General features: G+C 43.1%; 18 protein-coding genes and 2 pseudogenes across 24 annotated transcripts in view; 6 read left to right on the forward strand and 14 right to left on the reverse strand.

The window, feature by feature from the left end:
* chd5 (chromodomain helicase DNA binding protein 5) overlaps positions 1 to 41,989 on the reverse strand; it is a gene marked incomplete at its 5' end in the record, with an annotated part of 47,936 nt that extends 5,947 nt beyond the window's left edge. Inside the window, 38 exons of the mRNA XM_079265506.1 lie at positions 70 to 265; positions 430 to 562; positions 752 to 860; positions 1,440 to 1,583; positions 1,706 to 1,795; positions 1,877 to 2,072; positions 2,275 to 2,354; positions 2,475 to 2,634; positions 8,527 to 8,671; positions 10,312 to 10,445; positions 10,837 to 10,925; positions 11,111 to 11,197; positions 12,696 to 12,870; positions 13,500 to 13,672; positions 14,662 to 14,944; positions 15,591 to 15,715; positions 15,852 to 15,969; positions 16,219 to 16,350; positions 16,542 to 16,683; positions 17,158 to 17,331; positions 17,477 to 17,598; positions 17,827 to 17,964; positions 18,444 to 18,644; positions 18,828 to 19,019; positions 19,158 to 19,266; positions 19,471 to 19,602; positions 20,525 to 20,736; positions 21,202 to 21,408; positions 22,390 to 22,608; positions 23,757 to 23,923; positions 24,717 to 24,843; positions 25,034 to 25,146; positions 25,239 to 25,480; positions 26,045 to 26,163; positions 27,144 to 27,344; positions 33,112 to 33,263; positions 41,595 to 41,679; positions 41,942 to 41,989. Of these exons, the coding sequence (XP_079121632.1) occupies positions 70 to 265; positions 430 to 562; positions 752 to 860; positions 1,440 to 1,583; positions 1,706 to 1,795; positions 1,877 to 2,072; positions 2,275 to 2,354; positions 2,475 to 2,634; positions 8,527 to 8,671; positions 10,312 to 10,445; positions 10,837 to 10,925; positions 11,111 to 11,197; positions 12,696 to 12,870; positions 13,500 to 13,672; positions 14,662 to 14,944; positions 15,591 to 15,715; positions 15,852 to 15,969; positions 16,219 to 16,350; positions 16,542 to 16,683; positions 17,158 to 17,331; positions 17,477 to 17,598; positions 17,827 to 17,964; positions 18,444 to 18,644; positions 18,828 to 19,019; positions 19,158 to 19,266; positions 19,471 to 19,602; positions 20,525 to 20,736; positions 21,202 to 21,408; positions 22,390 to 22,608; positions 23,757 to 23,923; positions 24,717 to 24,843; positions 25,034 to 25,146; positions 25,239 to 25,480; positions 26,045 to 26,163; positions 27,144 to 27,344; positions 33,112 to 33,263; positions 41,595 to 41,679; positions 41,942 to 41,989 (5,671 nt within the window). The remainder of the gene's footprint in view (positions 1 to 69; positions 266 to 429; positions 563 to 751; positions 861 to 1,439; positions 1,584 to 1,705; positions 1,796 to 1,876; positions 2,073 to 2,274; positions 2,355 to 2,474; positions 2,635 to 8,526; positions 8,672 to 10,311; positions 10,446 to 10,836; positions 10,926 to 11,110; positions 11,198 to 12,695; positions 12,871 to 13,499; positions 13,673 to 14,661; positions 14,945 to 15,590; positions 15,716 to 15,851; positions 15,970 to 16,218; positions 16,351 to 16,541; positions 16,684 to 17,157; positions 17,332 to 17,476; positions 17,599 to 17,826; positions 17,965 to 18,443; positions 18,645 to 18,827; positions 19,020 to 19,157; positions 19,267 to 19,470; positions 19,603 to 20,524; positions 20,737 to 21,201; positions 21,409 to 22,389; positions 22,609 to 23,756; positions 23,924 to 24,716; positions 24,844 to 25,033; positions 25,147 to 25,238; positions 25,481 to 26,044; positions 26,164 to 27,143; positions 27,345 to 33,111; positions 33,264 to 41,594; positions 41,680 to 41,941) is intronic.
* Positions 41,990 to 42,934: 945 nt separating this feature from the next.
* rpl22 (ribosomal protein L22) lies at positions 42,935 to 45,538 on the reverse strand. 2 transcript variants are annotated; one of them, XM_079266491.1, is made up of 4 exons: positions 45,491 to 45,538; positions 44,979 to 45,089; positions 44,564 to 44,688; positions 42,935 to 43,107 (listed from the first exon to the last, which is right to left on the reverse strand). In XM_079266491.1, the coding sequence occupies exons 1-4, from the start codon at positions 45,500 to 45,502 to the stop codon at positions 42,963 to 42,965; spliced, it is 393 nt and encodes a 130-aa protein (XP_079122617.1). In that variant the 5' UTR covers positions 45,503 to 45,538; the 3' UTR covers positions 42,935 to 42,962. The 2 variants fall into 2 exon arrangements, with proteins under 2 accessions (XP_079122617.1, XP_079122618.1); XM_079266492.1 differs by having other exon boundaries at positions 44,979 to 45,086; positions 45,491 to 45,510.
* A 596-nt stretch (positions 45,539 to 46,134) lies between these two features.
* On the forward strand, positions 46,135 to 71,806 carry rnf207a (ring finger protein 207a; the record flags this gene model as incomplete). The annotated part of the gene is made up of 19 exons (XM_079296655.1): positions 46,135 to 46,143; positions 47,201 to 47,391; positions 52,283 to 52,415; positions 53,927 to 54,071; positions 54,349 to 54,430; positions 55,473 to 55,548; positions 56,047 to 56,172; positions 57,146 to 57,192; positions 60,024 to 60,096; positions 60,765 to 60,833; positions 61,189 to 61,257; positions 62,906 to 63,012; positions 66,387 to 66,600; positions 67,926 to 68,111; positions 68,353 to 68,404; positions 68,497 to 68,614; positions 69,465 to 69,557; positions 71,460 to 71,556; positions 71,654 to 71,806. The coding sequence occupies exons 2-19, from the start codon at positions 47,201 to 47,203 to the stop codon at positions 71,804 to 71,806; spliced, it is 2,031 nt and encodes a 676-aa protein (XP_079152781.1). The 5' UTR covers positions 46,135 to 46,143.
* Positions 49,826 to 51,566, reverse strand: zpr1 (ZPR1 zinc finger). Its single transcript, XM_079297003.1, has one exon. It carries the CDS (start codon positions 51,411 to 51,413, stop codon positions 50,079 to 50,081), a length of 1,335 nt encoding a protein of 444 aa, XP_079153129.1. The 5' UTR covers positions 51,414 to 51,566; the 3' UTR covers positions 49,826 to 50,078.
* Positions 71,807 to 77,441: 5,635 nt separating the features above from the next.
* On the reverse strand, positions 77,442 to 88,145 carry agtrap (angiotensin II receptor-associated protein). Its single transcript, XM_079265481.1, has 5 exons — positions 88,064 to 88,145; positions 86,948 to 86,982; positions 86,620 to 86,731; positions 84,603 to 84,804; positions 77,442 to 79,274 (listed from the first exon to the last, which is right to left on the reverse strand). The coding sequence occupies exons 1-5, from the start codon at positions 88,088 to 88,090 to the stop codon at positions 79,150 to 79,152; spliced, it is 501 nt and encodes a 166-aa protein (XP_079121607.1). The 5' UTR covers positions 88,091 to 88,145; the 3' UTR covers positions 77,442 to 79,149.
* Positions 88,146 to 93,481: 5,336 nt separating this feature from the next.
* On the reverse strand, positions 93,482 to 112,406 carry draxina (dorsal inhibitory axon guidance protein a; the record flags this gene model as incomplete). The annotated part of the gene is made up of 7 exons (XM_079266361.1): positions 112,288 to 112,406; positions 102,263 to 102,780; positions 100,484 to 100,701; positions 98,145 to 98,265; positions 97,049 to 97,141; positions 96,238 to 96,327; positions 93,482 to 93,594 (listed from the first exon to the last, which is right to left on the reverse strand). The coding sequence occupies exons 2-7, from the start codon at positions 102,756 to 102,758 to the stop codon at positions 93,482 to 93,484; spliced, it is 1,131 nt and encodes a 376-aa protein (XP_079122487.1). The 5' UTR covers positions 102,759 to 102,780; positions 112,288 to 112,406.
* A 4,196-nt stretch (positions 112,407 to 116,602) lies between these two features.
* Positions 116,603 to 126,532, reverse strand: pank4 (pantothenate kinase 4 (inactive)). Of its 2 annotated transcripts, XR_013771884.1 has the most exons (20): positions 126,412 to 126,532; positions 125,863 to 125,945; positions 125,453 to 125,661; positions 124,896 to 125,079; positions 124,618 to 124,710; positions 124,340 to 124,493; positions 123,374 to 123,555; positions 123,140 to 123,221; positions 122,802 to 122,902; positions 121,686 to 121,841; positions 121,187 to 121,299; positions 120,885 to 120,972; positions 120,554 to 120,705; positions 119,262 to 119,317; positions 119,129 to 119,178; positions 118,840 to 118,944; positions 118,485 to 118,585; positions 118,260 to 118,328; positions 117,813 to 118,117; positions 116,603 to 117,686 (listed from the first exon to the last, which is right to left on the reverse strand). XR_013771884.1 is itself a non-coding variant. In XM_079266179.1 (19 exons), the coding sequence occupies exons 1-19, from the start codon at positions 126,488 to 126,490 to the stop codon at positions 117,874 to 117,876; spliced, it is 2,301 nt and encodes a 766-aa protein (XP_079122305.1). In that variant the 5' UTR covers positions 126,491 to 126,532; the 3' UTR covers positions 116,603 to 117,873. The 2 variants fall into 2 exon arrangements, 1 of the variants encoding a protein (XP_079122305.1); XM_079266179.1 differs by having other exon boundaries at positions 116,603 to 118,117.
* Positions 126,533 to 127,931: 1,399 nt separating this feature from the next.
* Positions 127,932 to 128,538, reverse strand: LOC306797843 (transcription factor HES-5-like; the record flags this gene model as incomplete). Its single annotated transcript, XM_079297286.1, has 2 exons — positions 127,932 to 128,363; positions 128,476 to 128,538. The coding sequence occupies 2 exons, from the start codon at positions 128,536 to 128,538 to the stop codon at positions 127,932 to 127,934; spliced, it is 495 nt and encodes a 164-aa protein (XP_079153412.1).
* A 4,032-nt stretch (positions 128,539 to 132,570) lies between these two features.
* On the forward strand, positions 132,571 to 133,177 carry LOC306775717 (transcription factor HES-5-like; the record flags this gene model as incomplete). Its single annotated transcript, XM_079266203.1, has 2 exons — positions 132,571 to 132,633; positions 132,746 to 133,177. 2 exons carry the CDS (start codon positions 132,571 to 132,573, stop codon positions 133,175 to 133,177), a joined length of 495 nt encoding a protein of 164 aa, XP_079122329.1.
* Positions 133,178 to 138,971: 5,794 nt separating this feature from the next.
* On the reverse strand, positions 138,972 to 139,590 carry LOC306775770 (transcription factor HES-5-like; the record flags this gene model as incomplete). Its single annotated transcript, XM_079266275.1, has 2 exons — positions 139,516 to 139,590; positions 138,972 to 139,403 (listed from the first exon to the last, which is right to left on the reverse strand). Exons 1-2 carry the CDS (start codon positions 139,576 to 139,578, stop codon positions 138,972 to 138,974), a joined length of 495 nt encoding a protein of 164 aa, XP_079122401.1. The 5' UTR covers positions 139,579 to 139,590.
* A 3,771-nt stretch (positions 139,591 to 143,361) lies between these two features.
* LOC306797342 (DDB1- and CUL4-associated factor 17-like) lies at positions 143,362 to 144,783 on the forward strand (annotated as a pseudogene). The gene is made up of 2 exons: positions 143,362 to 143,375; positions 143,515 to 144,783. The product of its transcript is annotated as a DDB1- and CUL4-associated factor 17-like (transcript).
* A 3,647-nt stretch (positions 144,784 to 148,430) lies between these two features.
* Positions 148,431 to 149,852, forward strand: LOC306797350 (DDB1- and CUL4-associated factor 17-like; annotated as a pseudogene). Its single transcript has 2 exons — positions 148,431 to 148,444; positions 148,584 to 149,852. The product of its transcript is annotated as a DDB1- and CUL4-associated factor 17-like (transcript).
* An 839-nt stretch (positions 149,853 to 150,691) lies between these two features.
* On the forward strand, positions 150,692 to 152,832 carry ghrh (growth hormone releasing hormone; the record flags this gene model as incomplete). Its single annotated transcript, XM_079296694.1, has 4 exons — positions 150,692 to 150,777; positions 151,499 to 151,603; positions 152,490 to 152,594; positions 152,703 to 152,832. The coding sequence occupies exons 1-4, from the start codon at positions 150,701 to 150,703 to the stop codon at positions 152,830 to 152,832; spliced, it is 417 nt and encodes a 138-aa protein (XP_079152820.1). The 5' UTR covers positions 150,692 to 150,700.
* A 2,834-nt stretch (positions 152,833 to 155,666) lies between these two features.
* Positions 155,667 to 163,956, reverse strand: rpn2 (ribophorin II). Of its 2 annotated transcripts, XM_079296906.1 has the most exons (18): positions 163,899 to 163,956; positions 163,362 to 163,552; positions 163,146 to 163,241; positions 162,657 to 162,832; positions 162,471 to 162,546; positions 162,197 to 162,331; positions 161,937 to 162,113; positions 161,728 to 161,846; positions 161,425 to 161,530; positions 160,787 to 160,878; positions 160,579 to 160,693; positions 160,234 to 160,428; positions 160,037 to 160,123; positions 159,834 to 159,929; positions 158,740 to 158,815; positions 157,511 to 157,640; positions 156,786 to 156,885; positions 155,667 to 156,339 (listed from the first exon to the last, which is right to left on the reverse strand). In XM_079296906.1, the coding sequence occupies exons 1-17, from the start codon at positions 163,909 to 163,911 to the stop codon at positions 156,834 to 156,836; spliced, it is 1,932 nt and encodes a 643-aa protein (XP_079153032.1). In that variant the 5' UTR covers positions 163,912 to 163,956; the 3' UTR covers positions 155,667 to 156,339; positions 156,786 to 156,833. The 2 variants fall into 2 exon arrangements, with proteins under 2 accessions (XP_079153032.1, XP_079153033.1); XM_079296907.1 differs by lacking the exon at positions 156,786 to 156,885.
* Positions 163,957 to 164,351: 395 nt separating this feature from the next.
* Positions 164,352 to 170,213, reverse strand: mybl2b (v-myb avian myeloblastosis viral oncogene homolog-like 2b). Its single transcript, XM_079265468.1, has 15 exons — positions 170,045 to 170,213; positions 169,492 to 169,588; positions 169,310 to 169,381; positions 169,105 to 169,197; positions 168,794 to 169,014; positions 168,570 to 168,702; positions 168,422 to 168,481; positions 168,041 to 168,247; positions 167,508 to 167,774; positions 167,271 to 167,413; positions 166,813 to 166,912; positions 166,605 to 166,715; positions 165,604 to 165,720; positions 165,380 to 165,511; positions 164,352 to 165,278 (listed from the first exon to the last, which is right to left on the reverse strand). The coding sequence occupies exons 1-15, from the start codon at positions 170,062 to 170,064 to the stop codon at positions 165,150 to 165,152; spliced, it is 1,902 nt and encodes a 633-aa protein (XP_079121594.1). The 5' UTR covers positions 170,065 to 170,213; the 3' UTR covers positions 164,352 to 165,149.
* An 834-nt stretch (positions 170,214 to 171,047) lies between these two features.
* ift52 (intraflagellar transport 52 homolog (Chlamydomonas)) lies at positions 171,048 to 176,091 on the reverse strand. The gene is made up of 13 exons (XM_079297217.1): positions 175,544 to 176,091; positions 175,314 to 175,401; positions 175,032 to 175,161; positions 174,840 to 174,915; positions 174,588 to 174,659; positions 174,378 to 174,504; positions 174,217 to 174,300; positions 174,039 to 174,107; positions 173,795 to 173,949; positions 173,605 to 173,692; positions 173,054 to 173,162; positions 172,319 to 172,464; positions 171,048 to 172,238 (listed from the first exon to the last, which is right to left on the reverse strand). Exons 1-13 carry the CDS (start codon positions 175,660 to 175,662, stop codon positions 172,197 to 172,199), a joined length of 1,305 nt encoding a protein of 434 aa, XP_079153343.1. The 5' UTR covers positions 175,663 to 176,091; the 3' UTR covers positions 171,048 to 172,196.
* Positions 176,092 to 177,746: 1,655 nt separating this feature from the next.
* acot8 (acyl-CoA thioesterase 8) lies at positions 177,747 to 183,739 on the reverse strand. Of its 2 annotated transcripts, XM_079266436.1 has the most exons (6): positions 183,583 to 183,739; positions 182,599 to 182,735; positions 182,181 to 182,406; positions 180,050 to 180,210; positions 179,100 to 179,291; positions 177,747 to 178,085 (listed from the first exon to the last, which is right to left on the reverse strand). In XM_079266436.1, exons 1-6 carry the CDS (start codon positions 183,735 to 183,737, stop codon positions 177,967 to 177,969), a joined length of 990 nt encoding a protein of 329 aa, XP_079122562.1. In that variant the 5' UTR covers positions 183,738 to 183,739; the 3' UTR covers positions 177,747 to 177,966. The 2 variants fall into 2 exon arrangements, with proteins under 2 accessions (XP_079122562.1, XP_079122561.1); XM_079266435.1 differs by lacking the exon at positions 177,747 to 178,085 and having other exon boundaries at positions 178,104 to 179,291.
* Positions 183,740 to 189,896: 6,157 nt separating this feature from the next.
* LOC306797363 (scavenger receptor cysteine-rich domain-containing protein DMBT1-like) lies at positions 189,897 to 193,792 on the forward strand (the record flags this gene model as incomplete). Its single annotated transcript, XM_079296701.1, has 6 exons — positions 189,897 to 189,900; positions 190,041 to 190,313; positions 191,349 to 191,597; positions 192,289 to 192,456; positions 193,244 to 193,432; positions 193,782 to 193,792. The coding sequence occupies 6 exons, from the start codon at positions 189,897 to 189,899 to the stop codon at positions 193,790 to 193,792; spliced, it is 894 nt and encodes a 297-aa protein (XP_079152827.1).
* A 16,546-nt stretch (positions 193,793 to 210,338) lies between these two features.
* On the reverse strand, positions 210,339 to 214,196 carry LOC306797373 (scavenger receptor cysteine-rich domain-containing group B protein-like; the record flags this gene model as incomplete). The annotated part of the gene is made up of 3 exons (XM_079296711.1): positions 210,339 to 210,349; positions 210,724 to 210,891; positions 214,031 to 214,196. 3 exons carry the CDS (start codon positions 214,194 to 214,196, stop codon positions 210,339 to 210,341), a joined length of 345 nt encoding a protein of 114 aa, XP_079152837.1.
* Positions 214,197 to 233,445: 19,249 nt separating this feature from the next.
* LOC306797383 (scavenger receptor cysteine-rich domain-containing protein DMBT1-like) lies at positions 233,446 to 259,602 on the reverse strand (the record flags this gene model as incomplete). The annotated part of the gene is made up of 5 exons (XM_079296723.1): positions 233,446 to 233,456; positions 235,157 to 235,324; positions 245,495 to 245,662; positions 257,461 to 257,628; positions 259,437 to 259,602. 5 exons carry the CDS (start codon positions 259,600 to 259,602, stop codon positions 233,446 to 233,448), a joined length of 681 nt encoding a protein of 226 aa, XP_079152849.1.
* Positions 259,603 to 260,651: the final 1,049 nt, after the last annotated feature.

Raw genomic sequence — 260,651 nt, forward strand, 5'->3', positions numbered from 1 at the left:
GCCTTTGGCAGGTGAGGCATAAATTGTGATAATTATGACTGTTGCTATTTTTGAAAGCGAACCACAGACCTTTGTGCAGCACGGCATTGGCGGGCTTGTTCCCAGCCATGGACTCTTTGGACAGGTGCTGGTGGGACTCTGCCAGACATTCCACCTCAGCGAAGCGAGTGTTGAGGGCCATGGCCGGGTGACTGGGGTCCTGGGTCATATTCAGGTACGCTGCCCGCCTCAACTGCTCCTCAATCACCAGAGCCTGCTCCAACAGCTACAGAGAGAGGGAGGGCAGAGCGTGAGGCAGAGGACTCAGGCAGAAGGTGATACAATTTGAGAGACAGTGTTTCAATTTGCATTTAGATACAACAAATCCTTTAATCCTTGAATTATTTCAGCCTTCAGTAGTTATTTTTAATTATGAAGACTCAGGATTGCCTTGAAGCGCCGAGCCAGGAACTTGTTCTTCATCTCTAGGTAGTTGCCCTTATGTATCTCCGTCTTGAAGGGCTCATTCAGAATAGCATAACGCAGGTCATTCTGAATGTCTTGCCAACGAGCATAGCCGTGCCTGAGATGGATTCAAGGTCAAGGGAAACGAATGGCAGCACAGAGCCTCGTAAAATTCCTCAAATAAAAAAGAGATTTTCGTGTCGCTCCTCGCGGTTAGTAAATATGAGTGTTTTGCCTGCAGGTCATAAGTAATTACATTACTTTGCCAGATGCTGAGCTTCTCGCTCCCACATCTGGGAAAGGATACGTTACGATGCCAGCTAAAAGCCAGTAGTCGTGGCGACGGTGCCAGATGTCGTGCATCTTTCCAGAAGACAGCGCCGCTCGCTCTTCAGTTTGCCAGAGGGTGTGCAGCTCTGGCGGCGGAAAAAAAAGGATGAAGACAAAGAGTGGTTAACAACAACAACAACAACAAAGTAACATTCAAGACGTTTCCAGCACATAAAGAGAAGCAAGAGCACATTAACAACACAAACAAGATTCATGACAAAACACAGCTGTTTCATTGTGGCACCTGAGATAAAGAACCTGTAGAGAGACGCTGGAGCACAAAGTGAAGCAGGGAGGTAAATACACAAACACAACATGCAGACGTGAGGGAGTTCCACAGTGTCACAAGCAAAGACAGCTTGCTGTAAACTAATGTTTCGGGAGAGACTTTGACATTCAAGACAGTTTGATTTAAATGGAGGGTTTTAGACCCATTTATTTCCCAGTAAAATCAGCATGAGTGCCGTCATGTTTCTCCTGGCAGTTGATGCATTATTCACCGTGTGTTTATTTTGTCTCTCGAAATAACACCACAACAGTTTTGTCTCTGCTGTTACTTCAGACAATAGTCTCAACAGCTCCGTTTCATTCGTCCCCTTCTGTTGCTGCAGGTCACGCTGTTTTGGTCAATGACAAAAAAACAACAAAGTCAGACTCAGTCTTACCTGTAAAACCTCCATCGGCGATATTAAACATGAACCTGGCTTTGTATCCATTTTTGTCCTCCTTCCTGCTCTCATCCATCTCGTCCAAAGTGTCTTTGTCTCCATTCAATCGACCCTCTAACGCGTCTTCACTCTTCAAATCATCTGCAACAGCTCCGTAAAATGACAGAGCGATCTCTTGAAAGAAAATCTACATACTGGGTTTTTTAGCTTTACAAAAAAACGAAACAGTCATTGCACATGTTTCAATCAAGGAGCATATATACCTGGCTTATTTTCCTTGTCTTCAGTTTTTGCCAGAGAAGATTCGGAATCTCCTTTTTCTGAGGACTTCTCTGTTTCTTTGAGGGGCTCCGCTGTGGACAACAACAAAAAAGGACACAATGAAAGAAAGTGAAATACAATAATATTGCAGCACATCATTATGCACCACTGACTTGTAGGTGAGGTTCGACTGGATGATAGTTCTGTCTGCTTCAAAGCGGACTCTTTTGAGTTGGCCGATGGCTCGGCCTTTGCAGAGGGTGACTCGGTTCTGTCCCTCTCATCTGCTGTCTTCTCCTCTGAGCTGGCCTTGCTCTCTTCACTGTCAGCTGCCTTCTCAGGTACGGATGCTGGCTCTGCACTGGAAGACTGCCGAGGTAAAAACAGACCGGGCAACATGAGGAGAAAGAGCAGAGAGACAAGTTAAAAGGTGTCTAAGTTTGACAGAAGCGTCTTCTGAGGATGATAAGATGAGTGTTGTTAAAGTGTGATGAACCATGAGAGGGTGGATAAGACAATACAGGGCAACAGAATGACATTGATGGATAGTGTAAGAAGAAAAAGGACTCACTTCTTGCTCTGACAGTTTCTTGCTATCTTGCTCTGAGGTCTCCTTGTCATCAGTGGTACCCAAGAGAGACTCAGTCTTCTCTGCAGTCCAGAAAACAACAACTCAAACTTTTTTTCCAGCCAAAACTTGTTCTAAACATGACATTCACCTTACAGTCCGACAAAAAGAAAACATGAACAGCACCGACACTTTGTTCTGACCTGGTGGGACGGGTGTGCCTGGCTGTGTGGCGACAGGGCTGGCTGGCACAGGGGTGTTGGGGTCAGAAGATAAACTCTCAGTCAGTTTCTTCAGCTCCATGCCGATGGGAATCAGATCTGGGGAACTGAGCTTGCCATTGACATGCTCAAACTCTTGCACCTACAAAAAAAAAAAGTATTCGGTTCAACTGTGATAAAATAAAAAAATCCTACTCTTACATGAGATGGCTTACTTTCCTCAAATAAGGGATGAGGAAGAACTGAACCAGCAGTTTTGTTTGAATTTGTCTGTATCCGGTTGCACCAACTCTTCTTAAGTTCAAACTTAGCCCAGTTGTAACATAAATGTTGTTTTTATTCTTTAAGCTAATTTGTCACAGACCATGGGCAATAAATGTCAATTAAAAACATGAATCTCATATTAATAGAAGAAGAGATGTATTGTACCAGATTTAGCCAACTGCTAACTAATTTCATCTAGTCGCTGAGCAGGTAGCGTAACGATGGCCTGCCTCGGTCGGCGCTAGCTGCTATTGGCCTGTCTCGAACGATTCCGTCGTGACGCCCTTTCCGGTCATTACGCTGTCATTTTCTTCGGCGATCGCCAACCAAACGTAAATAATATTAATTCATACATATCAAATAATCTGTGTGTCAAATTTCATGACTATATATGGACGTTTATATGTCTAAATACTATAGGAAAGTGACTTTGATGAGAGGAAGCAGAAAGAACGCTCGGGCGACGCTCTTTACTCTGAGAAGTGTCTCTGTATTTTCTCCGTATTGCTAATATGAGTTAGCATGCGAGTGTAGTTTGTAGCTAGCTTTACACTACTTTGTCTAGCCAATGAAACTATAGCATTGATGTGTGACATAATCTGTCGTCGAGGGGAGGGAGGCAGAAATGTTGTGTCTGAAAAAAAACAGTTGTGGCCGCGGGAAAAACGATCAAAGAATCATAGCGCGAGTTAAAGGTAGGCTGCTGCTTGTTTGGTCTTAGCTCTGAAACATAACAGCAGACATGTAAAATAAAATGCTTTTCTTGTTTATCATAAGCCAGGCTACATCAAGGATAATAATGCACAATGATCTGATCAATTATGCAAATAATGTTGGTGTGTGTGTGTGTGAGTGTGTGTGTGTGTGTGTGTGTGTGTGTGTGTGTGTGTGTGTGTGTGTGTGTGTGTGTGTGTGTGTTTGAGAGTGAGAGAGACTGTACATTTATTGAAAGCCAGCAGTGGCTCTTATGATTAGAACTATTTATGTAGCTAAGCCTCCAATATAACACAGTGCTGTTATACAGTATATAAGGTTGACCAAAATGTAATGTTTTTGACTTAAATGTCTCTCTTGTGGTTTATGTTCCTGCCTGAAAAGAACAGACAGAGAACAGCGACAGAGAGAAGGAAGAGAAGACAGGCAAAGGGAGACCGCAATAAGCAGAAAAACAGTAGAAAGCAGACCAAAAGAAGCAGAAAACAGTGGAAAGCAGACTCAAAGAAGCAGAAAAGACCAGAAAGCAGACAGCAATAAGCAGAAAAAGAGTAGAAAAGACAGGAAGAACCTTTAAAGTAAGAAAGGTAGGTAATGTGTGTCTGTGTGAGTTTTTTTCCTTTACAGGAGGATCAAGAAAATAAGAGATGGATATAGAAATTGTAAATCTACAATGGTTTAAGGTAAATATATTTATGTCTATGCATGTGTTAAATATGCATGCGTCTATACATGGTAATCTGGCAATTTATAGAACTATTCAATTTATTGAGACATGTACTGTGGCTTTAAAACAAATTTTGTATTTAATTTCTTACTGTAAATGTGTATTTGCAGATGCCAAACATGCGGCAAGTCAGGAAGAGGGAGAGGAAGACGAGGAAGTGGACCCAGGAGGCCATGACACAGGCCCTACTGGAGGTGAAAGCAGGCAGGCTTTCTCTACGGCAGGCAGCCCAGCAGTTTGGGGTCCCTAAGTCCAGCCTGAGTGACCGAGTCAGTGGAAGGGTGTCCTCTGACTGTGTCTATGGTCAGAGGACACTCCTCACCCCTGAAGATGAGGATTCCCTGGTGGAGTACTGTTTGTATTCTGCCAGTCACGGGTTTCCACTGACGAAGCCTCAGGTCCTGGCCCACGCTCTGGCCATCTATAACCTCCGCCACCGGGACGCACAAAGAACCGTGCTTGGCCAGACGTGGTGGATAAACTTCCGGGAGCGGCAACACCATCGCCTTACTGCCCGGACCCCAGACATCATTGACCGTGGGAGGGCATCCTGCGCCAAGAGGGGGCCAATTGAGGAGTATTTCGGGCTCCTCACCACCACCCTGGAGGAGCACGGGTTGAGGGAGAAACCTCGTCAGATATACAACTGCGACGAGACAGGGTTTCAGCTGGACTCTACAAGAAGGAAGGTCATCGTGCCCCGGGGGACTAAACATGCTTACAGGCAGGCCCAGGGAACCAGAGACCACATCACCGTCCTGGCCTGCCTCAACGCGGCTGGAGAGGATGTCCCCCCATTCATCATCTACAAGGGGGGATATCCTGGGGGCCCCTATAACAAGGAAGGGGTTCCCGATGCCCTCTACGGGAAGTCGCCAGCAGGGTACATTGACAGTGAGCTGTTTAGGAAGTGGTTTGTTGGGCATTTCCTGAAGTTCGCCGTGCAGGAGCGCCCGCTGCTGCTCATCATGGACAGACATCAATCCCACCTGGATCCAGAGCTGGTCCGGGCGGCACAGAGGGAGGGGGTCATTCTCTTGTGCCTGCCACCACATACGTCTCACATCCTTTAACCTCTGGATATGAGTTTCTTCGGACCCTTGAAGGCAGATTTCTCTGGTGTTACAGGAGATCTGTCGGCAGTGAGCCACTCCTTCTTGGTTTCTAAGAAGGAGTTTTCAAGGGTCCTAAGAGACTCCTACCAGAGGGTGAAGGATGGTGGTGGCTGGGTTCAGGAGGTGTGGCCTCTACCCTCTGGACCCAATGGCTATCGACTGGTCACGGGTCATGCCGTCCGGGCCGCGGCGTGGGGCCTCCTCACCACCTCCACCAACCTCATCGGCATCTTCCTGGGCTGCGCCTGATGTTGCCCTCCCCTCCCAGCATCCCCTTTCTCCAGCCCCTATCCCCAATCCCCAGAACCAACCCCCACCTGCCCCTCCTCCCAATCCCTACATGACCCATCCCCTGGTAACATCAGGCCGGATAACAGTAGACCTGGCCCACCTCCTGGCCGAAATAAACTACAACCGCAACACCGGCAAGGTCAGGAGGAACATCACCAAGGCCAGGTTACTGACAGCTCAGGAGATGTCTGACGTCATCGTGGAGGCAGAGGGCCGTGCTGCAAGATGGGAGGCCCAAGCTCTGGCCAGAAGAGACAGAGAGCAGCAGCGGGCCGGAGACACCGGCCTGGCAGCCACTTCCTCTACCCTGTCTGGCGGCTCTCGCCCCAGCCGCAGAAGACCAGTGTCCCTTGGGGCTACTACAGCCACCAGCTCCGGACTTTCCATCGCCGGTCCCTCATCCCGCTCTGCCCCCTCTTGTGCCTCCCACGGTCCCCGGCTGCCTGCCAGCAGCACATCACCACCACTGAGCCTGCCTGCTGAGGAACACCGCCACCTTCCCCCGTCTCCTGGTCAGCGCATCCCTATTTTGCATTTGAATTCACGTATAAATCAGAATTTATTAACTATTGTTACGCATAAACATTATTATAAGTATGTATTTTAGAGTTGTAATCATAAAATATGATTATTATTTCAGAGCCTTCAACATCGGCTGCGGGACGTGGCCTCTATGGGTCCCAAACTCCTTCCTCTCCCTCCCACTATAAATCCTTTAAATAATCTGAAAAAAACCCACAATATTATAACACGATGGTGACATTAGCCATGATGAAGAGTAAACAAAGCATGGTTATGCTTTTTCTGTTATTTATACAGCCTCCCAACCTGCAGAGACCCGACCTTCATCCAGCTCCTCGTCTGCTGGACCTACGACATCCACCGGTACTTCATGTTAACTTGCATTGTATGCCAACCCATGAAAATCGGATCATTGTCTTTAATTCAAAGTCATTTTTTATTTATTTTAATAGGTCACACTCCTGAAGAGATGGAGCAGACAGTTTGGGAGTGTGGCCGGTGCCAGGAACCTGACCCTCCAGAGAGCTCGGAGGGATTGGTGTCGTGGGTCCAGTGTGACAGCTGCCACACATGGTATCACACCATGTGTGTGGGCTGGGACGAGGAGCTGGATGATGAAGATGATTATTTCAAATGCCATGTGTGTCCTGATTTTTTATTTAATTTTTGATTGGTTTGTTTTTAAATAAATGTTTGCACAGAACTTTCAATCATTTGCACAAGTTATTTGTCTTTCACTTTAACAATGTAGCTTTTTAATCATGAATACTCATGTTTTTAGTTGTAATATAACTCTTACTCTGCACTGTGTGTTATGATAATAATTGTTATATACAATATGTGTACATAATTGTTAAATTCCATACATCAGCTGGTGTTTTGCCAGTGATTGACATGAGAAGAGTTTAACAAAACATCCAGCAGGTGGTGGTATACGCTCAAACGGAAATTAAGGAGCTTTTATTGCATCATTTGGAGTTGTTGAAGCGTGATATCTTATTGTGAAGGACAGAACTACGGTCCCGGATGTGTTGACAGCATTGATGGTCATTTTTGCGACCCTGGAACAAGCGAATATCCCCGAAAAACCAGCAGCAGCCAGTGTTTACAACGAGGATAGAATTCCGGACGGATTAGGCCAAGAGCAGTGCACGGCTAATTCACCCGTGTTAGCATCGTTTTAACGACTCTGGGAAAGGCAAAGCTAACTGTAATAATTACAACAATATTTCGTTTGAAAGGTACGAAGTTTAACTTCAGTTTAACACTATTAAATCAATTGAAAACATGACACGATCATTTTTATCAACATTGTAAGTGAATTGTATTGAAACATTAGCTAAAAACTGTCCGGTTTGGGGTACAACTCCATTAGACACAAAGACTAATGTCACTATAATGTAATCATGTAATCATGCAAATGAAAGTTCAAAATACAATAAACTATACATTTCAAAATAGAATGCACCACAAAAAAGTTAGTCCTTATTAAAAGTTAAGTTGTTACCAGTAACTGTAGCTAACTTAAGAAGTTTGCAAAGCTAACGTTAGCATGCTAACTTGAGGTATGACCCATTTAGAGAAAAACTACAGTCCATGGTCAACATATCCGACCTGACATTTGATCACGAATGATGGAAACCGGGAAGATAATAAATAATATCTATCAAAAATACAAAATACACAAAAACTTTATGCCAGTAATATGAGACTTGACGACTAGCTAAATCATGTTAAGCTAGTAATGTTAGCAATTGATCCTAGCTATTAGTAGTGGTTAGTTTATGTTAGCTTTAGCTAACTCTGAAATGTGTTTGAGTTAGAAAAACATTTTTCTGTGTTTTACATATATTAATAAAATAAGTTATGTCTGGCAGGTAGGTTTAATATCACTTAGCCCCCTAAAACTGTAGCATTAGCTACCTTTTGGAAACTATGCTACAGTTTGTGATGCTACAGTGACTTCCTGTTTACATAGCTGACTGCTTTTGATTGGACAGCGCTTCAAACGCTTCCTAGCAATGAATTTACCCAAAAGATGTACAAAAGCCAAGACATTTATGAAGTTTTAATGGTGCAACCAGATTGAGTGAATCATTAGTTTGAAACTATAAATTACTAAAATCATTACTATGACTTTACACACAAACTCTTAAAGCTGAAGCTCGAACTCCAGAAACCATTTGTCTTTTCTTAACCCAGATGTAGAAGCTACATAGCTCAAAATCTGGGTTTGAACGATGAGTCACATCGAAAAGTACCCCCCAAAACATATGTTTTCCTCTTAACTGCATTTGCCTCTGCCTGAACAGTTTGACCTACTTTCTCTAATCTCACAGTGCTCCAGCAGACGACTTGGTATTCTGTGTTGAAGATGTCTTCGGATGAATAACCAGTTTACCTTTTTCCTGACAAGGGACATGACGCCGATCCTGGTGAGAACATGCTGACGAGACAGTCCCTCACGTGGGACTCCATCGGCAAAGGTCTCTGCTCCGTCTGCCCCCGGCTCACATAGATGTCTCATGAACAGAGACACATAGGCCCTGATGGGAAAAAAAACACTTTGCACTACATGTGACAAGAGTGATTCCTCTGTGGTTACAAGCACTAACACCATATTCTAAAAGGCACTAATAGGAGAAGCACTTTTAGAAGCTACTATTAGCAGCAGATTTTTAAAGGACATAAAAGGATAATGTATTCTAGTGGTTCTTTTCCATTTTGCATACCGGTATATGTGTTGCAGGTTTTTTAATTAAATGTTTGATATACAATGATGGCACACTAACACACAAGTAGCAGAGGCAGTAGTAGTTTTAGAATGAGGATTATCAGTAATTGAACTATAGTATTTAGCTGTAATATTAGCAGAAGTAATTGCAGTAGTTGTGCCATGACAAGTCGTAAGTAACATGGAAAAATTACAATATTAGACGTAGTTCTATAGTAGTCACAATAATAGCAGGAACACAGTGTTAAGAGTAATGGTCGTAGTAATGGCGGGCCACAAATGTGTGCTTCAACCACAAATCCGGGATTCAAGTCTTAACAGAATTTGATGTTACTTTGCAAACAAATCTAGAACTGCCTGAGACCATGTGAACACACAAAGGATGAAGGCCCGACTGTCCAAGAAATTGAAAACGATTGAATCTTTTGACCAGCATAATAATACCGCATTCATTAAAAAAAGCCTTTCACAAACAACCATATTTAAAATCGTTAATTTACCAATGTGTTGGCCAAATGTCTTAAATAACATCAAATAGTGTCATAATGAAAGTATTCTATGATAACAGAGTATCCAAGTCCTACCTTACAATGGCGTATATAAGAATGTCCATATTGAAATGTTGTTTTAATTGACTTGGCCTATAATGATCATGCTACTCCCACCACAATCTAGTGCCATGTGTAGCCATTGTTGAGTTCAAATAATTAGCTTTTCTACAGAAATGGGGACGTGGTAGTATGCTGACCGCAAATAGCTGGCAAATCGTGTCTATTTAGAATGATTTCGCTTTCATAACATCTGCACAGTGATGAGAATAAAATAGGCCCGTGTGCACGTGTCATGAATCCAAAGGTAATTTTGCGTGCACACTTATTTTGTGCGCAAAGTAAGAACATTTCAACGCACGTATTAGTAAATAAGGCCCAAGCACTTGTGATAGCAGTTGAACAATAATAGCAAAAAATCGACAGCAGTAGTACTATTAACCCCTCGTTAACACAGCTATGTATACATCGAGCTTCATTAGTGAAGGCACCAGTAGTAGTACCGGTGATTGTATTTGCAATATGGTAATCACAGGATCAACAGCAGTAGTATAGTGATAGTAGTATTTAAGTACAGTTGCTTTAATGCACCAAACACAACTCAGGGCTACTTGTTTTGACTTGAATATCTATTGATATAATGTTTGTCTCTGGTGCTTTCTAAAATGAAGTCACCCTGAAACTGGAAAGTCCAACCGTAGCAAACTTAATATGAGCGTTGTTGGAGCTTTGCCTTGAGCTAACCAATTAAATGTGAGGAGCGAATTAAATAGCCCAGAGCCACCTCTCCGCTGGATGGCGGGCAGCCCTTGACTTCAAAAAGGTGCTGTGTGAAAAGATCATTTGAAGTTGAACAAATAGCACTACTTGGAGTTCCACAGTTTCAGTATATTCGAGGCCTCACCTGAACTCCCGCTCGCTCTTCCCTCTCAGGTCTCGAACCAGCCAGTGGGAGTTGAAAGCATCCTGAGGAGGCATTCCCCAGCGCATGATGGCATTGAGGAAGGCTTTCCTCTGGCGGGCGTTGAACCCCAGGACCTTGTGATGAGAAGAAACCGCTTTAGACAGACAATGATGTTAACATATCTGAAGGAGGAAGTATCATTGAACTGCATGCTGCAATACAGTGCAATTAATGTTGCTGCTTGCTGTCAGTTTCATATTATAAAATTGATAACTCTGTCCTTGGCTGCCCCGTTACACAGAGTGATGGATCGGCTGCAGGGTAGTCATGCTTTACACGCTTAAAGAGACACTCTCTGAGTTTGCGACGGAGCAAAAATAGTGGCCACTTATCCGCAGATTTTCTCTCATTAAGCACAATTTAAAGAATGAAGAAGTATCCCCCTTGCCTCGCATGTCACGCTGCCAAAAACAGGGGTTCATATCGCCACTTTAAGATGCACAGGATATCCTGTTGAATTCATACCTCAATACTGCCCCCAACTCGTGCCAGTAAGGGTGGCAGAGGTTTGTCTTTCTCATTCTTCATCTGCCGACGAGACTGTCTGCGTCCACCTGCAAAAGATATTAAAAAAATTAAAATAAAACGCATTGTTATAAGGACCTCTCTGCAGTGTCTTACCACGGGCACAGTTTGATTAAAATGAACTTGTGTGAAGAGGAATCGGTACTGGGATGTGTTGTGTGTGGTGTCACATCTTAAGAGCATTTTTTTTTAATTTATCTATTTTGCTGCCTACCTTCGGGCCTCTCTTCGAAATCTTCGTCCTCGTCCTCGGACCCCACGGAGTACTCCGACTGATTGTCTGAAAGATCATCCTGCCACTCTGAGCAACACATCAGAGAGAAACACCACATTGCGATCGCTTCTGTCGGTGGCCACCTGGGGGCGCCATGGCACTGCAGATTACTGCAGACCACTACAGCTTGGCATGCGCACACCACACCACTTGTGTCCTCTGGAAGTGAGGTGAGAGTTGACTCCTCTGCCAGGCAGTCACTTTAAACGTAGAGGGTACTCTGAGCTGTGACGGGCTTTGAAATCTTTACACTCTCAACAGTCAACTGCTGTTGAACTGTGGCAATCAGGACTCTTAAAAGTACAACTACAGGATGAAAAAGAAGCGTTTCACTAAAAACTATATGCTTGAGATACATGGGAGCTTCGGGCCAGTATAACACACTCTGTGGCAGATTCAATGGAGGTCAACAGCTCTTGTTGAGACATACAACCCCAGAGGATTTAATAAACAGAGATTCATTTCTGTGCCGTTCTCGCCTGAACTGATACACCCAAATTATTACATTTGCTCACCAATGAAGCCAGGCACGTCAGGTGTGAGTGGCACTGTTCTGTTGAATGAGCCGATTGGGTTGTTCAGTTTGATATCAGAGTCGATCGTATGCCACAACGAGAGCTGTTGACCTGCACTGAAGCCAGCAGAGCCTGTGCAATATGATCATAACCCAAATACAGACACACGTTTACTATACCAGTAGTTTTCTCACAATGTGAGTCAGATGATCACACCGACAAACTGTGCCATTATTTACTTATTTGGCTGGAGTGTTATTTGAATCAAGCGAACGTGCCTTCATTAGGCTACCTTGTGATTGACAGGTCGCTACCATGCCGTTGTCCGGTCTGGGAGTTGTCTGTGTTTTAGTCTTCGAACTTTAACCCTTTCACAATGTGTTGGTTGATGGAGGTTAACTGTGACATTTTGGTCGTCTAAAAAAGTTTGATTCAGCGTTTGATCTTACTCCACCCCCTGATGTGGTATCTATTTGCATAAAAACAAGATGGCGGCTGCCAAAATTCCAAACTCGAGATTTTAAAACAGTCCACAAACCAATGGGTAACGTCACTGTGACTACATCCACTCTTTATATACAGTCTATGGCACCAAGATGTAACATTTTAAGGGGCAAGAATTGAAAAGGGCTGTTGCTTCCGAAACGCAACCACGAACTAATTTGGTATGACAACATTAAAGGGCCAGTGTGTAGGATTTGGTGACATCTAGCGGTGAGGTTGCAGATTACAACCAACGGGAACTTCGCCCGCATGCTCAAGTGTGCAGGACAACTACGTTGGCTGACGCGTAAACAATAAAAACACAAAAACGTTGCATGTCCTTATCGAGGACGTTTTCTGCTCTGGGCTACTGTAGAAACATCGTGGCCAACAGGTCCCTCTAAACGCTCCACACTGTCCCTTTAAAGGACAACACCTTTAAAATGAGTCTCGGTGAAGGCGTGAGGCAAAGCAACAAGCTGTGAGTCCTGATGGACCAGCGCCACGCGTCTGTTGGAAGAGCCTACCTTGGTCCTCCTGGGTCGTGTCGTTGTAGTTGACCTGCTTTCGGATGCGTTTGCCTTTGCCCAGGTTGCGGGCCAGATCCTCCTGCTGCTGCTCGTAGTGGTGGCGAAGGAGCTTCTCCCAGTAGTCCGGGTCCACGTTCTCCTCCTGCTTGATGATCTCCCGCTCCACCTCCTCCTGCACAGAGACACACAAAGACGCATGTTGATATTTGATATGTGTCAGAGAGAAGATACTGAAGATATCACTGTATGTCTGTGACAAATTAAATAAAAAAAACAATCTTCCAACAATGATACCGTCAGCTTTTTAAAATCCTAAACTTAACCGATAAACTGTTTCTCTGCTTTCAGTATTTTTCGAAAGGCTTTTGTGTTACATATTGCACCTTATGTGTCAACATGTCATTGTGTAATTATGTTTTAATGTGCCGACACGGCACCACGTTAAAAGGCTTGGCTTCCTGGTGGACCCCTTGTGAAATAAAAAGCAGCCTGTGAGTTATTTCATGATAGACAAACACAGTTCTTTGGTTACATTCAGCTTTACACGTCCTCCAGGCCTTAAAAACCTTTCCTACATCGTTAAACATTTAACAAAATGTTTTTATTCGTCCAACGATACCTTTTACAATGTCCCGGCCCTCTAAAGTCAGCCAACATATGCACCACATCACCCCTCTGTAAAATCAAGTTATCTTGTTCTATATAGAGGCAAATAACCATCCCTCGAGTCTGCTGTAGGAACAAGCGTGACCCTACTTGCCCTGACTCATCAGGCTTACAGGAAACTGCTCATATCCTCACCTCTCCGTCCTCTTCTTTCACCACATACTGAGCCACCTTGAAGGAGCTCAGGTACTCGTTCATGTTCTGGATCTCCGTGTCCTCGGTGGCGTCCCGGCTGCGGTCCAGCAGATTGGAGATGGCGTCGTCGTCATAGTGAATCACGTTGCCCTCCTCGCCCTCTTTGTTGTCACCTGTTGACGAGAAGCTCTTAGCGGATGACGAACAAACAAAAAAACGTGTGCGTCTGTGTCTAAAGCTTTGAAACTGCAAATTTCATTTCATATTCAAAGTTAATGGAAAGCATATCGGTGGCAGGGATAATGTTGTGGCTGGCGCGTTGTCACGCTCGTAATTGTGTTGCTTTGTTTGTGATTGTGTTTGATTGTGTGAAAAAACTAAATCACTGACTTAGGGTGTTAATTGTGCTCTTCCTTCCTGGTCTGCTGATTACTGTGTGGTCCCGCCTCCCAGACAAAGCAGTTTTCTGACAACCTTAGTTTCTTTTGTTCCTGCCTTGTTTACTTCTTTTATTTTGAAGATGGAAGTCTGGTATTCCAGGTTTTGTGGCTGCATTTGTTCGTTTAGTTGAAACACAATGTGTTATAGTTTAGAGAGGGGGGCTCTGCGAACCCACCGACTCTCGTCTGCAGATGATTAAACTGGCTTCTTGCAATGTGGCCGTACTCCAACTCCAGTCTCGCATCTCAAGTTGCTAATCGGACCGTTAACAATGAGCAGAGCACGGAAAAGGAAGTCTTGACCAGACCGACAGACGATGGGTTCTGAGAGCGATCATTTATAAGAAGTTTTGCTTTGTAAACTAACTTCCGGGTATGGCCTCCTCTGTATATGTTGGATTTGACCGAAATGAGAACTTTTGAATGACTGCATAACCAACAATTATATGGACTCCCTGGCATTTTGTAATTCTGTCACTTGTTTTTCAGGCCCCCTTTTACTGATGTGTGCAGCCTCTACCCGTCTCCAGCTATACTGGCTTTTGTTGAAATGTGGATCTGCAGCAGCACAGATTTTAGCACAAACAGAGCGAGTGGACACCCATTTTCTGCATTTGAAAGTGACGGGATGAATGGAAACTTACTTTTGAGAAACACAAGAAATGACTAAACTTCCGATTGTCATTACACAGTGATGTGTAACGATGGAAGTGCAGACGTACCCATGGCTCGCGTACCCATGGCTCGCATACCCATGGCTCGCATACCCATGGCTTCCATCTCATCTTTAAAAAGCTCCTCAGTGCCAAACTTGAGGATATCGTCCAGTTCTTGTTTGGACATGGAGCCAGTTTTGGAGCCGAGGCCGGGCCGCACCACCAGGTGGGTCAGCATCATCTTCCTCTTTGCCACCTGAGTGATTCGCTCCTCCACTGAGCCCCGCGTCACAAAGCGGTAGATCATCACTTTCCTGTTTTGGCCGATACGATGGGCTCTGCTAAAAGCCTGGGAGAATGGAAAGAGGGGCCAACAGGAAAGGGACAGCGACAGTTACAGGAGAGGACGGGGGAGGGAATAGCTGAAGTTAACAAGAGCATTCACATTATGCTGCGATCAGGACGCCTCGGAACTCGGAATTTTCTGACCTCCTATTATAAAAAGTACAAAGGAACGTTTCTACTAGTAAACTCCATCAACGCAACACAAATCCATCAACCCCGACATCAAGAAGACGCAGTTGTCTGACGTTGTCTGACACAGCAACGGAAGCGCATGTTGTCATCGTACATCGTCAACTAAAAGGCAACTTTAAGTATATTTGACTGTATTTAATTAAAATAATACATACTTCCATACAGTAAACCTGTTCTGCATGAAAATTGATTTCAAAATATTTTTCCAGTTTTATATTTAGCTGGTTACAGTAAACAGTCCAACATTAAAAATGGCAAAATATTGTGTATACACACAGAAACGTCAAGTCAGACATGTGTTTTTGTTCACGTTTGGCGTCGTGCACTTGGAACGCTTGGAGGGAAAATGACTCCATCCGAGGCGCCTTGAACGCAGCATCAGTCGTACGACCAGCAGGTTAAAAGCTACCAAACAGAATGCAAGTGTCATTTTGAAAGTCTCGGGAGAAAATCCGTACTTGGATGTCATTGTGAGGGTTCCAGTCAGAGTCGTAGATGACGACAGTGTCGGCGCTCGCCAGGTTGATGCCAAGACCTCCGGCTCGTGTTGAAAGCAAGAAGCAGAACTGCTGAGCGCCCGGCGCTGTGGCAAAAAAAAAAAGCGGGGGGGGGGGGGGGGGGGGGGTCGGTTTGTGTGTGAGAGTGAGTGGAAGCCGTGTAGAAGAAGAACAGGCATCCACACTAACTCACACAGGTGGATCCGGAACTCACAAACTCACCATTGAAGCGGTCGATGGCCTCCTGCCTGAGGGCTCCAGTAACCGATCCATCAATACGTTCATATTTATAACCCTCGAACTCCAGAAAATCTTCAAGCAGATCCAACATCTTTGTCATCTGTAAAAAAGAAAAAGAAAAAAAAAAGTTAAATGCTATTACAGGTTTATGTAGCTCGGATTCAAATAAAATGTTGAAATTAAGAGCAATCTGCCCTTTTATGCAAAACGATCTTTGATTGGATGTCTGGAATATCAGCTGATTCACCACCTAACAACTGATGCTGGCATTGGAATTGATAAAACACGGATGGCTGGATTTTCAAAGCTGTGGCTTCCAGCCCAGACACAACATTCATTCGACTGCTACCTGAGAGAAAATGAGAACTCTGTGTCCTTCATCTTTCAGCTTCTTCAGCATTTTCTGAAGCAGTGTCAGTTTTCCTGAGGACTTCACCAGTTGGTTTCCATCATACGAGCCGTTGGGTAACACAGGAGCTTCCTGCAAAGATTTAAAAAAAAATCTAGGCATCAATTGGAGAAATATTGAATACTTTTATAAATAAATAAATGTAAATATCAGCCAAGAGACAAAGGCTTACATTTCTGGCATACAGGTTGTTGTCTTTCGACTTCATGAGGCAAGATTTATTGAGATTAAATATTAAACTGTGCTTAACATCGCTGCCTTACCATAGCAGCCACTGGGAACAGGTAGGGATGGTTGCAGCACTTCTTCAGGTCCATCATAATGTTGAGCAGGGACACTTGGTTCCCTCCACCTTTGGAGTTCAGTGCCTCAAAATTCCGCGTCAAAATGAACTTGTAATATTTCCTGCAGGTCAGAAATCAGATTGAATCAGAAAAATGTAAAGAACTGGCTCTTTGAAACGTGATGTGATTAAAAGTCTGGCAGTGCGTGTCATATTCTGACAGTGAAGTACGGATTGCAAGCTAGTGGTTAATTGCATTCAAGCTTTCACAACATGCAAAGTTAAATGATGTTATTTTCTAACATGGCAGCATTTTCCTGGAAAATCTAACTGTTATAAACTGGACCAAGTCAGGAATAAATATATTCAATATATTGCTTTAACTATTGCACGGGGAACACATTACTGCTGACAGCTAAAGCCTCAATAGCAACAGCATTTCTAATGGTCTTCTTTTTTTCCATATTTAAAAAGCATTAAATAAGTTAAATTCATAGAAAGTACTGTATACAGGAGAAAATGGACATTTGAAGTTTTACCACATGAAACGCAAAGCAGCGATACATTTCTTCGTGTCTTTATTTCCCTGAGCTTACTTCTGCATGGGGCTGAGCTCCACTCTAACAATCAGCTCTGTCTTTGAAGGCATGTTCTTAAAGACGTCCACTTTGAGCCTTCTGAGCATATGAGGGCCGAGCAGGTCGTGGAGCTTCTTGATCTGGTCCTCCTTCGAGATGTCAGCAAACTCCTCCAGGAAGCCTTCGAGGTTACTGCACGAAGAGGAATTAAAAGCAGAGAAGACTGGTTTTTTAATACTCAAGTTTTGTCAACTACATTGTAATTTACATTTATATTCAAAGCATAAATTCAAGGAGGATTGGGGGGAGTGATAGAGCTAAGAGAGGGAGGACTTGCTTGAAGCGCACTGGGGTGAGGAAGTTAAGCAGGTGGAACAGCTCCTCCAAGTTGTTCTGAAGAGGAGTCCCAGTGAGCAGCAGCTTGTAGTAGATCTTGTACCCGTTGAGGATTCTGAAAAACTGGACAGGACACATTGTACTGAGATATGACACACACGCCTCAAATAAGAATACAATGACGCTTGTGAAACTTCCTGCATGTGAAACTCCAATGTTACCTCCAAAATCAGTCCTGGATAAGTTTATGCACAAACATTTCCTCCCCATATCTGTCTGTGTTCCTGCTCCTTTCCTGTTTGTGTCCCTGATAGTATCCATGCTGTTTCAGTGCCAGAAACAGCGTTTTACCTTTGACTGGTTGTTCTTCAGTCTGTGGGCCTCGTCTACCACCAGGCAGGCCCATGTGATGGAGCCCAGGATGGCTTGATCTATCGTGATCAGCTCGTAGGACGTCAGCAGCACGTGGAACTTGATGGGCGTGTCTTTCTGCAAAGGAAGAACGGCAACAAAATGCATCTGATCGCCACCAATTTAGACGTGGGATTATCTGGCGGAAAGAAATGATTTAGTCCTGCAATGTTTGCTGTGGTAGTCCTTGAAAATGAATTGATTGCTGATGATACTTTATGCTCATGTTAAGCTGCATGAGGCAGTAAAAATGTATGTTTTTTCTGTAACCAGGAATTCATGTGATTTGTCCATTTGAACAGGTTAACAAGGGGCAGTGTTGTATTACTCGAGATCAGTCTCAAGAACACTTTTTGAAGGTCTGGCTCTCGGAGTCAACCACATTAGAAAAGAAAGGACAATCTCGGTGTGACTTGCCCCCCCCCCCCCTCCTCCTCCTCAAATCGCTGACTGAGCGTCTGGTAGGATGTTAACTACTCAACCCTTCTAGGCTCAAACTAACTACAGCAAGGTATTTGAAACCAGTATTCAAACAGGGTCTGGTGTGCATGAGGTACCTTCATGCGAAACACCTTGCGTCCCGATTTCACCGCGCCGTCGTCAAAGGTGAACTCGTTCTCCCTGATGACTGCCCGGCTGTCTTTGTCTCCGGTGTAAGTCAACACGTAGAAATCCGGAGCCCACAACTCAAACTCCCTCTCCCAGTTTATGATAGTGGAGAGGGGTGCGCTCACCAGGAAGGGCCCCTTAGAGTGACCCTAGGGCAGAAGGGGGAGGGGAAAACATGACACATCACAAGATAAACTTCATGTTTTATCATTTACTTCTCTAAACTAGTTTTATTCTAGGTCTACATGACCATATGGACCGTAGGAATCATGTAAAATGTGATACATGCTATTGTAACATCAAAAGAATATGAGGTTCTTGTCCTCCCTCACCTCCTTGTAGAGTGAGTAGAGAAACACGATGGTCTGCACCGTCTTCCCGAGGCCCATCTCATCGGCCAGGATGGTGTCTGTGCCCTGAGCCCAGGAGAACCTCAACCAGTTCAGACCTTCCAGCTGGTACGGGTGCAGCGTTCCCCCCGTGGCGTTAATGTACCACGGCTGGTGCTCAAACTTGATGGTTGGCTGGTGAATACAGGAGTAACATTTAGCCCAATGTAAATAGGAATTATACACGCAGCATGAGAATAAAGACACAGCACCTTCATTGCGCTAAATCACTAGAGTTAGTGGCTTTAAGTGCATCTGAACATCCCAACTTACATCTATGATGGGAGCATCAGGAGGGACCTCTCTCTTTGGGTAGTCCTCTTTCAGTTTCTTTCCTTTCCTCACCACCAGGGGGCGGTGGTCCTCCCCTAGTATTTGCTCCCTAGCAAATAATTGCAGCAACATGATGAGCCAAGCAGATAAAGAAGGGGGGGGGGGGGCATCAGAGATAGAGGGCAGGGCAGAGGGGAGACACAGCATATGCCTTCTTTATTTGACCCGAGGACTCATTCTGCTGGTGCTCACCCTCATACCCAGCGGTAAGAGCAGCTATGGTTCAAATGACTTGTCCATGCGGTTAACCAACCTGTGGTCCCAGTAAGAAGCTTTGTGGCGGTCATACTCCGGGACGTCAAAGTCATCCACCTCCCAGGTGCACTGGTCGTAGGGCAGGTCTCTCCACTGAATCAGGTAATGCACATCGCCATCCTGATCAAAACTGCAGGGAAGAGGAAACATGAACAAAAAACAAAACGAGCGCTTTTAGGCGTTTGAATGGAAGTAAAAAATGAACATTCACCACCTTTTTATGTGGATGTCCAATCAGTTTTGATGGTGGATGTAGACAACTGAAGCAATAAATACCTCAGTGGGTCCTCTATTGAGTGAGAAAGCGATGAGATATATCATTGGGTGTGACATTGGGACATTGGGTGCCAGTTTCTGACACCGGAGGCTCCCCGCCGGCCATCTCCTCTTGCACTCCCGCCACTGCATTTCTTGGCTCTTACACTTTGGCTCGGAGAACTACTACTAAATATCCTCGTCAGCCAAAACACTGTAAAATGTGTCCCCAACATCCTCCGCACGCACATTTTTGAGATGCCATTTTTGCAGTTTGCAGTAAAAGCGAAGAAGAACAAGGACCTTCTGTGTTTGAGCGGAATCTGGAACATGCGGATGTCCTCGTAAAAAATGGCTAATTCTTATTGGGACTTGACACACATTACCCACAAAACAAGTAACGTATTGTCCTTCCTGCAGTTGAAGCTGCAAAGGGATTCAATTTAGAAAGGAACTAATTACAAAAAAAAGTAACGAATTGATTCAATTCTAGCGTACCGGTATATGTCACATAGTTGTGATCGTACTATCAACGGAATACGTCTGGAATACGTACATATGAGTGACATAAATATCTGGAAAACATACCGGAAATACTTTTGTCCCTCACTGCTCTGTTTCTGACATTTGAAACCCCCAGCATCTCCCATATTCTGAAATATGCTGTGCCGACAGGAATAATCTCCATCAAAGCAAGAACACACCAAGCACGAACCAAACGGAGATCCAGCAAACCATCAAGGCTGTAAACCTGCGTGATAAGACATAAGACTGTGTGTGTAACTGTGAGCAGCCACCTGTGGTTGATTATCCGGTGCATGACCATCCACTCTGGTTTGATGCCGTAGCGGTAGAAGCGCTCCTCCATCACGGCATACTGGGGGTCTTTGCTCTTCCTCTTCTCGTTGTTGAGCTCCTCCTCACCGGAGCCGTAGTCGAACGGCGGAGGTTGGTCCATGTCGTTCTTGCGCTGGTAGTTCCGATACATGACCGTGTGGTACAGCTCCAGCTGCGCGGCCACAGAGAGAACGAAACAATCAATTCGGCTCAGCAGCACCTCTGGAAGAAGCTTTTTGTGTTGTTTTCTGCATTATATCACATACCCACGGCATTGAGACTGATTTGATGAACTACTTCAAGTTCCAGAATGGATTTGATGAAGGCGAAACAAATTAGGAAAGGAAGGCCGACTTCTCCAGGGCCAAAACTAAACACGAGCAATTGTTCAGACATCACTAAATGAAACGTCAGCTCGGTTTGAGTGCTCGGAATGGCTTAGTAATTGTGGTTGCCGTTTGAACGGGTTTGAGGTGTGAAACAATGTGCACTTAAAGACTGACAGATAAACGGCTGAAAGAACATGCATTGTGATGTTAAACTGCAAAAAGATGGACCAGCTCTGCATTTAAGAGCTCCCAGGGCCAGAGAGAGCAGAAATGTTCATTTGAGATGAGACCAACGTCTGGTATCTCACCTGCAGCTCGCTGACCCAGGAGCAGTGCCAGTACGAAAGGCCAGCCCACTTCACGAAGAACTCCCTCTCTGGGCGGCCCTTGAGCGGAGGATTGGTCAGCGGGTCGGCCGGCTTGCCGTCGGGGCCGTCGGGTGGTTCAGCTGGCAACGGGGGTTCTCCCCACGTCCAGTGCAGAATCTTTTGGACCTTACCTTTGAGGGGAGGGCACTGAGAAACAAACGAGAGGTGCTGTGATACATGGAGCTTACAGACACATCGTGTCAAAGCAACAATGCTGCAAAAAGAATCTCGGTGAAAATAAGGGAGGTTTCAGATCAGAGCAGGTAAAGTGCATCATAGGGGTCAACACGAGCGATCCCTCAGACGGGTCTAGAAGGCTCACCAGTGGAGTCAGCCTTCATCTCCCTCACCGGCTTAGTTCACGTTGCAGGGGGACACCCCGGGTGAATGGGGTAAAGAAAGATGCTGCTATTAGATATCACAACTTCCCCAGTTGATTGGTGACATTAAGACTGTTCGTTTTTCTGAAAATGTATGTTTAAATATGCAAATGAGGCATTCTCTTATCAACTATGTGCTCATTTGCTTATATTTCCACTCCAGAAATCGGAGCATTGGATAAAGTCAGGTTTTGTTTCATTTTGTCGACATATTTGAGTCGCAGGTTTTTCCAGAGGGAATTTTGGATATCTCTTTTTATCACTCCATGAATCACAAAATACTGACAAGAGCCGGGAAAACAAAATACATTTTAGTTGCGTGTTAAGGAATAAAATGTCCTGTAAATTAGACAAGCCTTCTTTTCCAGACGCCTGAGACAAAGTCGTCACTTAAACTTGTCAAAATGAAACATCCGTTCCCAGAATATTTTCGGCTTTTGTCGAGACATTTCACGGGAAATGAACTCTGTTAAATCATCATGATGTGTACAGTTCAAATATATACGCACTTTGCAAAAAACATTTACTGTAAATGTTGGAAGAGTTTCACTTGGGAGAAAACAAAAGTGAGTTTCGAAAATGAAGCTCAACTATTTCATCCATTTTTCACAGACTTTAAAATCACAGAATGTGGGTACAGGGCTGCACACACACACACACGTTTAAAGTGACGCACAGCGATGATGGCGAACATTTCTCGTTCACACAAATAACATGAAACAGCATCGGGACTGGATTGTGAGCTCACCATGCAGCGTGGACACAGCCACTCCCCGTTGGGGATCTCGGGGAGAGGTGGGTTGAGGCAGTGGATGTGGTAGGAAGATGGGCAGGTGTCACAACAAAGCAGCTCCCCCCCATCTTTACACAGTCTGCAGAACTCCATGTGGTCATCCTCTTCCTCGCCTGCCGGCTCCTCTTCTTCCTCCTCTTCATCTTTGGCCTCCCACTGGATCCCCTCTTTCTCCTGAGGGACGAGATGGCTTCATAATATAGATATATTTTTTAAATGTGGGCAATATTAAATTCCAGTGTGAACTGGTCAAGGTTATTAACTGACCCACTTGCGCAATAACAAAGATGTCACACACGGCCCACTGTCATACAGAAGTAAACACGGATGCCGTTGAAGCGCACCTTCACTGTTCCTCCACTGATTACCTCCATCGCAGCTGTCTTCCATGTTTGTGTTCACAGAGAGACTCCGCCTAGAGCAGGGGTCAGCAACCTTAACCAATGAAAAGCTAGCACTGAGTGTGCAAGAGAGTTTTTGGGAAATGCTGAAGTGCCCTCTCATCCGCATGCCAAATCGCCTCTTTCACAGCTGTTGGCAGCCGCTCGGCCTTCGCGGGATGGGAAGCGTGCATCATTTGTAACCACAGGGGGTGAAGAAGCACAACTATCTGTGAGATTTACTTCTGAGGAACTGGTCGATTTGGTGGTTTCAACTCAAATGTGAATGTTTTCATCACGATGGCCGCCTTAGATGGGTCTCTGGTGAATAATTACAATGTCCTGATTATCAGAGGAAATTGGGGTTTTTTTTAAATGTTGCTACGGCCGTATGGTTGGAATAGAATTGATGATCTGTTGAAAATTGAAATGTGGATGTGTTGTGAATTAAAATGAATGTAAACCTCGATGTTGATATGACAGACTGATTAACAACAACATGTTAAGAAGTGAATGAATGAATCCTGATAGGACTGTTCAGACTGAGGTCGCACTGCAACAAAATCTCACCTGTATCTGATTTAGGACCAAATATGAAAATCATAATTAAAACAGTCAGATTCCATGTGATTTCTGAAATCTGAGTCACATGTGTGCATTAAAAGAATTCTGATTTGGGCCACTTTTGCTTGCAGTGTGAACGTCGTCCAGAGCCAGGCTTGTCAAAACTGAGATAAGACCGTCACGTGTGATGTCACTGGTTGTATGAAATATGATGTTGAAATATCTCAAATACTAAAGTTATAAACCAGTGACAGTTATTTACAAGCCCAATTAGACAACACACGTTGAATTAACATGAAGCACAACTTTAGCAGGTTGTTAACATGCAGAAAGAAATACTTTACAACGATATTTTGATGTCAAAGATTATGCACTCACACAGTGTGGACAGCTCCATTTGCCCTCGGGGGCCTTCTCCAGCTCAGGGTCCAGGCAGACCAGGTGGTACGCTCTGGGACAGGTGTCACACAGGATGATCTCTCCACCCTGCTGGCAAACCTCGCAGTAGTCCTGGTGGTCCGTCTCATAACCGTCGCCGTCTTCCTCTGGAGCGGGTAGAGGAAGAGGCAAATGTGGACAATTCCCACACGCAGAAATGCACTTGAATGCAGCAGTTATCGACAGCAAATTATCTTTTAACCTCTCTCCACTGTCAAATGTTGGCACTCACTTATAGAGCCATGGCCAAACTCCACAGTACATCGTGGACCTTCTGCACACCAAAACCAGAGCCGAGCTCTTACGTCTGCTACCCAGGGCTTACCTCGCACACGGTGTAAGACTTGTGCCTTCCAGTCGTTGGCGCTTAAGCTTTGGAATTGTCTCACAATAAGCTTGACGTCTTGGAACTCTTTTAAAAAAGCAGGCAAAAACCCAGCTGTTCAGACAGGCATGCAGTATTTTGTTTTTTAACTTGTGTCTTATGTTTGTTCCCCCATTTGTGAAATGATGTTGTTCTTTTATTTATTACATTTATTTCTTTTATTATTCTGTTCAACCCATTTGAATTCATTTGATGTGATTTATTTTTTATTTTTTTTACAGCAAAGCACTTTGTGCTCTCTGAATAAACGTTGCTTGATTTGCCACGAGTGTGTGGGCAACAGCTGGTGAGAAAGAGCATCTGCCTTCAGAAAACATTCCCAAAACAAATAAAGCTTAAAAAAAAATACATTTTAATTTCCTCGTTACCCATAATCAAACACTCTGGTTCTGAGGGATTTAAATGGGATTTTTGGAGGGATGGGGGGGGGGGAAACACACACACACACACACACACACACACACACACACACACACACACACAGAGAGCATGGCGTGTGTAGACAGCAAACATACTTTTCCTCTTTTTACGCCCACGTCGGGCCTTTTTCTTGGTGGCGGCCCCCGAGGTATCAGAAAGCACAGAGGCACTGTGGATGCTGATGTCATCAAAGTCTGACTCCTCCGGGAAGTCCTCCTCACTCTGGAAAAGCACAAACACACACACACACACTAAGGAGCTCAGAACTACACAAATAATGAAAATAAACTTTAAAAGTAAGCGCAGTAAACAGTCTGGTCACTTTGATGCCAGTGAAAATAGAGCGCGGTGGAGGAGCTGAGAGGATGAATTCGCAGAGGAAGATGGTGGTGGAAAAAAGAACTCGACATACCGAGGAAGCTTTCTTCTTCTTCCCGCTCTGGCCCGACTTTGATTTGGTCTTCTTCGGCTTGGCTTTCTTCTTCCCGTCCCTCGCTGTCTTGCTTCTCTTTCTGACGCCCGGTCCTGAGACACACAGGCGCGTTATAACCGGGCCGAATTCTCGCTATTATTCCTGAAAAACAATGCGTTTCAGTCGCGGTTCAGCGGCCACTTACCCTTTCCCTCTTTGGTTTTGGCCTTTTTGATCGGCCCCGGCTGAGAGCACGGCTGGCTGCTGCTCACCGGCGTCGGCTGCGCCACGGTAACCATTTCCACAGCGGCGGCCACAGCGGCAGCCACGGCGGTGGCAGATGCGCCTTTGAACGGGTTGTTGGCGCTGAACTCCCGCCACTTGGCCCCTAACACCGTCATCATCTTTGACATGGGGATCTTGGGGTTCTTCTTGGCAATGAGAGGCCTGAGGGGGGAGCGGAGACAACAACGGCAGCTTTAGTATGTCACACTTCATTCCTGTTGATTTCATTTCTGCTTCCCGCAGCACTGGAGGGAACTGGGTCTTGATTTCCCGACATCCCCACTGCCCCTTAAGATTAGTTCGCCCTGCTTTGCTGTGCGTACGTCGTGTTTGTGATTTGTCAGGCAACAGCGTGAGGTTTGGCGCGCTGGCCTGTGAAAGATAGTGGGTCAGAGCGCCGAGTCCCAGAGCCTCCCGGCTGTCACCGGCATCCAGTAAGCAGCTGACTACTCACAGGGGGCACCGCAGGAGCTCATGCTCCACTTTGTCGGAGCAGAGGCTTAGCCGAGGCCAGACAGCCCCAGGTGAGACCGACTCTTTATACCAACAGCCGAGCTTTCGAGCGCAAACACACAGAAAGAAGAGAGAGAGCAGCGTTTGCTCGTCACACCGCTCTCTGGTCTCACCGAGAGGCTTGTTGTTTGGAAGTGTCAGCGAGGGTCTCTGACAGAAGCAGAGCAGTTCACATAAAAGGAGGAAAATCCAGACCCAAAATGAGATGCTTGCCTGAGGAACTGGCTGAAAGCCTTGTAGTTGGTGATGGTTTTGTAGTCGTCCTCGGTGAAGCCGTACTGAACGTCTTCCAGGCCCCACTCGAGCATCAACTGGCCGGATGATTTGGGTTCCTAGGGAAAAACACATGGGAGGCATCAAATGATTCTGTTAAATAATGTTTCATTCAACGTTTATAGGTTACCCTATGATTGTTGCAATGAATTTAGACACAGTTCACAAAGACTTCACAACACCACACATACATACATTCAGCATTGCAACCAACACTGACCTAGAGATACATTTATTATCTTGTTATAAAAATGTAATTACTTTAAAGGAGTAGTGTGTAGGATTTAGTGCCATCTAGTGGTGAGGTTGCATATTGCATCCTACTGAATACCCTTCCCTTTCCAAGCTTATCAGAGAACTACGGTGGCCTTCAGGTAAGGCAAAAACATGAAAGGCTCTCTGTGGAACCAGCGTTTGGTTTGTCCGTTCTGGGCTACTGTAGAAACATGACAACTCCGTGAAGAGGAACCGCTCCGCACGTAGATCTAAACGTCTCATTCCAAGATAACAAAACACAAACCATTCTTAGTTTCAGGTGATTATACACAAATGAAAACATAGTTATGAATATTGTATTCAATTTCTGCCAATTAATCCCACTAAATCCGATACACTGTTCCTTTAAATCCTCTTTCTTTGCTCGCTGAGCCTGGGCTGTGACAAAACTTCCCCTGACGTTGGAACTTGAAGCCTCCAGTGCACATACGCTGAGAGTGTATTTTTAAGTGGAGCAGGAGACATCTTCTGTCCAGCAGATACACTTTTGAACCGAACAACATTTTGCAGATTCTGGATTTTTCAATGAGGAGAGAAAGAGCAGCTTCACTTTTCTTTTGCCTTGAGGGATCTTCAATGTTTCACTTGTACATTCTGCCATGTACTGTACTCTAACAGTAAAGACAGTCATAAATTCAATATGACTCTAAATTCAAGGTATTTTTGTCATGGTGAATAAAGGCCCTATGTCTGAAATACAGTATCCAGTAGAAGACAAGGAGTGACTTGTTTCCGCCTCATGGACCGATAGACTCAGACTCACTTTCATGTTCCCATCATCATCGTCCTCGTCGTCATCTTCCTCATCTCTCTTCTTCTTCCTGGGCTTCTTCTCCTTCGGTTTCTTCTTCTTCTTTTTGGTGGGGCCGTACGTGCTGCTCTCGCTCTCGGAGCCTACCTCTGGACGCTCCCGATCCTCCGAGGTCTCCTCCAGGTCGCTGTCGACTCGCGGCTGGATTCCTCCCTGAGGGTGTTTCACATGGACACGTGAGCATTATGTGTACAAACATGTAAATGCAGGCAATGGGCCTCATGCAGGAAAGACATTTATTTTGTCAGTGCCCATTGATTTCACCAAAGTAAACACAAGTTTTACATTTGAGGAACGTAAAACGTTTGGATTTCCATATATTTTACAATAATTATAATGTTTGGATTATTAAAGAAATACTATTGGTCCATTGATCCCAATTAAGACGACAGAGACCCTTCTGAGTGGCTTTCTTACTGCTTTTAGATGCTTCTTGATTTCCAGTGCTGAAGCTCTGGAGAACGAGATGTTTACTCGCTCAGGTTTATTTAACAGTACCTCAATTTCACTTCTACTGAAGCTCTTCTTCTTACAGCTTTAGTTATTGGCGGCATCGCCCCGATTCCTCAGGCATGTGCCACATTTGCACACACAACACCTGCCCTGATGTAGTGTTTAGGGGCCGTTACCTCTGCCAATAATAAACAATCTGCCACACGCCTCCAAGTTCCGATCAAGTGGGTTCCATCATACAGCACATCTGAGTGTGGATGGTAAAGAACCTTTGGTGCATCTCAATTTTCTCAATTAAGAGAATATATAGGAGACATTGAAGAGAATGTCACTGCATGAGGCCCAGTGCTGGTTGTTTGTCAGCAGCAGGATGTGAGCAGCTTTCACTGATCTCTCTCATTCTCCGGCAGATAGAAATGTGTGCAGCTGCAAAACTAGATTTGCGCTGAATGAAATTCCACCCGGACAATCTTCACGTCTTTGATATCGTCAAGAGCTCCTGCCAAAACAGCTATTTTTGTAGAATAACAGGGAGAATCTGACTTTGAATCTTGCGTTAGCTCTGTATCTGAAGACGTGACTGTGACTGAGTGAAGCGAGCATCAAAGCCAGATTCCTGGGTCTAAACTGAATTCAGTATCTGTATTCTACCACCACAGAAGCAACTCCAGTTAATAGGTATCCTCCGAGACAGAATTTCATCTCGTGATAAAAATGTGGATCATTAAAACATGAAAGTCATTGATGAGGGCACATGAGCATGGCATTAAATCTGCCAGGGTTAGGGATTAAAGCTCCCACAGAGGCCACCCACGCTAAAAACATACGCTGTCAGACTACTATAAAGCACTTTGGATGAAAGCTTCTTCTTGACGCCATTTGCATAAATGAAATGACATCGCTGCAAAGTGTCACTGCTTTCCTGATATTATAATTCATCTGCCTGCGATGAAATTGTTACATTACGAGTCTACGGCGAGTCGATGAGGAGTCGAGGCAGCAGCAGGTTCGCTTTTTACACGCGATCGAGCAACAGAAGTAAACCAACAGACAGAACACCTCCAGTGCAGCCAATCACCGCTCAGAGCCCATTTGTGGACTGAGCTGCCGTTTTAATGTGAGACATCTGGAAGGCTGTATGGATTTAACAGTGAGCAGGTGTTGTTTGTGTGATGGAGAGTGTTGCATGTGAGCAAATTCACTGGTGCGTGCTCATGATTGAGTGAGGAGGGGAGGGAAAAGTAGATGGTGTTTCTCTCAGTGTGCACTTCTCAATTACTCATTTATGTTTGTGCATATACACACATCTTCCTTTGATCTCAAGAATCATTGATGTGGGGTCAGTATTTTTTGTGTTTTAGTCATTTCTTTGTGCGTCTTTCTTTCCCTTCCGTGTAAAAACGTGTTTTTGTGTATTCCTTTCATATACAGTATATATATATATATATATATATATATATATGTGTGTGTACATGTACAATATGTATGTGTCTGTGTGTGAACATGTGTGTGTGTGTGCAGAGTGAATTAGTGCACAGCAGCTTCGTGCTCTGCTCGCTGCCTGTTGCTCAGCAGGCCCGTGTGGATCCATGGAGAGACTTACAGGCGTTTTGCTCTGCAGCGCAGTGGAAAGGCTCACGTTGCCGCAGCGCCCGCCAACCCCACCAGCAGCCTGGCTGTGTTGCCATGGTGACCAAATTTGAGCAGTGTCTGGCTCGCTCTCTCTCTCTCTCTAAACCCCCCCCCCCCCCCCCGCAGGCCTTCCTTCTCGCTCACTTTCTCTCTTTCACATCTCGCATCATGCCCCCCACCCCCCCTCCATTATTTTCTCTCTCACTCTCTCTCTCTCTTTACAGCTCCCCCTTTCTTTCTTTCTCTTTCTCACTCTTTCATTCTATCCTGCCCCCCCCCCCCCCCCAATCTATCACAGTGCCAGCCAATGGAACGGCGCCATCCAATCAGATACGTTTGCATAACGAGCTTGTTATGCAGAGGCCTGTGGTTGCAGCGCTGGTGCTCCCGCACCCGTCTAGACAAATCTCATTTATGCATAAGAAGAGAGAGAGAGAGAGAGAGAGAGAGAGAGAGAGAGAGAGAGAGAGAGAGAGAAAGTAAATTGAAGATAGTGGATGGGGGATGGGAGTGGGGGTGGAGATGGAGATGGAGGAGGGAAAAGCAAAGAAGCAGAACCGCCGTTGAGAGCGACTGCAAAGACGAGTTGAAGCTGTGCAACGGCCTCGCCGTGGCCCAGAGTTCAATGTTGCGCACACATCACAGGACCGGAGAGAGACACTGGGAGCAACAAAGAGGGTGATTCTACTTTGAGAGGGCAGAAAATCAGATGAGTGCTGATAGCGTAATCAAATTAGATGCTCCCCCCCATAATGGCTCTGCCTCGGGGGGAGAAAATGAGCGAAGACGTGGATATTCAATAAAAGCTTGTTCAGCGAGAATAAAAACAGAGCTGTAAAAACACTTTACGGCTCCAAGACAACAGCCTCTCCTTCACAGCAACGGCCCTCTGTTGACCCACAATCCTTGAGAGGATACTGAACTTATGAAAACAAGAGAGAGGCTCATCTTAAAACCGGTTGTGTTTCAGCAAAAAATATTAAAGCTGCAAGCGGCTCCTTCACAGCTTCATGGATGTTTTATTGCGGCCAAACGGCAGCCTCTTCTTTTGTCAATAAAATGAACTGTCTTCTATGAACTTCCATTCCCGTGATTTCGTCATCTTTTTTTTCTGTTGTTAAAAGGGAGACAACATCCCTTCATTTCCGTTCCTTTGTTTCACTGCAGATGAGAGAATGAGGGGGAAAGCACGTCTCTCCCTGGCTACCATTGCTCCCACCAGCGGCTCTGACCTGAGACTGGGAGGTGCCACTGACAGTCTCTGACCCCAATTGACTTTTGGCCGCTGTCTGACACCGTCCTTTGGGGAGTGATTGGAAGTGAATTACAGCAGCAGCGGTTCCCTCAGTGGGAAAGCAAGAGAGGAAGAAAGAATAACAGGGAGGGGGAAAAAAAGAAAGAAAGAGATTCGCAGTTCCTGTGACGCAAAGGCAGCAAGAAAAGCAGCGGCATCACGATCAAGGCGAAGTGAGGTGATGCATGTGAGAGGAGAGGGAAGAAAGAGGAGAATACAGAGCAGATTCTGAGGGTGAGAGAGAGAGAGAGAGAGAGAGGGAGGGAGGAGAGTGTCAGAGGGAGTCCCCCCCCTCATTAGCTCAGTGAGACCCAGAGCTCAGTGTTTATCACAAGCAGCCAAAGGGCCGGGTGGCAGCATGGCCAGCCAAAGCTCCTCACAGCACTGCTGGCATCTCCAGCCAGCAGAGGGGAACATCCTGGCTATGTCACCGACACTGTTCAAGCCGCCGCCAACACAGGCGCCAAAATGCAGTGGGAATACAGTGAATTCCCTTAATCATTAAATAAAGAAAACTCTTATAGCCCTGCGGCTATAAGAGTTTTCTTATAGAGTTTGCAAGTGAATGCAAACGAGACTTTTTCCTGCTACGTCACAGCTGGCGTCATGCTGCCTTTGTTCAAACATCACGTCCGAGTGTTGCCCATGATGATAAACGCACTCACCCAAAAAAAAAACTGGTGTTACAACTAATTCTGAAACTCCTCAAAATCTATGACCTGATTCTGAGGTTAGGATTCAAGTTAGTTAGGAGTTGACTGTTTTGGGGGTATAGGCCACATGGGGTTCACGTTAACACAAGGGGAATCACAAATCAATGGGAAATAGAGTTCAACACAAGAAGTCGGCCACAGAATATGTTGTGGCACCGGCCGAAAATCCATCATTGACCTCATTTTCAGCTGTAGCAGGGAGCTGGAGGTTGTTTTTTTTCTGTAAAAAAAGCTAAAATAAACACACTGCATGCTTCTTGCCCAACACCAAATGGCACACAGACAAAGTTCGCAACAAACCAGAAGTTTCCCTCAGCTGAACTCTTAAGTGCAACTTCTACAAGTCGGGGGAGACCAAAACCGAGCTAAAAGGACAATATGTGAACTCAATAATGAACTTTGGTTTGTTGAGTGGCCTGAAACACGGCTGCCAATGAATTACTGATGCTGTCTGTCCTCTACGTGTTTGCTAACATATTCACAATAGTACATGTCAGATTAATGCAACATTAAAGCAACACTTGATGGTACGTACTGTAAGCAATGCAACCCTTGCTCAATTCAATCCTTTTCACTTCAATTCAATTGAGACCTTTTCACAATGGGGGGGCCTTTCTTGCTTGCGATTAATCTGCACATCAAAGCAGAAAAGCATCATTTTTTCCGGAACAAGGTCGATTTTCATGAGCTCTCGCACCGTGAATAAAGGCATCAACCAACAAACGTTGTGCCGAACATGAATACTAAAAATGTACACTATAGTGTACAACAGCAGAGAGGCTTTGTAGTGCCAACCAAGACGGCAAACATTATTACTCCTTTCAACCTTGGCAAAGGCAGCGCCGACTAGATCCACTCCTTCTGTTCTTACCTTTCATAATAAAAGCACCAGACAATGTATATCAGAGGGAACTCAAATTCATTCAGATCATTAAGCTAAAAGGAAGCTCCATCAAGTAGCTTACAGCAGCTTCGGCTGTGCAACAGACGGACTGCCAGACTCTGCTCCGGGTCAATAGAAATGGGAATGTGCACAAATCTATTTCATCATTTTACAGAAAAAGCGCCACAACCGTCGCAAATTCAAAAATGCTGCCGGTATGAATAGATTTGATGTATTTTGCATTTTCGTGTTTTTTATTCGCTTTGTCAAAGGCCTCTCAGGTCTTTGTGGCCTGATCAGATGTCAGCCCATGTTGGCAAATTTCAATAAAGTTAAAGGACATTAGCGACTCAATTCACTACTGTTACACTTCATCTTAGCACTTACTGTACACTGTATTATTAGCAATTTCACCCAAATGGCCATTATTGAAGAAAAGTAACATATATGGGTAGCTTTAAAAGCTTTGTGATTGGCTTATCTTAGTGATGGCGGGTCTCACCATGATAAATCCGGTTCAATTAGGTCCCTCTGGCCTCGTTGTCTAAATGTTGGAGACTAAAAGATGGAATAAACTTGACTGTCAAACCGCTCTGTCATCGCTCTCTCTCCCACTGCTGGCTTGGCCCGATCGCTGTAGTTCTGACCTACAGTCCCTGCCATCAACACCAGCCCCACAGGCACAAATCTGCACTCTAAACTGGCCCCTCGGCGCCCACAGCTTACACTGGCAGTGACGGAGACACTGCTGCCAGCCTCCTCTTAGCCCGAGACAGTCACTGCCTCTCATTTAGATCACAGAGGCGGCCCAGCAGCAAAAACACATGCACCTTTGATTCCAATTGCAGAGACATCAAACGAGTTTGAGAAAGATACGGCTCGAGCCGCAAAGCTAATGTGTCCCGAGTTCATGACAGATGGCGATGACAGCGAATTACACCTTACCTCCTTTTTCCTCTTCTTAACTTTGGGCATTTTCCCCTCTTTCATCTTTTTGGGCTTCTTCTTCTTTTGTTGTTTGAGGGAATCGTTGTCAGAGAAGAAGCTGTCGAGGGGTGTGAGGGGAACAGTGTTGCTCTCACCTTCGTCATCCTCATCTGGACAGAAACAAAGACATTATCCGATTAGGAACAAAATGTAGGTTTACTGTACATGAGGTGATAACATTTTGGACGATAACAACGAGTCTGTCGGTTCTGCAGTCAATTCAGCTTGTAATGAGCCTGAATCTTCATATTGACAAATGCAGTTTGGCTTGTACACTGTGGTTCTGAACTGTTTAAAGATCCGGTGTGCGGAATTTCGGGGGATGTATCAGCAGAAATGGAATATAATATTCATCACTATGTTTTCATTCGTGTACAATCACATGAAACAAAGCATAATTATGTTTTCTTTATCTTAGAATGAGCCCTTCATGTCTACAAATGGAGCGGGTCCTCTTCAAGGAGTCCGCCATGTTTTCTACAATAGCCGTGAACAGACAGACCAGTTTGACTGCAAAGCCATTATTGACTCGGCTGAGACCGACAGTCACGTGACAAAAAGTCTTTGTACTGCAGGCTGCTGAGCACAGTGCATTGAGGAGGACAGGAGAGGTTGTAAAAATGTAAATAGTGCAATGTATATTGAGCATGTAGAGTAGAGCCTCCTTTTTCTCCAAAATTGGGAACATTGGGCAAAGAAATTAAACTTGAAAAACAAAATAAATGTGACAGGAGGAAAAAAAACACCCTAAAACTGCTTGGGCTTCAGAGGGTGATGTCATTTATCAAATAATAATGTCATACATTTACAGGTTCCCGCATCTAAAATGTCTGGATTGACATGTTTTCTTAGTTTTATGTCATTGTAAATTGTATATATTTGGGTTTTTGGGCAGTTGGTTAGAGAAAACAAGCGATGTGAAGACATCACATTGGCCTCTGGGAAATTGAGATGGGAATTCTTCCCCATTTTCTGACATTTAATAGACAAAAGCAGTCGTCAAAGACAAAGAAAGGAAGATAAATCCATAATGAAACCATAACCATTAGCTGCAGGGCTAGTATATACTGTGAAAACAAAGCAAAGTGAAAAGTCCATTGTCCCATTTTTTTGGAACATAAAAATGACGAATCGTTGCCTGACCAACAGGAGCGCTTGGCAAAATAAACCTCATGATCACACACACCATTGAGTGTGGATCAACTTCACCCGTCAGAGCACAAATAGATGGAGTGCCTGCATGCCCTGCCGCTAAATGGGAACTCCCTGGAGGACCACTGAGGTATACTGAGCATATCTTCTGCCTTTAATGCTTGCTGGGACTAAAGCGACCTGCTGCTGGTTGTCAGCTGTACTGTCTCAAAGCCGCTGTGTACAAACACGCTGACTGCTGAGCGCAGCAGACTCCAGTGATCCCACAGCCGGTCACAGAGGAGTAAGTAAGGAAGAGAGACAGTCCCAAAACAATACATCACGATAAAGAGGCACGGAGAGAAATACACGCAGGATGCGACCGCCCCGTAAAGGTCGATCTGATCTCGTCCTCTTCCTCCGACTGTCTCGCTGTTTCTTTCAGTCTATCCATCTGCACGTCTCCCTCGCTCCCTGCGTCTCTCATGCAGACGGACTGGAGGGCCTGAAATATGCAGCACATGTATCAGAGTCAATCAGCCAACACCAGCACTGCAGTCTACCACTGCCCTGGGTAGCTGGAGTGAGAAGTTGGAGAGAAGGGATTCCTGTGTAGTAGGAACACAAACCTCCCCTACCACTTATCCTCTATTGAGCAAAGCAGGAGGCACCCCACGAAACACACACACAGACACACACACACACACACACATATACAGTACACCGGAGGTTCTCAGTCTTTTTTCAGCCAAAGGGACCGGGTGCCCCCTCACGTACGTCCCCTGGAATGATTTGACCTGTTCTATTTATAGACTTCTTTACTGGGAAAGAGTTGTATAAGAAAGATGTCAGACGTGCATTAGACATATTTTCAGATTCCAAGAGTTATAGATTTGTTCGATTACCTCGTAATCTGTGACCTTTCACACCAAACCACTCGCCAGAACAAATGTTGCCATTGTTTGTTTCTGCAAACCGCAGCATATGTTGAATGTCGACGTTTGTGAACCGAAAATACGTCTGATGAATATGTTTCATGTCAGACTCGTATCACGCTTGCAGGACACGCACAATGCCACGAGGTTAACGTTGTGAAATGATTGGTTAGGTCCAGGCAACAAAACGACTTCGGTTCGAAAAAGAAAAGATTGTGTTCAAATCACAACGCACTAACTTAACATAACAACGGAACTATCTTAAAACAACAACCACCCTTCGTGGACTTTTTTACGTAACGTTACATAACACGTTACGTAAAATCACGTTTCGTAAAATAAGGTAATGTGAAACAACATGATTTAAAAAGCGTAAAGTCAACATTTACTTTTGGCTTCCCGCGGGACACAAACAGCGGCCTCCTGGGTGAAAGTCCTGTGTTTGTTGGATTCATCAACAACCCCACCGTCCCAGCCACTGGCTCTCCCTTTGTAGACTTTCTTGATTCTTGTACTTGTTATTATACCGCGTAAGTTTCGTCACTCAATATACTACCTTACTTGCTCTGGCTGCATGCAAAACTGTTGCAGAAACGTACAATGCCCACATTATTATATGTTGAACTATGAACCCTTTTTTAAGGACCTCCAGCCAGAGTGACACCACTTTGGGAATCACTGCAGTAGAGTACATACACACGAATGATTTCAAAGCTTTAATCAGTGGCAATATGAGGCTTGACCACCGGATGAAGTGTGGCATCCGCTATTTAGTGCTAATTGGGGGTAACTTGTGCATTTGCTGCAATAAAACTCCACACGTCTCTACAAATTACATTGTTTGAAGGCAAGTAGGTGATTGAGGCAGGATAATCTCTCTATCCATCCATTCTGCCTCACACACAGATCCACATGCTTCTCTCTCCTTTAGTTCCCTCTTTCTAAATAAAGCCTTGAGTTGAAGTATTCACTGTCTTAAACAGGGAGCTCCTTTATGTCTCAGATGGACGTAATGATTCTATCTTTACTTTGATGCACAGATGATGACATGGTGCAGTTGGAGATGTCTCTGGATTTACAGAAAGCACACAGTCCGTCACTCTGCAGCTCTTTCTTTCAATGAGTAAACTATGACTGACAGGTTGACCACACATCACTGATGAGATACACCCGCTGATGCCGGACTGTGGGTCCCCTTTGCTCTGTCTGCTGCAATAAATCACAATAAATCACTCTAACGTGACAGTGGCGATGCAGTGTAAGTTTTAAAAGTTCAATCATATGCAGCAGACCAGGCTAAGTCCTTTTTTCGACGCTAAGGATGTCAATGTTGGTCTTTTGTCCAGAAATGTGTCAAAAACTACTGGATTGCTTGGACAAAATAATGTGTTGAGACATTCACGGCCCCCAGAGGATGAATTTAGCTGTTTAACAGGCTTTAGCTATTCCCCACACTCTTCCTGTAGCACTACCAGCTGGTTAAAGTTTTCACATATCCTGTGAAATATGTCAACATCTACTGGACAGATTGGCACAACATTTTGGACAAACATTTGTAGTTCCCAGGAGATAACTCCTAATGATCCTCTAGCTTTTCCGAAGAGAAATATCTCAACAACAGTTGGATGGATTGCCATGAAATTTGGTACACACATTCATGTCCTCAGTGTGTGTCCAATACCCCCCCCCCACACACACATACACATACATCAGGGCTTCTATCATTATCAATATGGCCGCCTACACAACCACACAACTACGACGTGCAACAGAATACGGACGTCACACTCGCCTCTCTCTCGCTAACCCTACACATGCACACCCTCAACCCCGAAACAAAGAACTTAACTCGGCTTCTTCTAGTTGCCGTCCTTGTGTCCTAGAAGAGGAAAGACCGTGTCTTCAAATTTCTCCAAAAGAAGGTGTATTGAGGTCCACAATCAGATGTGAAGACATAATTAGAAAACTGAAAACTGTTGGGCATTTGCAAGCTTTATAAGAATTTTTTGTGACAAATAATTGTCTGGAGACGCCAAAAATTTAGCTATTGAGGGTTTCAGGGGGTCTCAAGTCACCATCAAGGGGTTTCAGACCCCCCGAGACACGTACTTCACACACTGCATGTCCCCTATCAGATGAACTGTCGACTGAGATTATCTGACTTTTCCTTCAGTGACATAATTAAGTTGTTTTTGGTCATAATTTGCTCCGAACTTTGGTTTTTAACCAAATACCTGTTCAGTGCTTATTAGCATGTTAGCATGCTAACATCAGTATGTTAGCATTGTCATTGTGAGCATGTTAGCATTCAGCCACAAAGCTGTGATAGACTTGCACAAAATCAAACAAAAATATTAAATGTATGAATGGTCTCTCAGTAATGCACCTCATTTATAGGGCATTGGGTGTGACAGCATTGATTGAAAAGAAATTGATAAAAAGATGTCTGTGTTTAACACCTGAGTTGCCTTGTAATCTGAAACCGGCCGACAGTAAATGGCCTGTGCAGTCCCCACTAGAAAAGCCATCAGGGGAATGATAATCTTTCTGCTTGGTGAGTGGACCAGGCTGTGCCAGGTGTTGGAAGAGGAGAGGGGGGGGGGGGGGGGGGGGGGGGAGGTCGCTCAGTCATGTGGCACAGGGAGGTCTGGCACCAGATCCTGATAGAAAGAGGACCAAAGCTCCACTTGGCAAAAGAGACGTCTGTAAAGGGAGGACGGATGGCACAGACACAGCTCTGACCTTCCTGCAAGGGCTTGGCCACCGGACTGACCCATTAGAGGGGAGGTTCATGAGCGACTCCCTAGTGAGGACGCTAGAGTTTATTGGAGAGCACATTAGCCCTTTCTCTGTTGGCCCTTGTGTGGAAATATCCATGTAATGTTGCCAAGCATTGCTTGCTAAGGAGGAGCGGGGGGAAAAAAATATCCATAGCTCGTCCTCTCTTCATTGATCAAGTGCTTATAGCTTAGGCCTCAAACGCCTTCAGACAAAGACATCCATAGAATATTATTAGAAAGTGTAATCATCAAAGTGATGGGAGGATGAAGACTGAATAGCACCATTAAAAACGTACCTATCGTAGACAATACGTGCACAAGATCCTACTGCGTGCGATATAAAGCTGGGATGCTGCGCCCCGCTCATCTGCAAATACACATTTGAAAAAAAAGGGGAAAAAAGCATCTTTCGTGCACAGGCTTTGTGCACGCGCAGCAGGAAAAAATGGTGTCAACTTTCACAGTGAGGGATCCAAAAATAGACCCCTTTTCCAATTGGGGATAACATTTGTAGGCACAAAAAAGCCCATGATAATCTTTCAATTTGAGGGAAGAACAAAACAATTAAAACAGAAAACACAAAGGAACAATCTGTGACAGCGTGAGCAGCCGGAGTGAAACAAAGGGAATTAGGACACTATGTGTGCCACAACAAATACAGGCTGTGATAGGATAGCTTTGAGGGGTCTGACGTCCCCGTCCCCGTCCCCGGGACGTGCCTCTACATTGTTGCGTTTTAATTGCGTGGAATCATGTTGACGCAGGAATGACGCAGGAATAAACCTGACCTGGATCACCTGACCTTGTCTGTCACTTTGATGCCTGTTGATGGAGGTCTGCACTGTATCAGCGGCGTGGCAACTGGTTTGCAACACTTTATATCACGGTCAGCGAGATGAGAAAAACAGGGAGACGCCAAAGACATTTGCAACTGATACCAAAAAAGAAAAACAATCGTACTATCAGAAATAGCGTAATTATCTTAATTTGTCAACAACAACAAAATGACGGTGCACAGTGTTATTATCAGGGATCACAGTGTTAAAGAGCCCCTTTGATATCTTTATAGCCAACAACGTAACATACTAAACGATATCAGGGCAGAACATGAATCAGTTTCGACTGACACGTGAACACGTTTTGTCTTTTCAAACTGGATTACAGCTCACATATCTTTACTCACCTGCCGTAATCAATTGCACCTTAGCTCTCTTATACATATTCAAGCAGCTCCAGGGTTATTGGGGACACGCATCGTCAGTGCTTGTATTCTCCCTCCGGCTACAAATGGCAGTCATAGATGATGCTTCAACTGCTCAACACTCCTCTCTGTCTCTCTGTCTCTCTCTCTCTGTCTCTCTGTCTCTCTCTCTGTCTCTCTGTCTCTCTCTCTCTCTCTCTCTCTCTCTCTCTGTCTCTGTCTCTCTCTCTCTCTGTCTCTCTCTGTCTCTCTGTCTCTCTCTCTCTCTCTGACTCTCTCTGTCTCTGTCTCTCTGTCTCTCTCTCTCTCTCTCTCTCTGGCTCTCTCTCTCTCTCTCTCTCTCTCTCTGGCTCTCTCTCTCTCTCTCTGACTCTCTCTCTCTCTGGCTCTCTCTCTCTCTCTCTGTCTCTCTCTCTCTCTCTCTCTCTCTCTCTGGCTCTCTCTCTCTCTCTGTCTCTGTCTCTCTCTCTCTGGCACTCTCTCTCTGGCTCTCTCTCTCACTCTCTCTGGCTCTCTCTCTCTCTCTCTCTCTCTCGGTGCTCTATTGTAATTAACGTATCTCCTTTTGTTGTGACAGTGGTACAAAACACACCAGCATTGGAGGCTCAAGACCTTTATAAAAAATAAAAAAGCATGAATAATGAGCAAGAAATGCACCATGGCAACCACGTTAGTGAAAATGATTGATTCATTTTCATAATTTTATCTCCAACATGTTCGTCGTGCCGCTTGCAGTAGATGCTGCTCTGTCTCAAAGCAGAACGCATGTTCATTAAGACCATAAACTCTGCCGGCGTGTGTGAATTATTATCACTAAGCAGCAACAAGAGGCAGGTCCATGGCTGGAGACAACACCGCATTGGCTTCTTGCACGATCCACTTCCCTTTCATCCTCTATTGTTCTAACTTCTCCACATTTGTGGTGGCGGAGGGAAAGAGGCGGGCAAAGCCTTGGCATCACACCATCAAATAATTTCCATGCTCAGAGCGAGCTGCAAGAACAGTAAGGAAACATGAATACGTTGCAGGCCAAACTGACAGCGTGGCACGGAGACGCCTCTGCCCCTGTAGAATGCACCTCATCACCTGGACGTTAGGACCTGGTTTGACTGAGATGTATATTTTGATGAGGCCGGCTCCTCGCTGCACATTGAAGACAGTGTGAGTGTATGTCAAAGTTACGGATTTACTCTTGAGCTACTCCCCACCATTGGTTGTGACGCACTGGTAAAGAAAATCAAATAACTATGAAGAAAACCTTTTCGTCAATTTACGTAACACTCTGACTGTCCCTAACCGGCTCTATACACAGAGGGCTTTGTGGCTGCATGGACACCTGCCACAAAGACAAACATAACAGCCAAGAGACAACTAAATGACCACAATTTGACAAGTGTTTCCTTGTGGACGGGTCATTATAGGGAATCTTAACATCCCCAGTGCCTTAATTCGTGTTTTAACTTCTTTTTTTCATGTGTGAAAATGTCACGTAGGCTACAATTGGTTCGTTGCCAGAGCGGCTGACAGATCAATTTTACAGCCCCAAGAAATATTGCACAAATATGTCTGGCAGGATGAGAAACCTCCATGAGAGCTGAGAGAGAGAGAGAGCCAGTGTGTCAAGGATGTGGGTTACAGTTCACCTCAGTTAGTGCACGACCCAGAGCTGAAGGGATGTCGATGACCTAACCGTGGTCATCCACAGTGCACACTTTAAGGACACACACTCGATGCTAAAGCACTGTTTACTGTAGCCCGACACGTGGCTTTCACACCTCTGCGGCCGTGTGCAGTGCGGGGGGGGGGATAAAAAAAACATTTAAAGTTGGAGCAACAAAAGTGAGCAAGAGTGCAAACAGCGGCGCGTCATCTGTAACTAAACGAGCACGGTTGTTGTCACTGAGAATTTTCTGCTAAAAAAAAAAGAAGAAAAAAAAAGCCTACGCGCACATTCATCGACACAGAGCCGGATACATTGTCACGGGTTTTAACACAGCTCGCTGAACCAAACTTGTGTGTTTGGACTCGAGGTAAAGAAATCAATAAAAAAAAAGAAAGCCATTCGCTTGTACACGCATGCATGCAGCCTGTGAGAGCCCCAAAAAGCCTACAGGAATCACGCAGTGAGCTTTTCATCATGCCCTCCAAAATGATGCGAGGACAGCCGGAGGCAAATCCCCCCCCCCCAAAAAAAACCCCGTCCCACCTTTAAGACAATAATAACAAACAATAATAATAGCATGACTCTGCTTATCGCACCCCACCCCTCCTCCTCCTCCTCCTCCTCTCTGGTCTCGGGAACGCAGGACAAGCCCTTTTCCCCGCATTCAAGGCGTAGCGGCGCAAAAATAATGTGAAGGACACCCCGCCTCCACCCCCCCTGCTTCCCCTCACCTGGCATATCGTCTTCCAAATCCATGTTGTCTTGTCCCTCGTCTTCATTGCTCAGCGACCCCGGCATCTTTATCTCATAGCCCCCAAACCCCTTTTAGGCTGAGAATACTGAAAGTTAACCCTCCAGACGCCGCAGCCCAGTCTCTTTCTTCACCCAAAAAGAAATGTATCGTCGCTCAGTTACAACAAATATATATGAATTTTTTTTTTTTGCAGTGAATCTGGGGCTTTCTCTCCACGTACAAAAAAAAAAATTATATATATTAAAAAAAACATTTATTATTTTCCACTGATCTCTATCCAGGTCTTCCAGTCTGAAAAATAAGAAAGACAAAAATGGAACACACATGCCCAGATTGTGACGTCTGGTCTGTTGCCATGACGATGCATCCCATAATTTCACCCACAACTAGTTAGTCATGCTCTCTTAGTTACCACTTTAACTAGTAGTGTGCAAAAAAAAACGCACACACAAAAAAACAGCGTGCGGTAACGCCATGCACCGCGAACAGGCTGACACAGTCCCGCGATGTCACAACAGGTCCGCAGCTTTGAGACAGAAAACTTCTGCTGAACACGAGACCAGGCTGTACAACAAATACAGTTATATCTTCTTAAGGGGGACGCGTTGATCGCAGTTAAAATAGTTCCGTCTAATTGACACTTTTAATCATCGCCTGGAACCTAATGTAGAACATATTCTCACTCAGTCAGTTTATTCGTTTTACAAACTTCCACGAGACCTCAAAAAACCCCAAACCACAAGTGCAGCCTGACGACCGCCTGCTGTGAGAGGAGTCCTGACGGCCAGTGGTCTAACTGTTGTCACGGTTACCACAGCTGGAACACAGGACGACCCACAGAGAGCGCGCGCGAGCTTCAACTTCACTTAATGTGTCCAAAACAGACAAACGAAGAGCTGGAAGGGTCCCGACTGAACATGATGCAGTGAAGTCCTTTTTTATTTAATTATAGACTATTAATGAATTATAACCAGTTCAATTATTTTACCATCTGTCTTTCTCTATTAACATAATGCACTATGGTACTTTACATTTTTATGTATTTACCTTTGCTGGCTCAGACTTAAGTATTTATGGCAATAAAGCAGAGGAAAAATGTTTGTCATTAAATGGTAGTTAAAAAAATAAAAATAATTAAAAGGTGCCACACAAGGAAAAAGATCAAAAAGTATTGTAAATGTGGCTCATTCATTTGGATTGTTTGGATATCTAAATAATACACACAGAATCCTGCAGTGTTGTTCATACGCTATGCTGTGTGTGATGCCCAGAGAAAACGAATACAAACTAATACAAAATAAAAAGCCAAGACAGATGGAATTTATGATGAAATTGTATTCAAAGTTTAATCTTCATCCTCCTCCTCCTCCTCGTCCTGGTTGATCTGGAAGTAGCGCAGCTCGTAGCTCTCCTTAGTGTTGGCCACGACCCGCAGCCAGTCCCTGAGGTTGTTCTTTTTCAGATACTTCTTGGTGAGGTACTTCAAGTACCTGCAAGACATGAGGAGGAAGTAGAAATCATCATACAGTCAAAAGTAGATCATATTCATAACTCTGCCCCACGTAGTTTATTCGTCATAGTCGTTTACAGTCAGTAAATGTGTTTGACTAACTAACGGGTGTGGAGTAAACTATGTCAAACAACTTGAGGCCGCTAAGACAAGTCTGATAATAGCCAGTAACAGTATGCATTTAGCTATAATGCAATAAAAACGAAATGTAATTATAGGGTACAGCCAGTGAATTATATTATTAAGTGGCCGGAGATGAGATTCAAGTGTACAGAGATTAAAGCAGTGCTGTGCGTCACTTGCAGGGATGCACTGTAAACATATTGAAATGAATGTGAGGATAAGATGGCAGAGATATCACACGCAGAGCAGAGGCTGCACACAAGTATACCAGATATATGAATAGCAACATCTCCCCGTTCCTGTTAGTCCTAACATCATGTGCTCCTTTTAGGAACGCCAGTGACAGAGTCACCCTCTGGTGGTAGTGTTCCCAGCTCAGACGGGAAGTCTGAAGACTTAATGCAGCATTTGTGTATCCTTCAATCTACCCCACAGCACAGCCTTTTTTTTAAAGGCAATGTGTGGATCAAACAAAGACAGAAGCTTATTTTAGTCTTGTTTTCCCACTTCAGCTTAGTGGCATCTTACCCCCAAATACTTCTTCTACCCATGCAGAGTCAAACACATGTTGTTCATGGTGGTTCATCAGCAACATCTCTTTCCTAAATAAACAATGTCAAAATAACTTTGATAATCCACAGACCTTACAGACAATAGATTATTCTTTCCCAAAAAAGACATTGTGTACTTTTTACACTTAAAATATAATTAATTTAGCTGCTTTAGTTTTGGGTCTTGGTATTGTGCGTGCTGGTTTACTGGGACACTTGAACACAACAGGGCCATCAACACTGATATTATTATTTGTGCTTGTACTGCTGAAAGTCAACTGCTCTGTAAAAGACCTGAATACTTTATTCTACTCCTGTTCTGTGACTATAGAGTCGCTCCTGATGAAAACATGCATCAGCACTTAGACAAACTACATTTCTGTACAGCAGAGATCTGAACATACACACAGATACTAAACAACTTTGTTCAGAATACTTTCTTCTTGTGTTTACGGAAGAACATTTCAAACAGTTTGAGGCAACTTTAAGTCAAGTTCTACCATCTGTATCATGGTTATGGTAAAGCAAACACTGAAGTATATTCAGTTGTCAATGTGTTTGTTTTGTGTGTTTTTAAAAACGGAACATTTGAGTTCCAGGTCTTAACTCCTAAAACACAGTTTGGTGCATGTGGGTCGAGTAAACAGCTGACCACAGCGTCCATTAAATGGTAAATCAGAATGGCAGAAATGGCAAAGAAAACACATTTCAGTCACTGGATATTGAGGCTGATAAGATAAGAGCTGCATTGTGTATTTTTACCTCTTTGAGAAGGGAACTTCAGAGTTCACTGTAATTTTACTCTTGCTCCTTTCAATGGACACAACGCCACCGCCAAGGCTTCCAGCTTTGCCGTTCACCTTGATGCGCTCCTGCAGGAACTGCTCCTGTTGAGTGCAGAGGACACAGGTAATGAGTCTCAAACAAGTACTGACAAGGGGCCGCTGTGATTGACGTCTTGTTAGATTCCGTTAAAGCCGCACAGGATAACCGTGTCCTTTTCTTTAATCAAAACGGACTGTAACCATCATATGCAATGACTTGAGATTGATCCCACTGACATGGCAGCAGTGTGTGGGACCCTCAGGGGGGGGGGGGGGGGGGGGGGGGGGGTCGTGTGTTACAACTGCTGCTTAACGGACCGACATGTCTCTCGTGTCTGAACTGGTCTACTCACAAAGTTGGCAGCATCCATGATGCCATCCTCCACAGGGTGAGTGCAGTCCAGGGTGAACTTCAGGATCTGCTTCTTCCTCTTTCCACCCTGCTTCCTGACCACCTGCTTCTTCTAGCACAGAAAGCGAGAGGGTTAACTATCACAAATAAAAAGCCATTAAAAATAACCTTTATTTTTTATTATTCATTGTGACAAAATGTCATACGTGCTAAGCCATCATACGTCAAACTCTACACGCGACACAGTTTAAAGTAAATACATTCAAATGTTGTAGGAGTCATACAACATTTACACGTGATTATTTCCTGCTAGCTCTCGTTAGCATTAGCATCAGGTTATGTAGCCCAACGTGGCTTTAGCCTTCACAGTCAACAACGCTTTAAAAGAGATCCTCAAACACCCGCGACTCCGGTATCGTTGTACACTAATGAAATACACGTACACGAGTGCAGAAGAGAGGTAAAATTCATCGTCTGTATACTGTTTATTCGGTCGTTTTACTAGCTACTCACAATCGGGGCCATGACTGACACACACGGCAAAAAGGAAGGAGCAAAGCGCTGCGCAGGAACTATAACACCCGCCGGAACATCGATCGCATCGATGTATCTGGGATTGATTAAGTACATGTGGAGTCTAGTTAGCTACTGCCAGTTAGTGCACCAGCTTAATCCATGCTAATATGTGCTACTAGATGTATTTTTTAAATAATAAACATTGTCAGTACCTATGACAGGAGTATAAACTGTTGAAAGAGGTCAGACTTCATTCATTTAATCACAATTATCAAGGAGTAAAGTTAAATTAAATTCCCCCCCCCAAGATTAAGCTATTTTATCTTCTCTTTCAGAAACGTTTTGATGTATAGTTGCTTTATTAAGTAGGGATATTAAAGAACAGCAAAACATTGTTTCAAACAAACCTATATAACAAACAATTTAGCCAACAGAGTGAACTCCAGCCACTGATGAAGACCGTGAGATGTGGTTGAAAGCTCTGGAAGTATGTGGACCTTGAGTCGAGATTATTTGGTCCCTTTTAATTTGATGTCTCTGATTTACTGATAATCTTCAAAACGTTTGCTGTGAAGGAGTATGTAACCGAAAGCAGAGAAGGTGCTCAACACTTCCAAGTCAATCTTAGTTTGACCCACAGGAAGAAAAAGGTGAAACTTGTCTACGTGTAAGCATAAAATTCAATTTATATGGAGAATAACGTTTCCCATTAAAAAGTGAATACTGAATTTGAGTTGTAACTGAGCAGTTCTTTCAAAATCAAATCGATTTTCCGCATAACTAACACACAATTACATAGACGTTAAAAAAGGAAATTAGTTGAAATTGGACTTGGAAAACAAGGGTTATGTTATTTTATCAAATGTATTAAACCGTCTCTCACATGTTGCTCTTGAATTAGAACTGGGTAACACCTATTAATGATGTATTTACTTGCATGCAGCATAACAATCCAAAGCTTCATTTACGCAGCACTTTTCTAAAACAGAGTTTACAAAGTGCTTAAAAACGATGCTCCTGGTTCAATGTTAAATACTTGCAATGCAGTCACTTCCACCCCTTTCCCTCCGGGCACCCTGCCTTGGAGTCCAAGACGTAACAACACGAGTGTGACTTTAGAAACAGGACAACTGTATTTTTAATCTCTACGCCGCAGCAATATTACATGTCCCTGTAGCACTTTGGCAGCCCTTGGGGGCTGGCCTGAGGTGCGTGCTGCCAGCTGCCTGGCGGAGGGACCCCATCGGCCTACTATTGAAGAGTTTCTGCATTGCTGTCATTCCTGCTGGGGGCAGCTGATAGCAGCACTGAAAGGTAAGACAGTGGCTCTCTGTGCTTCCTGTGGACTAGCCTGCCGCCTTTACAGTAGCATCTGTTGGCTGGATGTAGTGTCGGTGCCGACAGTGCCTTTGTGTTTGACGCTTTTGGATTGTGTGCCGTGTCACTGAAGCCCCGGGCACTTCGCTACACATATGACAAGGTAAGAGACAAACTGAGAAAAGGCTTGTTTACTCCAATGCATGTCTGACTCTCTTGATCAAAGTGTTGCATAACACATTCGCCTTAGCCTCTCTTATAATAACTGGAATATTTGAACCATCACACATGCGAAAGCTTTTTGTTGTTGTTGATGTGATGTAATGGCTTTCTAAAACTAGTGACTCAAGTGACACTCTCACCGTGTCATCATTCCCTCTTTTTTTGCAGATGGCAGGAGGAATCTTTAACAACTTGGATAACCTGTTTAATGTGGATTGCACCACTGTCCACCCGCTGGTGTGTCACCTGTGCCACGAGCAGTACCAGTCCCCGTGTCTGTTGGACTGCTACCACATCTTCTGTGCCCGCTGCCTGCGAGGCCGGACCAATGACAGCCGTCTCAGCTGCCCCCTCTGTGGGTAAGAGATAGCACTGTGAGGTTGATTAAGATCACGGCTGTGCATGTAGAATCGCTCTTGAAAGCAATGGGAAACCTCAAGATGTGTTTGAAGATATGGTACTTTTGGCCACACTTGGCCACAATATGTTCACAATAAGGGTGAAGAAATCTCTCAAAAATCTGCAGGTTTGAATCAAGTTAAATATAGTTTATCTCAACGTTTATCAGTGTGTTTTGGTGTCTGTGTCTACGCTTGGATATCACAACTATGGTACTAAGCCATGAACCCCAAAACATTCCTTCCAGTCCAGTGGACCGGTTTGGTTGGTGCAGGAGATTTAAGGAGAATCCCGTTGGTTTCAGAGAGCGTCGAGTCTCTCCGTTTCGGTCTGAGGGTGCTGCTCGGTGACCCACTGCTGGCCTGGTCTGGGTAGAGCAGGCCTGCATGGCCGGAGCAGCTGCGGGGTCATCCCGGTCTCTTATGTAGTCTTTGGACCCGACGCCCCCCGGAGAGCAAGTTCCTCTATGACCAGTCACACAGCAAACAAAGCATACTGGTATTTGGCGCCGGTGCCAGCAGCTTAGGGCAATCAAAAGCAGTCACATGATATCAATCCATTTCATCCCCTATTAAGGAATGACTCGTGGTTACCAGTCACCTTCAGGTCAGCAGTGTTAACTTGCCCTTCATCAAAGCACACATGGATGTTTAGAAAAAGGCCCTCTGCTGCAACGTGATTTATTTGATCTTTGTCTTTTCTCCTGCGTCAGACACAACTTGACCCAGATTCTTGGTTTCCCTCTTGTGTGCGGATGCAGAGAATCAAACGGTGACAGGTTTCTATATCACTGCATTATTCTCAACCGCTCGCGGCCCTTAGATCCAGTTCCACTGGTTGATGATTCATGTTTTTGCCCCATTTGTTTGCAGTGTGGGCACAATATTTGACGTGCACAATGAGAAAACATATAATCAACGAGCAATCAGACACCCACAGTAATCAGTGCACACACGGCACCGCCGTGCACTGCTTCCAAAGCACAAAAACTCAATATGAAAAACTAATGTTTGTCACACTGAGAAGTGCTTTGAAAATCAAAATCATTCCTGACGAGCCACCTCCGATTCTGCTCAGTCACAAGATCTTACAACTCCTCTTAAAACAGTGCGTCTGTTGAGGCTTCATGTTTGAAACTCTTTATCGCCCACACGTCGGCGCCATACTATGAGCTAACGGTCGTGAATCAAACAGAATTATTAAAATCACCTCGACAAACTGTGGCTGAACCGGAGGCGGCTGCCACATTTAACTGCCTTCAAGCTATTTGATATGAACCTGTGTTGAGGTAGATAATGTGAACCAGTCGGCTGTACAAGTCAGAGTAAAACCAACATCCTTTATTCATAGCGTGAGGAACCGAGACAAAAAAACCAGAGGCAATCATTGGCTCTCTATGGAAATAACCCTGTGGGCACAGAGCCGGCGTGCTCTGCTGGCTGGGCTCAGGCTACAGGGGCCCGCTGCCCGCCAGCTACTATTTCCATCAGCTGCTCACTCAAGAAGCATGTAATCTAGGAATTCTCTACTCGGCTATTAGTAGGACACAATAGATCCCTGTTGCTATGAAAACGAGATAAAACACAGAGGAACATTAGCGTTACAGCAGCTGAATCAGAACGAGGCAAGCGGCATTATGGGTAAATCAAACGCTGTAGATGTCATCACTGCAACAGAAACCGACCACTGCATCTGCCAGTGTACTCATCTTCTGGTTGACATTAAACGTGCATGATTTTTATTTTTACGGTTTGGGTTAACAAGAATAAACGCAACTTAAATCAGGACGAGTTAAGATTTAGTTCAGTCAATAATTAGCTGATTAATCAATCAAGATAGAATGAGTCGGCTATTTGTCAGAGTAAGGCTGTTTTCCAAACAAAAAACCCTAAAAGGTTTTCTGCATTTCTACATGTTGGTTAACAGAATCTCTGGGATTTGAATTGATGAATAAAAGGATTTTAAAGAGAACACCTGGGCTCTGCTAAATTATAACGGAAGCTTTTCTCACAATGAAATGATCAATTGATTAACCAATTAAGTAAATAATCATGGTTGCAAGCAGCACTCATAAGATTCTACGAAGATGATCCTTATGTTAAATGTGTGAAAAGCTTCCAGACCTTAATCTAAATCCTTTGTAATGTAAATGATGGATATTCTGCAGATTAATGAAGCAGATAAATTAGAAGCGTTCCACCTTTCAACATCTGCCAATTCAAAGAGCAGAGATAATCAATTTAGACAACACTTTATTTAGATGTCATGCTCACAGGTGTATAAAAATAGGAATTTGTCACACAATGTGTTCGGAGAAAAAAAAAACACCTTTTAAATGAGATAACAGGGCGCCATCTTCTGGAATGTCACAAGAAATGCACCAAACAATGAGATAAAGGACACATCTTTAATAACAGCAACATCTATGCCTTTTACAAATGACTCGTGTTCATTTTCACTGTACATTGAGACAACTTAGAATTCTTTTTACTGATTAATTTACTGATGGAAACCACCAGTCGCCCAGCGTTCAACTTAAAATGTATGTAAATGGGAGAAAATATGGAGCGATGTGACTACACTGGGTGTTTGACTCGACATTAACGAATCATTAGCTCATTTAGTCCTTTCAGGCGGCGCCGTCAGCTCATTTATCCTCCTGATATCCCTCAGTCTTCATGTCGTTCAGGCCCAGGTCTTCGTTCTGCTCAAACGTGCGGGTGTACTTCTCAGTAGTGATCTCGGGATCTGGATCCGGGGCGTACACGTTCTGCATGTAGCTGTTCCCCGTCGGGTCATCCAGGACGATGTGGACATCCATCTCTCCGGCCATGACCTTGTCGAGCTTATCCCCGAACGCGTTCAGCTTCTCCACCCGATCCGTCATGCCACTGTCGCCGCAGATGAAGGGGTTTTTGGACACGACCAGGTCCTTGATGTCCATCAGCAGCCCCTCCAGGGTGGTGAACTTCCCGCTCACGGCCCCCATCCCCAGCTCAAACTCCAGCTCCGGGATGGCGATGTTGCACGTCTCCGACTTGAGCACGTCCCGGGTCATGTCGGAGATGTCGGTGATGTGCAGGGTGATCTTGGTGCCCATCTGCTCCGTGGCCCCGCCGGACTTCACCTCGTTGGTCCGGTGGCCACAGCTGTCGCAGTTGGTGGCCATGATGATGACCTCCTTGAAGTGGGGGATCTGGATGAGCTTCATGTTGGTGGAGGCCGGCGCGTTGCACTCGGGGCAGTTGGTGTTGAAGGCCAGGACCTCGTCTCTCATAGCATCGATGTCGTTGCCAGCCGGCTCCTCGTCCTCAAAGTCATCATCCGCCCGTAGCCCCAGCTGCATGTCGTGCTGGGCCGTCCTCTTGAAGTGGGACACAGTAAGAGCCTCATCTTTTTGAGGGGCCATGGGATTTTCCACAAAACTGTTGCCAGACGGATCCTCGATCACCAGCGTGAATTCGTCTTCGACCTCTTTTAACTCCCGGAGCTTCCGGATGAACCTGTCGATCTTCTCAGCCACCTCTGGGTCAGTCTCCCTCCGGATAGGCTGCTCCTGCTCCAGCCCCGCAGCGGCTCTGTCCAAGAGGCCCTCGATGGTAGAAAGGGCGCCTTTCTGGGTGAAGGGAGGGATCTCAAAATCCAGCTCGGGGATCCTGGTGGTCGCACTGTCTGCTTTCACAACCTCCCGGTTCAGGTCCTGTTTCGTTCTGACTTTGAGCGTGTAACAAACGCCCTGATCTTGTATCCGGCCCGCAGACTGGATCTCGGTGTTCGACCAGCTGCAGTTGTCGCAGCTGAAGGAGCTGACGATGATTTCTTTGAAGAATGGGATTTTGGTCAAAAGTAAACGTGTCGTACCGTTCAGGTGGCAGTTCATACACATACTCTCCATCTCAGTGGGCAGCCAGTCTTCGTCGTCGGCGCTGATATCCTTGAAGAGGTTCTCCCCTCGCACGTTTTCCTCCGAAATAACAGACATTTTCCAACGTCGACTATGTCTCCCTCGGCGGACGAACTGTGATTCCGGCGCTTCCTCGTCTCCTTCAGTGTGTCTCTTCTGGAGTGTTTCTCTGGAACTTTCTAGATGACAGAGCGTCGAGCCTCAAAACACGCGATGATTGCGGTGCGCACCGTGTTCAACTTCCGCATCCTCTTCTTCTATGGTGGAGGCGTCCTTAAGTTAACTGATGCCCCCTCCGGCGCTACGCAGTACTGCAGAAGACTATTCAGGAGTTTCCTCTGCACATAGGGCGATCAAACAGGTGTTAAAACTATATTTAGGACGATGTGTTCATATCTTGCACTGCACTGAGGCAGAACTGTAACTTAACTTTCGTTTTGTGCTTCATTCAGTTATTTTTGTAATTATTTTATGTACAGATTTGAATTGTGAATTAAATTTTTTCCTTGACTTTTTAAAAAAACAGCATATATTTTTTCATATCTGGAACAATTTCAGCTGTGAGGTCTGATAGATTTGTGAAAGTGATGCTGTATTTTGTTATACATGTAATGGCATGTGGGTTTTATTTAAATTCATTTGAAAATCTACTGGAATGGATGTTTTAGTTGTTGTACAGGTGCTGCACTCTGTTTTGATTTTGACTCTCTTGACACGGAGGATGAAATATAATCTGTCGATAAATAAAACAGTGAAAATTTAAAGCTCCCACATAGCCTATAAGTATCATAATGTAAGGCGAGCACAGAGAGACTTTCTCTGTTTCACTTGTGTTGATTATTCCTGGCATACACTAGAATAACACTCGTACTTGCCAGTATAACTTGACCGGTGATAAATGTCATGCTTTTCTCAGGCTGTGTAAATGTCTGTCTTTGCTGCCACAGCTACCCATCCATATTAAAAGGGAACAGCTCCCTCCCTCCAGAAGACCGTCTGCTCAAGTTCCTGGTTGACAACAATGCGGACACTGAGGAGACGGTGCAGTGTGCCAACTGTGACCAGGAAAGTAGCAAAAAGGTAAGAATTGAACAACAGACCCACATCAATATTCACAGTTATTACGGTGTCACCTGCACCCATGTGACATAACACAGACAGATACTAAACACACAGGCAGTAGAAATACATTCTTTGCTGTTCAAAAGTTTTGAATCGCCTGTCACAGAAGTTTGATTTGTTCCAGTCAGATGTCATGCTCTTAGGTTGTAGAAAGTCCTCTTTACAAATAGATTGTATTTTATACATGGACAACAAAACGCTGTGCAACGGTTCAACCAGACTGAATTAAAAGGGCAGAAAGCGACAAAGATCCCTCTGATCAACAGTCAAATAAGAATATAAGAAATCACGTCATTGGTAAAAAACAATAACTGGAAGCTTAGCATCAAAATGTGTGCACATTTAAACAAGAACAACTTCCTGTTTCAGTGTCAAGTGCACAATAATGCAGCCGATAACAAGCTGGAATTAACAGGCAACGTGCTGCTTTAGCAGAGCTCTTCTTCAAACGTCACAATAGAGTCTGTGGTCTCAGGTGAGCACTATCAGAACTCAGCTGAACATAATATGGACTGACTAATCACAGTGTAAACCTCTTCTTACTTACTTACTGAATGTAAGTTTGAATCGTTTTATTCTTCTTCCTTTGGGGCCAAAACTATTTCAAATGTAAATAATACATTTGGTGTCTGAATTATTCAGTTACAATCTGTGTTAAAATAGCCATTATTGAAGGAAAGAAGTAAAACATAAATAAACAGCTGACTCTAAACTTTTGAACGGCAGTGTATGTTATATAAAACAAGTATTTTCCAGGAGGTGTTGGTGAGTCACAGTCGTAAGACATCAGTAGCACACACATAGCAGATTCATGTCTGAGGATAGAAAAGAGAAACAAAAAAGTAAACCGGGATGAATACAGCGTTTCATGGACAGAACGTTCCCATATTACTGCAGTTTGTATTTGATTCTTACTCTTTTTTTAACTTAAAGGGGACCTACGCTCATTAAAAAAATTCATACAAAAAATAAATGTTATTTGAGAGGGTTTGAAAAGTATGAGTAAACATGAACAACGCTCCCAAATCCAACAACTAGAGGGCTAAAAATGAATTTGTTCATACCATCAAGTATTAAGTCTGAAACTGATCCGTAGACATTTGAGATGCAATTGTTGATTGAACTTGGAACGTGGAAATAACATATTGGAATTTTTCATTTAGGGGGTGGCTTTTGTACGTATAGACATCAAAGGACACTCACTTTCGCAATTCGACTTTGTATTTGAATGTGTTTTTGTTGAAATGAGACAACCCTGATCAACATTGGTGCCGTTTTTTCATTCATCTCAATGTTCAAATCCTGATTCAATATTTTGATTCAACATCTGTGTTGTACACATAGTAGCTTTAAGACAGGCGTGTTTTTCAGCAACATTTCCTTGTGTAGCTTTAAACAAGATAAAATGACGGTAGCATCTCTCCATGTTCAATTTCATTTTTCTTCTTCTTCTTGTTTTCTCCATTCAGGATGCAGGGGGGATGTACTACTGTAATACTTGCAGCCAGCCACTTTGCAGCGCCTGCAGGGAGCTGACTCACAAGGCCAGAATGTTTTCCCACCATGAGATTGTGTCCCTGGCCAAACGCTCCAGAGCCAAACACAGGAAGTGCTGTGAGTGCCGCCTGTAATTTACTCCAGAGGAATAACGGGCCAAAAAGGCTTCATACACTAACATCGGAGCGCGTCGCCTCTTCTGTGCCCTGTTTAAATTACTAACGTTGTGTAAAAGGCGAGGTGTTAGCGCTTATAGTGGCAGACCTTTTGCCAACTTGTGTTTGTATTCTGAAAGCTCTTTTATTTTTATTTCCCAAACCTGCTCATTGGAAAAACAGAATAGTTTAACTCTTGCACTCTGGGCGGAGGTTCAAAGGCGTGTTTGTCTCCACAGCGCTCCACGAGGAGCCCTACATCCTGTTCTCAACAGAGAAGACGTCTATGCTTTGCATCAAGTGCTTCAGAGACATGCAAGTGTGAGTCAAATCTATGAAGTTCTTCTCTTCTTTTATCCTCTCTTTTCTGTATTCATTTATTGAATCAGGAATGGGGGCTGAGCTCACATTTTCAAAGCTTAACAACCACATATCCCTGTTTTAGACATTCTATTGTGAAGGGTTTGAACATATCACTGGAAGAATCACCCTCATTAGTTTATTCCAAATCCACCCAGCCCTCACCTATCTTCACCAGAACTGGAACACCAGCCAGAGCTGGATCCAAACTCCCGACAGAGGAGCAACAGTGAAACAAAGCAAGAAAAAGATGAGAGGGGAAAAGTAAAGAGAGGAAGATAGAGGCTTAGTCTGGTCGATAAGAGACCCTCATGAAGTAACACAATTCAAATAGTCATTTACATGTTCTGGGAGCTTTTCTGTTCCATAAAAAGGTTGATTTTTGTTTTTTTGGGGTATCAGGATCAGGTATCATTGGTATGAACGCTGGCCTGCAGAGATTTATCCAAGATAAAATGTATCACTCAAAGAGGTACCTCCCACTCCACTCCATCAAACGTCCAAAGAAACGACCAGTTCTGCAGTTTCTAAAGGATGTTTGGAATCGAGCATATGAACAGTGTGGCCCATGAAACCAGTTTGCTCCTCTCATATTAAACTTGGGAGGAAATTGTCAAGACACCCAGCTAGAAGTTTTGCCAAAATCTTGGCATCGACGTTCGACAAAGACACGGGTCTGTAGGAGGATATGGGGTCCTGAACACTGTTATGTTTGCGTTGGGCCAACCGCTATCCAGAGATTTGTTGAACACACTGAAAGAAGCAATTGGGTCATTTTATTTCAAATTATTTGGGGGAAATTCTACCAAAAATCCATCTGGCCCTGGAGCTTTGGTATTTTGCATAGCTTTGATTGATGGTATTACTTCCTCCAAGCTTAGTGGGGAGTCCAGAGCCTCGGTTTGAAGTGGGGGCCTCAAGATTTTGAAGAAATGAGGTCACCGCGGTGATGTCTTTCTCTTCTCTTCTCCACATTGAATTATGTGTTGTTTGTTTACCACAGGGAGAGTCGGACTCACTGCATTGACATTGAAACGGCTTACATGCAGGGGTGTGAGATGCTGGACCAAGCTGTGCTGGTGAGAGAATCGTGTCTGTTCGTCTACACTTCTGGCATCATGAATAATTCAAGCACACGGCGGCGGTGATGGTATTGTGAGATGTGGTGCAGGTGCACTTGAGGAGCTCATTACAATGCAATTTGAATATATAAACATATAACTGAGTCGTATTTTCTTGCAATATTTTGAGCATTCCTGAATTAACCTGGGTCGAATACAATTATATATTTGGTATACTGCTCATGTTAAATAAAAATAAAAAAGTAATTTATATGATGAATATAGTATAGAGTTCCACTTTGCGTGCTCTTTCTCAAAATTGGCAGTGTTAAAAAAAAAGAAAAGCGTCTCCATTGTAATGAGCTAAAATGAGTGTATTTGTACAGCAGAATCGCCTTGACAATGCTGCCATGTTTCAGCTTGAAGTTTGTAACACGGGCTCTGATCACAAATGTGTGGCAGTTCAGTAGCTCACAGGGCTTCTCATTGACAGCGAACCTCCTCCTCCTCCTGCAGGTGGTGAAGGAGCTGCAGACTTCGGCAAGGGAGGCCATCGTTCTGCTGAGAGCAATGATCGGAGAAGTGTGTCTGAATGTGGAGGAAGAAGAGAGTGCGATCTGTACTCTGTTCAACAGCTTGCAGGTAATATAATGATCCTGGTGTGATAGAGTTCATCGACTGTTGTTTATTCTCCCGAATCACTCACTGTAAAGAAGAACGCCTGCACGCTGACTTGAAACCCATTTGTGCCCAAAGACTGTATTTAATATGATGCATTTATTATGATGGTTTAAAGTCTTTGGTTACTGACATTAGATCACAAGAGAATCACACTTGACTCAATAGTCAAACTCATCAAATACATTAAATATTTGGAATTTGGATTTTTTCTTTTTTACATGTGTGCATATCTTCAATATGAATAATATATATTCAATATAATACAGACATTTTCTCATCTCACTATATTTGGTCTTTGGGCACATGGGACTACTCTGTTGTCTTCAGATGTAATGGAGTAGTTTGCAAAAACAGTAGTCCCTTGTGCCCAAAAAACTAGATGTATTATGATCAGAAAAACACGTTTTTTTGCTAATTTCTAAAAAAGAAAAAACTGAAAAATCACATTGACAAGTATTTAAACCCCGTTTAAATCTATCTCAGGTGTGAGCAAAAACCAAGCCATGAACTCAAAGCATCAAAACGTCAGCGGGCAGCGTTGCTCTCGTCATAGATGATGTACATGCACTTCACCACGCTCCTCGTCTTCATGTTTCCCCCTAAAACATCTTATCTTTCCGAAACACAGACTATAATTTAATTCAGAAGTTAAATCTAAAGGTAAGATTCAAACAGTGTTTGAGTTTCTCATCTGAGACTGTTAACGCGGCTCGGCCACTGGAGGTCTCTGTTAACCTATTTGTGAGAAAAGAGTTTTCTCTTTCTTTGCGTTCTGAGCGATCAAACAGAGCAGACGCCACACTGTGGATTTTACACCTATTCCCCTCCCCCCTTCCCCACACTTGACCATTCATTAGGTATTAGCGAGCTCAAGGCCATTTCCACAGCAGTGTAAGGAGTAAAAGCCTCTGTTTTCTCTGTTCTTGTCTGACAGGAAAAGCTAGCGGAGAGGAAGAAGGTTCTGCTGAAAGCAGCCCAGAGGTAATATTGAAATATAAGATTTACAGGTCTCATGTAAAAAAAAGAAGCTTTTGTTGCCTCGCAGCCTAGTGTCACAATATTTACCTCATTGAATGCTATTATCCGGCTGTCAGCGGGTCACTTGGTCGTTTCTCCGTTGTATCACGCTGCATTGTACAGCGATGAATATCGGCCCCCTGTTTGCTCTGGAATAATCTCACCAAACATATTTTCTTTTTATGACACCAAATAAAAAGCACCTCAGGGGGATTACAGATTTTAAAGCCAATGGTTGCATATTGTGCCTTGATCCACTCAATGAAAATATAGCCAACCAAAAAGAATTGGTGTACAAATACACAATATCTACATGACAGGCTTTCTCAAGTTATGAAGCACACCCACACAAACACACATCATTGTACCGTATTGTCACATGATCAAATCGAGACTTGACATTGGACGACATCCACATCATTATTCCATATCTGTATGTGACAAAAATACAAAATAAGAAATGCTTTTAATTTAAAAATATATTTGATTGTTTGTGTAGAATAAGCATTTTGTGATTGTGACAAAAGAACCTTGAAGGAGATGGGTTTGCCTTTGAGGACATTTATAGCAAATGGCATTGTTCCTTGAACATAGTTAGGGTTGGTAATCTTTACAAACTGGTGAATTAGAGCTACAGTTTTTCAAAATGTCCAACCCAAAAACCCAGCTCAGTGTTGCCAACTCTTATCCAACAAAAGTAGCTCGCAGCAGTAGCTCCAAAAGTTGCTGAATCTAGCGAGAAAGTTGCCAAGTCGACAACTCTGGCAGCTCCCTCCAAAAGCCACTCCCCTAAAATGATCATTGTGAAGGTAAAGAACGGACATGGCTTTGTTTACTCACCGCTATCATAGCACCTTGTGGAAGCCTGATGCTGCACCCTCACTACTCTGATCTCCGTCCAGACGGCGTTTCAGCATCGTTTTCCAGACGATCTCCGTCCAAACTAAAACGCCTGAAAACGAATATCACGTGACCATTCACGTACACTCGGCACGCGGGTGAGTGCCGATGTAAACAGGAAGTAGATTGGTTGCTTCGTTTAAAAAAAATCGTGAAAGGTCGTGTTTGATACTTAAGAGCTTCTGTAAAATCTTCCTCTATGAACACAAACAGACACATTTCGTGGAAAGTTTTCGAAGTTTTATTTGTCAGACTTAACGTTAGTTACAGCGCTGCGGGTCTTGTTCCATATCTCTCTCTCTCACATATCAAATTTACTTTAAAATCAACACTTACGCAGAAAGGTTTGCTAGATTATGGGTCCATAGATGTGGTCAACACACGCCTCTCACTCGTTTCCTCGGTTTCATTGTCTGTTCTCACTTGTAGCTCTGCTGGTGGCTGAACAATGTGTCCTACTCGAGAGCAATTACTGCTTTTGTTCCTTCACATTTTATCTGCAGACTTCACAATATTTGTGCAGAGCAAAATAAGCATCGATAAGAAAAGTAAAGTCCTCCGTTTTGTGTCCATCACCCTCCCTAAAGCCGCTAACCGTGACTTCAGACGGCCGCTCCGTAGGGCTGATGACGCCGCTCACTAATCGCTCCAATAACAGCTGCTTCCTCCGAAATAATGCAGACTTTAACTGAAGAACAGCTGCTCGTAAAGACAACAAGGTCAGCAACGCCTGTAATCAGTTGTCCATGTTGAATTAACCTGGTAGTCGATCGGTAATCAATGTTGTTGTTTGTGAGCTTCCGGGAAACGGTCACGTGATAGGGCCGTGACGAATCAGGGAAGGAAACGTCATAACTGCTAAGAACCAATCAAGTAGGGAACACGGGTGTCTACGCCATCGTTTCAACCGTCCACACGAATATGCAACTCCGGCATTTTCAAACTCATCCGTCCTCGGGAGCGTTTTCAGACTCCTCCGTTTTCGGTGCTCGAAAACGCCGGCGTAGTGATGACGCTCAGTGTAAACGTAGCAAAACATATGCGTTTTCAAATTGAAACGGACTATTGCTGTCAGGGTGCAATAAGAATTTCAACAAAAATATCAAAAATAGTTTTGAAAGAGATTTCTAACCCTGACTTTGATGTGAGGATGCATATTTTCAAGGTGGCAATCTGAATCACTCGCTGGGGCCTGTTCTCTGGAGTGACACTAGTGACAACACACACACACACACACACACACACACACACACACACTCAACTGTAAAGTGATATAAATTGAGAAATGACTTTGCAAAAACAGGACAATGACGCCCTCCCGTCATTAGGATAATGTATGTGTATACATGTATATTGACCTTAAGTATGTGGTCAATAAAGCAGAACCAGACATCAAATGTGTGTTTCAACTCTTTTTCTTCACTCTGCGAATCTGCAAACACCCATTTTCCAAATTCCAGATGAAAAAAAATCCTAAATGATTTCCGAGCACTTTTTCCTTTCCAGCGCGTGCTCCATCTGTACGTACGTGTGATTGAATGAGAACAATTGTGTCCATATGAGTGAGTGTCTCGAGTTGCAGTCTGTGGGGATCTCAAATGAGATTTTTTTTGTGTCCTCCATCTCTCTCTCTCCCTCTCTCTCCATTGCCTGGAAGCCGTCCAGCGTCTGGGCTCCCGGAAGAGTGTTCAAGGCTATTTATGTCAGGCGTGCTGTTGTGCGTCCGGCCTTGTGTCTGCGTGCATGTGTGTAGACAGAGAAGACAGATAGATTAGCTTCGGGAAGTATGTTGTTTGTGGTTGCCCCTCCTGAGCTGAATCCTCTTGAGTGTTACGGCAGGCACTAATGTGGAGGTGTAGCGTTACATGTGTGTGTGTGTGTGTGTGTGTTTGCAGTCAACACGAGGAGAAGGAGAAAGCACTGAAGGAGCAGCTCTCGCACCTTACTGCGCTCCTACCAACCCTCCAGGTAGATGTGTGTGATATAAAGTGTGAAATGGGAAAACCCAGTCAGTTTTCAGTGGACTAGATCAGAAAACATGTGACAACAAGCCGTTGTGCCGTTGTGCCGTAGAGCCGGCTACTCTTCCTACGTCACGTGCAGGCTCATTAGAATATACCGCGCCCCGTCTGGGTGTGTCCGCCCACGGATGGAGAACCATCTTTGCAAAGGTGCGCCATATTTTTCTGGCAAGCCAATCAGAGCCGACTGGGCTTATTTTCAGGAGGGAGGGCTGAAAGAGACAGAAGGTGAATACAGGTTCATTCAGACAGACAGTATGAGAAAAGAACGTGTTTTTTGAACATTAAAGCATGTAAACAACCCCAAAATCCAAGTATGAACATACAAATTAGCATTATACAGTTTAAAAAATATATTTTTATGAAAAATCTTTGTCTGAAAAGTAGCTCCGGCTGCCAGTAGTGGAGTAGAAGTATAATGTTGCATAAAATGGAGATACCTTCGGCGTAAACCTTCAGTTCCATACTTTTATGAACGGGCTGTGAAAATGATGATTCTGCTCAAATTGACTGTTAGTTTTGGGATCAGTTAAATCCCATTTCATCTCAGTTTCAGTCTGTTGGTGTCTCATATTTCATGTTTGAAGCCTAAAATTGAGTCTCTGATGTTTTCAGGTGCACCTCGTCACCTGTTCGGCCTTCCTCAGCTCAGCCAACAAGTTTGAGTTTTTGGACATGGGCTACGTGAGTGCTGCCACGTAAACGATGAGCTGTGTTTCATTGTCGTTGCTTTTCATGAGAATTGAATCAAACATATATAGAGAGAGTTGCAGTGCTGCGTTACAAGTCATATGTGGTTCAGAGAGAGTAGTGGGGAGGGGAACATGAATACGTAAACCTTTTCTTTCTGTGAATATAAACAATGAACAGATAAAGTAGAGATTATCACATGATCTGTGATTCTGAAAGCGTGTCTACATACACCACAAAGTTCATTCTCCCAGAGTTGTCTTGTCTGGACAGAATTGGTCTTTTAAAGGAGGCTGTCCATAATGCCTCCTCGGGATGAAACACATCACTCATGTTCTTGCTCACACAGCAACTCATGGAGCGGCTGAAGAGGATTGTAAAGCTCCCTCACCGGCTGAGACCAGCGCAGAGCAGCAAAGTGAGTATCGGAGACGCCTTCCTGCAGGGCTGGAAGAGGTTACACCCAGAATGCAATCCACTGCAGCGCTCCGATTAGTTGTTTCTCTTGTTCCCAATGCAGTCTCACCTCTTTCTCCTCCTGAGGCCCGGAACCAATTTTCCATTATAAGGAAGTTCATTGCCTTCCAATGGGAGCTCATTCATTCATGTATTTATGAGGGAAAAGACACATTAGTCGTGACGATGCAAATGTTTCAGATTTAGACAAAACGCTCATTTTAATCTGCAGACAAAACAACCACAAAGCACATATAGGAGGGTAGAGGAGCAAGCCGTGTCAAACCTATTGGAGAACATACACATACGAGCACATTTTACAGTAACAAACAAGACTTAATAACATCTACTCTGACTACACAACTGTAGTCGTTCAAGCAGCTTATCAAGTACAAATAGAAGGAAAGCAGAAATCCAGCCAACGCTCATAGAAAATGATAATAGTAAGGAGACCTTCAATAAAGATTCTTAAAAAAAAAGAAGAAATTCTGACACTAATGGTTGCCATTGACAACCATTTTGAGAAATTTGCAACCAATTCATGGCCCAACCTCTTTTTAACGTAATAAATATGTGCACTGCAAAAATACATCTATTCTCTTTTTGTATTTGTTTCAGTAGTTGTATTTAAATATTGTGGTTAAAGTCGGAACCAGCACCAGACTGCGCTTCACGTGCACTGGAGCGTTTACTGGCGTGCACACAGGCATCCGTGGTGACGAACCATTGCAATCATGTTTTCAGTTTTGGTGACCAGAAGCTGATGTCAGCTTGGCAGTGACTTTTAAAAGTGAGTGTGGAGCCCTGGTAGTGGACCTCGAGTAAGAAGTGTTGTTTTCTGTGGTTAAGCAATCACTGCTGCAGTGTTTCCTCCACACACATCCCTGTTTCTTTTCAGAAATGTCAAAGATGTCATGTACTGAGAAGCTAAGTCAGTATTTATCAGTATTATCAGTAAATAAAGCTGAAACGGACACATGGCTGACACATTTTAGCAACGATTCATTCTGGTGGTATGTATGACATCCATCTTATCATTTTCATACTCATCAAAACATTCAGTGAGCGTGCAGTCAGAATAATAACTTGATCTTACAATACTTGACCTACATTGGAAACAAGTGCAGTTGTTTTGGCAGAAGGGACATGGCTGGTGATGGTGGAGTGTTTTTAACACACCCATGTTTTAATACTTTAGTATTCCATATTTGTAGGTGTGGTTTTTAATGGAAACAGATTCCTGCTTAACAGTTTATTGTGTGTGGTCGTGTGGTTATTTACTTTTGTTTCATTTAAATTTAATTTTGCTTAAATGATGATGATGAGAAAAAGAATAATGATGGCTATTGTAATTATTGTATTTCATTTGTTGCTCTTGTTGTCAGGTTGCTATTTGTGTTTATATGTTGTAGGATTGACTATGCAGGAGTGGGCCTTAATCTGGCCAATCCTGCCATCATGTAATGTTGTTATTTATTTATTCTTCCTGATTTCTGATTTATTTCGGACCAGCTTTTGTTTTCTGATTTCATAGAAAGAATACATAATATTATGGCAGAAATCCGTGCATTTGTACAAGACTAAGTGACGTTTCCTCTGTCTTCCATTAGATCAACACAGACTACAGAAGTGAGTTTGCTCGCTGTCTGGAGCCCTTACTGCTGCTCGCTCAGCGCTGCCCTCCTTCTGTTGTCGGATCTATAAGCGTTGCAGCAAGGTGAGAACACTTACCTCATGCCAACTACAAGAAAATAATCCCTCCCTCTAAGGTTTCATTTTACACTTTTCGCTGCCTGAATAACACTGCGGCATCTTTTGGATTCTTCCAAGAAAGCAAAAAGTCTGGGCAGAAAATTTCACACTTGCGAAGCATCCAAACGCGAAATCCCCCAAATGGTTTTGGAAGTACAGATGGTAGACAGCGATGAGTGAAGTGAGAGGAAAGGAGGCGCCATGCTGAGGCCCAGTATGGAAGTTATTCCATCTATCTGTAAGCTCTGTGCACGGATATGTTTACGTAACTCACCTTTGTTGCATGGGGGCTGGGAAAGAGGCAGGCGATCCTGTTTTAGAAAGCTCTGGTTTTGTTTGCGGCCGGGACACAGACACAGCAGAAAACATGATGGATGCTGCTGCGTTGCCAGAGTTCCTTCAATGAAGATGTTTGATTTTCTTTCACTTAAATGTCAAGCGTTACATTGAACTTAGTGGCGGAAAACCCAAAACAATGCTTTGACAATGCCATGAAGTCTTTTAACTTAGATTTGTTTGAGAATCACATCAGATCACCAGAAAGCAACCTTTATTTAAACACCCATCACTGCTACTGAGAACAAAGACTTTTGTCATTTTCCCGCTGCTTCATGTCCCTTCGTAGGCCTGCACACACTCCACTGACCGTTTTTATTTTTTCCACATCAGTGTCCCCCAACTGTTCGCAGGTCCTTAAGCCAACCCACCAATGCCAACATACTGACAACTCTCCTTTCCAACTTGCTTAGCGCCCTGCCAGGGCAAGATGCAAAGTGGGCCGGGATTGGTGGCCCGCCGGCTGGCACTATTTTTATCATAATTTCACAGAACTCTCCGGGATTCATCTGGAAGTTGGCATGCAGGAGCTGCCGGGCCACTTTGTTCCAGGCCGCTGATGTCACAGCTTTAGAGAGTCTTTAATTGGCGTCAGTGATGGGAGGTCAGAGGCTCGATGTGCAGAGGATGACATGTGTAGCGAGAGAGAGAGAGAGAGAGAGAGAGAGAGAGAGAGAGAGAGAGGGATACGTGGTTTAGACCGGTCCTCTGTCGCATCAACACTGGGCAAGAAGGAAGGAGTAAGAGCCTGCCAGACCCCAGGTACTTTTCTATGCATTTTATTCATTTAAAGTCCTTGCAGTTTATTCTCTTGTATAGGGTGTCCTGAGTTTGTGATATGTGTGCCTTCATTTGTAGTGTGATCCCCAAATAGATGTAGCTTTTGTCGCTGAGTGTCGTGAATATTGATTGTGATAGACGGTTGTGCTTTACAGACAGCGTAGGTTTAGAGGAGTCTCTGGCTTTCTGCTCTCTTTGGTGAACGTCTGCTGACACCATTGACACTGTGAGATAACAGTCGTGACACAAGGTGCTCGACTCCACCGTTTTTCAAGTCCACTACACACTTCAGTTGACAGACGGGGGAGGAATCGAGCTTTTCCTCACCGTATGGTCGTTGAGAATGACACCCACATGGCGGAGCGTTTTCCTCTGAATGTGACTGAATGTGTTGTTGTGTCTGATGCTTCAGTCGCTGTCTGAAAGCTCCTTCCTCTACTTGTGAGCCGCTAATGCAGGATGCAAACCGGGCAGGGATTTGGCGGACGGCCAGCTGGCTGGCCCTATTTGTATCGTAATTTCCCAGAACAGAAGTGAAGTTGTTCTTTCATGTAACTGATGCTTCAGTACTGGCAATGTCTTTAATTGGTTGTGTTGGAACACAGTCTGGATGCTCAGAGGACAGCATTTGTGCAGCAACGTGAGAGGATGTATTCACACCGGGGCTACTGTAGAACGGCTGCAGGGCAGTTATGCTGTGCGAAGTATGGTCCTACTGGAACTCAGAGCAATATATGTTTATCTAGTTGTTTGGATATGTGCTGCACATACGTACTTTCACACTCCTGGTGATGGTGAAGATGTGACAACAAGTGTGCTGCCGTGCTTCAGACACATGATATACTGTATATAATCTGTATTCATTCAGGTAGTCTCATTTAGATATTAAGAATTTTGAACCTGTTAAAGAAACAATCTCCGGCAGGTGTGTCTGCAACATCCACTGCTGTTTGGTATGATGGAATGATTACGGCCCACTCTTGGCTAACCCCACGTCTAGACACCAAAGGGTCTTAAGGCGTCGTAAAACACATTTCATTCAAACTCAAAAAGAAGCGGCGATGACTGCAGGCAATTTGCTTAAAGTTGTTGTATAAGACACGTCATGCAATCTTGCCAAAAACAATATTAAACTCACCAAGCTGCCTGAGTTCCGGAGAGGTACAGCAGTGTGTGCACTGCTAGTTTTCATTAGCCGGGGGACGGTTAAGAATAGTGCACGAGGAGTCAGCAGGCAATCAGTGGCGGTACAAAACAGCCAATAAAAGGCACTTTGAGAACGTGTGAGTCCACGCAACCTCGAGAGGTCTTTCAGCATGCAGCCCTAACTGGCCGCCCAAAATAATATGCAGTTTGCTGCAGCAGAATGCGGGATTAGCCGTGGACAGACACTAAGTTGCACATTCACTCACTCACGGACAAACACACACACAAACACGACCGATCGCATGATCCTCCTGGCGGAGAAACAAACAAACATAACTAGACAAAACAAAAGGACAAATACGTAACTAAAAAACAGAGCATAGGGCCTGTTACCCTTTTCAGAATTGATCGATTTTCTCCTGCAAAAGCATCGTGTCGTAACTTTAAAACATGGATACATTAAATAAAAAATGAAGTCAGCACACTACCAGGAGTGAGTGGCTGACATTTTTTAACAAAGTTGTATTTATGAAAAAAAGAAACATGTCAAGCAACCCACCAATAAGTTTTATTGAAAAGAAAAGTTTGCGCAAACATTTGACCTCCTTTGTCACTCTTTAACGGAGAGATGGAAACAACATCAAGGTGTGCTTTATTGTCTTGAGACAATAAAGTGAGTATCACATGTGTATCGGACAGTGGCTGAGGAAGTTATGCGAAACACAACAAAGTAGATGGTAAAAAGTATACAAAGTTGTATATAAAGTGAAAGTAGAGAGTAGGTTGTAATGATGGGCATTCTGAAGCAGCTGGTGTTTTGCATACAATATGCACACCATTCCCAACTGACTGCAATGATAGAAAGCTCTTGGAGCCAGCAACCAGGAAAACAAATACTAAGAATATTGCAATAAGAGTGTTTTGAATAGTGCAAGCTGTACATGTGCTATATTTATGTCATATTTATAGTCAGAGCAGAGCTGGTCAATGATAGAGTTCAAATGATTTACTATGAGGCTTTATTCCCGCTGTGGTCAAAGAGGCCGGGGTGAGATAGATGCCATGCTTCACACACAGAAAGAAGACATTCATGATGATTGTTCTTCACCTCAGGCACCAGTCCCCTCTCTCCATGTCTTGCCGCTCCCCGTCTCTCAGTGAGATGCCCCTGGGCTCGGTGTGCGGTCGAAGGCCCACTTGTCGCCGCAACATCTGCACCAATGTCCTCCTGGCTGAGGGGCGGGAAACACCCTTCACCGAGCACTGCCGCAACTATGAGAACACCTACAGGGTGAGTGCTGTGACCAGCAATTCTGACAAGTACCTGATGCTGAGAAAAACATTTGAACAGCACTTAAAGGGTAACTTTGGTATTTTTCAACCGCATTTGCCAATGTTCTTGTGTCTCAGTGACTCATTTTTTTTAAATTGGTCCATTAGTGAGGGAGAAAGCTGCAGCCGGCAGCCACTTAACAACCAACTGTCCTCTCTCCATCTCTTCTGGCAATAAGTCACATGACACAATGGCAAACAGGAAGCTTTATTCCATCATGTTGTCAGACAGTTACAGTCACAATCTGAGCCTGTCAGTGGCAAAAACAAGCACTTTTAGTGGACGCAGATTGAGGGTGAGGAGTTGCCCCGAGCAGCGTTCTCCCTCAATACTGGATCAATAAACAAAATGTCCTCATTCGTCACTTTGACGCAAAAACATGGTTGAAAAATACAGAAGTGACCTTTTAAAGGAGATTGTATATGCTCGCAGTGCTTTGGGCTAAATGCTAACATGCTTAGCAGGTATAGGCTGTATTGTTTACCACGTTCACAGTCTTGTTTTAGCGTGTTTCTAAAATTAGCTTATTAGCTAAACACAAAAAAAGGTGAAGTGCAGACGATACTGATGGGAATATTGTTAGTTGGGCAAGAATCAAAGTATTGGACACATTTAAAATGTACCAATATAATAGCACTTCATGAAAAGATCATTAGAGATCATTATTACAACTCTGTGGGGATCACATAGCGAGTGTATAAAGTAGTGAAATACACTTGGAAACCAAAATTGCGAAGAACACGTTGTTGTTTTCCCCCCGTTGCTACGGGTTGATCATCGAAGAGCCAACTCTCTGATTCAGAGATATTTTTCATCAATAAAGATTCAATAACTGTGTTTCCATTCACATACGAGTCTGCGCGTTTTGGATGATCAAATGAGAAAAACTTTGACTTTGCCAAATAAATTCTTCCGGTTCGCAAACCTCTACTTTTTCTACTCTGTGTATCGGTGGATTATTTTAATGAATTGACAAGAAGTGCTTTACTAATTTTATGTCCATAGTTAGTTAAATAAAAGTGAGATAAATCTCCTTTATTTGGATCCACATCGGTTCAAACTGCTGCAGCAACTTCTCTTCCTGGACGAGGAGCCGTCTCTGATCCTCAGAGTAACACAAAGGAAAGGCTGCAGCATGAATTCCTCGGGGAACTCAACCTGTCTAGTGGACGACACGCTTTTCACGCTCAGATGCACCTCACCTGGCATCCGTACACTTTAAAGACATGAAGCACCATCTCGAGTGTCGCGTTCCAATGTACCGTATACTTGTGTGTTCATAGACTCTCCAGACGGAGATTCAGAATCTGAAGGACCAGGTCCAGGAGCTGCACCGAGATCTGACCAAGCACCACTCCATCATCAACACGGATAAAATGGGGGAGATCATGGACAGATCGCTGCACATCGACAGCCAGATAGGTTCCCAGCACTCCACCGTGGAGACTATGAGAGTCCTGTTTGAAGAGGTGCGTCAAGTGAAGCCTCGATGATGACCTTTAGTTTGTACTTTCCTCTGGCAGGCAAAAAAAAAAAGTTCCTACATTTGTCCTCAGTCAGTAGCTCCAGCTGCATTCTAACAAGCTAGTTCCGCCCGATGTTATCAATGCAGACTGCTAGTAGTGCAAACAGAGGGGAGAGAACAGAAGCAAATGTCAAGGTACCCCAAGAGTAGACTGTGAGAATCATCTTACCACATTCTCCTCACAGATCTGGGATGAGACTTTTCAGAGGGTCACCAATGAGCAGGAGATCTATGAAGGTCTGTCTTCTGAGTTTCAAATGTATCACTCGAACGTTTTATCTCTGTCTTGTCGTTTTTTAATTTCATTTTTCTTCGTTTACTGGTTCCAGCCCAGCTTCACGACCTGATGCAGCTGAAGCAGGAGAACTCTTACCTGACCACGATCACCAGACAGATCAGCCCCTACATCCTGTCCATCGCCAAAGTCAAAGAGAGACTTGAGCCCAGGTGTTGTATTCAGAGGATAGATTACCATATAGCCTATATATATATATAGTACACTATGTTGGTTACCTGCCGGCAGTCATTGGGAGGAAATAAAAGCCACCAGAGCAGCTTTGATTTGAAGTACACATCACACAAAACAACATCAAAAAATGTTGCACGTCTTGTAAACTAAATTGTATTTCGTAGCGTCACCAAACAAAGTCAATGTCTCTTTTAACGCTGTGCTGTTTTCCTCTTTCAAAAAAGACATTCAACTAAAAGTTTAAACATTAAAGGATGAGGTTTAGTGAATTAATTCATTGTCAACAAATCCCAAGAAAAGACCAAAACCAACAGTGGATTATTTATTCTGGCACATTATTCCTTTTGTGACATCATTGTGTCCAAGGTCTATTAAAAGCACATTAGTGAGGCCCATGGTTGCACCGGGTGACATGTTCCTTCATTACCAGGAACACACACACACACACACTGTAGCTTATCTTAACTTAAATCCACATGCACCGTTCTGCTGCAGTAAATACTCACTGGAGCTACAAATTTGTTTTAATCTGCGGCTGAGAATAGTCCACAACAACTGCAGGCGTTTACCTCTGGTTGCATCATGCTCGCTAAAAACTACAGCGACCAGCTGTTTTTGGGAAATTCTCGAGCCCTATTATCAAACAATACTATACATTTGTTGAGCTGTGTTTAAGGATTTCCATCTTCAAGAGGAGCAAATTGACTTGGGGCTTGAGTGCCACGGAGCGGGGAAGTTGGAACGTATAACTAGACAGACTTTCAGCCGTGTTCTTTAACAGCACCGGCAGCTAAAGGAAATGGTCATATTTCAAAATGTACTTTTCAGGTTTCGGGAACCTAAAGAGCACCATGACGACCGCACAGACACAATGCTGAAAATCTATGAAGACGGCACGGTGGCTAAAGACAGCCAAGACAGGTACTGTAGTCTGTCTGTTTGTAAAGCCTCATGATAAAAGTTCTCTCTACGACTCTCAGAGCTTTAATTCATCAGCAAACAGCTATTCTCTGTAAAGATGTAATGCAGAAGTGTCTACCTGAGCACAGAATGAGGTCGCTTTCCCTTTGAGTGTTATTATCCGAGCTCCTCCTTGCTTTGTAAGAAGGTAACACACCTATGTAAGTACTGCAATGTTTATATATTTACACCCAGTATTACAAACTGGATGCCTGTGGCACCATTGCACACAGTTTGGAATGCTTAAAGCTCGTGTATTAACACAAAGACTCCAGACTTCTAAACTCTAAAACAATTCAATGGATTTCACTCAAACCCACCAGGACTGGAATCTTAAGGACTGTCACTTTAAGGACCACTCTGGTACAATGTCTCCAGTCTCAACAGATTGCAGTCTTGAGTTGTGACGGATTTTATTTGCAGAACTGAGGGAGGGGAAACAAGTAAGAAGTTTGTGTCGTGATTGATGTTCTTTAGTGACAGGTCGTGTTTCACCACTCCATCATATACCTTACAAATCCACGCGGGCTCAATGATCTGACAAGAATGATGTGAAGATACTCCTCAGAATATGGGATAATGAATCCCCTAGGCCAGCGGTTCCCAAACGTTTTAGGCCGCGCACCCCCTTCTACATCCCGACTGGGTTCGCGCACCCCCCCCCCCCCCCCCCTTAATAAAAAAAAATAAAAAAGAAGCAACTGAGCCTTTTAAGCCTTCATAGCCGCATAAGAATCGGACCAATGAGAGAACAGTTTGCTCGCGCGTGGCATTTGTTTACAAGATTTAGTCCGCTGTTAAATGTTGCAGGCGAACAAAGGAGCAACTGCAACAAAGCAAACGAACTGAAGGTGTGAAAACGCCCTGAAACACTGCAACAAAGTTTCAATAACTTTCAGTGACACAAGGCGTCACTTTTAAAGAGCAATACGGATGCGAGCACACACGCACAGGCTCAGAGGCAGATTATCACATTTAATTTACAATTCATGACCGACTAATGAAGCCAGGATGTCTTCGGACAAAGCATCGATGCGGCGCGACACAGTGTTGTTGGACACCGGGATCATGTCCAACTTTTTTGCTTCTTTCTCCCCAATCATACATTCCACCATCTCTCTGGCAGCTGGCAAGCTCACGTCTTCGGTGATTGTGTGCGGTAGCCCCTTTCTCGCTATTCTGTAACCAGATATGAAGCCCGTAGTGCGTCATTTATAGACCAACACATGAATGAGACTGCAGTTGTTTTTGGCTGTTTTGTAATTTCGATATAAACAATGTAAGGGGCTTTTGACTTGCACTGGCATGCTTGGTGTTCAGGTGGCGACGTAAATAAGAGCTTCAGACTGTTAGCCAGAACCTCACTGCACACCACGCACTGTGGCTTTGGGGAATCTGCGTTGCCAATCCAAGTGAAGCCCAGACACAGATACTTTTCATCATATTTCCTCTTTTTTCCCAGTCTGCGCCGTCTCATCTTCCTCTGACTCTGGCTCGATTTCTTCTCCCCCCAACGCACCTCTCCGTTCCCCTCGCCTCCGATTCCTCTCTCTCTCTCTGTCCCTCTCCTCTTTTACGACTGATAGCTTCAGATGTCCCACCTGACAGTTTTTAAATTAAAATTACATTTTTTTTTAATATTTAATATTATTACACCATCAGACCGCCATTACACTTTTCCTCTCGCGCACCCCCTAGAGGCAGCTCGCGCACCCCTGACCCACTTTGGGAATCCCTGCTCTAGGCCTTGGTTTAGTAGTATCAGCCAACCAACGTTTTCAAAATATAATTATAACGTTTATTAGCTGTGTGTTCATGTGTCGGATTCCGGAGTGAAGCACCTCGTTTATGTCTTCCTGACAGTGACAACCAGACCGGTGTGGCAGACCCAGACAGACACAAGAGCAACCGCCCGCTGATCCTGGAGTCGGGGGACGGCTCTGTCAAGACCGGTCGTCCGGTCAGGCCGAGGGTTCCCCCGGAGACGTCCAGCCACAATGAGACGTCTTCATAAACACCATGTCATCTGGTGTCTGTGCCCCCCCCCCCCCTCTCAGTGCAGCGCTGGGCCTTTATTCAACCAGAACAAGGCCAGGACGCCGTGTGACTTCCTCTGCTATGCGGAGGCTCTGCGTAACAATTCCTCAGCAGTTTCTCAGCTCCAAGGTGAAACCTTGGCCAGACACCAGCGTGGAGGTGAAAGACTGTAAGAGCCGGACGTGGACAAAGATAACAAATAATTACTTTGGTGTTATTTACTGTATAAGAGCCGTGGATTTGTAGCAGCTTCAATGAGAAAACAGAGTGAATATCCTGCCTTTTGTTGCTCTGTGCGTGCCGAGAGTGTGAATTATCGCTCTGTCCTTTTTTTCTTTCACTGTGTGTGGAATTGCTTTTTTGCAGAATCTATTCTTTGCATAAAACATTTTTTGGGAGGGGGGAGGGGGAGGAGGGGTCGAGGGGTTGAGGCTGATGATGGATGGCTGCCCAGGTCCGATTCCCCACAAGATTGTTGAACCGGTGTGACGGCACAGATGGAACACAGCAAATGCAATGACGTGTGTGTCATTCTGGGTGTCGGTGTCGGTCACATGTTGACGTGTGTGTCCTCCAAAGTGAGGCAGTCATTTCCAGGACGGTGTCTGCAGTGGGGTTTCTCTTTTTTCCCCCAGCAGTTTCAACATCTACATGCAAGAAGTGGAAAAGCTAGAATTACAGAGGTGTGTGAATGTAACTGGCCTGGCCTTAACCTCCATCTCCTGCTAGTTCTTTTTTTTTTACACTCGTCCTCGATATTCCAGCCGAGCAAAGCGCTGTCTAGAAATATATTCCTCTTGGTTTGCCTCTGGACTACCTCTGCATTTGCCTGCAATCAGCAGGTATCTTTCCTTTTCTCTTTTTTCCCTTCTCCTTTCCCTTCCATGTATTGTTTTTTGGAGTTATCATGTTGGTATTTTAATCATGTTACAACTCTAAAAGTAGTGGAACATAAAGGCATTCACCTTATCCCTGCAAAGGCAGGGGGATCTAGAGGACCAGAATAATTTGAATTTGAAGTGATTTCAGGAGAAAGTGTTGCTGACCCTAAAAGCTCTTTCTGTCTTTCTATTTTTTTTTCGGCAAGAAAAACAACATCTTTAAGCAACACAGAGCTTAGCACAGAGGAGCGAATCAAGGTGAAACCTCCCCACCTGCTAGCAGAGACGGCCCTTTATTCTCGGCACAGGTGAGGATGATAATGAGGCGCCAGACTGATTGCTCCGGCACTCGGAAGGAGAAGGTTATTTACATTTACACAGTAAAGTGGGTTTGTTCAGAGCCAGCGCTTCGGAGGAAATATTGGGGTCATGTTGGCCTTAAGGAACAGTCCCGCTCCGCAGAGGAGTCAGAGGTGCAGATTCATTAAAAATACATTTATGACAGCAGAGAAACAAATGGCTGTGCCTGTGCTCTGTTCCTGTACTCCCACCCCGTGGTCATTCATCATCCGCTCTCATGGAAACTACCAGGTCCATGCTCACTGTTCATTATTCTCTCAGTCTCTGCTGGGCTCCCTCGCCTATACTGCTGGAGCAGCAGGGGGAACCCCCCCCCCCCCCCCCAAGGTTATTTCACTCCAAGAAAAATAAGTTGATTTTTTTTAAGGTAAAGTTCATGGAGATATGGTTCTCATTTCTTTACCAATTAAGTTGGGTCCCACCTTTCTCCATTCGTTTTACAGCAGGTGCCAGTGTCGACGCTCACAGAAGATACGCTGAAGGGGAAGAATTCATTTATTTAAAGCCATGCGATGGAGAAAAAAACATAAAAGATAAGATAGAATGAAAGTTTAATGATCTCTTTGGAAAAAAAGTGGGTCGCTGAAGAAATATGAGAGTATGACATTAAAAGGAATACAATTCGAGCAAATAGAGCAGACTGAGGATGAAACCAACGGTTATATAATGAGGCTGAAGACACAGTTAAGAGTCTTAATTATTATGTTACCCGCAGAACTGCTATTGGCTCCAAAGATTTTACTGACTAATCACGGATATATTTTAACAGATTATTACATTTGGTTTGTGGATTTGTGGTTTTGAAACGATATGAGAGTATAGTGGGGGATGTTTTGCAGAAAGGATAATTAACTCATTAAGTGGATATGTGGAACCAAAATTCAAAGCAAAAACAATTTTTTTTATTAGGAAAAACAGAAATTCCAGAAATCACATCCACCTAAAGGTCTAAAGGTGTGTGGGCCTCTCTGTGCAGCAGCTGATGCCCTGAAACTGAACTCGTGTGTTGCAGGTTAACATGATCCTGACACACAACTGGTCCCAGGACAGTTTTAGAAGTTTGTTATTTAGCGTATTTTTTTTCTTGCCAATAGTCCGAAGGGAAGATTGACACCACTCTTGTGTCTGTGTGGTAACAATGAGCCTGCAGCTAGCAAGCGTAGCTTAGCATAAAGGGCTGGAAATGGGGGGAAACAGCTAGCCTGGCTCTGTCCCAAGCATGGACTCTAACAAGTATGTCACTGTGATGTTACCAATCGGTTTGTGGACTGCCGTTTTCAAGCCTCTAGTTTAGCATTTTTGCCGTCGCCATTTTGTTTTTTTGCAACCAGAAGTGAGTGTGGAGGGAAGTACAAACGCTCACTAAAGAATACATTTTTTAGGCGACCAAAACAGTTACAATTAACTCTCATGAGCTGAAAACACACTTAAAGGGTTAACGTTCTAAGATGAAACAACTCCACAAGGTAGCCAGAAATCCTCCCGTGAGATTTCCTATTTTACAGTGTTGACTTTGTTTTCTTTCGTTTTCAACATATAAAACCAACCGCTCACTTCCCTGATGGCGAGCGATTTTTTGACCCACTTCTCTGCTGTCTGCTGTGGACTGGAGGGGTAATTGGAATCAATTTTGATGCCGTTATCGGCGGTGACAGATGCACGAGGTCGCTGTGTGAAAAGGTCAAAGGTTGAGAGGACCCTCCCAGGGGACTCGGGATGCTTGACGCATAAAAATCTCATTCCTGACTCACTCTCACATGTGGACACGGGTTTAACCTCCGAGGGCGTTTATGACTCTTTCCTGGTCGTTTTCTTACTGTTGGTCACTGAGCAGCTGCAGGTGAAGGTTAATTAAGTAAGATGTCTAAGACTTTTACTCCATCACTTTGTTGACTGAGGCCTTCCCTTCCAGGCCAGGGATTATTCCTGCTCGGCACCGAAACTCAATTAGAGACATGTAAGTCAAAGCATGTCAATATTCTTTATCACTCACTGCCCCCATGCTGTATAATTAACCCCTGAATCAGTGCCAAGGACCTTCATTTGACCCCAGCGGCTCTGAGGGTCATCTTTTTATTCCCATCCACTTGGCCAACAAGAAGAAAACATGCTATTTGCATTTTTCTTTCCATTTATTTATTTAAAAACATTAAAGTATGATATTAAATAAATATGATGTGGTGACAAAGTAGGATCATTTGACATGGGTTCCAAGCCGCTGCATCACAAAACACACGAGCCGACCTTACCAAAGAAAGTAAGATAAAGTGTAGATATTCCTGAACAATGAGAATAATACTCTGTGCTCAACATAAATGGTAAATTAAGCCTGTATGACTTTGATTATGTTCTTGATTTTGATATTTTTGAAGTTTAAATTGACAAAGAGGCAAAATACGACAAGAATCCTGCAGCGAATATTGAAAGCCTCAATGTTATTTGAACCCTTATTCATCTCGGGCACCTCAGTGTCATGTCAGATGTGGATTTTCTACATTCCAGTTATAAAGCAGCCAAAGTCGTTATTTTCATGCCCATTCTCAAGAACAAACATCATAAATTCCTTCTTTAAAAAAAATCGATTGGCCAATTTGATTTGAGAAATATTGTTCAGATGGAGATGCTCTAAATGAGACGTTACTTATTGTGTTGGAAGTGTGCAGTCCTGAAGCACACATGTTCATTCTTTCAAAACGTCTCCGGGGATTGTCACTAATGCAACAACAGAGCTGACGGATTGAGTTCCTTTTATTGCATCGACCAACAATGGCAGCAAAAGAGCGAGCGAGTCCTTGACTCAGAGGAATCGCAGGTGAGAGCCCGAGGACGTGTCAAACCTGCATGCATGCAAGACTCAGGAGAGGCAGCCCAGCAGCTCCGTATTAATCAACAGCTTGTTGGGCTGCTGGCTGGCCATGCACCTCCCCTCCTCCATCTTCACCTCCTTTCTTCACCCTCTCCACCTTCAGATCCACCACCCTCCTCCTCTTTGTTTTCACAGCCATGGCCTCTTTCTCATCAGCACAGCCGGAAATGAGCAATTAACATGCAGGTTGCCCATTAATTAACGTCTCTCCCTCGTGCTCTCTGCTTGAGTGTGGATATCATGAAGAAAAGCATAATTGATTATTGTGAATATTTCCAAGGTATGATTATGTTACCTCGCTTTTGGGCCAATTTGGCCAAATGATTTTAAACATCTTGTGTGGGTTGGAATCATTTAATTAACTTCAATTTCGATTATGAGACAATGTGGTTGAAATTCCTGACAAATTGCAGCAACACAAACTTGTTTCCCCTTCCATGTTTTTTTTTTTTTGTGTGCAATCTGTGCAGTCTGTCCTTCAGTTTCATGGACAGCGATTGGCTGACGTCGCTATTGGCTGACTAGTGAGGCAAATAATAGAGTGTAGATGTGAATACATGAGTGCAAAATGACCGTGTAGCCGATGAATTGTTCCTCTCTTGGTTGGGAGTATGGTGGTTAACTGATGTGAAACGTAGTAAATCTTTGTTCTTTATTTCTTTTTTGTGTTGGTTTGAAAATTAAAAAATAATGTGGTGCATATTTACACATTGTCGGAATATTTCCGTAGGGGGTCATGTCGGCACGTTTTCATGCATATGAATGCGTACAAAGAGGCTCAGGAGGAAGAACTACACACACGAACAAATGGCATCTGAGGACAACAGACCATTCAAGCTAACCAGAGTCAATGCTGTGCAGTCATGAAAGCCATCAGGGACAGAAACCTTGACTGCAAGTTCACATTCTGTGTGTACTACTTCAATAGTTTTACGTAAAATAAATCAGGTGTTGTTACATTCCAGGTGCATGTAGCATTACCACTCTAAATACCGTACTCTAAATATATTTGCAATGCAAGAGGCAGCAGACTTTTATGAAGCCGTTTAACATCTCTGCTTCATTTTCAGTCAAGTGCTGTTGTAAAGTGTGTATTGTGCTGAAGTGGTTCAATGAGTATTGGCACTCACTGACAAAGCTGAAGCTGGTTTGGCTCTGGGAATATGCACGGTAAAAAAGTAAGAGTACGGGAAAAGATAAAGATAAAAGTCGTGTCTGGTTGGATAAATAAAAGCAGGGCAAAGAAAAGAAAGAAAAATCTACAAGTAGTCTCAAAATGCTTCATATAACTGCATGCCGATGTAAATGTCATGTGAATCCTGTAGTTTATCAGGAAAGCTTCATTCGACAAATTTAGTTTGGTTTTATTTGTTCGAGAGGGACAATGTACATTGATGAACACTTTAAATAAAAATGTAAATGCACCCAATTACAGCCGCAAGGCTGATTTCCATTGTCTGTCCCCTGCCAGAATGTACAGGCTGAGTGTCCTAAAGGAAAAGGTCATGCCAAAGTGCAATAGCAATAAACTAAAATCAATTACAGTCTATCGCTGACAATACACAATAGTTCGACAATAAAAAGTTAACAATGGATAAAAAAGGAATCGCATATATATATATATATATATATATATATATATATATATATAAATATAAAAGAAACTAGAAAAAATATCACAGTGTAAGTGTAAATGTTCTTCATTGTTCTTTATTTTCAAGACAAAAAAGAAAAAGCCTGCTTGCCAAATCAAATTACAAATCAGAAGCAAGCTAGGAATGAAAGACAAACACTCTCATGTTAGAGAACCAAAACAAAATGTAACGGCATAAATCATAAAAAAAGAATCACAACCAGAATTAAGGCAGTGCAGCCAACAAGACATGCAGCCCAAATGTTTCATCTTTTTCTCTTTGTTTGGTGAAAGCTAGATTTCAGCAGCAGTTTGTATCTTCTAAGGTGAACAGGTCTCGTGTCTTTCAAATGCGTTCAGAGCAACCATCATGTCATGTTTGATATTTCTACACTTTCCAAGAAAAATCATATTTAATAGAGGAATCCAGACTGTTGAGTTGATCCAGCTCTCTCTGGCTTTATTTGTATCCATAATAAAAGTTATTGAGGGAAATATCACATCATGAAAAGACAAATCTTTCTCATGAATTAAAAAAAATATAGCTTAAACTTTAAGCTATATTTTTTTCACAATAACTTGTGACATTTTAGACTCTCTTCCATGACGTAGTGAAACATTTATCACGTCTGAATGGCCCAACTATAGAAATCCTGATGCAAAAATGCTTTTTTATATATAATATATATATATATATATATATAACATTTTATTATGAACAGAATTGCTGCTGCCTTTCTGCAGGTCTCTCACATTCAACATGGACGACACCATGTGGTGTTACAGTGATCATTACAGAGCTCAGTTAATGTGGAACATGTTCTTAAAGACACAGGCCAGGTTCGCGTGTCTGAACTTGAGGCATGTCAGCAAATAAGGTGCCTCTCAGGATCTACAGTGATTCTCAAAGTGGGGATCGGGGACTCACAGGGGTCCATGAGGGGTCGATCGATATTTAACACAATGACTGCCTATTTTTATAACATGTAACATGTTCAAATGAGGGACCCTTGGACAAAATCACATCAAATGGAGGTCATTGGTCTAATTTGTCTCAGTGACGGGGTCCTTGACATGAGAACGTTTGGGAACAACTGGACTGAAGACCCCCTTGTGCTGCAGCCGGGATCATTTCACTCACTAGAACGTGACCAACATAGTTGCCACATGTCCGCTTTGTCATGTAATGTAGGTCATCGTGAAAACAGGAACTCAAAACTTTGAAAAGAGAACTGACTGTAAAAAATACGAAAACGAATCCAAATGATGCAATCAGTCTATAAAGTCAACCTTGTACCGTAAAGCAAAGCGTAATAGGAAATACAATAATTACATTTACTGCAGAGCACAACGAGAAACAGACAAGATGTCTGCAAGTGCCACATGTAAACTGACACAACTGCTCCATTCAACACCTCCCTACTAACAAATAGTAGGCGGTAACAACAGTAACAGCAGGGGAGAGGGAGAGCAGTGTTTCCTCTGTATTTATTCAGCAGTGATGTGCCAGCTCAGCAGAAAAGCATTACAACCGTTGAAGAAAAGATGTAAATGAGTTTAATTACGCCACATTTCATTCTAAAACGGAGAGCAGAGCTAATGATTTAGCAAAGTATAAAGTATTCATTTTCCCGTCAGTGCAATCTGCAGCAGACAGACTGTACGAAACACAGGGACGGATGTGGAATCGATTGAAAAAAGAAAGTGGCCACCGAGCACGGTGCTGCTGCATAAAGAGTCAGAGGAAACAACTGCATTGTTCACCGCCTGGTTCTCTCAGTATGTGCGGACGGCTGGCTTGCTGTCCTGGGCCTGGTTGAAGGGATTGGCCGGGGGGGAAGACTCCTCCTGTTGGTCAATGGACTGGTAGGCATCTCTGTCTCGAGACACCGAGGGGAAACCTGCGGAGACAGGCCAGAAGTCTTCAACACGCACACATCAACCCTTGTCATGCACACTATTATACGCAATCATATCTGCTTCGAATCACCGAAATATGCAGACTGAAACTGTTTGCACAAGAAAGGAATTCTTAGCTTAAACACAACTTCCTTATTCTCTTCACACACAGATTGGTGACACAGTTGGCCGGATTTGTTATCTTGACTTGAGCATCTGGCCCCCTCTGGATAAATATAGATTACACTGTTGGAAACTGTCTTTGCCGACATACAGTGAAGCACACACCGCCTTGTGATGGATGACGGATTGAGAAATCAGCAAACTACATTCAAGAAAACCTCTTTAAGTGGCGCGGACATTCTTCCCCTTCTATCACTCTGTTTTTACACCCACTACTATCTGATTAGCTGCTTCTTCTACAGCTAATTGAAGAGAAATTGACCAGAGGAATGTATAATGAATCCCAAAAAACCTCATGAGAGTAGAATTTTCAGACATGCGTTTGCACTGAAAACCTCTGCATGCAAGCTCCTGGCAGCCTTATACTTTGTGTACACGTGCTTTATAATGAATTCTGAGGGCTGTACACTAATCCATCGGAGAAGTCTTAAAAAGACTCAATATGATACTTTCAAACAAACTCGGACAGAATACCAATGATGTCTTTTTGGAAGTTCAAAGACCTGTGCACTCTTACGTCTGCATGGCCCAGAGTCCTCTAACTGTGACAGACATGCAGATATTAATGCTCAAACAAGCACAGAGGCTTTGGATGATTTCAGTAAATATATACATATATTCATTTGACTAAGACTGCATAACTCATGTTTATATTTTTATTTTTAAAGCTTTAAAAATACATTGATTAGTCTTTTTTTTTTTTTTAACGCATCATTGCTGCTAAACAAGCCTTCAATAACGTAAGTCTTACTCTGAGTGTGCATTTCAAACAAGGTCACATCCATTGTTTATTATAAGTCGTCATTACTTTAATTAGGCTGATTTGAGAATGTGCGCCATCATGCAGCTCTGCTTTAAATATATGCGGACAGAATACACAAACACAAATGAGGTGTCTGGAGAGTAAAGATATGAATAATACATCGATGCAAACTTCCAGAAACATATAAACTCACATAATACAATAGATAAGAATATAAACATACTGTACTGACAAACACACGGAAGAATGGGAGGGCAATGAGGACTGATGGAGGTGGGAATGACAGATTGAATTAATATAAATAACTAAAAAGAGAAAGATGGACAACAGAACATTAACAAGCTCATAATTGGCAAATGAATAAATAAAAAGTCAGTTTCTTTTTTTGTCCTGCCGCCTGATGTGTGATCTTACTTCCTGTGTGGGAGAGGATGGAAGGGGATGATTGGAGAGGAGAAAATGGTAAAAAGGAAGAAGCCGGGAATCAATAGCGGCGGCAAATAAAGGCACTGTCAGCACTATCCGTAGTACAGCGACTGTCCACAGAGGTCTCTAAGTCTGAGAGGTCAAAGGTCAGCAGAGAGGAGAAAAGACACAAGACAAATAGTCAAATCAGAACAGGAAACACATGAGACATGACAGACTGTGAGGTCAGTGAAGACAAAATGCAAGAAAAGAACAGGGAGCTGGAGGTTTTGACAAAGTCTCATACATTAATGAACTGCGTCACCACAAACCAGCTGCACATAAAGGGGAACGCACTGCAGGCAATTAACAGTCTGCTAAACCCCGCCCTCCCCGAGCTACTGTTGCTCTGTCTGTCAAGCTTTACGTTCTAGATCAGTTCATAGAAGAGTGAATCTATCACTGTTATATGAACTACAACTCAAAATTAGAAGGGTTTTTCACACAATGCGTCCATGATTTCAAACGGATGCAAACAAAAGACATAGGGCCTTGGTATTGCAGTACGGAAGCCCCAAATGGGCTCAAACGTTATTCTTAATATCGTTTCTAGAGATCATTATCTTAAGAAACAAGCTTTGTTTTCTCGAGACAAAAACTAAGGTTGTTTACTCTTATCACTTTCGATGTTTGGGTGAAATCCTCCGACAATAACCGCATTCAAACGGTCCGGACCTAAACCTTACACCCCTGATCCCACTGTGGAGGAATACTACAAAGTGGATGTGCTCGCTCCGTACTGAGCTTTTCCTAACACGACTGGTAACCCCACAAAATGATGTAGCTAGCTAATGAGGAGCTAACTAGCCTCAGAGGTGGCTAACATTACTAGCCCACTGTCGGTGGTAAGCTAGGTATGCTAACGTTTGCAGCTTACATTAGAGCAGCCGAACACACGGTTTAATCCAGTCCTTAAAATTCTGCTCTTTTGTTTTGAAAAACTATCTCATATGTCAGATAGGCTACCAACCATCGCTCTTCATACACACTCCTCACTGCTTCAGCTGTGCCTAATAACAGCAATACTTAAACAATGTTCAGGGGACATGTTGAGTAGCAGTCAATTTAACGCTAAATGTGTGATTGCTCAGTCTAATAGCCTCTATTGCATTGAGCAACATAAAAATAAAAACAAAAAACCGGAGGGACGTCAACCGGCATAAGAAGGCCGCCAATCAAATGAATCAACCAGGCTTCTGACTCACATGCACCTGATTGCCTGGTTCCCACAGTGCTCGTTGCAGCAGGGAACCATGCTAATGCCAGCGATGCAATCAGACGGCAATTAAAACACACGTTGTAGGAAACAAACATCAGCTGCACTCATCAGTCAATCACAGGCTAATGGATGTACCTGCTGCTTCTCTCTGGCGTCAAGAGTAAAACCACAGATTAATCAATATTCAATTATCCGTCAAACAAGACTGGTTGCAACACAGGAGGAATTTCATTACTTATCCCGGATCGTATAATGTAATAAATTCCTATTTTAGCCGATGATATGACAGTTAATAATAAATCAAACGTCCCACCTCCTGGTTTATTTTTATCACTTTTGTTTTTTTCGTGGCAAGAAAAGCTCACTAGCTCAAAACTAGTATTGAATTTGTTTCACTCCTCTGCCATGAAAATCATGAACTACAAATGATGAATACAGACATGTTTGATTAATCCATGTGAACGAAGCCATGGCTAAGGATTTTCAAGGATTGTCAAGGACATCACGGCTCAGTGGGATTCCTGATGGGAAAGATCCCAGCAGAGAGAGTCCAAGTCCCCAAAATCAATGGCCACACATGGCGAATAAAAGAGCTCATTTTGAGTATCTCCTGACCGGTCAATGGAAGAAGTTTACCAAGCTCAATGTCACAAAATCTCTATTTCTGTGCACATCCCTTCTGGGCTCCATCTCAGTTTATTTCACATCAATGCCGTGCTATTTTTTCCCATCACGGCAGATCAGTTATTGCACTTGTTTTCATCCTGCGTGGGTCTAATGCAGGGATTCCCAAAGTGGGGTGCGCGCACCCCTGGGGGTGCGCGAGCTGCCTCTAGGGGGTGCGCGAGAGGAAAAGTGTAATGGCGGTCTGATGGTGTAATAATATTAAATATTTAAAAAAAATGTAATTTTAATTTAAAAACTGTCAGGTGGGACATCTGAAGCTATCAGTCGTAAAAGAGGAGAGGGACAGAGAGAGAGAGAGAGGAATCGGAGGCGAGGGGAACGGAGAGGTGCAGCACAGACAAATCGGGAGCACATCGGCCCATCGCGGAGTCAAGGTGAAAAAAGAGGAAACGAGAGTGAGCATCAGACTGGGAAAAAAAAGAGGAAATATGATGAGAAGTATCTGTGTCTGGGCTTCACTTGGATTGGCAACGCAGATTCCCCAAAGCCACAGTGCGTGGTGTGCAGTGAGGTTCTGGCTAACAGTCTGAAGCTCTTATTTACGTCGCCACCTGAACACCAAGCATGCCAGTGCAAGTCAAAAGCCCCTTACATTGTTTATATCGAAATTGGAGGAGTTACAAAACAGCCAAAAACAACTGGAGTCTCATTCATGTGTTGGTCTATAAATGACGCACTACGGGCTTCATATCTGGTTACAGAATAGCGAGAAAGGGGCTACCGCACACAATCACCGAAGACGTGAGCTTGCCAGCTGCCAGAGAGATGGTGGAATGTATGATTGGGGAGAAAGAAGCAAAACAGTTGTGCATGATCCCGGTGTCCAACAACACTGTGTCGCCGCATCGATGCTTTGTCCGAAGACATCCTGGCTACATTAGTCGCTCATTAATTGTAAATGAAATGTGATAATCTGCCTCTGAGCCTGTGCGTGTGTGCTCGCATCCGTATTGCTCTTTAAAAGTGACGCCTTGTGTCACTGAAAGTTATTGAAACTTTGTTGCAGTGTTTCAGGGCGTTTTCACACCTTCAGTTCGTTTGTTCTGATTCAGGGATTAATATGATACAATGTTGCAGTTGCTCCTTTGTTCGGTTTGTGTTCACACTGCAACATTTAACAGCGGACTAAATCTTGTAAACAAATGCCACGCGCGAGCAAACTGTTCTCTCATTGGTCCGATTCTTATGCGGCTATGAAGGCTTAAAAGGCTCTGTTGCTTCTTTTTTTTTTTTTTTATTAAGGGGGGGGGGGGGGTGCGCGAACCCAGTCGGGATGTAGAAGGGGGTGCGCGGCCTAAAAAGTTTGGGAACCGCTGGTCTAATGTGTCCCTGCGCTGCATGCAGAATAAACTGGTGGTCAGAATGACACACAAACGTGACAAACAACTCGTGGAGAACTGATTTCCTTGCCCGGGCCGAGCTGCAGCTCAGATATTTTACTTAATTTAAAGTCTTGTGACTGGAACTAATTAGTTTGACCGTGGAATCATCCGGCGGTGGTAAAGCACAGAGCCCTCCCAGTGTGCGCTGCACTTGGCAGGCCTGTCATGGCAAACGGCATAAAACAACATCGGGAGGATCTCAAAGCGCCTCTGGACACATGCACCACACCGTACCTCCAGCTAGCTTTGCTCACACTCAGGGCGTGGGATTATTTTAGATTATTTGTGGGGAGGAGGAAACTGATGCAGGAAAATGATGCATGTACTCGCTAGATGAAACCTTAAGTTGTTATGTAATGAGTTATTTTGTGTGTCATCTGCTCCTCAAAGTAGAGTTAGATCCCACTTCCTACATGATTAAATAAAAAGACATTCCAGTATGCTGAAAGATAGAATCTGTGTCCACTGTAAGACTTTTATTTTTGAAAGCGTTTAATTCCAGTTGATGTCTTTATCAGAGCTGAACATCTGTTTCTTCCTCATAACCAGCCTTCTGGTGGCAAATAATCCCTTCCTCATAAGTCTGCATGCTCCTTGTGTTACTGTACTTGACCCATTTTGCAGCACTTACCAAAGTTAACGTTGTAATCTCCTCCACGCTCGCGGTACATCTGGTAGACGAAGAAGCAGGACGCAGGTTTGAGCAGCAGGCTGAGGATGGCCATTCCTGCGCTAAAGCGAAACCTGGTTTCCACTGCGAAGTCATTCACCGGGTAATAGATCCCAAAATGGACGATGTCGGTCAATATCGTCACGACCAACCCCATCAGAAACTACAGCGAGAGGACAAAAAGAGGCAGACGTCGTAATGCACACAGATGGTTTGTCAGATGCTTTTGGACTTACTGTATAGTCTGAAGGGCCAACACATGTAATCAACCACAGGAAACGATTCCTTGCAATATACGGCGTGTGGAAAACAAAGTCACTCCAATCAATTAAAAAAAGAGAGATTTCTGAGAGTGGTGAAGGAAGTCAGAAGGAAAAATGCAAAAAATAAGAAGGAAAACGGTGGCATTTAAAATGCATCTGTAAGCTTTATTATCTGGAACAATCAAATCCATATGACGGGATGAAAGATAATGCTCCAAAAAAACAGAAATGAGAGTTAAATAAATGATTAGTTGACAATCTATTTAGTTTTATTTCATCTCTTATTTCATTTAATTTCTCTTTTTACGTGCATTTATTGTATAGTTTGTTTTTATTGTTTCATCTATTGCATCAGTGTTACAAAATATTATAATATATTATTCATGAATATTATTGTCATCATTAATATTTAAGACACTTGAGAGAGTCTGGAGTTGATAATAACAGAAACATGCAGTAAGCTGCATAGCACATGAGAAAACGTCGTCCCGGTTGATTTAACTTTGAAGCCGCTTCCGGATCCACAAAGAATCCAGAGCATTCAGCCAGCTCAGCACACAAGGATCTCTCCTGATGGACCCCCGGACTTTAAAGTAGACAAGGTGAGAAATTCCCCGATGGTAACTTCCCATCGACAGTCCGAATCCATTAATGTCAAATGTGTCATTGAAAGAAACACTGGACAGGTTATTTTGTCTTCTTCTTTTTAACCCTGGAGCTGTGTGCTGTGTTTGTTTGGCGTATAACACACCTTCACAGCCAGCGAGGCAGTCTGGGGCCGCTCGGAGTTAAGTTACAGACAGATGTTTAACTTCTAGTTCTTTACTATCTTAGGTAGGACTAACTTGCCATGAGTTCTGGGTAAATTATAAGTATATAATTGTGTACTTCTTCATACTCCTTTATGGACATGAAATGTTTATTTACCTCGTTTGTTTGTATTCATATTGTTTATGTGTATTTATATTGTTTGTGAGAATTTTAATACATTTTTTTTTACATGTTAAAAATAAATAAATAACCGTTACTGTCCAAAGTAATTTTACTGGGAAAAGTGTCACAACCCTCAAATCCCTAAAATCTCAATGCAGTGCAAAGCGGCAGCAGAGCGGAGCACCACCAACTCATCAGCAGCGCTGCACAATATGAGGAAAATATTACTTGCTATCAAGTGTACTCAGTTCTACCTTTCTGCTGCTTTCAATATGCTGACAAAAAATGAAAATAAATGATTCTTTTTTTTTTGAACAAATGGGACACAAGACAGACTGACAGTTACATTTTAAAGTACAGTTTACACTGATGCTCTCTTTCTACTCACTGAAAAAATCCCTGAGTGCAATATCAAAACCTTTTGACATCGCATACTATATAAACAGCTAAATATTATGCAGCCCCACTCATCAGTCAGGCTCAGGAAAGTTTCTTAAAGAGGAACGGATGCCGACGTCCTCACTGGCCCACCACTACAGACTAAAACATCTGTGTGACCATGACCGCCACGTTTACTGCTGCTCTGTGCTGATTTAAGGGAAGTCTCTCTCTCTCTCTCTCTCTCTCTCTCTCTCTCTCTCTCTCTCTCTCTCTAAGGGATGCTCACAGATTGTCCCAGATTCCACAGACAAATAGGTTAGCACGGATACGCACTGCTGTGCCTATAGTTGGACTCCTGTGCCGGTCACATGATGTGAAGGAAGCGGAGGACGAGGACTCACCATGAGCACGGCGTCGATGGAGTCCCTCTGTGCGATGGCCCAGACGCCGACAGCCAAAACACTGAAGTTCCCCCAAGCAAAGGAGTTGGGAAGCCACGAAACCATGCAGGCCCTGCAGCAAGACACACACACACACACACACACACACACACACACATATACAGTCCCGTATCAAGAAAACACACGACTGGGACGTGGAGGTGAAAGAGTAGGGCTGAACCTAGGTTGTGAATCAGTCTGTGTGTGTGTGTGTGTATGCGTGTACGTGCGTCAGAAGAGGAGAGAAATTCCTCAGGTTTGTGGAAAAATAACCGGTGCTTACACTCACCATATTGTAAGAAGCCAGTGCACCAGGACTATGGCCTACAACAGAGGACGAGTGTTACAGGGAAAGAAGACATATTTTAATACTATACATACACGAATCAAGGACACTTCAGTGTTTAATTCTGACAATCGATCAATCCTTTATCAACTAAAAACTCCAACCGTTCAGCTGCTTCACTGTTTCATATCATTGTAAAATGAATCTTTTTGTTAGTTGGACAGAAAAAAGCCATCTGAAGGTGTCTCTTGGGGCTCTGGAACATATTTCATGATTCTCTTTACAGTCTATATATTAAACCATGAATTTACTGATTGAAAAAAAAAAAAATAATAGTTTCTACTGTAAGTAACTTTAGATGCAGCCTGAGTTCAGTCGATCAACTCACAAACATCCGAGCATGAAGCCACAGAACTGGAAACATGTGATCAACTTGCGTCTGCCATGTAGTGAGAAGCAGCATCAGGGGAAGGATTGCATGGCTCCACAAGTTGCTGCTTTTAAATATGCTTTTTATTCGCACCAATTATGAATCAGAAAATTCCCCTCCACAATGTCAGAGTGAGTGCTACTTCAGCTACATTTACACATCGTCTTGTCTTGCTTTTCACATCATATGTTTGAGTCCAAGTTTGTTTGATTAAGAGTCCTCCAAACTGCTTTTGATCCTTTTACAAAAATAGCACAAAGGCATGATTCTATTGAATTCCTGTTATGGAATCTTTTCTCCAACTCATTACTTTAGGCTTTTACACATAACAAGTGCAGAAATCAGAAATGACTGACAAGATATTGTTCTGTGGGTCATGTGATAAATAACTGAAACTATTGTGTTCCTATATCTGGTGTCACTGTTTAATCTCAAACATATCTTAATAACTCATGTAATCATCACTACGCTTGTGTTTCTAACATCCAATAGTGTTGTTTACTTTGGTCCATCACTGACAACATAACCATGCAGTCTATGATCTTTAAGGCACTTTAACGTAAATAAAAACACCTAGAGGAAGGTAGTTGCCCCACCGAGGAATTGAGCAACAAAGTTGACATCGTCGCATTGAGTCTTTGTTACAACAAGCTGCCAACATTACAATCAAGTAAAACCCGCAAACTGACCTTTAGATTTATGGCAGGGATTTCCATCACAGGCTGTTCGGTTCAAAGCAGCTCTTCCTTTATTCGCCTCACTGCGTCAGCTTGTTGCGGGGGGGGGGGGGGGGGGGGGGGGCTTCATGAAAAGCTGCCGCAGATTGTTTCTTCCTGCACAAACTTCTCTGTGAAACTCCTCCTCCCTTCAGGTCAGCCTGCAAACACAAACCATGTGACAGCAGGCTGACTGCCTCCCATGTGACTCTCACCCTCTCTCTACCGAGAGACCACGTGGGCCTCACCAGCGTGTCCCTCCGCTGCAACACTTTGGATGAAGAGGAATGTACCACGTGAACAACCAGAAAGAGTAAACACATAAAGCGGTCTGCTCAGTTTCTGCAACAGATGAGATGGAAAGTACAAGATTGGTGGATTCAAAAGTTGCAGAGAATTATCATTTTCTATTTGTCAGTGGAGCAAAATCACATGACAACACATCACATGTCAGCAGCGGTGGGATGATTTGACTGATGAAGGCTTTTGATACAAACATAGGCAATAATGTGTTTAAATGCATAGTTATAGTCAAGTCTTTTGGATCACATCCCCAGTCATGTGACGGACCAATTCAGGAATATATGCCCCCAAGAAAATACAAAAAATCTGAATCTAAATCAATTCCTTCGTATTTATATGTCAAAATCCAATCATCTTTTCTTTCTGTAAAACAAAATATGACGTTAGCTTATAGAGCTATATACCAATCAATATAGCAAGACATCCATCCATCAATCAGTCTGGAGGATGGAGGAAGTCAAATAACTCAACTATTGGTGCATTTTACAACTTTCAGGACCCAATGATTTCAATAATAGCTATTCATGTGTTTGTTAAAAAGAAAAGATAAAGTATTATCTGCTGAGTTACACATGTCTCTTTTCAAATGTAAGTCTTTTTGTAGCAAATCAATTGTAATTCCACTATATGGCCACTAAGTAAAATGAGCTTCAATGCCTGGAGTGCATTTGAGAAGTTAGCTGTAAGACAATCTCCTCACTTCGTCATTGTGGGCAAAAAACAACGTTTCTGGAGAAGTCAGCGGGCAATTATAAGCAAAAGTTTGGTTAGAATCAGTAAAGCGGGTGATGATGCATCCATATCGATCAAATTCAATGTTGAAGTTCACTATGTCAGCTTGTTTGTGACATTTGGAAAAGTTCATCCGATTGTTGCTCCAGATGCTGTATCTATTTTTACAACTACCGCTCAGCTTACCATGAAACTTAGTGTGGATTCATGATCCCCAGAGGATGCACTGCTTCTGTTGATTGTTAGTGACCTGCTCTCATTTTTTGTCTTGTGCCACAGTCTAGTCAAAGAAATACGTTCTTTTTTTTCCCTTTCGCATTCAGAGTCAAAGGGAGAGCTCATCTTTTACCATCCTGCTGTGCTCACTTATCTCGGCAGCTACAGACACACAAGCTGCACATGTACAAGAGGAAGAAGAGTTTGTGATGGCTGCTGATTAAATGATAAGTCCAATTCATCACCACGTGGGTCTTATTTTAGGATAACATTTCACTCAACAACAAAACTGCTGACGACTGAGAGCACGGCAACATCCCAATAATGACGTCCACAGGGGTAAACACAAAAGACATCTCTACTCTGATGAAAACAAGTCTGAATAATGTATTTGAGATGTGTCCTGGCGGTTTATGAGGAAACCTACACTTTTACATTTTTACATTTTATTTCTGATCACGCTTATCCACTCAAGTCCAACAAAACAGAGCTAGAAAATATTTTAGTTTATGATAAAAATACGAACTATTACATTTGAAAAACGATTTATTGCCTCAGAAACGCTTGTATTTTCCCTTCATCTTCCTCTCAGCTGTAAACCATTTTCTCTCATCTGTTCCCAGCTGATCGTCTCACCTGTTATCATGTCCCTGAAGTTTGGTCACATTATAGTAGCCGAGCACATCCATCCACCTTGGGATTTGTTTTAAAGCTCTGGAAAAGCTGGTAAGGAGACCTCGAGTTATCTCCAAGGTTGAGAATAACATTGCACGTTCATACTCCTTGTTCATTCATAAATAACCTACAGATACATTCATATCTGCTTTTCACTTTTGGCTAGATGCACAAAATCATGAAGTGTTTGTCACTTCTGGGTTCTGCAGCAGAGATTTCTCACTCACCTGCTCGCTGCTGTTTTTTTCTGAAGTGATCTAGATTCAAACACATTTGCATATTAATGCCACAACTTTAAAATGCAAATGTCAGACGGCATGCTTGCCTCTTTCGTGCTTCTTGGACCTTAAAGGACTTGATCCATTGTGCGAGCTGTGGCAGATGGCTCCTGCACTCCTGTTTTCCAGTGTGAACCCTGACCTCCTGATGACCTCTGACCCCCCCCCCCCAAACACACACACACTCAAGATGTGTCGCTCTGATTGAAGTGGTTATGCTTTCAAACACGTCCCAAACCGCTGTGCTGAGGGTGTTTGTGTGCATATGTGTGCCAAAATGAGATTGCAGAGTGACAAATGTGGGACATGTTATTTCATTTGCGTAATGTCTTTAACCGTCAGAGGAAAAGCAACTCTTAAATCCCATTGCATATAAATGCTCCCTTTTACATCCTAAGCGGCTGTGACAGACTTGAGTAAATGCATAAATGTAGCGCTAGAGCACATCATCTTCCTCCTTTCATTTCTAAACCTTTTTTATCGATTTTCAACACATTTTATCAAATGATTTATTGTCTCTGAAGCCGAGGAGAGAATTTCCTGCCGCTTTGTTTATCCTCGTGTAAATTGTTCTCACCACCCGCGTCCTTTAGAGAGTTTCCCTGCTCTAAAGAAGTTGGCTGAAGATAACAAAACAAAACTTTGGTCATTAATTACTTCAAGAAATCCTAAAGAAAGGGAGAAGTGGCTCTGTGGTGATGTGAAGCTACAGCTCTGCCAGGATGTGGCTCTGGGTAATCTATCACTCGGCTGGCTGCTGGCCAGGTTTCAGCAGGGCACTCTGTCAGAGGTAACTATTAAAAATACATCACTACTGCTTTTACTCTGGAGCCGTAAATCAGGATGGCACAATCACGGTCCGACCGAGCCGCTGGTTGTGGGAAAAGAAAAACGAGTGTTACTTTCTCCATCTAATGGAATATTGATAGATTCTCAGAGAGCGTGTGTGTTCGGATCAGAGACACGCTGGCTGTTATATTGCTTGCACTTGCTCTAATGTGTCGTAAGCTTTGAAGGGTTCTGACACAGTTCAGTTTGGAGATAATGAGCTTCAGAGATTGCAGCGTTCCCGTTGTCACGTGGAGATAAATGGCGCCTCATTACTGACTCCTCATGTTCGAGACTAGAAGGTGATGTGTTGTGGGACGAAAGCAGTGCTGGTTTTTATTCTTCTCAAGCATCTCAAATAATAAGTTCTCCTTTTCTCAAAAGAAACAAGACGTTAAACTCGCCACCATGCTCTGACCCAGAGAGTAACCCACTACATTTACTTTACTGCTGCACTCCTGTGAGTATTTCCATTTCATGCAACTTTATACCTTTACTCTGCCACACTGTGCATACACTACCAATACTATGTATGTTCTTACAACCAATATGTATGTAAATAAATATACATCTGCCCATACTATATATATATATATATATATATATATATATATATATATATATATATATATATGTTGAATACTTGCTGCATGTGCACACAGTATATATATCTTTTGCATTTCTACCCCTTGCTGTTTGTCATTATTTGATATTTATATTACCACTATATGTGCATTACTCTGCACTTTACTGCTTTTTGCACTTCTGATATGCTAAACTGCATTCCGTTGTCTTCGTACTTGTTCTGTGTGCAATAAAATGAAGTTGAATCTTTAACCTGATTGAAGCCCAAAGTTGTAAAAGTTTTCCAATATTTCAAAACCTGAATTGTTCAAACTAGTTTCCCCTCGAGCGTCTTCAGCAGTAAAATGCTGCTTTCCCATTGGTGAATCAGTGTCAACAATCTAATAATGTAATACAATCATATATCAGGGACTTTAACTCATATAAATGTATATTTTGAGTACATTTAGCAGATAATGCTGCTTTACTTGCAGTACTGCACTTTTGATGGAGTGTTTGGCCATCCTTTTATTTTACTTACAATAAGTAAAGGATCTCTGAATACTTCTTCCACCACTGCTGTGGCCATCGTGTACTCACAACAATGCACTATTATTAAGAGACTGCTATTATGACATATGTATTAGAATATGATAATCTGTATATATATGTAACCTATTCGTAGTATGAGTACTTATGAGTATTACGACACAAAAACATCTGCCAAAGGTACAGATTCAACGGCTGAAACTTTCCTTTATAGTAATAAATACTAATAACTGATATAGATGAGGATCAATGTTGTAAATATAGGCAGGTCTACACCACACAAAGGTTATCCTAGTAAGTGTTTAATCATGAAAAGCAAACAGAAAGAGACAAACACAATATCTGAACTGTGTTTAAGCACAGAATAAATAAAACATACATTAAGATCGTTCTACCGTGAAGTACATTTGAAGAGAAGTGAAGTCAATTCGACAAAAAGTTGTCGGCAATTCAAACACATTCTTATTTACAACACAGGACGACAGACTGGGTTCAAAAACAGGATGATTACAAATCATTTTCAGCATTTGTTTGGAAAGCGAGTGCACCGAGAGACGAACTGTAGCAGAGAGCTCACACTCTCCAAAGTCATTTCATCATGAATGAAGCTTACTTGACTCAATTTGAATGATCCTGAACTCATGAATGCCGCTCGTTTTGCACTCCAAACACTAATTCATCACAAAACAAAACAAACAGATTTGTAAACATTGCTTGACTCAGGTCAGCAGGACAGAGACAATCAGCTGTGAGAAAGTGTGAGAAAAACTGCTGACACCATAACAGACACCAGAACTGTGGTGAATATCAACACATAAACGATGAGATGACACGTGTTGGCAGCCAAGTGAATCTTTTATATCAATTTTAAAAATGGCAGAAAGCACTGGTCATTGTTGACTGAGTGAGTCTTTAAAAACACAGATATGCTTCTGCTGAAAACAGCTGAATAAAAAAAAAAGTGCTTAAAAGGCGGCGTTATGCTGAATTAGCGGTGTGGCTCATCCCACAATGCAACAGTCAAACAGCAATTCCAGCTACAATATTTTGCTTTTTAACTGACCAGGTGTTGACGTTTAGATGTTTTTGAAGAACCAGCACGCCGTCACCTTTCAGCACCTAGCGTCATGTTAGCGGTGTCATGTGATTTCATGGCTGCACTATCTGCTCTGTCAGAGACGTCCTGGAGACACTTTCCCCGCCCCCCTCCTCCATCTTGTCCTCCACCGTCACCTCCTCCTCTTCCTCAGATCGTGATGAAGCCTCCTTGGTCACTGCTGACTGACTCTGGCACCACGCAGCGACCCCTCCTCCTGGTCACGCGCCGCTTCCGGTGGAATTTAGCGTAGCAGCGAAACCCTGAGAGATGATGAACAATCACAAGGTGAATAAATCAGATGCAGCTGTAAGTCTTTAAATGTACAAGAGCAACTGGTTTACATTCGATTTAAGTCACATAAACAGCTAGATCTGCAGTGCAACAGAAGCTGTGATGAAAGTGTTGAGACCAGTTGGCGATTCCAAGGAGAATGGTGTCCAGCGAAATGTCCAAAATGCATGCTCCTTGTTAACCTGCCTCTCCAGCCTCGAGTAGCAGAGAGAGTGAAGGGGCAGAGGGGTCGTTCAGTTAAAAACGTTCGTCGAGTGCGACTCATTGATCCTTGTTCTGACTGAGGTTTGTGGAAGTTAGAGTCCATGGCTCTGAAATGTCATTCGTGTAAAGTCGATATGAACTGAAAAAGGCCTTTTAAACTCCTTCAGATCATCCATTTAACAATGCAACAACATTTTTATATGAATGTCCAACCAATTCCAACCAATGATGTCATGACATCCATCCATCAATCTGAGACTTTAAGAGACAAGGGAGGTGTGTGTGAAGCGCTACATTCTGAGCCCACACACTTCTTACGGTCCAATCAAACACGAAGGATTTGATTTAAATCCCTCTTGTACTGGACACCACGGAAATATTCCGGTTTACTGCAGAATATGTCCCAGTACAGAAGCTAAAGAGGCTATATCTTCTGTTTGACTGGGACTTTATGTGTGCTGTGTAAAGCGTGGTGCAGGAATGAGTATAAAACCCTGGAATGAGTCAGCATTTAAGCACTTCCAGTTCCTTCGACTAGTACCCAATGTGTTTTTGGTTAAATGTCTGAAATAAGGTCTGTGGTTCATACAAGCTTAAGAGATGTTAACGGTTTGTACTGCGATATAGAATGTGTCAATAAATACACCTCTCCTGATTTTTGAAGAATAAGTGGCTGAATGAGACTAAAATGTCATCACGCCGACTAGTTTGCCTTTACAGCCTCGTTGTGTTTATACTCAAGCTCATGTGACTGTGGTGTAGTTTGTTTTTAGCTTCACGTTCGCTTTTTACTGCTGCCGATTGCATTCACGCTTCAAAAATCATAAACGTGTTGTTCATTTGTGAAGATTATCATGCTGAGCAGAATGTGCAAGTATCTTAAACGTTTGTTTGCCGCAGGGCTCATCTTCTGCAGTAATCCATTGGCTTTATTGTCCAGGGAACAAGTGTGATGCTAACTTACAAACACACGTCATCCCCGCAGCACTCCATTGATAAATCCATGGTGCTGTCTGTGGTGCTGAAGTAGCAAACGGATTTGCAACTGTGACTTTTGTCAGTTTTGACTTGGCTCTGTAATACTCTCTCCAGACTATATAGCAGGGGGCGGTATTAAAAAATACCAAAGCAAAGTCGTTCATGAGGCGGTTCAGTCGTCGTTGGTAAACGAAACAAATCGCCAAAGGCTGAAACTGAAGAGAACTAAGAACTAACCCCAGATTGATAACAGCTCCAGTAGCACAGAAACAATCCATCAAATTTCCAAACTCAAAAACATTTGACACAAAACTCAACATTTCACAACACTGTGACATTTTATGTCAGTCTGCCACTAATTGTGTGCCACTCTAGGGACGCGTACCCGTCACCAGTCAATGACTTTTTAAAACGTAATGATAAACAGTGAGACTTGGAAAATAGATGCTCAAAGAGCCACAAAGTGGAGCATTGCTGTGAAGCAAAAGGTCGACATTTTACGTGATTGTTCACTCTCTGGCTGAGAGTTCGATGAAAAGAGAGAGTGCTTTCAGAGTGAATACTCCGATTTCCCCAAAATGTCAAACTATTCCTTTATAGTGACCTGTGTCTTGTGATAGTTTCCTGTTAAAATTGTGATACATCATACATCTTTTTCACAGCAGACATTTTGACTTGTAACAGCAGGAAAAGCATCACGTAAACGACGTCCCAGTAACTTATTCCAGTGAGCCAGCGCGCACAATGCCACTGAAGTTCAACTCATTCAACTAAATTCCGAGAGCAACTTTCATATCCATTTGCAGCCCAGTGTTTCACATCGAGATTAAAACAATAAACACAAAATAAAAGCAAAAATAGACGACAATAGATACAGTTTAGCAAGATATTGCAAAATCACAAAACAAAATGCTTAAAATAAATAAAAGTCAATACAAATAAATTAAAATTGAAACTTAAAAATGAACACTATAAAATGACCAGATCAAAACTATACGTCTTGCCATTCTAATATCCAGAGGCAACAGTTTCGGGGCATAAACACACTTGAGGAACTTTTTAAAAGGAAAGCGGTGGAGGAGCTCGGGGATCTGACTGGAACGTCAAATAAAAGAGAATCTCTGATGAGCGAGTTCATTTAAAAGTTCGTAAACAAGTCAATAATCTATAACATCAATTCTAAAAGATGAATGTTATTTAATACATCTGTGGTTGTTGTTTTTACTACTGTGACATGTCTGCTGTGAAACAGGTCCATAGTGCAGTTTGATACACCACACGGTGTTTAAGTCACCTGACCTCGTCCTCCTACCCGCACACCTGCTCTCCCTTCCCCTCATCAGCCCTGCACTTTATGTATCGGCCCAGTTCCTCTCACTGATGTTCAGCTGCTCTATTCTGTGCCATCGGACCACGTTCCCCTCACTCACCTTCTTCACACATGCAGTCGTCGTAGCATTTGTTGTTGAGGCCTCTGTTGTGAGGTTTACACTCATGTTGTCTCAAGTCACAACAAGAACCTGTAACGGAACGAGCACATTACACATTCACCAACCAAACACATGAGCAACATTGTAAAGGAAAGGTACTTTAACTTGCATCACAAATGATATGTTCCTTTTCATCTTCAAGGTTCTGAAAGTTCATTTATGAAACCGTTTGTTACTTTGAGACATGAGGTCCATCATACACAGTGTTGGTTGTTTCACTTTCAATAATTCTATTTTTGGGGATTTTCTCAATGGTTGGTTTGAAGTGGGCGGGGCTCAGTTGGAGAAAAGAGGACATCACATGCTTGAAACTAGAGAGTAGTAGTAGAGTCATTTTCTCATAGACTTCTATACAACCAGAGGAGTCGCCCCCTGATGGCCATTAGAGAGAATGCAGCTTTAAGACACTTCAGCATCGGCTTCCCTTTTCAGACCCCGAGGTTGCCGCCTGTGGAGAATTTCAGTATTAAACGCATTATAAGTACGATTAAATAACCCCCCTAGTGATGAGTAGAAGTGTCACAATAATAATATGTTCGTCACAATATGTTTACAATATCCTTGCTTATAGAAGATATTATGTGTTACAGTATACTAACTAATTGAATGTATTAAACCATAAAAGTATAGTCACTAAAGGTTTTTCTGATGCGCGTGTGCAGTAGGAAGCTTGAAGCCGAAATCTCCCTGCAGCCTGCCGAAGCCTCGCATCCTTCTGTTTAAAACCCTAACACGCCTGATCAAGACTGACCTGGGAGACAGTCCAGGTGGTGGTCACATGGCTCGATGGCGTCAGCGTCTTCAGTCACATTTCCACTGCTGAGGTTCTTACTCCGCCTCTTGTCTGCAGCAGGAGAGATCGATGTAAACAACAGTTTGATCCTGAAGGCGTCTGATTGATATACAGCCTCAACCAAACACATCGATTTCATTTGTCACTCAGTTGAGTTGTGCTTTTATGTCAGGTATTTGACGGTGAAGTCATTTCTGTTTGTACAAGAACACATTTTTCACTTGAATCATACACAACGATTTCAACACAGGTCCATTCAGTCTTTATAAAGTTGCTCAGTGGTGCATGAAGCAAAGAAAGTTAGATTCCGAGCTTAAATTCACCCGGATCTTACGCATCCACGGGCCAATAGAACAAGCGCACTCGCGTTTCCTTAAACCCCGCCTCCCAGCCTCGTTCTCCGGCTCATTCACATGAACGGAGGGAGGAAAAGAACTTTTTTAACTGTTATAAGTGCAACTTTTAGGACAGAATGACTTGAAAAGGGGCCTTTCATGTGTTTGTACTGGGAAGTTAATTTGCTGAAGAAAAAACAAAGAGCAGCTGATTTGCAGATGTCTCTTTCCCAATGTAAGTGTACGGAAAAAGGTCTTTGTAGGCTCCATGGCATCACGTGACGGAGCTTGAAATTGTATTTTCACGGTTTGAACACAATGTAACCTTTGCTTCAAAGGCCAGCGCTCTTCCTGGGAGCTTGGTGATACAACCATGAGGTTGACATTTTTGTTTTTCATTGAAATATCTAAACTACTGTTGGATGGATTGCCATGAAATATGCTACAGACATTCATGGACCAATGAGTAATTAAGGAAACATAAGTTTGATCCCTTGATCCTTCATCGAGCACCACCAAGAGGTACAACTTTGTCCAATATTTAGTTTTTTGACTAAATACCCACAAAACTAACAACATTCCCAGCAGCCTCAGCTGTTTGTTTTTATTATTATTTTTATAAATAAAGTCTGAGTTTGATACAGTTAATTTCCACCAAATTTGTTTTTAAATCCGGGTCTTTAACGACCACACATTCACAATTACTGCTAATAACTAACCTTTCTTCCTGGATGACGGCCAGGTGTCCACAGGCTTCATGTCCTCGTAGTCTGTCCAGTCAAAAAGCGCCATGTCCAGCGTTGGCATCACCTCTCCTTGTCCTTTTCCTCTTCCGGACCTCTGAAAAAACGAAACATAACTTGAAGTTCACTAACTCAACTTAACTTACGTTCTGTCTCTGAAATACAAACAGGACAGAGCAAAGATGCAGATGTGTAAACACTGAATTAAACATCTTCCATTAGTTTCAGCAAGCTGTGAAAGTTCATGAAACATCTTCTAAAGACAATTGTGATCAGAATATTAAGATGTGTGTTAAAGACTAATCCCAAATGTTGGTGTTATCCAGCATACGAGCCACTGGAGAGAACACGTTGAAGAGATCATTTCTGTCTCGTCAGGTTAATGGTCAGTTACTCCAGTAACTCCAGTAATTCCAGCGCAGGAGCAGTAGATGTCTATGGTTTGATTTGTTGACTGTGTTTTCTGTCAGTGCGGCAGGTAAACACGTCCAGGCTGTTCTTAATGAAACACATCAGACTTGTGTTGTGGTAATGCCTCATGGATTCATAAACCGCCCACACAGAGTCAACAGAGAAAGAAGCAGAGCTTTAAAACCCAATCGATTGGTGACAGAGAACATGACTGCCCACGGCCTGGATTACACATATATATATATATATATTCATATAACTCTGCAATAAAAGCCGTGACAAATGGCACAAAGAAGGAAGCAGAGTAGAAGTGTTACACAGTGTAATGAAGCGAGCAGGACTTTGAGACGTCTCTTGATGAATAATCGGTCCATGAAAGACATCCATCAAAAGAATAAGAATCAAAGTCTTCGTGGAAACAGAGCCATACTAGTTTCTTGCCCCCCCCCCCCCTCAGGAAATAAGCCGATATGGAAGTAACAATTACATTCATTGCAGGTGGCTGTCTGCTTGTGCTCGGCAGCTCATTAAACCATCAGCAGGAGATCGAACATTAATTAAGGAAGTCATCATCGCAATGCTCGCGCCACTGGAGCAATTGTTCCAGAAAGGCTTTTTTTTCTTCTGTGCTCCAATAATATTTGGCCGCTCTCATAGTAAAGACGCACACAGACTCGGGCCGCCAGATGACGGAGGGAGCCATCACACAGAGCCTCCCCGACTTCTTTCAAAACTTCAACCAGTTGCTGAAAATGTGGATACGATGTACATATCACTCTGGTAGATTTTTTTCCTGAATGCGGGGCGGTATAATCTAGCATGAAATGGAATATACTCATGCAAAGAACCTCAAAATTGTACATATACTTTACCTTACATTGCATCACTGGATCCAATGTTTGGGGGGCCTGATGAGAATTAGCCTTCTGTGCTAACTTTAGCTCATTTATTATGCTTTCTGTTAATTGTCCTTTTCCAATAAGCTATAAAATAAAAATGAACAGGTTTTATTGAAGTCAGGTGGTACAAGATCTGACATGTTTATTCCAGATCACTGGATTAAAGTCTTGTCTGTCGTATTGGGTTTAGTAGCTGGATCTGGATGAGACCACATTGTAATCAATGATAACAACTGAAGCATCTTTTCAGAAGAACGTCTTCAATCGAAACTCCAGTCCAGTGATTCGGTCCCCTTTCCATGAATTTCTTTTCCAGCAACATCTCGACTGTCTTCAGCCGCGCTCCTCCACAAAACTGCTGTCACTCATCATGTGACTGAGGCAGATATGTTTCCCATGGACGCCTTACAAGCTGCTGGGTGTTTGTAGCGGCAGCTGCGACGAATGTCGAAGCTTTCACTGACATCAGGTTCTCAACGAGTCTCGTCTGTAACCGTTCCAGGATTGAAGGAGGTTGGAGAAAACATGTTGGGTTGTTCCCCATATAAATGCTGTTTATGCTGTTGAAGCATCATGCTGGGTGAGTGTGACAGGTGGAGAGTGGTGCCCCACACCCACCAAAGAATAAAGACTCTCCGTGCTCCCATACATTTTGTCCTGCCATGCTTTTAATAAAAGAGCAGGAAGGTGGTTACAGGAAATGTGCTGCTGGACTCTGAACTGTGTGATTTTGATCCCAGCGGCGTCGTTTTATTATACAGAACACGGCCGTATCTATCTTACGCACTGACCGGGAGCCAGCGGCCTGCTGGAGGATATTTTTCACAGGCAGCACTTTCAGGTTCACACTGTTTGTCATTTCCGAGATGAGCTATGAGGTTTTGCGGCAGCATAACGGCAGTAATGGGGCCCATTTTCGCTCTATTTCCCCCGCACACTGGAATCACACTGGGGCACAACAGACGCAGCCCTTTAATAAGCACTTTGGGTTTCCGCCGGGGTTACCTGGGGTTTGGTGGAGGCCGGGGGCAGCGTTGGGGGATGCTCGTTCATCACCGTGGTAACCATGGAGGAGCCGGAGCCGAAGACGGCGGCGATGGGGGAGGGGGTGTCACCGGGCGGGGTCATGCTGAGGGAGGGGGAGGCGGCGGAGGAGGAGGGAGGATCCTCGAACAAATCTCTGTCCTTAAACGCAGAGCTGAGCTCTGGCTCTGGAAGAAAGCCTGGAGGGACAGGAGGAGAAAACATCATGGTGTCACAGATATGTAATGTCATGAAGAGATATATTTACTTTTCTCTTTCTGTTATTATATTTTATATCATTGTGAAACTGTACTGAATGACTTCCTTATTAGAGGACGTTAATAAAGAGAACGTGACACACTGCAGCTGCCCTTTTAAAGTACGTATAGTGCATTCAGTATGCATTCAACTGAGACGTACTACTTCCTTATAACAGTGCACCTTGAACTTATATCGGCTGTGCTGAGGATTGTGGGGCAGAAAGGCATGCTGGCTTGCATACTGCAAAATGTGACTGGATGCAGTAGGACATCCTGGTATTTTTGGATACTGCATTTGAGAAACTAAATCTTAACACAGTATCTAAATGAAATCTTTTTCTGCCATCCTTAATACTATGGTAGTATGGGTATATTGGAACGCACAGTGAGTTTGTGTGATGTTTGACTCTGATGAAGGCGTCAATACATTAGTCCTCTACCAAAGTTGGTTGGCCTTATCTCCGTGTGTTCCAGTATATTTTTCGGGAGAAAATATGATATCAATTCTGATGTGTTATGAGCACAAAATTCAGCATTAGAATATAGAAGCAAACTTCTATAAAGAGTTAATGAAGTGGGAAGACTATGTCCGAACAAAAGGAAAAAAAGCACATTTCCTCCCTAAAAACTCACAGCAAGGTCCATTTAGTAGCTGAACTGGAGCTTTTGAATGAAACAAATGATCTTCCTCCGCCGACTGAGTTCGGCTTCTTGTCATTGAGATGTTTAAATATCCAACCAGCGCTGTCGGGAATTGTGTCTTAAAAGATAAAAATCTAAAATTCATCTAAAATTGACGGTGTGATATGAACCGAAGCTAAGTGGCTCTGTGGTGGGATGGCTAGTCTTCCCCCCACCCAAAGCTCTTTAACACTACATGTTATTCACCCATTCACACACTGATAGCAGGGGCTCCCATGCAAGGTGCCATCTGCCCATCAGGACTATCTAATCATTCACACCCATTCGTACACCGCATGAACACCCTACGGGGACAATTTTGGATTAAGTGTCTTGCCCAAGGACACATCGACATGGACTAGTGGACCGCAGTTCCTCTGATTGAAGGATGACCTGCTCTACCACTGAGCCACCACTTCAGCACAGTGGAGATGTTCAAATTTCACGTGTGGTTCCTCCAGCATGCAGTGAAAAGTCACATTTTAAAAAATTCAACAGCTCTTTTTCCAGAAACAAGGTCTCGGTTCCTCTGAATGAATCCACAGAGCTCGCAGTGTGACGCCTGCGAATCATCTGAAGTCGCCGTGCAGAACATTGTTTATGCATGGAGTTGTATTAATGATGTGAGTATCGTCATATCTGTTCTATTGACAGCATGTACAGTCGAAGCATTCGTCTTATTATTTACACCTCTGCATTTCCTCCTGCCGCGTGTCACAAGGTCTTCCATGGAAAAAAGCCTGTAGCTCCTGGTTGCTTATGCAACACTGGACCGTACTGCAGTTGTGGATCAATGACCTGCAAGTCTGGATCGGCTCACCTTTTCCATGCCGCTCCTTGTCACGTCGACTCCCCTGTCTCCTTTGCTCAAAATGGTGACCGTGTCCATTCCCGTGTCCATGTCCCCGTCCTTTGCGTGTCCCCAGAAGCTGGTTTTCCCGGGTCTGGGACGGACTCTTCATGCTCATTCGAAGTCTGTCTCTGTCCCTGGCCGGGCCCGCCTCCAGTCTCACCGGGCTCAAACTCTCCAGGCCCGTCCCGTCATCCTCGGGCCTGGCGAGGGGGTGCAGCGGCCTGCGGGAGAGCAGCCCAGCTCCGCCTTTGGCAGCGCGGGCCCCCTGGCCCCCTTGCCCTCCGCGGTCCCTGCTGTAGCGGTGGCCCTGTAGACCCTGCAGAGGGTGCTGCAGGGCGTTGCTGCCACCCGCTGAGGTCGCCGCCTGTCTCCTCTTGCCGTGAGGAGCTCCGGGCTCAGCGCTGCGTGACAGCGTCAGGGTGGCAAACAAGAGCGCCAGGAGGAGACTCCAGGAGAGAGCCATTGTCTGTCCAGCACAACGCCACCTGCCGGAGAGAAGAAACACATCTCAATACTCCACACACTCTGAGATTCAAATCATCAACCTTCGGTAGATTTGATCAGACGAAACTATCTGACCGGCTTCTACTTGGTGAACTCATTTTGAAGGATTAAATCCCGAGCTGAATCGATTCGTTTATTAATTGAGAAGTGAACTGGCTGGAAGGACAATACTCAGCAGTTATTTTTTAAGCTACTTTTTCAAGAAAGAAATTCAAAATATGACTTTAATTTATGATGATTTCTTTGTCTTATATGTACGTTAGCTGAATATGCAACCATATCTTTATATAAGCGTATAAATAAGGCAGATTTTAGGCTTTCTGTAAAATGACACGCAAAAAAGCAAGCATGGCTTTCTTATGGCACGCTGAATGACAAAAAAAGACTGTTGTGTCAATTGTACGCCATTTGGTGAGAATGGTGTGGAGTTTTTTAGGGTTCCCAACTGTTGGACGGATAAAACAAGCAATGAGAAGAAACCACTTTGGTGTTCAGGAAACAGTGGTTGGATTTTTTTTGTCCTTGAAAGTGTATTTGCAAGAATTTGACAACAATTCTGGATATATATATATATATATATATATATATATATATATGAATCGCAAAGCAATAATTATGGCCTTCCCAAGCATGTTAGCATGCTGACGTTAGCATTTAGTGCAAAGCCACACAGTGCAGGTACAGCCTTTCAGAGCCGCCAGCATGGCTGCAGACTTTCAGTTTGAATGTAGTCTTTCACCAACAGAAGAATCAGAAGCTTTTACATTCATTCTGACAGGAAACCTCCAGCCTCACGTCCCTCAAAAGAGCGTCTTTACCTTCAGCTCTGAGGTGTTTAATGCAGAAGCTCCTATCAGACTCCACACACGTTGTGTGTCCAATCTTCCACTGTGTTCATTCTTCCATCACTGTCCTGCAAATTCAGTCGACATCCCTCTCAGCCTCTTGGGCGGCCCTTTAATCTGGACTCGCTGATAAAGAGGTGGACAGCCACTTTACTTCCTAGCCTTCATTGCTGTACATTCACGCCTCGCTCAGTATGAGACACTGCACTGCTCACGTCCTTCATCGCTGCCTATTCAGTGTTCTCGAGTCCTCCGACCGGGCCTTTCATTACAAGAGTCAACACATGTGAGGTGTGACTGAAATATCAGGTTCTGTGTGTCTGCATTAGAGGCCCGGCACCTTCAACAAACGTAAATATAATGATGGCGTTTTTATTCCTATCTGAAGGTTCAAAGCTACGTCACAGTCATACGTCAAAAGCTACGTCACATATCATCAAACAATACCATGGCGATCATACAGGTACAATACTATTGATATGTAATTATCCAAATCGAGACACGTGACACAACTCTTCTTCTTCTTCTTCTGTCTGGCTATCATCGGGGTGATGTTTGATGTTATTTCTGACAAAACACCATAGATACTGAACAAAACAATGTCATAATCATTTTCTGTAAAAATCTTCATTCACTGAGTAGATATTGACGGCTTATGATGAACGACTGGATTTGTTTAGCAGTGTTCTGAAAAGATGGTTGTAATATGTTTTGGAGTAATGGTCATTTGTATATTTTTATTTTCTTTATCAAATAAGAGTAAAACACAAGGTTTGTTTTTGAAGATGGTGATGACAATGTTTTGAATACTATGATGACTGTAAGACAATTTGAAGCAACCTAAGACGTGTAAAGCGTGTAGAGAGTTGTGCGACGTGTTTTCATCTTGACAGACATAATGAAAGAACGCCAGCTCTTCTCGTTTGTCGTGGCCTGTCAGAGTTGTTCCACTTTAACACGTGGAGACGATCTATCGGCAGAGACGCGCATGACGCCATTACGGCCTTTGTGTTGAAATACAAACGCCAGTGCAGGGCACACAGAAAATCAGTGTGGGAGAGGTATTGAGCTGCTGGTGATGGTGTGTGTGTGTGCGTGTGCGTGTGTGTGTGTGTGTGTGTGTCAGCGAGGTGGAGTTAAGGGGTTGATAAGGTCCCTGCTCTTTCATCACACTGACTGGGTTATTTAGTTGTTTCTAAAAACAGGGCCAAGGTTGTGTGTGTGTGTGTGTGTGGGGGGGGGTGCTGGTGATGTCGGGGGATATTTGCAGTGCAAGTGCAGGCAGCGCCCCGAGGGATTTGGAGGGCTGGCCTCTGGGAGTTCCACCAGCTGTGCAGTTTGCAAACAAGAGTGCGAGGCTGTCTGCTGAGGTGAGACCTTTATCTCCAAACAGGCCTACCGAGTGTTGGGGGGGGGGGGGGGGGGCAACCAGCCGTGTCACACACAAAAGTGTTTAGCCGGGATTACGATCGGTCTGTTTGACGCATGAGGTGCTGGTGCTGCTGGACCCTGTACGGCCAAAAGGGTCATTTCATTTCTGAAAACAAAGGAAGCGTCCAAACTTAACTGAGGGGAGGGGCAGAGGGTTGTCTAACGATCACATCTCTCTTGGGTATAAAGCCATTTTGGGAAACACACTCTTTTGCTTCATTTAAGAGAGTTCGATGAGAAGAAATGAAGCCTGAAGCCAATTAGCATAGCTTAGCATAAAATAAACGGGTGGGAAGCGCCTTAACCTGGGTCCTTCCAAAGGTGACAAAATCTACCAGTACCTGAAGAGCACAATTAACGTGCTACATCTGGTTGTTGTTTGCAATCTCTTCAGAATCCAAAGGTGTGAAACCGTCAATTTTGTATTCATACAGGAAGTTACCGACACACAGGTTCGGATGCACAGGAATAAGTTAAACATCTCTTTTGTGCTGCATGTTTCACTGAGCAGCAGCTGAAACAGACTGATGGTGAAAAGAACAACACCACAGGATGCCACCCTCAACTCTGTACAGTGAATATGAAGCTACAGCCAGCAGTTGCTTAGCTTAGCTTAGCATAACTAGTCTCTGCAGAAGTGTAAGAGGTGTGGTGTTACAGGGAATACTTAAGGCACCAGTGGACTCCATCAGAACTGCGTGTCGGATGGTTGAACAGCTTGGGAAACCCACCGAACAACATCTTACCGACGGCAGAATTTGTGTGTGAATTTGTGTAACTTTCAAGAGCCGACGGGAGAGACGTTATCCCCATATTTAAACGGTTACTGCGTGTCACCTCTCTCCATGGCACCTTTTGAGAACATCTGTTGTTGACAATTACTAACAAAGGCATGATTTTCTAGAACAACCTGGCACTTGCTGCTTTCCGTCAAGAAATAGTCCCGCACATAAAACCACAAGTGTCTTTATTGTACTCTTTTTGTACAAACTAAAGAAAAATGTCTGAATTAGTGAGCTTTAGAGGTTTGTTACTTTTGGACAGAGGCCGGGAAGCAGTTTCCCCCTGTTTTCAGTCTTTGTGCTAAGCTAAGCTAACCTCCAGCTTCGTATATGTGGTATCGTTCCTCTCATTTAACTGTCAGCAAAAAATCTAACAAGCATATCTCCCAAAATCTTGAAATATTCCTTTATCGAAATTCTCCACCTCAAGAAATCTTCCCTTTGAGAATCAAATACTGAGATAGATTATTGGTGTAATATTTCTTTAATACCAGCAAGATTCTGTCAATTTGTCTTCAGTCTAGTTGGATCAAAAGAAGAAACAGCAGATGCATCCATTTCTTGTCTGAGCTTGTTGACACTCAAAATGTTTTGCAGAAATACAATCAACTGAGGTGGAGATAACAGCCGAAGCTGAGCAACAGCCACGGCGACATGACCCGTGGACAGAAAAATGTATTTTCCCGACATAAAAGAAAGATGCGACGCCTCCATAGAGACAGGACGCACCACGCGTCAACCCCATCAAATCTAAGGCCTGAATAGGCCTGTCTCATGTGAAAGAGAAGGCAGGCGGTGATGGAGGTGTGTGTATGTGTGTGTGTGTCTGGGTGTGGGGGGGGATCAAGTGTCTCAGCGCAGCAGTGCCCTGCTTTCCTCTCTCCGACTTTCATGTGCCGCTAACAGGTGGTCCTTTGAGGAGACACAGGATGGGGACGATAATGGAGCTCTCTGGGTGGCATGCCGGGGTCTTACGCAGAGTCTCTTGTGTGTGATAAACAACCTCCGCTAACAACACGGCCTCCTGCCACAGTCACTGCTGTGCGTGGCTGTGTGTTGCAGAGGCAGAGCGTCTGCTCTACTGAGGCGATGGGTCCGATTGACGGGTCTCGTTCCCAAAAGAGATAACCCACCGTTTGAGCTGCCTTCTACTTATGGGTGTAAGAGAAAACCGATACACTTGAGTATACAATATTATGTTTTGTGATACTGTATTGATCTTTAATTAATAGTTAACAAGAACAACAGATTTGTGGCATATCTAGATTGCACAAAAAGTTGTGCTATGAGTATGATGTTGCATGTTACCCTGCAGAACTTGTTTTACTCAGATTTGATGCATATGGTGGTGTGTTCTTCATACTCTAGCAGTTTTCCTCAACTTATTATCGTGATACGTATCATATCACCAGATTCTCATCAATACACAGCCACTGTTCAGAAAGAATTGAAAAGAAATAATGAAAACAGGTTGAAAACATATTGAACTCACATTATTACAATGTTTTTCTGCTGAGAAAAGTTATGGTTGTTTACCTGCAGACGTTTCTGTTTTTCTCTAAACCCTTCTCACTGGTTTGAAGTGGGCGGGGCTCTGTTGGTAAAACCGTCTGATGTCAATCAAATGTGATAATTGTTCAAAAACGACGCTGAAGGACGTATTTTTACTTTGACTTTAGTCGTGAATATTTATTGTTGGAGAAAAAGATTTAGGATTTGAAATCCAAATATGGATAAGGACTTTACCAAAATATGTCAGATCATCTTTTAGTTTGATTTCATTTTTAAGTTGATTTGTTTTGAACACAGAGGCTGTTCAGATAGAACGTGTGGTCCTAGAGACCTTTTGTTAATGTGATAGCATCACAGCCGTGCATGATGGAACTCTAGAGACTTTACAGGTGTGTGGAGTTGAAATCAAAATGGAGAATCAGTTAGAAGATGGCTGTGGTACAAACAAGGGGGCCGGGTTCATTGTCCCCCCCCCCCCCCCCTCCCCCCTCCCACACACACACACACACACACTTCACATCCCTAGCTCTTTTTGGCATCAAGGCAAGTGTGATCACATCACAAGATGAATCTCTGTAATTGCAAAAACTGAGGACCGGACCATGTGGAGGACCGACGTTAGCTGAACGACCCCAAGAGTGCAAAATAACGGACACATCTGCATCTGCATGTATGAAAACGTTCTTCAGTGTGATTTCAGATTTTATTACTATTCGCAAATGATTTGCAGTGAAACAAATAAATCAGAAAATACACTTCAACTTTGAGAATCACAAGGTGTCCTGGTTTAGATAACTGGTTTAGATAACTGCCATTATAGCAGCACCAATGATAGAGTGATTTTATCGCCACTTAAATGCCCTCACAGCCAACAGAACAACAGCAAAATGAAACTGCTGGTAATAATGTAGTTTTACGAACACTATGCGATAAAAATGTGCATGTGTGTGTTGAGCACACACTCTGAAGTTCACAGCACACTATTAAGATGCGTCTATGATCCGCTATGAAGTGGAGAAGATGCTCCTGACGTCAGGGGGAATCCGCTGTGTGTGAATTATTAAAAGAATATGAAGCAACAAATAACTAAAGGTTCTTGAAAGTTCTTTATGTCTCTCTCTGACCTCAGTCTGGAGGTTGTAATGTGGAGTTCATGGGCGTCTGAGCTCAGCTATGCATGAAAGGAAAATATGAACGGCAATATCACATACAATGAAATCTTAAAATCAATTCTACATTATTTTTTTTTAGGAAGCCAGAGCCGGGGAGCTAAAATTAGTTTCCACTTTTAATGGAAACACAATATATTTATGTGTGTGTGTGTGTGTGTGCGTATGTGTGTTTGTGTGTGTGTGTGTGTGTGTGTGTGTGTGCGTGTGTGTGTGTGTGTGTGTGTGTGTATGTATGTGTGTGCCAGAAGTGTGGAAGTGTGAGACGGCCGCCAGGGAAACATGAACGAGAGCAGAGTGCGATAAGTATTAAATGATAGGTAATCTTGAAAGAAATTGCAAAGGGGGCACTGTACGGCTGCATGATTCAGATCTGATGAGATCTGAGTCTGTGATCAGTCTCTTCAGTGCTGTGACACACTAGTTATAAAAATATACTTAACTTAAGGTGAAAGCGGAAAATATTAAACTCTGTGTGTGTGTGTGTGTGTGTGTGTGTGTGTGTGTGTGTGTGTGTGTGTGTGTGTGTGTGTGTGTGTGTGTGTGTGTGTGTGTGCGCATCTTTTAGCTTCACCTGCTGTGACACCAAACCTCCAGGAGCCATCTGCTCCTGTTGTTTTATCTCTCGTAGCAACCAGCGGGGCCATAAGGATCCAGCAAACAAAGACTCCAGACACATGCTGTTGAGGCAGAGCCGTCATGTCAGCCAGAGGCCACCTTCAAGGTTTGCTTCTTCTCCTGGCCACATACTGAGAATAAAAGCCCCCAAAAAAAAAATATGTTCGTGCTCGCTAGATGAGAAGATATGAAGCCAGAAGCCAATTAGCGTAGCTTAGCTGAAGAAAACAGGTGGGAAACAGCTTCCATCCGAAGGTGACGAAATCGACCCTTTGAACATCATCTGTGGTTTGAAGTGTAAAACGGACAATTCCAGTTATTATTCCTCCAGAGAATACAGTCCCACGCAGGTAAATATCTAAATATCTCCTTTCCGCTGCACGCTTCACTGAGCAGCAGCTTAAAAGGACATGACAGATAATGAGAAGGGAAAAAAACGCAGGGTGCAATATAATAGTCACAAAGAAAAATAAAGTGTGATCTGTCGTGACACAAAAACAATCCAGCTTCGTTGAATGTTCAGCCATTCCTCTCTCCGTGTTTAAGTAATGACGCTGAATATTTGATGGTTAAACACTTACTGTCAAATCTCTCATCTCGGGTACAATAGGTCTCGTTTGCGCCACCAAATTATCATAAATATCAGCTCAATAACAAGCACCCAAATTACAGCTGCAGTTAATGCCTCTGCATAATGAACACCTCTGCCAAGCTGCAGTTAACACCATAAAGCTTCATTTCCACAAGGGCCGGTACTACTGACTCCAGCAATATGAAAGTGCTTGTTCTCCCACAATCCAAACTATATCGGTGGGATTCACACATCAACTGGGAGGGTTTTTGCACTCTTTGTAGGTGTGTTGGATGGCAAAGGCTCCTGGAAGCAACAGAGGGCAATTTAAATAAAAGAAAAAAAGAGACATAAGGAAGGTCCATCTGTCAGCAAGTGAGCCGGAGCAAGAGAAGAAGAAAACACTAATTGATTCAGTGGTAATTTGGTCGCAGGTACAACAGATGTGAGACCAGAACATTATCACTGATGCGCGGAAACATGAGCGACATCCTGCGACGTGGGCCCCAGTTTAAGCGCACTGAGGCCTGCACACACACACGCACACACACACACACACACACACACACACACACACACACACACACACACACACACACACACACACACACACACACACACACACACACACACACACACACACACACACTGAGACAATCAGTGCATGCACACAAGTACACACTCACAGCGGGGACACCTCCTCCAGACACCCACATGGAGGCATGCTCCAAAAATGCTGTGAGACACAAACAGCACCATGAAGCAGAGCAAGAGGCGTCCCACAGAGAAGAGAGAGAATGAGAGAGACAAAAGGGAGGGGGGGGGAGGAAGGGGAGAAACTGAGAGGAATGGAGAAAATAAGATGTAATGCAGAGAGAGAGAGAGGGGAGAGGGAGAGGAATGAAAGCGGGGGAGAGAGAGAGACAGAGGGAGGATTTATCCTGTCTTAATTGGAACAAAGTGTCGGTGGCGTCTTTCATTTCGTGGCAGATAAGGACACCAGTTGAAGCACAGCGAAACAAAAACAACCCAAACATATTTGGCTTCCGAGACCAGCAACAAAACTTGCTCTTTGCGAACCCGTTAAATGTGGACACCTGGGCCTGTGTCTGTGGACGCTCCACATGGGAACAGTTTGACCGGTCAGCGGGGGTGGTGGGACGAGGCGCTTCTGTTTAGAGGCGATCAAGTGAAGCATGTAAACGCATTATATGAACCAAAAGTCCCCCCCCCCCGCTCTGTCTCTCTTTTGGTAGGAAGCGAGCGGCATTGACTGCCTGCCAATGTTGGAAGTCTTGATCAAACAGATGCAGCCACGTTTCTGCGTTCAATCAGTTCCACCCCACCATGGGGGAAAGTGGGCGGATGTTTAGCGATGTAGCCTTTTGGCTAAAACAAAGACGTTTGACTGACAGATGGACTAATTCTTTAAAGGTCGATTCAATCCTTGTTTAACACGTTGAGACTGAACATTCTACATCTTGCTGATGGATGATGAACATTTGAATTATTTCATGCACTTTCTTTTTGGAAAATAACTCAATAAATTTCCACTTGAGAATCAAATGATGTCCTCAGGTTATCTTTAATCTTTCATGTGATTCACTGATTAGTGAAGGTGAGCTTTGTTTTGGTCCGAGGGTGGACTCACTGTGGGGGTCCCTCCTCACTCTAATGACCCTGCTGATTGGCCTGCTATTAATAAGCATCAATTCCTTCATGTGAGTCCACAAATAACGCTGAGCGGCCCTGTTCCACGTTTAATTCCAGGGTGTCACACTGAGACTCCCAACTTTAATCAACCCACTATCCCTCCTTTCCTTTATTATCACTCTCTCTCACTCACACACACACACATGCACACACACGCACGCACACACCGTTTCACCCTGTCTTTGGTGTGCAGGGAGCAACAATGAGCTGTCAAGAAGAGATAATGGCTGCAATCATTTCTGATTCTCATCACCATTCATCCAATGAATTCCTCGGCGACGTTGACGTGCTTTTGAAGCATGACAGGAATAAAACACCGACATCACCGACAAAAGTTCAACTGATCATCCGGTTTTCCGGCATCAGATCCAATTTGCTCTTCGCGAACAGTGCTCTCAATGGTAAAAACGCCTCTTTTTTATCAGTGAAACTGGGAACAAAACCATTTGCATTCATTTAGTTTTTTCTTTTTTTTTTTTACTTCTGTCACATGACGCGACATTGGTGCGTTTTTACGCGCAGATTGAAATCACGGCAATCTGAAGAAACAGTGCACACTGGATATTGTGCAGGTCACTTGTAATAAACCTGTAATGTTAATGACGAGTCAATAGCTGCAGGACTATGTGGACAATCCACTGCATGAGTAAGATACAATAAGCTATATAAAATGACGTAAATGACCATGAAGTCACTGTAAACTCATTCGAGCACCGCAGAAACAGCGCAAACCCCGTCAGGGGCAATAAAGCCAACGACAGGAGCGGGTTTATGTTCAGGAAAACGCTAACAACCGACCCCGGCACTTACACTGGAAACACCGTGTATGAAGATAATTCCTCCTTACCCGTGTGTTTGTTGGTTGGTTGTTGTCGTTTTCCCTTTGTTGTTGTTTACGCTTTGAACAGCAGCTCAGTCATATGGCTGCAGGCTGACAGCGGCGGCAGCTCCGTAGTCCGCTCTCCGTGCACCCCGGGATGTGCCGAGCATCCGGACCGTCTCCTGCCTCTTATGAGGAGGAGAGTCACCACCTGCTCCGCGTGTGCGCGCGCTGCCGACTGCACGTCCGCGTGAGGGAGGGAGGGAGGGAGGGCTGACGGGTCGGCGAAGGCTTGTCCCAGCAAGAGCGGAGGCAGCAATAAGTGGAGTTAGTGTTGTTAGTAGTACCTGTAGGCCTACTTTATGTTGATTTCCCGGAGGTAGAGACCAAGATGACGAAAGGCTGAGATGCATCAGAATTTTTCCACTGCCTGTCAAACCTGTCACATCACACATCCACTGAATGTGAATGTCCAGAAATGTCCTCAACCGGGTTCAATCGACCCAATTTCATCCTTCATCCTTTCATCCTTGTGTGTGTTTTGATCTGGGGTGTTTTTTCTTTTAGGCTGCACTATTAGAAGAGTTCTTCACTGATTTGGCATTTACACGTTTACAACATCAGACTGTTTTATAAAAAAGATCAAAGATCAAACCAAAGACTTAGAATTTTTATTTAATTCCTCGAATTCCTCTTCCTTGTCAAAACGCACACCTAAAGATGTCTGGAAGAAGGCAAACTTCTCCCATGTGCTGTCTAAACAAGGAGCCTGCATTACCCACAATGCAATTCGACCGCTGTTAGTGCAGTGATGTCCATAAAGAACTTCCTCTGGCAGAAACCATTCCAACCAGGACCTCCACCCTCCACCCACACCAGCAGGTCCCTGCAGCATGGGATTTATTTTACTTGTTCATTCACTTCATACTTCCTGTGGGTTTTGTTTCCCAACGTGAAGGTCAAAATCATGTTTCAGAGCTTCTCCTCACTACCTGGAACGTAATTCAAATCGCTAAAATTCATTTGTTCATGATGAGATGGGATGGATTTCATGCTGTATGTGATATCATTTGCTGTAGTTTTTGACTTTCCTTTGATATTCTTTTATGCTCTTTGTACAAAGAAAATGATTGTTGATCAAGGTTTCACTCACTCACTCATTCATTCATTCATCACACAAGCTGCAGAGCCAAATCAGGTCCCCTTCTCCACTTTCTACCCCCCCCCCCCCCCCTTCTTCCGGCACCCTCTCGGACCATACGGCCATCTTCAATCTCAACTACACGACTGTAAAGTTCGCTGCACGAGTCAAATCCTCTTCTGTGGTGGTGTCCGCTATACAGCCAGGACGATATCTGGCCATGATGTAATATTTACCTCTGTGTCCTCAGTTGGAGCCGCAGCCAAGAATCCAACATCTCGGGGATGAAGTGGGATGCCAGATCTGATCAACCAGTGTTGGACCTCCCCAATGCTCCTGCAGTCAGGCCCCAAAACCCCAGTGGGAAGTTGTGATAGCAGCAGATGGATGCCTACATGTGGGTGTCCACATACTTTTGTCCATGCAGTGTATGTCAGACCTTCAGCTGAAACATCAATCTTTAATTGTGTAAGAGGAAAATAAACAAGAACCGGTGTTTATTCCTCAATACGAATCAAATTAAAAAGAAATAAATAGTCGAAGTAACCCTCAATAACATTCGGCAGTGAGCTTGGTTTGGTGGACCTCCGCGGGGAAACGGCCTGTAGCTGCTGTTTTCACGGCCTGTTCTGTCTTGATCCTGCAGAGTCAGTTGAGTGCAGAGAGCCAGAGAGACTTATTCTAAATCTACACCGTGAGCCTGTTGTGTGCCGACAGACTTAACGCTGTTACATTTCGTAGAATGGGTATAAATCACTTGAGGGAATTGGTTGACATTTAGAACTTTTGTTTTCATTTTCTGTGTCCGCCCCTGAAAAAAAGAAGAAAGAAGCTTGTCGGCATTATTGAGCCCAATGAAACAGGCTTTATTGTACTCATTTGGTTTGACTATAAACAATGCTGACATGCTACTTAGTGAAGTGTGATTGCAACACACGGGGACCGGGTCTGCTGCCGCAAGATAACACATTTAAAATGCCTATAGAAATGTGTATTGGGTGCTCAAACGTCTGGTATTAATGAGTGAATTCATCTCAGTTCTGCACTGTGGGATTATTAGACTCTGTTACATACACATAGTACAACTTTCATGATGTATCTATGTGTTTATGTTATGGTTTGCGGGTAAAGAACTTCTAAAGAGGCTCGGTGAATATTCCTGATACTTAAAAAGGACATTAAAACACTTTCATTGGCTTTTCCATTTCAAGTCGAGATTTCCACGCATTGCTTCATGCTCGCAGTCAGAGTCTGGCAAATCTGAGCAAAGATGTCAGCAGCTCCTTTAAAGTAGAAGATGGCATTTGAGTGGGACCCCTGTAGTTCCTGTGAGATTCTGCAGGAGAGCCAGGTATTCTGTTCTCTGGGTGGATTATGGAGATCAGTGATTCCCACCTGCATGGGGTCACGTGGAAACGTGGAAAGTTTCGGTGGGAAATAGACTCACGAACAATATTACAAATTGGTGTTATAGGCTTCTTTTCTATACATCACCAGCTACAACGGGCTGACTGCACATCACAACCAACCGGAATCAGTTGAAACACACGAACGCCACCTGCTGAGATTGAGCATGAAAACTTTTGAAAGCCATCGGAGAAGCAGAAGCTGAAAACAAAAAATGAACTAGAATATGGCTTGTGCATCTTTCTAATGAATCACACTGTATGTACATCCTTGTTTAAACACTATAGACGTTGACCAAATTCAGTGAAATGATCTTTACCTCTCGGCACACAAACCAATGTTTTACCATCTCTGCTTTCTCGGTCTGTTACATCTTAATATTAGACACATTTATGTTTATGTGTGTGTGCATTTAATCTTTCAAGTGGGCGCTTAAGCCACGGTCATAAACCAATATTTGGCTATTTCTGTCTGTTTTAACTTGACTTCTGATTTAGACATAATATATCAAGAAGGACCTCAAGAGATGCACATTTGAATTCTATTTAAGAGCATCAGATACAGAAATACTTGTAATATGTGGGCACACCAATGAACTAGTGGCAAGGCAAACATTACACTGTTGAGTGGTTATTTTGATTGAAATTAATATGCAATGGCACAAGGGGTTTTCTGGTCTAGAAACAGTGTAACTAGTCACTATTGTTTTCTCATAACTGCTTTTATTTTTCTGTGTATGGCCCTCAATCAAACACTCCTTTACTACAAGAACCAGAGGAATGTGCCGCATTTGAAGAACATTTTAGTGTTTTATGACTGATACCACACTGCGACATTCAAACTAACATATTCAATAAAGAGTAACTCCCTCACATATATCTGTAATGAAGGTATACATTACCCATGAGACACAAGGAACTGTATGTACATGTATCCAAACAGCGGTGACACACACAAAGTGCCGTATTGTACGTGGCAGGTCACGTGACCAATCAAATTGATGTTATTGTTACTCAGGAGCCACAAAAGGTTCAGCTACCTGTGTTGAATTCGAAGCACGAGAAAAAAAACAGGTCTTTTGAAATCACTGTTTACTGTAACTACAGTAATTTGTGTTATGCAAACAGTTGCAGTCAATGCGGCACTGTTTTCTCAGGGCCCGCTGGCATCCGGGTGTTACGAGACTCGCCTGTGATTTGGAAAGTTATATACGGTGGAAAAAGAAGAAAAAAAAGAAGCCATGGCGAGAAATTGTTCGTCCCGCTGCAGCTGCAGGAACTCGTCTGTTGAGACTGTGACCCGTCACGTGCTGCTGCAGTGTGTGTGCGGAGCGTCAGTGTGGATGGGAGGTAAACACTGAGGTCTCTTTGTGCGTCCTTCGTCTCATAAAGCGTCCATGAGTGTACCGATGCGGAGAGAGAAAAAAAGCTAAAACCAGGACAGAGCTTACGTATGTTACACATAGATTTCACTAAACCCATGAGGGTGTCTTGCAGACCTGGTGTGTGTGTGCGTGTGTGTGTGTTTTGGCACTCAGAGTGATGAGGAAGAGGAGAAGCAGGAGGACCCCCTGCCAGGCCTCCTCATGCATTATCAGCCCACAGCTCCCCAGCAGGCATCAACCGCTGCGTACCGAGCTTCATACCGCCAGGGGCATGTTGGGCTTATTTTTTTTCTTCAAACATGGGACAACTTTCCTCTACACGGCTGCAACCTCCCCCGATACATGCAGAGAGAAATGAACACATAGAAAGGCAGGAATTGAAAGGGTTTTCACCATTTAATTAAAAGCGTTTGTCAGGAGAATAATACACACGATTGTGCTTAACTGAAGTGATGCAAATGATTTTTATATATGTATCTAGATACACACTTGTATATCACATACTGTATGTACATATCACATTGTAACATTGTATTTGTCATATCAAGCAACTGTAACTTTGTGAAAACTGTTCACGCCAAAACAAGGCATTTTTTCTTCACCTTTTTAAATCACATCCTTCCTCAAAATCAGATCTTGACGAGGAAGCCACCGAAACGTTCAGCCACTTTGTCTGAGTTTCGTTACAACTAGCTGCTGCACTGTTTTTGCCTTCAAACAACTGCATGTAGTTTGCGATTGAGGGATGGATTACAGCGTGTACTTGTACATGCCAGTTCACTACAGCGGTTACAACTATTCAACCTGAAAATGTGTGGCGTTCATTTTCACACCAAGCACCTCGGTAAAAAGGAAAGCGAAAAAGAACGATGTCGCAGTAGAATACTGCCACCTTGTGGACGAACACGACCAACTCGCTTTGTGACAAAGCGCCGCTTCTCCCACTGGTCCAGCATTTTCCCTGATTACCTGAACAGCTCCAGTGATTCATTTCTTAAATCTCAATGCATTCACTGGCAGTAAGAACAATCAGAAACTAAACAGCAGATTCCTCCTCGTCTTTGGCGAGAGATTGCTGGGAAACACAAGTAGAGATTTGTGTGGTATTTCACCGTGGACAGGAATTAAAAGCAATCCGAGTGAATAACGGGTGAATCACATTGGCCTCAACTCAAGGCACATGAAATACACTTTATGTGAAAAGTGTTACGGCTGAACGCTGTAATCTCTCTCTAACACACTCCTGCCATCACGTTTGCCCGTATGGGTGCACGCAGCGCTGTGTGCTGGCAGCATGTCGATGGCTGATGAAAGATTAGGGCTTCTCATTGATTTTTCCACCAGCTGATGATCTCATCCGTCACAACAGTCTGTTGAAGTTCAACGAACGCAGCCGGCGATGACTCGGCACGAAAAACAAGCTGCAGACGCTGATGGAGATCAATGGGACGTAATGATGGTAGCAAACTAAGTAGATAGTACAGGATATTGGACCTGCAAGAAAGCAGCTGAAATCAACGCCGTTTTAAAAAACCGAAATGTAAAAACCTCCCTGCCAATGGTCACCTCTAAAACCCTCCGTTCATTCACTTAGTGGCAGTACGCGACCATCATCCTTACATTCAGAGCCCATCCCTTCCGCTTGCTGGACTTCGCCCGCCCTGTCGAAGCTCCGCCGCGTTCACGAGGGCGTCAGCGTCGGGGAGTCGGGGCCGGCCGCCGGCACCTCGTACTTGAAGACCACGCTGAACAGCTTTCCTCCCAGGCGGTCGGCCAGCCACGAGTTCTTGATGACGGCCATCTTGAGGCTCTCGCAGCTGAGCATGGCGTAGTAGTTGGTGTGAATGGCTCGGCCCATTCCCTCGATGATCACCAGGTCGGTTTTCCGCTCTCGCACCACCATCGCCAGCACTTTGTCCAGACGGCTGTGGGAAGAAAGAGACGGAGGATGAAACTTATTCTGCACTAAAATGACCACGACACAGTACGTCTAATGAAGTGTGCACCAGGAGCTCAGAGATCCGGCTTTTGAAAGAGGACATTTACAGCCCAAACCGTAAAACCAACCTCAGATCCAGGCAGGGAGAACTGGAACCACTTTGGACCAACATCAACCTGTCCTCCGTCAGCGCAGCCCTGCTCAACAAACACACCACAGGTCACCTGACTTCAAAAGCTCTTGATGTGTGAAATCATGAGATCGGACAGAAAGCTATATGTACTCAGGATATGATGATGTTCTTTTAAAAGCTGATAGATTAATAGCTGTGGTCTATACTCGTAAACACTCACTGAATCACTGGATCCAGAGCAGCGATGCTTTCGGTCAATATCTGCAGTTCACCGTTCGTTACGTCATTTAGAGCCGGACTAGAGTTGCTGGCCAACACCACCTGAGGATACACGATAGAAGAGTTAGAGCAGCAGAACAATATGAAAAATAAAAAGATGTCCTTATCACTGGGAAAACCACGGCAAGATTACAGTTCAGAACAGACACGTTTGTTGAAAGATGGTTACTATTAATTCAGGCGATACTGGAACATCTATCTTTTATTCCTATTAAGGGAAAAGAGCTTTGACTGCGTATGAATCTCCAAGTTTCCTGTTTCTTGTATTTTTTGAAATGATGTTAAGAGTTCCTTACCTCCGTTCCTCGAGAGAGAAGCTCTCTGACAAAAGGCATCACCCCTAGAATGATGTCTACTCCACTATTATCTACGAAAAACAAGGCACACTTATGAGGAGGACCCTGCAAGAGAAAACCAGGATGGATTGTATTCAAGCACTGATCATCATCAACAGCACAGAAACACGCTCGCAAAGTGTTGCAAATACTACTTAGTGCTAAACGCCGCGTGGTAGCGTCACATGCTTCTGATAACACGATGATGCTACTGTGAATAACTTGGCTTTGAAATGAGGAAGAGACTGACCTTTAGTCTCTCAAACCACTGGTCGTAGGTATCAACAAGCCACGGCCGCTCTGAGGAGAACAAAACGAGTCAGTCAGAGCAGAAAAACGAGTTTCTCTTGAGTCAAAATAAAAGGAGAGAAACACTTGGATACCTTCCAGCTGTCGTTTAGCCTGCTCGAACCCAAACTCAGGATCAGACTCCAGCACGCTGCACAACATCAAAACACAAAGGTGCAAAAATAAGACAGATGTTTGCATTACAGTGGAAACAAACCATTGAGACCAGGGCTGCACCTGCAATCAACCATTCATCTTCAGATGTTCTAGGTCAGGCGATAAATCGTTTGATTTGATGTCAGAAATTAGTGAAAAGTGTCCATCCCAGTTTGTTAAAGTCCGAGCTGATGAGTTTAAATGTCTTGCTCTGCAAAAGACATTCAGTTTGAAATGATATAAAACAGAGAAAAGCAGGAAATCTCCATATTTGAGAGGCTGAAAACAGCATTTCCATGGGTTGAAACTCAGACAATTCATTTCTTAAAGAGAGAGGCGGTTCTGGTTGAGAATAGCCACAGCTGCTCTTCCAACAGTCAAAAGACACAGACGCGTATATCACTGTGATGCCGTTACATCCTCTAAGACAGGGGTGTCAAACATACGGCCCGCGGGCCGCATCCGGCCCGCCACGTCATTTTATGTGGCCCGCGAATCCGCCAAATTTTTTTTTTTATTTTTTTTTTTTATTATTATTATTTTTTTTTACAAAAATTAAAAGTTAGATGTGAAAATAAAAATATCCCCATGGTCGAAATTATGAGATAGAAAGTCGAAGTGATGAGATAGCATGTTGTCTGTGTGCCGACATTAAAACGATCACAACAGGTGGACAGGAGATGCAACAACCCATAAAGAGGATTTCCAACAAGTGATCGTGCCTTTCTCAACATGCGTACTTCTCTGCACTTGTAAACTCGTGGACTTGTGAAACGTCATCAGTCTCAGCCCAAGTACTGTTCCAATTCAAAGTTCACATCGAGCGGAGATGTTTGAGTATAAAAAAACTTTGAGTTGAGCCATTCGCGCCGCCGGTCTCACCGGGGGCTATTTGTGTTCATTCGCACTGGACGCGTCGGAGAGGGGGCGGGGCTTATCACCCTGAAAGCCGTTCAACTGTCCGCCATTAACCATGGAAACAATAACCTCTATTTCTGCTTAGTACGTGTTGTGGAAGTCACAGATATCCCGGGAAACTAAACTAAATATGTTAGGAGTGGTTACATTTACAACCGGCCCTTTGAGGGCGACCGTGATGCTGATGTGGCCCCAGAGTGAAAATGAGTTTGACACCCCTGCTCTAAGACATTTTTCATTCCGTTTCCTGCCAACTGTTTGCAGTCGGGCTCACTTCTCAAAACAACGTTAAAATTGCCCAAACTCCGCTCACTCTGACACAGCCTTGGCTCCCCAGTCGAAGACGTTCCCAGCCAGGACACCTCTGACCAGGGCGAACTGTCTCTCCTCCCAGCTCAGCTCCTCCAGGGACTTCACCGCCTTCTGGTAGTACTTGAGAGCCATGTCGTTCTCCCTCTGTTTGATCTGCAACAGGAGCAGAGGGACCAGTCAGCCGGTTCGACAGCACTCGGCATACAGACATCGTGAGGTGGAGCTGAACCGTCACCATGCGACGGTGTGGAAAACATGATCAGATGAGAGCCAGAGCAGCGAAGAGGAGGCAGAGAGAAGACAAGGACAGGTGGATGGGGTTTGGCCCAGACCTTAGAGTAGGGATCAGGAAAGTTGAACTCGTTTAAGCAGTGCTCCCTGGTGTCCAACAGGCTTCTGACAGTGAGGGATCCGTAAGCACTGGGTGAGGAGAGAAGCGCTCTATGTTAGCCAGAGAGAGACATTCACACAACCAGGGCTGCGGCGGTTGATGCAGACAATATTTGATATTTCTTGCTCGACATAAAGTTATAAAAAACGTTGTTAAACTGACTTTTTTAACACTTTGCATTGAAAGTGAGCTGGTTTCTGAAAATATATCTCTCGAGTGCACAAAAACTAAAGCGCGTCTTACAAAGGCTGGTGGCGGAGGGTCTGAAGCTTGTGTCTGTACTTCTGCCGGAACTTCTCGGCTCGCTCGGCCGCCTCCGGCATGTCGGGCTGACTCGCCAGAGCTCTCTGAACCACCTGCTCCGGAAAACAAACAAACAAACAAGACCCACGGACAATCAGCCATGTTTTCACGACCTCGTAGGAAACACCAAATGAGCTCATTTTGCGTTTAACTGGCTAAACGTAGATGTGACGCGATATCAAACTGTGAAATGGTAACTGAGAAATTCTGTTGGAGCTTCTTCCTTAATTCACAATGTTGTGCATCTGTTTTACAGACACAAATCCAGATCAGGAGGACGATATCCATCGCAGATTATCAGTTTAAAACCTGCGCATTCACTTATGAAATTCATCGTTCTCATACAATACATCTGTGCCTTCAAGAGTGAGTGTCTGTACGGCACGTCTTCATTTCAGACGCTGCCATTTAGCGCCGGACCACGAGCCGCCACCCCTACCCCGTCGAGGGCCTCCTCGAAGCAGTACAGCCAGTACTCGCGGGCCAGAGCATCCTCGGCGAGGTCCACGGTGTCGGGGATGTACGATGAAGCGTCCTGCAGCAGAGGCAGATTGACCAGCTTCCTCTCCAGACGGTCCATCTCCAACATGTCGAACTGGACCCAACAAAGAGACAGAGAGGACACCACGCTGTCACAGCTGCAGCTCCTCCAACGCCAAAGCCTACTCCAGCCATCACTCTCTTATTCTAGGACATATTTCAGGCATGTTTGTACTTATTTTAGAAGAAGAAAAAAGCAGAGAGGAAGATGCAATATGCGACAAAAAGCAGGGAAGGCTCGAGAAAGATTCACTCTGAAAAGCTAGCGGAAGCCAGCAGATTTATTCATTGAGGGACACAATCGATACTCCATTAAAGGATCCATCGATAGCTTTCTAATGTGGGAAGTCAACAAAGATGAGCTAATATTTTATTCGCAGTTTGCACTAATGAAAACTAGAGAGCTGAGCTCGGGGAAAGCAGGAACTTGGGTGGCGAGAGCTGATACCAGGGCAGCTAATGCTCGACAGAGGTTGACATTCTGTGGAGACCATTATGATCAAAGTACCACAAAGCAAAGCGGCTGTCACACACATCAAACCGTGTTATTTTACCAAAAAATGAGTTAGTTACGGACAAATCAGTGGCAAGACTTTCAGTAGAATCAAAGCTGAGCTGTAAAAAAAAAAGCCCTGCAGTGAACACACAGAAATAAAGTGTAAAGTTGAGCAGGAGCCACCAGTTATCAAACCAGAGCACAGCAGTGAGGCAGACGGAGATACTTACTGTAAACTGAAGGAGAGGGTTAGGTAGACGGTGTGTGTGTGTGTGTGGGGAGAGGAAATGAAAAGAAAGATCAATAAATGTATTTCTATGATGTTCATGGATTCAGTGAGAACAGCGATGATGGTGTTTCCATGAAAGGAGATCAAACGTTAAATTAAAAAGGTAAAAAAAAGAATCAGATATTTGATGATTTCTGGAAGACGGTGGGCGAAATAGAAAGCAGCAGAGTGAGAACAGGTCTTGAGGTCTCAGAGGGCTCCTTGTGGTGCGTGCTGGTCTGATCACTCACCGTTCCGCTGCGTGCACGCTGCATGGGATTCATGTCTGGAGAAACGCTCATCAGGCCCGAGCTTCCCGCGTAATTCTCCCCCCAGCTGTACTGGTTTGGATCTAGATGGGGACAATTACACATTCATGGTTTCTGAATTATCGTGCTTTTTCATTATTATTTAACGTTAGTTTTTTGAAAATATCTGGAGCCAAGCTGGGCGGCTTGAAATCAGTTCTCGTCAGACAAACCTTCGTCTGTTATTGGTGCTTGCAGAACATCAGTGCTTCTAGATTCTGCCATGGCAGTTAAATGTGATTATGTAAAAGTAAGAAATGGAATTGTGCGTTTTTCCTTACTGTCCTCCTCGGCTCCTTTAAGAAATGCTCCGATGGCTCCGAGATAGCCTTCGTGTCTTAGGAACAAGGCCTGAACTTCACCCTACAAAACAAAAGGAAGGGAGGACATTACAAAACTGGGTCGTAGGTGAAGTGGAGCCGATAACAAACCAAGTCCACGGCACAGAGACACAGTGACCTCCCGGTGGAATGTGCTGAGATTGTTTTTCAGGCCAGCGGAGGAGGAGGCCTTGCCTTGGTGAAGAAGTTGATGCTGTAGGTGATCGTGTGCATAGTGACAGGGTGTCCTCTGATGAAGAAGCCTCCGAAGTACACTTGGGACAGGTTGTGGAGTTTGGCATACAGGCAGGCCAGCTGCCCGATGTCGTTGCTGATCATATGCAGCAAGCTCTTGGCCATGTCTTCTTTAGAGAACCCTACAATGTAGAACGGAGTCATATGAAACTGAAAGGTCTGACATCTGAAAATGTAAATACGGCCACGGACACATTAACACAACAGAGGAACTCTCCCTCAGTGGTTGTAAGACTTGTCCAGTATTCATATTGGGAAGCTCCTGACTAACTTCCTTCTGTTCAATGGAAGTTTACACAATAACAAAATCATGTGAGCATTGGGACAACGATTCGAAAACAATAGTTATAACCGAGAATATAATTTCACTAGAGAAAATAATTTAATTTTCTCAAACTGAAACTATATATTTTACATTTGAATTATATTTAAGAGCATCAGATACAGAAATACTTGTAATATGTGGGCACACCAATGAACTAGTGGCAAGTCAAACATTAAACTGTTGAGTGGTTATTTTGATTGAAATTAATATGCAATGGCACAAGGGGTTTTCTGGTCTAGAAACAGTGTAACTAGTCACTATTGTTTTCCCATAACTGCTTTTATTTTTCTGTGTATGGCCCTCAATCAAAAAACGTTTGAACACTCCTTTACTACAAGAAGAACCAGAGGAATGTGTCGCATTTGAAGGGGGGGGGGGGGTCTCACCATTGAATATATATTTCACAGATCAAGGCTGACTACATTTGCTGCCCTTTGAGGTTACAACCAAGTCTCAAGTCCACATATTGTTTTGATACTCAAATAAATAAATATATATATATATATATATATATATATATACACACACACACATTCATAACGTTACAGGGCAGCCTTAAAATCAATGAGCCCATGTGCTACCTTTGTCAGCAGTAGCAGATTTTCCAAAACTGCTGGCGATAAGATCTCCAGTCAAGCCCAGAGACCCGTAGGATCCTCCGTAGATGTCTTTGACGAGCATATCGACGCTGGTGTGCTGCCCTTTTGAGGCCAACTGCAGCAACTCGTCAAATCTCTGCAGCAGACAAAAAGAGTAAAGTTCACGATGTTTAAGGGAACGAAATATTGCACTGAGAAGTCGATTGTAACTGGTTGACTTGTAACCCGACAGTAACACTAGAGCAAGTTATTTAGGATACCTTTGTTTTGGTTAACAACGCTCCAAGGCCCCAGAACGTCCCTCCGCCGATTGAGCTTCCTCCTATTCGCTCAAATGTGTCCTCTGATTCGACCTGTTGAAGAGGGAGACAGCGGGATGTTGCTTTTTCGTGCATGTTGGCTGATAAAAACAGGATATAATAGTTTGCTTCGATAAAAAAGCTGCACATCGCCACTAATCCTGACTGCTCTTCTTTAAATGATTCAACAGGGGGTCTACTAGTCTGAACCACTGACAGCACTTGGATTGGGCAGTTACCTTGACTATGGACACGCCGGAGCCGATGTTGACGAGCAGGTACGGGAAGATGTCGGGTTGAGTCGTCTGAAAGCGGAACTCCGCGTCGGCGTGCTTGGCGTACACGAACGCCTCGTGGGGAATGTTCCTCAGCACAAAGTTACAGCCCTTGATGAGACAGGTCATCTCATCCTCCTTGTCCACTCTGCCACAAAAAAAACCATTAGAAGGAATCATCGGCAGCCGGAATATATCCAGAAAATAAGACTAACTGGTTTGTCCTCCATCTGGTAAATCAATGAGTATCATGTGCAATCTCCCTTGTTTTGACAGTACTACTACAGATTTGCAGTTTTCTCGACAGAGCAGCCGTCTGCACCCACATAAGCAGAATGAATAAATAAATCTGATTTCATTTATTATCTCTCCTTCTCCGAGTTAAACCCCGAGACTCACATTTAACTGGAAAGATGAACAAACGACGTGAATGCTGTGTTGTCATCACAACATGTGTCAGATGTGTCAACGTGTGTCAGATCTTCGCCTCCTCTCTCTGAAACAATGGTCCGTGCACTCACCTGAGTCCGAGCTTCCTCTCGATGAGCTCTTTGAACTTGTGCGCCCCTCCGCCCGTGGCCTTGATCACTTTGGTGTCCGTGTTGACCAGGTGGTCCTTGACGAAGTCCAGGCACGTTTCAATGTAGGCGTTCTCAAACTTGATGAAGTGCAGCCGGGCAGTGACCTCTTCCTGCACAGATATTTCATAGAGCTCGTCACCGGTAGCCTCCTGGAGACACACGCACGAGACGGTAACACAGAGGAGAGAGGGGTGAAGTCTTCATTATATATACTGCTTGAAACATAACCTCTGAACAAACATGATCTAGCTACTCGTTAAGATAGCATATGTAAACTATGCAGGCTATCATGTAACCCGGGACACCACAGCTTTCAAGGACACTGGTGTAAACCAGATAACGTTTATTACCTTTGCAGTGTGGTCGAAAGATCGCACTTTGGCCACCTTGTGTTGTACTGTTGAGTAGTAGGCGAGCTTCGTGAGAGATCCCCCTGTTCAAGCAAAACAGCACAGACAATGTCCGATAAGAAACCCGTTGGCCAGCAGAAGCTAAACCAGTAACACACGGGATTGACAATCAGACTCTGAACCTCGTGAACTGTGAAACTGTAGCGTTAGCTGGCTAAGCAGAGACGACACAAACCTCAGCACCAGCTAGCTAGCAGCTAACACCAACGCTGTTGCACTTGTCAAAGTCGGCCAGGTTTGTTAGGCACACGTCCGTTGTATCAGCTAAAGATAACCCTGAAACAGGCAAACGGACTTGCATGCAAACAAACTCAAATTAGACACGAATTCAAGCGGCTAACGTCAGCGTGGTCTTGTTTACTTTTCCTTTAAAGTCATGTGTTGTCATAGTATCAGGCTGCGGCAGAGCTGGACGATAAACACGGACATTCGCTGTGTTAACGCAGAAGTGGCTAAATAAAGAAAGAAAACGTTTATATTCCCGGGTACCTATGTCTATCGCGAACCGCTTTGCGTTCTCCAAGTTGCGGAATATTTCGTCAGGAGGGAGAGTAATGCTTTTATCCATGGTGTGTCTACTTGTGCTGCTGTGGAGTCCACCACATTCCGCAATGGTCGGAAACGATATGACGCTGCGTGCGCGCCGCCGTGCGTACGTGCGCGGCCCCAGTCGTCCAATCGGCATACGCGAGGCGTGTGAGTTTTCCTGTAAACACTTCCGCCAACATAAACGTAGAAGACATTGGGGCGCGGAAACATTTTCCAAAGACGTTCCTACTCTTTTAAATAACTTGATAAACATCTAAAAGAGTGAATTGGTAAATTACTTATTGACAGTTATTTGCATTACTCTAAAACTGTCAAGAATGATTTAAAAAAGGAGTAGACAACTGTCAGGTCTGTGTTTTGAGATGTAATTGGTGCATATCAGAAAAGTCAAAAATTGCTTTTTAATCTTTTGATGTTACAATGAACAATGCCATTTTATTTTGTATTAATCATACAGATTATTTGAATGTGTGGCAGGTATAGACTAAAAAACAAATGCTATATTTTTACGAAACTACTAATTTATGACGACTGAAAGCAGTATAGGTGGAGTAGCAGCTGCCTGTCACTTCTCTCAACTAATTGTTTGCCTGTTGAACATTAACCCTTTAACAAGTTGTACTTTGTTAGAAATATAAAGTGTCCAATGAGAGATTCTGCGGTTGACCACAGACTGAGGTATATACACACTTTTACTGTCCAGTACAATACACACCAATAAAAAAATATATCAGACAGTGTTGTCAATAAATTATGAAATGACACAGCTGAAGATTCAGTTGATGTTTTGTATTCAACAATATTGAACCATAGACATCATAGAGGCACAAGTGGTGATGATGCATCACAGCAAAAAGGTGTAGTTCAAGACATTGTACTCAAATAGAGTAGAGGTAACAGCTCCAGTACACAGGGACTCGTTTAGTACCAGCTAAACACAGTGAACCAACTCTCTTACACTGAGAGAAAATAACTTCCAGATATTCGTTGCCACTTGACACAACAGAACATGTTGGTGACAGAACAGAAAACTTGAAGACCCAACATGGGTCAATAATCTTTTACAAAGTAAACAGTCAGTCAAGCACAAAGTGCTACCAGAAAGTAGCTGAGATTTGCCAATTTCCATTTCACTGAATCAATCCTGATATAGAAGACTTATAGGACTTTAAGGCAGTTGTGATAATTCTGGCCAATATCGGCCAAACATTTGATTGTATTCATAAATCAATACAAGGATGTTTGGTATTCATAGAATATATTTTTATGCTAGTCAATATTTTCTTTGAAAAAATATTCCCAAAATTAATGGAAATGTCCGTACAATGTTACCTTGAGGATAATTAAAACACTTTGCACAGACACATATCTATTACATTTCAAAATATTATGTCTGATAATAACTTTTGACCAATGTGGTCATCTCAGTTTGTCTGGTAGTAGCTCCAGTCTGCAGGTGTCTACCACGGCCTCCAGGGGGCGCTGCTGACTGGCCTCTTGTCTCTGGTGATGCTGGTCTGGACTGTGGAGCTCAGAGGAGAGAAGTCAGCCTGTCTCAGGTTCTGATCAGAGGAAGACTGCAGCTTGCTGAAGCGGTTCAGCAGTCTCTTCTTGGACTGGGTCTTCACCTGCTCCTTGGACAGGAAGTGTGTCACCTCTTGGACACATCTGGAGTAGCCCTGACCAACAGCTGCTGAGTCCACAGCTGGATGCTGCTGCTGCCGCTGCCGCAGTCGTCCCAGGACACAAACTGTCATCTCCAGGATGTCTGCTTTCTCCAGCTTGGAGTCTGGCTGCTGTTTGAGGAACTCTGGACTCAGGAGAGACTTGAGCTGCTCAATGCTGCTGTTGATTCGCTCTCTGCGTAACTTCTCCACCAGAGGCTTTCTGAGCTGCAGAAAGAAGAAGAAAGTCATGAATGAACTTATTCTGGAGGAAAGTGTTAGCATGAAGAAAGACAACGTCTCACTGACAACATTTAAATCTTCTTGAATCTTAATTTACCTTGTGGGTCAGAGTCAGGTGCTCCTGAGAAGTGGCCATTGCTGCAGTGATTGTAGGTGCCATGTCTGGATCTCTGTGCTGATCTGATGTCTGCTGGCTTCATCCCTCCTACTTATAGTCCCACATCTCCATATGAATGTGTGGGTCTTGGTCGAGTTGGAGTTTCCCACAGTCTCAGCCAATCAGAGAGCTTGGTGAGACAATGAGGGATGCAGCACACTTATTGCTGTTAATGCCTGGGGGACAATGTTAGATCTCAGGGGAACAGGGAGAGGACTGTGGGGGGGGACAGAGCTCTGTGTGAATGTGGGAAAGTGGTGACCTGTAGTGAGAGCAGGTCTGCTGCCTGATGCTGGATCAATGACTTTTTACTGAGCACACGCTCATCATCACGAGGGGAATAACACCTTTATACCTTTAACTATTGTTGCATTTTGGGCTGTTAAATCAAGTCTCAGTCCTTGATAAGTTGTTGTGTGAATCTGAGTGATATCACCATGCAACTTTGCAGTTTATTTTAACTTTAAGACAGTTACTTTTTTTCTATTACAAATTTACAAATTCATGTTTAAGACTCAATGGTTTTCATAGATGGTCTTTTGGGTTATTAGGAACACAATATTATATAAATCAGACCATTGATGATGTAGGGACAAAGCCCCTCTGTAAAAGTGAATATAGATAGGAGTGAAAACTGGAAAGTTTGATGTAAGTGCACTGAAGTGAAGATTTCTGGATGTTTTCTAAAATGACATACATTTTAAAGACACTGCAGGGTAAAAAAAAAAAAGGAACGAACCAATAAATATCACCATAAAACTTCCCCAGTTGATTCCTTACATTCAGACAATTATTAGTTTGGATGTTTTCTTTCCTCTAGTCTGGGGGGAAAAAGACATGCTATGGAAGCAAAATCTCAAATTGTAAAGTGCATTAAAAACACTGGTTTTGCCTGCAGGTGTCTCCCCTTAAAGTGGACATATCACATTATTCTGAACATTACATTACAGTCATTTAGCAGACGCGTTTATCCAACGCGACTTACAATTCACATTTCTACACCGTAGGCACGGCTAGGGGAGCAACTTTGGGGTTAAGTGTCTTGCTCAAGGACACATCTATATGCGACGAGCGGAGTCGGAGCCGGGGCTCGAACCGGCGATCCTCTGATTGAAGGACGGCCCTGAACAGGCACCTCAATGTTTTTAAGCAAACACAACAATCTTGCAAGTAATAATAAATGTGATTCTTTCATACGTTGCGATCAGTTTGTAATACAGTAAAGTCAAGCTCATTCAGCCGACAAAGTTGCGCCTTCTGTGTTGTTCCAGTGAGTGAAGACTTGGTGAGTTTCTCACACTGGGAGCTGTGATCAGTGCACCACAGAAGCCACGTGGCGGCTGGCGGCCCTCCGCTGAGAAAAGGGCACAACTTGGCGCCACAAACCATCTGGAAGAAAACAATGTTTTAATGTCCAAAACAGTGAAGGGGGGGGGGGGCTTGAATGGAAATAAGGTTACAGGTAATTGATTAAAAGAAATACCAAATTCACTTTTTCTTTATTTCTAAAACAAGAACTCCCTCTCTTTATTATCTGTATAGTCGCATGGAAATTAGACAATGTCCAAGCATGAAGCACGTCTTTATAACCCCCTGTTGTAAGGGCGACATCGCCGTGCCAGTTTGGCATCCATCAATAGAAAGAGAGGCTTACATTGAAATAATGACCTTTTAAACAGAGGGGAAATTAAGTTGGCAAAAGTTATCGAGTTGGGACCGAGAGAGAGAGAGAGAGAGAGAGAGAGAGAGAGAGAGAGAGAGAGAGAGATGGGCCGGGAAAGAAATACAGGAGAGAAAACGTGTGCCAACTCCCCTCGGATAGTAGTCAGGTGCTGGTGGGGTTGAGGATGCTAATCACACTGAACTGTGACTCTGCTCGCACCGCTTTCCCACACTCGGTCCATTGACAGAGCTCCTGCTCAACAATAGACATGTGCCTTGTTAAATGCTAATTCATCCCCTCACAAGCAGCTCCCAGCGCTCCCCCCGAGGGGAACGTTTGTTGTTTAGACACTCCTCAATTAGGAGACGAGAGCAGGACAAATAAACACAAATATTTTGACTGGGAATGTAGCCAGTGCATGTAATGTAATGTAACAACCTGCCAGATGTATTTAGGTGCAGATTTCATAATTACGTAAGCTTTAAACGGCGTATTTTTGAATAAGAAGTATAAACACCTTTAATAACTGGTTTCAAACACATGGTGGTGTAATTGTAAGCCGCTAAAAGGACATTTTGAAGTGTTCATTAAGGTACAATATTCATCGACAATCATAACATCTACTATAAGGACAGAGTTTATATGATTATAACTATTTTCATACAGCATTATAATCCATTATCTGTTTATACACAAGCCTCAAACGATGGGGGCTTGAGGAAGAGTTATAGTTGGTGACAAATCTATGAGTAAACACTCATATCTGCTGTTTCATGTCACTTATTACATTTATATATACTGTGTAGGAATGCTATAAGGAGGGTGAATGCAAGGTGTTTGTTTCTGTATCTTCTGTGTTTAAAGGATTGAGGCTGTGTATCTTTGGTTTAAAACGTGTTCAAATTTTTTAAATGAGACTTCAAAAAGAAGTTAATACTAAAATTAGAATTTAAAAAACACATTAGATTATTCAGCAACATTTAATTTGAATCAAAATCTTTTTGAAGTTCTTTCAGCAAACAACCAAAACTAAACATGTCCCTTTACTATGAATCTTTAAACAATAATCTCAGTGTACTATGACGTCTAGTGAGTAAAAAAACATAAACTTTTGAAGTTGAGTAGAGAAGAAGTCCTCCCCCGCTCACAGACGTCTATGTCTGTCTCTTTTGTCCCACTGCGGCTCTGTGAGTGAGTTTTCCCTGCTTTCCCACACTCGGTCCATTCAGCGCTCCCGAGAACAAAAGAAGTGTGTCTGGTTGCACATCACATTAATTATGGAGTCAGTTTACGAGTTTTGTCTCACTGCCTCAAAATGGAAATTCCTGTCATCCTGACTCGTCATTACCAGGCTTTTGTAAAATGTCTACCAGGAATGCAGACATGCTAAGGATTAATGAACATCCCCCCCCCCCCCCCCCCATCCTCCTTTACATTCAAATTGTTCCTCTGCATTCCAGGCTGTTTATGTTGACGTGATGGATAAAAGGGTGTCTACTCCTGAATCAATCAGGTGCTTGTTATGCTGCAATGAGACTATGCATTTGAAGTTCAAGCTTATTTTGAAAAGCCTGCAATTAAAATATATTTAAAACATGATGAAACCATCTTCATCCGGCTGTTGACAAGAAGATTTGAGTTTGAAAACTATAACATAAAAAGGTTCCATTGCATCCAAGAGAGTGTCACTTTAAGTTCAGCATCAACTGCAGTCAACCGCCTCAACTGCAGTCTGCAACATTATTCTTTTTTCTTTTCTTTCCTGTATCTGTATTGTATCTGTATTGGAGTTTACTGCTTGTTTCCTAATTTTATCCGATTTTTATCCGTCTTTGACAACTTTGGAAAATAAATCTGATGTATCATTAATATTAACCACGCTAGAAGAATATTTTTTTATAGTTAATGTTAAGTTTAATAAAGTTGCTTCATATAAAACAAATAAATCAACTTTCAGTTGTAGATGAAGAGAAAATGTGACATCATTTCATTATCTCTCTAACGTGTGTGATGTGATGATGAGCGTGTGCTCAGTCAAAGTCATTGATCCATCATCAGGCAGCAGATCTGCTCTCTCAGGGTCACCACTTTCCCAGATTCACACAGAGCCCAGAGAGTCTCTGTCCACCCCCCCCCCCCCCCCCCCCCCCCCGACCAGTCCTCCACCTGTTCCCCTGAGATCGAACCATTGTCCCCCAGGCAACAAAACCATTCAGCATGCTGCATCCCTCATTGTCTCACCAAGCTCTCTGATTGGCTGAGACTGTGAGAAACTCCAACTCGACCAAGACCCACACATTCATATGGAGATGTGGGACTATAAGTAGGAGGGATGAAGCCAGCAGACATCAGATCAGCACAGAGATCCAGACATGGCACCTACAATCACTGCAGCAATGGCCACTTCTCAGGAGCACCTGACTCTGACCCACAAGGTAAATTAAGATTCAAGAAGATTTAAATGTTGTCAGTGAGACGTTGTCTTTCTTCATGCTAACACTTTCCTCCAGAATAAGTTCATTCATGACTTTCTTCTTCTTTCTGCAGCTCAGAAAGCCTCTGGTGGAGAAGTTACGCAGAGAGCGAATCAACAGCAGCATTGAGCAGCTCAAGTCTCTCCTGAGTCCAGAGTTCCTCAAACAGCAGCCAGACTCCAAGCTGGAGAAAGCAGACATCCTCGAGATGACAGTTTGTGTCCTGGGACGACTGCAGCAGCGGCAGCAGCAGCATCCAGCTGTGGACTCAGCAGCTGTTGGTCAGGGCTACTCCAGATGTGTCCAAGAGGTGACACACTTCCTGTCCAAGGAGCAGGTGAAGACCCAGTCCCAGAAGAGACTGCTGAACCGCTTCAGCAAGCTGCAGTCTTCCTCTGATCAGAACCTGAGACAGGCTGACTTCTCTCCTCTGAGCTCCACAGTCCAGACCAGCATCACCAGAGACAAGAGGCCAGTCAGCAGCGCCCCCTGGAGGCCGTGGTAGACACCCAAGGACTTGTAGAAAAGTGAGGCTCACTCTGTGCTGTTGTGGTAGTCTCATTTGGAAGAGTTATTGTATGTTACTGCAATGTTGAACTTGTATGGCCTTTTGTAAAGGTCGCATTCTGTGGTTCTGTGATATTTGCAGGTTGGCTACTGCTTTGTTTTTCTAAGGTCGTCACTTATTCCAGCTGTTGCTCTGTGGAGTCAACTTTTTAGTTCCCTATGGGAAAGCCCTTATGTTGTCAGTAACACCGACAATGATGTATGTACTTTTACTCCATTTAGGAGGCACAGTTAATCATGTTGGACATGTTTCAGACTTCTATGTGATGTTCACATCTTCTGTTTATTGAAATGTACTTTCTGGTATATCTTTAAACATCTCAACTGTCTGCATTTCTAGCAGACGTATTTTGTATTTTCATGAAGACAAATGTGCTGCTTTATAACTCTGTGAGTGACAGCACACATACCTTCAATGAAGGGCTTGTTGTCTCAACGTGAATGTATCTCTTCATGCCAAGTGATGCGCAATAAAACAATCAGAAAAACAAACGAAAAAAAGTTGTTTTCTCTTTTTTATCACAAACTTATGTAAATGACTGAACACAAAGAACCACACCTTAATCTGCTGCATGTTGTCAAATGTATTTTAAAACATGGAGAGCATGAAAACAGCTGACAAAGTGTTCACCTGCAGTGATGAGAGGGGTTTGGTCTTTGTGACGCAGTAATTCCACATCTTGAAGACATGTCACAAACGTATGATGAACAATGAGCCAGCAAAGGTCCCTTCAGCTGTGAGCTCACGTCAACACACTGACGCAGTGACGCAGATCAGACACGTGTCTTTACTGGTGGGGGGGGGACGCCGTTCCTCTAAAAGATACTAGAACTGGGACGAGTCAGTGTCTATAGGTGATAAACTGGGCTCAGATCTGGTGAATGCAAAGGCCATAGTACATTATCATCATCGTCACTCATCATTGACTGAACCTTCTTTGTCCTTTCTGTAAGCATAGGAATTAATTATCTTTATCCACCCTTATGTTCAGGTTTCCCCTTTTATGTTTTCCTTTAAGTAAATAATACCACAAAGTAATACTCTGTACGTCAAAAGTCCTTCATTCAAAGGCTTACTTAAGTAAAAGTACAAAAGTTCCAGCATGAAAATATACGGAAAGTATTAAAAGCAAAAGTCCTCATCATGCAGAATGATTAGATAATATCATTATCATTATCATTATAATCAGTGATGCATTAATGTTAATGACGCAGCTGGTGAATGTGGAGCTCATCTTAAATGCCTCATGCTGGGTGATTTGTTCAGCAATAATATATAATGTATTCGTTGATTCTATTTTGTGGTAATCATCAAAACCTGCAAAGTTAATAAAGCTGTTCAATAAATGTATCGGAGAGAAAAGTGCAATATTTGCCTCTGAGGTATAGTGCAGTAAAAGTTCAGCAGAAAACGTAAATACTTGAGTAAAGTATTAAGGACAGTGCTTGAGTAAATGTAGTCGAACTGTCGCGGAGCAAACAGTGCTGCTGTTCATGGTGTTTAAAAACCATTCGGTGCACTTCAGAACTGATGAACAAATAACCTTCAGAATGTGACGATCTGTGCAGAATACGACTGTATACCGATGATGTTCTCAATACTTTAATGACGTTTTCCTCCAAGACTGATTTGAATGAGGTGACATGAAAATACTTAAATTTCTTACATATTTATTTTCTCAAGTCTGCAAAAGCAACAAAACTAATTTCAATCCACTTTGGATGAATAAAATTAAAACAGGTGAATAAAACCAAAAAACAACATGCATACATGGCATACACGAAACAATAACAAATCCCTTTTCATAAGAAAGGATGGTGTTTAAGGATAAGGTACATCATACCTTGAAACAAGGCAGTAAGGCACTGTACGCAACATAAGCCTATACAGTATTTTCTCAGGAACAATAGCTTCATATATCTCTGTTTGGCTTCAAATATACTGCAGTTCATCTCTATAGATTTAGAAGATTATTAAATAAAATATTTTTAAAAACATCTTGGTCCTATAACTAATTCCTGCATAGTTCAAAGACCCGATTTATCTTCCATGGTCTTCCATGGTTCCAACACAAACTACAACCACGAGAATAATAAATCCCACAAATAGCAGCATGTTTGAACAACTCTTCTTCTTCTTCTTCGCCTCTGAATCCACGTTTCCATCTTTCTTCCTCTGGCTTCTGTTGAAGCTGAAATTAAAACCACAAAGGTTCTGTAGATTTCGTCGCACTGCAAGCAATGCATGTGTCTACAGTCAACAGATCACCACACAGAGCTGGTGTCACTGGAGTCTGTAGTTCACAAATCAATGAACTGCAACCGTTTTTAAGTCCATTCCTCGTTGTCTTTACAAGCACAGTGGAGCCAAGTCCTCCTCCTCATCGGGAAACAGACGCAGGATGTCCCTTGAATATTTGGAGTAGCCGTTGTGTGACAGCAGGGCTTTCTTCAAGGTGAGCAGGGACTTTGTTTTCTCCAGGATGTCTGCAACGGGGATCCCGTTCTGCAGGTGTTCTCCAATCAGAGCCTTCAGCTTCTCCACGCCGCTGCTGCATTTCCTCTCCAGCATGTGGAGTTTACACCTGAGAGAAACAAAGTCCTTTCGTTGAGTAAAGACAACTGAATAAAAACAACTGCTCTGACCACATTGATCTGAAGTTGTGAGTTTGAAGAAGTGCAGCGTTGTCTTACCTGAAGAGCTGCTCCTTCACGCTGTCTTGGAGGGCGAGGTCTGCGTAGAGAGCCATGGCAAGCTTTTGCTTCTCGGTGGAGGGAACTTGTGGTGTTGCTTGAGGAGGTTTCGGAGGAAGTCTCTGTTGACATCGGCGCCTGCTGGCTCTGCATTTAAGCCGTTCAATGCTGCGCTCCCTCTGCTTTTCCAGCCAATCGGGGGGCTCCTAGCTCAGGACAATAGAGTGAATTGAAAGCCTGTCACACAGAACAGGTGGGATGCTTTATCTTTACGCCATACATCAGCGAGGTCACTGGGAAAATGTGTTTCCTGAGGTAGACACGGGGACATTTAGTTTTTGTGATGCGTAGGCCCGGACGCCGATTATGATGACGATTCTTTAATAACTATAATGTAGGGAAGTGAAATGAAAATGAACTAATGTCATACTTACACTGAAACACACTGTCATGTCTCAACAGGAATCTGCAGCATACGAAGGACACATTGTTGTGTTGAAAAGTATTAAAAGTAGAACTGTTGTGTTTATTTTACTTGACAGAATTTTTTTAATGAATTTATAGAAAATGCATTACACCCCAATACAATATAACTAAAAACAATGTTTAAAATAAGATCTAAAAGCAGTTTGAAAGTGATATGTTCTGGCTGCTTGTGCTTCCGCACTGAGTTACAGCTGAAGCAGATGGTTTGTGTGTGAAGTGGCTTTCTGCCTGAGAAGCGTCCCGGGGCTTTGTGGGAGCAGACACACTTCTATTGTGCCTGCAGCTGAGCAGCCTGCATTCACAAGTGTGGGAAGCCGTGTGTCGCCGTGGCTCCAAGCTCCAGAGAGAGAGGAGGGCGTGTGACCGGGGCACGTTCAGCCCCGCGCTGGGAGCTCTGGGAGCTCAGAGGAGGGGAGCTGGGAAACCTGAGCCCCCTATTACACAGACAGCAGATAGACAGATGGAGAGGAGATAAGCAGGGTAAAGGTAAACCCACCTCAACATGATTACAGCTTGCAGTTGTCTCAGTGTGCTCACAGACACATAATAAATGCAAGGCCTTTGTTATAGACAAGAAAACAAATCAAAAATATGAAGAAATGGTAAAAACATGCCATGCCAGAGATCATAACATAAGAATGCTCCGGATTCTGAGAACTGTTTGCCAAGTACATTAGACATACAAGGAATTTGACGTGGTGACTGGTGCATCGCAATAAACAATCAACAATATTGTTTTTTCTTCTGCTTATAGAAAAACAATAAACTTATAGATAACAACTTAAAAGGATCATAATTAATCTATAGGTTCTATAGGAATTGCAAAGAAATAAACTCAAAAACAATTTTTGTCTTGTATTTATGATTCTGTCAGCCAATCAAATTGCACTTTTCTGATAGCTTCATGAGTTGAGCTGTACCACCTGAATGTACCATCAACTCTCAGTGTAACCAACATAAAATACATCCTTCAGTGATGTAGTTTAAGTCTGCAGGCTGAGCACAGATATATTAGTCAAATATACAGTATTGTGGCATTAAGTTACCTTTTAGAATAAAGAGAACATTTGGAATAAAGTATATGGATATGAATGTGTGTGTGTGTGTGTGCGTGCGTGTGTGTGTGTGTGTGTGTGTGTGTGTGTGTGTGTGTGTGTGTGTGTGTGTGTGTGTGTGTGTGAGAGAGAGAGACTCTTTCATTGACCTCTCTCTCTCTCTCTTATGTATAGAAGAAGAAAACTCATGGATGAAACTCCATGAGTTTTGGATTGGTGCTGGTCGATTAAGGAGCCAATGCAATGGTTAATGCTAATTCTCATTGAGATGGTGAACTGGAAATACAAATTGTATTTGTCATGTAACCTGTGTCTTCTCTAAATAACTCGATTACAATATATTATACATGTATTATTAGTAACTCATTTTATTTTATGTGCTGTAGTTTTATGTAAATAAGACAAAAATGTTAATCAGATGTCAAAAACAGTTACCTGTCTCTGTTGTATAATTTGACCCTTAACAAGTAAAGGGATGGATAGGGTGGGTAGGGGGGGGGTCTTATAATAAGGAGTGTATTGCATCAGCAATATACAGAGTGAAGAGTGAAACTCTAACTTATCTTAAAATGGGAACAGAGCTGAGATAATGTATTGTAAGTTATTAAATATGATTAAAGGCTATGGGAAGGAAACATCACAAGGACTCAAGATCTTCAGCTGGCAGTGTTTGTTTATTCAACACAGCTCAATGTGCCACAGAAAGTATGAAAAGTGTAACTAAAGGTGATGATACATCACAACAACAACGTGTAGATTTCTACAAGACACACTGTACTCACAGAGAGTAAAGGAACGACTGCCTTTATAAAAGACAAACACATTTGAGAAGAGACTATACGCCTCATTGATATTATTTTCAAACAAAAACAATAATTTGCTCTTAATAAATAAAAGCAAAACAGTACAAACAGACCTTAAAACAGATCAGAACGTTATTACCACAGTGTGATGAATGCAGGTTAATAACTGCTAAATACATTCATGTTCATTCAAGAAAACATTACAGCCACTGGAAAAATGTGACAGTGTGATATGAAGTGAATCTTTTAGGAAAAAAGAATAAACAATTTGATCTAACAACAGATCCGTTTTGAGTAATCAGAGTGATTGAAGTCAGTTATAACAAAACAACTAAAGTTTCTGATCAAAATGATCCATAACAATCAAAAGATAACAAATGTATCCATAGCTTATACTACTCCACCAATACATGAAGTACAGTGATATATAACAACAATTGCTAACGCAATCAGATGTGGGTTCATGCAACATGCATGCCAAGATGTTCTCTTTCTTCACTTGAAAGATAAAGTTGCTGTCATTTCCTCAGGAAATATCATCTTCCACAAAGGGAAACATGAACTTAATGCAACCTTCTGTACAAACAGAAGAACAATTCATAACATTGACGAATTCAGAAGAATTCACTTCCAGTAATCTTTGACCAATGTGGTCATCTCAGTTTGTCTGGTAGTAGCTCCAGTCTGCAGGTGTCTACCACGGCCTCCAGGGGGCGCTGCTGACTGGCCTCTTGTCTCTGGTGATGCTGGTCTGGACTGTGGAGCTCAGAGGAGAGAAGTCAGCCTGTCTCAGGTTCTGATCAGAGGAAGACTGCAGCTTGCTGAAGCGGTTCAGCAGTCTCTTCTGGGACTGGGTCTTCACCTGCTCCTTGGACAGGAAGTGTGTCACCTCTTGGACACATCTGGAGTAGCCCTGACCAACAGCTGCTGAGTCCACAGCTGGATGCTGCTGCTGCCGCTGCCGCAGTCGTCCCAGGACACAAACTGTCATCTCCAGGATGTCTGCTTTCTCCAGCTTGGAGTCTGGCTGCTGTTTGAGGAACTCTGGACCCAGGAGAGACTTGAGCTGCTCAATGCTGCTGTTGATTCGCTCTCTGCGTAACTTCTCCACCAGAGGCTTTCTGAGCTGCAGAAAGAAGAAGAAAGTCATGAATGAACTTATTCTGGAGGAAAGTGTTAGCATGAAGAAAGACAACGTCTCACTGACAACATTTAAATCTTCTTGAATCTTAATTTACCTTGTGGGTCAGAGTCAGGTGCTCCTGAGAAGTGGCCATTGCTGCAGTGATTGTAGGTGCCATGTCTGGATCTCTGTGCTGATCTGATGTCTGCTGGCTTCATCCCTCCTACTTATAGTCCCACATCTCCATATGAATGTGTGGCTCTTGGTCGAGTTGGCGTTTCCCACAGTCTCAGCCAATCAGAGAGCTTGGTGAGACAATGAGGGATGTGGAGCAGCATGTTCGCTGTTAATGCCTGGGGGACAATAGTTAGATCTCGGGGGAACAGATGGACGACGGGGGGGGGTGTAATGGGGACAGAGCTCTGTGTGAATCTGGGAAAGTGGTGACCCTGAGAGAGCAGATCTGCTGCCTGATGATGGATCAATGACTTTGACTGAGCACACGCTCATCATCCCATCACACACATCGAGGATCGATCATGAAGATATGTTACATTACAATTTTTCTTAAAATGAACGTGTATGTATTTATGTATTTATCTAATAATCCGTAAAACAAATCATCTTGCTTGGTTTCTTTTTTAATTCTTTAATAATTTCTTTGTTAATGTTGCAGAATCTTGGTGGTCATGCAGTCATGCAGTGGAGCATCAAATATATTTTTGATTGCAGCCTATTATGCAGCATAACAATGAAGTTGAATATTTTAGTTTTCCAATATTGATTTGAGTAAGAACTTAAAATGTAGTAGGTACAATTCTAATTGACAAATTAGTTAGATATTTCATTTTTAAAAACTTTCTTTCATCAAAAATGTACCATTTTATAAACAATGATGTTAGAAAGCAGTTTGATGCATTCATGGCGAAACTCAACAGAGTGATCATGCAGCAGAGTCTTTTGACACGTGCCTTGAAGTCAGTGTGAGTAACAAGTTGAGCTCAGTTTCCCACACCGACTCCCTGTATGGTCCGGTCAATGAACCACAAAGGCACTTCTGTGACAGATGCTGGCTGTGTGTTGTTATAGAAACGGAGCCTGACATCACCAACCATCTGGAGGGAAAGGACACCATTGGCTGATTCTAACAGTGTGAACAGTTTGTTGAAGAAACTGTCCTAAAGTATCACTTAAAAACATATTTTCAGTTTTCAATCATTGCCATACATTGAGAAACTCAGGTCATTATCATGCCACATTACTGACCATTAACTGGATCAAAACTCTACTCATGAATGTGGGAGGTTTCGGGGGGGGGGGGGCAGCTGTTTCCTGAAGTGTGCCAAATCCCTCAGGAGAATGACTTGGCTGCTGGTGGGAGGGATGTCATTCACACTCGACTCAACCCCACACAGTTCTCCCACACTAGAAAGAAATTGCCATGTATCCTAATGGACCTTGAGGGTCTTTTACACAAGTATAGAGGGTTTGGCCCCCTCCAGAAAATAATTACCCATTATAGTGAAACGTAAATGAAAGCAAATTAAATCAATTGTCTTTTGCACATCTAATTAATTAATCAATGTTGTAAAATACTACAATCTCATATGCGTGTACTGGGTCGGGGTCTGAACATGAAGGTGGAACGTCTTGTCTGAGTCTGTTCACTCAGGTCATAATTAATGTGACTGGAAGTGTATACTGGATGGATGATGCTAGAACCTATCCGGCAAATTGAAGCTTGCTTACGCCAGAAGATGGACTTCAAACCTTTTTGTGACGAATGGTAGTAGGGAGGCTCGATAGTAGAGCACTTGAGGAAATATTAAAGGACGAGGCAAATGTAACATGTGAAGAGATCCAGCCTCAACGGCTGACAGCTGCTCAGGTGTAGCAGTAAGCCTGGCTCCTCCATCTTTAAAAGACTCGCTCCTCTGCTCTCTGTTGGGACTCCTACCACCCATCCTGGTGGTTTTTGGACTAACAAACCAAAGCAATACTGTTACGTTACCCTGTCCATTTAGTTAACGTTACACAAAAGGCAGAAGAACAGAGATGGATTTGCATTTCAAAACCATCAACTGTAATGGATTTAAAATAATTAAACATGGCTGACATGAACTAGGGTAAAATAATCAACACCAAGAGATGGTCTTTAAAACTTTTGTGTCCAAAAGACAGTGCAGCACCCGAGGAAACATCTGAGGTCAAGGCAAATGTAAAAAGTGAAGATTTTGTCTTCGATGAAAAGACATCTCAATTCCTTTACACAAGGAACAGTGATTAAATATGACTACTTGTACTTTCTTGAAATGTCTTGAACCAATCTCCCAAATGCACCATCACGGTGTTTCTTTTATGAGCCATTCATTCCACTCAATTACTGCAAGGTGGTCAGAAAGCAAACTCTCAGTGCGATTTCCCCTCAGCCTCCAGATCTGCTCCTTGTAGGATCCCCAGGCCCTCTCGCTATGTTGGGTATGGGCTCCAGTGTTAGGATCTACATACCACCTGCTGTGGTTGACAGTGTGATGGTTGTATCCTCGTGCAGGGTGTCCGCGATAGGCACGCCATTAGTCACTGATCATTGATGATCCAAGCCTCACATGATGTGCAATCAAGGGGACGAGATGTCTTCGAGATCTTCTCTCCACAAGATGTAGAATAGGCTTTCCAAGATCTTCGCTCTTGATGATGCCTCACAGCTAACGTCCCAAAGACCCACTTCTTTCTTTTCCACCCACTCCTCCTCTCCCATACAGAAACAAAATAAAGTCGTAAACAGATACTTCATATTAACAATAACTTGGTTGACTATATTTCACAATTATTTAAAGTTGTTATTATAACACACATCGATCACAACAAACTCCTGACCTGTACGCCTTCCCAACCTTTCCACTGCTGTGACACAGACCATTTTACGAAGAGTATCTGATCATCCAGCATGTCAATCTGCTGTAATCGTAGACCCTGAGAAAATCTGCAAAGGCTAATTAAAAAAAAAAAAAAGAATATTTATGAGTATAATTGACAAAACATTATTTTGCATGTTTTATGCAAATTACAGAGAGAGCAATTTCGTGAGACAATTTTAATTCCTTAGTTTAATTAAAACGAGTAGCCGTAATATTACAATTTGGCAGTTTTTAACTAAACCAATTACTCCTACTAAAAGTCATACTCTGAAGGACCTTAATGTATGTCACATATTGTCACAATATGAAAAAGAAAGGCTTAAAAACAGCATCTGTTGTGGCACCTCTCCCAAACAGTGGCAACAAACAGTGGTAACTGCCACAAACGGTTGTGGTGGCTGAGCTTGCAACAGGAAGTGCCACTGCTAGCTGCCGCTGCCACAATTTGACAGCTTAATAAAAAAATCACCAAAATCTTGAATCAGGGTTAAAAGCTGAACACTTAGTCGTGTATTGATACCGTTAATCCATAGCACCAACTATTAAATAAGAGGTGTGTACAATGTAAAGCTTTGAAATAATGCAGTCTTTAGCCTTGCAATAAATAATGAAGCATATTCATTTTAAAAGCTGTTTATTCAAAGACTTTTTAAAAGGCGTTTCTGTTTGTTTGTTGTCCAGTGGTTCCTTTGAACAAAATCCTCTGAAATGAAGGAATAAAGGTGCATTTGTATTTTCCTTGACAGGCGCTGACATTTGCATCATGGATGTAAAGGAATGGCTGTCAAAATGACCCTTACATTTACCATGTACTATAGACTGTATATCTGTCACGGGGTGTGGTGGAGGACTCAAATGCAGACAAGACCAGAAGTAGAGTGAAGCAGGTATTTAATGAATAACGAAATCAGAACAGGAAACTTACAGGAACACAACAGGGAATCCACGGTGAGGCAAGAGACGAGGGGGGAAATCCAGCAGGACGAGGCAGGGCAGGCAGACTGGGAAACTGGGAACAGGACGAGCCAAACGGGCCAGTAGACATGGCGATGATCTGGCAAGGAGTGACTGAGAGGCAGGGGTTTAAATAGTGGCTGGATGGCAGGTGAGGGGAGCTGTGCTGATGAGGAGGGAGGCTGACAGCTGCACTGAGTGAGCTGATAGGTGAGTGAGGTGAGTGAGAAATAAAGAGACAGGAGAGAAGCCGATAACTGGCTGTATCGCCTTTCAGCTGAAACAGGAGAGGAGCTGCAGAGAGTTTACCTGTCTTCAAACCATAAGTTCAGGTATCTCGGCTGGGATGTTTCTCAAGAGATGTTTTATGTTAAATCTGTTCAAAACAAAGAAACCTCTTTCGCCCGACAGGCGGGAATCACTCAGAATACGGTGATGCACCTGGCCATCTTTCATGTCTTTCCCTTACAAATTGTTGGCATTTTGGAGATCAACAAAAAGGTATTTGGAAATGGCGTCACCGATGTTCTATCCCAAGGTGTCCTCGTGGTGTCTTACAGCAACAAGTCGGTGAAGCTGTACAGCTTTGAGCACATTGTTCAAAGGTACTTGACAGAGAAGCTAACGCTTGGAAAGCAGAGTTCACTTCTTGGTGGCGAAACTGTGGGCGATGTTCCGTTTGGCATCCCAGTAAATATACAGATCACAGATCGGCCTCCAGTGCTGTTCGAGGTATCGTGTGCTCATAACAGTGTCCAGATCGGAGGCTACCCGTGGCATTACATCTACACACCACTGCATAAAAATCACAAGGGAACTCACCACATCTCTTCACTCAAGGACAGCACCATGGAAGAATCCTTCATGTTGGACCTGCCATCATAAATGTCCTGAAAATCCTTGGTGAACCGAACAATGGTTTACCATCAAAGGTAGTTGAGGATTTCTCCATGAAAATCCACCGAAACAACAATCCTACCTCACAAATCACAGTCACCTCATCGGGCCGAACAGTGAAGAAAAGATTCCATCAGCTGGATGATGACCCAGATCAAGAGACTTTCCGTACAGTGGAATATGAGGATGAGCTGGACCTTTTGGCAGTGGTGGTTACTAACAGTGAGGAGGGAGAAGGAAGAGCCCAAATCCGACTGCATGACAACCAGAGTGGGCAGTTACTGCGGACCGTGGATCTGGTTGAGCCTTGGCACGAGACTTATCGCCATGAGTTGTTTTTTGACAAAGACACAGTTGTTCATATTGAACAGAAGAACACCAGCTTCTTCTGCCATGTTTACAAGCTCACGTTTGCCAGAAAATAAGGCTTTTATTTTTCAAGATAATGTAAATATTTGTTTCCAACTTGTGTTTTTGTACAGTTTTTCTGTATAACTCACAAATACTGTTTTTCACATCTGTATTACTGTGTCATGTCTATTGTGTGAATTATGTTAGATAATCATCATTGATGAATTAAATCACTGTGGTGTCTTTATTACTGATAAACATGTGCGGTCTCATCTCGTCGATGAACACTTTTATTGTTTTTATATATGATGATTTTAATGTAAAGTGTCTTTGAGTGTCATGAAAAGCGCTATATAAATAAAATGTATTATCTGTGTGAATCTGGGAAAGTGGTGACCCTGAGAGAGCAGATCTGCTGCCTGATGATGGATCAATGACTTTGACTGAGCACACGCTCATCATCCCATCACACACATCGAGGATCGATCATGAAGATATGTTACATTACAATTTTTCTTAAAATGAACGTGTATGTATTTATGTATTTATCTAATAATCCGTAAAACAAATCATCTTGCTTGGTTTCTTTTTTAATTCTTTAATAATTTCTTTGTTAATGTTGCAGAATCTTGGTGGTCATGCAGTCATGCAGTGGAGCATCAAATATATTTTTGATTGCAGCCTATTATGCAGCATAACAATGAAGTTGAATATTTTAGTTTTCCAATATTGATTTGAGTAAGAACTTAAAATGTAGTAGGTACAATTCTAATTGACAAATTAGTTAGATATTTCATTTTTAAAAACTTTCTTTCATCAAAAATGTACCATTTTATAAACAATGATGTTAGAAAGCAGTTTGATGCATTCATGGCGAAACTCAACAGAGTGATCATGCAGCAGAGTCTTTTGACACGTGCCTTGAAGTCAGTGTGAGTAACAAGTTGAGCTCAGTTTCCCACACCGACTCCCTGTATGGTCCGGTCAATGAACCACAAAGGCACTTCTGTGACAGATGCTGGCTGTGTGTTGTTATAGAAACGGAGCCTGACATCACCAACCATCTGGAGGGAAAGGACACCATTGGCTGATTCTAACAGTGTGAACAGTTTGTTGAAGAAACTGTCCTAAAGTATCACTTAAAAACATATTTTCAGTTTTCAATCATTGCCATACATTGAGAAACTCAGGTCATTATCATGCCACATTACTGACCATTAACTGGATCAAAACTCTACTCATGAATGTGGGAGGTTTCGGGGGGGGGGGGGCAGCTGTTTCCTGAAGTGTGCCAAATCCCTCAGGAGAATGACTTGGCTGCTGGTGGGAGGGATGTCATTCACACTCGACTCAACCCCACACAGTTCTCCCACACTAGAAAGAAATTGCCATGTATCCTAATGGACCTTGAGGGTCTTTTACACAAGTATAGAGGGTTTGGCCCCCTCCAGAAAATAATTACCCATTATAGTGAAACGTAAATGAAAGCAAATTAAATCAATTGTCTTTTGCACATCTAATTAATTAATCAATGTTGTAAAATACTACAATCTCATATGCGTGTACTGGGTCGGGGTCTGAACATGAAGGTGGAACGTCTTGTCTGAGTCTGTTCACTCAGGTCATAATTAATGTGACTGGAAGTGTATACTGGATGGATGATGCTAGAACCTATCCGGCAAATTGAAGCTTGCTTACGCCAGAAGATGGACTTCAAACCTTTTTGTGACGAATGGTAGTAGGGAGGCTCGATAGTAGAGCACTTGAGGAAATATTAAAGGACGAGGCAAATGTAACATGTGAAGAGATCCAGCCTCAACGGCTGACAGCTGCTCAGGTGTAGCAGTAAGCCTGGCTCCTCCATCTTTAAAAGACTCGCTCCTCTGCTCTCTGTTGGGACTCCTACCACCCATCCTGGTGGTTTTTGGACTAACAAACCAAAGCAATACTGTTACGTTACCCTGTCCATTTAGTTAACGTTACACAAAAGGCAGAAGAACAGAGATGGATTTGCATTTCAAAACCATCAACTGTAATGGATTTAAAATAATTAAACATGGCTGACATGAACTAGGGTAAAATAATCAACACCAAGAGATGGTCTTTAAAACTTTTGTGTCCAAAAGACAGTGCAGCACCCGAGGAAACATCTGAGGTCAAGGCAAATGTAAAAAGTGAAGATTTTGTCTTCGATGAAAAGACATCTCAATTCCTTTACACAAGGAACAGTGATTAAATATGACTACTTGTACTTTCTTGAAATGTCTTGAACCAATCTCCCAAATGCACCATCACGGTGTTTCTTTTATGAGCCATTCATTCCACTCAATTACTGCAAGGTGGTCAGAAAGCAAACTCTCAGTGCGATTTCCCCTCAGCCTCCAGATCTGCTCCTTGTAGGATCCCCAGGCCCTCTCGCTATGTTGGGTATGGGCTCCAGTGTTAGGATCTACATACCACCTGCTGTGGTTGACAGTGTGATGGTTGTATCCTCGTGCAGGGTGTCCGCGATAGGCACGCCATTAGTCACTGATCATTGATGATCCAAGCCTCACATGATGTGCAATCAAGGGGACGAGATGTCTTCGAGATCTTCTCTCCACAAGATGTAGAATAGGCTTTCCAAGATCTTCGCTCTTGATGATGCCTCACAGCTAACGTCCCAAAGACCCACTTCTTTCTTTTCCACCCACTCCTCCTCTCCCATACAGAAACAAAATAAAGTCGTAAACAGATACTTCATATTAACAATAACTTGGTTGACTATATTTCACAATTATTTAAAGTTGTTATTATAACACACATCGATCACAACAAACTCCTGACCTGTACGCCTTCCCAACCTTTCCACTGCTGTGACACAGACCATTTTACGAAGAGTATCTGATCATCCAGCATGTCAATCTGCTGTAATCGTAGACCCTGAGAAAATCTGCAAAGGCTAATTTAAAAAAAAAAAAAGAATATTTATGAGTATAATTGACAAAACATTATTTTGCATGTTTTATGCAAATTACAGAGAGAGCAATTTCGTGAGACAATTTTAATTCCTTAGTTTAATTAAAACGAGTAGCCGTAATATTACAATTTGGCAGTTTTTAACTAAACCAATTACTCCTACTAAAAGTCATACTCTGAAGGACCTTAATGTATGTCACATATTGTCACAATATGAAAAAGAAAGGCTTAAAAACAGCATCTGTTGTGGCACCTCTCCCAAACAGTGGCAACAAACAGTGGTAACTGCCACAAACGGTTGTGGTGGCTGAGCTTGCAACAGGAAGTGCCACTGCTAGCTGCCGCTGCCACAATTTGACAGCTTAATAAAAAAATCACCAAAATCTTGAATCAGGGTTAAAAGCTGAACACTTAGTCGTGTATTGATACCGTTAATCCATAGCACCAACTATTAAATAAGAGGTGTGTACAATGTAAAGCTTTGAAATAATGCAGTCTTTAGCCTTGCAATAAATAATGAAGCATATTCATTTTAAAAGCTGTTTATTCAAAGACTTTTTAAAAGGCGTTTCTGTTTGTTTGTTGTCCAGTGGTTCCTTTGAACAAAATCCTCTGAAATGAAGGAATAAAGGTGCATTTGTATTTTCCTTGACAGGCGCTGACATTTGCATCATGGATGTAAAGGAATGGCTGTCAAAATGACCCTTACATTTACCATGTACTATAGACTGTATATCTGTCACGGGGTGTGGTGGAGGACTCAAATGCAGACAAGACCAGAAGTAGAGTGAAGCAGGTATTTAATGAATAACGAAATCAGAACAGGAAACTTACAGGAACACAACAGGGAATCCACGGTGAGGCAAGAGACGAGGGGGGAAATCCAGCAGGACGAGGCAGGGCAGGCAGACTGGGAAACTGGGAACAGGACGAGCCAAACGGGCCAGTAGACATGGCGATGATCTGGCAAGGAGTGACTGAGAGGCAGGGGTTTAAATAGTGGCTGGATGGCAGGTGAGGGGAGCTGTGCTGATGAGGAGGGAGGCTGACAGCTGCACTGAGTGAGCTGATAGGTGAGTGAGGTGAGTGAGAAATAAAGAGACAGGAGAGAAGCCGATAACTGGCTGTATCGCCTTTCAGCTGAAACAGGAGAGGAGCTGCAGAGAGTTTACCTGTCTTCAAACCATAAGTTCAGGTATCTCGGCTGGGATGTTTCTCAAGAGATGTTTTATGTTAAATCTGTTCAAAACAAAGAAACCTCTTTCGCCCGACAGGCGGGAATCACTCAGAATACGGTGATGCACCTGGCCATCTTTCATGTCTTTCCCTTACAAATTGTTGGCATTTTGGAGATCAACAAAAAGGTATTTGGAAATGGCGTCACCGATGTTCTATCCCAAGGTGTCCTCGTGGTGTCTTACAGCAACAAGTCGGTGAAGCTGTACAGCTTTGAGCACATTGTTCAAAGGTACTTGACAGAGAAGCTAACGCTTGGAAAGCAGAGTTCACTTCTTGGTGGCGAAACTGTGGGCGATGTTCCGTTTGGCATCCCAGTAAATATACAGATCACAGATCGGCCTCCAGTGCTGTTCGAGGTATCGTGTGCTCATAACAGTGTCCAGATCGGAGGCTACCCGTGGCATTACATCTACACACCACTGCATAAAAATCACAAGGGAACTCACCACATCTCTTCACTCAAGGACAGCACCATGGAAGAATCCTTCATGTTGGACCTGCCATCATAAATGTCCTGAAAATCCTTGGTGAACCGAACAATGGTTTACCATCAAAGGTAGTTGAGGATTTCTCCATGAAAATCCACCGAAACAACAATCCTACCTCACAAATCACAGTCACCTCATCGGGCCGAACAGTGAAGAAAAGATTCCATCAGCTGGATGATGACCCAGATCAAGAGACTTTCCGTACAGTGGAATATGAGGATGAGCTGGACCTTTTGGCAGTGGTGGTTACTAACAGTGAGGAGGGAGAAGGAAGAGCCCAAATCCGACTGCATGACAACCAGAGTGGGCAGTTACTGCGGACCGTGGATCTGGTTGAGCCTTGGCACGAGACTTATCGCCATGAGTTGTTTTTTGACAAAGACACAGTTGTTCATATTGAACAGAAGAACACCAGCTTCTTCTGCCATGTTTACAAGCTCACGTTTGCCAGAAAATAAGGCTTTTATTTTTCAAGATAATGTAAATATTTGTTTCCAACTTGTGTTTTTGTACAGTTTTTCTGTATAACTCACAAATACTGTTTTTCACATCTGTATTACTGTGTCATGTCTATTGTGTGAATTATGTTAGATAATCATCATTGATGAATTAAATCACTGTGGTGTCTTTATTACTGATAAACATGTGCGGTCTCATCTCGTCGATGAACACTTTTATTGTTTTTATATATGATGATTTTAATGTAAAGTGTCTTTGAGTGTCATGAAAAGCGCTATATAAATAAAATGTATTATCATTATTATTAGAAGGGGCAGAGCTGTGACAATATCATCCTATCACCTATATTCTTTTCTTTTATTTGTCTGAAATCACAGTACACTATGTGGTAATGTGCCAACCATTTGTGTCATTTATTTTCCACATTCTGAATTATTAGACCTACAGTACATTGTAAACCTTGTACAACACACTTTTCTGTATTTTGTAAATAAATAAAACAAACTTGGATTTGAAAAAAGGGGAGAAGGACAAAAAGAGAGAGAGAGAGAGAGAGCATGATGACAGCTCAGCTCAGCTGAGAGAGAGAGAGAGCGAGAGAGAGAGAGAGAGAGAGAGAGAGAGAGAGAGAGAGAGACCATGGATGGAGGGATAACCAACAGAACTGCTCCAGTGTTGCTTTTGTCCAGCCTTTCCTGTGGGAGATGATGAGAGTGAAGAGCACCAAATAAAGTGCAACTGCAGGGACGCTCAGAACTGACACGCACAAAATAATCATCCAGGTAACTCCTCCACCCACATGTGTGAATGTAATGTGTGTATTATATACATGTAAGTGGCAAATATATTGAAGATTAAATGTTGATGCTGTCCATCATAGTATACATCTCTGCCTGCCGCAACTTCAGGTCCTTCTGCAGAGCGATGAGGCTGGTTGAGGGAAACTGTGGTTTCAGCTTTTTTTTCCCGAATGTAATTTCTACTCCTGTCATTTATTCTAGCCGTCCGTTCTTCTTCTTCAGGACTGGCTGTGAGGATGGAGAAAGCTGCACTGCTGCTGTTTTGTTGCCTGGTCGTGTCTCTATCGGGCTCCCCGCTCTACCCGTCCATTCGGTAAGTCCTGGAAGATATTCTGAAATTCTTTCCATTGCTGATTTTCTTTTTTTGTGTTTGTGTTTGGTGGGGTGTTTTCTTTTCTTTTTTAAGTTATTCAAATCTTTTTATGACTGGTTGTATACTGAGAAGTGTTTGAAGATTATTACTCTGGATAAAACATGTTTTTGAATAGAATTGAGACAGATTGCTGAGCTCCAGAGGACAGGTTATGCGGCTGGAAAGCTTCAGCGAGTGAAATGGGAAACATTTTAACATTTAAAAGCCGATAACGAAGATGTGCAGCAAGATACACAACGTGACACTGATTTGAGCTCGGGGGGGGGGGGGGGGGTGGGGGGGGGGTGGACAATGACTTGACCACAGTGTCAGGGCTTTTAAGATGTGACCATTACCATGCACAAAGCGCATGATGTTTTACCTTTCACTTGATTGCTTTGCATGTCATAGCTGTGCCCTCTGCGTTTTGTCATGCTGTATAGGGTCAAGGTGTCTGGCTTAGTCACCACGTTACATTTGCACAGCGCTCTAATCACATGTGCCCTGTGCCCGAAGCAGCAGAGTACATCATTTTACAAGAGCTTCAGCATTTTGCCGTAAGATTGGGGAGATTTTTCTCAGTCTAAAATCCATCTTCATCATGAAAAACTTTGAATGCATTTATGGTATATCTTTGAATAGAACGTTCCATAATTGTTTAGTTAACGAGGATATTTCTCAGGTTCGGCCAGAGGGACACATCCATACTGATGACATCTTCTATGAAGAATCCAGCAGAGCAGCTGGAGGACGACACGAGTCCTCCCAGGGAGCGAGCAGAGTTACGGTCAGTGTGTTAATATGGGCTGAGTGGCCGATCGGAAATAGGGTTAAAGTGCTCGCTTTACTCAAATAAAAATGTATTTTTAAACGAGACTGCAAATCTATGCAAATACGGTAGATGTGTTTTTTGAAAGATTTCTGCCTCCATCCACAATACGATATAGGAGTCAATGGAATTACTCTTGTGGTGCTCACAGCAGTAGAAATTTATATTTGAAAGAATTCTACATCGGCGTGTCCTTTTAGAACAAGTGTGCTATAGCAACTATTTATCTGTTAAAGTGAAATTTTAAATGTTCACAGCGAAGCGAGATGGAAGGATATCTCATAATCTGGGCAAATAAAACCAAAACTATCTGTACGGCTGGTGAATACATTTCATCCTGCTGACAATAAGACTAACAAACGATTTACACCTATATATATACACACATATACAAATTATGATGATATATTATGATTATACATTCATTACATTCTTGTTTTTCTTTCAGTTTATTCATTTGCAATACTGGCTAGCACAAATTCATATTACGTTATGTATTTTGTATGTTTATATTTGAACTTGCACTATTTAATGTCTTTGATTCTCATTTCGCATGATTATTATTTTTTAACACATTATTAATGAGCATTGTTGGAGGGAGCCTGACATCCAAGGTATTCGTCGCCATCGGCAGCTTCTCTGTAATTGTTGTGCATGTCGACAATGAAGAAGAAGAATTTCTTTTCTTGTTTTTTGTAATTTGTTGAACTGGCCCTTTAAGCTGGATAATAGTCAAATGGACTGACAGATACATTCCATACCTGTCTGGTTGCTGCTGCTTCTGCTTCATTGCACTGCCTTCAAGAATACTGTTGTGCAATAATTGTCCCCTCTCTGACTTTAGCTCCGGACGCCACGCTGATGCCATCTTCACAAACAGTTACAGGAAGGTCCTGGGCCAAATCTCTGCCAGGAAGTTCCTTCAGACAATCATGGGCAAACGGCTCGGGTAGGTGGAGCATGAGAGGAGAATCAAATCTGTCCAGAGCAACACTGCGTTTGCCAACAGCAATAAACAGTGAAATATGAATTTCTGATGTGTTCCCCCCCCCCGCAGAGATAAAAGTGAGAGCTACATGAAACGTCAGTCAGACATCTACGAAGGGACTTATAAAGAAGATCTAACATCCATCCAGAGCAATCAGAGGTACAGAGGAGTGCAGGGGAACATCATGAGGCCCAGGTGATAGAGCTTTATACTCTGGAGCTCTGATGGAAGCATAATGACACGCTGGTCTGCCACTAACCTGACTCTCCTCTTCACAGACTGCTGAGTTGAGATTTGGTGGATCGGACAGATTGAAGGCTGCCAGTGCTTCTCGCCGACAGCACGCTGATGTATTCTCACACTTCCTCCAACCTGTTCTCTACAGATGAAAATACTGTTGTCACTTTTTCTTTTATTTGAAGAAAAGCTAAAGCCCAGCTCATGACTGTGGAATAAATGGCACTGTGCACTCTTGCTTTAACAGAAATAAAAGGATGTAACGTGTTTAAGGGGAGACGCGAATGGTGATTATGGTTTAAAAAACAAGATTATATTAATAAAATAAATTACCCAAATACATATCATCATGAAACTTATCTGGTTGATTTGTTACTTTTTTTTTTTTTACAATAAGACAACTATTTCATGTATTCCAAGTTTTCTAAAATGGTATGTTTTAGTATGCAAGTGAAGCATTATCTAACGCTAACGTGGTGAATTTAGGAGAAATCTACAGATGCAAATAGACAAAGTAGTAAAATAAACATATACATGTTTTCTTTCCACTAGTCTGGAAAAAAGACATGTCATGAAAGCTAAATAGACCCAAATCTCAAAATTCTTTATAACAACACCTACTTTATAACATTATACATGTTTGACTAAATAAGCAGCAATCAAGATAAATATATATATATATATATTTATTTGTTGGGTGTATAACACTCAAAAATATGTACCTGCTTCATCAGGACAGTGTGGGTGTGTTATTTAACACGATTCACAACAACAATTCACCAACAGTCTTCAGATTCTGACTCAAATGTTGTTGAAAGCTAATTGGTGCAAAGAAGGACGTCACATCATTTTTTCCAGGCCCCGCCCACTTCAAACCAGTAAAAATAGCACGAACAAAAAAATGTAATTAAATACAGGGATCACCGTCAATGTGAAATAACTAAAACAGTTTGAACGAACGTTAAGTGTCAACAGGAACCCGTCACTCAGAGTAAGTCAGTGTTGTCTGATGGTCTTTTTTCACAGCAGACATTTTGGCTCATTACAGGTGAAAAACATACGGTCGTTCATTTAGCTCCAGAGCTGTGCATGCACGGATCGGAGTCATCATTAATGGCGTTTCTATCACCTGTGTTTTATCCTGACCCATTTCCTATGACGAGCAAAAATGAAATTAACGTCGCTAATGGCTGCATTCTATTCCGGTTGTTTCAGGACGCTGCTGTCGCACTGGTCTGGTTTAAATGGTAATGAATGAAATGAATGATGACCCTATTCCAGGGGTCACTAACAGGCGGACCGCGGTCCGGATCCGGACCCAGAAGAAAAATAAAGAGTCCAATATGATCAGAATCCTAACACATGAATTCACTGACCAACAATGATGTAAACAGAGATAATAGAGCTGAAACACGTGGTTAAATAACCACAGATAAAGATCATGCTCACTCATTTCTCTTGTTAGAAGATGAGAAAAATATAATATCGTGGCTTTTTTGATTGACATCCCTTCACCCTGAATGAACTGAATTTAAAGCTGCAGGGCAATTCAGTGAAATAGATTTTTCTAAAATAAATTACTTTATTTTAAGATGCACATTTTTCAAAAGCTTTCTGTTATGGCAGTTATTCTTTAATCCAGACATTATTTTACTTGAAATGAGAAGAAAATGAATTTATGTTTATGTATTATTTAGAATCCATCCAGTTAGGCGCTGTTACTACTACTGGGCTTCTTGAATATATACATATATATATATATATATATATATATATATATATATATATATATATATATATATATATACATATATACATATATATATATACATATACATATATATATATACATATATACATATCTATATATATACATATATAGATATATATATACATATATATACATATATACATATATATATACATACATATATATATATACATATATATATATGTATGTATATATGTATATATATATATATATGTATATATATATATATATATACACATATACATATATATATATACACATATATACATATATATACATATATATATGGCACTAAATAGCGCAAGTTAGATATTATTGTAATGTCCGGACCATTGCCCTTTCTCTGGACCTTTTGGAAGTTTAATTGAATACCTCTATTCTATATAGTGTGTCACAGTCACACCTGCGAGCCAGGGCTCTGGCCAACCTAAATGGAACACGGCCGTAATTAATGTTATTCATTACACCTGTGCTAACCCTGTAATGACACATCACAACGGTAGTGAAAAGGGACCGTTGCTGTGTAACGGGCATTGTTGACTATCCCTCTTTTCACCTTACACTGTTTTAGTAGTGAACATCATCCTGTAGTTCAAACACATATTCAACTGCTAAGCAGAGGTCTAACTATCGACATGTTTTTCGTGATCATTTTGGAGGGAGTGCTGCACACTTAGCAACTTTCTCACTTGACTCAGCGACCTTATGAGCTAGTGCTGCTAGCTGCCCTCATTGGATTTATAAAATCTAGCGTACCATTGGTAGTTTGTTGAGATTACCATCCCTAGCTTTGAGTTAATATTTTGAACCCTTCTTCCTCTACTGGTCCAGCGGATGCTGGAGAAGTCTGATTAGACATCAGAAACAGGAGATGGGTTTTCCGGTCAGTAAGTACCGTTGAAAGTACCGTACACCCGTTTCAACAACGACCGTATTCATTGTAGGAACAGGATCTCCTCCTCATCATCCTCCAACTCTTGGACTGTGTTCCTGTTTTTTCCCTCTACGAAAGAAAGTAACTTAGATTCACCTCCACTTCTTTATTTCCTTTTCTTCATTACAAAAACATCACATTGCCCACATTTCTTTCTCAACATTTTTTTCTGGGGGACGCCAACTCTGTATCAAATAGGGGACTCCCGCTCCCTCCAACACATCTGATGCACCAAACAGGGAAACACACCGGCATAGTTAGTAATGTTCAACGGATCAGTGCTAATGCCAATGTTTGGTTTTTCTTCAGCCGTTCATGTTAACTAACCGCTTTTGTTACAAGGTGAAATGGGCATCGAGTGAAAAAAGAGGAATGTACAAAAAAAAAAAAACCTAAGACAAAAATAGTCAAATCAAACCCCAAATCCATAAGAAAGAAAAGAAATAAAACCCCAGCTCACTTGGAAAACACTGGCATGTTGGACAACAAGAAGACAAATCTCACAGGAAGATGAAGCGCAATGATCAGTAGCTTTACAGCCCTCGTAAAAAAGAGAATCTGTCGGTGGGTGTTTGTCCTCGGTGACACTGTAATTTCTCGATTTCTTCCATTTGGCAACGCGGACAAACTGCATGTTTAAACTGTCGATAGGATTCTTGAACTGCAACGCCATGTTTAAAGTCTGATTTGATGCATCGTCGAATGACTCCTTGGGGGGGCTTCGTCGGTGTCTTCTTAATTTTCTTCCTTATTTTTTCTCAATTCTGTAGAGAGAGAGAAAAGCAAACAGTTATTACAAACAGTCTGATTTAGTCACATAAAGGTTTTAATCCTGCATTTTAATGCACAACACACAATGTTAATTTGGGCAAAGACACACAAGAGAAACTCTCATGACAAATGTCTTAAGGTTCTGGACGACGCACATGGCTCATGAACACAACATAAGTCACTCAAATGTAATGGCACAACCAGAACCACGGGTGTTAAGACCACAACGGCGGGATTACCACAGTGCTGGTATGGCTATGACCACGGTGGGATGAGTGAGAGGCAAACCAGGAGGAGGGAGGGGTGGGGGGAGGAGGAGGGAGGACGGCAAGTACATGTGAACACTGGGGAGTTAGAATGATCGAGCACCACACAGCCATGCACGTGGCCAGCCATTATGGAAATGCACTGAGGATGCACACTATGAGGATGCCCTTACTTCAGCCTGGAAGCCCGACTCGTTTGTTACAAATGTGGGAGGGGGGCTTTATCGGAGGCTCCTATACTTTGCCAACCTACTACTTTGCTCTGCGGCAATCCTGTAAAAAGGAGTACAGAGACAGCGAGGTGTGGATAGAGGGGTTAAAAAAAACTACATAAAGACACAGGCATCAGCTGCAAAGGAGAAAAGAGACTAGCAGGAAAGAAGAGGGAGGTGGGGGGGGGGGGGGTGGGGGAGAAAAAAGTCCATTTGTGAAATCATTACTTGGAAAATTCTACTTGCTGAAACGGGGTTTAATGGGCTCGTCTTAAGAGCAGGAAGTAAAAGTGAACAATTACGGAGTGATGTTTTGAGTCGGAGATACAGGCTTCAAATTGCTCACTCTGGCCCGTGGAGGGCTCTACATACTGATGGTGAGGAAATGACCCACTTAGATCACCACTCTTGCAGATCATGCTGCCACGCTTCACTCCTGGTCCAAGTGGGCACGAGCTCTGCTTCTGGCAGAGGGCCTGACATCGGCCTCTAGGGGGACCAACTGAGGAGCTGCGACATGAGACCGGCACTTTTCCTCGGGGCTTGAGGCTAAGAACTACCAAGAGGCCTCAAAGCACCAGAGTCCTCGTCGTCTGAAAGGGGCTAGGCTTTTCTCTCTCTCTCTCTGGGACTAAAAGGACACTCTAGGGACCCCATTTGACTCCAGGCGCCATCAGGACACGTACCTCTTCACGGCTTTCTGGGCCAGCATGCGGTTCCCGGCGAGGAAAGTCACACTGCCGATGATCGCCAGGTACTTTAGAGTCTGGAACATGTTCAGGCGAGTCCAGTAGACGTACATCAGGCCCAGCAAGGCTGAAAGGAAACGAGAGAGTGAGCTGGCGCTTTGGCATCCAAATCAGTGGTTCCCCAAGTGGGTAGGGTGCTGTAAACAAGGTATACTATGCAGCGCATGTACGGACCGATTCAAAAATAACCCCTCTCAACCGTCACTTATTACGAACTAGAAGTGTGTGGCCGTGTTTGTGTGCTTTCAGCAAAGAAGCTTTGGACCCCATGTGAGTGTGTAACCCCCAGCCAACAACAGAGCGTGGGTGTGCTGCCCGTTCTAATTCCCAGGTCCTCACATATCGCCGCTGCCTGGTCCGAAAAGTGAAGCCAAAGCCAAGCGAACCACAATAAACTTGCATTATCTCTACTGACCAGCAGGGTGCGACTCCTCTGGCTGCAAAAAGAAGTCAGATTGTATAGAAGTCTATGAGAAAATGACTACTTCTCTCTTGATTTATTACCTCAGTAAACATTGTAAACATGAGCTTCTGGTCTCAATCTCTAGTTTCAAGTCTCCTTCAATACAGCATGATGTTCATTTAGTACATGATGGTCCAGTTAGAGTCAAATAGATCATAAACCAGAGTGTTTTAGGGCAGGGCTTCCTTGTGATTGACAGGTCTCTACCAAAGCGTTGACCGGTCTGGGAGTTGTCTGTGTTTTTGTCTTAGAACTTTAACCCTTTCAGTGTTTTCACACAAAACTTTCAAACTGCGGGGCGCTATTTGTGCTTTAACAATCAATCACTGTAACCTTTTTTTAATTAAATACAAGAAACTTCCCTGTTTCCATCACCTTCTCCACCGTGAGATTTCTCCACTACCGCTTTAATTACATCAAGACATTGCACCCTCTTCTTCTGCAATGGCTTAGTGGCACCTTACTAGAGAATTAGCGCCAGCAATTGTTTATCTTGGTGCATGTTCTTAAGATGTTCTGGCTGCGGTTGTTTCGTATTAAGAATGTACGCGTGGACTAAATGATGATAATTGCACAATGTCAGCCGCGGTTGTTGCTGCAATTCCCGTATCGTCTTGAACGGCAGCGGATGAACTGGAGATGAAGAGGCCGTGCAACAACCGGATGCGTGATGAACATTTCACTTGAGAGACGGGGAACTGACCTGCGTGTCCCACGTGGAACAGAACGGTGCTGGGAGTGAAGGTGAAGTTGGAGACGTTTGCTCCGAGCTTCAGCCACTACAGACGAGAGGGGGAATGAAAGACAAAGTGATTTTCATCCCCTCCAAGAGCGGCAAACAAAAGGGGCTGAAAAAGTGTTTACCACCGAACGCACAAAGTGCTGATCCACTGCAACAATAACTGTTACTCAGCGCTGAAAATGCCACGGATAAAAATACATCAAAAGCTATTGTGATTTCTAAATTAAATACAAGCATTGTATTTGCGCAGTACTGGAGCCGCATTCACCGCACATGAGAGCTTACTACTGAAGAGCTTTTTCAGAGGATAAAAAAAACTAGAGCACTGTGCATACAACAAAGCTGAATACTGAATATTAAAATAAAGGTTTGATGAATAATGGAAGGAGGTCTGTTGGGTGGCGGGCCTACAAATGAGACAAATGGTTTCTACATTATATCCATAGCAATGTTGCTCTACAGTTAAAGGGAGAGTTCAGATTATTTAAGGTTAGGTTGTGTGAGGTACTTGACCAGTCGTAGATCGTGGTTTGAAGAAACTGATGGGAATAAGAACACGGGAACAAAGCGACATACTGCTGTGTAAAGCCTATTTAAATCCATATCAGTTTATGTGTATCCTACATCTACAATATTTTCACTGCATAGCCACAGGACTCCATTGACATGAAGTCATTTGACATTGCAGAACTACGTTGCTGGTGTACCGCTGCCTTGATCGGTTCGTTTGTTGTGTGACTTTTGGTGAATCCGAACTAACCCTTTATAAACACTAAAGTCGCACAATAACACAAACAAACTGACTGACCGAGGCAACGGTAGAACAACAACTCCGTGTTCGGCGAGTTTAAATTACCGTTTTTGTCAAAGGTCTGACGGCGAGGCAAAGTGCTGAAAATATTGTTAATATCACGTAAACTCAAACTCTCCCTCCAGACTAGAGGCGTGGCCATCTATGGGTAAGTAGCTCATACTGCACTCCACGTCAAAACATTCCTTTATGATGATGGCAACAAATAAAAACCCAAAAAGAACATTTTAGTTTGAAATATTACCAGGATGAGCAGAAGAAGTAAGGGAGACAGGATGAGCGCAGTGAAGGTGTTGGAGACCACCGTGGGAGGCTTCTTCTCTGGTTCCCTGAATAAGTGCTGCAGAGACAGGAGGACATGTTACACAGCGGGACTGATGCTGCTTGATTTTCCATCATCGGGCAGTGAAAATGATTTTTAAAAAACAAAAGGTAAATAAGTGTTACCTGGATCTCTGGTTTGGGCACAAAAAGAGTCTTGGGCTGAATGGCCACTGGAGCCTCCTCGTCCACGAACTTCAGAACAACGTCAGCCTTTCAAAAAGATTACAACTCAACTTTAGAGCTCAATATTAACTACTCAGTGGCTGAGCACTTCAGTAAATATCCCTCATTACCAGCATCAAGGCGGAACGGACACTCACCACATTCCACAAGATGGGATTCTCCAAAGTGGCATCCCCAACGATGAGGTGGAGGGAGTAGGTGCCGGATATGGAGTTGAACTCAGATTTCCGCTCCGCTGTGTCCAACTCAAACTTGTACAGTTTCTTGCTGTCTGGTTCGGCCACAAACACGACCTCTTGGCCGGTCTTCTGATTGTGCAGCTTGACGAAAGTCTGTGATGGGGAAAACAAAAAGGTCTGAAACTTGAACGAGGCCCAAAACTCTTTTTTTTCGCTCCTCAAACTGGTCGCAGCTGTTTTCGTGATTGTTTTGACCAACCACATAATACCGTCTGCGGCTCGTGTCCCACCCGGGTTACATACCTGGTGAGGGCTAAGCTCCACGCCGGTGTTGACGTCAACCAGATGGAAGGCCATGGCAAAGTTTTGGTGGCTGTCTGCTGTGAAGGAGCTCTTGCCTTTGGAGGGATATTCCACTCTGAGTCATTAAAAAAAAAAAAAAGAAGAAGCATTTAGTAGTCTCTCGTCATGCGCCGCAGGGTCGGCTCACTTGTCAGATGCGTTTCCTAACCTGGTGGTCTTTGTGCCGATGCTCTGGTCCTTATCCACCACGGAGAGGTCCATGTTAGTGACGGACACCTCGGTGGACACCTTCACTTTGAGCTGCAGGCGGACGGAGACACAACACAAAGTTACATCGGGTGACGGGCGTGAGAGCAGCAAACCAATCTGACTACCGGTACAATCATGTTCAGATGGACCGTCGACCCAGGACAGGCTGCAGACACAACAGGAAGGTTTGCCAGGTTGCCTTTGGCAGCCATTTTGAGGAACTGGTTGCCATCAGTGGCAACTAGCTTTTAACACATTAATAATAGATACTAAATTCTGGAAAGTATCAGATAAAACACAAACTACAATATACTTTTGTTCCGTTTCTTTAATAAAGCTTGTATTCCTTCATGTCGTATTCCTCCATAGTATCTTAATTACTCAAAATATAAGGAGACTAAATTTGCAACCACATTTTTAGTGTCGGCAACCAAAAGCTGATGCCTGATTTAAGAGTTAGCGTTGAGCCACGTCTCTGACTCAACAGCAGCACATTCTCCACCAAGGCAATTAAAGCCCAAAACACGTTTAAAACTTGATTAAAATCATTCCACTATTGTTAGATATTGCGTCTCCTTATTCTGACCGGCACCTCACCTCAACATGATTGCCAACAAGCCGGGTATCCCCAGTCACTGCAACGGCAAACTGGTAATATCCGCTGGCGGGCTTGCTGGACATGAAGTGCAGTTCAAAGACGCCGCTGAAAATCAGATAAAGAAAATATAACACGGTGTAGATTTGACTAAAACCAGGCCGTGCTGCAATCTAGTAAAACGCAATCCACACAGTCAACAATAAAAAGCTCAACAATTACATTTGTATAATGTTACAATTCAAACTGCATTTCTGTCACCCTGTGTGTGGGCGTAGAACACTCATCTCTCGGGTCAAACATACTCATTAAGTGTGAATGGAGCTTGGCTGAGGATGATGCTCTTGGAGGCCACGGCGTACGCAGATTCCAGCAGCACGTTGGCCAAGGCCAGAGGTTGAGACATGACATCAGTGACAAGGAGCTGTGAATCACACAGAGAAACAGCGTCACCGCGAGCTGATTAAAACCCACTCAGAGGACTGTAGGCAGGTTGAGATCCCACAATCTGTACCTGCAGGGTTGGCTGGCTGTGGGACACCGTGGCCGGGCCGGTAGCACCGACGATGATCGGCACGTGGAAACGGTTGTTGGAGAGAGCGGCGGCGGCACTTGCCACGCTGAAGGCCTCGGCCAGAGAGTCCCAGGACTTCTTGCTGAAGATAGAGTTCACCAGCTGGATGACCTGGTCCTGTAGCGAAAAAACACATTGCCCATCAGTTTCAGAAAGGGAAGGTCCCATGGGGAGAAAAGCCTGACAGACAGATATCGTACCTCCTTCAGAGGGGGCTCCATGTCCACATGATCGGACAGGGAATAAGCAGCGGTCACAAACAAGGCGGTCGCCTCGAGTCCCTCCTCAAACTGGAGGTAGATGCCACCAAGATCATCCAAACGAGCCGTAAGATCCTGAGAGGGGAAAAAGTTAAATATGAGTTAAAACTTAGAGAATTCAAAATATCTGTGCACGATTAAGAGTCCAAGTGCATCTTGCGCTAATTCAAAGCACAGTCACACAGCACCACCTGGTGGAGGTTTAAGAGCTCACCTCAATTTCCTCCAGTATTCCCCCGAGTTCTGCCTGCTTGGGTAGGCGTGCTGCGGTCTGCAGAGCTGAAGTGATACTGTCCGGAGAAGAGGAGACACACGTGTTGTGAATCAAATTTGCTCCTGAGCATGGCAAGAAGGACACCGAATGATAGCGCACTCCCTGACACACACTACAGACACTTACGCCATGACGTTGTCCTCCTTGTTGATGCGACCGGTCAAGGCACCTACAACTTCCTGGGAGGCCAGAGGAAGCCCCAGAGAGCTGAGAGCGCTCACGGCTCTGTGAATCTGAGTCATGGTGGAATCTTCACTAACCGCCGCCAGGAGGAGGTCTCGCGTTTCATTGGACACGGGGATCTATGGAGTGAAGAAAACTGTTGGTTCTAAGGGGTTCGCATCAGTGTAAAGCCATCGTCCACTTTGCCATTTGGACGTTACGGACTATGTTATATTATTATTTTACTCTCACTGCCATCATATGAAAAGTTGTTTTTAACATCGTGACCATGAAGCAATGATGCAGATTTCCCATCCCATTTACGTTGGTCTTTTTAATATTTTGGAATGTATATAGTTTTGTCTATATTGTCCAACTACACATGGATCCATTCCAAAATGCATTTGCATAGAAAGGATGGCAGCAGCACAGATAAGGCCGAGGCAGGCATACCTCACATCCTGAAATGGCCTGACTGGTCTCAGCAGCAAAGAAGAGAGAGTCAACGTTAGAGGGATCCAGCTGGGATTTGAGAAACTGGCACAATCCCTGCAAACACGAACACGTTTTAAGCCAAAGAACATCGAGGACATGTAACATGTCATATCCAGGTTGAATCATGACTGAATGTTTATATCGGAATTGTTGATTATGGTGGGATTTTCTTACCTCGTGATCGGGAACAGTTGCCCCGAGCTTGGTCAGACCAACGACCGAGTAGTATGCGGAGTCCAGATCGGTGAACTGTTGGCTCAGGAAGTTTTGCAGTCGGGCCACATCGGACAGGGAGAGATAGTGCGCTGGTGTGAGCGCCTGAGCTCCAGCGAGAGCCAGGCTGAGGAGGAACAACCCAAACAGCCCTGCAGACACAGGGCGGAAACAGGTTAACCTGCCGCCTGGTACAAAGGCGTATTTGTCGGTTACCACCACGGAGAGCAAACACTACCCTTATATAATGTACTATCTGTTGTGACGATATGTATTCATTCATTGAGAAAACGCTCGCTCGTTCACTGCACGTTAAGCTACAAAGGCGAGCTAACGTTAGCTAGCGTCGGTTGGTAGCAATACACTTCGTGCATCTGGTGCTACTGCTTCACTAATTCTACGATTGGCGGTTCTATAATGTCACTCAAAACGTCAATATCACAAAAGAATATACCTATCGAACATTACATTACAATGTATAGTATAATTTTCACTTACGAGACCGGTCCATGTCTTGCAGTCTTATGCAGCGTCACTAAAACTGACGATTGCTTCCGGTATGTCTGTGTGAGCTGTCACCAAAGGTATAATATCCGGCGGTACGTTGACGTTTCAAAATAAAAGCCACAGTAAGTACACGTCAGATAAATTCAGTCTACGTGCCAAAATAAGGATAATAATGAGTTTCATTGGTACACGCCAAATATATTAAAGTTATGCGGTTTATTAATAATTGTATTACAATTGCATATCTTTTTTGCATTAATACAATATTATTAAGCCCATAGCGTGTTTTATTTCATAAAATGGTATATTCTAAATTAGTCTTAATTTTAAACGCCCACTTATAGTTAAATACACTGTTTTGTGCTGCAGAAGCATAATCAGGAGAAAAGTGTGCATTGGACATATTAATTGTGTTTTATTAAATTTCTTAACAAAATGCTGTGAGACATAGTAAAAACATACAACTCTAAATATTTACAAACAGTGCCAACTGACATAATCTTAACATCAATCGCCACTACATGGATGCTGCAACAACTTTCCCAAGTGTATTCATCACTCAGCTGGATCAGAAGTAGGTCTCCTTGATGGATAGCAGATGTGTGCTGCTGGGAACTGTTACATTTCCAGCAGACACCCAATTTTCCCCCTGAATACCTCACTTTTAATTTGCATATTGAGAGGTATATTATGAATCTAGACATACATTTTTACAACAAGACAATGTTCACTTAACATTTTCAACGTCTCTAAACTCATTAGTGATCAAGCTGTCTGAATTTACTCCATATTCAAGTCATTCAACAGAACTTAAGATATGGAGGTGCGACCTGAGTCTTTGTACTCTTCACAACTTTAAAAACACTTAAATTACACACATTATGCAATGTAAAACCATGTTGTTTCAGTGATAGCTAAAGTGTATGGCCGTGATTTATTTTGATTCTACATTCATTGCTCTTTTTGATTTTTTAAGTGACAATACTATTAAATGCGATTCCTTTGATTTTTTTCAAACCTTGCACGAGGCCATTGGAATGAGATTTAATCTAAAATCACCCTTAAATTATTCATGGGGCCGTATATTGTCAGTGTTATGATTGCTAATGAGAACTGTACTAAACCTACACATGACATGCTGCTTTTCTACACCACAGGTTACAACGGCAAAATGGTACAGGGGACAAACGGCAACATTAACGTCTGCATGTGTAACGTGTTGGTGTGAAGACGAGACGCGTCTCAGGACAGAATCAGCGCCCGGTTGGGGGCGCGGGATTTTAGCGAGCGAAGGTAGTGTCTCGCTTTCTCCGTCATTATGAGCTGGTCTTTAGTTTGTCCGCAAACAACTGTCTCCCATTCTTTTGACATCTGAAGGCAGAGAGAGAAAAAACAGGTCAAAACAGAAAAAAAGCTACATTAAAATACTTCTATTTACTATTTCTTTCAAACGAAAAAAAAGTGGAACTTACCGTAACTGGAGGCACCGTGCTGGGAAATATGGCACTGTCGCTGGGTCCCAAAAGGAAGCCCTGATCCAAAATGTTGTCGTGCTGCTTACTGCAAAACGACGAGGTGTTGAGAGACACTATCACCGGCTCTTCCTGTGGTCGGAAGAAAGGAGGACAGAACAAGGTAGGATGCGTCAAATCTACGGACTGGCTGATAATACGTTTAGACTTCTTTTTTTGTTTACCTTAATTGCGTGTCTGGCTTCAATTTTAAGGGATTTGCGTTTGGATGTGGACATCACATGGCAGTCCACGGCATCCAGGGCCAATGATTTCCGCACTTTCTTCATAGGAGGCCGATGCTGGGAATAAAGTAAACAATCAAATGCTAAGTTAGTAGCTTCAACAAGAAAGACAATCATGACGTCTCCGCCTCAAATAAAAGCGACAACAATAGGTCCAGGGAGAAAGAGAAAGAGGTCAGAATTGAACTTTTAATAAAGGGTTTTATTGTGACGGTTACAGCGTGGAAGCTAAACCTTATTTACATAATTAGTTCAAAGCATTCTTGAATGGCCATGGCAGTAAAAGCCTATAAATATCTGGTTGGAGGAAGTGAATGAACATGGGATTTCACACTCATCCGTTTCTTTTGCAGCTGTCTGCTGACCAACAGTGAAAGACTGTCCTTGTAACGCATCGCTCCACGGTGTGAATGTGTGGACGTGAAGCAGTGTGGGGCTGAAAAGCAGCAAGCATTCCACATCCCCAAGCAGTCACACGGTCCAAGATTTACCTTCCACAGACGATCTACAGTTTCAGTCTAACAGACAAACCATCATATCAACACTTCCCCTGCTCTTCATTGTTAAATTACAAGCTGCTAAAGCCTTAGCATGCGCCATTACAGAACGCTGAACCATGACTTCACATTTGGGCTAGCTGCAGTTATGCTAACTTTTGTAAATTTATATAATGCCTCATATGTTTTCTGAAAACCTGTTGTTCTACAAGTTAACTATCCATCTTTAAAATATATAAGATAAATTAGCATGAACTATTAAAACACTGCACAGCGCAGTGGCCATTAGCTAGCTAATTATTACTAATGTCCATGTTATTTTGAATGAGGTTCTATTTTCATGCTGGCTCTCTATAATCTAGCACCAATACGTAGAAATGTTATGGCGTACTGTTAACAGGGGATTCAAACAGATCAGTCAAGTATTAGAGTTGACCCCGTTACCATCGTTTTGCGCCTCTGCTCAGGCGGAGTCGAGCGTACACCACCCAAGCCAATCCCAGAGTCTCTCATGATGACCTCGTTTATGTCGTCTTCAAGGTTGGGAGTCTGAGGCTGAGATTACACAGCAGGACAAAAAAAGAAAGAAGTGTTAATGCAGTGTTGATTAAACCACGAGGTGAACTTTCCACTGACAAGCACAGATACTCACCAGAGGCTGCAGAGGCCCGTACTTTTCCATGGCGTTTTTGAACGGCGTCGGAGTTCGCGGGGTCGAACAGAGCTCGGACTTGTGGTTGGGTGTGACAAACCTACACGAAGACAAAACGTGAACACCGAGACTCAAATTCCGAGCACCAGAGTCCCTTTAGATTAGAAAACCTCTTATTTTACTGCAGCAGGGTCTGATATTATGCCCCTTTCAGTCCTGGCTCTGATTCTTCATCCTCCCAGCAACGCGGCGGCACCGATGACGAACATGAAGAATAACTATATAGAAATAGCCAATCAGCTCGCTGATGGTTTTGTTTACTTATGTAGGTCACGTAGAAGCATTAGCATTAAATTCAGACTGTTCCTCACAGTAACTGTAATGAATCCAGATATTTCGCCGACAACAAACAAAAGCAACAAGCTATTGGAACCCATCACTAGTTAGAGACCACTCACGCGGAGTTTTCCTTCTGGGTGAGGGGGGTCTTCTCACGCTGTAGCGGTGTAGTAACAATGGCTTTCTGGCTGCACACCGGCGTCGATGTGAGGGACGGGTTTTCCAGGTCGTGAGTGTCCAGCTTGGTCAACATGTTGAGGAACTGGAACGACAGGCGTCGAGTCAATGGACCGTCTCACGCGGCATTACGAGCGGCGGCAAAGAAAAGCAGAATGCTGCGGGATTTGCTAATTTACCTGAGATGGAGAAAAGGGCAAGATTTTGACAGGAGTGCTCTTGGGAGTCATGGAGTTATTGGCGTCGGGGGACAAGGCGATGCGTCTCCGGCGGTTCAGTATGGAGGGCGGCGTGACCCCTCCGGGGGAGATGGGGATGAGTTCGCCCTTGCTGCCTTTGCTCAGCTCCTGCAGGGCGCTGCCCTCCAGCCGAAACTGGTGGCGCTCTGGGCTCGGACTGTCCACCGGCAGGTCGAAGGCCGCTAGGTTGCACCAGCCATCCAGGTCCTGGTAGCAGAAGAGACATTTGAGTAACAATATTTTATAGGAGGTACATACATGTTTTGCAGAGGAACAATAACAATATACATATTAAGACAGCATAAATTATATTTTCCTTGTCTGTATGTAACTGAACTTTATATTCAAAAGCACTATTTGTCATTGGTAGCCACAACAACAAAAAAAGGGGATGGGAGAATCGTCGATTGGATGCATGTTTAATTTAAATGCTATGCGATGTGTTTATTTGTTGGTTATTGGGGGATACGTACCCCGTCCACCATGTCCAGCACTTCCTTCAGTACTGGGCCAGTGGGGGAGAGAAAGCCAGAGCTATCCACCACCCAGCTGGTACTGTTCACTTCCCCCGCGGCGTCTGCTTCGCTCTTGGGACTTAGGCCGGCCTTCGGAGAAGACGCGGCCTTTGACGGCCCCACTTCGCTGGACGCGGCTTTAACCGCGGCGGAGACGGGCGTTTCCTGCAACCGGTTGGCAAATGACAAACATCTATAACAATACTGACATCAATAACACGATAACGGACGTGTAATACAGATGTTTCTTTCCAAACCACTGACGGAGATTAAATTATTCAAAGCCACCCTTGTATTTAAATTGCGATATTTTACAAATCGATGCGGCTGGTTGCTCACCGAAGGTTGCGTCGTCTGCTCTGGATCCTTTCCTGCGCCATCTTGGGAGCAACTGGCCATCTGTGTAATATTTTTTTTTTTGAATTTTCAAATGCTCCTACATCCATCTAAGAGGAGAACATCATGAAATAAAATAAAAATAGCCCACCTGCACATCTTTATTTACACGGTCCAACAGCTCCTCAAGTTCATTTGGCCTAAAGACCTCCCCGGAAAAGAAGCCCATCTCTAATTTGCGCTTGATGGTGGAGTTCCAGTGGTTCTTCACGGCGTTATCCGTCCTGTGAACAAAATATCACAACATGAGTCCTTCTGAGAGGGGTTTTAATCAAAAACTTGTCCTCTGAGCTGACATAGCTGGAGTGTATTCACCTTCCAGGGAGCAGCTTGGCAATCTCAGCCCAGCGGTTACCCAGCAGGCGGTGCGCCTTGTAGATGATGAGGTCCTCCTCCGCCGTCCACGACGACTTCTTCACATTGGGATTGAGGTGGTTGTGCCAGCGCTCTCGACACTGCTTCCCCAGTCGGCCCTTCAGGTGCTTGGCTACCATCGCCCACTGCTTGTTGCCGTAGAGATTGACGAGCTCTATGACCTGAGGGGACAAGGGGTGCGCGAGGACTTATATGGTTTGTTTTAGTCGTATTATAAACCCCTGTGCACTGAAACCCAACGAGTCACTCACCTTCTCGTCCTCCTCTTTGGTCCAAGGGCCTTTGACCAATTCTGGATCCAAGACCTTAAACCAACGGTGCTGACACTGGTGCTCAGTGTGATTCTGAGAAAAACAAGCATGAACCAGATTTATGTAGGTATTAAAAAATAAAATAGTCAAGGAAATTCTGAAGCTTACTGTCAACCACGAAAACAAAAAGGATGATCTAACTCACTGGGATGTAGTTGGCGATATATTTCCAATCACTTGGTCCTAGTTTTTGAACCAGAGCCTTGAGCTTGTCATCCTGTTGACACAAACAAACAAGCATGTTTATGTTACCTTGTCCTACACAGCCTTTATTTACATGGACAGAGGGGGGGCAGGAGTGGGACTGGGACGTGTGAAGACAATCACCTCCTCTTGTGTCCATTTCACCTTCACTTTCCCACCATCTCTCTGCTCTGCCACATCGGAATCGGTGTCCTGGTGCATGGCGTCCTCACCATCCTCACTGAGGAAGAAAAACGCTGTGATGTGCACCGATAAAGATGACAGTGAACGCAGCACGGACACATATCATGGTGTGGCGAGGATGACCTGATTATCAGGTTTACTTCTATTGGCTACCTGGGACATGGCGACGACCTCATCCGTATAAAGTGCTGCATGGCAAACTACATAGTCGGTGTAGTATTAGACAGTTGAATTGATCGCTGTGATTTAACAGACATGGCGTGATTGACGTTAAATTAAATACTGTAGTGGTTTTTTTTAATCGCGATTCTCCGGAAAAGGGCGGCACAGACAAGTCCGTGAAGTACTCACAAATGGAAAGAGTATGTCCAAAAGCAAACATTTTTCCAAAGCCAACTGAATGCATCAACGCCGAAGCGTCAAACGGTAATGTTGTATCCGTCTGGAATAAAATGAATACTTACGCTGTGGAAAACAAAGAATAACATCTTACCCGCGCGGCCACCAAGACATTTCCCTCTGTTTCTGTTGTTTACGGTCAGGCGGTGATTTGTCCTGCAGCCGTTGCACGTCATGTGCACGTATATCTGGTAATATATCGGTGTATTCCGCGCGTTTGTTGTCTCCGTGAGGCGGTTCAGTGAAGGAGGCTCGGTGTTGAATGGTAAAGTTGCAGCTACTAGCCAGCTGGAGCGGAGCGCCCGGGTTGTCCGCGCTCCTGGATTTCTATCTCGCGCCCTTCTCCAGCGTAGACACCGGATGGTGACGTAGTTGCGCGTTGGACGTGCGCGTGGTGTCAGGCGGCCCCGGATAGGAGACTTCCAGTGACAGCTTCAAAGTAAAAAAAACTTAAACCGACGCGCGTGTCCTACACAAATTCAAATACCAAATTTAGACTAACGAGAAGGGGTTGTGTTGTCATATTGTTTCCACGTGTACTTTATCAATTTAATGACGAACCAAGACCTGCACATTGTCATGTTTAAACTACATTATAATCATTTCATCTAAATATTGGAAAATAATGGAAAACAATTTATAGCAGGAAAAAAGTTAATTGTAATATTTATTATGATAATTGTTTTATGAATCTCAGTACTCAATATGTCGACATAATTTCAATTAGAGCTAAAACAATTGGTCAAAATACTAAATATTCCTGTTTCCAACTTCTCACGTGAAGAGGTGCTGCTTCTCTATTTGTTGTTTCAAAGGTTTAGGACCTCTGGTTGTTCAAAATAAGCAATTCTGAAAGAGTACCTATGGACAAATTAAACAATTGGAGAAAATAATCAATACATTTATCGATAATGTCAATTATTCTTATCTGGAGCGCTGTTTCACTCATGTGTCCACAAGGAACAAATGCTCAGGAAATTTAAAAAAAAAGAAAGTCTAATTTGTCTTTTTTAGAACAAAGAAAAATGTTCAACACAAAATTACATAGTTCCAACAACATTTTATTTACATATTTAATAAATTTAAAAAGTGTTCATGACCTCCACCAGGCTGTATGCTACCCCACTTCCCTCCGGACTGATGACCTGCTTTGCCACCAGCTGGGTCAATTAACAAGCAGCTTCAACAGGTTAAAACCAGCTGGCGATCAGTTGACACTCACTGGCCCAAGGAAACAATGGAGAAGGCTTTTGTCACGAAAGGTAAGAAGACTTCGTTCATTCTCAAGCTAGACAAATAGATTTTTGTCCGATCAGATGATGAGATTGAGTGAAATCTCACATTTTTACCTCCTAGATTTGAAAAGCTTTGAGTATGCTTCTCCGTCGGAGCTGGACAGGAAGTTCTTGGGGGAACAGAGTTTGCCGTCTGCTCTGTTGCTGGAGCAGCTGTCCACGTCGAGGGCTCCCAACGACACGACGGCTGATGGATCTGACCCCAGGCTGTCCATCCTGGCCTCGCTCTGCCTGTCATCAGACCCCATTTCTCCCTCTCCGGCGTTTTCAATGCACAACATGAACGCTCAAGAGACCCACAACTGTCACCTGGCCGTGCCTTTACAGGCAAAGTCCTCCACTCCTCACGTGCTCCTCGGAAAGCCAAAAAAAGCCGCTGGTTTTGACCGCTCGTGCGGTGATCTCACCACCTCTCAAATGTCATGGGATGTGTCTTTGATTCAATCTGAGAACAGCCCCAAACCCTGCCTGGAGTCCAGTGCGCTGGAGGCAACATGGAGTCCAAAAGCCCAGTCCACACAACATTCACTAGCTGAAGCGTCTCCCTGACGTGGCCAAGAATGTCTCTCTAAACACACACTTAGCACGGCGGAGCTTTGGAAGAAAGGCGGCTGATGTGTTCAGCTGTGTTTTTTTTGTTTTTTTTTTGTTTTGTTTTTGCAAGATTCATGTGTGACAATTCATGCAGAGCGCTGTATGCCTTCAAAATGTTTTTTAAAAATGTGAAAGATTTAAATAAAAGTGTCAACTTTATTTGCTCGTGTATTGTACTTTTTCATGTGACATACAATAGAACGATTATATACAAAAATAAATAGTTTGTAAAACTACAGTACCCATGTTGATGCTGTAGTCTTTCACCTCCGAAGAAAGAATAGTCCCATCTGCTTGGTCATGTCACAGTATGACTGCAGGAGAGATTCAAATCTTTAACATGTTTCTTGTATCCAATCACAACAGAGTGAATGGTTCCTCTGTGTCGGCATCGTGCTCCTGCAAGGGGGGGGGGGTGAAGTCATTTTAGATAAGGCCATTGATGCATAATCTGTTCCGTAAAGAGTCATGGTTCTCACCTGATTGAGTTTCTTGAACTCTACAACCTGGAAGAAAATGTGTTCCAAGATGTGTTTGGCATCCCTCTGATCTTTATCCAGCTTTGGAGTCACCCCCAGAATTTCACCACATTTCCGCACGTAGAATTCCAGATCGTCGTCCGTACCTTTTTTTGTTTTGTTTAAAGAATAGATTTAAAATTTAACGGAAACTGAACCTAAAGGGTTAGTGGGGGTTGTATGAGGTACTTATCAATAGTCTGTGTATAATCTAAAGTAAATGGCTGTCTGCACACTCTTGGTAAGGAAAACCTCATTTCAGCCACCCAAAAGAAAATATTACGTGTGTGCTATATTTAGACTAATGCTTTACATGGCCGCTACCCTTTCAGACAGGGACCTGAAGCCATTATCTATGCTCCTTTTGAAAACAGAATTTTTACCACTCTGAACACGGGAGTTTCTGGTCTACCGCTGCCTCCGTTTGTTAGTTTGTTTTACTCTTGTGTTTAAAACTGTTAGTTGCGAGTCTGTCGCAGCAGTAGACCAGAAATGTCCTGTTTTTGAGCTGTCTGAAATACGTTCAGCTGCTGCTCCTGTCCACAGCAGCGCATTGCTTAGCTTTAGTGATGTTACTCTTTCTAATTTCGTCAAACTGGGTAGTACACCTACTGCGGATAAATAGCCTACCTCACACAACCCCATTTCATGGAATCAGCGCTATCTCTTTAACAGCCCTTAAAGTACTGAACTTACATTTATTGGTGAGCTGTGCGAGGCGCACTTTCTCCGAAGAGAATGTTTCATCTAGGTCGAACAGGTCCAGCATGGGAGGAGGCAGATCGCTTAAGGCAGGTGGAAAGACCTAAAGGACGAGACAACACCCACGTTAAAAATGTCTGTTACATTTCAGCTAAGACTCTAAAACGGCTACAAGCAGCTCGATAAAGGTTCAAAGAATATGTATCTAAACTGGCTAATTCACTTTGTAAAACTGTTTAAATTTCTGTCCATGATCATTTGACAGTTAAATGCTGGTTTCAAGATTAACGGAACACAAGAAGCCCTTTGCCTCTGAATCATAATAGAGACAATGACTGCATTGCCTGAGAGCTTATTTAAGGACCATAAAAGTAAGACCGAAACGATAGCAGCTATTGGTGATGTACAACATGGTGCTGTAGAGTTGTTCTTCGCCTCTTTCGTTTTGTCAAATGAGCTTTCAGAGGAAAAAAGGTTGGAGTCCCTTGCTCGAAAAATGACAAATTGTATGTATGGGAGGTCATGAATGCAAGACTGAAACTCACAGCAGGTTGGAGCTGAGGCAGAGGCGTCTCAAACTGTGGCGTTATCAGCTGAAGTGGCTCGTCTTTCACATTAAGCTGCTCGTAGGCACTGCAGAAAACATTTGGGGTATTTTTAGCCATGAGGGGGGGGGGGGGAAGGGAGGCAGTGACGCAAGCATAGCCTTCCAGGTTGTTCCTCTTGCATTCTCACCTGATGACTTGGGGCAAAGTGTCGGTTGACAAATTGAACAAAGACATGTCAAAGAGCGAGGTGAAGTCCCTGGGGTTTTCATCGCCCTCCTGTAAGCACACTCTGAGCTGTTCCGACAAACACCCTATGTCCGGCAACATGGTGTAATCTGTGATCTAGGGGACACAAGATGGGATTGTTGGCTACTTAAAATGACAACGGGGGGGGGGGGGGCAGCATTCTCCTGTCGAGTATACCTCCTCACCTCTGGGTCTTCTGCATCAATCTGATTCAGCTGAATATTATCAGCCATGAGCCACTGGAGCACAACATCCTGGAACAAAGAAAGTACAAATGAACACTGGCATATTCCACTGGAGAGCAACACACTCTTCTGATGTGTTACTTGAACAAAAACATCATTAAATTCCAACTGGACTCACCATGATTTTACTGTTCTCCTCTTTGTCTATGTATTGGTCACTGAACATGTGGCAGGAACCCAACACTACCAGTTTGCCAGCCTCCTGCATGGGACACAAGACGTCTTTCAACATCATCTCCTACGAGCACACGTGTGTGAAGAGTACAGATTGCCTCTGACCTTTACTTGGTGGAAGGCCAGCACCGGCCTGTTGAGGGGGAAGCAGACGGAGCCAGTCGAAAGAACGGCCACAGCAGGCTTCACCACGCTCAGTGTGGCGCCGTATGGGTACACGAATGTGAGAGCCCTGCACAAATGAAGACAGGAAGGTGTTAAGTTCAAACACCCTCCAGGTCACTGATGTGAAAGATATGGAAGTAAAGCATTTACTGTGCATTGTTTCCAACGTTTTCATCTTCCATGATGCCTGTCACCACTTTGCCAGCCGCCCGACTTATCTCTCTAAACAAGAAAAAGACAAGACAATGTGCATCAGCTTTCAATCTATTCTATTTAACAGTAGCACAATTATTACAACTGAATTCTGATACATACACAGGCGACAAATAGTGTGGGATTTATCGGAATATGCGGTATAAAATGGGTGTTTGTGTGAGAAAAACACATGCTGTGACGACAAACCTGTTCAATACACCGTTGGACACCAGCGCCTCCTTTGGGTGGAAGTATTTGTAATACACATTCCTCACAACAGCATCTGTAAAAGGGATGCAGAGGAAAGAAACAAGACACCACAGAACCGTTTTGTTAGAAAAATACCTTTAACTGCACAGATGATGCCCGCTGTCATTCCATACAAATTTAAATGCGCACCATTGTTGACCATTACGCCAAACTCCTCCAGGAGAAAGTTGATATTGGTGTCGTACTTCATTTCTCCTCCTTCCCCGAGCATGACCAGGACATTTCCTCCTCCGTCCAGGTACTGCTTCAGCACCTCCAGCTGGAAATGAAAAACAATACCGTGAAAACCTGCTTGTGTGTGCAGAAGCTAAAGGTAGCACAGTAGAAGTTGATTTTTATGCGGCTGGTAAACCAAGTGCTGTTCTGTGGGATTAACAAAACATGCTTTGGTTCTTTTTCACAACACATCACCTCTGAAGCTGTGAACTTCTCCCTTGGTCCTGCGGTTATCCACAACTTGACACCCTTCATCTTCTCCAAAGACAGCTCTTCCTTCATACTAGGGGAGAGAGGGAGCATATGTTTTTGCAACTGGGGCGCTTTTCTCAACATGGATGAAATACGATGGTAAATGTTGTCTAATCCGAGGCACAGCGCCCTAGTCAGCAGATACTGTTAGTGTTACACTGCAAACACCCTACCTTTGGATTTTCCATTGAGCTCTTATTCTTGTCTGCATGGATTTGTAGCCATTATTCGACGTAAACAGCTCTCTCTTCGAAACATTGAAGACGACAGTGTTGTGCGCTTCCTTCTCCATCCTTTATTAAAGTCACTCACCAACGCTCACTCTCATTTGCAACCACACACCTAGAAACGGGTTGCAACTCCAAGTTAGATCCAATTTAATTAAGTATGAGCTGTCCCCAATACGAACGCGTTATAACTGTTTTAGCGACTGGTTAGGACGCTTGTTCAAACGTGAATACTTGGCCTTTATTAAAAGTTGTACTGACGTCAGTTGGTCACTGAAGTGAATTAACGGTAAGCGTCATTTGTTTTGAAACTAGCATCCTGTTAGCAAACATTGGTAGCATAGCGCGCCCGTTCTATGCTACGTTATGTTAGCCATGCAGCTAGATAATAGCTAGGCATTCTTACCGTACGTTAGAATTCGACGCTTGCTATTAATGTGTATATTTTCTATATTTTGTTATCCACCAATAACATTAATTTCCACCCGCAAAGCTGCTATCTTGTATTGAAAGGTTGCCGTTGCCCAAGTTACCTCACGAGCTCTGCTAGCAGTGATGCATGATGGGAGGAAAGTGGTAACCAAGGGCGCTAATCACAAAACAACCAAGAAGTAGAGAGGGAGAAAACAAATCAACGCACGTAAGAATCGATATTGTTGCGTACGATTAAGTTATTACGGGTATGTTGACGGAACGAAAAGCGCGATTCCCCCGTTTTTTTCATCTATAAATGACTCACAAGGTTTAGGGATACATACTATTCTGACTTGTTTGCTATACAGTATTATAGTCTCCGTAGACACATGGTAGATGTACGAAATGATCAGTGTTTTCCCTGGTCAACAGGAAGTCTCTACTTTCTCCTGAAGGAGATCATGTTAGGTGAAACACGTGGCACTGTGTGCTGTAAATAGTGCTCATATTCATGACAAAAAAGAGGCAGGCTTTCCTTAGAATTTGTTACTTTATTCCAATATGTTTGAAAAAAAATGTTGCAGATATCTTCAAATTGGCATTCCCCCCCTGGAGGGAGATAAATGATATTAAAATAGAACATGCTACTTGGATTTACTAAGTTATCAGAAAATGAAGCATCGTCTGCCCTCATCAGCTGCTGAACTAAAATGATAGAATGCAGTTAGACTTATGAAAACAGGAAATATACTGAGATAAACCCAAAGAGTCACAACAGCTTTAATGATCTATAATAGTTTTAATGATAATCACTCCACAGAAAAAAAATAAAAATGGTTAAGCAGTTCGAAAAGGAAATAAAAGAAAACCAATTTGAATCTGTTAACATCTCAACTATACATCGAACCCAGACCTGGGACGTGGCCTGTCATTATGTAATACTCGTTATGTTCGGTACATTGTAATAGAAATGGTGAATCCTGGGAGGCTGATCCGGATCGAGACCTGGAAGAGACCAAAGAGACATCTTTATATGTGATATACAATATGATATCCTCATTTCATCTGTAGCCGTATGAGGGAAACCCAACAGGTCCTCAAAATACAGTCAAGAAGTTCTTGGCTAACATTTTGTCTTCAAGCATTATGCACTTCAAATCTGCCGCCTCGTCAAAAAAACATATGTGATTGGCCCTCAAGGTACTATTGCAGAAGGAACAATCTGTACAGTGTCATCCTGTCCTGCTCCACAATCTTTTCCTCTTCAGAAGTCTCTCCTGGAGGATCAGTCTGTACATTTTCCAGGCTTTCTTGCTCTCCGATGATTGCACTCCCATGATTCCATGATTCTCATTGGTGGATCAGGTTGTACATTTCCTTGACTGTCCACAATAATTTAAGTTTTTTCACCCAATACTGGTGGATCAGGCCGTTCCTTCGCGGTCCTCTACATTGCATCAACTTGATTTCTTCTCTTTAGCAGGCAGATCTTTACAGGCAATTAGGGGGGGAAACCACACTGGAGGAGGAGACAGCTGCTGGTATAGTTGCATGTGCAGACATACAAATGTTATGCCATCCAAGTTTCTACTTTAAGGAACTTTTAGATAATTCAAAAAAAAAAAAAGTGTTGGAACTTTTAGAACGACGGCAGTTCAAAAGTTACAGCGAAGTCGTTACAGTAGAATTTCATCTTGAAGTCATTTGATTAAACAACAACTCAAGCTTTGGGATAATTCTTTTTTTAATGAGAAACACTTCTCGTCGAACAAATGACAAGCATTCATCCATTAAAAACCTCTTTAATCTTTATTGATTGCAGATTTGTTTTTTTACATTTTAGCATGTTAATAAAATAAGCATTTGTTATAAATTAAACATTCTGAACATTAGTTTAAAATACTATTTATACGATTAGAATTACAAAAATATAAGAATGTGAAGCATGAAAGTGCTTAAAGTTTGCTGGGCTGTGCGACTGGTATCACTCTCATGAGACCCTCCTGTGAACATGAGGCAGCCAGCACCCCGTCTCTCCTCCACAGTCGGCCGTGAACCAGTACTCTGCTGCCTCCTGCAGGACACAACACAAACCACACGCTGGACTTCAAGCAGAATGCCCAATGTACAAATGCAGCTATTTAGACCTAACCAAAGTGTAATCAAATTTGAAAAGTGACACATTTTAAAAATACATTTAACTTAAAATACTGTAACATTAAAAACAATATTATATAGCAATGTCTCGACTGCGTAAACAACGGTTTGTCTGTGCTTGGTTCCACAATATCACAGCGTGGTGTTCCGTTTAACATGTTCACCGTATCTTTAATATCACATTGAAAATCATATGCATTACTAGGGCTGTATTGAACAGTCACATTCAACGTGCCGGTAAACGGGGCTCGGCAGGCGGACATGCTACTCCTCCAGAAGCATCGTTAAATTGAGCAGTTGGGCGCAGAGTCTAGAGATTGATAAAATAACATCTTAGCTCTGATAGGAAGTTAGTTAAAATTGCGCAAACATCGACGTAGGGAAAAAAAAAAAAAAAAAGTGTCAAAATACGATCCTTCTGCCAGCCTGCACAAACATGTGAAAGCCTCTGCAGACCAACAACTAAAACACTGTAAACACAAACCGTATAACTACATGTGCATATACTGTATGTAGCAAGTGTGACCTCCATAACGTGGGGTGTAGCGATCGTCCCAGGTTTCCACTGTAGTCCCCCCTTTGGCTGCTTCGCTTCAGCGTATGAGCTGCAATGGGTTTGATTCTATTCAAATTAAAAAGTAACCTACACCAGCAACCTGTTCCGATGGCGGGACGGCAATCGATCCAGCTTATGTTGCATTATTAATAAACAACTTCATTAACATATCATCATGTTTGTTTATGAAAGAGCTAACGGAGTCACTAGTGTCTGTGTCGGCGCATCGAGCAGCAGGCTGTTTTATGGACGTCACGGATTCCTTCTGGGCAACCGGAAACCTCCCGTTGAGCACTAGGTCATTAAGACCCTGTGGTGGATCTCCAGACACAACAAACGGAGTACAGCAGATAGGGAAGTGAACGACACACCGACCTGCCCAAGGGCTCTCGCACTCGTACAACATCCACTCGTCTGTGCGGAAAGTGCTGTGGAACCACATGGCGTGGTCCAGGGAGACCGCGAATTGGACCCTGTAGTTGGGATAGGGCAGCATCGCCGTGCCCAGGAGCGCAAAGTCGGACACATAGGCAGCAACGCAGCAATGCAGCTTCATGTTGCCTTCGCCTGCATACACACATACAAATAAAACACTGATGAGATAGTAGTATACATTTTCAGTCAATCTCTTCGCGATTACAAGATTATTTGCCTGGTGTGGACATTATTAGCTTCTAAATGGTAAAGCAAGATACTGGATTATTGTCATGCAACACAGTTGGTGGTAATTGTTTTGGTGCGGACACCACAAACCATTACAACAACATTACGCAAAAAAGGTAACGCACAAACAAAAAGTCCAGCTTGAGTCCAGTACGGCCGAGTTGAGGCTACTTACGAGCTTAAACCGGTTTGATTTTGCTGCAAACCGGCAAAACCAATTTGACTAATCAACGTAATATTGTGTTTGTTTATACAAGTGTCCATTAGCAATTTACTGCCGAGCAGAGACGGCGATCAAATTTCGGTATGTGCACGTTGCGTTTGTTTTTTTTGGGGGGGGGGGGGGTTGATAATGAGACATGGCACAGTTGCTCTCAACGACAATTTTGGATTTGAAGCAGACAAAAAAGGAGAGCCAAAAACAGTCAAGGCCTCCATTTGTATATGCTCAGTAGATGTCATTGTTTTGTATGCTGTATCCTATTTTGGCTGCTTTAGTCATTCATCACCCCCAAAGACTCTCAGCATACAGGCACATTTAAAGTCACGAGGCAAACAGAAGGCAATGTAAAGGAGAATACCTTTATATTACTCAGTGTAGCATAAATGCTATTAAACACTCGCGATGTCAACAATGCAAATGTGCATTTCATCCACTTTACCGATATGCCCTCGTGCGCGCACCCAGAACAGCTGCTTCGGCTCTCGCATCACTCGGCGTCTGAACAAGTGCGATGGGTTGACTGGCTTCATCTCTAGGGGGACCTCATTAGCCAGCAGTTTGTTCAGGCCTTGCTTCGAAGTCTCCTCTAGGTCTGGTTCACTGTGGACCAGTAGAGGGAAATACAGATCAGGATCACAAAACGGGACCGCCAACTATAACAACAAACATGCGTTTGCTGTTGATGGAGCTGCTCTTAAATCGTAGATATTTTACACACACACGAAAACGTACGCGTCATCTATTAAGGAACATGGCGACTGGAAAAGTAGCAAAACTGCTTGCAGAGTGGCAGAACAACTTGTTCCTTACATGGAGTAAAGGAAGTGCAGACTAAGCAGTAATCAGAACTGGTGGTTGAAAACACCTCATGTTACCTTGAATGTATCGAAGCTGTGAAAAGTCAGCTGGATGCAGCAGAGCCCTCGTGGGGGCTGCACTTTGAATCTAACTTGTTGCTGTTACAGACTGCTGAACACGTACTCTGTTGTATACTCTTCCCTTGCAAGCAAATAAAAGGAGAAAAGACAACTTTGAATCTTCTGAAGACTATCTCACTCACACACACCTCTGTAAATTAGGGCTTTTCTAAATATAATTTAAATAGTGCCTTCTATGTCTACGCTGCCGTTACCGTTTTTATTTACGTTATTTATTTTACGTCAAGAGAAGCCTGAGAAATGTCATTGTACCCCCGAATGTAATTAACAACAAAGATCATTTGAATTATTTTTAATAAATGGAGTCAATCCATCATTCACACGTATGAGATGATCCAATGAGGAAAGTGACAGCAAGTGAACTGCCCTCCACTGGAGCACAGAGAAGTTTTATAGTCTTCAATCCAACTCTACTTTATTGGGGTGATGGTAGAAATCATAAAACCTCTGCAGGAATAAATAGAGAACTAACTACATGATGAAACCACCAGAATTAAGATCTCATTTGTTTAAGCTGACTTTAACAAATATACAATTGCACTCAAAATGATTCAACCCACAATGCAAATGAGGGTTATGGCAAAATGTACAAACTTTCAGCTGTTTTCAAACAAGGACAATATAAATAGCTCAACACAACTAATACTACAAGTGGTTTATCCAAATTCAACACAAAATGCCACTTTCAATGACTACTGCAGTCTCAAAATGATTGATTTACTTACACACACACACACACACATGCAGTGTAACGGTTCACAAAATCCACGGTTGGGTTCGGTACGATACAGTGGAGCCACGGTTCGGTACGGTTCGGTACAGTAGAAAACTATAAATGCCAGAGAAATGTACTTGATTTTAAAATATATTTATTCATTACAACTAACATCATGAAGTTATTCTTTGACTTTGAACAATGATGGAACTATACCTGAGTGACCCATCTTCTGGGGTGTCTTCTTAGCAACACATAAGCATAAAAAACAAAAACTGCTCCTTCATGTTATGTAGTATTGTTACTTACATCTTGCAAAAGAGATTTTTAATCTCAATGGGACGACCTGGTTAAATAAAGGTTTAAAAAAAAAAAGTCACACACACACACACACACACACACACACACACACACACACACACACACACACACACACACACACACACACACACACACACACACACACACACACACACACACACACACACACACACACACACACACACGACGTGGAGGTGAAAGAGTAGGCCTGAACCTAGGTTGTGAAGTGCCCGTGTTTATGTTAGTTCGTGAGATGTACTAACTCCTAACGCTGCCCTCTAATCTAACCCGCCAAGTATACAAATGACGTGTAGGCCTTGTTGTGCAAGTATGTTTGTGTCTATTCAAGTCCCTTGTTCACGTTGCTTTGTAACTAATAAAAGAATCAGTCTACCCGAGATCACGGCTGCAGCTAAAGAGTATTTCCATTATCGATCATTATCTCAAGTCATTGTATTCAGTTAATGATCACACATGACAAAGAAATGCGGCAACTCTTCACATTCGAGAGGCAAATCAACAGATAACATAAAACAGTTTAACGCATTTTCTGCCGTCTGACTCGTCGATGAATTGCGTAATCTCAGCAGCTTTACCTGAGATAAAGGTGAATGAGCTCCTCGACCGTGAGGAGGTCTTCGGGCTGCGGGACCACCGGCATGGTGAACTGGTGCTGTATGGGACTCGGCTCCAGTGTGTGGAAGGAGGCCTGGCATGTCAGTATAGCCTGCCCGTGCTGGATGGCCTTCACAGAGCGCACTGAGAGACTGCGACCGTCTCTCGTGCGGTCCACGTGGTACAGCACGGGAACCTTAGGATCCCCTGGACAAAAAAAACCCCCAAAAAAAACGGTGACTGAGACTGACTGCGGCCAATTTACCAGATAATTTCATTGATTATGATGCGACACAAGCCTTCTGTAGTTTCAGTCATTCAATCATAGATCTATTGAATAAACTATGAGCCCCCTTTTGAATATGTGGCCAGCACCTGTAAAATGACACCACGTCTTACCTGCCCGTACGAAGTAGCAGTGGAGAGAATGGGCATAGAGATTATCGCCGACAGATTTGGCGGCGGCTACGAGGGCCTGACCCACTATTTGACCCCCAAACAAACGCTGACTGCGGGGCACCCAGTGGTGCGTCCCTCTGGGGGAAAAACATAAGAGAAGCAATTTAAATATATGTACTGGAGCCTCACTGGAGGTTGGGCCGACGGTGAGAGGATGCAACGTATTTGCCGAACGCATCACCATCATATACAAAAGCCATACAATGCATCCTGTCTTTGTGAATTGAATTACTGCCCATAGACACTGTACCAACGAGGTGTCATTCAAAGATGTAACCTTTGAACCCTGGTGTCGTTGTATAGCTACATTGTATTTATTGATAGTGTTGATGGGTGCTTTCCAATATTCTCTCCCCCTTGAGCATGCCCATGGGAGTGCAAACTAATTACATTATGACCTCTGCATGCTTCCAGTGTGGGCGGAAGTAAATGGATAGACATATTCTGGTTTTGAAAAGGACTCATTAGATGCAAGTGCTGACTTTCAGCTTCTAAAACGTTTTTTTTTTGTTATTGTGTTCTTGACCATACTGGGTAAACAGCAGAGATAGTGGCGAAATCTCCATTTTACGGAACTATTTCCCACTAAATACAAAAGTAAGTAACATAACACAACAAAAGTTCGTAGATTTGTAGAATTGCCCCAGTCATTGTTTTATATTGAATGTAACACTGTGCTTTGGCAATATAACACCAGTGAATTGGGGTTCAGTTGCATTAAACGACGGCCGTTGGCTCTTATGGGGCATCCATGTTAGTTTGTTTTTTGAGAGCCCACGTATTATTAAATCAGACATATTGGAGCTTTTTTTAAACACATCCGAGTTTAAGGGTATTCTTAAGTAACGTTACGTGGTAATTCAGAATTCATTTTGCAACTATCGCCATTTAGGTAAAGTGACAAACTCCCCTCAGCTGGCTTACCTGTACAGGTCTACGTCGAGCTCTTCCAGGTTTAAAACGCTGGTGACCAGGACGTGTTTGAGGTCCTGGGCATGCTGCAACGGATTAGACTCCGAGCTCTCCTCTTCAGGCGATTTCGTGGTCGGTCCGCTATCACCTGCTTCCCTCTCCGCCATGTTTCCACTTCTTTTTCTTCTTCTTCTTCTTCTACTTCTTTGGGGGTTGGGGGGGGGGGGTTTCTTCTTCTTCATTGGGGATTATTGGCGGTTGGCAAACATTCAGGTGAATTACCGCCACCAGCTGGTATGGAGTGTGGATCGGGACGTCTGGTACCTGCATCATTTAAATAAATAATAATACTGAATACTTATACTGAATTAGTATTCAACAACACATACTTCTTGCAGAATATCAATTAGATCAAAATGTATTTTTAACTCACTGAGGTTTTCAATTAGCTGCCGTTCCCCCCCCCCCCTCATATTTCTGAGAGTACAATAGCATGTACTGTTTCCTTCTGCACACAGTAGTCACCTTTGCCTGTATCAAGTTAAACTAATGAGCTTATTTTCATATGTCCCTGGGCAAGTTATTACAACACAGTATGACACGATACAATACAATATACAATGCAATACAACATAGTACAATATAATACATCAATATATCACAGAAGTAAAAGTATATAAAAACAATATGTGTAACAGTAGAGGAAAGGTAATACGATTGCCGGTTAGGTTTGCTTGAAGCCATCTCTTCAGCTTGTTATAGGAAATCAGGGCTCTCACTGAATTCAATCTCTTTATTCCAGTCGTGAGTGGCTCTGACTGAGAAGAATGTTTGGCCAAACCTGTTCCACCTGTTTTGTACAACACAGTCCCATCTGGCAGGTGACCTTGTTGCCCTGCCGGTACTATCCTTGCGCATTGAGAACTGAGTCAGTGTGGAAGGTGCAAGCTCATGTAAAACCTTAAAGATGAGGCAAGCATCTGCAAAATGTTAAAAACTGTTGTTCTTTTTAAAAACCATTGGCATTGGTGATAGCTATTGGCCATACAGTCAAGTGTTTTTTGTTTGTAAAGGGATTTGATTTGTTTCTGGGTAGTCATGCTTGCTTGTGATAAGTTAACATGTGTTATGCGGGAGAAGATCATAGCATGCAGAAAGAGGCTGGCGGCCATTATAGGTATTGTCTCATATGCCTAAAATTAGCCAGGTTGAATTTGATCGCTCTGGCCATATTATTGACATGCTTTTTAAACAGATCTAAACAGATTCAACACAATGGTATTTAAAATCCGACACCACCTTGAGCTTTTCTTCTGAACAAAAACATCAGGTTTCTTTATGTTCAGCTGTAAACATGAATTGCTAAACCAATTAGATACTTGGTCCATGGTTGCAGTTTGTTTGTTTGCAGCTTTTCGGTTTTTGCACGTGTGTATAAAGAACTGTCATCAACATACATTTGTTTGTTGACAGATTGGCAGACTAAAGGCAGGTCATTGATATACAAGCTAAATAAAATAGGTCCCAATATTGATCCTTGAGGCACACCAATGTTACAGTGAAGGCATGTTGAGTATTTCCAATACGTCCACTTGGCTTCCTGTTATCTCCACCAGGATGATCATGCGATCGGTGCAGTGTATATGTGCGTCTGTTTGTTCACGGCCGATTTTGCATTCCTCTGTAACAAACTGCATTCTATTTTGAGTGTCCAGTTAATGAATGAATGAATTTTATTTATATGGCGCTTTTCACAGACAATAATATCACAAGTGCTTAACAGAGCAGACTTTTAAAAGCATAAAAAACACAATGTGACCCTAGGGTCAATAAATTATATACACAGAGAAAAGTAAAAAATAAAAAATAAAATAAAAAATTATAAAAAATAAAATAAGAATGTAAAACATATTAAGGCTGCATGTATGTCGGAGCAGAACAACTTCCGGTTCAAGCGAGGATCAAGGAGCGAGGAAATGACAATTAAGAGACTTGGGATGTACCCATGGTTTATTTGCGTCTCACCATGCATCCCTGGTGGGAGGGACTCAGGGTACATCCCAAGTCTCTTAATCGTCATCTCCTCGCTCCTCGCTTGAACCGGAAGTTGTTCTGCGCAGCCATATTGACGGCCATCCCAAAGCTCTTATTTAGCTCGGAGGACCGAGGAGCGAGGAGGGAGGAGGGATCTCCAAGGAGCCATGAACGAGGACCCACGAGAACAGACTTCCAGGAAGTGTTTTAACGGCCGACACGCCCCCTCATTGTTCAGATATGTGATTGGATGCTGCAGCTGATCGGATTGATGAGATTTTTCTCAACATGTAAACAGTGAAGACAGATCACAGATTAAACTCAAGATTTATATTTGATTAGTTTTCTGATTCACCATCTGGTTTAAATAAATGTTCATTGTAGTCTGAACAACAAAAGGACCACAAACAACTTTCTTCATTTGTTAGAAAGAATTGTCTTTTCATGATCTGATATTTCCCTCAATAACTTTTATTATGGATACAAATAAAGTCAGAGAGAGCTGGATGAACTGAACCCTTTATATATATATTATATATAAATATAAGAGCTGAGAGACACACGTTTTACATAGTTTATTGTCATTGCATTCAGTCAGGTGAGGCTGACAATTCCAGAGTGTCTGGTTTGCTGAGTTAAATCATCGAAGAGAAACCATAATCATATTCTGGGTTATATAATAATGACGTCACAGTCAAACATACAGACGCAAATAATTCATAAATGTGAAAAACGCATTCCACCGGTAGAAATCGATCCTGCACTTATAAGCAGGACACAGTTTGTAAAAGAGGTAACAGACAACAGAGAGAAAACACCTTGACAGCGATGATAACTGTGTGTATTTATTCGTTATTAGTATTATCAGTTACTCTTATTCAGTACAGCAGAGGTCTTCAACAGGGGGTCCGTAAAATCTTTGGTTGATGAGACAATTTTTTTATTAAATGTTTTTTTTCTTTTTTCCCAAACATGAATCTGTCCATTATTTTAATAGTTCAGTATTGTATGCAAGATAACAGGTATGTTTATGCATGGCAGCAGTGGTGTATAGTAACGAAGTAGAAATACTTCGTTACTGTACTTAAGTCGTTTTTTTTGGATATCTGTACTTTACTTTACTATTTATATTTCTGTTGACTTTTACTTTTATTTCACTACATTTTGCAAAGAAAACTGATACTTTTACTCCGATACATTTCCCCTGAAACCTTCGTTACTCGCTACAAAATCAAATCTCTCTTTAGAAACAAAATGAATCATGAGAGCAGCGTCGGGGACTGTGGTGGAACACAGACTGCACGCAAGCAGGTTTGGTGAATCAGTGGTCCTAGCAGCAAGTTAAATCATTGGTTAATCACGTTAATGCACAATTGCAAACAAGTGCTCTCAAAGCCGCGGTGTTGTGATTCCCAGTGATGCCCAGGATGCTACATGCTATAGCTAGCGGGCGACTACATGAGTAGAGTTCCACACAGGACGGGTGGGATGAGGAGAGGTGGATGGGTCAAACTAACACTGTGTTTCCTCCAGGAGGCCGCAGTTTGTGCCGTGTGTGAAACGAGAAGCCAATGTTGATTTATTTGTGACGTGACTTCCGTACTTAAGCAACGCCACTTCCGTAGATATTTTAACGCAAACCACGATATTTTCCTAAACCTAACCAAGTAGTTTCATCGCCTAAACCTTAGTTGTTTCCTGTGAAGATGGAAGTTTATTTTGAAAAGACAGTATGCATGTAACAAGCCAAAACAGACTCATGTTGCTGGACTTTTGCAGGAAAAACGCACGAAAAATGTAAGATATCAATAAAACGGGGATGAATTTATATCATTGTATAAAAAGAGTGACATGAGAAGATCAATCTCATGTCTAAGTTAAATCAGCTCTAATCACTATTTTAAAGTGATGAGTGACTCGTCTAAAACATTTAAAAAAGGAATAACTTCAATAGAATCATTCTATACACTGTAGCTTCTTTACATTCTATTAGAATGTAGCAATTACGATGATAAGTTCATTGTAGATGCAAAAGTATACTGATGTACAATATATTATGTTGAACATTGTTGCTCATGAATGGTTCACAGCCAACCCGATTATGTTCAACACAGCTCCATGTCCTTGGTCATGGTGCCACAGCACTTAAAAGAATAAACTTCATAATTCTCAAAATTCTGACCCTTTGCTTTTTTATTAACAGCATTTACTTGTACTTTTACTTTCAATACTTAAGTACATTTAATATCCGAAAATTACTTTTGATACTTAAGTACAATAAATATCACTTCAAGACTTTTACTCAAATAGTATTCTAAGAGGTGACTTTTTACTTTTACTGGAGTCATTTTCCAGTAAGGTATCTTTACTTTTACTTAAGTATGGCTTTTGGGTACTTTATACACCACTGCATGGCAGTGGCACTAAAAGGCCATCACTCATTTTCGTTTCCACATTTATGTTTAAAATAAAAAACGTCAATTTGAATAGCTTGTATGCATGATTATCATGCAATTGACAGACAATGTTGATATTGGCATTGGTGTCAGCTGACAATGTATGTTTATGAATGGCAGTGACACGGCCACCCTACTCACTGTACCTTGCACATGTTTGAAATAAAAACATGAATATATGAACCTGTGTATTATTTAAATAGCTGAGTATTGAATGCACAATAAAGAGGTTTATACATGGCACTAGACCCAGTTTAATATAAAACACAATTGTATACAATATATATAGTCGGGGGTCCCTGCTCCATCTTTCTATCAGTTTGGGGGTCCTTGGCCTGAAAAACGTTGAAGACCTCTGAAGTACAGTGATCACGTGAACAGACACAAACTTCTCAAAAGTCTCTCCAGCTGTTAAAGCCTACTGACAGCTGATCCAGCTGTGATCAGAGCCTTCATCAGAAACAGACGTCGCTTCACGTGACGCAACTGAGGAAAGGAAGTCTCATATATCTTCAAACATATTTTCTCGTTTCCTCTCTCCTCGCATGGTTTCCTCCATGCATCCCTGGTGGGAGGGACCAAGACGAAAGGAAAGGACCCGAGTGAGGGGAAACGGGGATGCAATTATGAGACTTGGGATGTAGTCCCAGACGCGAGGAAAAGACGCATGTGAGGGAAATGTGGATGCAATAGGCCCTTTTCACTGCAGCCATTTTGACATGTAATTGCAGGGTAAAAACAGGTGTGATTTCTTTTAAATGGCTCTGTTACATTTAAGTGGCTGGGGCCCTGGTATTGTGCATGCTGGCTCACTGGAATGAATTTGAAACTAAATAGAATGGGACCTTCATCAGTTTGATCAATCACACCTGTGTTTACCCTGCAATTATGCGCCAGATTGGCTGCTGCGAAAAGTGCATATAAAGAGACTTGGGATGTACCCTGCGTTAGGATTGGAGTCAATCATTTAGCAAGCCAGAAGAGTCGGCGGTGATGCAGTTTGTGAAAGTGCCTCTTTTGTCCGATTCAGCAAGTGTGGGTCCTATCTCCTGTATGTGGCCCGTGATGAGGGGGACTCGTGGAATGCTGTTGCTCCTGCTAATTCAGACATTAACAGGATGGACAGGTAAAGTAATTGATGTATCATCAGGTTTAAGCTTAAATTCTTCTTTATATAAAGCTGCACTAATTGATGTTTCATATTCACAATGGATCAAATCATTTCTTGTAATGTGAAGGGAGTTGCAGAGAGGATGGAAACTACAGAGAATTAGTTTTCAGTGGCAAAGTTCTGATCAACGCACTGTACACTATCTGCCCAGCACCAAAGAGCAGGCAGAAAAAGTTAGCAATGATGCGCTCTTCTCACAGCAGCCATTTTAACATATCATTGCAGGGTAAACTCGGGTACAATTGCTAACATTGATTATGGCCCGGTTTCATTTAGGTGGGCCATGGCCCTGGTATTGTGGATGCTGGCTCACTGGAATGACTGTGACACACCAAAAATAATGGGCCCACAATTAACTTTATTTTGTAATTAATTGAGAAATCATTGTATTCCCACTGAAGTTAGTCATTTATAGGAATTCATTTTCTGAAACACTGATGGAATTAATATTAACCAATCTTTTCCCTCTCACTCTAAGGAGTTTGTTTTACTAATCGAGATAGTAAAGCAGTTTACCTCAAAATAATGGGTGCTTTGCCTCAGACCCCCTCCTTTCTGCTGGGGGCCATCATTCAGAATAACCACAAGTATTTACTGAATTCCAAACATTTTATGCTTAAAATTGGTAGTGTTTGTGTGAAATGCAATCATTGGGACAGAGACCAATGGGTACACACACTTATTTTCCACAATTGGCTTTTTCGATTGCATCACATATTTCTAAAGGTGGTCATACACTACCGAATCACACATTATCCTGAATGAAGTAGCCGGTTTATCACATTTGTATAATATCTATATTTTCACAGTTCCTCAAACATCTGGTGCAGCATTGAGTCCTCCAGTGAGACTGGTCAACTCTGACAGCAGCTGCTCTGGCAGAGTGGAGATCTTCCACAACGGCAATTGGGGGACGGTGTGTGACGATGACTGGGATGGGAATGACGCTCAGGTGGTGTGTCAACAGCTGGGCTGTGGCAGGGCTCTGTCAGCACCAGTAAATGCACACTTTGGACAAGGAAGTGGACCAATCTGGCTGGATGACGTTCAGTGTTTGGGAACTGAGTCATCACTAAAAGACTGTACACACATTGGATTAGGAGCCCACAACTGTGTTCATTCTGAGGATGCTGGTGTCGTCTGTGAAGGTAACTTTATACATCTCCAAAAAAAAAATTCTCCACAAATGTAACTGGAGAATTGAAGAACATGTTTATTAATCTCATTTAATCTCTCAAACTATACAATAATATATTTACAATAAAGTGCTCCAGGAATTTGTCCTGAAACCCAGTAATGAGTTGGCATTTCTACACTAATTGAAGTCAATGGGATTTTTGACTGGGATGTAGTTTGTTCTATGATATGAAATGTCAGTACATATCCCACTCGTGAAATGTGAAGCTCTTACGTTTCTTAAAAATGATGGTTGCTAAAGAGTGCCTAAATGAGACTAATGAACATCATCATGCTGAACTCTAGTCTGCCTTGAGCTTAGTGCCACACAGCGGTGTATTTGTTTGTTTTAAAGGTTTTGTCTCTACTTCTGTCAATTGCTTCTGATTTAAATATCCTGAATGTTGTGTTAATTTGTGAAAATGATATTGGTGAACAGAACATGTTTGTCATAAACTGGTTTAGCCACAGAGCTGATTTCCTGCAATAATCTAAAATCCCATTGGCTTTTTGTCCAGCGAACCACTGAGGCTAACTTCTGGGTTGGCATATAAATATGTCATCCCTGCAGCACTATATAGATATCTCCATCATCCTGACAATAACCTGTGACTCAACTCCCAATGTACCCAGATCCAGCTGTCACAGTTCATACACAGTTTTGTTTCATTCTTTTCATCTCTTATAGCTTTCACCGCTAATTTACATCAATTGTATGAAATGTTGCGTATCATAGAACCCTACATTTTCCAGATAAACTTCTTTACCTCAGAAGAATAATGTGTGACGGGAAAGTATGATATGGAAGAGTTCATAAAAAAGAAGCTAAATGATCAAGTAAAGTTACAGTGAAGAGATGCGGCCTTTGCTCAATATTGCTGTAATTTGCAACCTACAGTTGCCATGTAGGTTGACGGATATTTTGCTTTCACTTCAACCAGATGTGACTACAGTGAGACTGGTCAACTCTGACAGCAGCTGCTCTGGCAGAGTGGAGATCTTTCACAACGGCAATTGGGGGACGGTGTGTGACGACGTTTGGGATTTGAATGATGCTCAGGTGGTGTGTCAACAGCTGGGCTGTGGCAGGGCTCTGTCTGCACCAAGAAGGGCACATTTTGGACAAGGAAGTGGACCAATCTGGCTGGATGACCTTCGGTGTTTGGGAACTGAGTCATCACTAAGAGACTGTACACACAGAGAATTAGGAACCCACAACTGTGGTCATTCTGAGGATGCTGGTGTCGTCTGTGAAGGTAACTTTGTACATCTAGAAATTTCTTTTTTTTCCCGGAAAAATATAACTGGATAATTTAGAAAAATCATGTTTGTCATTCGATCTTGCAAACAATGCAGTAATATAGTTACAATAAAGTGCTCCAGTAATTGGTCTTAAAACCCAGCAATGAGTTTAAGTTCCTGATTAATGGACGTCAATGGGATTTTTTAAATGTGTTTTGGTAAGATGCCTGAAATGAGGTCTGACACAATCTGAAGAGATTCAACCATTTTGTTCTGTGACATAAAATACATCAGTAAAAATCCCACTCATGAAATTTAAAGCTTTAAAGTTTCTGAAAAAAAGATGGTTGCTAAAAAGTGCCTAAATGAGACTAATCATCCTTATGTCAATTTATTTTACCCCTAATTTACATCCATTGTAAGAAATATTGCGTGTCATAGAACCCCGCATTTTCCAGACATCTTTACCTCAGGATCATGTGTGAAGGGAGAGTATATGTAAAGAGTTCATAATAAATGATGATAATGATAATAAAGAAGCTAAATGAGCAAGTACAGTTGCATTGAAGAGATTGGGATTTTGCTCAATACTGCTGTTGCCATGTGGGTTGACAGATATTTTGCTTTCACTTCAACTAGATATGAGCGCAGTGAGACTGGTCAACTCTAACGGCAGCTGCTCTGGCAGAGTGGAGATCTTTCACAACGGCAATTGGGGGACGGTGTGTGACGACGTTTGGGATGTGAATGACGCTCAGGTGGTGTGTCAACAGCTGGGCTGTGGCAGAGCTCTGTCGGCACCAGGAAGTGCACATTTTGGACAAGGAAGTGGACCAATCTGGCTGGATGACCTTCAGTGTTCAGGGAATGAGTCATCACTAAAAGACTGTACACACGTTGGATTAGGAACCCACAACTGTGGTCATTCTGAGGATGCCGGTGTCATCTGCGAAGGTAACTTTGTACATCTACACTTTTTTTTTTTTTTTTTTTCCTCCAAAATATAACTGGATAATTTAGAAAAATTATTGTTATGTTTCATTCAATCTCACAAACGATACAGTTGCAATAAAGTGCTGAAGGAATTTGTCCTAAAACCCAGCAATGAGTTGAAGTGCTCAACTGATGGAAGTCAATGGCATTTTTGAAGGTGTTTTTGGTAAGATGCCTGAAATGAGGTCTGTGGTTAACACAATCTGAAGAGATTCAAGCATTTTGTTCTATGACATGAAATACGTCAGTAAATATCCCACTTGTGAAATTTGAAGCTTTACAGTTTTTTAACAATTGCCTAAATATGACAAATTAACGTCATTCTTTTTATCTTCATCGCTTTTTACTTTTACTCATTTACAGCCATGGTATGAAATATGGTGCATCACAGAATCCTACATTTTCCAGATCATATCTCATCGTCACCTCAGAAGAATAATGTGTGAAGAAAGTATGTAAGAGATGATTATGATTATGTTTATTAATAATAATAATAAATAAGCCAAATAATAAAGTACCGTTGCGTTGAAGAGATGGGGCTTTTGCCCAATACGTCTGTTGCCATGTAGGTTGACGGATATTTTGCTTTCACTTCAACCAGATGTGACCACAGTGAGACTCGTCAACTCTAAAAGGAGCTGCTCTGGCAGAGTGGAGATCTTCCACAACGGCAATTGGGGGACGGTGTGTGACGACGTTTGGGATTTGAATGATGCTCAGGTGGTGTGTCACCAGCTGGGCTGTGGCTGGGCCCTGTTGGCACCAAGACTGGCACATTTTGGACAAGGAAGTGGACCAATCTGGCTGGATGACCTGCAGTGTTTGGGAACTGAGTCATCACTAACTCACTGTACACACAGTGGATTAGGAACCCACAACTGTGGTCATTCTGAGGATGCTGGTGTTGTCTGTGACGGTAAGTTTGTATAGCTGCACCTTTTTTCTGCATCAATATAATTGGAAAATTACTAAAACATTATTAATTTAACCTTGCAGGTTTGCAGTAGGACATCTGTTGACACCGACCATTGGACCAAAAACCTGTGAGTACGAAATATAACCAGGTATCAGAGCTGACATCTCAGCACAGTGAACTGTTCTGAATTCATAACAATGTTTCTTTTCGTCTTGATCTTTAGGAGAGGACTGACCGAATGCTGTGTCTAAAATCCATCTATATCTGTATTTAAATACAAAATGACATCAAGAGTATACAAAAATAAAATCAATATTCAAACTCATATTTCATTCAATCATTTCTACTCTGCTCAAAATCAACATATTTGGTGTCATTACTTGATATCTAGCTGTTCTGCACCCTTGCAATATGAACCCGCGTTTCATGTGGGGTACATGGCGACAAGACTATCGCACATGCTCAAACTAGCCCTAACTTAAGCGAGAGTGACTCGCACAGGCTAACATGCCAGAAATTACACACCCTTCAGTTATATTTAACCAACAGATTTAGCATGAAAAGACATTAAAACCTACCGATTTTATGAGAAAATACTCTTATTAGTGTATCTAGTACTCCACGATCAGTCTTAATACAAAACTTAACCTCTAAAATATAACATGAAATGCATTGCTTCTCCAAAATGCAACGCATTGGTCCTCTCCAAAATGATTGTAAATATTGGTCCCATTTGATGTTTTGTGCACTTTGCATGTCAGAAGTTACGAGCAGCTCGAGCCATGCTCATGTTCCAGGACTTGGTTTGAAAGTGCCGGTGAACAGATGACACTAACTCAAGAAAAGCGGAAAAATGAGGCAGGCAAACGTGTGGCTTGTCTTCTCAAGTGATGAGAAGACGCTGCATGCACACATGCAAGTTGTGAGGCAAAACCAAAGCGCTTCAGTGCCAATTGGGTATTGTCTCGTATGCCTAAAGTTAGCCAGGTTGAATTTGTTAGCACTGGCCATCTTGACATGCTTTTTAAAATGCACACATTCAAATGTAGAATATTTAAAATCCGACACCTCCTTGAACTTTTCTACTTAATAAAAACATCCGGTTTCTTTGTTCAGCTGGAAACCTAAATTGCTGAACCAGATGCATGCAGTCCATGGTTGCCGTCAGTTCAATAGAAAGAGCAGCGTCTTCAACATACATTACTTCATAATTCATAGTTTTTCTGCTCTACATATCTGGAACAAAGTCCCAGAAAGCTGCAGGTCTGCTGAGACCCTCAACTCATTTAAATCAAGGTTGAAGAGTTTTCTGTTTGCTGCTGCCTTAAATTGAACCACATTCAATTCATATATTAATCAATTTCCTGCATTTCTGCATTTTACTACTGCATTTTATTTCTTGCAGTTTTTTTTAATGTTTTAATGAATGTTCTTAATTGTTTTTAAATCTCCTTTTCTTTTGCCTTATGTTTTGATGCTTTTAATGGTTTTATGTGAAGCACTTTGAATTACCTTGTTGAAATGTGCTATACAAATAAACTTGCCTTGCCTTACATTTATTGGCAGACTAAAGGCAGGTCATTGATGTACAAGCTAAACAACATGGGACCCAGTATTGATCCTTGAGGCACACCATTGTTCCAGTGAGGGCATGTTGAGTAATTCCAAAGCGTCCACTTGTCTTCCTGTTATCTCCACCAGGATGATCATGCGATCGGTGCAGTGTATATGTGTCTGTAGCATTTCCCTGTTTGTCCACGGCCGATCCTGCATTCCTCTGCAACAAATTGCATTCTATTTTCAGTGCTCTGCTGTGGCTGCATGCATGGTCATCCACCTCTTGTGGACAGATGGGTTTGTGGTTTGGCTAATCTAATGGACGGCAAACACTGAATGGAATTACCAGTATACACACTGCTGTATAACTCGTGGGCAATGCTCTGGGGCTCGCTTTTATTGTTTTGGACGGTATGTTTAACTCCCAAAAGCGAGAGTAGTTGGTCACGAAATCTGAATTGGAAGTATCAAAAGGTTCATATCTGTGATTATTAGTTCGTTACATTGTTACAGAATCAAAAGAAAAGTGGCTTCCTTTTTAATTTTCAAACTTCAGTTTTCTGTTAATTTAACCTTTTTTAAGCAGTTCAATTCACTGAGCATTTATTCTGTTTTACATTGTGCCAAATATGCATATCAAAGTTTCAAAGCCATGATAACATTTTGAATGACTGTCCTGACTAATTCCATACATGCTGTCTTTTGGCATTGTCTTCATGAATTTTAAATGTAATGAGGTTTCGACCAATTGTTGGCCCCCCGGTATGTCCGCATTATAAGACACTGTCCATTAGACAGATAACGGGGATAAGAAGTTAACAGCATGTAAATGGTAGTTAAAAGAAGGGAAGATCAAGTAGTTGAATTGCTTTATGATTGTAACACCAGCATTCATGATGTTACCAAAAAAAGCCGTTGGTATATATCGCATCTTGATGTGGCAAAAACTGCCACCTATGTCATTACCTGTACAAACCGAACAGCTATTTGTTTTGGGGCATATCCATACACTTTCTCTAATAAGTGTCATGACTGGGCGGATACACACTGGTACTTAATAAAATATCTATCACCTGTTGATTTAGTAATCTTCAGATATTGAGAAATACAATTTGCCACACAACATATTTGCATTACACAGAGCCATGGATACAAAGCAACAGCAACACTTGATAGTGTTGTGGAATATTTCTTAAACTATTCGGGAGAAAAGTGTAAAGTGTTTTCAAATCAATGTCAAATGAAACAGAGTCTTGATGAAGGATCAAAGTTGTAATAGTCAATTTATTTGCTTGCAAGCAAAAGAGAGAGCAGTTCTCAACAGACACGTATCGCAGAGTCTTGTGAGGAGTACCCTAAAATCATCTTCATGCATGCTACTGTAGGTGTGTGGAAATAAACAAGGAGTCGAGTATTCCCTTTGGCTGCACCTTGTGGCCGTTTATTTCCATCCATAAAAAACATCCCACACATTCACTTCCTGTCACCCTTTAACCCCCCCTGTCACCAGGGTTACGCCCCTTTCCTTAAAGGGGCCCGTGAATTCGGTCGTCCCCTACATGCCTACCCCTGGAATTCACCAATTCCCGAGATTAGTCCCAACCATTAATGTTTGGGGGCCCGGATCAACCGACCAGCCCGACTCCGTGTCTCTGGGGCTGGAGGCAGAACCACCGTTGAAGGCCCCCTCCGGGTCCTGTCGTGCTGAGGTGGGAGGGCACGAGGCCGCCCCCGCCGTGGGGGTTCAGCCAACCGTACAGGTTGGTCCAGGTCCAGATGTGCTGGTTTAAGGCGGTCAACCGACACGTACTCCAGCTTGCCACCCATGTCGACCTTGCAGGTTTTGTCTCCGGTCTCCAGCACCCGAAACGGCCCGACATAGGGGGGTTGAAAGGGTCCACGGTGGCCGTCCTGGCGAACAAACACATACTCTGCTGACCTGAGGCTGGACGGGACATATGACTGCGGAAGGCCGTGCTGCGACGTGGGCACTGGTTTAAACAGCCTGGCTTTTTCCAGGAGCGTTTCCCGCTGCTGGGTTGCAGACCAAGGGTCTGTGACTTTGGGGATAAACTCCCCCGGGACCCGCAGTGGCTCTCCATAAACCAGCTCAGCCGATGAAGCTTGCAGATCATCTTTGGGGGCTGTCCTGAGCCCCAACATGACCCACAGGAGCCTGTCCACCCAACTGCTGTCTTTGAGGCTGGCACGGAGAGCAGCTTTCATCGACCGGTGGAACCGCTCGCATAAGCCATTAGCCTGTGGGTGGTAGGCGGTAGTGCGATGGAGCTTCACCCCTAGGCTTCCTGCAACTGCATTCCAGAGCTCTGATGTAAACTGTGGGCCTCGGTCCGAGGAAACGTCAGCTGGGGCTCCAAACCTGGCGACCCAAGCCTGAATAAATGCCCGAGCCACCTCATCCACCGTTGTTGATGACAACGGGACAGCTTCTGGCCAACGAGTGGTTCGGTCTACCATCGTGAGGAGATGTGTGAACCCACGGGATGGGGGCAAAGGTCCTACCAAGTCCACATTCACATGATCGAACCTCCTTTCTGGCACCGAGAACTGTGCTAACGGGGCCTTTATGTGACGGTGCACCTTGGAGAGCTGGCACACCACACAAGTCCCGGCCCACCTCCATATATCCTTTTTCAGCCCGTGCCAGACAAATTTTGCTGAGATCAACTTCTGAGACGCCCTCTTGCCCGGGTGGGACAGTCCATGAATAGCATTGAAAACCTGCTGTCTCCATTCGTCAGGAACAACTGGCCGCGGCTGGCCTGTGGAGACGTCGCACAGGAGCGTAACGCCAGTTTCGCCAAACGGGACCTCCTCCAACCGCAGTCCCGTGACTGCCGTCCTCAACTCCTGGACGCCCGGGTCTGTAACTTGATCCTCTGCCATCTTGTTATAGTCCAAGCCTAACTGGACAGCCCCGGTGACAGCCCTGGAGAGACAGTCTGCGACCAGGTTTTCCTTGCCCGCTATATGCTGCAGATCCGTGGTAAACTCTGATATGAAGGAGAGCTGGCGCTGCTGGCGTGCAGACCATGGTTCGGTGCTCTTACTCATGGCAAACGTCAGTGGTTTGTGATCCACAAACGCAGTGAACGGCCGAGCCTCCAGCAGGAGCCGGAAATGCCGAATGGCCAGAAAGAGGCCGAGGAGCTCCCGATCGAACTTGCTGTATGTCCGCTCATTAGGCTGCAACTGTCGACTGAAGAAGGCCAGCGGTTGCCACGCCCCTTTCACCCACTGCTCGTGCACCGCGCCCACCGCGTAGTCCGAAGCGTCCGTGGTGATGGCAATCGGAGCCTTAGGTGACGGGTGTGCCAGCATTGTTGCGTTTGCCAGAGCTGTTTTCGCATCAACAAACGCAAGTTCCCTCTCTTCAGTCCAATCCACCAGCTGTTTGATGGCCTTGCCTTTCAGGGCTTCGTACAGGGGCCGCATCACTTGCGCTGCTCGGGGAATAAAGCGATGGTAAAAGTTCACCATGCCTAAAAACTCCTGCAGGGCCCTCACCGTGAGTGGGCGTGTAAAGTTAGTCACTGCCTCCACCTTTGCCGGGAGGGGGAGCACCCCGTCCTTTGTGATGCGGTGACCCAGAAAGTCAATGGTGGTCAACCCAAACTGGCACTTAGCCGGGTTGATGATCAACCCGTGCAGGCTGAGTCGCTCGAATAGAGTCCGGAGGTGAGACCTGTGCTCCGCTCTTGATGAACTGGCCACCAGGATGTCATCCAGGTAGACAAACAGGAAAGGCAGGTCCCTCAGCACCGTGTCCATTAGACGCTGGAACGTCTGCGCTGCATCTTTTAGGCCAAACGGCATCCTCAAGAACTCAAACAGGCCGAACGGAGTGATCAGCACAGTCTTGGGAATGTCCAGCGGGTGAAAGGGCACTTGATGGTAACCTCGTACCAGGTCCACTTTCGAAAACACCACGCTCTCCGACAAGTGGGTAGAAAAGTCTTGGATATGTGGAACCGGATAGCGGTCCGGGATTGTTGCCTCGTTGAGCCGGCGATAATCTCCACACGGGCGCCACCCGCCCCCAGGCTTCGGGCCATGTGCAGGGGTGAAGCCCATGGACTGTCGGAGCGGCGAATGATGCCCAGGCGCTCCATGTTTTCAAACTCTATCTTGGCGATGGTGAGCTTTGCCGGATCTAGGCGCCGGGCCCGGGCATGTACCGGTGGGCCGGTGGTAGAGATGTGATGCTCCACCCCATGCTTGACCGTGGAGGAGGAGAAGGTGGGCTGCGAGAGGTCTGGGAACTCGGCCAGCAGACGCAGAAACTCATCAGCCGCTGCAAGCATGTTAGTCAACCTGGTAGAGCCTGCTCCACTTAGTGTACATGGGTAAGAGCAAAAAGTCACAGCATTTATCAGGCGGCGGCCCTTGACGTCCACCAATAGCCCATAAGCGCATAGGAAATATGCGCCGAGCAGGGGAATGGCAATTTTGGCAGTCACAAAGTCCCAGCTGAAACGCTGCCCCATAAACCACAGCTCCAGGCACCGTGTCCCAAAAGTCCGTATGGGGGTACCATTCGCGGCTTCCAGCGGGGGGCCCTGCCCGTTCGTCAGTATGTCCACCCGCGATGCAGGCACAACGCTCCTCTGCGCCCCCGTGTCACAGAGAAAGCGTCGCCCGGAAACGTCGTCCCTGATGAACAGCAGCCTGCCTTCCCAACTGATGCCCATGGCAGTCACAGCGCCGGCCCTGGCATTTCCTGTCCTGCCGAAACTGCATGGTGAACGGCACTTTGTAGCCCGTGGCCCAAACCTTGCATGGTAATAGCACAGACTGGTAGCTCCCCGCCGTTGGCTCGCTGCTGCTGCTGCTGCTGCTGCTGCTGCTGCTGCTGCTGCTGCGGCGACGATCGTTGTCTCCCCCGGTCACGCCGTGGCTAGGGCCGGCCTCAACGCGGCAGTGTAGCTTTGTTGGCCCGCCAGAAAAAAACTCACGGCCAACTCACGGCCAACTCACGACAATCGGTAATCCTGGTGTTGGCCAAAGCGGCCCGCACCTGCAGCGGGAGCTGCTGCAGAAAAAGTTCCGTAAACAGAAACTCCGGCTCGTGTTTACCTAGCAGCGCTCACATTTTGTCCATTAGCTCCGACGGCTTGCTGTCGCCGAGGCCATTCAGAGCAAGCAACCGGCGAGCCCGCTCAGAGTCCGAAAGCCCGAAAATGTTCAACAGCCGGTCTTTCAGGGTATTGTACTTATCCCTCTCTGGCGGATTTTCCAGAATGCTCACCACTCTGCCTGCTGTCGAACTGCCGAGAGCCGCCACGACATAATAATATCTTGTCGCGTCCGCTGCAATGTCTCTGAGGGCAAACTGTGCCTCAGTTTGAGCGAACCACACATCGCCCAAAACTCCGGCAGTTTCAGCGAAACTGCGTGCGTCGTCATTCTTTCTTCTGGAAACGTCCAGGAGCGTCAGGGTCACCAATGTAGGTGTGTGGAAATAAACAAGGAGTCGAGTATTCCCTTTGGCTGCACCTTGTGGCCGTTTATTTCCATCCATAAAAAACATCCCACACATTCACTTCCTGTCACCCTTTAACCCCCTCTGTCACCAGGGTTACGCCCCTTTCCTTAAAGGGGCCCCGTGAATTCGGTCGTCCCCTATAGGTTTGTACAAAGTTGCAGTTGTAATGATTACAAGTACTTGCGCACTGGAACCCAAAAGCACGACACTGAGGCATCGTTACAAGTATAGTTCAATTTACTATGTTCAGGCAGGGTCAAAACAGGAAGTCGGTCACACAGGCAAAGAAATCCGAAAAGGGGCAGGCAGAGAATCCAAGGTCGAAAACAGGCAGACAGGGTCGGAACAGGCGGATCAGATATTGGAATGAGGATAACGAAGAGCTTGGCAGTAATACACAAGACAATCTCGCAGGGTGAGGGAATGGGCTGCAGGTGAGATGGGCGTGGAAGACCAGGTGAGAGGAATGAGTGGTGATAGGGTGTGAGCGACAGGACCTGAAACGACAGGAGAGTTGGATAAACAGGCATGCAGGATGAAAACTGTAATGGTAAATTATGCATTTGATCGATTGGGGGGGGGGTGTCTGGGGAAAGACTGAAGCGGGCTCTCCTTGACAGGTTTAATCCTGGAGATGTGGAAGGTGGGATGAATTCTCATGGTCCGGTCGGCCGTCCCATCGTAGGCGACTGCGGCTCGGAATCCTACAGGATAACCAAGTACATTGACCATTTCATCAACCCACTTTCCAAACTTCACCCCATACCTCAAGGACACACATGAATGCATTAACAAAATAAAAAAGGTACCCGGTCACACCTTCCTTTTTTCAATTGACATAGACTCCCGATACACTAACATAGAAACACCACTCGCCCTTGCAGCCATTCAAAACATTTTTTTAACAGCTGGAGAGACTTTCAATAAGTTTGTGTCTGTTCACATGATCACTGTACTTAATAATAGCAACTAATAATCCTTGTAACTGATAAAGACACACAGTAACCATCACTATACTTAATAATAGTCACTAATAATACTAATAAAGACACACAGTAATCATCACTATACTTAATAATAGTAACTAATAATACAAATAAAGAGACACAATAATCATCACTGTAGAGGTGTTTTGCCAGTCGGCAGTGCCGAAAGCTGAGGTCATCTCAGGCTAGGCTTCCTTGCTCTCCCTCAACTTTCTTGCTCTAACTCAGCGGTTCCCAAACTTTTTAGGCCGCGCACCCCCTTCTACATCCCGACCGGGTTCGCGCACCCCCCCCCCCCACCCCCCTTAATAATAAATAAAAAAAAGCAACAGAGCCTTTTAAGCCGCATAAGAATCGGACCAATGAGAGAACAGTTTGCTCGCGCGTGGCATTTGTTTACAATATTTAGTCCGCTGTTAAATGTTGCAGTGTGAACACAAACCGAACAAAGGGGCAACTGCAACATTGTATCATATTAATCCCTGAATCGGAACAAAGCAAACGAACTGAAGGTGTGAAAACGTGCCGAAACACTGCAACAAAGTTTCAATAACTTTCAGTGACACAAGGCGTCACTTTTAAAGAGCAATACGGATGCGAGGACACACGCACAGGCTCAGAGGCAGATTATCACATTTAATTTACAATTAATGACCGACTAATGAAGCCAGGATGTCTTCGGACAAAGCATCGATGCGGCGCGACACAGTGTTGTTGGACACCGGGATCATGTCCAACTTTTTTGCTTCTTTCTCCCCAATCATACATTCCACCATCTCTCTGGCAGCTGGCGAGCTCACGTCTTCGGCGATTGTGTGCGGTAGCCCCTTTCTCGCTATTCTGTAACCAGATATGAAGCCCGTAGTGCGTCATTTATAGACCCAACACATGAATGAGACTCCAGTTGTTTTTGGCTGTTTTGTAACTCCTCCAATTTCGATATAAACAATGTAAGGGGCTTTTGACTTGCACTGGCATGCTTGGTGTTCAGGTGGCGACGTAAATAAGAGCTTCAGACTGTTAGCCAGAACCTCACTGCACACCACGCACTGTGGCTTTGGGCAATCTGCGTTGCCAATCCAAGTGAAGCCCAGACACAGATACTTTTCATCATATTCAATCATTTTTTTCCCAGTCTGATGCTCACCCTCGTTTCCTCTTTTTTCACCTTGACTCGATGGGCCGATGTGCTCCCGATTTGTCTGTGCAATCCCTTCCTCCTTTTCGGTCTCCTCCGTCTCATCTTCCTCTGACTCTGGCTCGATTTCTTCTCCCAGTCTGTCCCCAACGCACCTCTCCGTTCCCCTCGCCTCCGATTCCTCTCTCTCTCTCTGTCCCTCTCCTCTTTTACGACCGATAGCTTCAGATGTCCCACCTGACAGTTTCCCCGATTTCAGCCAGTTTAGCATATTTGTATGAATGTTGCTGAATGAATGAAGTTCGCTGTTAGCTGACGTTAGCTGCACAAGCTAGGCTCGCTAGTGTGTACGACTGCCGGCAGGTGGCAAGTCTGCCGGAAGGAGCTCAAGTGCATTTATTAAATTGTACGTTTTTAATTTTAAATGTTACAAAGGGAATTTTTATAATTCATGTTTTTATTTTGTGAAAAATCCCACTTTTTAAATTAAAATTACATTTTTTTTAAATATTTAATATTATTACACCATCAGACCGCCATTACACTTTTCCTCTCGCGCACCCCCTAGAGGCAGCTCGCGCACCCCCAGGGGTGCGCGCACCACACTTTGGGAATCCCTGCTCTGTCAGACGTGTACTCTTTCTCTCACACTCCCAGAGTTGCGAGGCGAGGTGGTGGTACTGGCCTGCTAATTTCCGCACTCATCCTGCTCGGCGACTTCAACATCCAGACTGATAAGTTAGAACCTCTTCTTTCCTTCCTCTCCTCCTTTGACCTTTACCACTCCTCTTCTCCTCCTACCCACAAGGCCGGCAACCAGCTTGATCTTATCTTCACTAGACACTGTTCGACTGCTAAACTCTCCGTCACTCCCATCCAGCTCTCTGACCACTATTTCATGTCTTACTCCCACTCCCTCTCCTCTCCCCCTTACTTCCGCCACCTACCAACATGGTTTCTTATCGTAGTCATTTTCGCTCCCTCTCCCCCGCTGATCTTTCCTCTTCTGTTACCTCTGCCCTCCCTGACCCTGAATCCTTCTCTCTCCTATCCCCTGTTACTGCTCCTGATCTTCTCCTCTGCACCCTTTCCTCTTCTTTCGACAACCTCTGTCCCTTCACCTCCAGGCCTGCACAGCCAACCCCACCTGCCTCATGGCTGTCGGACTCTGTGCGTACTGATAGACGGGGCCTAAGAGAGGCTGAGCATAAATGGAGAAAAGGCAAACGCCCGGAGGACCTTCTTAACTTTCAATCTCTTCTTTCCACTTTTTCTTGCTCTCTATCTACTGCTAAAGCTGCTTTCTTCCGCTCTAAAATCCTAACCTCTGCTTCCAATCCTAAAAACTCTTCAAAACTTTCTCTTCACTCCTCCAACCCCCACCCCCTCCTCCTACTTCCTCCCTTCTCCCTGACGATTTCACCAACTTCTTTGACAAGAAGGTAAACGATATCAGATCCTCCTTCTCTCAGCCCCCCTGTCCCTGTCCACCCTCTCCCTCTCTACCCTGTCCAGCCCTTCCCACACAGCTCTCCCTCCCCTCGCCATGCCCCATCTTACCCTATTTGACTCCCCTCTCCCCTAACGAGGTCCTCAACCTTGTTACCACTAACCACCCCACTGCATGCTCTCTTGACCCAATCCCCTCCCCTCTTCTTCAGTCTATTGCGACTGAACTCCTTCCTTTCCTCACCGGCCTTATGACTCACTGGACGTCTTTCTTACAGTTGACGGGCGAGTTAGGGTAAGAGACACTTGGAGGACCTCTAAAAATAGCAGAGCCATTCAGTCCCATCATATATTTAGTCTAGTGTCACATGGGCGAGCGGCGCTCCAATTGGACCTTTGGGGGCGGAGCTACGATTTTTCAAAGCACTTTGAGGATATGTCCCCCTGGCACTTTACCGAGGTTGGCCACCGGAGAGCAATGTGCGTTGGACGTGCGGGACATATGACATTTCAGGACTGTCGGATAGGATGTTTTCTGACATTTAGGACATCACAAAAGAGTCCGTCCCTGGCATGTCAGAATATATCCTTTATCTCCAAAGCATTGACATAATTGGTCTTATATGTCCCTTATCATACGGGGTAATTTCTGCCAAATGGTGGGACATCTGAGATACCGTCTGCCAAATGGTGGGACATATGGGATGCCGTCTGCCATATGGTGGGACGTATGGGATGCCGTCTTCCAAATGGGTTGGAACAATTGGACATGTTCGGCCAATACAGTTGAGGTGAAATGTCAGTACCCTAATCTGACATTTTGCCTCTATTTTAAGAATAATAATGTAGTTCAACTGTCCTATGGCAAATGTCAGAATAAGTTCCAAAATGATAATGGGACATCTGGGACATATTCTGCCTGTATCTCATTCAGATTTAACCAAATGAGGTGCTAGCCTCACGAAACTTGTTGTGTGCGTTGGTATTAAGCCATAGACCCTGTGTATTAAGTTTGGTGGTTGTATCTCATTTCATCATGTATGATATATAATGGGACATATGGGATGTATTCCGCCATTTGTCAGGGGGACATGCACTGACTGTTACCCCAGGAACGAGGCCCGAAATCGGATACAATACTGGTCCTCCCTAACCTGGGTCGGCCATCTGGGATGTATTCTGCCTGTATCTCATTCAGATTCAACTTCATCATATATGGTGAAGAGGCCCAAATGTCCCCAAATGAGGAGCTAGCTTCATGAAACTTGCTATGTGCATTGGTATGAAGCCATAGACCCTGTGTATTTAGTTTGGTGGCTGTAGCTCAAAATTTGATACAATACTGGTCCTCCTTAACCTGGGTCGGACATCTGGGATGCATTCCATCATTTGTCAAGGGGACATGCACCGACTGTCACCCGAGCAATGATGCTCGAAATCAGATACAATACAGGCCAGCCCTCCATAACCTTGGTCGGACATCTGGGATGCATTCTGTCATTTGTCAAGGAGACATGCACCGACTGTCACCCGAGGAATGATGCTCGAAATCGGATACAATACAGCCAAACCCTGGTCAAAAACGTAATTGTTTTTTTTGCACCCCTTGTAATCTAACAGGGGGGGGACATGGACTGACCATCATCCGAGGAACGGGGCTCAAAATCGGATACAATACTAACTAACTGGGGCATGGAACTGAGTTTGGAATACCAGGGGCACGAAACAGAATTTGGAATACCAGGGGCGCGAAACTCTGGGGCGCTGGAGATGAGTGTTTACCCAGGGAGGGGTGCTTAAGTGTGGGGGCCCGAGACCTCGTGGAGAGCGTGGTTAGAGGGGGGGTTGCCGGTTGTGTCTCTGCGGGGTTAGGGTGAGGGGTGGCTGGGTAATTGTGCCGAGCACCCCCGGAGGGTGGATGCCTTTTTTCTGGGTATGAGTGAGTGAATGTATGGGGTGTTGTTGAAGGGTGTTTTATTCATTTTGCTAATTTCTTTCAGCCTCCATCAGCCAGAGGTCATGTTAGGTAGTGCAGGGGAATGTTGTGGATCTATTGTAGCCAAGTAAAGTGTCTCGTTGCTGGGGGTGTAATGGTGTACAGTGGGTGCCTGTTCTAGAGGTCCTGTATCCAGGCAAAGTGCCTCGTTGCTGGTGGTGTATGTGTGGATAGTGGGAGCCTGTTCTGGAGGTCCTGTATCCAGGTAAAGTGCCACGTTGCTGGGGTTGTATGTGTGGATAGTGGGAGCCTGTTCTGGAGGTCCTGTATCCAGCTAAAGTGCCTCGTTGCTGGGGGTGTATGTGTGGTTAGCGGGGGCTTGTTCTGGACGTATTGTAGGCAGGTAAAGTGCCTGCTTGTTCTGGACGTATTGTAGGCAGGTAAAGTGCCTCTTTACTGGGGGTGTTTGTATGGATAGTGGGGGGCTGTTCTGGAGGTCCTGTATACAGGTAAAGTGCCTCGTTGATGGGGTGGATGAGTTGAGATTAGCAGCGCATTTGTGCTGTATTTCGGCTGCCTAAAAAGGTTGAAACAGCCTTAATTTGACATCAAACAGTCATGATGATTTGATTCAGTAGGCCAAGTATGCAATCTGCAGGCCCTTTGGAAAGCTCTCTCTCTCCAGGAGCATCATATAGAGATAAACTGAACCTGGTAGAAAGTTGTCTCTTCTCCGCCATATGTCAGTTGCATGCTATTCTGACCTTTATAATTGGTTTTATGGGACCCAACATAAACACACATTGACCCCAGAGATCATTTTTGAAATTAGTGACAAAAGTTTGTTTATGGAGCTTGACTCCCCCCAGAGGATTTCCCATTGAAATGCATGCGTCTTCCAGAATGTCAGTTTATATCCTTAACAACCCAACACATATGTCCTTTGTGACATCACTGGAGTCTGCTAATTGACCCGCACATTTCCGTTGGTCCTAAATTATTCCAGCAGCACGCATAACCCAATTCATTTTGACTGACATGAACCTGATGTTCTCCCCAATGACGTCAGGACAGCAGAGTTGCTGCCCATCTTTCGGCGCAGTCTGAAAACTCACCTGTTCAAGAAGTACGACCCTGAGCCTTCCACTTAGCTCTTATTGTATTCATATGCGTTTGTTGCACTTATTGTATTCGTTTGTTTCTGCACTGTACATTTGCTCTGGTTTATGGAAATAACAGATCATGACGAGACAGTTCTTTCTAATTGATGAAGAGATGTTTGTGGTCCTTTTTTCAGACCTACAATGAACATATATAAACCAAATGGTAAATTAGAAAACAAATCAGGACAACTTGCGGTTCAAGCGAGGATCGGGGAGAGAGGAAAGGACAGAGACTTGGGATGGACCCAAATTCACTGAATTATCAAATCACTCTATTCACAAGGTCAGAAATTATATTAGATTAGATTTAAAGACCGTTGATTTCCAGTGCCCTTACTTTCCTTTAAGTGGCTATCTGGGAATCCAGCACTAGCAGTGTTTCCAGTCAATTGTCAAGCTAATTTTAGGCAAACTCTCATAAAAGAAATGCGAATTAGGCATGTTTTCATCAACTGGGTCGGCGCAAGTAAACAACGTAGTTTTGTCTGAAATTGGCACCATAGGTTAGGTATGGCTGTAATCCACCCGGAGAAAAAAAAGGACCATCTGACCAAGAGGACTTCAGGAATTTGTTTAAATTGGCATTTATATGTAGATATTGTTGTGGCAAAATGACGAGAAGAGACGGTGGACCGGAGTTGCAACCAGTAGGAAGTGTTTTAATAAGATCAAGCCAACATCAACAAGTTCAGTATATCGAAACGACTCCAATGTACTGCTTTTCACAGATCACTCTTATAGTCAAAATTCACGACCCTTTAGCTGCATTCCACCAATCAAACCAGTCTGTTGAATCGAAAACAGGATACATCTGGACTCCTAATTAGGGCATGTTTTTATGCTGTTTTGACCCCTTGTCCTTTGGTAAAACACAGCTCCAAGTACGGAAATATTTTGGTACTTTTTACGAGAGATTTATTACACTGGTCTGGTGCGGATAATCATTTCCCATGAACTTTGCTGGGAACCGGATGTGTGTTGCATAACACGTTATATAACTGTTGCGTGTGAGCCCAAATGTGTACAGTTCAATTCAAGTTCAATTCAAAGTTATGATGATTTTCTTCAATAATATCTGTTCATAGCGATTACATCCTTTGTTGGTTTCTTGCTTTGTGCTTTTGTGTTTAAGCATCTATTCTCTGTACGTCAGTGGCGGGCAGTGCATTTTATACCTGGGCCTGCACTCGTAAAAATGAAGCTCAACACCTACAAATACATGAATACCGGCATGATGGGATGCGGCGGCATTAACGACCAATGAGTCAAAATCAATGAAGCTAAAACATGCATTCCGCCACACTCAAGAGGGCGACCGTGGCTCACTGGGTTAAGAGGGTTGTCTGGTAACCGCAAGGTCAACTATTCGATCCTTGACTGGGATGTGTCACGTGTCGAAGTGTACCTCAGCAATACACTGAACCCCAGGCGCCTGTCATTGGCAGCCCACTGCTCCCTATATACAGGGATGGGTCAAATGCAGAGACAAATTTCCCCCTTAAAAGGGATAAAGATAGTTTTAAAAATAAAAGAGCACGGGCCATTCAAATATTATTCATATCAGAAGGAACAATATTACCCAAATCATGAAAACACGATAGAAACATTAACAGAGTAGTAACTCTCCTATGACTCCCTCCAGGAAATACACGACTCCATAGGATTTATTTGTCTGTCAACACCGAGAGGGAAAATGAGTCTACTTGAAAACACATGAATCTCCAAAGTAGATCACTTAAAAACTTTGCACAGAGTATATAGACCGCTGCCGCTTCGCACGTCGTCTTGTTGCTGTGCACCGGCTAAATGTGTCCCCCGGCCTACATAGGATGTAACAATAGTTCCTATCACATATAAAACCAAACAAAAATAGATATAAGTTGTATAAATAATATAGACAAGCATATTAGATGACAGATCATATTTATGGGCGTTAAAGCTACTGCAGTTAACTTACCAGAGCTGCTGTTCACTATTTAGCTGTTCTTCCTCTTTGTTAACAGAGTTTAATCTCACGGTTGTTCAGTACATCCGTGCGTTTTTAGTTCCAGTAAGAAGTCCTTCTCGATTCATGGATGCCAGTGAAGACAGTAGAGTCTTCCCAGTTGTATTTCTTGAATAGGTTTTAATGCATTTGAGGCTTAAAATGTCAGCAGATTTTGGGATTGTCACCGCCCAACATGTCCAGCTAGCTCACTGACCAATCACATATGGCTAAGCCAACTAGTCAAAGAATACTCCCTACATGTCAAACTAAAGATCTGATTGGTTGAAGACTGACAAACAATATCGTCCCCATTCACTTAAACTGCACAGGGATGCAGGCCTCGGGCCTCTCTTCTACCTGGAGACAGAGGTGACATCTGATTGGATAAAAGCTCTACTTAAAACAAGCTACACTGGAAGCAGAGCAACTGGGTAAAAATATTTTTATAAATGAGTATTTAAGAAAAACTATTAAATTATAAAATAGATATAACATCGTGATTCTGTTTAGGCCAGCAGAGAAGGCCTTGCAGGCCCACCACTGCTGTACGGTTACAAGGACCTGTACCGACCTACCTGTGCACATGGTCCTCCAGGACGACCCTGCGTTTCATATTGTAGTTTAGTGGTGAAGTATTTTATTAAGACTGATCGTGTAGTGCTAGCTACACTAATAAAATAGCATTTCCTAGAATTTCCGGCTCCTGGACATCAAAATCGGTAGGTTTGAATGAGTCGTTTCATGCTAAATCGGTTGGTTAAATGTTACTGAAGGACGTGTGTCATTTTTAGCATGTTAGTTAGCCTGTGCTAGTCCTTCTCACCTAAGTTGGGGCTAGTTTGAGCATGTGCGATAGTCTTGTCTCCATGTACCCCACATTAAACGCGGGTTCATTTTGCAGGGTTGCAGAACTAAAACAGCTTAGATATAAAGTAATGATATCAAATATGTTGATTTCGAGCATAGTAGAAATGGTTGAATGAAGTACGAGAGTGTGAATATAGATTTTATTTTCTTGTCATTTTGTATATATTTAAATACATATACGCAGCATTCGGTCAGTCCTCGCCTAAAGATCAAGACGAAAAGAAACATGGTTATAAATTCAGAACTGTTCACTGTGCCGAGATGTCAGCTCTGATACCTGGTTATATTTCGTACTCACAGGTTTTTGGTCCAATGGTCTGTGTTAACAGACGTCCTACTGGAAACCTGCAAGGTTAAATTAATAACCATGTTTTAGTCATCCTCCAGTTTTATTTATGCAGAAAAAAAAGTGTAGCTATATAAAGTTACCTTCACAGATGACACCAGCATCCTCAGAATGAACACAGTTGTGGGTTCCTAATCCTCTGTGTGTACAGTGTGTTAGTGATGACTCAATTCCTGAACACTGAAGGTCATCCAGCCAGATTGGTCCACTTCCTTGTCCAAAATGTGCACTTCTTGGTGCCGACAGAGCTCTGCCACAGCCCAGCTGTTGACACACTACCTGAGCATCATTCAAATCCCAAACGTCGTCACACACCGTCCCCCAATTGCCGTTGTGGAAGATCTCCACTCTGCCAGAGCAGCTGCTGTTAGAGTTGACCAGTCTCACTGCGGTCATATCTGGTTAAATTGAAAAACAAAAATCTCTCAACATATGGCAACAGCAGTATTGAGCAAAAGCCCCATCTCATCAATGTAACTGAACTTGATTTAATCATTTAGCTTCTTTATTATTAATATGATGAAGTCTAACATATCATACACATGTTACGTTCACACATGATTCTTCTGTGGTAAAGATAAGAAATTATCTGGAAAATGAGAGGTTCTGTGATATGCAATATTTCATACAATAGATGTAAATTAGGTGTAAAGTAAGAGAGTTTGACATTGAAAAATAAATAAAAACTTATTCAAGAAGTACAACTGGGGAGGCTCGACTGTCATCTCTGGCGTCCCTGAATAGAGACGGACCTCTTGCTGGAACTGAACTACATCGATGTACTGTACAACCGTGACATTTAACTCTTTGTAATCAAAGAGAGGATGGACTTTGTCTTTAAATGGTGAACAGCAGCTTTGGTAAGTGAACTGCTTTTTTTACATCTGCAGTATAGTTACTACAGTTTTACATTTGTTTATGAAATGGTTAATATGGTTCTCTGCTGTGAATAATATTTGAATGGCCCCGTGCCCTTGAGTGTGTGACAGAATTCGTGTTTTAGCAATGTAATTTTGCTAGAATGTGCAGAGGCCTGTTGTATCATGTCATTTGAGTTTTATGTTATTCTACCTGCTTTGTTGTCAAATAAATGTATGAGACTGGTTCTTGAGTTTGTTCACGTCATGGTGTTAATTACATTGATTTTGACTAAATGCATTGCCCGTTAATGACGAAGCATCCCATCATGAGGCGTAATAGTGAGGTTATTAGGAGGTGGTTCAACTGTAGTAGGACAGCACTGATGGCCCAAGTATAAAATGCATGGCCTGCCACTGGTTTTAGGACTATTTACAGCAGCACTTTATTGCGTGAAATTGAACAACAATGTTTTTTTTTTCCTTCTTAAATTCTCCAGTAATATTTGTTCAGAAAAATAGAAGAAATTTGGAGATTTACAAAGTTACCTTCACAGACGACACCAGCATCCTCAGAATGGACACAGTTGTGGGTTCCTAATCCTCTGTGTGTACAGTCTGTTAGTGAAGACTCATTCCCTGAACACTGAAGGTCATCCAGCCAGATTGGTCCACTTCCTTGTCCAAAATGTGCACTTCCTGGTGCTGACAGAGCTCTGCCACAGCCCAGCTGTTGACACACCACCTGAGCGGCATTCACATGCCAAACGTCGTCACACACCGTCCCCCAATTGCCGTTGTGGAAGATCTCCACTCTGCCAGAGCAGCTGCTGTTAGAGTTGACCAGTCTCACTGTGGTCATATCTGGTTGAAGTGAAAGCAAAATATCTGTCAACCCACATGGCAACAATAGTATTGACAAAAAGCCATCTCTTCAATGTAACTGCACTTGATCATTTAGCATCATCATGAACTCTTACATATACTCACTTCACTCATGATTCTTCTGAGGAAATGATGAGAACTTAAATAGAAAATGTGTGGTTCTATGAAATAGATGCAAATTTGGGGTAAAAGGAATAAGAGATTCAAAGATAAAATGTCACAAAACTAGGTATAAAATGTGACAGATGGTTCTGGGTACATTGGGAGTTGATACACAGGTTAACGGACAGGAAGATGGAGATATCTAGAGCAGTGGTTCTCAACTGGTCTGGCTGCGGGACCCACCATCACCCCTTAATTACAAGCCGCGACCCACGACCATAAATTTTATATAATTTAACAATAAATAACGACTGGACTAAAAAATAAATTACGTAACAGATTCAATTTAGAGAAGTAATTTTCACTGAAATGATCTGCAGCTTTCAATTCAGTTCATTCAGCGTGAAGTGAAAAAGCCACAACTTTATATTTTTCTCATCTTCTAAAAAGAGAAATTAGTGTTTGAAGAATTCACCTCTATGAGTCTGTCCAGTCAGAGTCTAATGACTCTGGTCTCTCTGGACATTTCCCTCTTTTGGAGATCATTCTATGATTTGACTTAGACAGTCCTGCTCTGCGCGCGCTTGCTCGCTCTCCCTCTCTCCCAGTGTGTCAGGGTGTGTGTACATCTCACTCAAGTCAAGAAACTCTTCAGAATGCCCATATTTGATTGGATGAGCTGCGCATTGATCGGTGCGTTTCCTGCACCGCTGAACAAGAGCCGTAAATGCTGGAATAATTCCGCTGCTTAAAAAAATAAAAATTGCCCTTCAAAATTAAATCACTTTTTTTTGTCAGGCAAAGGCCGCGACCCACTGAAACCGGGTCCGCGACCCACTTTTGGGTTGCGACCCACCAGTTGAGAATCAGTGATCTAGAGTGCTGCAGGGATGACATTTTTGTAGGCCAACCTGGAAGTTAGCCTCTTACTGGTTCCCTCGACAAAAAGCCAATGGGATTTTGGATCATTTCCAAAATAAAATCGTTGGCTAAACTAGGTCATGGTACCAACACATTTTGTTTCCTAAGCTCATCTTCACAAATTAAGACCACTTTTATCATTATTGAAATCATAGACGCAATCAGCATAAGTAAAGAGATGACGTTACGACAACAAACCAACTACAGCACAATCTCATGACTTCACGCCGCCACCACCACCGACCTAAAGGCCGACTATAGTTCAGCATCATGATGTTAGTTAGTCTGATTTAGGCACTTGTTAGCAACCATCTTTTTTTAACAAACTTAAAAACTTCAAATTTCACAAGTGGGATATTTACTGATGAATTTTATGTCATTGAACAACATTATTAAATCTCTTAATCTCGTATTAACCAGACCTTATTTCAGGCATCCTGACGAAATTCAGTCAAAAATCCCATTGACTTCCATTAATCTAAATATTCAACTCAAAGATAGTTTTAGGACCATTTCCAGCAGCACTTTATTGCAGTATTGTTTGTGAAATAGAACAATGGATTTTCAAAATTCTCCAGTTATAACTGTGCAGAATTCTTTTTTAAATTTACATGTACAAAGTTACCTTCACAGATGGCACCAGCATCCTCAGAATGGCGACAGTTGTGGGTTCCTAATCCTCTGTGTCTACAGTATTTTAGTGATGACTCAGTTCCTGAACACTGAAGGTCATCCAGCCAGATTGGTCCACTTCCTTGTCCAAAATGTGCACGTCTTGGTGCCGACAGAGCCCTGCCACAGCCCAGCTGTTGACACACCACCTGAGCGTCATTCACATCCCAACTGTCGTCACACACCGTCCCCCAAGTGCTGTTGTGGAAGATCTCCACTCTGCCAGAGCAGCTGCTGTCAGAGTTGACCAGTCTCACTGTGGTCATATCTAGTTGAAGTGAAAGCAAAATATCTGTCAACATATGGCAACAGACGTATTGAGCAAAAGCCCCATCTCTTCAATGTAACTGTACTTTATCTAATCATTTAGCTTCTTCATTATTATGATAATGTTTTTATCATCTTGATTATGAACTCTTTACATATACTCTCAGTTCACATGATTCTTCTGAGGCAAATATGAGAAATTATCTGGAAAATGTGTGGTTCTACGATAGGCAATATTTCATACAATGGATGTAAATTAGGTGTAAAGTAAAAGAGTTTGAGATAAAAAGAATGAAAGAAAACAAAGTATAAACTTTGACAGATGGATCTGGGTACATTGGGAGTTGATTCACAGGTTCTTGGTCAGGATGATAGAGATATCTAGAGAGTGCCGCGAGGATGGCATATTTTTGTAGGTCAACCCGGATGTTAGCCTCTGACTGGTTCCCTGGAGAAAAAGCCAATGTGATTTTTGCCGGAAATCAGCTCTGTGGCTAAACTAGTTTATGACACCAACATCTTCCCAAATGAACACCGCATTTAACATTATTCAAATCATAGAGGCAATCGGCAGAAGCAACGACATAACGTCAAGACAACTAAACTACACCACTGTCTCACGATTTCACACCGCCACTGAGCTAAAGACAGAATATAGTTCAGCATGATGATCAATGGTCGAATTTAGGCACTTGCTAGCAACCATCTTTTTTAAGAAACGTAAAAGCTTCAAATTTCACAAGTGGGATATTTACTGACATTTTATGTTATAGAACAAAATTTTAAAATCTTTTAATCTCGCGTTAACCACAGACCTTATTTAAGGCATCTTACCAAAAACCCAGTCAAAAATGCCATCGACTTCCATGAGTGCAACTTGTTTTAAGCGCTTTTATCCAATCAGATTTCACCCCCATGTCCTCTCCAAGTAAAGATCTGCCCGGACACCTTCAGAATTACAACTAAATCACTTTGCAGTTTAGGTAAATGGGGACGATGTTGTTGATTGTCAGTCTTCAACTAGTCCGATTTTTTGTTTGACATGTTGGGCATTTTCTTTGACGTGCCAGAGCCTTCTAGCTAGCCTAGCAAAGTATGTCATCAACGTGCGGCTTGATTGGTCAGTGGGCTAGCGTGACTGTTGTGAAACTAGCTAGCAGAACGTTGTATCAGTACGAGTTCAAGTTTAAAGATATGGAAGACGTTGTACGTGACATTACATTTTTAGCGTTTTGGCATGTTTGGCCGCGACAATCCCAATATCTACTGCCTTTGTCGAGTGGATACTTTCAGCCCTGCAACGCATTACAACGTATTCAAGAAGTTCAACTGGGGAGGCTAGACTGTCATCACTGGCAGCCATGAATAGAGAAGGACATCTTGCTGGAACTGAACTGCATCGATGTACTGTACAACCGTGACATTGCTCTTTGTAATCACAGAGAGGATGGACTTTGTCTTTAAAATGTGAACAGCAGCTTTGACAAGTGATTTTTTTCCCCCATCTGCAGCATCGTTACTGCATCGTTTCATGAAATGGTTGATATTGTTTTCGCTGATGTGAATAATATTTGAATGGCCCCGTGCCCTTGAGTGTGTGACAGAATTTGTGTTTTAGCAATGTAATTTTGCTAGAATGTGCAGAGGCCTGTTGAATCATGTTATTCTACCTGCTTTGTTGTCAAATAAATGTATGAGACTGGTTCTTGAGAGTTTGTTCACGTCATGGTGTTAATTACATTGATTTTGGCTAAATGCATTGCCCGTTAATGACGAAGCATCCCGTCATGAGGCGTAATAGTGAGGTTATTAGGAGGTGGTTAAACTGTAGTAGGACAGCACTGATGGCCCAAGTATAATATGCATGGCCCGCCACTGGTTTTAGGACAGTTTCCAGCAGCACTTTAATGCAACTATACCACTGCATCGTTTGGGACACTGAATGAAATTAATAACCATGTTTTTTGTAAATTCTCCAGTTATAATTGTTCAGGAAAAAACAATTGTGTACATGTACAAAGTTACCTCCACAGATGACACCAGCATCCTCAGAATGACGACAGTTGTGGGTTCCTAATCCTCTGTGTGTACAGTCTGTTAGTGATGACTCAGTTCCTGAACACTGAAGGTCATCCAGCCAGATTGGTCCACTTCCTTGTCCAAAGTGTGCATTTCCTGGTGCCGACAGAGCCCTGCCACAGCCCAGGTGTTGACAAACCACCTGAGCATCATTCACATCCCAAACGTCGTCACACACCGTCCCCCAATTGCCGTTGTGGAAGATCTCCACTCTGCCAGAGCAGCTGCTGTCAGAGTTGACCAGTCTCACTGTGGTCATATCTGGTTGAAGTGAAAGCAAAATATCTGTCAACCTACATGGCAACAGCAGCAGTGGCGGCTGGTCAATTGAGGGCCATGGGGCATGGCCCCACCATGAGCCACACAAAAAAAAAAAAAGATTATATATATAGATATATAGATATTAAATTATACAAATTGTCAATATTTGTATTTTTGAACTATGGAATGTACCCAGTAATGTGTGTAAAATATGATATCTGCGCAAAATATATGCTTTTCCTGCTCGTCCTCTCCGCCTGTGTGCTCTCTGCTCGTGCTCTCTGTCTGTGTGCACGACACTCTGACAACGCGCAGCTTGGGGGGCCTGATCGTTTTGGCCCAAAAGAGACGGGTCTATGAAGCAGTTTCGCCAATTGCTGATTCAAGATATAAATGAGTGACATACAATTTAGCCAATCAGCGCCCTCAAATAGATTCAGCTTGGGGCCAGAACGATCAGGCCCCCCTCGCTGCGCGTTCTCGTCAGGAGACGTCTCTACGCGCGAGTGCCAGCGCGAGCACTCCTCCAAGACCCGTTTGAGAGGAGAATTTGGCGGAGATTCTGCAGCCAAAGAGCTGATATCAGATCAGCCTGACCTCACAATCAGACAGCAGACTACATGCGAAGCTTCACTAGCTGTACACCAGACAGGTTTGGCTAGCTGGATGACGTCATGCTAATCATTTATTTAGCTTTTTAAAACAATGGGGACAGATCCAGCACGGACAGTTACAGGAGTAAGGGATGAGGAGGTAAGGAAACATAAGAACACCAGGGTAGGGAGTAAGGGATGAGGAGGTAAGGAAACATGAGAACACCAGGACACACGAGAACTCTGTCAAGCTACATATTATGCAAAGTGAACATCTTTTCTTCTACATAGTTGTCCTCAGTCTCATCTGCTTAACTTGGTCATGGAGGCATCAACATGTAATAGATGTTAAATTAACAGTGAAAACTCATCATAGCTTAATTTAACATCAGTATTCATAATTACACTTCATGTTTACTTCTCCTGATCTTTACCTCCTATAACAAGGTCCATAGGGGCATCTCAATCAATAAACATATTATATAAGTGTTATTTACTGATTGTTTTCGTGTTGGAATACATGTTAAATATTTAACTGCCAAGTAATAATGCGTGTTTGATACTTACATTTTTTTTGCATTAAATCATACTGGGATGTTTGCTGAAATTGATAAGATGGCCCTACCTAGAACATTTTCCACCAGCCGCCACTGAACAGCAGTATTGACCAAAAGCCCCATCTCTTCAATGAAACTACTTTATAATTTAGCGTCTTTATCATTATTAACTCCCGACATATCATACTCTCCCTTCACACATGATTCTTCTGAGGCAACGATAAATTATCTGGAAACTGTGAGGTTCTATGAAATGGATGTAAATTAGGTGTGAAAGTAATAAGATAAAATTACACAAAACTAGGTATAAACTGAGACAGATGGATCTGGGTACATTGGGAGTTGATACACAGGTTAACGGTCAGGATAATTGAGATATCTAGAGACTGCTGCAGGGATGACATTTTGTAGGCCAACACGGACGGTAGCCTCTCAGTGGTTCCCTCGACAAAAAGCCAATGGGATTTTGGATTATTGACAAAATAAAATAGTTTGCTAAACTAGTTTATGGTACAAACACATTTTGTTTCCTAAGATCATCTTCAGAAATGAACACTACTTTTATCATGATTTAAATCATAGATGCAATTGGCATCTATGATTTAAAGGCAGACTATCGTTCAGCATTATGATGTTCATTAGTCTCATTTAGGCACTTGTTAGCAACCATCTTTTTTGAACAAACTTAAAAGCATCACATTTCACAAGTGGGATATTTACTGATGCATTTCATGTCATATAACAAAATGTTACAATCTCTTAATCTCGTGTTATCCACAGACCTTATTTAGGCATTTTACCAAAATTCCAGTCAAAAATCCCATTGACTTCCACGAGTCTAAATACTCAACTCAAAGATGGTTTTAAGACTATTTCCAGCAGCATTTTATTGCAGTATTGTTTGTGAAATAGAAAAATTAGTAACAATGTTTTTTCTAAATTCTTTAGTTATATTTGTGCAGAAAAAAAAAGAAAAGGTAGATATACAAAGTTACCTTCACAGATGACACCAGCATCCTCAGAATGACCACAGTTGTGGGTTCCTAATCCTCTGTGTGTACAGTCTTTTAGTGATGACTCAGTTCCTGAACACTGAAGGTCATCCAGCCAGATTGGTCCACTTCCTTGTCCAAAATGTGCACTTCTTGGTGCTGACAGAGCCCTGCCACAGCCCAGCTGTTGACACACCACCTGAGCGGCATTCAAATCCCAACTGTCGTCACACACCGTCCCCCAATTCTCGTTGTAGAAGATCTCCACTCTGCCAGAGCAGCTGCTGTCAGAGTTGACCAGTCTCACTGTGGTCATATCTAGTTGAAGTGAAAGCAAAATATCTGTCAACATATGGCAGCAGTATTGCGCAAAAGCCCCATCTCGTCAATGCAACTGAACTTGATTTAATCATTTAGCTTCTTTATTATTTTTATGAACTCTTCCATATCATACTCTCCCTTCACACATGATTCTTCTGAGGTAAAGATGAGAAATTAGCTTGAAAATGTGGGGTTCTATGATGGGCAATATTTCAAACAATGGATGTAACTCAAGGGTTAAAGTAAAAGAGTTTGAGATACAAATAATGAAACAAAACTTAGCATAATTATATAAACATTGACAGATGGAACTGGGTACATTGGGAGTGTATTCACAGGTTATTGGTCAGGATGATAGAGATATCTAGAGTGCTGCGAGGACGACATATTTTTGTAGGCCAACCCGGAAGTTAGCCTCTTACTGATTCCCTGGAGAAAAAGCCAATGTGATTTTGGATTATTGCAGGAAATCAGCTCTGTGGCTAAACCAGTTTATGACACCAACGTCTTCCCAAATGAACACTACTTTTATCATTATCTAAATCATAGATGCAATCGGCAGAAGCAAAGACATAACGTCAATTCAATTTTATACACAAACTACACCACTGTCTCATGACTTCATGCCGCCACCACCGGTAAGCTAAAGGCAGACTATAGTTCAGCATGATGATGAATGGTCCAATTTAGGCACTTGTTAGATACCATCTTTTTTAAGAAACGTAAAAGCTTCAAATTTCACAAGTGGGATATTTACTGACGTATTTTATGTCAGACCAAAATGCTAAAAATCTCTTTACCTCGTGTTAACCACAGACCTTATTTAGGCATCTTACCAAAAACCCAGTCAAAAACAACATTGATTTCCGAGTGTAAAAATTCAACTCACAGCTGGGTTTTAGGCAGTGGTGGGCCGTCAACCCCGGCAAGGCTTTCTCTGCTTGCCTAGACAGAATCCCAAAGTTATAGGTATTTTATAATTAAATTAGTTTTCATAAATACACTACATGTATTCTACATATTTTTTATCCCCCACTAGCTTATTACTTAGCTACCATCTTCCTCAGTTGCGCCGCTTCCAGCGCAACTTGTTTTAAGTAGAGCTTTTATCCAATCAGATTTCGCCCCATGTCGTCGCCAAGTAAAATAATCTGCCCGGACACCTTCAGAATTACAACTCAATCCCTTTGCAGTTCAGGTAAATGGGGACGATATTGATTGTCATAGTCGTCAACGAATCAGATTTTTAGTTTGACATGTTGGGTGTATTCTTTGACGTGCCAGAGCCTTCTAGCTGGCCTACCAAAGTAAGTCTTCATTAACGTGCAGCTTGATTGGTCAGTGGGCTAGCATGAATGTTGTGAAGCTAGCAGAACTTTGCAGCAGTAAGAGTTCACGTTTAAAGATATGCAAGACGTTTGTACGAGACATTACATTTTTAGCGTTTTGGAATGTTTGGCGGTGACAATCCAGTATACGCTAATTTCAGTAGCGTTACTACGGTTTTAATTTTTTTAACGTTATCGTTTTTATGAAATAGTTAATTTTGTGCCCTCTGATGTGAATAATATTTGAATGGTCCGTGCCCTCGAGTGTGGGACAGAATGAGTGTTTTAGCAACATCATTTTGCTAGAATGTGCAGAGGCCTGTTGAATCATGTTATTTGAGTTTTATGTTATTATACCTGCTTTGTTGTCAAATAAATACAGGTATATACGACTGGTTCTTCAGAGTTCGTTCTCGTCATTTTCTTAATTACATTGGTTTTGACTATATGCATTGCCCGTTAATGACGAAGCATCCCGTCGTGAGGCGTAATAGTGAGGTTATTACGAGGTGGTTCAACTGTAGTAGGACAGCGCCGATGGCCCAAGTATAAAATACATGGCCTGCCACTGGTTTTAGGACCATTTCCAACAGCACTTTATTGTAACTATATTACTGTGTCGTTTTTGAAATTGAATTAAAGTAATGTATTTTCTAAATTCTCCAGTTATATTTGTTCAGAAGAAAAACAAATGTGGAGATATAAAAAGTTACCTCCACAGATGACACCAGCATCCTTAGAATGACTACAGTTGTGGGTTCCTAATCCACTGAGTGTACAGTCTTTTAGTGATGACTCAGTTCCTGAACACTGAAGGTCATCCAGCCAGATTGTTCCACTTCCTTGTCCAAAATGTGCACTTCTTGGTGCCGACAGAGCCCTGCCACAGCCCAGCTGTTGACACACCACCTGAGCGTCAGTCACATCCCAAACGTCATCACACACCGTCCCCCAACTGCCGTTGTGGAAGATCTCCACTCTGCCAGAACAGCTGCTGTTAGAGTTGACCAGTCTCACTGTGGGCATATCTGGTTGAAGTGAAAGCAAAATATCAGTCAACCTTTATGGCATCTGTAGGTTGCAAATTACAGCAATATTGAGCAAAGGGGCCAACTCTTCAATGCAACTTTAATTGATCATTTAGCTTCATGATCATCAACTCTTCCATATTATACTCTCCCTTCACACATGATGCTTCTGATGAAACTATGATAAATTATCTGGAAAATATGGGGTTCTATGATATGCAATAGATGTAAATTAGGGGTGAAAGTAATAAGAGATTAAAAGATAAAATGTATCAAAACCAGGTATAAACTGACAGATGGAGCTGGTTACATTGAGAGTTGCTGAGGAAAATTTGTAATTTTGGGCTATACAAAAATAAATTGAAATGAAATGAGACAGGTTATTGTTCAGGATGAGATAGAGAGATAGAGCGAGATAGAGAGTGCTGCGGGGATGACATTTTTGTTGGCCAACCCGGAAGTTAGCCTCACTGGTTCCCTCGACAAAAGGAGTCAAAATACAGGTTCAGCACAGCGGTGAGAGACGCGAAACAGTACTCTGAGAAACTGCAACACCAGCTCTCAATAAGTGACTCCGCTTCTGTCTGAAGAGGTCCGAGACATGAACTACAAGCCTAAAGGCCCCCCACTCAATGAATGACCTACGCCTGGCAAACAAGCTCCACTGGACAATGGGACAGTCCTGACCCCATCCTCTAGCTACAGACCACTAGGTCTCCCTCCCCCAGCTCAGCAGGGGTCCATGCCTCTGTACCACCCCACCACCAGTGATGACTATTCCAGAGAGACGCTATGAGGCTGTTTAAAAGTCAGAACCCCCGCAAAGCAGCCAGCCTCTCCCTCCACCCTAAAGCATTGTGCTGATCAGCAGCCTCCGGTATTCACAGACATCTTCAATAGCGCCACCATCATCCCCGTCCCCCAAAAAAACACGAAGGTTCACAGGACTAAATGACTACAGGCCCGTCGCCCTGACCTCTGTGGTCATGAAGTCTTTTAAGCGCCTTGTGTAAATAGAAATATATATTTATAAATGATGCCTTGATTAATGCACTGTGGTCATTGTTACGCACTATTCACCAAGTCAAATTCCTTGTATGTGTAACATACTTGGCAATAATGGTTCTGATTATGAAAAAGCCAATGGGATTTGAGATTATTACAGGAAATCAAGTCTGAGGCTAAACCAGTTTATGATACAAACATGTTTTGTTTATTAAGTTCATCCTCCCAAATCAACACCACTTCATTTAAATCATAGATGCAACCCGCAGAAGTAAAAAAGTCACGTCACGACGAAACAAACTACACGACTGTCTCATGACTTCACGCCACCACCACTGAGCTAAAGATTATAGTTCAGCACGATGATGTTCAGTAGCCTCATTTAGGCACTTGTTAGCAACCAACATTTTTCAGAAGCTTAAAATTTCACAAGTGGGATATTTACTGACATAGTTTCTGTCAGTAAATATTTCAGGAGTCTTACCAAAAACCTTGTCAAAATTGCCATTGACTTCCACGAGTGTAAAAATTCAACTCACAGCTGCGTTTTAGGGCCATTTCCAGCAGCACTTCATTGTAACTATATTATTGTATCGTTTGTGAAATTTAATGGAATTAATGTTTTTTCAAAATTAAATTTGTGCAGAAAAAAAAAGCATGTGTCGATGTACAACGTTACCGTCACAGATGACACCAGCATCCTCAGAATGACGACAATTGTGGGTTCCTAATCCTCTGTGTGTACAGTCTGTTAGTGATGACTCAGTTCCTGAACACTGAAGGTCATCCAGCCAGATTGGTCCACTTCCTTGTCCAAAATGTGCACTTCCTGGTGCTGACAGAGCCCTGCCACAGCCCAGCTGTTGACACACCACCTGAGCATCATTCCAATCCCAACTGTCGTCACACACCGTCCCCCAATTGCCGTTGTGGAAGACCTCCACTCTGCCAGAGCAGCTGCTGTCAGAGTTGACCAGTCTCACTGCGGTCATATCTGATTGAAGTGAAAGCAAAATATCAGTCAACCCACATGGCAACTGCTTGCAAATTACAGCAATATTGAGCAAACGCCACATCTCTTAAATGTAACTGAACTTAATTTAATCATTTAGCTTTATTATTATTATGAACTCTTACATATCATACTGTCCCTTCACACATGATTCTTCTGAGGTAAAGATGAGAAATTATCTGGAAAATGTGGGGTTCTATGATGTGCAATATTTCATACAATGGATGTAACGCGAGGGTTAAAGTGAAAGAGTTTGATATAAACAAACTACCACTGTCTTTACGCCACCACCACTACGCTAAAGGCAGACTATAGTTTAGCATGTTGATGTTCATTCGTCTCATTTAGGCACTTGTTAGCAACAATCATTTTTCAGAAACTTAAAACCTTCAAATTTCACAAGTGAGTTATTCACAGACATATTTTATGTCATAGAACAAGACGCCATTTTGACACGGGTGACAATAAAGTTAATTGTGGGCCCAGTCCATTTGTCACAGTCATTCCAGTGAGCCAGCATCCACAATACCAGGGCCATGGCCCACCTAAATGAAACGGGGCCGTAATCAATGTTAGCAATTGTACCTGGGTTTACCCTGCAATGATATGTTAAAATGGCTGCTGTGAGAAGAGCGCATCATTGCTAACTTTTTCTGCCTGCTCTTTGGTGCTGGGCAGGTAGTGTACAGTGGGTTGATCAGAACTTTGCCACTGAAAACTAATTCTCTGTGGTTTCCATACTCTCTGCAACTCCCTTCACATTCCAAGAAATTATTTGATCCATTGTGAATATGAAACATCAATTAGTGCAGCTTCATGTAAAGAAGAATTTAAGCTTAAACCTGATGATACATCAATTACTTTACCTGTCCATCCTGTTAATGTCTGAATTAGCAGGAGCAACAGCATTCCACGAGTCCCCCTCATCACGGGCCACATACAGGAGATAGGACCCACACTTGCTGAATCGGACAAAAGAGGCACTTTGCCAAACTGCATCAAAGCCGACTCTTCTGGCTTGCTAAATGATTGACTCCAGTCCTAACGCAGGGTACATCCCAAGTCTCTTTATATGCACTTTTCGCAGCAGCCAATCTGGCGCATAATTGCAGGGTAAACACAGGTGTGATTGATCAAACTGATGAAGGTCCCATTCTATTTAGTTTCAAATTCATTCCAGTGAGCCAGCATGCACAATACCAGGGCCCCAGCCACCTAAATGTAACAGAGCCATTTATTTTAATCACACCTGTGTTCACTCTGCAATTATATGTCAAAATGGCGGGGGTGATAAGGGTCTATTTCATCCATGGGTACATCCCACAGCTCTTAATCGCATCCCCGTTTCCCTCACTTGTGTCCTTTGAAACCATGCAAGGAGAGCGGAAACGAGGAAATATGTTTTAAGATACATGAAACTTCCTTTCCTCAGTTGCATCACGTGAAGCGACGTCTGTTTCTGATGACGGCTCTGATCACAGTCGGCCTTAACAGCTGGAGAGACTTTTGAGAAGTTTGTGTCTGTGCTAGTATTATTAGTTACTATTATTAAGTACAGTGATGATTACTGTGTGTCTTTAATAGTTATTCGTATTATTAGTTGTTATTATTAAGTACAGTGATCATGTGCACAGACACAAACTTCTCAAAAGTCTCTCCAGCTGTTAAAGCCGACTGACAACATATCAGTAATTTACTCCAGCATGCACAGATGGATCTAAAGATCCTAATACAGGTAGAACTGGTTTGGCGGTCACCATACCAACCTTGCAATATGAAGTCAAAGGGAGAACATCAGATCATCTGTCTGTTTATACAGTTGAGACGTTGGTCATTTTAACAGCACTGCAGTGGGTAGAGGAGGTTCGGATCGAAAAGGTCATTGTCTGTTCAGATTTCTGTTCAGTATTATCCTCATTACAATCATTCACCTCCCATAGCAGGCAGGATTTAATTTATGAAAAATACGAAACACTGTTCTGACTTAAGAATATGGGTATTTTTGTATAATTTATGTGGGTACCAGCACATAGAGGGGTAAAAGGAAACGAAAGAGCAGATAAATTAACAAAAACAAGACAGACATTTTACTCAGCAAAGCAGAAGCTAAATCAACAATCAAAAGAAACATTAGTAAGGAATGGCAGCACAGTTGGGATGTAGGCAGGGGCGGAATGGGGGGAAAAAGTGGCCCGGGAGTTACTGTCAGACCGGCCCACTCAATACACGGCGCGCTGCCCACTCAATGCACGGTTTTTGCAGCAGCTCACTCTTTTCTGCAACACCGTCTATGATTTTCTCACTGTCCAGCATCTGCAAAACATCTGTCTGAGTAGCCATCAACATAAAAGCCTCCAGGTGCTGTTGAGAGAGCGAGCTCCTGAGCCTGTTTTTGATATATTTCAGCGTCGAAAAGCTTCGCTCGCATGCTACCTGTGTGACAGAGAGGATAATCAGGAACCTGTATGCAAGGCCTATGATGTGGTATGCATCTGTCAGGAGGTTGTACTGCTTCAGAACTCGGTAGCAACAGATTGGACAGTCCTTGCAAGATGAGCACTTTTTGTAAACCATCTCTGCCTCATCTTCAGCCTCATCTTCAGCATCCTCCGGCCCGGGTTCTGTTGTCTTGGTTGTGTACTCCTCAAATACTGATGCCTTCAGCCTATCCCACTGTCGTGCCAGACGTTTGAGCTCGCTTTGTAACTTGCATAGTCAAATCAACGTAATTAACACAATGACAGCCACAAAGTCATAAGAACCAGTCACATATATTCATATGACAACAAAGCACATCAATCCAGCAGACCTGCAGCGGATCCACGCATTCCACCACACAAGAGCACGAGCCATCAAATATTATTCATAAAAACGTTACTGCAGATGTAAAAAAACAAACGCAGTTTGTCACTTACCAAATTCTTTGTTGACAAAGAATTTAATCCCAGTACATCGTTTCAGTTCCAGTAAGAAGTCCTTCTCGATTCATGGACGCCGTGACAGTCGAGCCGCCCCTGTATTTCGCCGGTCTATGGCGGCCATTCGCACCTCCGCGGCCCCGCCCCGACCGTCGCCCGGCACGAGCGCACGGCGCAGACCGCGGTTATGGAGAAAAGTTTTTAAAAGCACCGTAGTGTCCAGCCGTGCTATGGCGTCCTCGGATCGCAAGGAGTAGTATAATGTCAGTTTATACTGTTGATGCAGTTTTCACTGATTATTGACTTTCGGTATTAGAGTCAATTGAACGTGTTCTGTGAAGCATATAATATAGTCGGGGCCGGCGATGTCAGAGACCGGCCCAAACCCCGTCGGCCTACCGGGGATTCCCCCGGTATCCCCGATGGCCAGTCCGCCCCTGGATGTAGGAGAAACAGGAAGACATCTTTATGCTGTTCAGAGAGAAGTTGGCAAAGGGAGGCCATCCAGAAGAAGCACCACAGAAGAATACATATTAACGAGACTGATGATTGGGCACACAAGGCTGAACAAAACAATGCAACTAATAAATAAACACCGAACAGGACTATGTGAGCACTGCCAGATACCAGAATCTGTAGACCACATCATTTGTCATTGCCAGAAATTCACACTTGAGCGAGACAGGTTGAAGAGGAAGCTGGGAGTTGAGGAACTAAACCTAAAAGATGCATTAACCTTGTGGGCAGGAAATGTTTTTTAAGGGGATAGGTTACTCTTGTCCACACTCCAATACAGTAGGTGGCGGGAATGCACCTTTCACTGGATGCCATTGTTAGGTTCATGAACCTCTCGCAACTGTGGGGGAGACCGCATGTGATCCAGCCTCTGCCAAAAAGTCAGCCGGTCTCAATTGTAATCAAAAGTATTTAATACTACAGAAGCTAAAACAATTGCAAAGTGAAGTACATTATTTAGGGAAAATATAGAAATATGATCCGCGCGGAAAAGCATTCACCCGCGCCTCACCCTGAAAGCGTAACGACCCACAAGATGAAACGGGAGCAAAGAGAAAGAATTCTTCCTCTGCCTTTCTTTTCATAGTTCGAAAAACCCTCCAATAATGCCTGTCTTAGTTTCTATTGGCTAAATCCAGCTGGCTCCTCCTTCTCGCGTCAGCCAGCCGGAGGACCCTCGCGCGGGTGTGATGCCTCGTTCCTGTAAATGCTTGTCTGGAAATCCCTGTCTGACCCTTGGCTATTCTTCACAGTTTTATACGTTCAATGACTGTCTTTTATGGCTTAACACTTCTATGGTAAACATACTATATAAAGATAAGGATTTGCAACTTTTGGCAAAAACTTCACAAGTTTTCCAAGCATAATTGGTACGTCCCAAGTACTTGCTAACATTTTACTAGCCACCTCTAAAGGTGCTACAAATTCAACTAAGAAACACTTCGAACAATAAATCTTAAAACACCCCTCTAATTATGAATCCTAAAACACTTCTAATTATAAATTCTTAAAGCACACTTCTAAACCTAAATTTCCTACACAATCCTCCATAAAACTTAAAAGAAGAAGAAGAACGGGGATGCGATTAAGGGCTTTGGGATATAGGCCAAATCCCAATGTCCCCCCTAAACCCTCAAACCCTGAACCCTCAAGAACTTACTGACGTCACCTGGAAAGTGGTTGAGTGTGAGAGACTGTGAGGGCTTGAAATGGTGTAAATAGGAATGGGACAACACTTTGCTTCAACATATCACGTTACCATGACGACAAAAAATATGATGTATAATTGTGTGTATTATTTTATACTTTGTACTCCCTGATTTGAAAGTCTTTCAGACTCTTTCCTCACAAGTGAGAGGTCATTTTATATAAGCATTTACTCATTTAGTCAAAACAGCTTCAATGACAAAATCAAATATTTGATGAAGAAATAAATAAATATTCTCTGATTTCATGTTTATTTTTTGTTCCATCTTTAACCCTTGATGTTTGAGTAAATTGAATATGACAGGCTGAACACACGTGAGCCGTCCTTGTTTTCTCTTCTTATTTTTTTTACGTCTCCATGCGTCCACTGGTTACCCCGTGTTTAATGTCACATTGCAATGATTTGTGGGTAATTCACTGAGGCTAAGTCAGCATACCATGCTGACTTACGGAAAGGGTTCATAAAGGGCTCAAGATGTCTGCAAGAGAGCCCTCAAACAGTTGACGATTTGACAGTGGGACATCCCTAAACCCTCACGGACTTCACGGGAGCGCGCCTCAAAGTCCGTGAGTCCGTAAGGGGGGACATTGGGATTTGGCCATACCTATGGGGTACTTCTCAAGTCTCTTAATTGTCATTTCCTCGCTCCTCGATCCTCGCTTGAACCGGAAGTTGTTTCTGCGCTGCGATATTGACGGCCGTCCCAAAGCTCTAATGTAGCTTGAGGAGCGAGGATCGAGGATGGAGGGACCTTGGAGGAGCCATGAGCGAGGAACCACGAGAACAGACTTCCAGGAAGTCTTTTAACAGTCGACACGCCCCCTCATTGTTCATCAGTTATGTGATTGGACGCTGCAGCCGATCGGACTGACTGACTGAGTTTAACACCAGAGTGAAGACAGATCACAGAATAAACTCAAGCTTTATATTTGATTTGTTCTCTGGTTCAACATCTGATTTAAATAAATGTTCATTGTAGTCTGAACAACAAAAGAACCACAAACAACTTTCTTAATTTATTAGAAAGATTTGTGTTTTCATGATCTGATATTTCCCTCAATAACCTTTATTATGGAAACAATTAAAGTCAGAGAGAGCTGGAGAGATGAAACACTTTTTACATCATTCCTGAGTGTTTGACGAGTTTTATAATTTAAGAGAAACAATAATCATATTCTGGGTTATTTAATGATGACGCCACAGTCACAATTTCAAAATGTACAGATGCAAATAATTCATAAATAGGACGATCGCATTCCGCCGTAGAAATCGATCCTGCGCTTATAAACAGAACACAGGACACAGTTTGTTAACAGACTACAGAGAGAAAACACCTCTACACTGATGATAACTGTGTGTCTTTATTAGTTATTAGTATTATTAAGTACAGTGATCACGTGAACAGACACAAACTTCTCAAAAGTCTCTCCAGCTGTTAAAGCCGACTGACAGCTGATCCAGCTGTGATCATCAGCCACCGTCATCAGAAACAGACGTCGCTTCACGTGACGCAACTGAGGAAAGGACGTCTCATGTATTTTAAAACATATTTCCTCGTTCCTCTCTCCTTGCATAGTTTCCTCCATGCATCCCTGGTGGGAGGGACTAAGACGCAAGGAAAGGACGCAAGTGAGGGAAACGGGGATGCAATTAAGAGACTTGAGAAGTACCCATGGATGCAATAGACCAGGGGTCACCAACCTTTTTTAAACTGAGAGCTACTGCAAGGGTACCGAGTAGTACGAAGGGCTACTTATTTGATACAAACTTCCTGAATAACAAAGTTGCACAGATCACCTTAATAACAATAATATATGTTAAGAGACTGTTTGATCACATGTCAGTTAATAATGATTTCCACAACAATGATGGTATAGCTACACATACATATTTAAACATGCAACTTTTATTTCTGTTAATCTGTTTCAACATTTGTAAGTCAGAGGTATCACATCTCTGATATGTTTGTATCATCACATGATTAAAGTCGGTTACTTTTGCACATGGCGCCTGCTGGTGAATGATCCAGTGGTAATGTAGAAATTGTGCGAAGTCTGGGTCACCTTTGCATTGCGCAATGAAGCCTGCATGCCGGCCCGTCATCGCGGGAGCCCCGTCTGTAATCACCGACACCAGCTTTTCCAACGGTACCCTTTTCTCCACGAAGAAACTAGTAAACAGTCTCGTCTATAGCCGAGCGGGGGATCCAATCCTCCGAGGCGTGCGAGCGTCTTCAGGCGCCCGTGTTCAAACCTCTGGTCTGGGCCTTTTCGGTCGGATTGCGTGGAGGACAATGGTTCTCGGCTGGTCTGTCTGTGGGACCCACCATCACTCCTTAATGACAAATCACGGCCCAAAGAAATCGTCTTATGACTCTACGACCTTGATGAGAGAGTGTGTAAATAAAATATATTCATTCACTGTTAAATAATATGCGCTATACTTGTAAAGCTTATATTGTGGAGTTGTGAGGTCACTGTAAGTAGGTCAAAAACGCAGAATGGGGCATTCCGTCACCCGTTCGTACGATAGAAACAGATACAGTGGCCCTGAAAGTAACGCTTGCTTAAACCACCAGATTAGGGCAGAAACTGCCATTTTAGAGTAGGAGAAGAGCTCTTTTTATCTATTCACACAGAGACTTCGAAATAGTTTAGAACTGCACCCTTTTTCTGCACCTTAAGTGTTAACAATATGCTGGACATCAACATTTCACACACACTGACGTTCCAGAGAAGGCGGGTTCCGGACATGAGCCATTGTGGGTGACGTTGCCCAGTGCTCCATCAGGCCATTTGAATGCTAAAAACAAATCCGCCTCTGCTTTGATTTTGACCAATGGCTCCACAAGGAGAACCAGAATGGACACGCCTGCTTACTCTGTATAAGCGCTCTTAGGTTTCACTTTTGCCTTTTGGTCCGTGCACGTTTAACTGCTGGACATAATACTTCTGTCACAAATAAATGTTATTGCTTGAATTGAGCTAAACGCCTCGATCTCAGTCTGTTCACTCGATCTTCATTCATAACAAGTGCAGTCGCTTTGCTGCTTGCTCTTGCCTCTGCTTGCATTTTCTTGTTTCAATTTGCCAGATATATCACATATATCTTGCCAGATATATCACATATATCACTCTTCAACGTTTGAGTGAAGACAAATCCAGAAAGTCGTTGAGCTATTTGGATTGTTGGCTCATGCTAACTAGCAGCTAAGTTAAAGCTAAGTAGCAGCAAGATGCCTCCCTTCTCCATGGATGACTACTACAAACTCCTACAGAAGATTGCAGTCTTGGAAACAAAAATCTACCGACTAGAAGTAAACGCGGAAGTAAATGGACTGTGTGAGAATGATACCACTCTACCATGGACTCAAAACACTGGACAAATGCAAGCTAAGACACTGCTAACTAGCATAACCAGGCCTACCAAGAAACAGGAGGAGCGAGCAGATAATGAATCTTATGCGACTGACTGGCCTGCACTAGCACACGGGCAGAACTCCTCCTCAACCCCTGCACCCAGACGGACAAAGCCAAGGACAACTAAGGAAAGTAAAACCTGCAAAATACCGCCACAACAACCAAGCCTATAACTTCAAAACAGATTTGCTCCATTGTCGCAGGATCATAAATCTCCATCTGATGACCTGGATAAGCAGCCATCTACTCAAAGCAGGGTAAGAACTGAGAGTAAATGTGAGAAAAGGCCGCAGGCAAAGCTAGTGACTGGGCCTGAGACTCTGATTGTTGGTGACTATGCTGTAAAAGATGTCAGAAAACTGTGCAGCAAGAACACCAAAATACTCTGCTTTCCGAAAGATATGGTCTCTGACATGAGACAAATTCCTGGACATCGTGGCTGACTATCCCACAGCTAAAAACATCGACTATCCCACAGCTAAAAACATCATCGTGCATACAGGAAGCTGTGATATTGTGAAACAACAGTCTGAAGTTCTGAAGCGAGACTTTATTGATCTGTTAAACACAGTCAGCTCTGTCAAGGCTGAGGTGTTTATCAGTGGCCCTCTTCCACCAGTCAGAGGAGGAGATGGAGGATTCAGCAGGCTGTTTGCACTGAACAGATGGCTGTCAACTGCATGTGCTGACCATTCAGTACATTTTATCAACAATTTCTACCTTTTCTGGGAGCGCAGACATCTTTTTGCAGCGCATGGAATTTGCCTGAACAAGTCAGGGGTAAAACTGTTTACCTCAAACCTGTTTTTCTCCCTGCGTCACCCGTCTGTCCCTACTGCCAAGGACAAGATACAAGCGGAGTCTAAGAGAGACATTTCGCTCAGTCAGAATGCCCATATTTTATTGGCTGAGCTGCATCACGTGATGTGATTCACTACCCTCTGCTGTTAAGTTTCGTTTCACGATGGTCACATGCTCGCCCACTGACCAATCACAGCACACTCTGCACCTCGCGGCAGAGCTGCACATGGAAACTGAGCTGCACTTAATGCTGAAATCATTAAAATGTCATTTAAATGTCTGCTCTGTTAAGCACTTTGTGATATGTCTGTGAAAAGCGCAATATAAATAAAATTCATTCATTGTAGGCTGGCGAGCAGGCGCTGACACTCAAAGAATACGCCCAACATGTCAAACTAAAGATCTGATTGGTTGAACACTATGACAATCAACAATATCGTCCCCATTCACTTAACCTGCACAGGGATGCACTCCTGAGTGTGCAGGCCTGGGGCATCTCTTCTAACCTAGAGACACAGAGGTGAAATCTGATTGGATAAAAGCTCTACTTAAAACAAGCTGCACTGGAAGCAGAGCAACTGGGGAATTTTTTTTTATAAATGAGTATTTTAGAAAAATTAATTATAAAATAGATATAACATCGTGATTCTGTTTAGGCCAGCAGAGAAGGCCTTGCAGGCCCACCACTGCTGTACGGTTACAAGGACCTGTACCGACCTACCTGTGCACATGGTCCTCCAGGACGACCCTGCGTTTCATGTTGTAGTTTAGTGGTTAAGTATTTTATTAAGACCGATCGTGTAGTGCTAGCGACACTAATAAGATAGCATTTCCTAGAATTTCCGGCTCCTGGACATCAAAATCGGTAGGTTTGAATGAGTCGTTTCATGCTAAATCTGTTTGGTTAAATGTTACTGAAGGACGTGTGTAATTTTTAGCATGTTAGTTAGCCTGTGCTAGTCCCTCTCACCTAAGTTGGGGCTAGTTTGAGCATGTGCGATAGTCTTGTCTCCATGTACCCCACATTAAACGCGGGTTCATTTTGCAGGGTTGCAGAACAGCTAAAACAGCTTAGATATAAAGTAATGATATCAAATATGTTGATTTCGAGCATAGTAGAAATGGTTGAATGAAATACAAGTGTGTGAATATAGATTTTATTTTCTTGATGTCATTTTGTATATATTTAAATACATATTAGCAGCATTCGGTCAGTCCTCGCCTAAAGATCAAGACGAAAAGAAACATGGTTATAAATTCAGAACAGTTCACTGTGCCGAGATGTCAGCTCTGATACCTGGTTATATTTCGTACTCACAGGTTTTTGGTCCAATGGTCTGTGTTAACAGACGTCCTACTGGAAACCTGCAAGGTTAAATTAATAACCATGTTTTAGTCATCCTCCAGTTTTATTTATGCAGAAAAAAAAGTGTAGCTATATAAAGTTACCTTCACAGATGACACCAGCATCCTCAGAATGAACACAGTTGTGGGTTCCTAATCCTCTGTGTGTACAGTGTGTTAGTGATGACTCAATTCCTGAACACTGAAGGTCATCCAGCCAGATTGGTCCACTTCCTTGTCCAAAATGTGCACTTCTTGGTGCCGACAGAGCTCTGCCACAGCCCAGCTGTTGACACACCACCTGAGCATCATTCAAATCCCAAACGTCGTCACACACCGTCCCCCAATTGCCGTTGTGGAAGATCTCCACTCTGCCAGAGCAGCTGCTGTTAGAGTTGACCAGTCTCACTGCGGTCATATCTGGTTAAATTGAAAAACAAAAATCTCTCAACATATGGCAACAGCAGTATTGAGCAAAAGCCCCATCTCATCAATGTAACTGAACTTGATTTAATCATTTAGCTTCTTTATTATTAATATGATGAAGTCTAACATATCATACACATGTTACGTTCACACATGATTCTTCTGTGGTAAAGATAAGAAATTATCTGGAAAATGAGAGGTTCTGTGATATGCAATATTTCATACAATAGATGTAAATTAGGTGTAAAGTAAGAGAGTTTGACATTGAAAAATAAATAAAAACTTATTCAAGAAGTACAACTGGGGAGGCTCGACTGTCATCTCTGGCGTCCCTGAATAGAGACGGACCTCTTGCTGGAACTGAACTACATCGATGTACTGTACAACCGTGACATTTAACTCTTTGTAATCAAAGAGAGGATGGACTTTGTCTTTAAATGGTGAACAGCAGCTTTGGTAAGTGAACTGCTTTTTTTTACATCTGCAGTATAGTTACTACAGTTTTACATTTGTTTATGAAATGGTTAATATGGTTCTCTGCTGTGAATAATATTTGAATGGCCCCGTGCCCTTGAGTGTGTGACAGAATTCGTGTTTTAGCAATGTAATTTTGCCAGAATGTGCAGAGGCCTGTTGTATCATGTTATTTGAGTTTTATGTTATTCTACCTGCTTTGTGGTCAAATAAATGTACGAGACTGGTTCTTGCGAGTTCGTTCTCGTCATGGTGTTAATTACATTGATTTTGACTAAATGCATTGCCCGTTAATGACGAAGCATCCCGTCATGAGGCGTAATAGTGAGGTTATTAGGAGGTGGTTCAACTGTAGTAGGACAGCACTGATGGCCAAAGTACAAAATGCATGGCCTGCCACTGGTTTTAGGACTATTTACAGCAGCACTTTATTGCGTGAAATTGAACAACAATGTCTTTTTTTTCCTTTTTAAATTCTCCAGTAATATTTGTTCAGAAAAAAAGAAGAAATTTGGAGATGTACAAAGTTACCTTCACAGACGACACCAGCATCCTCAGAATGACCACAGTTGTGGGTTCCTAATCCTCTGTGTGTACAGTCTGTTAGTGATGACTCATTCCCTGAACACTGAAGGTCATCCAGCCAGATTGGTCCACTTCCTTGTCCAAAATGTGCACTTCCTGGTGCCGACAGAGCTCTGCCACAGCCCAGCTGTTGACACACCACCTGAGCGTCATTCCAATCCCAACTGTCGTCACACACCGTCCCCCAATTGCCGTTGTGGAAGATCTCCACTCTGCCAGAGCAGCTGCTGTCAGAGTTGACCAGTCTCACTGCGGTCATATCTGATTGAAGTGAAAGCAAAATATCAGTCAACCCACATGGCAACTGCTTGCAAATTACAGCAATATTGAGCAAACGCCACATCTCTTAAATGTAACTTAACTTAATTTAATCATTTAGCTTTATTATTATTATTATGAACTCTTACATATCATACTCTCCCTTCACACATGATTCTTCTGAGGTAAAGATGAGAAATTATCTGGAAAATGTGGGGTTCTATGATGTGCAATATTTCATACAATGGATGTAACACGAGGGTTAAAGTGAAAGAGTTTGATATAAACAAACTACCACTGTCTTTACGCCACCACCACTAAGCTAAAGGCAGACTATAGTTTAGCATGTTGATGTTCATTCGTCTCATTTAGGCACTTGTTAGCAACAATCATTTTTCAGACAGTTAAAACCTTCAAATTTCACAAGTGGGTTATTCACCGACATATTTTATGTCATAGAACAAGACGCCATTTTGACACGGGTGACAATAAAGTTAATTGTGCGCCCATTCCATTTGTCACAGTCATTCCAGTGAGCCAGCATCCACAACACCAGGGCCATGGCCCACCTAAATGAAACAGGGCCATAATCAATGTTAGCAATTGTACCTGGGTTTACCCTGCAATGATATGTTGAAATGGCTGCTGTGAGAAGAGCACATCATTGCTAACTTTTTCTGCCTGCTCTTTGGTGCTGGGCAGGTAGTGTACAGTGGGTTGATCAGAACTTTGCCACTGAAAACTAATTCTCTGAAGTTTCCATCCTCTCTGCAACTCCCTTCACATTACAAGAAATGATTTGATCCATTGTGAATATGAAACATCAATCAGTGCAGCTTCATGTAAAGAAGAATTTAAGCTTAAACCTGCTGATACATCAATTACTTTACCTGTCCATCCTGTTAATGTCTGAATTAGCAGGAGCAACAGCATTCCACGAGTCCCCCTCATCACGGGCCACATACAGGAGATAGGACCCACACTTGCTGAATCGGACAAAAGAGGCACTTTGCCAAACTGCATCAACGCCGACTCTTCTGGCTTGCTAAATGATTGACTCCAGTCCTAACGCAGGGTACATCCCAAGTCTCTTTATATGCACTTTTCGCAGCAGCCAATCTGGCGCATAATTGCAGGGTAAACACAGGTGTGATTGATCAAACTGATGAAGGTCCCATTCTATTTAGTTTCAAATTCATTCCAGTGAGCCAGCATGCACAATACCAGGGCCCCAGCCACCGAAATGGAACAGAGCCATTTTTTTCAATCACACCTGTGTTCACTCTGCAATTACATGTCAAAATGGCAGCGGTGATAAGGGTCTATTTCATCCATGGGTACATCCCACAGCTCTTAATCGCATCCCCGTTTCCCTCACTTGTGTCCTTTGAAACCATGTGAGGAGAGAGGAAACGAGGAAATATGTTTTAAGATACATGAAAATTCCTTTCCTCAGTTGCATCACGTGAAGCGACGTCTGTTTCTGATGACGGCTCTGATCACAGCTGGATCAGCTGTCAGTTGGCCTTAACAGCTGGAGAGACTTTTGAGAAGTTTGTGTCTGTGCTAGTATTATTAGTTACTATTATTAAGTACAGTGATGATTACTGTGTGTCTTTAATAGTTATTCGTATTATTAGTTGTTATTATTAAGTACAGTGATCATGTGCACAGACACAAACTTCTCAAAAGTCTCTCCAGCTGTTAAAGCCGACTGACAACATATCAGTAATTTACTCCAGCATGCACAGATGGATCTAAAGATCCTAATACAGGTAGAACTGGTTTGGCGGTCACCATACCAACCTTGCAATATGAAGTCAAAGGGAGAACATCAGATCATCTGTCTGTTTATACAGTTGAGACGTTGGTCATTTTAACAGCACTGCAGTGGGTAGAGGAGGTTCGGATCGAAAAGGTCATTGTCTGTTCAGATTTCAGTTCAGTATTATCCTAATTACAATCATTCACAACCCATAGCAGGCAGGATTTAATTTATGAAAAATACGAAACACTGTTCTGACTTAAGAATATGGGTATTTTTGTATAATTTATGTGGGTACCAGCACATAGAGGGGTAAAAGGAAACGAAAGAGCAGATAAATTAACAAAAACAAGACACATTTTACTCAGCAAAGCAGAAGCTAAATCATAAATCAAAAGAAACATTAGTAAGGAATGGCAGCACAGTTGGGATGTAGGAGAAACAGGAAGACATCTTTATGCTGTTCAGAGAGAAGTTGGCAAAGGGAGGCCATCCAGAAGAAGCACCACAGAAGAAAACATATGAACCAGACTGACGATTGGGCACACAAGGCTGAACAAAACAATGCAACTAATAAATAAACACCGAACAGGACTATGTGAGCACTGCCAGATACCAGAATCTGTAGACCACATCATTTGTCATTGCCAGAAATTCACACTTGAGCGAGACAGGTTGAAGAGGAAGCTGGGAGTTGAGGAACTAAACCTAAAAGATGCATTAACCTTGTGGGCAGGAAATGTTTTTTAAGGGGATAGGTTACTCTTGTCCACACTCCAATACAGTAGGTGGCGGGAATGCACCTTTCACTGGATGCCATTGTTAGGTTCATGAACCTCTCGCAACTGTGGGGGAGACCGCATGTGATCCAGCCTCTGCCAAAAAGTCAGCCGGTCTCAATTGTAATCAAAAGTATTTAATACTACAGAAGCTAAAACAATTGCAAAGTGAAGTACATTATTTACGGAAAATATAGAAATATGATCCGCGCGGAAAAGCATTCACCCGCGCCTCACCCTGAAAGCGTAACGACCCACAAGATGAAACGGGAGCAAAGAGAAAGAATTCTTCCTCTGCCTTTCTTTTCATAGATCGAAAAACCCTCCAATAATGCCTGTCTTAGTTTCTATTGGCTAAATCCAGCTGGCTCCTCCTTCTCGCATCAGCCAGCCGGAGGACCCTCGCGCGGGTGTGACGCCTCGTTCCTGTAAATGCTTGTCTGGAAATCCCTGTCTGACCCTTGGCTATTCTTCACAGTTTTATACGTTCAATGACTGTCTTTTATGGCTTAACACTTCTATGGTAAACATACTATATAAAGATAAGGATTTGCAACTTTTGGCAAAAACTTCACAAGTTTTCCAAGCATAATTGGTACGTCCCAAGTACTTGCTAACATTTTACTATCCACCTCTAAAGGTGCTACAAATTCAACTAAGAAACACTTCGAACAATAAATCTTAAAACACCCCTCTAATTATGAATCCTAAAACACTTCTAATTATAAATTCTTAAAGCACACTTCTAAACCTAAATTTCCTACACAATCCTCCATAAAACTTAAAAGAAGAAGAAGAACAGGGATGTGATTAAGGGCTTTGGGATATAGGCCAAATCCCAATGTCCCCCCTAAACCCTCAAACCCTGAACCCTCAAGAACTTACTGACGTCACCTGGAAAGTGGTTGAGTGTGAGAGACTGTGAGGGCTTGAAATGGTGTAAATAGGAATGGGACAACACTTTGCTTCAACATATCACGTTACCATGACGACAAAAAATATGATGTATAATTGTGTGTATTATTTTATACTTTGTACTCCCTGATTTGAAAGTCTTTCAGACTCTTTCCTCACAAGTGAGAGGTCATTTTATATAAGCATTTACTCATTTAGTCAAAACAGCTTCAATGACAAAATCAAATATTTGATGAAGAAATAAATAAATATTCTCTGATTTCATGTTTATTTTTTGTTCCATCTTTAACCCTTGATGTTTGAGTAAATTGAATATGACAGGCTGAACACACGTGAGCCGTCCTTGTTTTCTCTTCTTATTTTTTTTACGTCTCCATGCGTCCACTGGTTACCCCGTGTTTAATGTCACATTGCAATGATTTGTGGGTAATTCACTGAGGCTAAGTCAGCATACCATGCTGACTTACGGAAAGGGTTCATAAAGGGCTCAAGATGTCTGCAAGAGAGCCCTCAAACAGTTGACGATTTGACAGTGGGACATCCCTAAACCCTCACGGACTTCACGGGAGCGCGCCTCAAAGTCCGTGAGTCCGTAAGGGGGGACATTGGGATTTGGCCATACCTATGGGGTACTTCTCAAGTCTCTTAATTGTCATTTCCTCGCTCCTCGATCCTCGCTTGAACCGGAAGTTGTTTCTGTGCTGCGATATTGACGGCCGTCCCAAAGCTCTAATGTAGCTTGAGGAGCGAGGATCGAGGATGGAGGGACCTTGGAGGAGCCATGAGCGAGGAACCACGAAAACAGACTTCCAGGAAGTTTTTTAACAGCCGACACGCCCCCTCATTGTTCATCAGTTATGTGATTGGACGCTGCAGCCGATCGGCCTGACTGACTGAGTTTAACACCAGAGTGAAGACAGATCACAGAATAAACTCAAGCTTTATATTTGATTTGTTCTCTGGTTCAACATCTGATTTAAATAAATGTTCATTGTAGTCTGAACAACAAAAGAACCACAAACAACTTTCTTAATTTATTAGAAAGATTTGTGTTTTCATGATCTGATATTTCCCTCAATAACCTTTATTATGGAAACAATTAAAGTCAGAGAGAGCTGGAGAGATGAAACACTTTTTACATCATTCCTGAGTGTTTGACGAGTTTTATAATTTAAGAGAAACAATAATCATATTCTGGGTTATTTAATGATGACGCCACAGTCACAATTTCAAAATGTACAGATGCAAATAATTCATAAATAGGACGATCGCATTCCGCCGTAGAAATCGATCCTGCGCTTATAAACAGAACACAGGACACAGTTTGTTAACAGACTACAGAGAGAAAACACCTCTACACTGATGATAACTGTGTGTCTTTATTAGTTATTAGTATTATTAAGTACAGTGATCACGTGAACAGACACAAACTTCTCAAAAGTCTCTCCAGCTGTTAAAGCCGACTGACAGCTGATCCAGCTGTGATCATCAGCCACCGTCATCAGAAACAGACGTCGCTTCACGTGACGCAACTGAGGAAAGGACGTCTCATGTATTTTAAAACATATTTCCTCGTTCCTCTCTCCTTGCATAGTTTCCTCCATGCATCCCTGGTGGGAGGGACTAAGACGCAAGGAAAGGACGCAAGTGAGGGAAACGGGGATGCAATTAAGAGACTTGAGAAGTACCCATGGATGCAATAGACCAGGGGTCACCAACCTTTTTTAAACTGAGAGCTACTGCAAGGTACGAAGGGCTACTTATTTGATACAAACTTCCTGAATAACAAAGTTGCACAGATCACCTTAATAACAATAATATATGTTAAGAGACTGTTTGATCACATGTCAGTTAATAATGATTTCCACAACAATGATGGTATAGCTACACATACATATTTAAACATGCAACTTTTATTTCTGTTAATCTGTTTCAACATTTGTAAGTCAGAGGTATCACATCTCTGATATGTTTGTATCATCACATGATTAAAGTCGGTTACTTTTGCACATGGCGCCTGCTGGTGAATGATCCAGTGGTAATGTAGAAATTGTGCGAAGTCTGGGTCACCTTTGCATTGCGCAATGAAGCCTGCATGCCGGCCCGTCATCGCGGGAGCCCCGTCTGTAATCACCGACACCAGCTTTTCCAACGGTACCCTTTTCTCCACGAAGAAACTAGTAAACAGTCTCGTCTATAGCCGAGCGGGGGATCCAATCCTCCGAGGCGTGCGAGCGTCTTCAGGCGCCCGTGTTCAAACCGCTGGTCTGGGCCTTTTCGGTCGGATTGCGTGGAGGACAATGGTTCTCGGCTGGTCTGTCTGTGGGACCCACCATCACTCCTTAATGACAAATCACGGCCCAAAGAAATCGTCTTATGACTCTACGACCTTGATGAGAGAGTGTGTAAATAAAATATATTCATTCACTGTTAAATAATATGCGCTATACTTGTAAAGCTTATATTGTGGAGTTGTGAGGTCACTGTAAGTAGGTCAAAAACGCAGAATGGGGCATTCCGTCACCCGTTCGTACGATAGAAACAGATACAGTGGCCCTGAAAGTAACGCTTGCTTAAACCACCAGATTAGGGCAGAAACTGCCATCTTAGAGTAGGAGAAGAGCTCTTTTTATCTATTCACACAGAGACTTCGAAATAGTTTAGAACTGCACCCTTTTTCTGCACCTTAAGTGTTAACAATATGCTGGACATCAACATTTCACACACACTGACATTCCAGAGAAGGCGGGTTCCGGACGTGAGCCATTGTGGGTGACGTTGCCCAGTGCTCCATCAGGCCATTTGAATGCTAAAAACAAATCCGCCTCTGCTTTGATTTTGACCAATGGCTCCACAAGGAGAACCAGAATGGACACGCCAGCTTACTCTGTATAAGCGCTCTTAGGTTTCACTTTTGCCTTTTGGTCCGTGCACGTTTAACTGCTGGACATAATACTTCTGTCACAAATAAATGTTATTGCTTGAATTGAGCTAAACGCCTCGATCTCAGTCTGTTCACTCGATCTTCATTCATAACAAGTGCAGTCGCTTTGCTGCTTGCTCTTGCCTCTGCTCGCATTTTCTTGTTTCAATTTGCCAGATATATCACATATATCTTGCCAGATATATCACATATATCACTCTTCAACGTTTGAGTGAAGACAAATCCAGAAAGTCGTTGAGCTATTTGGATTGTTGGCTCATGCTAACTAGCAGCTAAGTTAAAGCTAAGTAGCAGCAAGATGCCTCCCTTCTCCACGGATGACTACTACAAACTCCTACAGAAGATTGCAGTCTTGGAAACAAAAATCTACCGACTAGAAGTAAACACGGAAGTAAATGGACTGTGTGAGAATGATACCACTCTACCATGGACTCAAAACACTGGACAAATGCAAGCTAAGACACAGCTAACTAGCATAACCAGGCCTACCAAGAAACAGGAGGAGAGAGCAGATAATGAATCTTATGCGACTGACTGGCCTGCACTAGCACACGGGCAGAACTCCTCCTCAACCCCTGCACCCAGACGGACAAAGCCAAGGACAGCTAAGGAAAGTAAAAAGTAAAACCTGCAAAATACCGCCACAACAACCAAGCCTATAACTTCAAAACAGATTTGCTCCATTGTCGCAGGATCATAAATCTCCATCTGATGACCTGGATAAGCAGCCATCTACTCAAAGCAGGGTAAGAACTGAGAGTAAATGTGAGAAAAGGCCGCAGGCAAAGCTAGTGACTGGGCCTGAGACTCTGATTGTTGGTGACTATGCTGTAAAAGATGTCAGAAAACTGTGCAGCAAGAACACCAAAATACTCTGCTTTCCGAAAGATATGGTCTCTGACATGAGAGACAAATTCCTGGACATCGTGGCTGACTATCCCACAGCTAAAAACATCGACTATCCCACAGCTAAAAACATCATCGTGCATACAGGAAGCTGTGATATTGTGAAACAACAGTCTGAAGTTCTGAAGCGAGACTTTATTGATCTGTTAAACACAGTCAGCTCTGTCAAGGCTGAGGTGTTTATCAGTGGCCCTCTTCCACCAGTCAGAGGAGGAGATGGAGGATTCAGCAGGCTGTTTGCACTGAACAGATGGCTGTCAACTGCATGTGCTGACCATTCAGTACATTTTATCAACAATTTCTACCTTTTCTGGGAGCGCAGACATCTTTTTGCAGCGCATGGAATTTGCCTGAACAAGTCAGGGGTAAAACTGTTTACCTCAAACCTGTTTTTCTCCCTGCGTCACCCGTCTGTCCCTACTGCCAAGGACAAGATACAAGAGGAGTCTAAGAGACATTTCGCTCAGTCAGAATGCCCATATTGATTGGCTGAGCTGCATCACGTGATGTGATTCACTACCCTCTGCTGTTAAGTTTCGTTTCACGATGGTCACGTGCTCGCCCACTGACCAATCACAGCACACTCTGCACCTCGCGGCAGAGCTGCACATGGAAACTGAGCTGCACTTAATGCTGACATCATTAAAATGTCATTTAAATGTCTGCTCTGTTAAGCACTTTGTGATATTATGTCTGTGAAAAGCGCAATATAAATAAAATTCATTCATTGTAGGCCGGCGAGCAGGCGCTGACACTCAAAGAATACGCCCAACATGTCAAACTAAAGATCTGATTGGTTGAACACTGACAATCAACAATATCGTCCCCATTCACTTAACCTGCACAGGGATGCACTCCTGAGTGTGCAGGCCTGGGGCATCTCTTCTAACCTAGAGACACAGAGGTGAAATCTGATTGGATAAAAGCTCTACTTAAAACAAGCTGCACTGGAAGCAGAGCAACTGGGGACGTTTTTTTTATAAATGAGTATTTTAGAAAAATTAATTATAGAATAGATATAACATCGTGATTCTGTTTAGGCCAGCAGAGAAGGCCTTGCAGGCCCACCACTGCTGTACGGTTACAAGGACCTGTACCGACCTACCTGTGCACATGGTCCTCCAGGACGACCCTGCGTTTCATGTTGTAGTTTAGTGGTTAAGTATTTTATTAAGACCGATCGTGTAGTGCTAGCGACACTAATAAGATAGCATTTCCTAGAATTTCCGGCTCCTGGACATCAAAATCGGTAGGTTTGAATGAGTCGTTTCATGCTAAATCTGTTTGGTTAAATGTTACTGAAGGACGTGTGTAATTTTTAGCATGTTAGTTAGCCTGTGCTAGTCCCTCTCACCTAAGTTGGGGCTAGTTTGAGCATGTGCGATAGTCTTGTCTCCATGTACCCCACATTAAACGCGGGTTCATTTTGCAGGGTTGCAGAACAGCTAAAACAGCTTAGATATAAAGTAATGATATCAAATATGTTGATTTCGAGCATAGTAGAAATGGTTGAATGAAATACGAGTGTGTGAATATAGATTTTATTTTCTTGATGTCATTTTGTATATATTTAAATACATATTAGCAGCATTCGGTCAGTCCTCGCCTAAAGATCAAGACGAAAAGAAACATGGTTATAAATTCAGAACAGTTCACTGTGCCGAGACGTCAGCTCTGATACCTGGTTATATTTCGTACTCACAGGTTTTTGGTCCAATGGTCTGTGTTAACAGACGTCCTACTGGAAACCTGCAAGGTTAAATTAATAACCATGTTTTAGTCATCCTCCAGTTTTATTTATGCAGAAAAAAAAGTGTAGCTATATAAAGTTACCTTCACAGATGACACCAGCATCCTCAGAATGACCACAGTTGTGGGTTCCTAATCCTCTGTGTGCTGATCAGCAGTCTCCGGTATTCACAGACATCTTCAATTGCGCCACCATCATCCCCGTCCCCCAAAAACACGAAGGTTCACAGGACTAAATGACTACAGGCCTGTCGCCCTGACCTCTGTGGTCATGAAGTCTTTTAAGCGCCTTGTGTAAATAGAAATATATATTTATAAATGATGCCTTGATTATTGCACTGTGGTCATTGTTATGCACTATTCACCAAGTCAAATTCCTTGTATGTGTAACATACTTGGCAATAATGGTTCCGATTATGAAAAAGCCAATGGGATTTGAGATTATTACAGGAAATAAAGTCTGAGGCTAAACCAGTTTATGATACAAACATGTTTTGTTTATTAAGTTCATCTTCCCAAATCAACACTACTTCATTTAAATCATAGATGCAACCCGCAGAAGTAAAAAAGTCACGTCACGACGAAACAAACTACACGACTGTCTCATGACTTCACGCCACCACCACTGAGCTAAAGATTATAGTTCAGCACGATGATGTTCAGTAGCCTCATTTAGGCACTTGTTAGCAACCAACATTTTTCAGAAGCTTAAAATTTCACAAGTGGGATATTTACTGACATATTTTCTGTCAGTAAATATTTCAGGAGTCTTACCAAAAACCTTGTCAAAATTGCTATTGACTTCCACGAGTGTAAAAATTCAACTCACAGCTGCATTTTAGGGCCATTTCCAGCAGCACTTCATTGTAACTATATTATTGTATCGTTTGTGAAATTTAATGGAATTAATGTTTTTTCAAAATTATATTTGTGCAGAAAAAAAAGCATGTGTAGATGTACAACGTTACCTTCACAGATGACACCAGCATCCTCAGAATGACGACAATTGTGGGTTCCTAATCCTCTGTGTGTACAGTCTGTTAGTGATGACTCAGTTCCTGAACACTGAAGGTCATCCAGCCAGATTGGTCCACTTCCTTGTCCAAAATGTGCACTTCCTGGTGCTGACAGAGCCCTGCCACAGCCCAGCTGTTGACACACCACCTGAGCATCATTCCAATCCCAACTGTCGTCACACACCGTCCCCCAATTGCCGTTGTGGAAGACCTCCACTCTGCCAGAGCAGCTGCTGTCAGAGTTGACCAGTCTCACTGCGGTCATATCTGATTGAAGTGAAAGCAAAATATCAGTCAACCCACATGGCAACTGCTTGCAAATTACAGCAATATTGAGCAAACGCCACATCTCTTAAATGTAACTGAACTTAATTTAATCATTTAGCTTTATTATTATTATGAACTCTTACATATCATACTGTCCCTTCACACATGATTCTTCTGAGGTAAAGATGAGAAATTATCTGGAAAATGTGGGGTTCTATGATGTGCAATATTTCATACAATGGATGTAACGCGAGGGTTAAAGTGAAAGAGTTTGATATAAACAAACTACCACTGTCTTTACGCCACCACCACTACGCTAAAGGCAGACTATAGTTTAGCATGTTGATGTTCATTCGTCTCATTTAGGCACTTGTTAGCAACAATCATTTTTCAGAAACTTAAAACCTTCAAATTTCACAAGTGAGTTATTCACAGACATATTTTATGTCATAGAACAAGACGCCATTTTGACACAGGTGACAATAAAGTTAATTGTGGGCCCAGTCCATTTGTCACAGTCATTCCAGTGAGCCAGCATCCACAATACCAGGGCCATGGCCCACCTAAATGAAACGGGGCCGTAATCAATGTTAGCAATTGTACCTGGGTTTACCCTGCAATGATATGTTAAAATGGCTGCTGTGAGAAGAGCGCATCATTGCTAACTTTTTCTGCCTGCTCTTTGGTGCTGGGCAGGTAGTGTACAGTGGGTTGATCAGAACTTTGCCACTGAAAACTAATTCTCTGTGGTTTCCATACTCTCTGCAACTCCCTTCACATTACAAGAAATTATTTGATCCATTGTGAATATGAAACATCAATTAGTGCAGCTTCATGTAAAGAAGAATTTAAGCTTAAACCTGATGATACATCAATTACTTTACCTGTCCATCCTGTTAATGTCTGAATTAGCAGGAGCAACAGCATTCCACGAGTCCCCCTCATCACGGGCCACATACAGGAGATAGGACCCACACTTGCTGAATCGGACAAAAGAGGCACTTTGCCAAACTGCATCAAAGCCGACTCTTCTGGCTTGCTAAATGATTGACTCCAGTCCTAACGCAGGGTACATCCCAAGTCTCTTTATATGCACTTTTCGCAGCAGCCAATCTGGCGCATAATTGCAGGGTAAACACAGGTGTGATTGATCAAACTGATGAAGGTCCCATTCTATTTAGTTTCAAATTCATTCCAGTGAGCCAGCATGCACAATACCAGGGCCCCAGCCACCTAAATGTAACAGAGCCATTTATTTTAATCACACCTGTGTTCACTCTGCAATTATATGTCAAAATGGCGGGGGTGATAAGGGTCTATTTCATCCATGGGTACATCCCACAGCTCTTAATCGCATCCCCGTTTCCCTCACTTGTGTCCTTTGAAACCATGCAAGGAGAGCGGAAACGAGGAAATATGTTTTAAGATACATGAAACTTCCTTTCCTCAGTTGCATCACGTGAAGCGACGTCTGTTTCTGATGACGGCTCTGATCACAGTCGGCCTTAACAGCTGGAGAGACTTTTGAGAAGTTTGTGTCTGTGCTAGTATTATTAGTTACTATTATTAAGTACAGTGATGATTACTGTGTGTCTTTAATAGTTATTCGTATTATTAGTTGTTATTATTAAGTACAGTGATCATGTGCACAGACACAAACTTCTCAAAAGTCTCTCCAGCTGTTAAAGCCGACTGACAACATATCAGTAATTTACTCCAGCATGCACAGATGGATCTAAAGATCCTAATACAGGTAGAACTGGTTTGGCGGTCACCATACCAACCTTGCAATATGAAGTCAAAGGGAGAACATCAGATCATCTGTCTGTTTATACAGTTGAGACGTTGGTCATTTTAACAGCACTGCAGTGGGTAGAGGAGGTTCGGATCGAAAAGGTCATTGTCTGTTCAGATTTCTGTTCAGTATTATCCTCATTACAATCATTCACCTCCCATAGCAGGCAGGATTTAATTTATGAAAAATACGAAACACTGTTCTGACTTAAGAATATGGGTATTTTTGTATAATTTATGTGGGTACCAGCACATAGAGGGGTAAAAGGAAACGAAAGAGCAGATAAATTAACAAAAACAAGACAGACATTTTACTCAGCAAAGCAGAAGCTAAATCAACAATCAAAAGAAACATTAGTAAGGAATGGCAGCACAGTTGGGATGTAGGCAGGGGCGGAATGGGGGGAAAAAGTGGCCCGGGAGTTACTGTCAGACCGGCCCACTCAATACACGGCGCGCTGCCCACTCAATGCACGGTTTTTGCAGCAGCTCACTCTTTTCTGCAACACCGTCTATGATTTTCTCACTGTCCAGCATCTGCAAAACATCTGTCTGAGTAGCCATCAACATAAAAGCCTCCAGGTGCTGTTGAGAGAGCGAGCTCCTGAGCCTGTTTTTGATATATTTCAGCGTCGAAAAGCTTCGCTCGCATGCTACCTGTGTGACAGAGAGGATAATCAGGAACCTGTATGCAAGGCCTATGATGTGGTATGCATCTGTCAGGAGGTTGTACTGCTTCAGAACTCGGTAGCAACAGATTGGACAGTCCTTGCAAGATGAGCACTTTTTGTAAACCATCTCTGCCTCATCTTCAGCCTCATCTTCAGCATCCTCCGGCCCGGGTTCTGTTGTCTTGGTTGTGTACTCCTCAAATACTGATGCCTTCAGCCTATCCCACTGTCGTGCCAGACGTTTGAGCTCGCTTTGTAACTCGCATAGTCAAATCAACGTAATTAACACAATGACAGCCACAAAGTCATAAGAACCAGTCACATATATTCATATGACAACAAAGCACATCAATCCAGCAGACCTGCAGCGGATCCACGCATTCCACCACACAAGAGCACGAGCCATCAAATATTATTCATAAAAACGTTACTGCAGATGTAAAAAAACAAACGCAGTTTGTCACTTACCAAATTCTTTGTTGACAAAGAATTTAATCCCAGTACATCGTTTCAGTTCCAGTAAGAAGTCCTTCTCGATTCATGGACGCCGTGACAGTCGAGCCGCCCCTGTATTTCGCCGGTCTATGGCGGCCATTCGCACCTCCGCGGCCCCGCCCCGACCGTCGCCCGGCACGAGCGCACGGCGCAGACCGCGGTTATGGAGAAAAGTTTTTAAAAGCACCGTAGTGTCCAGCCGTGCTATGGCGTCCTCGGATCGCAAGGAGTAGTATAATGTCAGTTTATACTGTTGATGCAGTTTTCACTGATTATTGACTTTCGGTATTAGAGTCAATTGAACGTGTTCTGTGAAGCATATAATATAGTCGGGGCCGGCGATGTCAGAGACCGGCCCAAACCCCGTCGGCCTACCGGGGATTCCCCCGGTATCCCCGATGGCCAGTCCGCCCCTGGATGTAGGAGAAACAGGAAGACATCTTTATGCTGTTCAGAGAGAAGTTGGCAAAGGGAGGCCATCCAGAAGAAGCACCACAGAAGAATACATATTAACGAGACTGATGATTGGGCACACAAGGCTGAACAAAACAATGCAACTAATAAATAAACACCGAACAGGACTATGTGAGCACTGCCAGATACCAGAATCTGTAGACCACATCATTTGTCATTGCCAGAAATTCACACTTGAGCGAGACAGGTTGAAGAGGAAGCTGGGAGTTGAGGAACTAAACCTAAAAGATGCATTAACCTTGTGGGCAGGAAATGTTTTTTAAGGGGATAGGTTACTCTTGTCCACACTCCAATACAGTAGGTGGCGGGAATGCACCTTTCACTGGATGCCATTGTTAGGTTCATGAACCTCTCGCAACTGTGGGGGAGACCGCATGTGATCCAGCCTCTGCCAAAAAGTCAGCCGGTCTCAATTGTAATCAAAAGTATTTAATACTACAGAAGCTAAAACAATTGCAAAGTGAAGTACATTATTTAGGGAAAATATAGAAATATGATCCGCGCGGAAAAGCATTCACCCGCGCCTCACCCTGAAAGCGTAATGACCCACAAGATGAAACGGGAGCAAAGAGAAAGAATTCTTCCTCTGCCTTTCTTTTCATAGTTCGAAAAACCCTCCAATAATGCCTGTCTTAGTTTCTATTGGCTAAATCCAGCTGGCTCCTCCTTCTCGCGTCAGCCAGCCGGAGGACCCTCGCGCGGGTGTGATGCCTCGTTCCTGTAAATGCTTGTCTGGAAATCCCTGTCTGACCCTTGGCTATTCTTCACAGTTTTATACGTTCAATGACTGTCTTTTATGGCTTAACACTTCTATGGTAAACATACTATATAAAGATAAGGATTTGCAACTTTTGGCAAAAACTTCACAAGTTTTCCAAGCATAATTGGTACGTCCCAAGTACTTGCTAACATTTTACTAGCCACCTCTAAAGGTGCTACAAATTCAATTAAGAAACACTTCGAACAATAAATCTTAAAACACCCCTCTAATTATGAATCCTAAAACACTTCTAATTATAAATTCTTAAAGCACACTTCTAAACCTAAATTTCCTACACAATCCTCCATAAAACTTAAAAGAAGAAGAAGAACGGGGATGCGATTAAGGGCTTTGGGATATAGGCCAAATCCCAATGTCCCCCCTAAACCCTCAAACCCTGAACCCTCAAGAACTTACTGACGTCACCTGGAAAGTGGTTGAGTGTGAGAGACTGTGAGGGCTTGAAATGGTGTAAATAGGAATGGGACAACACTTTGCTTCAACATATCACGTTACCATGACGACAAAAAATATGATGTATAATTGTGTGTATTATTTTATACTTTGTACTCCCTGATTTGAAAGTCTTTCAGACTCTCCTCACAAGTGAGAGGTCATTTTATATAAGCATTTACTCATTTAGTCAAAACAGCTTCAATGACAAAATCAAATATTTGATGAAGAAATAAATAAATATTCTCTGATTTCATGTTTATTTTTTGTTCCATCTTTAACCCTTGATGTTTGAGTAAATTGAATATGACAGGCTGAACACACGTGAGCCGTCCTTGTTTTCTCTTCTTATTTTTTTTACGTCTCCATGCGTCCACTGGTTACCCCGTGTTTAATGTCACATTGCAATGATTTGTGGGTAATTCACTGAGGCTAAGTCAGCATACCATGCTGACTTACGGAAAGGGTTCATAAAGGGCTCAAGATGTCTGCAAGAGAGCCCTCAAACAGTTGACGATTTGACAGTGGGACATCCCTAAACCCTCACGGACTTCACGGGAGCGCGCCTCAAAGTCCGTGAGTCCGTAAGGGGGGACATTGGGATTTGGCCATACCTATGGGGTACTTCTCAAGTCTCTTAATTGTCATTTCCTCGCTCCTCGATCCTCGCTTGAACCGGAAGTTGTTTCTGCGCTGCGATATTGACGGCCGTCCCAAAGCTCTAATGTAGCTTGAGGAGCGAGGATCGAGGATGGAGGGACCTTGGAGGAGCCATGAGCGAGGAACCACGAGAACAGACTTCCAGGAAGTCTTTTAACAGTCGACACGCCCCCTCATTGTTCATCAGTTATGTGATTGGACGCTGCAGCCGATCGGACTGACTGACTGAGTTTAACACCAGAGTGAAGACAGATCACAGAATAAACTCAAGCTTTATATTTGATTTGTTCTCTGGTTCAACATCTGATTTAAATAAATGTTCATTGTAGTCTGAACAACAAAAGAACCACAAACAACTTTCTTAATTTATTAGAAAGATTTGTGTTTTCATGATCTGATATTTCCCTCAATAACCTTTATTATGGAAACAATTAAAGTCAGAGAGAGCTGGAGAGATGAAACACTTTTTACATCATTCCTGAGTGTTTGACTAGTTTTATAATTTAAGAGAAACAATAATCATATTCTGGGTTATTTAATGATGACGCCACAGTCACAATTTCAAAATGTACAGATGCAAATAATTCATAAATAGGACGATCGCATTCCGCCGTAGAAATCGATCCTGCGCTTATAAACAGAACACAGGACACAGTTTGTTAACAGACTACAGAGAGAAAACACCTCTACACTGATGATAACTGTGTGTCTTTATTAGTTATTAGTATTATTAAGTACAGTGATCACGTGAACAGACACAAACTTCTCAAAAGTCTCTCCAGCTGTTAAAGCCGACTGACAGCTGATCCAGCTGTGATCATCAGCCACCGTCATCAGAAACAGACGTCGCTTCACGTGACGCAACTGAGGAAAGGACGTCTCATGTATTTTAAAACATATTTCCTCGTTCCTCTCTCCTTGCATAGTTTCCTCCATGCATCCCTGGTGGGAGGGACTAAGACGCAAGGAAAGGACGCAAGTGAGGGAAACGGGGATGCAATTAAGAGACTTGAGAAGTACCCATGGATGCAATAGACCAGGGGTCACCAACCTTTTTTAAACTGAGAGCTACTGCAAGGGTACCGAGTAGTACGAAGGGCTACTTATTTGATACAAACTTCCTGAATAACAAAGTTGCACAGATCACCTTAATAACAATAATATATGTTAAGAGACTGTTTGATCACATGTCAGTTAATAATGATTTCCACAACAATGATGGTATAGCTACACATACATATTTAAACATGCAACTTTTATTTCTGTTAATCTGTTTCAACATTTGTAAGTCAGAGGTATCACATCTCTGATATGTTTGTATCATCACATGATTAAAGTCGGTTACTTTTGCACATGGCGCCTGCTGGTGAATGATCCAGTGGTAATGTAGAAATTGTGCGAAGTCTGGGTCACCTTTGCATTGCGCAATGAAGCCTGCATGCCGGCCCGTCATCGCGGGAGCCCCGTCTGTAATCACCGACACCAGCTTTTCCAACGGTACCCTTTTCTCCACGAAGAAACTAGTAAACAGTCTCGTCTATAGCCGAGCGGGGGATCCAATCCTCCGAGGCGTGCGAGCGTCTTCAGGCGCCCGTGTTCAAACCTCTGGTCTGGGCCTTTTCGGTCGGATTGCGTGGAGGACAATGGTTCTCGGCTGGTCTGTCTGTGGGACCCACCATCACTCCTTAATGACAAATCACGGCCCAAAGAAATCGTCTTATGACTCTACGACCTTGATGAGAGAGTGTGTAAATAAAATATATTCATTCACTGTTAAATAATATGCGCTATACTTGTAAAGCTTATATTGTGGAGTTGTGAGGTCACTGTAAGTAGGTCAAAAACGCAGAATGGGGCATTCCGTCACCCGTTCGTACGATAGAAACAGATACAGTGGCCCTGAAAGTAACGCTTGCTTAAACCACCAGATTAGGGCAGAAACTGCCATCTTAGAGTAGGAGAAGAGCTCTTTTTATCTATTCACACAGAGACTTCGAAATAGTTTAGAACTGCACCCTTTTTCTGCACCTTAAGTGTTAACAATATGCTGGACATCAACATTTCACACACACTGACGTTCCAGAGAAGGCGGGTTCCGGACATGAGCCATTGTGGGTGACGTTGCCCAGTGCTCCATCAGGCCATTTGAATGCTAAAAACAAATCCGCCTCTGCTTTGATTTTGACCAATGGCTCCACAAGGAGAACCAGAATGGACACGCCTGCTTACTCTGTATAAGCGCTCTTAGGTTTCACTTTTGCCTTTTGGTCCGTGCACGTTTAACTGCTGGACATAATACTTCTGTCACAAATAAATGTTATTGCTTGAATTGAGCTAAACGCCTCGATCTCAGTCTGTTCACTCGATCTTCATTCATAACAAGTGCAGTCGCTTTGCTGCTTGCTCTTGCCTCTGCTTGCATTTTCTTGTTTCAATTTGCCAGATATATCACATATATCTTGCCAGATAGATCACATATATCACTCTTCAACGTTTGAGTGAAGACAAATCCAGAAAGTCGTTGAGCTATTTGGATTGTTGGCTCATGCTAACTAGCAGCTAAGTTAAAGCTAAGTAGCAGCAAGATGCCACCCTTCTCCATGGATGACTACTACAAACTCCTACAGAAGATTGCAGTCTTGGAAACAAAAATCTACCGACTAGACGTAAACGCGGAAGTAAATGGACTGTGTGAGAATGATACCACTCTACCATGGACTCAAAACACTGGACAAATGCAAGCTAAGACACTGCTAACTAGCATAACCAGGCCTACCAAGAAACAGGAGGAGAGAGCAGATAATGAATCTTATGCGACTGACTGGCCTGCACTAGCACACGGGCAGAACTCCTCCTCAACCCCTGCACCCAGACGGACAAAGCCAAGGACAGCTAAGGAAAGTAAAACCTGCAAAATACCGCCACAACAACCAAGCCTATAACTTCAAAACAGATTTGCTCCATTGTCGCAGGATCATAAATCTCCATCTGATGACCTGGATAAGCAGCCATCTACTCAAAGCAGGGTAAGAACTGAGAGTAAATGTGAGAAAAGGCCGCAGGCAAAGCTAGTGACTGGGGCTGAGACTCTGATTGTTGGTGACTATGCTGTAAAAGATGTCAGAAAACTGTGCAGCAAGAACACCAAAATACTCTGCTTTCCGAAAGATATGGTCTCTGACATGAGAGACAAATTCCTGGACATCGTGGCTGACTATCCCACAGCTAAAAACATCGACTATCCCACAGCTAAAAACATCATCGTGCATACAGGAAGCTGTGATATTGTGAAACAACAGTCTGAAGTTCTGAAGCGAGACTTTATTGATCTGTTAAACACAGTCAGCTCTGTCAAGGCTGAGGTGTTTATCAGTGGCCCTCTTCCACCAGTCAGAGGAGGAGATGGAGGATTCAGCAGGCTGTTTGCACTGAACAGATGGCTGTCAACTGCATGTGCTGACCATTCAGTACATTTTATCAACAATTTCTACCTTTTCTGGGAGCGCAGACATCTTTTTGCAGCGCATGGAATTTGCCTGAACAAGTCAGGGGTAAAACTGTTTACCTCAAACCTGTTTTTCTCCCTGCGTCACCCGTCTGTCCCTACTGCCAAGGACAAGATACAAGAGGAGTCTAAGAGAGACATTTCGCTCAGTCAGAATGCCCATATTTGATTGGCTGAGCTGCATCACGTGATGTGATTCACTACCCTCTGCTGTTAAGTTTCGTTTCACGATGGTCACATGCTCGCCCACTGACCAATCACAGCACACTCTGCACCTCGCGGCAGAGCTGCACATGGAAACTGAGCTGCACTTAATGCTGAAATCATTAAAATGTCATTTAAATGTCTGCTCTGTTAAGCACTTTGTGATATGTCTGTGAAAAGCGCAATATAAATAAAATTCATTCATTGTAGGCTGGCGAGCAGGCGCTGACACTCAAAGAATACGCCCAACATGTCAAACTAAAGATCTGATTGGTTGAACACTATGACAATCAACAATATCGTCCCCATTCACTTAACCTGCACAGGGATGCACTCCTGAGTGTGCAGGCCTGGGGCATCTCTTCTAACCTAGAGACAGAGGTGAAATCTGATTGGATAAAAGCTCTACTTAAAACAAGCTGCACTGGAAGCAGAGCAACTGGGGAAATTTTTTTTATAAATGAGTATTTTAGAAAAATTAATTATAAAATAGATATAACATCGTGATTCTGTTTAGGCCAGCAGAGAAGGCCTTGCAGGCCCACCACTGCTGTACGGTTACAAGGACCTGTACCGACCTACCTGTGCACATGGTCCTCCAGGACGACCCTGCGTTTCATGTTGTAGTTTAGTGGTTAAGTATTTTATTAAGACCGATCGTGTAGTGCTAGCGACACTAATAAGATAGCATTTCCTAGAATTTCCGGCTCCTGGACATCAAAATCGGTAGGTTTGAATGAGTCGTTTCATGCTAAATCTGTTTGGTTAAATGTTACTGAAGGACGTGTGTAATTTTTAGCATGTTAGTTAGCCTGTGCTAGTCCCTCTCACCTAAGTTGGGGCTAGTTTGAGCATGTGCGATAGTCTTGTCTCCATGTACCCCACATTAAACGCGGGTTCATTTTGCAGGGTTGCAGAACAGCTAAAACAGCTTAGATATAAAGTAATGATATCAAATATGTTGATTTCGAGCATAGTAGAAATGGTTGAATGAAATACAAGTGTGTGAATATAGATTTTATTTTCTTGATGTCATTTTGTATATATTTAAATACATATTAGCAGCATTCGGTCAGTCCTCGCCTAAAGATCAAGACGAAAAGAAACATGGTTATAAATTCAGAACAGTTCACTGTGCCGAGATGTCAGCTCTGATACCTGGTTATATTTCGTACTCACAGGTTTTTGGTCCAATGGTCTGTGTTAACAGACGTCCTACTGGAAACCTGCAAGGTTAAATTAATAACCATGTTTTAGTCATCCTCCAGTTTTATTTATGCAGAAAAAAAAGTGTAGCTATATAAAGTTACCTTCACAGATGACACCAGCATCCTCAGAATGAACACAGTTGTGGGTTCCTAATCCTCTGTGTGTACAGTGTGTTAGTGATGACTCAATTCCTGAACACTGAAGGTCATCCAGCCAGATTGGTCCACTTCCTTGTCCAAAATGTGCACTTCTTGGTGCCGACAGAGCTCTGCCACAGCCCAGCTGTTGACACACCACCTGAGCATCATTCAAATCCCAAACGTCGTCACACACCGTCCCCCAATTGCCGTTGTGGAAGATCTCCACTCTGCCAGAGCAGCTGCTGTTAGAGTTGACCAGTCTCACTGCGGTCATATCTGGTTAAATTGAAAAACAAAAATCTCTCAACATATGGCAACAGCAGTATTGAGCAAAAGCCCCATCTCATCAATGTAACTGAACTTGATTTAATCATTTAGCTTCTTTATTATTAATATGATGAAGTCTAACATATCATACACATGTTACGTTCACACATGATTCTTCTGTGGTAAAGATAAGAAATTATCTGGAAAATGAGAGGTTCTGTGATATGCAATATTTCATACAATAGATGTAAATTAGGTGTAAAGTAAGAGAGTTTGACATTGAAAAATAAATAAAAACTTATTCAAGAAGTACAACTGCGGAGGCTCGACTGTCATCTCTGGCGTCCCTGAATAGAGACGGACCTCTTGCTGGAACTGAACTACATCGATGTACTGTACAACCGTGACATTTAACTCTTTGTAATCAAAGAGAGGATGGACTTTGTCTTTAAATGGTGAACAGCAGCTTTGGTAAGTGAACTGCTTTTTTTACATCTGCAGTATAGTTACTACAGTTTTACATTTGTTTATGAAATGGTTAATATGGTTCTCTGCTGTGAATAATATTTGAATGGCCCCGTGCCCTCGAGTGTGTGACAGAATTCGTGTTTTAGCAATGTAATTTTGCCAGAATGTGCAGAGGCCTGTTGTATCATGTTATTTGAGTTTTATGTTATTCTACCTGCTTTGTGGTCAAATAAATGTACGAGACTGGTTCTTGCGAGTTCGTTCTCGTCATGGTGTTAATTACATTGATTTTGACTAAATGCATTGCCCGTTAATGACGAAGCATCCCGTCATGAGGCGTAATAGTGAGGTTATTAGGAGGTGGTTCAACTGTAGTAGGACAGCACTGATGGCCAAAGTACAAAATGCATGGCCTGCCACTGGTTTTAGGACTATTTACAGCAGCACTTTATTGCGTGAAATTGAACAACAATGTCTTTTTTTTCCTTTTTAAATTCTCCAGTAATATTTGTTCAGAAAAAAAGAAGAAATTTGGAGATGTACAAAGTTACCTTCACAGACGACACCAGCATCCTCAGAATGACCACAGTTGTGGGTTCCTAATCCTCTGTGTGTACAGTCTGTTAGTGAAGACTCATTCCCTGAACACTGAAGGTCAGCCAGCCAGATTGGTCCACTTCCTTGTCCAAAATGTGCACTTCCTGGTGCCGACAGAGCTCTGCCACAGCCCAGCTGTTGACACACCACCTGAGCGTCATTCCAATCCCAGTCGTCGTCACACACCGTTCCCCAATTGCCGTTGTGGAAGATCTCCACTCTGCCAGAGCAGCTGCTGTTAGAGTTGACCAGTCTCACTGCGGTCATATCTGGTTGAAGTGAACACAAAATATCTGTCAACTCACATGGCAACATTAGTATTGCCAAAAAGCCATCTCTTCAATGTAACGGCACTTGATCATTTAGCATCATCATGAACTCTTACATATACTCACTTCACTCATGATTCTTCTGAGGAAATGATGAGAACTTAAATAGAAAATGTGTGGTTCTATGAAATAGATGCAAATTTGGGGTAAAAGGAATAAGAGATTCAAAGATAAAATGTCACAAAACTCGGTATAAAATGTGACAGATGGTTCTGGGTACATTGGGAGTTGATACACAGGTTAACGGACAGGAAGCTGGAGATATCTATAGCAGTGGTTCTCAACTGGTCTGGCTGCGGGACCCACCATCACCCCTTAATTACAAGCCGCGACCCACGAGTATAAATTTTATATAATTTAACAATAAATAACGACTGGACTGAAAAATAAATTACGTAACAGATTCAATTTAGAGTAGTAATTTTCACTGAAATGATCTGCAGCTTTCAATTCAGTTCATTCAGCGTGAAGTGAAAAAGCCACAACTTTATATTTTTCTCATCTTCTAAAAAGAGAAATTAGTGTTTGAAGAATTCACCTCTATGAGTCTGTCCAGTCAGAGTCTAATGACTCTGGTCTCTCTGGACATTTCCCTCTTTTGGAGATCATTCTATGATTTGACTTAGACAGTCCTGCTCTGCGCGCGCTCTCCCTCTCTCTCTCCCAGTGTGTCAGGGTGTGTGTACATCTCACTCCAGTCAAGAAACTCTTCAGAATGCCCATATTTGATTGGATGAGCTGCGCATTGATCGGTGCGTTTCCTGCACCGCTGAACAAGAGCCGTAAATGCTGGAATAATTCCGCTGCTTAAAAAAAAAATTCCCCTTCAAAATTAAATCACTTTTTTTGTCAGGCGAAGGCCGCGACCCACTGAAACCGGGTCCGCGACCCACTTTTGGGTTGCGACCCACCAGTTGAGAATAAGTGATCTAGAGTGCTGCAGGGATGACATTTTTGTAGGCCAACCTGGAAGTTAGCCTCTTACTGGTTCCCTCGACAAAAAGCCAATGGGATTTTGGATAATTTCCAAAATAAAATCGTTGGCTAAACTAGGTCATGGTACCAACACATTTTGTTTCCTAAGCTCATCTTCACAAATTAAGACCACTTTTATCATTATTGAAATCATAGACGCAATCAGCATAAGTAAAGAGATGACGTTAAGACAACAAACCAACTACAGCACAGTCTCATGACTTCACGCCGCCACCACCACCGACCTAAAGGCAGACTATAGTTCAGCATCATGATGTTAGTTAGTCTGATTTAGGCACTTGTTAGCAACCATCTTTTTTTAACAAACTTTAAAACTTCAAATTTCACAAGTGGGATATTTACTGATGAATTTTATGTCATTGAACAACATTATTAAATCTCTTAATCTCGTATTAACCAGACCTTATTTCAGGCATCCTAACAAAATTCAGTCAAAAATCCCATTGACTTCCATTAATCTAAATATTCAACTCAAAGATGGTTTTAGGACCATTTCCAGCAGCACTTTATTGCAGTATTGTTTGTGAAATAGAACAATGTCTTTTCAAAATTCTCTAGTTATAACTGTGCAGAATTCTTTTTTAAATTTACATGGACAAAGTTACCTTCACAGATGGCACCAGCATCCTCAGAATGGCGACAGTTGTGGGTTCCTAATCCTCTGTGTCTACAGTATTTTAGTGATGACTCAGTTCCTGAACACTGAAGGTCATCCAGCCAGATTGGTCCACTTCCTTGTCCAAAATGTGCACGTCTTGGTGCCGACAGAGCCCTGCCACAGCCCAGCTGTTGACACACCACCTGAGCGTCATTCACATCCCAACTGTCGTCACACACCGTCCCCCAAGTGCTGTTGTGGAAGATCTCCACTCTGCCAGAGCAGCTGCTGTCAGAGTTGACCAGTCTCACTGTGGTCATATCTAGTTGAAGTGAAAGCAAAATATCTGTCAACATATGGCAACAGCAGTATTGCGCAAAAGCCCCATCTCTTCAATGTAACTGTACTTTATCTAATCATTTAGCTTCTTCATTATTATGATTGTTTTTATCATCTTTATTATGAACTCTTTACATATACTCTCAGTTCACATGATTCTTCTGAGGCAAATATGAGAAATTATCTGGAAAATGTGTGGTTCTACGATAGGCAATATGTCATACAATGGATGTAAATTAGGTGTAAAGTAAAAGAGTTTGAGATAAAAAGAATGAAAGAAAACAAAGTATAAACTTTGACAGATGGATCTGGGTACATTGGGAGTTAATTCACAGGTTCTTGGTCAGGATGATAGAGATATCTAGAGTGCCGCGAGGATGACATATTTTTGTAGGCCAACCCGGAAGTTAGCCTCTGACTGGTTCCCTGGAAAAAAAGCCAATGTGATTTTTGCCAGAAATCAGCTCTGTGGCTAAACTAGTTTATGACACCAACATCTTCCCAAATGAACACCGCATTTATCATTATTTAAATCATAGAGGCAATCGGCAGATGCAACGACATAACGTCAAGACAACTAAACTACACCACTGTCTCACGATTTCACACCGCCACCACCACTGAGCTAAAGGCAGAATATAGTTCAGCATGATGATCAATGGTCGAATTTAGGCACTTGCTAGCAACCATCTTTTTTAAGAAACGTAAAAGCTTCAAATTTCACAAGTGGGATATTTACTGACATTTTATGTTATAGAACAAAATTTTTAAATCTCTTCATCTCGCGTTAACCACAGACCTTATTTAAGGCATCTTACCAAAACCCAGTCAAAAATGCCATCGACTTCCATGAGTGCAACTTGTTTTAAGCGCTTTTATCCAATCAGATTTCACCCCCATGTCCTCTCCAAGTAAAAATCTGCCCGGACACCTTCAGAATTACAACTAAATCACTTTGCAGTTTAGGTAAATGGGGACGATGTTGTTGATTGTCAGTCTTCAACTAGTCCGATTTTTTGTTTGACATGTT

Source organism: Melanostigma gelatinosum (genome assembly GCF_949748355.1).
Source record: "Melanostigma gelatinosum genome assembly, chromosome: 3".
Lineage (NCBI taxonomy): Eukaryota > Metazoa > Chordata > Actinopteri > Perciformes > Zoarcidae > Melanostigma > Melanostigma gelatinosum.

Coding starts and splice junctions, on each gene's coding strand:
- ift52 (XM_079297217.1), bottom strand. CDS start 175,662: ATGGAGAAGGAAGCGCACAACACTGTCGTCTTCAATGTTTCGAAGAGA. Junction 174,660..174,839: donor TCCAACGGTGTATTGAACAG/GTTTGTCGTCAC, acceptor TTTCTTGTTTAG/AGAGATAAGTCGGGCGGCTG. Junction 172,239..172,318: donor AGTTCAAGAAACTCAATCAG/GTGAGAACCATG, acceptor CCCCCCTTGCAG/GAGCACGATGCCGACACAGA.
- mybl2b (XM_079265468.1), bottom strand. CDS start 170,064: ATGTCTTGGTGGCCGCGCGG. Junction 167,775..168,040: donor TGCTGGACATGGTGGACGGG/GTACGTATCCCC, acceptor TTCTGCTACCAG/GACCTGGATGGCTGGTGCAA. Junction 167,414..167,507: donor TGCCCTTTTCTCCATCTCAG/GTAAATTAGCAA, acceptor CTGTCGTTCCAG/TTCCTCAACATGTTGACCAA.
- acot8 (XM_079266435.1), bottom strand. CDS start 183,737: ATGGCGGAGAGGGAAGCAGGTGATAGCGGACCGACCACGAAATCGCCT. Junction 182,736..183,582: donor CTCGACGTAGACCTGTACAG/GTAAGCCAGCTG, acceptor TTTTTCCCCCAG/AGGGACGCACCACTGGGTGC. Junction 179,292..180,049: donor GCGCGCACGAGGGCATATCG/GTAAAGTGGATG, acceptor GTGTGTATGCAG/GCGAAGGCAACATGAAGCTG.
- zpr1 (XM_079297003.1), bottom strand. CDS start 51,413: ATGTCTGTTATTTCGGAGGAAAACGTGCGAGGGGAGAACCTCTTCAAG.
- agtrap (XM_079265481.1), bottom strand. CDS start 88,090: ATGGAAATCCCTGCCATAAATCTAAAG. Junction 86,983..88,063: donor TCCCTGCCATAAATCTAAAG/GTCAGTTTGCGG, acceptor CCTCTGTTGTAG/GCCATAGTCCTGGTGCACTG. Junction 79,275..84,602: donor AGATTACAACGTTAACTTTG/GTAAGTGCTGCA, acceptor CTGTCTCCGCAG/GTTTCCCCTCGGTGTCTCGA.
- rpl22 (XM_079266491.1), bottom strand. Junction 44,689..44,978: donor TCATGGATGCTGCCAACTTT/GTGAGTAGACCA, acceptor TGCACTCAACAG/GAGCAGTTCCTGCAGGAGCG. Junction 43,108..44,563: donor GAAGTTCCCTTCTCAAAGAG/GTAAAAATACAC, acceptor CATGTCTTGCAG/GTACTTGAAGTACCTCACCA.
- pank4 (XM_079266179.1), bottom strand. CDS start 126,490: ATGGATAAAAGCATTACTCTCCCTCCTGACGAAATATTCCGCAACTTG. Junction 123,556..124,339: donor ATCTGCTACTGCTGACAAAG/GTAGCACATGGG, acceptor TCTACATTGTAG/GGTTCTCTAAAGAAGACATG. Junction 118,945..119,128: donor AGTGGTTTGAGAGACTAAAG/GTCAGTCTCTTC, acceptor TTTCTCTTGCAG/GGTCCTCCTCATAAGTGTGC.
- rpn2 (XM_079296906.1), bottom strand. Junction 159,930..160,036: donor TGCCCAAACCAGAGATCCAG/GTAACACTTATT, acceptor CTGTCTCTGCAG/CACTTATTCAGGGAACCAGA. Junction 158,816..159,833: donor TACTTCTTCTGCTCATCCTG/GTAATATTTCAA, acceptor TCTCGTCTGTAG/TGGCTGAAGCTCGGAGCAAA.